The 288358-nt window shown below is 41.9% G+C and overlaps 2 protein-coding genes across 2 annotated transcripts; one reads left to right on the top strand and one right to left on the bottom strand.

Annotated features, from left to right (window-relative positions):
* Positions 1-13204: 13204 nt before the first annotated feature.
* On the bottom strand, positions 13205-143266 carry LOC128715994 (protein tiptop). Its single transcript, XM_053810915.1, has 4 exons — positions 143212-143266; positions 71614-71682; positions 41356-41791; positions 13205-17105 (listed from the first exon to the last, which is right to left on the bottom strand). The coding sequence occupies exons 1-4, from the start codon at positions 143264-143266 to the stop codon at positions 13205-13207; spliced, it is 4461 nt and encodes a 1486-aa protein (XP_053666890.1).
* On the top strand, positions 77968-79755 carry LOC128715995 (protein Cep78 homolog). The gene is made up of 5 exons (XM_053810916.1): positions 77968-78253; positions 78329-78519; positions 78588-79165; positions 79231-79383; positions 79461-79755. Exons 1-5 carry the CDS (start codon positions 77968-77970, stop codon positions 79753-79755), a joined length of 1503 nt encoding a protein of 500 aa, XP_053666891.1.
* Positions 143267-288358: the final 145092 nt, after the last annotated feature.

Raw genomic sequence — 288358 nt, forward strand, 5'->3', positions numbered from 1 at the left:
GTTCGATCAAGTTGACAGTTTTGATTTACGCCGTCACCATGTAACAACGTGCCCCGTTACATGAATGCCAACAATTTTGTGCTCCGTGTTCGTGGCAAAAGAGAAAAATTGCCTCAAATCACTCTAGATCCGGAAAATCCGACTGCTAGCAGTGCAACTTACAACGAAACCGATATTTCCCGATCGACTCTTGGGGTGGTAATGAAAAATTGCACCATCAATAGCATAAAATATTACCTTTCCAAGAAGCAACAAAAAAAAAAAGGGGACAGACGGAATATCGAGACAGCAAAAAGCGGACGGACAGTTGCCGTACATAGAAAGGAAATTTGATTGCTTCATAGTGTGTCGCTGGGACCGTGTGCCAAATCTTGTCATTTATCAATCACGTTCTCGTCAAACTTTCGGGTCGTTTTGTGTCATCGAACCACATGTTTTCGGGCCGGTTTTGTGATGTCTCTCTGTGTGTTTACGATGTGTACGGTACATCCGGTGCTTAGATCTCTTCATCGGCCCGGTACTCGGTACCAGCTGGCGCACCAGACCCACGACCGTAGAACCCCGACGACACGACAAACAACCGTTCGGTGAAACAATGCGTTCCGTTAACAACTGCCGCAACTGGCGTGGCATTGTACCATCGCTCGGGGCAATAAATAATAATCGCAATAAATGGCAGTCTTACTCGCAGTGTGCAAAATGTTCTTCCACCGCGCACCCGATAATGCTCTGCCAGCGCTAGCGGTCCAGCACTCCAGCGCACGTCAGATTTGCACCGCAAAGCTAAACCAGCTAACGCGCTTTGCATTTACGGCATTTATTATACGTGCAACGTAAATAAATTTCCTCTCCTTTCTTATGGCCACGACTTTTCTCCGGCGCACATGTGCGTCATTATGGTAGCTGGACGCCCCGTTCCTTCCGTGTGCAAGCGCTGCACTAATGATGAATTGTATGCATTTTATTGACAGTCATCTATCAAATGTGTGTTGTTTTGGCATTAATATCTCCCCATAAATCACACAGGCCAGTGAGCAACACTGCGTTGTTCAGCTGTTGCCGTTTCTACCACCGATCACAGCAACACGATCGTTGCATGTGGTGTGCGTTTGGAACACGGACGAAAATGCATCGCTGGACTGCAGGTCAGGGAATTTGTTTTATTGCACATTTGAATGCTAAGCTAAATTGGGGATTTATACGTGTGATAACGAGAAGCATTTAGTGATGGAAGATAGAAAATATTCCCTCATTGGTGTTTTTAAATAAATGGATTCAATAGCAATTGCAGGGTTTTCAGCTGACAGTGAAAATTCTACCGATGATTATTATGTCGAGTACTACAAATTTTTATAACATTATCGTCAGGAAATTGGTAATAACCAATTGCAAGTATTAACTTATATAACTTGAATAATGGGATAACTTGAATCAACTGCGGCAATTAAAAATGTGTCCTGAAAGTCCATGAATTCGCCGAATATAGCTGATCTACTATTTTTTATTTCAGTTTGTATTTGTCAATAATATATTTGACTATTTTTCAAATTGAATTCAACTGAAACCCCATGTAATTATTATTACTTTGTTGTATGTTGTTGTTTTTTGTACTGCAAATTTTCAATGGAGTACCTTTTACTAACTAGTGTTTTTTGGTGCTTGCCGAAATAAAAAAGGATTTCAACATAACGTATTGATCTACAGCACCATCGCCTAATTATACAGTAAAGTATGCTTAATCGTAGGAAACGTGCTGCTGCAGAATTAGACGCTCGTTTAACGCAGATGCCGGAGGCAGCAACGAGACTAATGGCCTTCCTAAATAACTTCATATACCTTTGCCGGCTTTTTTCAACCGCTGCATTCCCAGTCACGTGTGTGAATCCTTTCTCGCAAACCTTCTTCCTTCCTTCCGCGCTCCCATTCCACGCGTCGGTGGAGAAACATATCCATATCCGCACCTCTTAGCGGGGGTCGCTGTGCGTGGGTCGCATGCAGTTCCGTTGTCCCTCGGCCCACTCCCGAGGACTTCCGCATCCACGGGATGTGGAGATGTAGATGAACGGCATCGGTACGACATCTACCGAGGTACCGAGTGCCCGGGGGCTAATACTATTGTCTAAAACATCCTCCGTCCAGTGATTTAAGTCTGGCGCATATACACGGTTTTTAATGAAAATCATAAATATTCACTAAAAGGCAATTAAAGAAGCATTTTGTGTGTTAGCCGTTTTCAATAGTCACACGCTGGTAAAACCGTACTGCGCATTCGAAAAACCAACCCCGGTCGTTATCCGATGTCGTTCCCACCGATTACCGCCGCGCTTCATCGTCTAGTGCCGCGGCTCGTCCAGCTTCCGTGTAGGGTGTCGCACGTACACACACACACACACCCACACGTACACATACACGTACACAAATAACCGCACATTTGGTGCACCATCACCAATCGAGCGAAGGGTAGATCCCGGTTTCGCGATCCTAGCGAGAGACCTATCGTCCATGGAGCGCCTGGCGAAGGGATCCTCGGTCGGTAGGATAGCGTACGAATTTGTCCCGGTGCTTGCGCGGCTCTGTGCGAGATGAGCTAACCATTAAATTACTAAACTGACGACAAATCATTTCTCCATAAATGCGTGTAGCAGATTCTTTTAATGACTGCAAAACAAAAACACTAAATAATAGCACAAACACGGCGGGCGAGCGGCAAAACTTTTCACATAGCCTGGTCATGTGTGTGCGAACTTACGGGGAATAGATGCACCCAGGCAATGGGGATGGCGCGGCAGGAAGGTGGGGCGGTTTTCGGCGGAAGCTACAAGGAAGAAATGCCGAAAATCAGTTATGGGTGGCGAAATGGTGTGGGCATTAGCATTGAAGGTGATGCATGTTAGGTAGAAAACAAGACGAACATGATTCCCAATGAGGTGGCAATAGTAAAAAGCATATGGCTCACGGTTGGCTTATTGAAATGAGGCTCGTTTATTATTTAATGTGAATGATCATGTTGCTGGTGTCATGTACACCATGGGCACCATGACAAAAGGAACCTATTGGAAATATTATTAAATTATAAATAATGTTTAACGATGAATAAACGTTCCAAAAGGAGGGTGGTTGTTGAGGATATTGAAAGAAATACTTTTGTAGTTTCAAAATATCAGTATTTAGTACTTTTAAATCTTCACAATATTGAAGCAAGGTAAAATTCGTGTATAAAAAATCAATTTCGAATTGTTAACAATAATTGATATTATATTTTCAAGGTTAAACTTATACGTTTTTGATGTCTGTTCGTAGATGCGCAATAAATTATCAATTTTATTGAATGTTACAAGCATTAACCATCAAAACGAATCTCGGCTGAAAGTATTCCCAATCGTGGACCCAGTTTATCCCACCGGATGCAACATTTCAAAGACACTCGCATCCAGTGCGCATCGGTGAAACACACAAACCCATAAATTCACCATCTTCATGAAGCGCCACCCATTACAAACCGCTGTCGCAAAGGTGCGTAGGAATGAGCCCCCGGAAAGCTGGGCCACAAATTCCTGCCCAAGCCCAGGCTTCCTGCCACTACGTAAGATCACTGACAACCGAAGCGGCAGAACGGTTTGCATTTATTGCATATCGATAGCACTTAATCAGTGGCAGCAATACCGCACATCCGGTCGGGCTATCCCCGGGCGCACCGAGGGGCACTAGACTGGCGCTAGGCCCGCTTTTACGAATGGCCATCATTCCGAACAGTGCAGTCAGTTTGTGGGTCGTAAATTAAACGGAAAATTATGATGCTGAATGAAATAGATCTCTGATCTAGCGATCGATCGATGGTCCGGACTGCACCGGAAGCGTCTGCCTGCCGATGGCAGATGCAAGAAAAGGAGTGCAACCAGTGGCGCCACATTTCGGTAGCCCTCCGGCATAGACAACCGAACCAGTCTGAGAATCATCAAATACACGTGTTTTTATTATTTATTTACATTATAAATTATACTCAAGAATATCGCCCTACACTTACGGTGCACGGCATTTGGGAGGGTGCGTTTTGTTCATCGATCGAGCCCACTTGATTGAACCCGATCAGTTCTTTTGTTGTAAAAGAGTTTGTGTTTGAAGCTGCAACATCACCATCACGAGTGAGTGGCTGGAGAAAGGAAGAGCTCGGGAAGAGCTGTAAATGTGGCTAAACATATTTCAAAAGTTGTGGTATAACTATCACCCCGACAAGTGGTTATGTAAACAGTACAGCATCTCTAGCATTCTCTCTTGTGTCTTTCTCTGACGCGCTGAGCGATCGCACTATGCAAAGAAGGGAACATGAACGTGCTGATGATCTTTGGTTCGGTGGTGATGTTTATTTTTTCGAAATGTTCTATATCATCAAACGTGATTAGAGCAACCTGGATGTAAACATTAAAACAAATTAAATCATTCAATTAGTTACATGGTAAGCACGTTGAAATGAATTTCCCATCGGAGATGGAGAATTGCAGTGGCAACGTTAAGCATTATTCCCGTAATTGAGCACACCGCTAGATAGCGTTTTTAGATCAAAGATCTAAAACGTGGCAAATGCGCTGAATGGTGTTGTGTTTGCACAGTGATGGGTAATTAGAACGCGAAAACAATGGAGAGATAAATATTTGAATGATGATATACAGTGTGCCGCATGAGTGTAAGACACACTTATCTATTTATTTCTTCTTCATCTTTTTCCTTTTTCACACATAAAAAACAACTAGATTTCTTATAACCTTGGTACGCACTGTAGCGCATTGAGCATTTCCTTGCGGTAACCTTATTTTTTTGTTTAAAGGGCGATAAATAATCGGAATGGTTTATTAGGATTATTATCTACGGCATCACTAAACCATGTTTAAGTTACAAAATATTTGCTTACTCAAGCTCATCACTCGTTCCCTGTGGTCGGAAAATGGCGCGGCAAAATTCAATTACTTACCTACCGTAGAGCACTGTTAAAACAATGTTTGTTTGCGAACATCAAAGCTCCCGTTTGATACAGACGCGCATATAAAATTATGAAACATGGCCTCTCTGTTTTTCATCGAGCCGACCGTACCGGCTTTTTGATGCAGCTTTATCTTGCGCACACGATGTGCGCCGCAACGATGTGCCAACAGAACGGTAAGCTCGTGTTCTAAATAATCTTCCCGCAAAGGGAGTGCATATTTGTTGATCATCAACGCGCACCGAGCACTCGTGGGGAGAAATGTGTCAGGAAGAAAATACAAAAAAAAAAATGTTCCACTAATGACTTTGCTTAACAAGGTGTTTAATCTTGTGCTCAAACTTCTTCAAACCGATTGCGAGATTAAAATCGGTACCGCCGTGGATGAATTTAATTGTGCGCTTCCGCTGGCGGTGTGGTTTTATTAATTTTTAAAACGTGAGCCTCTGTTCGCACCCGAAAGATCAAACGTTCGTTTATCAGTTAAGCCAGTAAATGGTGTTGGTCGGTGTTGTCGGCTGCGAATGCTTTAATCATAATATTTACTAATCACACAAAACGGTTGCAAACACTTCCCACAGCCGACTTTCAATCGAGGTGATAATGATACTACCCGCAAGGGTGTATAACGATCGTTACTGCATCGCTCATTAGGCACGGGAAGCGGGAAATATATCATGGTGGTTGGTGGATATGTTTGGAGTTTTAGTAGAGTAAAGCTAAAATTTGAAGGTGGTCAGATGGAAAAGAATGATTAAAACATTCCGTCCTATTTTAAGTAAAGAAAAGATAAGTAAGGTTCAGTTTCCCATCAGATGGCGTTCTTTTACATTTGAAAAGTGCGGACACTTAGATATCACAGGCAGGGCATTGAAACGTATCGCATAACTCATGAATTGGAGGTTATTACAACCACAGTGATTTGTTCGTGACCGCATAGAAATCTAACAAGTAAAGCAATTACATTTCCCTTGCAGCGATCGTAAAAATTGGCCATAAAATTGGGGGAGAAAATTTGCCATAAAATGAAAGTGCCTCCGCTGTTGCTGATGGCTTAGAATGTTGCTGAATTTATGAGTTCCGTTGAATGGTGAAGTAAACGCGTTGAATGTTATTGGTAAAAACGCTCAAGAATCAAACTGTGGTATGTTCTGGATGCACCAATCGAAGGTTTCAGAGTTGGAACATAATCTTTACGTCGTTTAGAAAGGCTACATTCCTTTGCTGGCGGTTTTTCACTGTAAATGCTACTACTGAAGGATAGATCTTTCATTGATCACATTAATCACGAACGGTCACTTTGGCGTGTCCCAAACGTTTTATGGTGGACTGAACTTTCTAAACGCATTCTCGCAATTGCAATGTGGTATTCCACGACTTCACCTTTGACCGCACAAGTGCACCGAATTTTTTTGTGCTAGAGAAAGTGAAGCTTCGTTTTGGAGGCGGTAAACAGCTTTAACGAAGAAAACACATCCACCAGCCGCGTTCGTTACTTTACAGCATGATTCAGTTTTGTTTGCCTCCCGTGCGCATTCATATCACCGCTATTGATGGTATAAAAATAATTTAAAAAAAGATTTATGATTTTATTATTGCACTGCAAATTGCATCGGGCATGAAAGATTTACAACGTTCTGTGCACACCCAATGTTCTACGGTCGTTTACGTGCCAGAACGTCCCGTATGCCTCCAGGCTTCGGGTGTTTTTTGGTTTTGCTTTCCTCTTTTTGGGTGAAAGTATCTACGGTGACCCCGATCCTGATGGTGATCGTAGGATGGGTTTCCTTCAAGTGCCATTTCTCTAGGCCATTTTTATGACAAGTGTTGATTCGTCTTTCGTTTTCGCTTCGGTGCATTTGTCGCTGGTGCAAGTGGCGGTTCTTTAATGGGTTCGGATGCACTTTTATTGAAACTTGCGATTGAGAAGCGTTTAGTTTGGGTGTTTGAGAACATGTTTCAGCGTGTGAAGTTTTGTCAAGTGATCGAAGAAAAATAGTTCAAAATTATTAACCAATAAAACCTACTTTACCAGAATAAGTGTATGAGTTGATTTTGTTATGACATATCGAAAATATCTAGGTTTTTAGTATTTTGATTATTAAAAGAATAGTTGTAAAATTAAATCAAAATACATAATGATGAATAGAACATATAAGCTGATACTCCGGTTCAGTAAATCTTCAGGAAGAAAAAAATTAATTTAGTTGAAAATAGTAATTTATGGATGTTATGCACGCGAGGGACATAAATTAAATACACAACAGTGTCACTATCAATCAACAATTAAATTATTTCACCGTATTTTTTTCAGTGATACAAATCTCAGAGTTAGTTCAGGCAGAGTCACAAAGCAAAAGCAGTATCAACTTTTCAAGGTTCAATAAACAACAAGATGCGCACCACTGAAACTGACTGCTGTTTAACTAACCGGATCGAAACAAGCTGGAGCGTCAGCATAATTGTTTAGTCTAATGGTAGTAACGACAAATAACCTTTATTATTCGACTAGACAAATATGTGGTCAAGGGCGTTGAAGTCCGCTAGCCACTTACTCTCAGTGGATTAAGTTTACAGTAATTACGCCTTGAGTTATACAATCTAGTTTATTTGTTGCTTTTTGAATTATTTTTAATATCCCCGAACCCTGTATTTAAGAATCGATCGAGGTCATAAAATATCTAAATCATAACTATACCCTTAATTTGGAGCAAATAAATGGCCAAATAAATGATCAAGACCAATAAATGGAGCCAGAAATAAATAACAATAATTAGAAAACAATATGTTTGCCCAAGTGCTGTAATTGTGTAAAATTGTTCTTAAATTTAAAATTTCACACCCAGATATTTTATTCGAATAATTCCAATATTGAAATACAAACATTACATCACCGTTTGAAAAGTTCAACTTACCAATCGTTCCCTAATGCTAAGGTTATTCTTTACACATGCATTCCAGTCTTCCAAAGCCCAATCACGAGAAGCGAATCAACCTGCACTTGCAACCCCCCACGTGTGGTGACTTTGCCAAGTACAGGGTGCACAAAAACGTTGAATGGAAAGTTCACCACCACCAGCCATCAATCATTCCGGTAGTCGGGCACGTGAAGGTAGCTCACTCAAAACATCCGCTCCGCTCGAAAAAAGAGCGAGCCAGCTGCCGTTCGTCACGAGCGAGCGAGACCAAGTGTGTCGTTACGGTGAAAAAGGTAGATTTATAGTCGTTTCGTTTTCTTTTATCCGCTGATTATTACCGGATCCTACCTGTGTTCCGGCAAGGTGCACAGAGAGGCACGCACGATAAACTCAACCCCTTCCACGATCGGCCCGAGGTTTTGCCTTTTTATCGGACGTCTGTTTTGTGGTGGTGCATCGATGGGTCGCTCACTGTTGCCCGTCACGCTCGTCAAACCGGCACGGGGCGCAATGTTTTATGCTCTTTCTTGGGTTACGGCGCAGGATAGCAGTTCATCTCACTCTCGCGTGACGAGCGAGCTGTCCAAGCAAGGGAGTCCAATCACCGAAAGGGTAGGCGAGTAAGATCGACATTCGCGAGCAGAAATGATGGCGACATGACGAAGATGCGATTTCCTTCACTCCACCGTTCGCGGCTGGACATCGTCCATCGCTCACCGCACCGCACCTGTGCGAAAGAGATGGCTGGGTGTTCGGCAGCGAACACGCAAATGCCGTTTCGAGAGCGGAGCGAAACGCTGCGAAACGAGGCAATGCGAAAACAGGTCCTTGGACAAGCGTTGCAAATCGGATGCACCAGAACATCCCCCGGTCGGCGCTGTGAAACACGGCACGATGTGTAGGAACGATGCAACGATGCAAAAATGTCTCTCACTCTCAAAAAAACCTGTAAATGGGTCGCAGTCCCAGGAGGAAAAGTCTTCAACCAATGCCAAGAGTGAACACGACACGGAAATCAAAACAAATCAATATAGACCAACAACATTTTCCCATCATCGAACGGAACCCTATCATTTCGGAAGCACTCAACGGGAGAACAAAATAAAAATCAGTAACGCAACGGAGTTTAAATTTTAACATATACATAGGTTGTTGTATTTTGTCGATTTTATTTTATTACTTTTTGTCACTGATTCTGCTACAACATCCTCTTCAGCATCGACGGTTCGGTTGAGCGGTTTGAGCCCACGCATGTGTTTTTTAATGTATTCTTCTTGCAGTTTTGCTTCTTTTGTTTACGTGGGCTACAGTGGGTATTTTTGTAGTGTGTTTGTGTGTGTTTGGGTGGCTAAGTGTTTCGTTTTTTCCTTTTTTTTAAATTGAATTACGCTTCGTTTTGTTCTAGCTGTTTTCTTCTTCTGCTTCTCTCACCCAATCAGGCTCACCATCTTTTCTGTATCGATACGAGAGGAGCATTTTAAAAGGTTGTTCGCTTTTTTGTTTAAAAATTTGCAATTTAAATAATAATTGATTTTATGCTTTACTTTTTCGCCCATTGTTCGCTCATTCCCATTATTCCACAAAAGGGTTCACTTCACCATATGTTCACTCACTTTCTTCTCACTATGAGGAGCTTTCGCACACCACCGTCGTTTACGCCTGTTATACATTTACAAGCCGCCTGCTTAGTGTTACCGCTTTCCTGGGGATTGTGAGTGTGACTTCCCCCTTCCCCTCGTCAATATTCTTTGTTTTGGCGATACTTGTGATGCAATATTAACCTAGCACGTGGTTTTCTTATCATTCGAATTTGATTCTCGTATTTGTTTTCTGGTATGTTAAATTGAGTTTTTCCCTTCCCCTAATTCTTAGTACGTGTGGGTGTGTCTGGGTGTGTTCCGTCTGTTATCCTTCCGCAATTCTTTAATGCTCCAAAGTAGACTAGTTTATAGATGTATTATCTTTAATTTGGACTCGGATGAGCAGTCATCTTCGCCATTGCTTCTTACGCAAAACTTTGAAAACCAACATATTTTACACATCGCTCTGTATCTTTTTCCCTTTTTTTTGTTATGGGTTTTGTTTGGCCGACTGAACACAAATCGGGGGAAAGCATTTGATTGGAGTAGCAAGATTTTTCTAGTTGTTTTGTTAATCTATCCCGACCTGATCGAGGTGCTCTCCACCAGTGTCTGCGGTTGTCCCCACAGCTATTCTACGCTGGGCTGGAAGTCTTGGTAGATGCGGTTTTGTAGAAGCACTCAGACCGAAAGATCTAAAGGATTGCCACCTGGGTTTAGGGTATTTGTTATTTAATTTTCACTGGGCCAGCACTGATGCCAACAAGCGTAGTTTTAGGGGCGCTTCCACAGCACACGCCGTGCCTTAAACCAAGGAGTATTCTCAACTGCACCGTGATAATAACACACTATGTATAGATAATACGGTATGAGACCAAATGTATCGAAACGGTAAGCAGTATATAAATGGGCCAATACAGGCTGACTGTTTTGTTTTACAAGGATTGTGTTGCCTTTCGTCTTGTAAACGATGGAAAATTAAGAAGAAAAGGAAGAATAAACCCCAAAACGACTGTGTCATTGTTTTTCCTCCCCTTTGTTTTCCACACGAGGGTGCTCCTTTTGCATGGACTGCAAAGGTAGCCTGGTTTTTGTTCGTGTGGTGGCATTAGTTTTGTTTAACCCTAAGCGCTTTTCTGGCGGCAGATTACGTATACGTGTTTTTGTTTGTTTGTTGTTCATCTTAGCACTGTTAATTTTCTTCTTTTAGCCGAATCGTGTATCGTTTTAATTTGTTTCGTTTAAAGATTCCAAACATTTAAATAGTGGCGGATGTTGTTTGTTTTTAAGTTTAATTATCTTACCACCCGGTTCGCAAACACACCCCGATCCTAATGTGTACATATATGGCCGTGTGAGCCCTCCCTCCCGACGTCACTGCTGCTCCAACTCGCACGAGTCAGCAGCTGAGATTTTTTTTTTGCAGGCATTGATAATGATGCGTAGTTCGGTCGTAGTTTATAATAATAATAATTATTATATAGTAATATAATTCAAACTGTTCTCAATATACAATGTACATAGTTCTATATATATATAGATAGATTCCTTTCTTCAGTATACCAATGTGAGTTCGACTGCTTTGCGTTGATTTCGTGTTTGCAATTTTGCCCGCGTATACAGAGTTTCGATCGTATGAACCGTGTATGGGTATGTGCGTAGTTCTAGGTTTTTTTTTGTTTTGTTTAATGCTAAATGCTTACCTGGACACACACAAACAAGTTTTACAAACCCAGCGCAACCATTCCGGCCATCGCCACCCGTTCACAATGCTGGACATATGCTTAATAATGCCGATGTTCAGGGGGGAAACTACGTTAGTTCTCGTAAACCTACATAAAGTTACCGTAAATCACTCTCAATAAATAAGTTTCTCCTTCAATCGGTCACACTTTCACCGCAGCACTGCCAATTCCTACGATACTTCTAGATGATGCTTGGCTTCTCTCTACAGCTTGGTAGGCGTGAAAATACTTTAGAGGTTTAGATTCTTGTGTTTTTTTGTTTGTTAATTCCTAGTTGCTTTACTCTTCTACTTCATCTCTCGCGTATGCTTCTCCACATCGTCCGGACAGCCGGTTAGAAATGCTTCTATACTTCTGCGTACAAGTGCCACGAGGCACGGAATTCAGTAAAAGGGTATACTGTATGCTTACGTGTTTGTTTTTTGTTCTTTTGCGGATGGAACTACTCGCATTTATCCTTTAGAAACGTAACTTTGAAGACAGCGGCTAGTTCAGTGAGTTGATATTGGTCTATGTACATGCGTAACTTCCCCACGGGGGTACTCCGCCGCCCATGGGGAGTGCGATTTTCGCCCACTAGTTTCTAGATTGATCAAGAACCAGCCAACCACTTCAAATTGGGGTTTTTAAAAGGTAACGAAACAAGATGGAAGCTTTGTTGGGAGTTTGAAAATAGAGGACGAGAACATTATGCAATAAACACCAGCAAAACTAACACAAATCATCCGAATGGTTCCTCAATCTACCAGGAGGATGTTTTTTTTATACAAATGGAACATTATGGTGGACAGTCGCTGCATGTAACACAGCACAAGGAAAAGTAACGAGAATTTAATTTTTTAATAACCGGCATCTTCCAGGTTCGGTTCCCAATGTGTGAGTGATTTCTATAGGTGCGTATGCTAAAACTTCGCTTCTATTCATGCGCGTGTAAATTGAATGATCGAACGTTATTTTTTTACTTTGTTTAGTATACTGAATTTTGGCACGTCTGTTTGTTTGCGTTTTGCTACATTCGTATCATTGCGCAGCGTTCTAGTCTGAAACGCTGTCTTGTTTTTCCTGTTCGGTGCACAGTTTCATGAGTTTTGTTTCATAACTTTTAAATATTAGCTTGTTGTTGGGTTTTCTTTTTGCGGTTTCGCTGTGGATCAGAATATTGTGAAACAAGATTGTTTGTTGTTTTCCATAATATTTCTACCGCCCTCTCTTTTTGTTCCGTATACACTCAAAAAATGGGTTGTGCTGAATATACTTCTTTTGTTACCGTATCCAAATGCAATTTTGCGCATTGTTAAATTTCATCCTTTAACCTTTTTTGTGGTAGATTTTGCATTGTGTATTAATATGTGTTGTATAAATTACGTATACCAAATTTCCGAGTAAATTGAATTTGCTGTTTTCGTGTTACAAGCGTGTTCAGCCGCGCTACGGCTTCGCTGTTCATCATATTTCGTATCTTCCTTTGCGTATTCGTATAACCATGTTTCTGTTAAGTTGACTATAGTTTACCTTCTTTTTTTTAAATTGCCTTGTTTTTTTTTGTTTTTGCATCTTCGCAACTGACCAAATCGAGAGAATGCGTTGATTCACGTGTTACCTTGCTGGCCGCTGACCCGATGCGATGACCGTTCCTCTCCGTACGTGTGCACCCGAAGGATATGTGTGTATGTATGTGTGTTTTTATGAATTATCTGCATGAGACGGGATCGGAAAGATTCACCAGAGCACAATTCACCTTCACCCGCCAGGGGCACCAGAAGAGCTGCTTCGAGCAAGACGTACGAATAAGGTATGCAACGCGAGCTTAAAGCCCTCGTCGAATCGTTAAAAAAACATGGACGATCGCCATTTTGTTCGCCATACGATCGTTGGATTGATCTCGTTTCGAAGCGTACGCTTTCTGTTCCTCGTATTGTGCACCCGAAGCCGGTTTTCCTTTTCTTCTGGAAGGCGCTTTGTCACGACACTAGTGCCTTAAGAGTGTCAGACGTACTTGGACGACAGTTGCTTCGCTAACTCAGTGTACTTGAGGAACTTGGAGTGAGGACTTTCATCGAAGGCGGGCGACTGCGACGGCGGAGGACTTTTGGCCGATGGTCCATTGCCCGACTCATGACCCGCGCGCCGTTCTACACTTTCCCGGCCCGTCGAGGAGGCGGATGAGGAGGACGACCCGGCAGACGACCCGGTCACCAGTGACAGCGGAGCAGTCGAGCCGGTCGATTTCGGGGAGTTCGGTGCGGGTGAGGAACGTGTCTTGAGCGACTGTGCACCGCTGGTGGCCGCAAGCGAGAGGGCACCCGAACCACCGCCCGGAACCTTCGGATCCGGAATGACATCATCGTTAACGAAGTGAGCTTTGGAGAGATGGTGCCGGTAGGCACCCTTCGAACCGAACGTGGTATCACAGTACGCGCACTTGATTGTGCCACCGGCAACGTCCTCCGACACGACGGCATCGTTGCAGGCCCAGCTAAATGCCAGGATGGCTCCGGGAGCTGTCCGCGAACCGGTGCTGTTGGTGGTGGCTGCCAACAACGCAGAACTGCTCGAACCACCGCGACTCCCGCCACCACCGGCCGATGGTGTTTCCGTCTTATCACAAAGCTTCTGCAACGCGGCCAACGGGTGGGCGCTCGATTTCTTCCCACCGGAACCACCGGTTGAGCCCGCATCACCACCACCGGTCGAACCACTGCCAGCGCCGGTCAAGCTATCGAACATGGACGAGAGGGCACCAAGGCTGCTGCTGACGGTGGATGACTTTTTCGAGCTGCAGTCCGCACCGGGCGTAGACCGGGAAGCGATGGAATGATGGTCACTGAGCGGACTGGCGGCCGGACTGAGCGGAACGCTGGCGGTCGATAGACGTGGACTGGGGGCAGGGCTGGACGCGACACTGCTCCGTCTCGGTGGTTCTTGATCGTCACGATCATCACGCTGATGCTGCTGGGATTTGCTCGGTGGCCGCATCTCGTGATCGGCATCATGCTCGTCGCCATCCTCCGGCATGAGCTCCTTTTTGATGCGGATCTTGCCCTGCTCGGGTGCCGGCTTAATCTCGGCCTCCGGTGACTCATCGTCGCTGTGTAGCTCCCGCTTGATCGGTGGCTGCCCGTGAAGATCCGACCCATCCGTATGGTGATGGCCGTCGGCTTGCTCCGAGTACGGTTTGTCTGGTGTACCGCGCGGTGTGGAATGACTCGGCGTATCGAACTTCTTCTCGGGAGTCAACGAATCCATCCGGCTGCTGCCTCGTTCCGATATGGAGCTTGATTCGCTGCCGCTACGCTCACGGCGACCGAACTGCTGCGAAGCGTACTGGGCCTGCTGCTGCTGATGGTGGTACGACCGTAGCAGATTCATTGTCTGCGGATCGACCAGCGGCTTGGTGTAGTCTACACTCTCATCAATACCGAGCCGCTTCAGTATGCTGGAACCGAGCGGAGTCGAGCTTTGATTACCGCTGCCACCACCGCCCCCACCACCACCGGCGTAGTTCGAACCACCATGACGCGAGCGTGTATCGAAACTTTTCTCGATCAGCTGCTCGATCGCGTTCAGCACCGAGGGTGAGGAACTCTTTTCACCTCCACCGCCACCATTACCGTCCTTCTTGTTGAGCATCGACACCGGTGAGAGCAGGTCGGACCCGAGCGGTGACTTCTGGGAGGAAAGTGGAGATGCCAAATCGTCACTAACGCTCTTGCGACCATCGCGCCCAGTCGGCGTTACGGGTGAGATCGAGTCGGGTGGGATGATGGTGTTGGAGAGCAGTGCGTTCTTCAGCTTATCGCGCTGTTGCTGAGCGGCCAGCAGTGCCGTACCGCCAATGCACTGCCGAATGTGGTCGACAAACATGGTCGTTTCGATCTTTTCGTTACACTTCTCGCAGGTAATCTTGCCCGCGCCGAGATCTCGCAACGGTTTGTTGGCGGCGTTGACGGCCGCTGCCACGGCGGCAGCAGCTGCCGCTGCCGAGTTCGGACCGGTCTCTACACCGTTCTTGCCGTAATCGTGCTGGGCGCGCTCCATCTCGAGCAGCTTCCGCACCGGTAGGGACTTTTTGCGCTTTTCCCGCGTCTGTCGTCGGCGGCTTCCGCTCTCGGTGATCGATCGCATGATATGCTCTTTGTAGTGTGCATTCTTCACCATATGGTTGCTGAGTTCCTTCAGCGAGGAGAACGCTTGGTCGCACACTTTGCATGTTAGTACGGCGCTGACGTGACTGTTGGTTTGTGCAGCGGCGGCAGCATTCGCTGCTCCACCTGGACCACCCCCACCACCAGGGCCTCCACCGTTGGGGCCTGCACCTCCGCTTGGACCAGGACCACCGGCCGCACCTGCAGGACCCCCACCACCTGACTTATCCGAATCGGATGACTTCCACGAGATGATCTGCTCCTGCGAGATGATGTTAGTGTAATGCTGCGTCTGCTGCATGTGTGCCGTCATTTCTGCTAAGGTGCGGAAGCTCTGACCGCACCACATACATTTTAGAATCTGACGCGTCTGTTCCGCACCCTTGCCCAACCAAACGTCCTGTCCGCGGACCAACTTCCTCGGCAGTGGCATCGTTTCCTTGATTAGCATGTTCAGTTCACTTGGCGACGGTTTCGAAGCGGCACCGTGCCCTTGCCCGCCCTGTCCACCCTGTCCACCCATATTGTTGCCCTGGGCCGGTGGTGGAATCGGTTGCTGCGCGTGTCCACCAGATCCACCGCCACCGGGTGGCACATTCACACCGCAGTGCTTCGTCTCCTTCATGTGTGTTGTCATGGCGGCCAGCGAAGGGAAGCTCTGTTTGCACCAAACACACTTCAGCACATCTTTCGCCGAGTCGGCACCCTTATTGAGCCAGTGCGACTGCCAAGCACTGTGTCGACCACCGCCGCCCGCACCTCCACCGCCTCCACCGCCGCCACCACCCGAATTCCCAGTGCTCGGCGATCGGTAGATATCTTCACCGCCCAAACGGCTCAGCTCCGACATCTTCTCCAGTGCCTTCGTGGCGTCGTTCGTAACGGCGGCAGCGGCCGCGGCTGCTGCTGCAGCAGCTGCAACTGATTTGTGCTTGCCATTCCAACTGTCCGCGTGCATGGAATGCTGGTGGTGGTTGTTCTTGGGCGACAGACCAGCAGCCGCTACAGCTGCCGCAGCCAGATACGGTAGCTGGGGAGTGACCGGTGTGCTCCAGGGTGTCACAATGGCCGGTTTGTAGTCGAGCGAGCGGGTCGTTTTGCGCGGTGGCGGTGATGCTCCATCCTCATTGCCCGTCCTCTTCCGATGGCTCACGGACAGATCCAGCGGACTGTTGTCGCCGATGCCGGATTTTTGGCTGAGGTTGACCACATCACCACAATCACTACCACCATCACCGTCACCATCGCCATCTCCACCACGGCTTCCACGTCCTCCCGCTCCACCCACCCCGCCACCTTCACCACCGTCCTCGTCCTCATCGTCGTCCTCGTCGTCGTCGTCGCCACCGCCACCGCCACCGGAGCCTCGCTTCTTGCTAAAGTCGAGCACCGTTGCGTCGTCACTTTCGTCCGTCGGTGACCGTAGTGGCAGAACAGGGGGCGAACCGTTCCGAACCGAGGCGAGACCTGCGGCGAGCGGCGACCCCAGCAGCAGCCGGTTCTGTTGTGCTGCAACGGCTGCTACGTTTAGGTACGCCGCCATGGCGGCCGAATGCTGAGGCAGGAGGGCGGCTGCAGCGACCGGTGGTAACGTCGGTGGAAGCGTGATCGAAACCGGGCTCAGGTTGTTGCCCGCGCCCTGCTCATCACGCTCACCCTCCGAGCGGATGGACTCATCCGATGGACAGCGTCCACCGCCCGACGACGATTCCCTCGATTGGCATCTAGGGCTGGCCATTTCACTGTTGGCGAAAGCAAAAGAAAGGTAGAACCATTGTTAGTAAAGATCATCGATGGTATGTGTTGTTAGAATTCAATCTTGTATAGATTAAGTATAAAAAAATAGATTAAGTTAAAAGAATAGTTTTCAATGGTTGTTTGCTCATATGTGGATTTTTTACGACAAGTTTAGAGATTGAATATTTTAAACCCTTCCAGGGATTTCTTCAGGAATTGTCACGTCTTTGTGTACTAAAAACAAATTAACACATTAGTTTATTCCATTTCGATGTTTAGTATCAAGTAGAGTAAAAAATACTTTTTATGCGAACTACAAATGCCCTTCATAGCTAATAAAAAGCTACATAACCTTCAATATTCCGTACATCTGTTCCAAATTTAATTCCCCTGATTGATTAAAAAAGCGGTGTGAATTAATCTTTCTTCGAAATAGCTAAACCATCTAATGACCTAATGATGCGCTGCTGCTACAAATAATGGATTAAATGAGCTTAAACTGTTTATGGTTCATCGCGCAGCGTCACGTTTCGGCAAAAAAACGATCGTTCTACCTCTCCCCGGGGGCCGGGCAGATTCTTAAAAAGTGGTGCGCTGAAACGCTTAGTACCCACGAGCACCGTGGTGCCGCACTGGCCGCGATAATTTATGGACCATTCAAAATTTCAGGCCGGTCCCGCAGCCGCAACGGACGGGGCCCTGTGATCGTCAGTCATACCGCCAGTGCGTGCGTATGTGCAGCGATGGCACATTCAGATGCAAAGCGTCGCAAACTTCCAAAAACTAAGCGAAAAAAAAACACGACAACATTCACCTCACCGCCTGCCAATTGGGATTAAGATAGCGAGCAGCGAGCGGGAGCATACTGGCATTTTCCGAATCCCGATCCCGGCGATCACACCGACCGAATGGCCGTGGTGTTGCTGCGCAGACGGCACACGAAACCGCACCGCACAATTGCTACTGGTGCGCATCAACGCATGCGTTGGCGTTGGCGCAGGCGACCGAGCGATAGGGTAAATGGAACAATTTTCAGCTTTTGTGTTTGATTTACGATGACAGCACACCGCGATATGTCGGGGGTGCGTGCATGGAAGCGGCCAGGTTTGGTGGAGGTGCAAACGGAAGAGGAAACCTCTTCAAGAAATAATTTGGCCAGTAAGGGGTGCATGGGTGGTTCGGTAAGCGAGGGGATGAAGAATGATCGCGTCTAAATATGGCCGGCCGGTTGACGAAACTATGATGAGTGTGTGTTACTTTCGAACACATTGGCCTCCAAGGAGGATCATTTTAGGTTGTCAAAAAAAAAAAAACAACAACCGAAACCCCTCTTGAAGTTGAAAAAATAAGCCCGAAAACACATACACAGACTGAGGAGAAAACACTACTGCAAAGCATGCCCGCAGGAATACGTTTTTACAAAGTTGTAGAGAGCGAGAAGAAGTAAAAACTTGAAACTATTTTCCATGTTCCCATTGGCCATGGCGAAAGAAAAAAGTGTCACCCAAACAGGGTATTTTGGTGTATACACACGTGTGGAAAAAAAAAACACACACAAATGCGGGCGAAGCTTTGGGGGAGTTTGGGTAAAAAAAAAAAACACAAACAGCAAGCGAGGCCAATCCATCATCAAAGCCGTACACTTGCTTTCAGCTTTCTTTTCTGCCTTTCAACTTCAAACCGGGTGGCTGAGGACTGCTGGTTGGGGGTGTATGTGTTATGTGTCCTGGGAGTGGATTATGATTGCCCTAAATGCAAATATTATTTATGTAGCCGTCCAAGGTTCGGTCACAACGTGCGCTCTTTCGTCGAATTTGCTTTCGATTGATATGGTGGAGGTTTCGCTGGTTAGTTTTTGTTTCGAAGCGGAGTTTTGCTTTCTCTTTTTGGGTGGTTCATTCTTTCTGTGGATGGGGGGGAAAAAAACCCCTAGAACCATCATGTGCGTGCATTCAACCACGTCCACGAGAACGGTTCTCGAGTGGGTCGATAAACGAGCGCGAGTGAGAGAAACGTCAACGGAACAAAACTGTACATCACAAAAGTATCCCTCCAAAGCCAATCCAAGTGCGACAGTGTTGGTGGTGGAGTTTATGTTGTGGACAAAAAGTAGAAAGCACAAAAAAAAACACATTATTATCCAACTGTAAGCGGGAAAGGTAATGGTTTGCGGTGGTGAAGTTCGGTCCAATCACGGGCTAGATGGATGGATGGATGGATGGATGGTTAGATTGGTTCGGAGGATAACCGTTGGCGTCAGATGCATTCGGAAATAAGAGGGGGTGGGCTGAAACACAGGGCGAGGGAATGGGAGGTAACACAAACCCGTAGTGAAAACGAGTCCCGGGGAGGCTTGAAGCCCACCGGAGTGACACACCGAGCGGAATGGAAAATTGATTTATAGTTATGTGCACAGTTAGATATTATTGGATAATTCTGTCATTGTCAATTCGACTTGATTTACAGTTATTGTTTTATTACGAGTTTATCATCATCATTATTGCTATTATTGTTATTAACTAACACATAAAAAGGCAAATGGGGGTCCGTCCATGCGGCATGGCGGATGGGCATTAGATGTCAACCTTAATGGTGCAACTACTGTTGGTGGAAACGGTTGGTTGGTTGATGCACGGTGCACGGTGCGAACACGGCCGCTCGCATGGATTCCGGTTGGGCATTGGGTTCATTAATGCACCGATGCATGATAGCGGACGGTGCAAATCATCTAGTCATAAATTGCATTTATCGCACCAAACCACACGATTGATGGTGGGACCTGTGCTTAGCTGCCGGCCGGGTGTCGTTCAGATGCTTGCAGAACAGGCTTTCGCACAAGTGATGAAAATAATTCCAAAACCATTCGCATAATCGAAGATGTACGGGTAATAATTTACGTCGTGTTTACAGAGTGTTTTTGGGGGATGTCAATAAAAAAAGATTTCCATGCAATGACGTTTTAAAAATACACTGGAACACACCGCTATCGATCATCGGCTGCAGGGGTTCTGCCAATGGCCATATGTTCCACATTTCACGTTGCGCGCTGGCAAGAAATTGTGTCCCGCAGAAACACGCGTCGTGGGCCCCGAAATTCCCGACGCGCACAAAGGAAGGGGCACAACCAATCGGTGCGACCAAAATCCATCCATCCGAGCGCGCGTGTTCCAAATCGTTAATCATAGATTTTTTTTCGCCCACCCTCCCCCTTGGTAGGTTCCACTCCACGAGACCCACAGTGTGGTGCGCATTTTTGCTGCGTGGGGGAAAAATGAGTTGATTGCTGTCCGTCGACAGCGTGTGCTGTGGTCAAGTTTTGGATTGGCCGACGGTAGTCCGATATGCGTAGTGACAGTATACACCTACACACACGCCGAGAGAGAGAACGAGTTCCGGAGCCATCGTTATCCTTTCTCTCATCCTTCAGGAATATCGTCCGAGGTGATGTGCATGATTAACAGCACAAGCTGCAACGGAATGCAAGTGCGAGCGAAGTGCATCTCGAATGCACCCGCCGAATGGCCGAAAAACCAATCGCAGTACGGAATGACCAGCCTCCCGCACACCCAACACCGCGGCACCAAAAGGAAAAACAAAACCCAACAAAGTTGGCCAGAAGAACGAAGAAAGAGAGATGCCGCTTACACGAACGAAGCGAAAGAAATATAAGCACCAAAACCACGCCTGCCTCGTATTTTGTTATTGATCTCCTTTTTCAACCCGGGTTCTCCGGGTTTCCGTTTCGGTCGCGCGATCCGGCGACTTTTTTTTCTTGCTTTCGGGAAGATGGTGTTGTATTTGCAACTGCAGTCAGCACAAAAAAGTGCATGCGAATTCGACGAAAAGGACAACAGAAGGAAACTCCGCTGACGGACTTGTTGCAGTGGTGCATCTTCGTACTGAAAGAGGCACTGCTGCTGTACCTCTACTTAATATCAAACACCAGAGCTCCCCCAAAAATGGTAATAACTCGGGGAATAAAGAAATGCAGTAGAAATGGTAGAACGAAAACCGCTTCAGCTGTCATCGAGCGGATGACGTTTAGGGGCTTAAGCGCATGGGGTCGACATCATGGTGATCGCGAGACCGCGTTGTTGCGCGATGAACGATCGGGAACGCGTACAAATAACGATTTATGTGCAACTTCGAGATACGCTTTGTCGGCCACACTGCGTGGGGTATTCTAGGTGTCTGTTCTAGGCTCATACGCCATACGCCATTCCCATTCGGGTTGAGTGACAGATTTTTGGCTGTGAGAGTGAAACAAAAAAAACAACAACGTTCCTTTCTATACCACAGTCCCCTTCAAGCGATGTGACTCAATCCCGAGTAAAAGCTGGTGTGTTTTTGGGTGTTCTTCAGAGAAAGGAACCCTGGGCGGGTTCTGGAGTAGAGCCGATACGGTTTTCGGGGAAAGGGTCGCCAAGGGAGATAAAAGGTAATAAATTAAATTTTGTCAGTTAAAAAGGGATTAATTTTAATTTAGATAGTGTATGCGTATCTGCCGCCCGCGTGCTTGGTGAGTGAGGTATGTGTTGGACACATGGTGAAACCCTCCCAGGAGGTCTCGGGCACATGTGGCCACGAGAGCACGGTGTACTCACCGGTGTATGATAAAGAAACTTATAAACGGATATGGACGTCGTGATTTTTTGATGGTTTTACGCAACAAAACTGAAACAGCGAGAAAGGATATGGAAGCATCTACGAAAGGACAACGACGATCAAGGGCGAGGTTTTGAGAATAAAACATATCTACATGTTCAGGGTTTGAAGAAGATATTCGAATGGTTGCTGTCCTGTTCTGTTAGTCTGGCACTTTTTTTTTTGTTTGTCTTCGTCTTCTGATGATGGTTGACATACGAGTGTGAATATCTCAAGGGATCCATTTGAATTCCTCATCATGGGACAGGAGGTTCTAGCGCCGGAATAGAGAACGGAAATATCACGACGAGAAAAAAAACAACATCTACTCCACATGTTTTCCTGTTCCGAGACGAACGAAACATGCAATGATAAATGTGTCGCCTTGCATTTGTTCGGACTGCGGGCGACAAAGAACTAGTAGTGAGTTAAAATTAGAGCTCACGGTGAATCAGTTGTGAATCATTACACTTTTCGGCTGTTTGGGATTTCACTCATATGTGGCATTGATTTTGTAAATGAAAGTACACACATTAAGGTGAAACTCGCGAATTTATAGTAATAAAATAGATTTCTTTGCATCGTAAAGCTTAGTTGACAGCACGAGAAACAAATAGTTTTGATTGAATTGTTTCGCTTTTATCAATTCGCAAGGTTGGCGGATAATGTAATGTGTATCACCTTCCTATACCAACCGCAACGGGACCTGTAGCTTGTGTACGGTAATTTCCGGTTAATGTATAGATTACCCATCAATTCTGCCCGCCTTGTCGGATGCGGACCCCGACCGCAACGGAACCGGAACACATACCGTCATGCTATCGTGAGACCAGCTACGGTAAAAAGCAAATATATGACATCGATCAGACAAAAAACGGAAAAGCTACACATCGCTATCGCCACATGACGCGTTTGTTGAATTTAAAAAATAAAATAAAACCCTGAACTAACAAATAGCACCAACCAGCTCAGATGGCAAAAACGGAACGGGCTAGTCTACGCCGGTGGATGGGTTGGTTATTAAAATGAATTATTACTCCTCATAATTGACATTTGTCACACGCACCACTGTAATCGTTTATCGAGTTTCCGGTTGATGACTCGCACGGCCAATGCTACAGCGCGGAGAGTAGCAAACGCTCGTATAGGTGGAAGATGAAGATGATTCGGTTTAATTGGGACCTCACCGTTCGGAATTGGCTTAAAAGACGAAGTAAAAAAAAAAGCTAAACCTTAACGTATGGGCACCTTCCTTGCCGGGCGCGATAAATAAATGGGTGGCAAAGGGAGGAAACACCCGAGAAGCGGGCGGAAAACCAACGGAATATGGGCGATATAAATTAAGTGAGGTTGTTTTGGGGTTGTTTTCTTCGGCTCGCTTTGCCTCGGTGCTGCGCCTTCTGGTGGTGTGCGGTGATCTAGCTCCGAGCGGGTGATGTTTGTTACGTACGGAAGCTTCCACGTACGGGGAGGTTTTTCGAACGGTTGACCGATCGCTTTTTTACTGTCAAAGCGGAATACGGGAGATGGCATAGAAGGAAATTAAGGAGCGTCGTGAGCGATGCTTAGTCCGCATTTGAAAAATGATTATACAACTTCAGGTAGCAGTGTCGTATGTTGCTGTCCACTTTTGTGAACGAATGTTGATGGTAAGTTTCTAAGGCGACAGTTGTCCGATGGTGACAAACAAAACATAGAGACGCACCGAAATGTCACACAGCTTCTTCCTGAATGGAACTCGTCCATGGAGGAGGTGGTCGTGGTCGAAAGGACATTAAATTTTACGATTGCAGCGAGAGCAACTCGTAAATCCACCCTTCATTCACGTGCGCTAGTGTGGCAGTGTAGGTGTGTGAGTCCGGGACATCGTTTTTCGGGGTTTCCTTTTCTAACGTCTCCTAACCCCGGCCACATGGCAAGTGTGTGGCCCGACCTCATCATATGCTAGTAACCAAAAAAAAAAACAACAAACCTCCCCCAAAACGCAATATCACACGCGCTCAGTTGCAATCGGTCGTTCCGCCAAACGAACGCACCCATACAACGAGTGTATCCGTACACCCAGACCCGAAGGTTAAGACCGGCCGTCAGCAACAAAACCGAACCCAAACCCTGTGTACGCGCAGTCCGAACGGATGCCCGAATTGGGCGGAAAAAGCGCGTGTTCGCACATTGCGCCCTGTCGGTTGTAGTTACAGGAGAACGCCGGAACGAAAACATTATCCCGACCAGTACAGTACAGTACGGGAGACCTGTCCGTGGCTCCGGCTTCATGTTTCTTCACCCTCGGGCACATATAGCGCGAGATCGTTACGCACCATTGACCGCCAAAATTGGACCATATAGATCGGGAGGTCGTCGTCGCCACCCGTTATGAAGCCCGCGCACTCATTTACCGCACTATTTCGCTACATTGTAGCAGTCACCGAAACCGGGAGCACGCGGGAGTCTTTAACGAGGTAATTAAAAGCGTGAGCGTTAGAACAATAAATAACCTTCTCCGGTACCTTTTGCCGGTGGCTGAACGGAAGGTGCTTGTACTTCCGTACCGAATTGCCGCAGCGTCAGTAGAAGCTATAGAGACGCAACACTTTACTCGATCTATCATGTTGCGGATAGAAGAAAAGCAAGTAGGCTACGAGTGGGAGTTCGAGATCATAATACAGGTGGTAGAATGCAACCACTCACGGTGGCATTCTCTTATATAGTTCACCATTTTTGGTGTGTTTTCAAGCTTTGATTACAGGTTACTTTACAGAGATTTCGTGGCAATCACTCTCGGCAAAATGATCAACGATGCTTGAAAAGTTAACTGGATGTAAAGGTTCCAGGACATTGAAGATGTCATTCGTTCTTATGAAAAACAGTGCTTTTGATGAATCTCAGTAGACTCCAGGAAAGCTTTCATTTGACAGTTGGTGCACCGCAAGAAACTGGTGACTAGATTGGTGATCAAGGCCAAAACTGAGCTTAAATGAAACCCACAAAAACCCTCAAGTAGCGGCCGTATTTAACGTAAATAAACGATTTTTTTAAAAAAAGGACTCATTTATGCACAATTTGCAAAGACTTCGTAACTCTTAAGGACGCGGAATGTCGTCGAGCTTGAACTAGTTCACAAATTTAAGCTTGAAAAAAGGGGAAGTCACACAACTTGTATCACAATTTACCTAGCGTGAAGGGCCTGTCGGTAGATTTCCAACATCACTGCCTCGTGGAGCATCATCGATGGAAGATTTTGGTTATCAATTTTTGAACCTTTACTCAATACTTTCTGCGACCAGAAACAGATGCACTGTTCCTGGCGATGGTTACTTCTTTATTTTGTGTGATCGTCGACGCGGTAGGGTTCGCCGTATATCTTCGTTTCGAAGTGCGGCGATATTTTCTTTTTTTTGCCCCGTGACGCTTTAGAAGCAATCACGCGAGTTACACACGCACGCACACACACAAAACACACACACACGCGCGCGTTTACGCAAAACTTGTGGAATTGTGCAACTTTTCCGGGCGTTCGATACGGTTAACCAACACTAGGGGTTTGTTCTTCTCGCATTCAATCAGATCGAACACTGTTGTACTGGCAAACACCGGGACTTCACGAATTGCACAAACTGGATTGATTTAACACTTTCGGCCACAGCTCGGGCTGGTTGGCAGCATGCGGCCCACCCGCATCAAAACGTAAGAAAAGCCCGAAAACCAAAATAAATACCGTATACGTAGGTTCGCGTTAGAACTAAACCCAACGCTGCGTGAAAGCAATTTTTTAAAGTGCGATCATTCTTCTCCAATACGAGAGATATAAACGTTGGGGGGCATCCGACTATTAGTGGGGCTAGATTTTTCTTAATGCAATTTTTCGTATAATTCGTTTCGCCGGGGGCATCTTTTGCTTGCTCGCCCTTTGTTGTAGCTTCGTATAATCTTCTGCACTTTTTTGCATCACGCTCGGGTTGTATCACATAAAACACTTCGCATTCACTCATTCATCTTTTTTTCTATTTGCTGGATTCGTATAGCGCCGTATATTGCCGCATGGGTGTTGCATTTACTTTACTCTTGCCGCCATCTTTCGCCACCGTGTGACTGCGGTCGGTTCGCACTTGATCGCTTACAAACTAAACCATGCTGCTTCCGCACACGCTCTAGAACATCGTTCGGTCGGTTTGGTTCTGTGTCTTCTCAAACTCATCCTCGATCGTGCACCGTAGGCTCGATCGAGTCATCACCTGCTCGAACACCGTCGCAAGTAATGTGCGATCGTTTAACGTTTGCATTTCACCATTGTTTGCCTGTGAAAGTACCAGATGTTACGAAACTGCACTGGCGAAAGCACATCCACATATTGCACAAATCAAATAACTACACCAAGCTGAACACGCATATCAGTATCGCAACGGCACGGACAACTGTTCTGGGTGCGGGAACGCATGACACGCGCGCAACACCTTTTTGTTTTTTGGAGTTTGCAGAAACCCGTCCCGAGATGCCGTTAGTGTTAAGCTGACGGAAAAAAACAGAGTGACGGTCGGCAGTGTGCGCGTGCACTGCAAACGGATGCTGGAAAATGCTCCGAATTGTCCAGAAAAACGGCCCCGTAAGGACACCACGGGTGTCCGGCCGAAGAAGCGTATCTGGGCCCAACGGTGGTTGCGTGTTGTGTTTCCGCTACCCGACGACTTTTGACTGACGGAAGCTGACGGCGGACAGACAGACGGCTGCCTTTCGACGGGTTATGCTTGGGCTGTCCCGTGTACGCAACGAACCTATCACATCTGTGACATCTCGTGGTGGATATCACACCGAGTGACACATAAGGACGAACGCACACTAGCGCAGAAGCGAATGCGCACGGCGACTTCTCGCTCACTCGCGTACGAGTGTGCTCGCTTGCTCTCACTCTTTCACATATCACACACACTCTCTCGCGTGCAGCTTCGGGATTGCCTCTCCTCTTTCTCCTGCTGCGCACACAGAAAACACGAAACTGCTCTTGCTCTTTCGCACGACTAGCGCCACACCGAGGAAGAGTTGACGGGCCGTCACTCACACCGACAAGCGCGCTGACGTTCTGTCCTCCTTTCTTTGCCTCTCCAAGTGACACCAGTTCTTCGATGACGTCTTGCACGATGACGGATGCACCGATTTGCACGTCAGTTCCGCTGCATTTAAAACACCGTCTTTGCACAACCTTCAAGATGCTGCTTGTGATACCGTTTTGACCGTCGGGATTTCACGAGATCTCGGAGAATTCGTATTTCCCACTTTAGTTACTGTTTATCTCACTAGCAACTTTACGCCTTTTAATACACACTTTCTAGAAGTTGCCTCTAGAGCACACTGTTTTATGTCACTATCAGCGATTGTATGTTTTTCTTCCAGTAAACGTGTGACAACACGTGTTCATATTCCCGTAAATGTGCTCTCGCGCGATACAGAGCGACAGCGCGGACACGACGCGAAATATGCTTCCAGACCGCTTGCTTGTTTTTGTTGAACTGAATTTCGTGAGATTTCACCGTGGCGCGTTCGCCGTGGGGCGAATGGGCAATATCGTAGCACACATTGACACGGGCGGGCTACATGGCTACACGCTCCGATGTGGAAGGGGATTCGTGAGCACCACGCAACGACCCTTATTCTAATGGAGGGGATGAATGGTTCAACCCCTACCCCCCGATCGACTGTACATAGCAGGCAATCCGGAGCCAAATAGGGGAAATCGTGATGCACACACAGCTTCACCACCGGGCCCGGTCACAAACCGGTTTCCCGAAACGTACCAAAACACACACCAACACAAACCCATCCCTCGGGCAGGGGAAACTCAACACACACACAACCATGCGGCCGATCGACTGTCAGATGCGAGTTGCATGTTGTTTTCATAATTTATTGTTATTGTTGCCTTCTCGCTTGCTCGCTGTAATGGTGGTGCAGCGGCGCGAATGAGACGGGTTTTGCTGGGTGGTGGAAAAAGTGGTGCGTGCGCAAGGTGAATTTCCCGAACACGAATTTCCAGTTCGGCAAGACGACCACGCACGCACACACCTTGAAGCGGTTCCGGCAAAGTCACGAAGCTGGCAAACAACCCCCGCCAACCCGACGGGATGGCCAAAGATGGGACGTAAATTATGGGATCATTTCGGAGCATATTATTCCAGTGTGGAGCTTCAAGCGCGCAATGTGTCGCGTGATGACGATTCGCCGGACGAGCTGTCCCTGCTGTGTTGCTGTGTTGGCCGTTCAGTGCATAAATCATCATCGCCACCGTCATCGTCATCATCATCATCATCGTGCTACTCAATCGAACGTGCTTGTCAATCAGTCATCCTGGCCAGCAGCCAGCGTGTACATTAGCCTTTAGTGTTTCAAGCCCCCTTTTTGAGTGTGTGTGTGTATGTGTGTTTGCGTGTCGATTCGGGGCGAAGCAAAAAGGCTCCCCGATAATCGTATAATTGAGCATTACTTTTTATGCTCCATCTCCAACACGGGTTGGCAGGGCGGTGTAGCATTGCGGTGTTGCGTTCCACGGCGGTGTTTAACGTATGGTGATGGAAAGGTTTTACCCTCTGTCAGATAGGTGATTCAGCGGCCAAAGCGAGAGTGCGTCGTGTGTTTGGTAATAAAGGTGACAGTCCAACTCTGGAAGTTCCCGGTGAAATGAAATCGATGACTCGATCCTGTTCGAATGGCGTGTGGGGCAGATATTGTGATGTCATTAATCCGCCTCGGAATTGCCACGGTCAAAACTGACGAGCTCGACTCGTCACGAATTTAGATGAGCTTCAAAAACTTCCTTGGATGACGTACTCCTTGTACGGGTGCGGGGAAGAAAGCATATCCACCCTCATACGTGTGTGTGTGTGTTTGCTTTTTATGATGTCAGCAGCCGAAAAGCGATCGCTCGTAAACGTTTATGGGTACGTCCATAAACGTGAGCAATTTAGTTCTATTGCTCCTGACAAATGCCTCGTTTGGCAGGGGGATGGAGATTGTCATCTGTCGCAACCCCTATTGTTGGGGGTTGTAAGCTTTCGATCCGCTTTTTCACAATTATCGAATGCCGAATGTGGAAGTTTTTCCTTGAGCATAATTTTTCACGCGCCGCACATGAAACGTACGTCTTTGCTATTGTGTACTGAGCGTGAAAAATAATGTCTGCAACACATTTTTCTTCGGCAAAATGGTATTTGAGTGGTATGACTTATGTTTGATGCATGCAAGAGGATGAAGTATTTAACACGCTCAATTACGTTACGTAGGTTCATACGCGGTGTCTCTCCATTTCAAGTCCTGTAGCATTAATCAAGTTAGTGGATGGTTGGATAGTATGGGAAAGTTAAGTGTTATTATGTAAAATAAAAATTTATATTGAACATTTAAAGCAACACTGCAAGTGAAATTAAAAAAAATTTGATTGCTCTTTGTTGGTGAAATTTGTTTGTTACTGAATGTTGCGAAAGAATTGGAATGGGTTTCATGGGTAGGTATTTGATAATAATCGTTTAACATGAATACGTTTTAGTTAGACGTGGTTTTATCAGTTGTCGTGAAAAATAAACATTGGTTAAAAGTAAGTGCAATAGCAGTTAAGAAAGCGCAAGCAGATAACTTTAGCATTGAAGTGATGTAAACAAATAGTGTTGATGTTCGTGGAACTTGTTGAACTTTTGGAAGATTGTAAATGAAAAATTGTAAAAATAATTGAGAAAAAATAAAACAAAACATTATCGATAAGAATCAAGAACAAAGAATGAGGGATTCAATATGTTTTTCTAAGTGCATTTTATTATAGAATTCTTGAAACATAACACGAGCAACAAATTACCTTTTATTGGCATTTTTATTGATTAATTAATGTGATTAATGAACTAAAAACGGAGTTTAATAAAACTTTCTTACATTGTGTAATGTACAAAAGAATAACAACCAATATTATATTATATGTAGGTAATGAATGATTTAAAAAGCTGTTAAAATGTACGTTTGAATTTTGTCTTTTAAAAATAAATAAAATTTCAATAAATGCACCAGCGTAATTTTCAAGGAATTTTAAATAATAATCGCTTAATTTTTATTTTTTCGTTTTATGCAATGCACTGCCCATTTCTTAAGATATGAAAAGCATTGAAAGAAATACTAATTACAAAAAAAGCATACAATTTCAACCAGACAACTGTACGGCAACTGCAAGCTGATTGATGACAGGCCTACAGTGTTGTCTTGTCACCAGCCCGACAAAAGGTCCCGACCGTTTGTGACGCGATATGGAACAAAAAGGTATCTCGCTCTCTCTGGCCCGCGTCGCGCGAATGCAATCGCCCAAAAACAAAACCCCAGCCCCGAAATCACGAGTAGGCAATTGATGGCAACCGATGTGACTTCGATGTGGCCGGAAATGACAGCGAAACGGTGGTGGGTTTTTTTTTGCTAAAGAAAGAAATACATTCGCACAGCAGCAAACTGATAACGTCGAATCATAAGGACAACGGACCGTGAAGGTAGAAAGAAGAACAAAAGCGTATGGTTTGTGGCCGTGGGGTAGGGAAATGGGCACGGGAAGGGTAGAGAAAGTTGGGTGAGAATTAAACAGGAGATGCCCAGTGGGAAGGGGGGGGGGGGGGAGGGGGGGGCGAGAATGATGATGACTACGGGGAGTGGGGGAGTGAAAGAAACTGATAGACAGCGGCATTTGCAATTTTCCGAGGCCAAGCTAACCGAACTCATCGAACGATTATGCAAAATGTGCAGCACTCGGGGTGTCGGGAACTAAGACTAGTTCCGACCGTTGAAATGAAGCAAAATAGACGGAAGAGGAGAGGAACAAATACAAAAAAAAAACGGGCTCAAAGGATGGTACTATCAAAAATCGAACCAGTTTTATTGATGTGTGTCAGATTTTTATGCTTCCCTTTTGCAAAACCTCAAATGGATAGAAAAAATGCACCACTTGAGGAACTGGAACTGGGGTTACCGTATCGTATTGTTAATTTTGTGTTTTGTGTGTGTGTGAATTTTTTTTTCGTTCAAAGTACGAAGAATTCGTACGACTTTACGGTGCTGCCCGGTGGCATTGATTGAGACGACTCCGGTTGATGTTTGTTTTTATTTTCCCCATCGTTCGCGAACCGTACTCTGTTAACCTGTTCACTGCTACACAAGGAGAGCTAAATGCACAAAACTATCATAAAATAGCACATTAAAAAAAGAGGAGAGAAAAAAAGCACAACAACAATTTTCTAAGCTAATGCACTTGCCCAGTGCACCGAAACGGATAGGTATAGACAAGACAGCGTCAAAATTTTGCATCGTTGAAGTTTCTCGTTGTGCTTTTTAACGTTAAATATAAAAAACCGTGAATTTTTAAACTACTGACAAGAGTGCCAAAAGTGCATCATGGTTTTAGTAGTAGCTGGGAGGGGGGGAAAGGAGGTGTACAACATCGAATAAAATCTGTGCCTCAAAAATCATGCCACCGTGACACACTGGAGTGTAAAACATTCTTTCGCTCGTCACCTTCTGGTTGTGACATTAGGGGCAAAACACAAAACCAAACTAATGTTTTCGAACGGCAGATGAGATGGTTTGGGGCTGGAACCACGAAGGTCACGACCTAACCATCGGCATCGGCTTGTCCATCCGCTAGTGAGCCGCTGGGCTCTAAGGCAACATTAGTGCACTAGATTCAACGGACAAACCTTGGGTCAAAATTGAATTCCATTAATCGTGGTGATTGTGGGAACTGAGAAAAAAAAACACAAGAAGCTACCAGAGTAAGTTGCCAAATGAAAAACGGCAATCATACGTCGGCAACGGAGAGTAGTAAATTGTAGCGTTTGTGGTATTTCGTTTAATCGTACGCATAGCGCCACTGGTGTGGTTCTGGCTTGATGTTCGACAGATAATGTGTGAACACAATTTGCAGCAGTTCGTAAGCACTCCTTTGAGATATGCAAGTCTTGCGTTTCGGGTGTAAAATGGTACGATTGGAGTAAGGGCTGAAACTAGTTGTGTTGTGTATTGTTGTCTACCATTTTGATTTTTTATATTTGATTGTATTTTGATTGATTAGGTATTCTAAAAGGCAATATCACTGTTCGGTAAATATTTAGAGTTGTTAAATATTTCATTAAACTTTATTCCTCACAAACTCCTAAACAAATTCGTGTGAAAAAGTGAAAACAACAACGGATGGTTCAAACAAATACCTTCTAGCTATAGGTAGCTATTTTGATATAATAAGGTGCACGATAACTATTCACCCCAGAGCACTTACTATTTCTGATCCCATATTGACTTGGAGTATTTATGTTACGACCACTACTACGGGGGCTGCTGAAAGAAAAGTTGCTCACATCGAAAGAACCTCGACATACCACTAGCGCACATATAAGGGTAAAATTGAGAGGTGATGGCTTCGAAAACACACCAATCTTCGGAAGCAGGTAAAGCACATTCATTGAAACACACATGTATACCGAGGCAACAACAAAACCTGACACTACTTTCCTCGGAGGTAAAGCTGGCAAACACCTTTTTTTGGGTAGATGGCCGAAAAAGATCAAACTCCAAATAACCAAGCAAATGTTGTTGCCCGCACACTGAATGACGGGTTTGCTGGTGGTAAAGATGTTATCATCCATAAAATATGACGACTAAAATACTCCTACCGCATGCCTCAACTCCCGCACACCGGGGGCCGGCAAGATGTAAGGACGGTAGATCCTGCGGGGGAGAAAAAACGAAGTGGCCATTTTGGTGCTCTTTCTACTCCGCGTCACGCGTGTGCAAGGCGACAAGAAGGTGAGAAAGTGAATGAGTGAACCGAATGGGTAAGTGAGCAAGCCAGAGATGAACGGAGACTTCTTTACGGTTAATCCCTTAAGCTTGAGTAACGGTGCGTGCGGTAGGTATTGTTGGCGACGGTGATGGTTGTAAAGTTTTTGTCGTTGCCTACCGCGAACAGTGTGTGCCAACGAAACGATAGTTGTAACACCAACGATTCACTCTTTAAATATTTAGTAGCAAATTTATACATATTATCTCCGAGAGCTTGGTTTTGTTTGTTACTCATGCTTAGGCTTACATTTTTGCACATCACTGTACCCTGATTGAACGCCGAGCTAGTGCAAACCCACTCCAGCGAAGAAGATGAGCTTGGAATGGGAGACAAAATATCACCCAAGTCGACACCTCGATCGAAAGGTGCCGAATTGTGCGTAACCTTCCGTGTGTCACTACCCTGCACGTACGACGTTCCGCTATCAAAAACATCAGACCGATTTGCCGATGCCGGCAAACATTTGGAGGCGGCCCCAAGGAGTGGCGCCCCCGTCACCGGCATTGACACCGGGAATGCAAGATTGAGGCTTAGGGTAAATGTATAAATTTTATCAGATAATTTGACGCTGGAGAGAATTTGAGAGAAAAATATGAGCCCTGGTGCGGGTTAAACGAATGAGTTTCCGATTTAATCAGTGCCGTTCGGTGCGTTAAGTGCGGCAAATGCGACGGTGCTCTGTGTATAAGTCGACGCTGGGTAGAAATCTTCAAATCCTCGCATCCTCAACATAAAGCGGTGGTGAATGGGAGGTTGTTTTTTTTTTGAGGAGCTGGATCCAGTGTACTGGCAGGTGACAGGAGAATTGGCGTATATTTAGAAGATTCTGAGGGTGATGTTAAGCTCTGGGAATAGTTGAATGGTGTTTAACGTGGGCCAGATGTCGAAGTCATTGGGATTGGGCAAAGTACTCAATGTAAGCTTATGTCATGAAGGGTTTTGCGATGCGGAAGGAAGTAGTAGTTTTGTGCCACTGCGGTAAAACATTACATCACTTACAATGTTATTGGGAGAGGAGGACATCACCTACACACACTCACACACACACTCAAAAAAAGAATACATCGTTTGCAGTGCAAAATAATTAATATTAGCTATTTGTTGTATTATAGCTCATTGATTACATGACATGAAATGACGAAAAATATTTATGCGTGCTTTAGCCTTTAATAAGTAAGTCAACTGTTTTGTTAAAATTATATGCAATTTTAACTGTACGCAATGCATGATAAATTATTAATTTATGTGAAGACTCCTACCACTGGCGCTTATTAGCTTTACTTCGATGCCGAGCAACTATAGCGCAAACACAGCCATAATAAACCACCTACCGTATCATGGACCATAGCAGGGCAACGAATGCACGGTACTGCAAAATAATAGTCAGAGAACCCCCAAAGAAGCATGGAGTCAACTGGAAAAGGCGGTATTCGTCAGTGTAAGAATAGCTGGGCCAACGGGTGATAGAGTCATAACAAACAGCCGTTTCCTGACACGGTTGGATAGACGAGCGGACGAAGACGAAACAATCGTCCGTCGTACGGACATACGGGACACACACACACCGAGTGACTGGTTCTTTATGCTTGCCACCCCGAAGAGAGTACCACAACACCAACGGGAACGGGCAGGGAAGAAATCGAAACGGAAGGAAAATTGGACCACGAGTTTTTAATCGTAAGTTATGGTCACCATAAATTATAATTAAAAGATGCTAAAATAAGAATTTATGATAATAAAATGCAATAGTATTAGTATGGAATGAAGTTTTTAAAACACGTGGCAAGGTTCCATCATCTTCCCCGAATGCAAAAGTGTGGTTGTGTTTTAATGTGTTATCATAATGACACTTGATAAGAGTGACTATTTCCTGCTGGAGAGCTACAAATGCTGATCAATTTTGTGCAGAATTTAGTATGAGCCGTATATTGACAAAAATTAATTGTCAGGGTTTTTTTTTAACTTCCTGTAGAACCTGTTAACATGTCACACACCAATGAGCTTTGTAACAATCATTGCTGACATGCCGAATAAGAAATGGAGTGCGAATACGCGTTGATGAGGGTAAACCATCTGTGTGTCTCATTGTGCGCTATTTGTCAAGCGCGTTACAGCAGATATTTTATCACACAACTGGTCAACCTTGCTTCCGTGAGTGATGTGTTGGAAGAAATGTTGACAAAACGAAAAGGTCATTGGTCATTGTGTAACAGAACCATTATCCGCCCGCAATTACTGGACATCAAAATAAAACACCGTACGGTTGATCGCGATACAGGTTGTCCTGGAAATAGTATTAAATTGAGGATACAGTTTATTTTTTCTAAACAACTATTAAACTATTGTCTACTGTTTCATAAGTATGAGCTTTTCATGTTTTAAGCTGCAGAATATTTGTTTGATTGTACGAATTGCCTTTTCTTATTACATCACACAAAATACAATCGAGCCATGCGCCGAGAATTAGAACAACGGTGCGTTCTTATACTAAAGGACGTCTTGACAAGAAGAGTCCTCGCAAACAAGGAAATCATTTTATCTTGTGGAGGCAATACTGCTTGCCATGCGATGGGCAGCTAAATACATACCCTGCCAATGTCGGCAGCCGCTGCGGACCATCGTGCACTGCCGCTCATTGTGAAATGGATTCCTCCAAGATGCTTCCCGTCAGTTGTCCAGGTTAAGGTGTGTCTCTTTTGTGCAACGCTGTAAGACAAGCGACAGAAGACATCGTAGACAGGGTAACAGGCCATCTGCAAGCTCAAGCCCGACTCGCTGGCCTAAAACTTACAAAACTCCTGACTGACCCAGACCGGTGCGGAAGTGTCCGATGGCCAGCTGGAAGGTGACAATGCTGCAGATGCAAACGATCTCACTCTCCCGCCCGCTCTGAAACTATTAAAACAATGGCAAAGTATTTTCCCCGGGGGTGATCGTGGAGGGGCGCCGTGAAGATGGAATGCAAATGGCAAAACGCAATAGCCAACATGATGGACGGAAGATGTTTTGTCTGTTAGACGTCAACGTGAATTAAGAAAGTCTTGCCGAAAGTCTTCCGAACAGCACAGCATGCTCACTCTTTCGCTCGACGCGATCTCAACCTCCGGGGTTGTTGTCGGGGTTTGGAAACAGTAGGCTAGTGCCAGACGGGAATGATCGAGACAGGGCTGGAGGAGTTGCAGTAAATGCAATTGCAATTTGCATCTTGTATGGCAGTAGCTTAGTACTAGCCATTGGGTGAATAATACTTCGAGCGGACGGGCTGTTTCGTCGGTGCTTGTCAAGTTAAACGAAGGATGCATGATTTGTATGTAAATTATTATTTCCTTTAGCAGTGAACGCATGCGAACGCATGGAATTAGAACACACCAACGTTGAAGACTTTAGAATAATGTGTTGCTAGCGTACAGCGACAAGCAGCTATGTGCTGGCATGTCCTTTTGCATACGGACAATGAGTTATTGGGGTTTTTTTAAAAGTTGTTGTCTCGGTTCGGTTTGTGCGTGAGATTAATTGCTGTGAATAATTTTCAAAAACATTCCACAGCCATTGACTGTACTGCAGTATGGGGTGCAAAACTGTCCCCGAAGTGCATTGTTTGCTTCGCTTCATTTCTCCCGCTGGGCAGGTATGGACAGGCGGAATGGGAAAAACTTTCTCTTTTTTCGTGCATGTGCGTGTGTGTGTGGTTGTCGGGTTTGTCACTTGATGATTTACGATCTCCGTTCGACTGACAAGGATGAGCCTTGGATGGCGTCCGATTGCGTCACAGTTAAAAGTCGTGTGATGTATACTTTCAGTGTCAGGCTGCTGCCGAGTCCCGAGATGCCGAGTGAAGTGAAAAGGACATTCGAGAAGGACCCGTTCCCGTGCATTTTTCCTTTAGGGTAAAGAGACGGACAAGCACAAGTCCTAATGTAGGGCTTTTGTGTTGGACATAAATCAAGTGTCATCGTTGGGAGACAGTCGAAGGTCACACAGGAACATGTTTCCTCCGGTTGCAGATGGATGCAATCAGCTATTCGTGGTGCTAATTTAATATACAATGAAAAATATGTTCCTTGTCGTCCTCGAAGTTTTAAGAAATATGTTTAAAGTTCGTAAGATTCCAGCTGTTTGGTGGAAAGGGGAAAATGAGTCTATCAAACGCTCCAGAAGTCAAACTAACCAAAACCTGCATGTGACATCAAATCACCGAACCATAGTTTCTTTTTTAGTAAATCATAATACAACTTTTAGAAACATCATAAGATAGAGCACACGAATATGTGATAGATTATTTATAAATTTCGAAGTTCTTATAGCTATAATCTATTTCAAACACTTTAATTTAAGAGGGTCGGTTATATGTTTATTTATATTTTGGAAGTTTTTGTTGAGAAGTAAACCACAATTCGTGTAATTTGGATTTCCTCGATTATCTTAGGTTTGCTGCCAATATTATCCCTTATACGAAATAAATACGTAAGAAACGTAAATTATTTCACAGGACATTTTTTATTCAAATATTAAATCAATTCCGAAGTACCTACATGTCAACGTTTATTATAAGATATTTTTCTCCAATAATTTTGTACAGATTTGGCATCCCTGTTTGCAAATTTCGTAAGAAAGCTCCCCTGTAGAATTCGCCAATAAGCTTGAATCGGAAATCCGATTCATTGATAACTAACAATGAATATTAAACAGGGAATTTTATTGGAATTTTTAAAATTTTTATAAACCAAGTTCGTCTAAGAGAGTTGGTTACATTTTAATTCTTTCTACGAGTTGAGGAGAATAAAAATATAAATCACTTTCATAAAATTGTAATGCTTTAACTACGCTTAAAGTAGCTTATCCACACACATTAGTTAATTATTGTTAATTCAACAGAACACAAATCAATGCCGTTGAAGAGTTTCCGAATGACTTGCAACATCGCTTGCAGATGACGAAAGGTACAAAATCATTTAAAATCCTTAATATTCATTGCAACCTCGCTAAAGCGAACCAACGATCCCCGAAAAAGGAACATCATCAATATAAATTTCACCATTGCAAAAAAGGTTCGCTTTCATTCAAGGCCGCACAGTGCGATGTGCATCAGTATTTATTTCTTCCCTATTCCGCTTTGACTACAGCGAAGCAATAATTTTTGCGCATTTTTTTGTTTTTGCGGGCTGGTTTACCGTACCACGCTCGTTGATGTTCGACATCAGCGTGCTACTGGAATAGAGATTGCCCAAAAAATTAGCACACCATATGGCTTTCCGTAACCGGAAAAAAGCCCAAACCGAGAAATACCATTCCGGGGGCAAAAAACGCACCATCATACCGCTTTTGGCGTGCCCCGAGGTTTGGAGATCAGTAGGGCGGTTTTTGGTTGTCTGTGTTTGATTGAGAATGTTTAGCACTCAATAACACTGTCAGTCAGCCCGTCCAGATCCATCCATCAATCGACCTATCAATCAACTCAAATTGAAAAGCATCACCTTCTTTTTTTTCTGTACCCGGTCGCTGTCCCTGCAACTAGCTCGGACGGATGGGTTTTTCTCCATCATTTCGCATTTCGTACGTGCACGGTTGGATGGGCAGGGTGAGTGGACAGGTTTGTATGTTTGGGTCGTGCTGTTTGCGGTGTGGGTGATTTGGTTCGTTCGTTTACATTTTGGGGCCACAAACATGTTGCAGCTAGTGGGGTTAGCGATGGTTCTGGATAGGGTTAGTTATATGGACTGCAACTTCGAGTAGGACAGTGTTGGGACGAAGTAATGTCGATTAATTAGGGAAAAATTCAGCATGTACGAAAACCCACATCTTCTATTTATGAATATTTCATTCATTCAAGTGTGGTGTAGTTGTAAATGTTATTAATTTAAAACAATTTGTAGTTGGCACTAATACATCAAATTTATTTTTTTTCAAAAAACGATGATCAAGCTGACGAATACGTTGGTCGTCAACTTTAGTTTGCAACTTCAAAAAGGAATTCTCCTTAAAAAAATGAAAAATGACCGTATTTGGTATTCATTAGTCAATCAATTGCACCATTCACTTCACACACCTTTGCGAGAAAGCTATGGGGAAAATGCAAGGAAAATTGAGAAAATTGATGATGTTCGAAAGACGCTTACGGTGGCAGCCGAGAAAGGCAAACCGCCACCGAGAAAAGGTGTCCCAAAATTGTCACTCATCCAAAATCCACTTATCACGTTTGCTCTGTCTACCGGGGTTTCACTAAGAGGCCGTTGATGGGTGGCACCGGCAACATATGGCCATGACTTGACACATTATGATCCATAGCGGGCAGGATCGACCATCCATCGTGCACTTCGTGCGTCGGGAAACGATCTGGCCAGCCAAGGAGTTGTTACTTTTTTTTCCACCAACACCAAACTGCACGTTTTGTTCGTGAACCGCTGAAAGGATTTCAATTTGGTTCGGAAAATATTTATCAATGCTAGTAATTGATCATCCCGCTTCGGCCTGCGATAGGATGGATCGATTGTGTGTCCGGTTGAGGGTTTCGACGGGTTGTGAGGTATAACGCCGTAAGGTAAAAGCACCAGAACCCAGTGCCTGAATCAATGCTACCGTGCGTCGGTTCGATTAGAGGTTGAAAAACTAAAGAAACGCCTAGAAACGTCATCGTCATCGGGAGCAGGGGACACAATCTTAACATCGGAAGAGTAATAAGTCACGGGGAGGGTTCCTGAAGTGTGAGCGCAACAGTCAACTGGATTGAAAGGAAGCAATAGGATCGCTCAGGTGAATAGTTTTGCTAAATCATTCACCACTTGACAGAGTGCTATCCATCATCGCTCACTGTTCGACTGCTGATCAATACATGCGAAAAGAATATTGGTTATAAAAGGTGGAAAAGTGTTTTCTAGAATCGAACCATTATTTTGGAATATAATAGATCGAGTTGCGTTGCATAAGGGATACTTTGCGAAATATAACAGTCTTCATGCATAATTACTATACACTCTTTTAACACAGGCTTAAATAATAGACATGTAAGCATATAATTGTTTGCCTGATCCTAGAATTCCTTGGCAATATATGCAGGTTAGAGAACATCATCAAAATCCTTTTCAACTTTGAGGCGTCTTTTGTAGCCATTCCTAAATTACTACGAACTCACCATTAACCCGACTATAACCCTCTCTACTTAGGAGTAATTTTCCAACACAATAAGCTGACCTTTCCTGGCATCCTCATCAGCTGGAGCAGAATATGTCTGGATGCTGATAGAATATGACGTACACCATTGGGACCGATGAAGTATCAAGGAACTTGCTCCCTCCTCCCCCCATTTTGCTCATTTAATGTGTGACAGACAATTGTGACAAATAATCCAAAAAGATTCTATCACGATCCGTCCGATTAGGGAGCGAAGGGCTTTAGAGGAGAAGGTGGTAATGGATTTTCGGCAATGTGTCAGCGTGAAAAATGTTGACCAGCAGTGGGAAGAATCGTTTGAAAAGGATTATAACGCATCTACGTGTACGAAGGGAGGTAGAACGCCTGTTGTACATTATTTGGCGAAAATTACAATTCATTTTGCTAACCCATGTTTGGTTAGTATCTACGGTTCGGTCACTGCATGGACACTTTCACCCTTCCTCGTAGCCGCCTCTCCACCATTCGCTAACCGCAATGACTTTGTCATTCACATTATGTGCCAACCCGGCTAACTGGAGGTGTACGTATATGCAGCGTTGTAAATTATTTTCATTTCAACCGGGACCGGGTCCCGGCGTCTGCAAACACTCGGCCGGCCGTGTGCTTCTCATTGCTGCGGTATTTCAATGTCCATTCTAATGCTTCTAGCAAGTGACAGTGATTGATAGAACGTGTATGTGTGTATGTATGTAAGGTTGTCATGTGTCACATAATTAGAAAACTTGAAACCCGGGGCTGACAGATACGGGCTGTTGTGAAGCATATCAACCAGGTGCACTCCAGCGTTTGAGTTGACAGCAATGAAAAGAAACAGATTAACCACGAGAATGCACACCGGTTGGGTGGAAGGGCAGTTTTGCAGTATTATTTTCACCCAAGAAGGTTAATGCACAGCAAATGAGAGTTTAAGGTGAGAACAAGGCCTGGTTACATTTATACAACTTGGTTTTGTAGCACTTTATTCGATGTTTGAGTTATTTTCTTGGATGTCGAAGTTACGGTTGGGAAGATTACCAACAAATGCTAGCTCCAATATCAGTGTCAATAGATGTACGTCTTGAAGAAGATGGCATTTTGCTCATCATATAAGCCGATTGGTCTATTGATTGTGGAGGTTCATTGATCGAACGAAAAAGCATCGAAAAGGGGGTCGTATGTTACCCCAGTTCATATTGACCAAAGGGCACATCGTAAACCCGATCAAACAAAATGAGAAAAACTTACATCCGCCAACCACGCCTGGTGCAGCTTGCGACCGTTACATAAACATAAATCTCAGGAGGAAAATGTGAAATGAATGCAATTTCTCACAACTGTTCCGGTTTTGGTGAGATGAACTCTTCCCTGGCGAGCAAAGACCAAACGGTAAGGGAAGGATTTCGTGTGTAGCGCCATTCTCTAGGCTAAAACAGAACCGTGTAAAACCCATTGTAAACCGTTTGCACTGTCCTGTATTGTGTGATGGTAGAGAGGGGTGGGAAGGACTCGGCCCGAGGAAAAGGGGGAGAAGGAAATGGTGAAAAAGTGTTTTCCGTATATTTCGCCTCAAATGCATCCTAGGGTAAGTTGCAGGTGCACAAACACTATAGACTTACCGTGGTTGTTCAGCATGGTGGCCGGTCAACGGGTCATGGATCAATGTGGCAGGAATGCAATGCTCCACATCATCATGCGAATCAATCAACTGTGACTGAATTGCTGATGGTCCGGGTATCCTCTCGTTGACCTCCGGTATTTGTACGGCTCCGGCGGCCACGGAAGACCCTTCCCTCGTTAGTGCTGTGGTGTGTGTCGGAGGTGGTGAGCAGGATTGAGAACCAATTGAAGATATTGCCAAAGACGATCGGGTTCGGGTTATTTCGCTGGGCAATGCCTTACATTCAATGGGTGTGCTGAGGTTGGTCGAAGGTGAAGATGGCAGAACCGTCGGGATCGTCGGTGGAGGAGTGGTTGATGATGATGGACTAACCGATCCAACGGATAACACATCTTTGCTGTCCGGTCCTTCAACGCCAACATTCTCGAGTTCATCTGCGAAAAAACGGGAAGGAAGGAATGGTTTGAGAAATTTTGAAAAGTGTGCAATTGCATCGAATGCCATGTGGTGGCAAAGTGGGTGAAACAGAGTTAGAAACTAGTTACAGCGCAGCGGAAGACGAATTGCTTCTGGCAATTCAGGGCGTAGGAAAACAAAAATCGAACCACTGAAAACTTGTCGAGTGGTAGACGAATGAAAATTCATTCGCTACCGGTAAGCTGTGGCCGTGATCTTCTCTTGGCAAAACGAATGTTGTTGAACTTATCATTCCCCAAGCTTATAACTCTACACCCACTTTCTCTGGACCACAATATTGGGCGCCACACGTTCACATGCTGCACAAAGGTGCAGAGTGGATGCGAGTGACCGAAGTCTCGTAGGAAATAGTTTTCCCGGCTAGTTGGAATTTTGTCGAAAATTTGTCTTCATATATATAAACTCATTCTCTCTCACACACCCTCAGTTACGTAGACACTTGGGGTTCACCAACCCGAACGGATTGGTGTGGAGTGATTTTTCCGATGGGTAATCCGTCTGCAGCCCTGAACGTTCCTCACCCCAGCAACCCGGAAGCACTCGTCGTCTTTTGGGGCGGAGTGCACGGGCAAGTGAAGCCTGGCGAGATTTCGTTTGTAATTTATCAATATTATAAAATTTCAAACCCCGTTAGCCAACCCTCCCGAGTTTTTTTTTCGTGCAAAACGTGGATGGATGGATGGCGCCGGACACGAGACACGAGACTAGGCAACTGGTTGGTGGGGGTGATGTGCACTGATGGTGAAGTATTTGCGGTGTACTTTAGGGAGATGGTTAAAATTGGCCACTGTTTGAGCGGAGAATGGTCCGATTTTCGATGGAACAGTGGGAATGATGGTGAGGTCAGCCTTCTAGGGAGCGGATGGGAATGAATGGATATAGATCAATTGAGCGAGGTGGAAAGTGAACGATTGAGCGATGTGTTGGAGATTTCAATTCTCACAGGGGCTTTCACCGACACTGAATGGGCCGGTAGCATAAACGGACAGCCCGGACGCTGGTACGAGAGCACGTACTGTCCAGACCCGGTCCGGTGGTAACTTTTCCACAGCAGTGATTTTTCACCATTACTACGTGATTGTTGATGTACGGCATGATCGATTTTCGGCACGCTAGTTTTGTTTTGTGATGAAATTTTGCCAAATGGGAAATTTTGACCTGAAGTGTTTTTATAGTGGCTTTGAACTGGTAGTGGGGAAGTTGTAAATATGTGTAATTAACGTTTATTAAATTTAATGTATTGCTGAGGTTCAATATGTCACCTGGAGTCTTGCAACACTAATATGCATTAATATCTTTTTGATGATGATGACCGAGGCGATGCAGTTGTCTGCAGTGGCTATAAAAACGTGTAAATGTCATCGACTTCAGCAGCAAAACCGATTTGAATTGCTTGCTGTTCGCCTGATGCACAAATAATCATTTTCTTGGCCGATTCGCCCTGGAGGGAAATAAAATGATGACAACGGTTAATAACAACAATCGTAGTGTTGATTAAATGGGCTGTCAACCATTCGCAGTTTGCGAGCGCAAAAGAAGCATAAAAATCCTCGAGCAATTATAATGCTCATCCTTCGAAAAGTGCACAGGGGTGTTTTTTTTTTGTTTGCAGTTATTGTTGTTCCGAATGGCACCCGGAACGTTCACCAGTGCGCGTGAAACCCGATCGATAAAAGAATGCCCCGATGGTAATGGTTTTGGGGCTGGGAAAGGGCATAAGAAAAAGAAATGTATGAAGGTAAAAACAATAAAATGTCACCATGTCGAAGGATAATTGCATCGTTTCCGATGTCTCTCCCATTGCCGCTTTTATTCGGAAGAAGATGGAAAGGAATGGGTGGACAGCGTAATTAAACATAAACTCGAATTTATGCACCAGCACGGTGCCATTCATTGGGCAGGCCTGTATGTGTGTGTGTGTGTGTTGTTTGTCAGGAGTACATCCTATGACATGGACAAGAACTGCATCGATTGTACCATCATAGCCCAAAGAGTCTACTTTGTGTCCCTTTGTCTTTGTCCATCGTGTGAATGATTCGTCATTTGATTGCTGTCTCATTGTTGTATGAAGCGGAAAAAGATGATGATCCACCGAGTGGATGGATTGGATGGAGGTGAGAAAGAAAGGAAGGAGCATGTGCCTGATCCCGTAAGGTACGGGACTTCAATCCAATCCCTGTCCGAACCGTTAGTCACATAAGCTGACCATCGTTGTCTTCCGCTGGACAGATACGGATGATGTCCTATCGAAACTGTCACATGAACACAACCCGCACGCGCCCCCATACCACCCACCCAACCCCCTCCGTTCAATCCGATGAGCGGGCAAAGTTTTCCTTGCTGCGTCCGGGTTGTACCGGAGCACCGTTCCGGATACTCCTCCGTCAAGTATAGCCGATAAATTTGCTACCATGTCTCTCTCTCTCTCTCGCTTTCTCTCTCATTTTGGCTCACTTTTCTACTGATGCACACATTTCTTCTCGCGTTGCTTCCGATTGACGCTCGAGAGACACATAAACCTTTTCCGGTAAGCTTCAGCTTCCCAGCCCCGTCGTTGCGGAACCGGGTGCGCACCGGGAGTCGAACTCTTTCGGAATGGAATAGACGTTTATCGATATCGACAGCTAAGTACGGAATGATAGACAGGACGAGTCTGGAAAAATCACCTCCATCTCCACACAATTTTTATCACCCACCCCAAAAACCCAAACCCACCCACCGATTGGGGCCATTGGGAAATGAAGGCAAGCGCTGTGCTGCTGCTGGTTGAATTTGCCCTCGAATCGGTGGTGACTCCGGAATGGGAGATGGGTGGGAGAGGCAGTGCGAGACAGGTTGGGTGAGGTCAGACACCTAAGGATGCTGTGGTAGTGATGGGCGGCTGTGACGCCTGGCAGCAGGACGAATGAAAACGAGACAGATCTACATGAGCAGAGAATGAGATTGATCGATTTTAATTAGAAAACTGTACAGCACTCTTTCTTCTTTGTCGAGCGAAAAGCTGAAGCCGGAATGCTTCTGTCGCCGAATCGATGGTTTGGTTTGGCCCGTGTTGCTCCCCCGGTAGCAGGCGTGGAACGCTGGTGGAGAAAAAGTTGTCGAGTTTGACGGCAACGTTAATGGTGAACGAAGTGAAGGAAACAGCCAGGGTACGGAGGACCCCGGAGGAGGAAACGATGGAACCGAGCTCAGGTGGTGGAAAGTGTCGCATATCAGCAGGAAGCAACGAAATCGGAAAGTGAAGCTCATTCGTTCGTCGTCTTCGACGTCTTTACGGTTCTCGGGGTTTTTGGATAATTTTCTCCCCATTCCGAATCCTCCCAATCAGTTTCCTTCAGTTCACGGGAAAATCAGTTAGGTTTCGGGCAAACTCGTTGGCAGCATCAGCGTTCATCAGTCGGATCAAACGTTGGTCGGATTGTGTAAAAGATGTGAGTGCGTTCACGGGTATATCGTTCGAGCCCAGAAATCGTAAAGACACACGAGTGACGAAATGAAAATGAAACAAATGACTTCGACGTTTGGTTTAATAACACGATGTCAATCAGATAGAAGTTGGATTGTTTGCTGATTTGTTGCCTGCTGATCGATTGGGACGTCATCGCGACGGACGGGTTCATGACGGGATTGAACTAACACCAAGATGGGAGTTGCTAATGGGTGGGAAATGGGAAGAACGAAGAGAGCAGACGGTTTTATGGTGACTAATGTCACGATGAAAGGTTTCATATGTTGATAAGCTGTTGTAAGTTGTTGAGCATGATGAATCCTTCTAAACAGTTGATCAAACGGAGATGTACAAATAAACGTAAAAAAGAAATGTAATCGAATTCTTTCAGGTAGGCTCTTAAAACAATGGTATAATCATGTTTAATATCCACTTTATCAAACCAATTACATACCGCTAATTCTCAGTATATCCTTCCCAATGCTCAAGGTAACAATCGATCTTGTTTTTTTGCACTGTTCTCGATATTCCTACTAAAACAAAAATCAACCACTCCTTACTCTTCTGAGAACGAAAAACCAAATCAAGCAGACTGTTGGTGACAGATTCGCTCGATACTTCTTATCTTTTACTAATTAGTGGTTTAATTGCAATACTTTCTGCACCGCCTCTTTCGTACCTAGTCCTCCTAAGGGACCTCAAGCACGAATCGGACACTTTCATTGATCCGTCCGTAGCTTACCATGAACCGTGAAGAGAAGGCTACCACGACACGCTTGTCCTGCTCGCCCCACTCGAACGGCTGGTGATTGAAAGAAAAGCTTTCAAAATCTTATGAAGCTCACTGCGGAAGCAATTTTTAGCAGCGTCATATGAAGCGGTTGTATGAGACCTTTGTTTTGCGAATGTCTTTCAATTGCACGAACGGTGTCGATTGGGTTTTCCTTGGCACTTCCTGAACCGGGTAAGAGCGAAACCTTCAGAGTTTGACAATTTGGTCGACTAAATGGTATAGATTTTATGTTTGTTTTCCCACTCCGCTTATCTACATTGCGCGGGTTGAGGATTCGCGTCCTGCTGCACTTGAGTAGTGTCTGAGTGGCTTCCCTTTGCTGAGAACCAAGGCAGTGGCACATAGCAGGGTGGCTAGCGGTCGTAGTGTGCTAATAGTGCAATGGATGAAAGTTGGTATCGTTGCTGGTGATTGTTATTTTGCAATAATGCAGCTTCGAAGTGGACTTTCCAATCGTCGTGGCTGAAAAGCGATATCAATAATTCGATACGATTTTGTTTTGAGTGGGAACCGTTTGGATGGACCGGTATGAGCACAATTATAGCGTTCTTTTTAGAATTTAAGTCATATGGAATTAAAAAAAAAATTCTTATAACTTTTTGTATGGATTTTTGTTCTTCAAGTGACCATAACGATGCACCTTAGCATAATGATTTGGACTAAAACCAAAAATGCGGGAAATTTTTAACGGAAACTTGCTGGGAAATTGGAGATAGTACGGAGTTGTTTAAAAACAAATGAACGAAGAATCGGCATGAACACGTTTTAAAATTTAAAATAGTTATTTGTTTTATAAAATAGTTATTAAAGTAAAATCACATCAAAACATGAAGGTTAAGAAAGTGTTTTAAACCTTGATTTAAAATTTTAAATGACTTGAAGCAATTTTTCTCATTTTGCTTTTGAAGAAGTAAACGGCGAACAATAAAAAAAAACCATTTCCTCAAATCCGGATAAGACGAGACGAGTTGTCAGCAGCAGAAATATACACCGAAACCCGCCAACGATCCGTCGTTGTCTTGTGCGAATGCTCTGGCAAATGAAGAAAAAGGGTTTTTGCCTTTGTAAACTTTGAACGCAGCATATCTTACACAGTCTCTGCGCCAGGGAGAAAATTAACGCGCGGAAATAATTCGCGCCATCACCGATAGCGAAAGGAAATACGGAAGTTAAAACCCTCCAAAACATCGTCCCAACTGCACGGAAATGATGGAACAAAGAAATAAAAGGGCTAGAAATTCTGGCCTTACTTTTATCTGTTTAACTCGGTTAGAAAATATTGGTCGGGTTGGTTGTGAACATTACGAACGGGAACCTGATGCCCGGACGGGCATTCCGTAGGCTCGTGGCTGTGTATTGACGCTAGATTTGCCGACGAGTTTGGTTTAAATATTTGATCCCTCGCTAATGTAATGATGTCAATTCTTTCGTAAGCGTTTTTTGAACGATAGTAGTAAAACTTTGCCCACTAGTTTGCGCCAATGACGTGACGTGAAACCGTTGTGGATTTTCCCAGTGTAGATATTTTTTCCCTTTGCTAATACCTTTCATTCCCAAGCAATGTGGGGTCTTATGATGTTAATTAAGCCGAAAGTCATCAGCTCTGCTCTGCTATTTTCGCTGCGCCTTCGATGTCTTTAACGGTTTGATCGACTGGACAGGGACGGTTGTGTTCTCTAACGTTTCTTCCAAGCGCTAGCCTTGTTGTTCTTTGACATTGTTCACCCTGCAATGGTTTGTCCGTTTTGACGGAGGGTGAAAGGTGATTAAAGAGACTTAAATGATTGACACTGACATGATGGCATCACGTCACGAGAATGGAACGAATCATAATGACAAAAGCGAGAACACACACAAAAAAAGTTCAATAAAATATATTTCACTTGGTATAGGAAACAACAAGAAGAAGCAAAAATAACATCCTACTACAGGCAAAAAGCTTGAGACGTCTCCGGCAAGGAACTGTTGTATATCGATCGATGGTTAAACTGACATGAAACGGATGCCGGAGGAGAAGGAAGAGTGTTTCGTGTCGACAAGGAAAAAAAAGAATCACTAATTATAATACGAGGATATTAAAATGAGGATACTCCGAGGAAATCAAGTCCCGTGAAGGAACTGACGACAAACGAACATAGTAAGATACCAGGCTGATGAGCCATGGTTTGGGTGAGTATGGATGTGTATGTATGCTTGACTACAAAGGCTAAATGACATGGGACCTGGGTTTTTTTTTATTAAGTATACCTCATCAAATCAATTAACTTTAACGTTTAGTTAGTTTAGCTTAGCAGTATCCATGATTTTGGACGAGGAAGAAGCCATGCACATTGAAATGTTCTATTTGAGTTTGAATTCACTTTGAAGCGGATATCCATGCGACTAAATAAAAAGGTAATTTTATAAATAGGTTAATGGCCACCTTGCACCAAATCGAAAATTTCTTCTGTAGTAGAAAGATCAGTAGCCAAATATAATACCCTTCAAACAGGGAAATGTCAGTAAATGTTGTAGATAGGTCTTTGATTATATCATCAAAGCCAAATGGGGAGATGTGAGATGATGGAATAGAAATTCAACATTAGTACTGCTCGGATAAATCACAGCATCTAAAATCTGGTCCGAGCGGAAGAAATAAAACCAAAACTAAAACAAAAATATCATTGCGACAATGTCCGACAAAGCGCACCGTGCTCATGAAAGCAGAATTGAAAAGCTCGTCCAGTAGCTGTCTAAGACAATGGACCAAAGAGAAAAGGATTGTGCGCTAGAATCTACCATCTTCCCGAGCCCGCCTAGGGACACACTCGCGTTTTAATGGACAAACAGAAGAAAAGAAAATTAGCGTCACGCTGAAATTAGCCCGAAGATGGTGAAGATAGACAAAATCTCCGTTCCCATCCGGCTGGTGCCATAGTTCGGAAGGATTTTAATTACATTTGTCCCTGCGAATTACAGCGGGATGGAGAACTTTTGATGGCACTAGCCATGGCAACCCCGTTCCGGCCACCTTTTGATGGAGGATTGTTTGCTCCGGGCACTATCTGGTGGGTTTATCGGAGACAGGTAATGTTTTGACGGAATTTTTGGAATACTCTGCTGAAGACGGGCGGCTTCCGATCAAGATTGGACGAGATCGGAAAAATTAGTTAAATTTGAATGCAATTTACTTTCCTCAGCTGTTGCTAACTATCCTGGAGGTGCCTGATTAGCCACTGATGTTACGCTATGTTTAGGAACAAGTTGCAACACTCAAAATATATGTTTTATTGTGACTCAAGTTTGTGAATATTTCTCAAAGTTGTGGAAAACATGATGTCTGAAGATGTGAATGCCTGAAAAACGTTCGCCAGAAGCAAAGCCAAAAGTTTTAAACATATGAACTGTCAACAGAACAATGGCAGTTACAATGTTTCGTTCTCGTCGTACTCACTGGTACTGCTCTTAATAAAATGGCCTTAATGTTATTCTTCGTTCGATGTCGTGATCGTTGCAGGCTCGCCAACATTGAAGGCTGCCATCGTTGGTCTGGCTTCAGTTGAAGAGGGCGTGCTTTTCCGAACTGCCAACCGTGAGGCTCCAAACGGATAGAAGAATGGATGCCCATTACTCTCGGAATTGGCTGATCTCCTTCGACTCCGCTTCCACCTTCTGCAACGCCGTTAAAGGTCCTGCGTCGCAGTGGCGAACGTCGCTGGTAAATGGCATTTTGGCAGTGGAATTTATATCATGGTTACCATAAATAGCTCCCACTAGCGCTCGCTCTCAATCTTCCACGATCCTTTGCCTGTCAGTATTGCATCGTTTTGAGCGTTTCCCATGAACGACAACGAAATGCACGCCTGCATAAATGGTGGGGGATGGGTTGAAAAAAAAAAAAACAGAGCATCAGCAGTAGCTGGTGGCAGCAGCAACAGTGACCGTAATAAAAAAGTACAGATGCATGGCAAGATGGATACACTATAATGGCCATCAGGCTAGGCTGTGAAGAACAAAGAAAGCAAGAGTTGCGTCACGTGAATCTGAATTAATTTTGTTTTCCTCTGCTAGGAACATAAAAGAATATATTATCTCTCTCTCCCCGTTGCATCCAGTCCACCAGCAGCACGGATTCGTTCGACGCGATGGTGGACGACGTGTGCAATGCACTATGGTATGGTGCGCATCTCAAGCTCTTCACTCTGTGTGTATGGTGTGCGTCTCCTTGTGTCCTTGCGCTGCTGTTATCATGTGCTGCATACCCCTCCCAGTTGGCGTTCCCCATGGTTTCCCACTCGGTATTGGCGAGCGAGAACTGTCCGAGGTCAGCGCTTCACGTTGTACGTAGAAATAAATCCAAACGCAAAGCGATGCCAGGTTAAGAAAGGTTTGGACACAACAAAAAACAACCACAACAGTCACATATACACATGAAATGTACTTGGTCAAACGTACACACCAACAAACATTCGGATCCATAAAATCCCGCGCAATGAAAGAGAGACCAACAAAAGTGCGCTCACTCCCAACCGTCCACCTCCCAAAAAGAGTGCAAGAAAACAATGCACAATAGCAACATAAATCAGTGTAATTAGTTTCGTTTTCGGATGCAACTGATATATGCACCCCTCGGAGCCCGGAGAACACGCAGAAACTTACTGTATGCACTATCCTACTTACGCCGCTCCCCGATAAGCGTTTGTGTGTTAGAGATGCAATGATGGAGGGGAAAGCATAACAGAAGGAAAGTTGTGTATTTTTTTGTTTTGTTTGTTGCGCGGCTCAAAATGATGACAGTATGCACGCTACCTGTTATTTGTAATGCATGTACCTTTTTTGTCTATAACGCCCCCATTCTGGTGTATTTAAATGCATTTTGAAAGATGTCAATATTGTTTTTTTTTTGTTTTCTTGCAATAATGGCCAGGTCATATCTTTTGAAAGATGTCAATGAGGATAGAAAAATGCTTTTGTAACACAAGGCACACAAGAAGAAATTTTGTGGCATTTTTTTCACCACAAAACCAAATCAAAATTGAATGTTGAATTATTTTTATTGGAAAGTGTATAAACTCAAGAGTGGATGTTACTGGTTAATACCAGTTATTTTTATTATTATTATTCTATTATTATATTATTATTATTATTATTATTATTATTATTATTAATTATTATTAATCACAATTCTATTATCATTTCTGCCGGGGTTTGGTATGTTATCATTTCTGCAGGAGAGAATTAGCATAATGATAATTTAGTCTAAATGAAAGTCGTCTAAAGGCAGAAAATCGTCAGGAATCGTAAGAAATATATTGTTTAAACGTTCTCAACAAGAACTAGTAAATTGAGGGAAATTTGGGTAAATAATTGTTATTGGGTAAGCAAAAGCATTTGAGTAAGAAATACATTAAAATTTTAACTCATTAAATAGAATTTTTAAATGTTGATTAAGGACTTTTGCATAAGGTTCAGTTGTGCAGTTGGATCAGATTTTCGGCTATAACATCTTTATTTTAAGTTTACTTATTCTTATCCAATGCCAGAGTATTAAGGAAAGTTCTTCATAAGTAATTAAAATTGAATTAAGAAGAATTAGTACAAGTGTTGCACATGTCTGGACATTTAATTCAACATTTAATTAAACGTTTTAATCTAACCCCCAAAGTAAATAACGAAGACGAAAATTTGTTGTAAACTATGGTATATTACAGAAATTTATTTGCATAGAATTAAAGTTTAAATTATTTACAATCCAGTAATGTAAAATTCAAATTTCTTTTTGCATTGGGTTATAAATCCTAGGTCAGTCAATTTCATAACTAGATGGACACGGTTGTCTATAGCGTGAAGGTACCAACAACATACGAAACAAATGTCACCTTCTATATCATTCCAAATATCGCCCAAGATTCCATTCACGGACCGAAGATTAACAATGCTAGTCCGGCCGCATAAAAGCATGCATTTGCACATACCAACACGGCATACAGTGCCACGCACCAGTAGCTCTGGTAAGAGAAAAGCTCCGTAGAGAGAAAGAGAGAAGCACGACATGAGTACGCCTTGTGCATCGTATGCAGCCTGCACTGACAATGCCCTGCGGGTTCGTTTCACAAAAAAAAGCGTTCGGTGGCATCTTTCTGTGGCTGTGTGCTGTTTCTTTTTGCGCTTCAAGCTCGCTCGAACCTCGGCCTTCATATCACGCTCGCAATCATTTCAATCTTCCGAAAAGGAGTGACTAGCGACTGAAATGCGGTTCAAACGCTTTTTTTTTGAGTGCCTCTTCACGTTTGGCCGCATGTAGTTGTGGTTCTCGGCGTTGTTGTTTTTTTCTGTTTCTGTCTGTTACCTTACTTTGCAACGATCGCTTTCAATTGGTGTTTCAAGCATAAAACGCTGATTTGATCCACTGTTACATACTCCGCCTACTGCAGCATACAACCTGGAAGCGATTTGCGAGCGGTACAGCCGTGTCCGGGGCCGCGTGTTCCGAACCGGTCGTGGACCAGCAAAAGGTGGTGGATCTTTTACCCTGTACTGCCACATTCGTGTGCACCCATTGCTTCACGCCAGTGTGGAATGGGTTCGTGCCTGCCGGTCGTTTTGGAACGATTTGTTTGTTCCAGTTGCTGGAGAGTGCGCGAATGGATAAAGTGCCTCCGTGTTGATGAAGTTGTGGTTACCAGGTTTCGGCTACGCAGGAAATGCATCGCATGATTTGCATAATCTGTCACATCCAGGTTGATCGAGGTTTTGATTAAACATTTATTAGAAAAGCCGGATAGTAGGGACTTTAGGTAATCTTCTACGCTAACATTCTTCTGATTGAAATAATATCAGTATTCTTAAATAATATAAGATTTTAATATATTTTTAATACGAGAGTTTCAAAACAAGCTTCAATCTTAATTGAAAAGCCAACTAAATGCATTTTCAAAGACATCTGAAAAAAGTATTGAGCAAGGTCATTGCCCGACATCCATCGATTAACAACACGATAACCTATTGAAAAATTCCTTCACAGGTTACATGTTGTTGTAGCTAGTTTCCAAGAAATTTCATACATTTGTCACTCCTCATGTAAGCCCTTCGCTTGCAGCACTATCCACGCACGAGACACCGCAGAAATGGTATCGTAAACCAAACGCATCCCCGATGATATTGGCACAGAAAACTAAGACTTACTAAGACGCAGCTTACTTGTCCGGAACCCCCCTTTGCCAAGGTACGCTTCGTTACGGTGTTTATGTAGCTATTTATGCATATGTGTAGAAGCAAACGAGGCACACAACTCACACGCAAGTGCGGCCATCCTGCATCGTACAAATATGCCAATGCTGCGTCCCGTACCGATTGGGATCGGCGGTAAAATATGTGAGCTTCAACGTTGAGTGCCATCAAGTTGTTTGGAATTAACACCGAATCGCTTTATAATAACAACCGTATCTTTTTCGCATCATTCTTCTCCAACCGTTCGGTTTGCAACCGGGGACGGGTTGGTGATACTGGTGGGTTTCAGCGCGGGAACGCATAGCTAAAAGTTGACAATCGGTATTACCTTCGCCCATCCACAAGGAAAGATCCCCCTAACCAACAACCGATTGGTACATTGGACATGGTTGTGCCGAGTGTCGAGAAGCTTTGCACCTACTGCAGACTCCTCTCAGATCTCTTATTGGACAAGATTGGACAAAGGCGTCTGCGGCTTACGCAGGGATGACGGTGTTGTCGCTCAATACCGATGAGCTGTTTCTAGGAATGATCGGAATATCTTGGGTGGATATTCAATCTTACTCGTAACGAACAAAACCACCAAGAGGATGTCTTCCAAGATGGTGATCGAGCTTTCATTTACAGCACTTGGAACATTTTAGAAACTGGAGTTTATGTGATGCAGATCTTTGAAGGTGGAACATTTCATAAATCGCTACATATGGCAACAGCTAATGCCTTTATGGCCCGCAGTAGTAGCTAGTGTAATGGCGTAAACGGAAGACATGTTTTATAGCGAATACTAGTAATGATAATGATGACGGGCAAGATCGACCCGGTGGAAAATGTCAGCCCCGGAAAAGAGAAAAGTACAAACTAGCGAAACAAAATCTGCATTCCTCCACCATATTCATCGTTGAGGCGTTTGGGCGCAGTGAGTACCGTGGCAAAAAGGGGCAAATATGGAGAATCAATTGCAATAAATAGCATAAATGCGTGTTTATCGTAACAATACGATCGGTAAATCTCCATCTTTCTGGTTGCCGATATGCCATTTTCTTTCTGCTTCCACTGTGAAAACGTTACCTGCCGATCGGTGGTGTCTGGTGTGCCATGGTGAATGGCTTTCGGGATGAATTGTATCAGCGAACGTTTTTTCTTATGTTACACGTCCCGCTTTCGACCCTACAGAGATGTGTTGTTGCATATTCCAAAGTAAGCAACAGTTGCGGTCACAATCAAACAATGGTCGCACGGAAGATGAAAATTTACTTTCTTGTTTAACAAGAAAAACTACAGATTTAATTAAAAATTAACCTATTTTTGGTCATTTTCATAATTAATTGTAATTCTTATGCGAACATAGTACAGAAATTTTTTTAACATACAACAAAATTTTATCATTTTTGGTCCATTTTTGCTCAAGTTCTCACATTGTTCCTCTAGGAAGATTGTTCCGCCGCTCCTTCATCGATACAGTATTGAACTGATTTTGCTGATCAAGTTGGTGGCTACCGCACTATACCTGTATCGCTTAAAATGTACAATGTCAACTCGTACAGCGAGGACATTGAGCAGAGATGCCGGATCGCGGGTGGAAGGTTGTTGAGAATATTTAAAATACCCTACCAATCGATTGTCGATCGCAAGGCCATGAAATGCGCAGCAGCAGCAACAACATTTTACGGTGCCAGGTCGGTGGAGAATGATGTGTCACGATTTTCGGTATTTCAAGGCAAAACAAACGCAACTACCATTCCGCGGTGTATCCTGCAATGCGAGGACACCGCCTCCGAACGCAACATCCAACTGTGTGTGTGTGTGTGAGCGGGCGCGCGCGATCGAGATCAAGCTGAAGCGATCGACAAGCATCGATGGTACACGGACGAATGGTGGCTTCACTGAGCTCGGGGTGCTTAAATTACAGTAAAATTCTGACCGTACGTACCGTATTACAGGTCGGCACGGTGCGATGCACAAGCTACCAGCATTATTTATGGAACAAAGAATGCAGTTTGTTCTGAAATGAGGGAGAATTATCTGACCGTATTGGAGCTTCTGAAACTGTGCCTCCTGCATCTGTTCACTACACATACCCGTTTCGTCACACGAGTTGCCACGGATGACGGTCGAGTTTGTGCGCTTGAGTTCGAAACAAAGGGGAATTGGAAACCGAAACACAAAAAAGTTATCAGACACAAAGGAGATCATTACCGAACCTTGCGTTGTCGATCGGAACGGCACGAGATGAACGTTATGCCCAATGGAGCATCTTCACCGCGTTTTGGACCTGTACATGCGTACAGTCTTTAAGCATTTTTTTTTACTATGCGCAAAACCGACAAGGATTCATCGTTACTGTCTTCTGTGTCGGTAATGGTTGAAAAAAGGCGAAAATATAGCAAACAAAAAAATCCCTTCTCGAGGCATCGGTTGGATGATGGAGAAGCAGCTGGGAATTGTTATGGTAGCATTGCACTTTCGTAAAATGTGCTGCCAATGGGAATAAATTAAAGATTGAAGACTAAATAAGATTTTTCATGCTTAAAATATTGTACCAGCAAAAAACAGGCCTGGTTGACCGGCGTACGATTGGTCTATCAATTGGAGGGGCTTCGAAGGAGAATATATACCGAATGACATCAACATAATTATTTGTAACATGTGTGATGTTACGATAACTCGACTTCGACAAATACTCTGTGTACATTACTTTTTACTTATAGGGGTACTGAGTCCTTATAGAATATGAGTTTTATCCGATAGCTTTTAAATTATGTTTCCAATTGTTAATCAAACTTTAATTTAGGTCAATTATAAAATCGTTTATGCACATTAGAACTATCGGACCAGTGATTTTGACTTGAACGACTTATGTTAATCACAATAGGTTTTAATGATTTTGTAATGAACGATTATTTCGTAGTTGGAACATAACGTTTTCATGTTTATTGTATAAAACGAACTCTAAGAAATATTGAATTATAAGCCAGCATTAAAAAATGCGTGATATATTCGTAATGTTCATTTAATATTACATCATAAATAGTGCATTGCATGTTGTTTTGCTAGTTGTTGAATGTTGCATTTATATTAGAGCTTTTTGAGATTTTAAGTTCATTTCAGGACTTCGATATCGGTATCTCAAATCGAATGCATCATGGCGATATTTATGATAATTAAAATATATTTTCATTATTTTTAATCATTTACATAATTATAATTGATGTATAGTTTGAGTAAGCAGCGTGGTGCTGCGGCAAGCTGCGTCGCACCAAAACCGGCTGCCGAGCGATGGGAAACAGTACTCAAAAGCAATCCATGCCCTCGTTACTCCACTCATCAGTTGGCACGTCCTTTGCATGAAATATGAAAAATTGTGATGGAGTGATACGGGGCACCAGACAAAAAGGTGCAAAACGGCGGTTATGGCACACATAAATGGGAAGCAACAAAAAAAAGCGAATACAGAATGATGAAAATGCGTGCGTATGTGTTTGCTTGTATGATTGTGTGGCTGATGCATGAGCATTGGCAACAATTTATTGCCACTTCATGAAAGAGTTCTTTGAGGCAAGGTGCTAATTGAGTGATATGTAGGTAATTAAAAAATATTGCTCACTGTTTGCCGAACTGTCAGTTAGTTTTTGTGTTTTTGTATGGCATCGGCGAAGAGGAACTGGGAAATTTTAATGCTCTTTTTGTTGGCATTTCATTAAAGGTGACACAATGAGCTTTTATTCGTGGGGCTTTTCGCAGTTTTAACGTTTGCCGTTGGACACATACACTTAAACCACAGAACTATGCATGAATTGAAGCGAAATGTTGACTGGTTCGATCAATTGCTCAAACTTTAGCTAAAAGATGGTGAAATACTTTTCCTCATCTTGCGTTAATGTCTTCATCATGGCTACAGGGCGTGCTTGTAATTCCAATTTTTCTCACTCCATAGCCTCACAAAAACCTGAGAAGTCCCATCAATCGCAGAGTTCAGCTCTTTCGGGTCGTAATCGGTAGGGCAAATGGCATGATGTCATTGGAGAAAAAAGTGTCGCTAAGCGTACTAATCAAGAGCCCACGGTACGGCAGAGCGAGTCCGTCTCGGTAATGAGCGAGGCGATGAAATCAGCAAAATAGCCCGGCAAGTCTTGGTGAAAGTATTCTGACGAGGTTGGCAGAAACGGTTCGGAAATGAAACTAGCAAATGCGTGCAAAACTTCATCATGCACAAGATGTTGGCTTTAATTACGTCCCGCTTAGTATAAAGATATTCTATCGATGATTTTATGGTGCCAGAGAGCAAGCTGCCCTGTGATGGTCTAACGGGCAGGAATATGTAAGAGGTAGGAAGCCATGGCTTCAGTACACCACCAGCCGGACAAGCGATGGACCGCTAGCGTTTGACAGAAATCACATCAGATGCTGCCCGGTAACGAAGTGGCAAAAATTGTTTGTCCAGTCCTTAAGATGAGGGGTTGTCTGAACGGAGGAAGGCAAGTGCAAAGTCTTTGACACAAAAATCAACGCTTGATCAGTGCAGGACACCAACAATAGGCTAGGCTAGGACGAACAGGCGATGGCGAAAGGCGAGCGAAAGCCCCAGTAATAATGAGTAGTTTGTCTTTCCTGTTTTACGAGAGATGTTGCACGGCTACACCCAGTGAAGCATGTGCCTGACCCGTGTGCTCAAATGTCTTGTGTGTGAAAAGAGAGGCGGGGAGTCGTGGTAGGTCCTTGCACCATTCCGCCCGAATGGGCATCATGGCGTGATATGACCGTCACAGTAACCAATCCAGTGTAGGAAGGTATCTATTTTGGTCAGCTTTTAATTAGGACCTGAGTTCAGCAGTTCGGATAAATTGCCTCGGTACCCTTTGCACAGCGCTGCTAGCCAACACGTCGTACGAAAGTCCCTGAAAGTTGGCCGAAGAATTCTCACACACATCCTTATCTGGGTGCCGGGGCGAATGATATCATTTGATAGTCTTTGCTGTTGAATGTTTGAATGGTGACCGACACCACGGGATGGGTGCGGGAACACTGTACAGCATCTGCTATATCAATATCAACAACCCACGTGTAGGACAATTTTTGTAATCTTCTACTAAATAGCGCTGGGAAGGCAATACCTTTCTCCGTAAGGGACTTTGCTGCGCTGTATGTCTTGTCACGTTGGCCAACACTTTTCATTAACGCTTGGGCACCAAGATTGGGCAAGGTTTTGTTAACGTTAGCAATCAGCTAGTTTGGTCTGCCCTTCTTATTGTTTCTATTGGTGATAAATATGCTGGACTTGGGCGGAAAAGGAAAAACAACACTGGTAGGGAAATATAACAACAATAATTTGCCCGATTAGACTTTACATCCTTCATTGGCTATAATGTTTGATTTGCTTGCCTTGCAAGGCTAAGAAACTCACATGAAACTTAAAGCAGTAAATTGTACACATTCCCAAAATGATGGCTTTTTATACCAGTTTTTAACGCAACACAATTTTGGATCACTCGATGGTCCAGCTCCCCTTGACGAATTGACGGGTGAGCTGGAATCGATGAGCGAAAGACGGTAATTAAAGCAGGTCGTAAGGTATAAACTTGATAAACGCAGCTGCCCGTGCTATAAATGCAGGATGCAAATGGCAAAACCCACATGCCACACCACCGTACCGCAACACGGTCCACCAATCTGTCCAGTCCCGGCACATTTCGCCAGGCCCGCCGATTGTCTAGACGCGACGGTTTTCACTCGTTTGCTGTTCGCGCAAACATTTACGACCACGCCACAAACGGCGGCGGTAAACGTGATAATTACTACCAGATCCTAACCTCGGATCGTGGCTCGCGGTTTGCCAGTGATACTGGTGGCTACGGTCACGGTTACGCTGGCTTTGCCTCAGATCTTCTGAGATGGTGAGCCGTCGATAATGGTGCGGCGACATTTTCACGGTTGCGCGGCGGCGAATGCGTGTACTGCCTGGCATCCGCGCGGTGTTTGTGGGCTATAAAGATTGCCCATCGGTTGTCGGTAGTGGACGAAGCCTTAAAGGCTTCTTCGGAGCCCCGATAAAAGGAATGAAGATATCATGTGCACTCAGGTGATTGTATTTATTTTTGCTAATTGATCGACCGTCATTCGACTGCTGCAACCGAACCAACCATTCGAAGGCAGAAACATAAATAAATTAATAATATTCCGCTTTTGGTTGAACTTTAAATTAAAACTTTATAGGGGTTTTTATGTCAGTAAAACAAAAATACTAACAGTACTAGTCCTATGAAAGATTGTGCTTTATTCATAGTGGAATTCTTGGGTTTCTCAACGAAATGAGTACGTAACCTTGGTGGAACTCAATGTAAACCGTTTCCTGTTTCTTTAAATAATTTAAAAATAACTATTTACAATTTTCAGCTTAAATTTCACACATGATGATGTGTTCAACACTAATATTCCCAATATTGCAAATATTCTTCATGCATGTATATAATTAATTTCATAAGATCCGTACTAAAACAATTGGAAATAATGTCCTGAAAAGTTGTGGCGCGACAATAAGACCGATGTTAGTGTTCCGCTTTATTGATGCCTTTTCCGTACTGCAAAACTTCCGCGCGATATGCACCGCTCCGGCAGTCCCTTGCCTTCAGCGGGGTTTGTCCGCGATCAGAATGAATGTAGTGCTGGAGTCACGAGAAATTGATTATCGCCCGCCTCGAATAAAGAAAAATCCAGACCCATCACTATCGACTATCATCAAACTAAAATCAATTCCATGTCTTTGTCTTTTCCATAAATTAATGCAGTCCATGTCGTCCCCGGTCGTTCGCTCGAAACAACCCGATCTAAGCCCGGCGCAGCATAAGATGAACTTTCCGCCCGGTGCTGCCTTTGGAGGCTGCTGATGAACCAAACACTGATACCGTCGTTAGTTGATACAGCTCAGGCCTGTATGAGCTCCACCACGATACATGGCCGGGTAATATACGTGCACACTGTGTGTTTGTGGATGTGTATTAGTGTATGTTTTTTTTAGCATTCATGCTAGCCAACCGTGGACGGACGGTTTCACATGGCCCCGTGACATGCCATCTTTGGACATTATCAGCGTCTGAAGATTCCGCCGTAAATTTTTCTTTTGTTTTTTTCCTTTCTGTTCTGTTGTGTTATGTTTTGTTTCGTTTTCACTTCAACGAAATCATGTGCCAATGTGTGGTGAAGGAAGGAAAATAAAAGCACGTTCGTCAGTGTTTTCATTGCCGCTTCCTACGTATGTTTTTCTCTGTATCGGCCCCATGAGCATATGAGGACACAAATTCCACAATCGAAGGTGGAACGGAAGCTCGGAACGATGATAACGAAGAAGAAAGCAATGGCCGGGATCGCCGACGTGATGGGAGGCAGGCAGGCGACTGCTTTGAAACAATAAATTTCTGCGATAGCCATGTGAAGACCGGGCGTGAGAGAATCGGTGATGAACGAAGGCTACTTTAGTTTTTGGGGACGCTTTTGTTGTTTCTTTTGCATAATCTCCCGTGTCATGTTGTGGTGCAGCGGTTTGATGCATTGGGAGATTTATGCGAAATCACATAATAGCTTAAGCAATAATTGGGTTTCGACTGATTACGACGAAAACGGTCGGGTGTGCAAAAAGGGAATTGATTTTGTCTTTAGTATTAATCAATTTATTGTAGGCACGTTTTAAGGACGACGTTTTCTTAGCTCAAAACGAAAAAAAAACCAAACCTAATATCAGTCGGCACATATTCACAATACAGTGTTTTTCAATGCTACAAGCCACGAAGAAGGTCTCGAGCTCTCTCTCTCTCCATCACGGTATCATAAAAATATCAATATCCGTTCAATCCCCATTCCGCATCCGATGTCAGTCGAACTGAAAAGATGAAAGATATTCGTGCTTCCAGTGAAAAATATCACACACATATATCTTCACGAACACGGTGTCGCTACATCCGCTCTAATGCAATGTCTTGGTCATATGTTTGGCCCATCGACCATCCCCTGTACGATACATATTTTTAATTAATTTTTGATTTATTTATGCAGGCACGATAGGATCCACCAGATACAGCCAGTATGTGATCGTTTGGAAATCATTCGTTCACCGTATCGGTGGTGGGTCGTTTACCTTCGAAATACCGACCGGGCTGGACTGGTCGCGATTGTTCGAAGGAAAAATGGAGGAAGCTCGGCTATAACCAAATCGTGGTGAAACAAATGGGAAAAAAGGAACTAATTATTTCTATATCTGTTTGAGGTTTTGCAACGACATTGATTTATTTCGTTTCCTTCGCGTGTTCTCAATCTTCTAACCGACTGCTGGTTGGCAATGGGTTAGAATAGATATTCAAACATGGGTTGATGCTGGGCAATTGTATTCATTCATATGTTTTGCTGGTGGGTATTTTCTCTAAATAATAGAATTATACAAGTACGCAATGGCGGAAACCTATAAAAATCTTTCATAATACATTTTTAATACTATCAACAACGAATTTTGCTGATTTCTTTTAGTGTACGTAGTTAATTGAAGCATTAACAACACATCAAATTGAAGCGATTGCTCAGTTTTTGATCAGCTCAGCAAAGGAAAATATTTATCAATCGCTAGCTCGGCTGGGTTCCTATCGACAAATGGAACGAAACGATAAATCCTAAAAATCGATAAATATATCCCTGTATGTTGCTCACACTGGATGGAAGATATATGGTGACTGGTCAGTCAGGCATTTGTTGGGGGGTTTTTATTCGTGATTCTGAAAGATAAACACGATTATGGTAAAATGAAATCAAAATTCTCCTCTTTTTATGATGGCCTTACCGTTGGATTCGTGGCCATCGGGAAAAGTGCTCCAAACCCAGAACAATACGAGGATAAGCAAAAAAATATATAGGAATATGTAGGTTCAAAGGTAAAACAAATAAAATTGTGAAGCTCTTCTCGCTTCGTTCGTCGCATACCGCACATTGCTCACTCGTTGCTGTTGTTTATAAACATAACAGACAGATATCGACGAAATGATGACCAAATGAAAGCATCAACAGGAAGACACATAAATATTATTCCACGTTCAGTATGATCCATCGCTGTTGGAAGCCTTTACGAGTTTGATGGGGAAACGTTGCAAGAATTCGGTGCGAGAAAGACGGTTCGGTAGGAAGGAATATTATGCGACTGCCGTAGCGGGCAGGATATGATCAACTATTGTGTGGTGTTTGATGTTTTTATATTTATGATGTAATTACAATTCTATAGTGTTTAATCAAATTAGCCTCGAATTTTCCAAACTATATTTCTGTAACGAATGATTATTTCAATGCTTATTTGAAACATTCCATTAGTTTTGTCGTAAAACGGAGAAAGAGTGCAATGATTGTTGTGCGAAAAGCAATATCTTGTCAGTAGTTTAACCACTTCCATTGTATATTTTACACATTTCACTTCTTAATTTAGCACATTCTAGTTTTCTGTCCGACCGTAGCTGGCCTACCCAAAGGCTAAAAGTTGTCCTGGCCTGATGCGGGGCTGCACATGTGTTGAATGGGTTTAAAGCGGTTGTCATGTCCTTTCTGCTACTCGTGCCTACAAAGACGTGCTGTTGCTACTGCTGCTGCTGGTTCGCAACAGTGCATACACAACAAGGTTTTTGATGAGTTGTACCACAGCAGAGCACTGTTAGTGTACTGTTGTGCAGTTACGCTTATATATGTGTGTATGTGTGTATATTGTGTAGAATGATAAAAACCTATTCCTTAGCGTGCTGCTCAAACGGTGCAAAAACTCGTAAAAAGCTTGCATATGTCAGTGAAGTCAGTTGATTCAGAGAATGGTTTGAAATGAAAACATTTCTGGAGTGACTGGATGTGCTTGTGTCGCTTTCGTATCTCAAAAAATCTAGTGTAAGGGATGGGCGAGCGATGAAACGGTACAGGATACACACCAAGCCGGCGGAGGACCATCGCGGGGGAATCATTGCTTCCAGTGCTGTCAGAGACTGAGATCGCCGTTGTCCTGTTTTCTGCATAATAGATTCTCATCTCAACTGCGGCACAACTAACAAACACTGACAAGACAGCTTGACGCTCGAAGGAATTTCGTCCGGAGTGCGGGTCGTAGTCTTCGCCGGGTCATTGCTGGCCTGCACAGGATTTTGAAGCGGGTGGCTACCCCCAATGTACCGTGTCGGGTTTCGTTCGCCACGGTTTCACTCCGAATGAAGTCCCTACCGGATCGGACATGTGGGCTAGCGCAGTGTGACAAATATAAACACTGTTGTATCATTAAGATTTATTTTAAATATTGCCCGCAAGAACTCGGCAGCCCCGGTAGCCCCGGGAGAGCAAAACCTCAAACGAGGAAAGCTGCAGTCATGCACACGAACCAGGCAGAGAATTGTTTTGATCGCGAATGGGGCCGGTGGTGGTGAGTTCGTCGAATGAGAAAGGAGCAAAGAAAAAAAAAAGGCTAGGAAACAAACCGAACCGGGAGTATGTTGACGATAACGACGTACCGGACGACAGTAACGGCTGCTAAACAGGAACATAACAAAAACATTACAGTTGTACTTATTTTATTTTATTTCCTTTATTTATGTTATTTACCACACAAACACATCAGGCACATGACCGAGCAAAATGGAATTGGACAGAACAGATAGTGGGGCTAAGACGGGACAGCATCATCCTTGACTGAAACGCTGTCCATATGAATTTAACATTCTTTTATGGACGCACAGAGAGGACGACTGCGCTTCTGCTAGATCCAGTGAATGAATGGGTCGTGTGGAAGGAAATTTATGCGGCAGGCATTAGACGGGCCGTGGATGCCGAATGCGGCAATCTTCGTTGTTGTACACGTACGTGTGAAGTAATCAAAACAATAAACCCCAAATACACGAGTAGACGTCACTCCATACAAATATAGCGCCATGTGTGTTATACCCACATTGATTAGAAGACAATTTTGATTGATGAAGTTACATTTGTTGAATATGCGTGTAGGAGATAATAAGACTTTGAATTATCAGTTGATGAAAAGCTCTTTGTGGAAAATTTAATATTAAGTTTGGAGATAATTTTTCAAATCTATTGATCTAATTCAAATCAGAAGAAATTTTAAGATATAAATGGAAAATTAGAATATAGATTGGAAGAAATTGAAACGATACATAAATAGAATGCGATTTTTTATTGATGTGTGTACTTTTTACGATCTAATTAAGGCCAAATATTGTTATCGTATGGTCAGATAATTATTGCTCGTGCAAGGTTTATACGTAATAGCATATGCACGCTTGTAAATGCCAATCGCTGACATATAAAACACCACCAGTACGATCTAATGATGGTAAAAGAAGTAAGAATTTAATTCTTTCATGATCGATAGGGAGTAAACTGGCCGCTATTTAGAAGTGGTGAAAAGCGGACAAACCGATCGTATAAAATTTCGAATGATCGGTAGCTTCCGATAAGCTAATGAGTTTGAGGATGGAATCATGTCTTTATCGCACCGGTTTATCGAGCATACGGAATCAAAGATTAAGGGCAGCAGATAGCAAACGCCGCGTAACTGTATTCAGCAACGTCCGAAAGTGTCGTTGAGTAGAAGTGCTGGTAGTGTTTTTTGTCGCTAGTGCACGTGAAAGTGATATGATTTGATCTTGATTGGTAAGGTTGGGCTGATCGGATAACCATCACGGTTAAGGTGTAATTGAATCAATTCATGAAAGGTATGTTAACGGAGGAAGCACGTTTGCTGATAAATTAAAACTTTATTGCAATCAATGTAAATGAAAAAAAGGTATGATAAAACATTGCTTATCTTCTTCTTATTTGCATATTGCTGTTAAAAGGAGATAGTTTTGATTATTTTAATCTATGATTTAACCCTGATTTAAGGCGTTTTGCAGCAGTTATAGCAGGCATGATCTTTTAGGTCGTACACAACAAAATTGATTAAACATACTTAGAAATCCCATCCTGTGACGTTGATACATCTATAATTTATAGCATACACCAGAAACTTAACACACCGGAATTGCCCCTTCTTTAAAAATTACGCCCCTTTTATTAAGCATTAGATTAACAGTTAATGTGAAACCCCTTGTCATCAACTCGGCGCATTACAAGATGTTAACTCCACCGGCAGGCATTTAATCATCTGTCAACAGGAACAACGAAACATGAAAGGTGCAAAGTCGCATCAACGTTGATGTGCATCATAATACGTCAGAAATTAGCATTACCCGGACCTATTGTGGTGCTGCTAAGCGAAGCCGTTCAAAAAATGGCACCAGATTGTCAACCGGACCGGTGACTAGACGGCGTCAATTTGCTCACCGTGAGTGAGAGACAATTTATGCACAAAGCACCGAGATCTCGGGCCGGCTCTACGTACCCGTTGTGATAGATGTGTTGATTTGGAACAATGTTTTGCATTCCCGACATTACCATTACCTTACACGGGAGATGTCGGTTCTATACGGTTTTGCACAACATCTCTTGTCGGTAAATTGTACCAGCCCTTGTTAGTGTTTCTGCAGAACGCGTTGTTCACGCCGGGTAAAGGGTGGAAAAAAGAGTATTCTAAGCCTGTCAGCCAGGTTGAAAGAAACAAAACCGTGCCCCACGGAATGGTCTGGCAGGCATTGTCATTCGTAGGGTTAGTCTTCGAAGTGCTCTTGATATTTGCTTCAGAAAGTGTGAGGCGAGTAAAGTGACACGGCGAGCGAGAGCGAGAGACACAGTCGCTACCTTTGACATGCTAAACAAATTACATTAGAGCACCGGGAAGTTGGAGTACGGCAGAAACAAAACACTGCACCATTGGCGCTGTGTGTTTGCGATCGCCGGAGAAAATTGGTCGTCCACGAATACTGGTTTACACGAGCCACAGAAAAGTTAAGACAGGCCGAGAGCAACTCTATAAAAGCGTCATCATCAAGGGTTGTGAGCGACGTAAGGTTCCGCTCGGTGATAGGGACGATGGATGGCCTTAGAAAGGCCACGGTACACGGATTTCTCGTACGAGACTCAACGGTAGCGACATCGACGACATTGACAACGACGAGCCCAAGTGCCGTCCCGTGCACTGCTCCAGAGACCCCGGTTCCCTCCGAACACTTGCACTTGGTCGGTGTATGCGAATGAAAAGAGGAAATTTACATTTTGACAAATGACAAGCAAGATGCAAATCCTAATGATACAGTTAGCCCTTGACAATCTGTCAATTAATCGTCCTCAATTTACTCTACTGCTTGAAGACAACAACAGTACAAGCCAGTCAACCGGACTGCACATAGGTAATACGGGGAACTGTTCTTCCTAGGCGAGGCATTTTTCGTACGACTGAGGTTTTAGTGTTGAAGAGTGATTGCTGCTGACGGTGACCTTGTACTAATTGTATTTAATGCGCGTGGCAGTAAAGTATAACGGCATCTTGTACCGAAATAGGAACTTATGTATGTTTTATTTGTTTTGTAAGAGTTCCCAGATAAACTCTTTGTATTCAAAGGTCTAAAATGGTAAAATGTATGATCAACTTGAAGATACTGGATATGAAATGAAATATGTTAAAAAAGAGCGTAGAGATCTGAACACAAAAATGCAAAAGTCAGATAGGATTTGAACAAAGTCCATAAATCACGATTTTTTGTTTCCTTATTGTCGTCACAACGACGAAACTGAAGTGTTCGTTCGTGAATATATCAAGACCAAAATTAATTTCTGTCCCGCTTTCCTCGGTACGAATTAAGCGGCTGGTGGCGCTTCTTTCATCACGGCCCAGACGAAAAGGCAATTATGGTTCGAGTGGAGAACAGACGAATTCTGTGGGAAATTGATCTGGCAACCGACCGATGAATGAATGCTTTCTATTAAGTCAACCTCCATTCGGAAGATAATCGAAACAGACCACAGCGAACGATACACGGGTGCGCCGCTGTATGACAAGAGGTCCCGAGCCCAGTGAAAGAAGCACGCATACACACACTCATGGCAGTCACACAGGGAACTCTAGAAAACCAAATGACAAAATAAAGACGACGTCGCCTTTTCGCTGGCGTCACTGGCCGACAACCAGTGCCACCTTAATTAAATATTAACGGGTCAGGCTTAATCAAAAATCCATCTCCACTCCACTAAATCCTGATACGACGATCTCCACGGAGATCCTGGGCAGAATGAAAATCAAAGATGAGGCCAAACACTTTTAAAAATTATCGCATATGTCTGCTTATATCGGTGTGCCCGGGCACACATCATCAAATCTTGCACGAGTGGAACTGAAATGAGCAACGATACGGCTCGACGCTGGGTCGACAGTTTGTTGTGGACGGCATGTTTTTCGAGGGTAGAAACACGGCGACGAGAGAGAGGAAGCGAGTGGTCGAGTGGTTTACCGGTGACAAACCTTCAACCCGTCCATAAATCACGGGATATTATTTCCTGTTCGAAATTGATAAACCACTCGCTGCGAAGTGGTGGACAATTTTTTGGTTAGGCCCATCCAACTTCTGGTCCCGGAGTCGCTAGCGTGACGAACGTGGACGTAGAAGAAAGAGCAAGATTACTGCTCTGAATTTCATAAACCTTACACCGAGGTCTCCTCTGTCTTCGTTTCAACTTCTACTCAAGTTATGGAGGTTCGTGAATGTATCGTCAGCATGCAGACCGTCCCGGGGCACAATATATCGAGCGCCACGTTTATCATTCATTAAATTGTGATCAGACCTATCCGGGTGTGGATCGATCCTCGACGCGATTGATGTGGTGGTTAGCTCGTTTTTTGTGTGTTTTGTTTAAGGGAAGAGCTATGAATATGGTTGGCGTTTGTAATCAGAATGCCTCCAGTTCAAGATACAACGTAACAGTAAAAAGGTTGAAAATAAATCTGTGAAAAGACAAGAATTTGGCTTCATCAAGCGAATGCGAGTTAGCATAATCGGGATTCAGGGTTGAAAAAAGAAAATAAAACACCACAAAGAGCATTGCCGCGCTGCCATATCATAAAAGAGATAGATTTGTCCTGCTGCGTTGAGGAATTATGCTCTCAAACACTGAAGTGGCTCATTAATATCTTATTTGCATACACATTCTGGTACGATCTCGTGCATATATATCATTTGTGCTTCCTGAATCTTCCAAGAATCTTGTTTAAAGCTGAGAAAAGATTCTATCCATATACGTGGTTGGAACTAGTTTATTTGTGCGGATAGTTTATCATGGCATGTTGTGCACGATCTGGAATGGGAAAGGATAAGAATCTTCCTTCGCAATTATTTATGTGAGGTTACTTATACTTTTATATGCATTATTAATGCATTAATACTAAGCCACATTTGATGTGTGGCTTTCTAATTTTATATAAAAATTGATTGATGAAACATATCTCGTTCTTTTAACAGATTGTTCTTTTTAGATTGTCAAATCTTCAATCAATATACTATTTTACTCAATTGCACACGTACGGTCATAAATTTTGCGTTTTACAATAGCAGAGGAACGGATTTTTCACCGAAAAAAATGAATGAATAAACACTCAAAAGATGACGATTTTCATTATTATAATCAGCTAGGTAAACGTGTATTGGAACATTCAGTGCAAAGGAGGAGAATGTATTCTCGCTTCAAATTCAACCCATTTCCATTCACCATCAACACCTTTTCCCATCCCATTCGCAAAGTTTGCCCATTTGCCTCAAGGGAAGCAGAAATACTTTGGGACCGGAGTGTTTTTGCTTTGATCAAAACCAGTCGAATTGTTTTTAGTTATTCACTTTTCATTAACTCGTTGCCTTTTAACTCTAGTGCTCGTGATTCTGCTAAAAGATGGGCCAAAGAGGGACAAACGCAAAGGGCGTGTGTGGGTGCGTCGTGTGACGGACCGAATGGTACTCATAAATATATACAAACACTGTGCGGCGTTTGGCACGTGAAGGAAAGCGGGATGCTCAGGACTGTTTGAAACTGTTTGGAACCGACACCTGCCACGAAGCATGTACACAGTCGTTTGGCGTACATGTTCGTTTGTTTTTGTCTACGCTATTGAATTTTTTCGATACATTTTTGGGGGAGGAACATAACAACGCACGTACCGTTTACAGGCGTTGGCCATTCATTCAGCAACGTGCGCTTTCATTATCGTTGGTATACCGTAGAACGCTGAGGTTCGTCCTCTTCTTTCCTTTTCGATTAAATTAATTTAGAGTATAAATGAATCCAACGTAAACCGCAGAACAACTTCCGTATAAGAGCAGATCACGATGGCAACAGTAATGGCACAGAACGGCAATGGGTGTGGGAGCAGATTACACTCGTTAGAAGCATATATTAGGCATAAAATATCCACGAGAGTGGATACCTTCATACCTTGTTGGGATTTCCGAAGAAAAGTCTCATGGCGGTGTCCTCCGATAAACAAAACGTTGTTTGCCTCCAACCAACCCTTTGGGCTTTCGCTTTGGAACGCGTCTCCCTGGTGTAACATTGGGAAATGGTTGAATGTATTATTAGAAGTTGCTTCTATCTTCAATGTACTTAAGAATTGATCCAAGCAATTAATTTGTTTTAATAAAAATAACTTCATTCCACCTACGAGATAATTGGAACTTCAAAAGTCTTAAGTTCTCAATGTTCAAGGTATCAGAGATTTCAATTTCATCGCCCTTAAGCATTGATTTACCAGTAAAATGTTTAAAAATCGAAATAACTTCATTCCACCAACGTGACTTCTGAAGACTCATTTAGAAAAGACTAATTGAGTCAGAAATGCTTAAAATATTTTTGAAAAATCATATATTTATACATAAGGTGCCAGCATTTTCATACCTAATTTATATATCTCTTCAATTTTTCTACTCTTGAAATCTTCTCTCGAAAACTGGAGTAATTTGAATATGTCATTGGATATCAAATAGATCCATCCACAACGCTGCTTCGAAATTCGATTACGCCCTAGTGCCACCGCGATTGCTCTAGTGTATCATAATTACGCCTAGGCTCTGCCAAACCGCACATGTTTAACAAAGGACACCCCGACAGCCGGATCGGATGTGGAGACGACGAGCAAAACGGTGCAAAATCGGATTGACGGATGCTATCTGACAGTGACATGTTTATTCTCCTCCAGACGAAAGGACTTGTGTGTGTGTTTTTTTTTTCTTCTCCCTCGTTTGTACGCAAGGGTGACGGCATTAGCTGCCGGCCGTGTCGGCGTGTAGGTTCACTAATAGCCATCAATCGGTTTCCGGTTGGTCTTGACTTCCAGCATCACAACCAAAAAGCATCACTCAGAGAGTCCCGGTTCCTAACACCGGGTACGGACAGCGTGTGGAAGATAAAGATGATGCGTTCGACGAAGAGTGTATTGCAGTGTAAGGAGAAATTAGGACTTTATGCGTATGCGTGCGTTGGCGGGAGTGGGCGCCTAAGCGCCTAAGGCTTATGTCATCGACAATAAGTTCCCCTAGCCTATGTTTGCCAGCTACAATTATCGGAGTTGTCCGACGCGGGTTGGGAATACATGATGGAAGATTTTCCTATGGAAGCCGTATCAAAAGATGAAGCAAGTGTCACGCAAACAAGCTCGTTAGATATGCACAGTGGTTGATAAAAGGACGAAGTGGTAGAATTAATCAAGGTCACTTGTAAAATTACCAATACCAATTTTTTCATTTTATGGCAATGCGTTTGTACATGTTTCAATAAATTTAACATTGCTGATTACATTTCGTAATCCTCGTTAGTACAATCGAATAATTATCTAACTGCAGATCCATTACCAACATATTTTAGATTAGATTTGATTTTGAAGCGATTTTGTGCACAACTGTAGAACCTTGGAGAACCGAAGCACCCATGCACACTAACACACATTCAGTCACTGGATATAATGGTGTAGATTAACCGAGATCCATTGATGCCGCAACTGTCCCCGGTACGTTATCCCCCGTTACCCTGATAGGAAAGATGTCCTTGCTGTCAGCGTCACTAACAGCGATACTGTCTGCTACCTTCGCACAACTACATCCCACACGAGCCAGACAACGGGCACAAGTCACAGCGGTGCCGTCCCAACAGGACGAAAACCGCGCACCAGTCAAATCATCAAACGAATGAAGTCTCGCAACGATAATGGCAAGCCCTTCTGGCGGTGCCGACTGTCCATCGGGAGAGAATGAATTTGATGTTGATATAAATTAAATAGGGTTGAAGAGAAGCAGTTCCTTTCCTGTGCGTGACATCTGAATCACATTTCAATCAATGTGGCGACGGTTGAAGCATTCGATGTCGTTACGAAAACCCATACACGGGAAACTGATAGATGGTTGTACCTTGGTGGAAATCATCTGTGACAAGATTTTCTGCTTGAAGAATGTTGATGTCTGAGGGTTTCGATGCGTCTGAAACGAGCAAGAGAGAGAGAAAGAGTCAGATTAAATAGTACAGATTAATGTGAATGTGAATACTTGATGTTGAAGTCATTAGCCTCTTGTTGGGAATGATTTTGATCAAAGTTTATATCGCAATTAGGTAAAATAGTGTTTGAACTAATGGAATATGAGGAGAATAATTTTGATATAAAGTTTAAAATTAAACTGTAAAATGTTATGGCATATTAGAGATAAATTCATATTGCTCATATCGGATAAAAAATGTTGCAAAAGTTATATAATAAGAAAAAATATTTTAACGATCACCTTTAACGCTACGTTCGCTAATTTTGCTTCAAAGTTTGGTATTTTACACAAAAAAGACTGTTAGAAGCATATTTGTTCTAATGTCATCCACAGTATCACGAACTAGAATCCTTTTCGCTTCTACCAAAAGAACTCATTGCTCGCATTGACGTCCCACTGTAACGTGCAGGGATATTCTTTTGTAATTTCGTGTTGTTGTTTATGGTGCATCATAAATTAACTCACTGATGTTGGCGGTAACAAACACATCTGGGCCCCCGGGGCGGTATAATGTCTTCCAACGGCATTCAAACGACAATCCAAAAAGCGCAATTTTGCCGCATTCGTACACGGGCTAGTTATTTGCTCATTTGGATTTTTGTACAGGTGTGACACGAGTGCAGTTTACCCGCACGGTGGTGACAATCCGTTACGTACCGGCGCACATGTCGATTGGAGTGTTTTCGTACGGTGGGAAAGGACGTGCTTTGTGCGTTGCTTCAGTATCAATCGTTCGAGAACCCTTCAAAACTCAACTGGCCAGTTGCCAGCAGCGTGTGACAAGACATGTGCTGGTTAATTATCATAAAAACACATGAAAACGACACTTCATTCCATCTCGTTAATTATCAGAAGTCTCGTTTTCGATGACAAATTGTGATAACGCGGCCGTTTCGTGACACGACTGGATCAGGTCGCCGAACAGCTGCAGGGTAGGGTGGGTGTGTAGTCCGGTGCGGTGTGGCGGTGGCTCATTTACCGAGCTGCCACAACATAAACCGGACAGCGCGTTTCATATCAAAGTGCATAAATAAAATGAGAAAAATGGAAAACCATGTTCGATCGGAAAACAATTGGAAAAATAATAAAAATGCATCGGTCGTAAAGATTCGGGGCGGCCGGTGCCAGCAATGGATGGCATGCGATGGTGGTACGAAACACTTGGTGGTAGCAGCAGTGAATGCATACACATGTTCCAGTGCGCGAAAAAAAAAACGCACACATACACTGATATACACAAACAAAAAACAAAGTGCAATGCATGAAATTGGCATACCATGGTTACCATGCACCAGGATATCAACCTGATTCCGCGAAACACATGGCTTCTCGTCGGGTACGGCTCATTAAAGTCGCCAAATCAATTAGATAAATAATCTACATATCATTAATTAAATTTCATGCCGTCTGAATCGGATTCCTACGAGTGTAATTGAAACATCAATTTAACGTGTATAATTTATAGCACTTTGATATGCTGGTGGCAATCAAAACATGATATTGTGCCTCGAGGAAGCTGCAACCACTGCAAACCGGTGCGGAAGCCGGTGCATTGTAATGAAGCTTTCAGCTCAATTCTGCATAATGAGAAACATGTACGAATGCGCGTTTTTTATTTTTACTTCTGTTTTAATTTGACCTCATTTTAATTTGATTTATTTTGATCAACTTCATAGAAGAAGCGGATAAAAATGATTAAATTATAAGTCAACATCGATGAAGTTTTAAACTTTACTTCCCGTGTGCGTTCTCGAAGAATTGGAAGAAAATGAGTTGATGGAAATCGATCAAAGCAACCCACCTTCTTAACAAAGGAAGCAACTTTTCTAGGAAGATATAAAATATACTGACACGTGGAATTGAGGCACCCTTAACTGATCAGAATGAGCAAAATAACGGAGGATGTGTCCCTGAAGGATGGGTTTTTCGATGATGAAGAATTCGAGGTTATTTTTGGTTTCGATGACCAAGAAGCATGGAATCGGCTTCATTCTTTTCAGAATACAACGCAGGTGTTTCTTAGGTACGTAGAATGAGTAAACTCGAAGATCTTTCGACGTTGGATTGATCAACTTCTTTTGCTTCTGTAGTGTGCAGTCACAGGAGAATCTTGGAATTGTGCTAGGAAAAAATATCACCGAGGAGCATCCATGGAAGGAAATGAAGAAGGAAACATTTGAAAAATACCTGAACGCTAATTTGCAAACAGAACCCAAACTTCAAGATTTGCTAAAACTTCTTGAGCCAGGATCATCTTTACTGATTGAATATTTACCCGAACAGTCAGAACAGGATGATGCGTTTTTGGTTTACTTGGATGTGGTAGAAATTAACGAAGCGAGTGATATTATCCGCAAGCTGGAACTTTTGGAACGTTTAAAACAAAAATTACTCACCGAAAAGCGACCTCGCCAGAAATGGAGTACCGGAGGCGCTGGGCTGGAGATAGCGAAGTTGCAAAGAGTACCATGCGAACCAAATGTAGACACGGAAGCGCAGAGTGTCTTGCCGATACAGAGACTCGACCGAACAGTGTCCGTCAGAAGTGTGTCGGATGCACGCGATGGATATGTGGAGCTGTTGCCTTTCAAGTGGAGTTCGATAAATTTTCCGAGGAGAATATCCGATCGTGGCATCCAAGTACGACCTTCAGCCCGCAGTCGTTTTCAACAAACAGAACCAGCGTTTCCATCACATGCAGCAACACAGTATCTGCTCGATGTTGCTGATAGTAAGATTGATCCATCGTTGATTTCGTCGACATGGTTGCTAAATGCTGGGACATCCCTGTCTCAGGAAGCGCAGTTTAACTTGATTGAGTTGTACCAAAACGAGTACGATTGCATTTCACAAAAGCTTGTACCGGCTTACCGAACTCCGCAAATCGACGAGGTGCTATCGTTTATGAACCGCTCGCTGTGTGTCGGCCGAAGCGTTCGCTCGATGGATTGGCATCCGGAGCTGTCGGGTATCTTTGTAGCATCGTATACCTTTGAGACGTTGTCAAAACACGCTAACAAGCAGCACAATCAATCAGACCAGCCCTTCGGAGACGCCCTCAATCGGATGACGTTTGAAAAATGTTCTGTACTGCTGTGGAGCTTTGAAGATAGCTTGGAACCATTGCTAGAGCTTAAGACAATTCGTGAAGTGACGGCTGTCTCGTTCTGTCCGTACGATGGTGAGCTACTAGTTGGGGGACTTTCGAACGGACAGATTGTTCTGTGGGACTTGAAAGGTGAATTAGAGCGGGTGGAACGTGCGAAAAAGGCTGCTCTTGGATCGAGCGAATATCGTAAACAAATTCGCGAGCTAATGGAGTATTCCACTGTGGAGTGTTTTGATCGTGAGGTAAATTCGGCCGCAGTGAGTTCTCTAGAGCATTCGTCGCGAGGTGCAATTACCGGTGTGAAATGGTTGCCTCGTAATTATTTCTGCACATCTACCGGTCATCTGAAGCCTCATGCAGAAAAGCTTCACCGCTTTATGGTGACCACTTCGCTCGATGGTAGCGTTTGCTTTTGGGATCTTGAGTTTACGATGCCGGCACTGCAGAAAATGATAGCTACGTCTAAAGCTGCACAGGTTGCTGATAAAACAGTGTATCAGCGTGTAAACAACCTTTTCTTTCCAACGTTTAAGCTGCTGAGCGAGATACCCATTACAGCCACAGTCATCGATGAAGCAATCTATCTTTCCATGCCTCAGGAGAGTGTAAGGGAACTCACAATGTGTGTAAAACATCAGCAAGAGCCAGTTCCAACGAATTGCAAAATGCTTATCAAACTGGGATCGTTTACGGGCCAGCTGATAGAAGTCTCTTGGGAAGGATATGACTTCGAGCAAGGAGCGTTGGTGAACGATGAGCAGGTGAAGGTGTTGCGCGTCTTCAGTCCTATTCACGATGGTCCAATATTGGCACTGGAACGCAATCATATTTGTCGTAGCGTATTCCTGTCGATCGGTGGAAATGTGCTAGCGATTTGGAGCGAGGACGAAAAAAGTTCACCCATATTTTGGCGAAAGAAAAACGTGGAGGTAACTGCGTGCCGTTGGAGCCTTGATCGCGTGTCCGTCTTCTTCATAGGGTTAAGCAATGGAGACTTTGAAATATGGGATATGAGTTGTAAGTATATTGAAATTTTCTTGAGGTTGTATAGCAGATATGTGTGAGTTGTTTTTACATTTCAGTAAAAACGTTCCGTGCAACATTGTGCATGAATTTGGGGTCGGAAGCATTGACAACCATCTCGTTGCACCGGTTGGCAAGTGCTCGAAACTGTTTAGCCGTTGCTGATGATAATGCAAATATCCGAATCTTTAAAATCGCTGCAGTATTTGTGAAACCATTGCCGGATGAGGAAAAAACATTTTGCAGTATGATACAACATGAGTTGGTCAGGAAAGCTAAACAAACCAGTTGGGTGAAGGGTTATTGCAAAAGAAATGTAACCATTATTCAAGTTCAAATACAAGCTGAAATCGATGCGAAAATAAAAAACAGACAGGAAGCGGAACATGTGCTATCGAACATACCGAACACGACCGATGCAGACAAGTCTAAGAAAACACAAGAGATTGATAAACGCATGCCTTTGAGTGAACGTCTAGAACAAAAGTATCAGGCTAAGCACTTCCAAACACTGTTGCGAAAGCTAATGGCGAGACGAAACGTTAGTCCGGAGCGAATGGCGCGGCAAATGCGTCCGGAAGTGGAGCGTCGGAAGTACAATGCCGAAAAGCGGGAAGCAATCGCAACGAACATTTCGCTGGCAAAGAGTGACTTTACAAGTGTGCACAAATTGTTACGTCCCGCGGAGAAACCGATTCCCATCGGAGATGAAACAGATCGGGAGGAGAAAATCTGCAAGTACCGAACCAATATCGCCGACTATCAGCGAATAGAATCGGAAGCGCAAGAAGTGTTACGTGCGCACTATCTGCCCGAGATGGACAGCTTTGTGGAGGTGTTGATGAAAAGCAAGGAACGTCGTGACAAGGTGTGCATCAATGTGGGTACGAACATGCAACATTTGGTGAGCTATGAAAACAAACGCAGTCTACGTCGGTTGGGAGCTGCTCCTAGGACGTTGTTGGAAGATTTGAAACCAATTACAGAAGAGGGCCAAGATGTCGAGATGCTGAAAGCTGAAGTAAATGAAGAACAGGTGTAAAATCAGAATGCAAAATAACTGGAATATAATAAATGTAATATATCTGTAATAGTTTGATGAACTTTCAGATAATCGACTTGAATGGTATCCGAATTCCATTATGAAAGAATACACTTGGTGCATTCAATAATCTCGCAGAATAAATCCGTGATTTTGTTTTTGAATACAAAAAATGTTGTTATCCATGTAATGTTAATGGATATGCATATATTTGAAATGTTTTAAACTAAATGTAAAATACAGAGAATAATATATTTATTTACGATTTCCTTTACATAACGATTTTGTTGTTTGATTTGTAATAATTTCGAAACTCCACAGCATCGAGCGAAATGTCTACACTTCACCGAGAATATAAATGTAAATAATTTTTGATGAATGATGCTCAGTTGCATACCGACACGGTCACATCAAATTAAGAGTGAAAAAAATGCACGAGAATATAATGATTTGTGGGATTTTGTAGCAATGTTTTCGGCTATGGCTCGGCTTGGAGTAAAACTTGGGCCCCATCAGAAGGGGAGGTGAAATAATACATGTTTGACATGCATTTTTGTCACTGTTTTGGGCAGTGAAAGATTCGAAGCGTTTAAACTGTGACAGATTTGTGGAGAAGCGGCATACAAAAAGAAGAAGACAGTAAGTTCCTAGTGGTGAGTAGTAGGTCGATATTTTTGGTGGTCTGTTTTGTTCGTATGCTGTTCCTCGACGGATTGTTTGGGTGTTTCTTCTAAATGTATCACAAATGGGTGTCATTCATCCGAAGGGATGGTTCTTGTACGAGAACGATAGTTTAAATCAAATATGTTTTTGGTCTTTTCTTAGCTAAATATTTAGTCTGATGTAACGGCCAGAAGGTCATGTTTGACGGGTAAAAATAGTTTTTAATCATTTGTTCAAGAATATAGATCTCGTGACACCCCACTTGGATTCTATATGATCACAGTAGTCCTAGCGATTTGATTTCTCATTTCGTTTCAGTTTGAAGTATACTCCAGAGCAGCTAGTGTTACTTAGAAAATAACGTAAAAGAAACGGGAGCTCGTTTAGCATAATGTCGAGCGACACAAACAGTTTGGGAACTAAAACGGCCATCCGAAGCGTACGTCACAATAAGCAGCGCAACAAGAACTTTCATCACCGCTACTTGGCGCTTTGTCGGTCGAAAAATTTCCAACCCTTGCCGGTGATTGTAAAACCGAAGCAGAAGGATCAGGTTTTTCTTGACGTGTACGGTGATCGCTTGAAGTGTTACGATTGGCGGCTGATCGCGGATGCTTTACGGGAGGATAATTCCATAAATCATCTGGCGTTACGATTGCGCAAGACATACACGGAAGGTATGAGCCGGTTAGGTGGTGTTGTTAGAGTTTCAATTTATATCCGATGCTCGTACTTTCCTTTCCGACGCCTAGGTACTGATGGGTTAATACCGCAGAACGTGATGGAAGGACATGGAGCGGAGAAAAGTGTTTTTATGGACAAACGTTTGTTCAAGCAGCTCGTGGACACGCTGGCAATCTTTCTCCGCACTAACAAAGTAGTGGAGTATTTCGCAATCGAAGGTTTCCCGATGGCAGGTGTTCGTTTATGTACGCTCATAACGGTAAGCATAATGGGACATCAGAGCACATTTGGAAAATATAAATCGCGATTAACCTTCTCCCCCGGAAGGGTCTGGTGGACAACACTTCGCTGACCGAGTTAAACCTGGCCCGCTGTTCCATCGGCGATGAAGGATGTAAAGCGCTGTGCGCGGAGATAAAGTTTGCTCCAAACTTGCTGGTGCTGAACCTGACCGCGTGCCAGTTGACGGTGAAGGGCTGTCAGGCGCTTGCGGAGCTGATCAAGTTTCAGAAAATGCAACGTTATGCTGCGAGCTGGGAGCAATCGTTGCGTTACGGTGACATTAAGGAGGATAAGCTAATGGGCTTGCGATACCTGTACCTGAGCCATAACCCGGCGATCGGTGACTATGGGTTGCTCGAGCTAACGGATGTCTTAAAGGACGACGCCTGGATACGGCAGATACACGTGTGCAACTGTGGGTTGACCGATGCCGGGGCACAGTTTCTGATCGAATGCTTGCATATGAACAGCGCAATTGAAAAATTTGACATTCGGGAGAACAAAAACATTTCGAACGAGGCCTGCCATGAGATTCTCGTGAAGCTTGGCGTAAAGTTTGAGGAAGATGGGTCTGATTCATCGTCGACAACCAAGAAGAGTCCGAAGACTTTGGCTGGCTTTAGGTGAGTTATGTTTGTCATGATTTGAAGATCAAGTAGCAAATAATATACTTCACTACATTTTTTAGGGAGCATTGCGAATACTTAGAAATGCAACTAAACACGGAACGCAACCGGAACAACCAGTTGGAGTCAAAATTGGAGCAAATGCACCTACAAAATGGAGATTATGCAGCAACCATAAAGGAACTACAACATGAAATGAGTGACCTGACCAAATCGTATGTGTATAATTTATTTATTGTTACTATTCCTATTGCTATCAATACTATTATTATCAAATCATTGTTATTTTCAGGCGCATTGGATTAATTGAAAAATTGAGAAAAGCTGAAAATAAATCATCGAAGCAAAAGAAGGCAGCCGGCACTCCTTTGCGTAAGTCACAAAGTGACGCATTTGCCACAGTTTTCCAAGGACCGACAACAAGCGAGACGGCCATGGCATCAAAGTCGGAAACAGTTGTAAATGTAGAAAATGAACCGCGACATTCTTCCGTTGCATCCACTAATCGGGTTGTTGAACGTTATATTGGTGATTGTGGTGGTGATGGAGTAGAGAAAACAGTGGATTCCTTTCCGGAGAAGTTTTAAGATTTATCCTTGGGATTGCAAAAAAGTTGTCCAAATTGTAATTCATGTCAGATTGTTTTAGAAAAATATATTTATAACCTGAATGTATCTGAAATATCCTTTTTTGATAAGATACCACCGTTAATTGCTTCTTCCTGGGCCTCCCTCATAATGACCTTCAAACAGACATCCAAAAAGTGAGCATCCATTTCAGTTCTTTCCGTGTGCTTGCAAAACGATCAGCAAAAGGCATGAGTGCTGTTGATATTTATCCTAATCGCTTTAACGTTTGTTTGTTGCTAGCAAAAGCAGAAGCAACAGGAGCTCTACTCACGCTTTCATTGTACACCGATGACTTGAACGCAGATTGTAGTGAGTAACTTGCATACACAAACAGATTGACGATGATACATGATGCGTCGTGCGTGCACCACCAGCAACGCGTACTTGCTTTGCTCGCAGTCACAGTCGTCTGTTGGAGTTTGCCTCTTTATCGTTGAGCTGATTCATCCATTTAGTTTTTTGCGTGTGTGCAGTTTCCAATAGAAGTCCATACCCACCTCGGAAATCTCCACTATCATACTGTCAGTCACTCGTGTCTATGGTGTGGTGGATTTTTTACCTATCTGGGCCTCACTCTTCAGCTTTTACGGCGTTGGTTTTTTTTTTCGTTTGCTTCGCAGGTACGTGCAGCAGATCGTTTCGGAGGCTGGTTAGGTGGGCCTGAGTAGCTTTATGCTGTGCATCATCCACTCACTGTGTTATGCAAACGCAGAACCTTGCAACACGTCGCTAATTTTTCGTTGTGCTAGTGCTGCCCAGCACCGTGTTGGCGGATCGTATGCCCAGTCCGGTATGGCTGCATGCATAGTTGCATGCGATGAGCCAAACCAACCGAACGACCACAAGCATTCGTTACGGCGCATTGCGCCTCCTCTTGTCGACGCGTTTCGTCGAAATCTGGGCCTGGGTTGCATCGTTCGTCAGGGCGCTATTTATGACGAAAACCGGATAGGGTGTGAAATGTGTGCGAAAACGGGCCGAAGCGTTTAACGGCGAAAGGATGCGTTTTGTGAGGAACCGGGTCCAGCGTCAGGATGTCTGTTTGTTTTTCCGCGTCAACATGACACCTGAGTGTTGGTTTTCGAGCACGTTCAGATTGTTTCGTGTGGGGGCAGAGCGTACGGAAGCGCTTTGGCCCGAGCTGAAGGGGTTACGTTTGTCTTTTGGGTGGTCTGCACACGATGTGGTTCGATTCGTCAAGCTGCAGCGGTAACTGCAAGGTGCACTACGGGCACTACGCTACTAGCGCACCACGGTGACATGGCTTACGCAAACATTGGTGCTAACCTGGGAGATGATTCTGCCTAGCCTATCAAATGACCACATGACGCTGTTGCATGCAGTTCGGCATGGATGGGTAGCGACTGTTTGGTGACGTGGTAAGCATAGTAAGATAATCGTTCGCCATAAAGCGCAAAAGTAATACAAGTTCTGACCTTCGCAAGGAAATGCGAAAATAATGAACCGGGCTGCAAAACAGTGATGAACGAATTAAAGATACACTGGGACATACGCGAGCACGAACACGTTTTGATTGCAATTGATCATGGGATCGTATCTTTGAGGACTCGAATGTGTCTTTATTCTGCATATTTTATATAACAAAGCATCAGTAGGGAGCTTATGTTTTTAATTTAAAATTATTTCAAATACGACTTTCATTAATATTTGTGAGAAATAATCAACAATAATACCACCCCAACAAGGCGCACTTCTTTAAACTACTTTTAATCTCCGAAGCACTGTTAAATATTCTCCCGGTTCTGTTTTGTGGTTAAACCAACCTCCCCGTACAATGTCTGTGGTCATTTGTGCTGACAGGATATAAAGCACAAGAGGGTTTGTACCTCATGTAGGTAAAATAACTGCCTAAACCTAAACCTGGCATCAGCGATGGCATGTCTGCGTTGGTCACCAGGGTTGTGTAAAAATCAACAAATCATTTTGAGTTATGCCACGCTTGATATGGTTCCAGGCTCCCGGTACGCACGCAAGTGGTGGAGAGCAGAAATCAGGGGAAAGTGAACTCCGGACCAGACCTGACACAACGCCGGCAGAAGCGCACTAGTGCGATTCCGCAAGGATGTGCCTGGAAGGGGAAGAAACACGCCACGCGCACGGCACGGTAAATTCTAGCGTGCAATTGAAGGATTGAGTGACTTAACCGCAGACAGTGCGATAGATTTGTGTCGTTCGTTGGGCCCCTTTTTGCGGAGTTGGAAGAGTAGCCGAGAGGGAAAGAGAAATGGTGGCAGCATCCATCATTCGCGACAATGCATGCATCCATCAGAACACCGATGGTCACTTCATTGTGCGATTTGAGGGTTTTTTGGAGGAACACCATTTACAGAACCACGGATGTGAGAGGACATCTGACGGTACCGTGCATTGTGTGTCCAATGGGGAGGACATGAAAATATCAAACAAATGAATGATGGATTATTCATTACATGCCATGAATATGTGGTTCCACTCTTCTCGGCAGCATATGGTGATAAAGCGTTCGGATGTAACACGAAGGTGATGTCGTTTTGGGGTTTTTGGGAAATGATGCAACGTTTAGCCATTGTTTTCTGCGTGAATGGATGCGAAACATGAGAACATGCATGTTTTTGGGATGCATTTTTCTCATATTTTAGTACCATTTTGTGAAGTCTTATTCAAGCGAACTTTAGGAGTTTTATATTACCTGTTACATTATTTTAATGAACAATTTATCGTAATAAGGCAATTGTGTGATTCGATCCGAATGTATCTGTGCTTTGTTATTATTTTTCAATAATTATTAAAACACAAAAACGAAAAAAAATCAACTACCAATCACAATTACACCAATTTTGGTTTCACTCGCCTATCGAATGTTCCATTTAAATCAATTTGCTACAAACAACACCCACCACCAACATTGGCCACCTGTTTTACAAGGTACGGCTCGCAAACATGATCGAGAATCCAATTTATTTTGATCTCGTCAATTTTCATTGCTCGTTAAACTGATTCATGTTGTCTCTAAAAAATAAAACAAAAGCGAAAAAAGAACAAACTAGGCTTGATATCCGAGTCCAAACTGAGCACATATTTTGATTATGGTTTTTTTCATGGTTCTCGTTTTGGTGTTCATTTTCATTCCAGCGTTTTTCACTTTTTTGCCCGCTTACACTACCACGGTTCTCCCATTCGTTCGGTAGTTTATTCATTTAAAACAACGTAACCGTGAACCGAACGCATCAGGTGCATAGGTTAATTGAGTCTATCACATTCCATCAATAACGGCAAACAAAGCGTGGCTGTACCCACCGTTTCCTGCGCAGTCTGGTTGGAAAAACGAGACTTCGTCAACGTGTACCGATTGCTTTAGTTTAAACATCCCTTACGTTGGGTAGCTTTTTGTCACCGGTCGGTGGAAAAGTTCAGTGCTTTTCCTGCTTTTCACTCGAAAAGGAAAAAAAAAACCCACTGAAAATTTGTCGAAATTTTGTCAAAACGAAGAAACCCTGAAGGTTCATAATTCCCGACACCAGCGAATGCACTAGTGTGTAGGCAGTGGCGGCAGCTGAGAAAAGTAGCACAATTTCATGATGGCCATCAATGTCGATGTTGTCAACGTTGCTCACTATTAAGCCACCGTCCCCGGTGTGTGTTCCGAGTGGGTTTGTTGTGGGGTTCTGGTAAAGTTACGAAAGAGAAGAAGCCGTACTGAAAATCATAAACGAGTAAACGATTGGTAACGTGACACCGATCAGTTGTAGTATGATTTGCAAGGTGTCATCGTTCAGTGCTACTGAGTGAAAGGTGTTGGTAGTTGGACTTGTACAGGTGATTGGTTGTTGTTAGATGACATTGGGAATATTGAGGCAGGCACGCTGGGAACGTCGCATCAATCCACCAAAAAGGCACAAAAATGAAAAAAGAAAATCAATAATGACAGCAGTATAACAATAGTGTTTCAGGTATTTTTAAAAAGTATTCATACCTAATGCGAGAATCTGCATTACAAATCGGGTGCTTAACACAAGAACTATTCAGAATACATGTGCAAGATATTAAAAATATTGTTATAAAGAATCTCCATTAAGCAATAGATGACTCAACCTTTACAATAATGCATCTATTAATGCATTATTAATGATGTCCTTCAACAATAGTTTACTTTTTTAATATGAGAGTTGAAAGTTTCAATTTAAACTATACTATAATAATTCTTAAATTCATTCAAGGCTTTAGGTAAGCCTGTCCCAATTCTTGAAAAGTTTTGGCTACAGTTAGATGGTCTTAGATGACTTTATTGTTATCGGTTTGATTTCCTACAGGTTTAGAAAGATAAAGTGAAATTTAAGGAGCTCCTAATTACCATGCTCGAAAGTTGTAATTTTTAATTGTAAATCATAACATAAAAAAGTTTGAATACAGTAGAAATTAAAAAAAAAAGCAAACAGCTTTAATTTTCAAAAAGTACTCATTAAGTAAAAAGTTACAGGTAAACAGATTCTTAGCAACAGTTTGGTACAGTAAATTAATCTCCAGCCAGGAGAGTTGCAAACATTGCGCAAAACATGTGTTAATTTGAATATTTTTGATTTCAAGATTAATTTGATTTATGTGTTATTTTTATCTGGCGCATTAAAATGGTATTGATTAAATGTCCGCGTTGAAATTTTCGGTGAATCCGTAATTGCTGCTGTCACACACTGTTGTATTCGCTGTATGTACGGTAACCCGGTACGCCCGCGATCCGTAAGCGGGTACGTGTGGCTTCCCGGACTTTTCCCCGCCCAAAAAACATTGCCCCTTTCTTCCCCCCTCTCACTCTGCCCCTAGAATCCAGCTTTGTTCGATGATGGCAGTATTTGGCTGTCACGGTTGTCCCTCCCGGCGGGCCTTTCGTTGCACACACTTCGGAACGCGAACACCGTGCGGCTTCAACGTGTCGCGGGTGTATGCAATTTCAAACGACAGGTGTACCCAACAATCATGGGTGCCATTTGGCCTCCGGTAACAAACCGGGAACGGGCTGTGCAGGAGAGCATTGGGGCGGGACCCGATAGAATCGTGAGAGCTGTGATTGAATGTGTACATTAAAAATTTTAATTCATTGTCCTGTGTGATCCCTGCTTCAGTCGTCCGTGGGGGTGCCCAAATTGGTAGGAACGATCACGACCGGAGAGCGGTTGGGCGCGCGCCTGGGCTATAATTTAAAATGGTAGCTTATCAGCTTTTATGCAATTCATACAACGACCGGTGCGCGGTGGTTGCGCGTTTCGATCGATTTCGGGGTGGCTTTTTTGACAATATATTTTACGCTCCGATGCATACTGATCGGTGAGCGTACAGATTCATTATAAAGTTGAAATGCATGTACGTTTTTCCCGTTCATGTACACACACACACACGGAGCTGTTGCGAACCGGGCAGTACCGGGGTGTCGGGGTAAGTGCATCAGTAACGGTGGAAGATTACGCTGGTACACACGTATAGTGAAGCGTATTTCGCCGGAAGCCTTGTCCGAAACTGATGGCCCAATGAACTGTCGATCGCTATTTGATACGTTGAATTATGGGCGGTTGGATGCGTAAAATCATTCCCCAACGAATCATTAATTGTGATACAGATTCTGTTTCGTTCGCATTATGTGTGACTACCGTAGGACGTGGAACTTTGCCCAGGTCAAAATGTCACGTTTTAATGTGCGATAATTTATTTGCCGGCTGCAGCTAGACAATCGATTAGGAAGTGTTAATGCAGTACGGTGTACAACTTGTCGGCATGCAATTTTTAATGGTTTTTTGCTGGGATATTCTATGAAACTTCTTTCATTCTTTGTTTTTCTTACTGCACCATTTATAATAAGATTCTACATTGGGTTTAATTAAAATTGTGAATGCCTTAAAATAAGTAACAAGTGTCTTAAAAAGCATTTGCAAAAAAAAGAACAAGTAAAGGAAAATAAATCCGTAGGTTTAGGGACACGCTCGTACACCATTAATCTTGTCCAAGAAAGCGTGAAGTCATCAACGTAGTGAGAAAGTAAACCTACCCTACCGAGTCCACATTACCCGACCGTGGTTCAGACGTGGTAAGGTATGCGGCGGGTTGATGGTGGTACGAAGAGCCAAGATATATTGGTACATGGTTAGCAATATTGAAGAGACCGGGACCTCGGTGACGATGCTGTCACTGCTGCTGAGATGCATTCCAGGATTGACAAATTGTGATTTACACCGTTGATCCCGAGGCCGCGTCATGCTCGGAAATATGGGGACAGTCACCCACACCTACATCCCTGGATGTACTTGTACGGCGTGTGTGTCTGTTAGTGGTGGGTAAGGCAAACCTATCACCCCGTCCCAGCCAGATACTCTTTAACCGAGTGCGAGCGGTGATAAATACGCCATCGCACTATACTTTTATTCATCGTCATATATTTTATTATTTATACACAGCACTTCAGCATTCTTTCATCTGACAAATTGATGGTCAAGCGTCGCGAATGATGGATGATGGACATTGCCGCTAGTGGTTGACACTTTTCACACGGACGAATTATGGATCCCCGTTTGGCTGATTGGCGACGATAGTGTGCGTATTGCGTCAATGGGTAAATTTAATTTAAAAAGAACTGCGCGTAACGATGGTTTATCTGCTTTCCAACGAACCACCATCATTTATGTTCTTTGGAGGGTTTTGAACGTTTTTAATAAGGGAATATGATTACCACGCGGGAAATGCAATCCAGGGGTTTGAGTCGTAAATATATGATATCTTTCTGAGTAACTCTTTAAAGGACAAAATCGCAAACACTTCTCGCAACAACAAACATTTTGTTAGACAGCATACAAATGTATGATGTTTGCGAAATGCAGAAAGCAATAGAGAATGCTGTAAAACTCCCTGTCTGTCATATGATATTCGATAGTATCCCCATTGCATCATCACGAACCGCTTGGTCCATAAAATACATCTCCGGCCTGGACGCACGAAAGCTGCGGATGAGGTAAATATGATGGACAGGACAATGACCAAAACTGCATCGGAGATCCCCTTCACTTAATCTTGATAAGCGAACGAAGAACGAACGAGTCCTCCATTAATCGCATCGCGGAAATCGATTGCCATCTATCTGGCACCCGGGGAACAACACGGGCTGAATGGCGAGGTCCAGTGTTGTCACAAGAATCTCCAAATCGTCAATCACTCCAGTTGCGCTTATGATCACAGTTTTATCATCTCCGGCTCGTCTCTTCTTTTGTTGGAGAAATTTTTCCAAAGACTCATCGGTTGAAGGAACTGAAGTTTTTTTTACCCCGGCATGTGATGTGTCCATGTACCGCACCGGGCCGCACCCAATATAGAGAGTCGATTCGATTATAAGCGAACGCTTGAAAGTGTTTGCTCATCCGTTCTGCATCGAATCCGGGCTCCCGGTGCGGGCGGTGTCTGGTTGAGAGACTCACATCTTTATCAGCCTTATGACATCCCACACCCCCAGGAAGAACGAGATGATCCATCGATCTCGCATCGCACGGAGGTGACCCTTTGCCGTGTGTTGCTGTCGCAGATGATGATGCCTGGTGATGGCAACAAGTACGACGGCAGCGGTGATTGTTGTCAATCGTCTTTTCGTCATTTTTATGCTCCATTCCGCATGTTCTTCACGTCCACAAGGGGCTGTCCAAGGAGTCGGTGTGAGAAGGAATACAAGCAAAAAATGAGACGCGATGGCTTCAGGATATAAATACGTATGTTCCTCCAGTGACTGATGAATGTTTCGTTTCTAGACAAATTTGATTTATTGCTCGCCTTAGGGCAACGGTATTGGTTTGGGTAGGTTTTGCAGTATATTGCGGATATATCGTCAGCATCTGCAGTACGAAAGAAAGAAAGACGCCAAAACTATCGACCTAATTGAGCACAATTAATCACTGGTTAGCCAATACACAGCAGGGACATGGGGGGGGAAGTGCACGCAGTGTGAAAATGTCGTTTCGGAACTTTCGGAACTAATCAACGCTGGCTGGAACGGGTGAAGCGAAGATTTTTCACGTTCCGCCCTGTATGATGTCAACGTCATTGACGTTTGCGGTCGTACGAATGTGGCTAATTGGCTTTCGATGGAACGATGCAAAGCAGGTTTTCTAAAGGCAGGGACAAATATTCGATCGTTGGTATCGTCGGCAGTGAGCTAGGGGGAGAATAATCCTAAAATAAATATTTCCTCTGTTTTTACAAACCATTTCATGGTAGGGAGAAACAACAGAAAGAAATAAAACAGGAATTAATTGTACCGGTATTTTGATTCGCCATGTACGTTGGGGACCAATCGCACATCTGGTTTAGTAAAGGAGTTGCACTTTCAAAGCCATCATCACAAGAGCCTTATTATGCGCTAACACAATCACCAAAGATGGCACTCCGTAAACATATTTATTACAAGGCGCGAATCACACGAAAGCTCATAACACCGTCGAGCGTCCGTCATTGTCATTCACGCTCTGCCAGTCCAAGGTGATAGATGACCCAGTCAACAGGGCGAAGCATCATCGAGCCCCCATGAAGCCTCAAGTACCAAACTGTCAGGCTGAACGTTTCTCTATTATAGGCGTCTATCATGCCCAAATCTGAAAGCTTTCACTGCGTCGAGCGAAAGTGTAAAGCTGGATCGCCGGACCGTATGATTCCAGGCCGGCAGCATATGAAGCACCACTGGCACTGCCAACGTGCGGTCCGTGCAGGATGGTTCGTAGCGGTCCATAACATTGATTGATACTAATACGACTGAGAGTTATCTTGTCAATTATTCACAGCCGGACAATATTTCACCTCCGTGCGTGTTCTCTGCGCGCCAGAGCAGTGGGTTTTTAATTGAGACGAGCGAGAACACGACCGTTTGACCGTGGTATAGTACTGGCTTCCTGTAGTGGTTCGCAGTACACGATACTTGTGTGTTATCCTCATCCGAGCTCTGAAGCAGATAATCGTTTAGTGCGGAACGGAAATATAGCAACATACACACCAGAGAAGTATCATGATTTGAATGTTTCCTCGTAACGCTAGAGAAGTGTTTAAAAATTAATTGAAAACGGTCATAAGCGCGCGAAACCGCAAGCATCGATAATCGTCCGTGCCCCATCGATAATGAGGACCGCGCAGATCACTACGACAGCAGCTCATCATCCTTCAACATGTCGATGCCGAAGTGCGATTGATGTGGCGGGTAGTGGGAAATGGCGAATTAAGATGAACAACGATGGCTCGTACGCTTTTGGATACATGACACGATTAAGCCTTTCTGCAATTCTGGCATGTCTATCAAATGACCGGACTCAAGCTGAAGTATCACTCCATCGATGTCAATCACGCAACGCTCCGGACCAGTGGTTCCAGGTGGGGTCCACCGCGAGTCGCTATTTCACGTTTGTCCGATAAGCGTCCCGTTTGCCAGCATTTCGGGGAGGTCGTATTGCAATTGGAAACCACCGAGCAGCAACTTTACGTCACCGGCTAGCTGGAATTGGTGGGCTGGAGATTGACTGCATCAGAAACTTCGCGCTGTCCATGAAGCAGGAAATTCAGATGTTTTTTTCGCAATATCTATGATCGAAAGTGACGGCCTACAGAGTGAGAAGATGGCCTCCAAAAGCCAAGTCCAATTGCAACAGGTTTTGGCGTGGGGGCATCGCTCCAACAGATGCTTGATGAGGATAAGTTTTGCCGATCGGTTGGAAATCAATTAAAATTATGTACTCAGAAGTGACGTGAGCAACATAATTGAATGAAGTAATGAGTTGTACACTTACAATGTTACATGTCAGTTGAAGTGGCGATTTGTACATACATGTTTTTAAAGTGTGTTGCCAATCATAGAGGGATTTAAGGTTCTTCTCATTTTTCGATGTGGGTTTGAGCGTAGTATGAAGAAGCTGTTAAAATTTGTTAGGGAGGCAGATTTCGTATTACGTACAGCATTTCTTCTGCAGTTGGCCCAAATATTATAACAATGGCTTCACGAAAGAAAAAAAAAAACTCCCGACAGATGTCGTTCTTTAAGTCAACCATCAACCGAATAAGATGCGGCTAATCGTCCCAAGCGTCCCAGACGACCCTGCCCTCACAACCGGGTCCAAAGTAAATATAGCCACTGCGGTGCATACGGTGCGGTCTAAGGGAAATGTTTCTCATAAAGCAAATTGCCCACTCACTTCAACAGTCTTCACGCCTCGGGTATGGCAAGCGCGCGCCCGATTCACCGCTTCACGCTCACTTTGTCCAGTCCAAACATTCTGACATGTTTACACCGGTGCGCCGGTTTCCGAACGCAGCATCGCACATCGCGCCCGGAAATATCACGCACAAGAGAGGTCGGTTGCGAGAAAGCAACGGACAGGAGGCGTAAAACGCGACGGTTGGAGATGCAATGTTTGAGCACGGCAAGCAATCGGCGGGCTGCTCTGCATCAATGCTGGGCTGACCACACACGATGCCACCGCACTGTCGGTGGCCCTCACTGTCGAGTGACGTCCGTGCGACGGCGACGCACAATTGGCATTGTGTCCTCAACACTTCATCACCCGTGCGCAATCGTGCCAAAGGTGATCACAACCTGGAAGACGCTCTCGTCCAGCTATTCAGGTGGTTATTCTTTGTGTCTGTGTGCGAGCATTTGTTTATAGTTTTATGCTTCATTGCCACCGATGTTGAGATGGTTCATCCGTTGGGCGTTTTTTTTTTTTTGTTGTGATTGTTGTTGTTGGAAACCGAAACTCCTTCATGCTTTTTGATCGAAACTTCAAACGAAGTTTTTGGAGTGTTAATCATTGGATATTGCGCAATGAACCGTGCTCGTACCCTTTATCGCACTGACTATTGACCGTACAAACGGTCAGACATTTCAGCATGTGTGAATGGCTCCGACAACAATGTATCCATTCTGGTGCTTACTTCTTCCCCCCCTGACCGCATCTAAAGACTGGTCAGTTGGTGCGGGTTGATCCGCATCGTCGAATTAATTGTTGAATTCAATATTTGATTTACGTATTTATTTACATTTCCATGAAGAATAATTAGACTCCATCGGGCGATGGGCCGGTTGGCCGGTTGGCCGTTATTTAGCCGGGTTCTGGTTGCGGAATACTGGCTTGCAAGACTCACAGCTCTCTCCCGGCCAATAACTCATTCGATTCGTAAACAAACAGGCGAGATTTATGAGACTTCTTTTTTTCGGGATGAAACAATGAGCCACTGGAGCTGTATGTGGTTCGTCGCCGATCGGGCGCCTGCTGCTTTACCGCAACGTGTTACGTGATCGAGTTCAGCCAGTGGTGGTGGCAATCTTTTGCTTTTAATAACCACCGATTACAAACGGCCACTGGTGCGTACTGCAATGCTACTCCTGTGTAGACGTTAAGCGTGATGAGATCACGTGCAATGATATAAGGCATAATTCAAGCATGGATGAAGTTAAACATCGAAGCTTTTATTATATCTGTATACTTGAATTGTTAATACCAATTAACTTTTACACGCTGTTGCGTCCGATAAGTTTGATAAGAGGGTGAAAAAATGTGTGTTCAACAAATTGTGTAAGATGACGTAAAAATTAAGAACTTGAAGCAATTTGTTAAAATGGTTAAAAGCTGCTCCACTCATAACCAGACGACTTACTCATAACTAGCACCGAAAAGGGTAATTAATTAATGTTATTATTTATGGTTCAAGCGAACGTTTGACAACCCGAGCATAAATTACTCAAGGTAAAGCCATTGCGTCTTGCATCGTGCTGCCGTTGGTGTGCTGTTTGCTTTCGGTACAATCGAAAAGGGTGATTGATTGTACGTAGGTCATGATTGTACTGTGCACGGTCTGCTCGAGGTAGCGATACGCGCTACGTGTTACTTAGTGCCGGGTGACATGCAACCGTCATTAATTCTAGAACTGTTGTGCCAATTGATTGCTGTAACTGATGAACAAAGTGATTTGCTAGTGTGATTTTATCGAAGCGAGAGTTTGTGTGATGAAATGGGAAGCAAAACTATAACCAGACTTTGAAAAGTATGCCTGTGTTGAGTGGTTGGTTTAATAAATGTGTTTTATTAAAGATGTGGATATCGATTGGACATTTCGGTGACTAAAGAAAGTATATTAAAATGCCCTGAGCCTTCCAAAGCGAAAGGGGATGTAAAGATATTTTATGTGATATGTTTCATGGAGCTTCCATGAGCTCCTTAAAGTTCCTCTAAATGTGCAACAAAAAATATGCGAATCGGTGTGATATTGACGCCTGCACATATCTGTCACAGATCAAACTGGTATATGGGAAAAAAGGTAACGAATCGCAGTGGAAGTTAAGAAAACTAGAGGTGAAACAACTTTTCATATCCAGTTCCCGAAAGGCTCATAAATTTCTTTATAAGCTGACAATTATCGGGTACGTTGAGCAGCCCATTTGTTCCTTTTGCCTGTCTCAGGGTTCGGTTCAGTTGATTCGTTGCTTCATTTTATATCGTGCTCGGCCATTTTTCTTCCTCCTGACTTCTTGAACACTCTGCTTACTAGCTTCAAACCAACCTGAACGATCAATCCACTCCAAAGATGTCAACTCTCGTCAATGCGCGAGCGAATTTCACTTTCTTCTTTTGGGTTTAGTCTTCCCACTCTAGCAAAACGAAGACATTGGGTTTGGCCTGGTTACGGGCGAGTGCTATAAATATGTTTTAACACCGTTGTTAAAATTTATAACAAACTTATTGGCGAACGACATTCAGCCCTGGTGGGGAGAGTACAATTTTAAAACGCTATAATTGTGTCGAGGTATTTTCATAACAGGTTGTGCCTGAGATACCCGATAACTATCATTTGTATGGTCGCAAATATGCCGATGTAATGATTTAAAGGATCAGTAAATTTACTGTTGAAAATTTAAGTAAATTAAACACATGGTTCATATTGACATTTGATTGTTTAGATTTATCTTTATATCTAATTTATAATACATCTGTTTTGTTATTGTTAAGTTTTACTGCCTTCAGTAGCGTTCGTGTGTTTTTCGCTCAAAATTGTAATACATTACGAGTGAATTCATGAAGTCAACGCTATAGTTTTCACAGTCACTTGTCAGAGGATGAAAAAAAGAAAAACAGTTGAAGCGGAATGTAAACATCGTTCAAACAAGCGACATTTGTGAATATCCGGAGACTGGCCGAGTATACCTGATATTAGGAGACCATGCAAGCTTAGACGCATTGAATGTCAACCAATAGCTCAATTTCTAAGCGGTTGTCAGAAGGTAACTTTAAACAAATTTTAAAGAACTTTAAATAAATGAAACAATACTATGTTTTAAAAAAACCGTATTTTAAAAACTAATTACTATGTTTTTAAAATCTTCTGTAGCTAAATTAAGTTCATGCACATACGATAGTCCTTAACATTGCCCGCACATTCCGGTGCCGGATTCGAAACCCACAAAACGTACGCCGACATAGGAAATCGTAATTAATTCATGAATTATTGTCAACTTTGCCTTGTCAATCGCACGCCTGTGATAAATCTCAGACTACTGGTGGCAGTGCGGCTGCAGGAAGAGCCCACCGTCTAATTAGTATTTTCAGCGTGTAAATCTTCCCGATTTTCAATTAGATTAATCACCAAGGCCCAGCGGTAATCACGTAACTATGTCGAACAGCTTCATCGGCCGTTCCCTGGACCATGGGTGGACGTTGCCCATCGGGAAGCGAATCGTCGTCGTTGTCGTCGTACAGCATCCGCTACCGGAATCGAATTGTCGTAGAACGTCAAGCGAACCCGACCGGACCGTTTGGAAACGGGGTGGGTTGAACGGGTGAATACGTCGGATGCGACCGATACGCAACACGGAAATCTTGCACTCAGACTCAATAAATTATCCAATGCACAATTTGAATGCATTCGCACGGCAGCCTCTTGCGCCGTGCACGCTGCAACGTCGTAGCATCGATTTGATTTGGTGCAAACTTCATCGGGAGGATGTGTTTAGAGTAATTAAGTAGAACGAATTGTACGCCAACCGGTATGAACCTGCAATCGGACCACGGATAGCTTGATTTAATACACAAACACACGGAAAGTGGCATCTTAGGGATGGAACTGCACAACAATATGTATAAATTTGCAACCCACGATGTAGACAAGTGCCTCTATTGGATTTGAGCTTAAAAGAAGCGTTAAAAGCAATTACGACAATGCAAAAAGGCAAACAAAGTGAGCGAGGAGATCGAAACCATCAAATCAAGAGTGATCGCAAATGTTAACAGCAACATTTAGCAACGGTTCAACAGCATCATAAAATCAGCGTGATATTTTTCGTAAAACTCGCCACATTCATAAGCAATACCAAATGTTTATGCCAATTGTACAACCACGCTCCGTTACACCATGCTGGTTCGTGCGGGAAATACACTCGCTCGTATGCTCGTATTTTTTGGATTATTTGCATAATTAGCGAATTGATAATCGATTCCATTAATTCCGATTAGACTTCGTCCCCGAAACTGATCGTCCGGCCTGAGCAGGCCTGGGTTTCTCCTTCGGTAAGGCCGGTCGATTTACCTTATTTTAATTTCGTTACGTGGCACAAACAACCGACACGACATTAAGACGTTGTGGACGGATTGAAAATGTTAATGGAATGTTGGTGATTTATTGAATTCACTTTGTTGGATACGAAAAATATGATGAGATTTCGGGTGAAATCCGGGGGAATGTTTGTTCGTTCCCTTTTTTCCACAGCCGATGATGTGAGGTTCGGTGGAAGGTGCTGGGCTGGGTGGGAAACTAAGACAAAATATATGTGGTTCAGTTTCAAAAAGTAAAAAAAATAACACTGGCTCATATACACAATCAAAGGTGATCGAGAAGTGGGCCCATTACGACGTGACTGGTAGTGATGACGGGAACTCGAAAAGGGAAGGAAAAGGTTAATAAAATGTTGTCCGAAAAAAAAACTGGTCTGCTTTTTTTTCTTACCGCGGGCCAACTTCGACTGACCGCTTTAAATTCGAGCAACGCTTTAAATCACAATAACGATTATGATCCCCAAAAACCGTTCCGGGTGATGGGTAGATCGGTGATGCATATTTAGATCGAAACCCATCCAGCCACTGTCACCGGCACCGATTGGCCGCACTGGTAGCGATCGTTGAGTAAATATTCCGAAACGACCGAACATCTTGTCCCCGGGCAGTTAAAGATGAGGAGCAACAGTGTAAATCTTCCACTGTTGCCATCGATGCTTCCTGACAAAACGAAACCGTTTTCGATGCGCGTCCCGCGTGAATGGCGACCGTTACGGTCATTTCGGCTGCCCAGCCCAGCAGGGTGCTTGAGCTAACAACGGCAACAGTGGATCGCAACATTAGTATTCGAATATTTGATCGTGGTTTCGAAGTATCAATCCGAAAGGGGTCCGGTGACAACGCAACACTGGCGCTACGGAATCGTTGTCATTTTGTCACCGTTCGAATATTTGTAGAAGACGTATATACAGTTTTTGTAGTTGTTTTGTTCGATTAGAAAGCTCGTGACGGTGCTTTATGGTTATAAATCAAGCAGTCGCGATGTGTCACCTAAATTTGAGGTAGCATTTCGAAAACATGTTATGAAATTTAAAGGTATATAAAAAGGTGAACTTTTACTGCAGCTGAACGTGAGTGACATTATTTAATCTCAAGTTTTTTATATCTAGTTTCCGGAGATGGGTTTAATAGTAGTTCTATTTCAACCTGTTATCGCATTGTGATACCATGCGTCTCCATTTTAGGAACATCGGTCCACGGTGCATAAACAGCTTTAAAATGAGCATGCACCATAACACACTTTGGAATCGGTTCAAAAACAAGTAATCTCGCCAGCAACCAATCATTTTGCTGCATGTGGCTAAAGTCCATTCATCAAAAATATGAACCTACGTCAATTAGGCAAAACATCGCTTCTCCACAACAACATTCCTACCCTTTTGCTTGCATTTGCAGCTGTATCGATTGATAAAAAAGAGCGGTCGAAAAGAAGTATTCACACGGGTTCGTGGTTGGCAGCATAAATCATCCACTGTTTTCCTTCGACCTTCGCTTTCTCCTTCACGGCCCTGCGACGAATCGGAGGTGCAACGGTATTGAAAATCTCGCAAGCAAATTCCTGCTTTAATGCAAAGCCCCGTCTAAAGCACACAACTCCACGGGGGTGATTGAAAACACACCAGACTGCCAACACCCACGTACCCACATACAAACACAGTGTACATTTATTAAGTTTTCAAACCAGCGCCGAACACTTCCACCTACCAGCGGCACCGGAATTGGGCAGTAAAGTTAAGCTCCTTTCCGCTATCCGTGTGCCATCCGTGGACGCAAGAGACCGGATAGTATGTACGGCTGTAAAAAAGGAGGCCCATTCTTCATGTGGCAGACAGCCGTATGTCCATTGATGGCCACCGAACCAACTTCTTTAGTTCGCAATCACGCCAGGCTTTAATGAAACGAGCTCAAGCTAAAGGCGTTCGTGATCCGGAGATGAATGACGTATGTGCAAGGAGAAGCCACAGGAAGTGGTGAACTTGGCGCGAAATGAGGTGAGTGGTTCCGCTTTATTCGCTTTGGTAGGAATCAAAGATACTGTTGCTAAACATCAACAGTCACACGAGCGTCTGAAATAATGTTGTATTTCTTTTTCGCATGCAAATTAATGCAACTCTTCAACATGGTGAGGGTGATCTTAATGGAAATATTTGAAGAATTGAATAAATCTTAGACATACGTCAATGGCTGGAACTTTCGAAGTAATCTTTCTTCGTCGCTACATACGTGTTTGTGTATATTAAGTTGAAAATGTTTAAAAATGAATGTCGAACAAATTTTGAGAACTTTTAACAGTTTTGATGTTTCTTATAGTAATGCAGAATTTGTTATAATTTGAAAGAACCATACCGTCATTTCCTGATGGAATCAGGCTTATCAAATGTATCGTTGGATGAATGAAGATTAGCATAATGCAGTGGTTACAGCAGCATATCACTGTTCACCTCGCAAAAGCATTTAACTCCAACGCTTGACGATGATTGATTCTAGCGGCAAAATTCATCGGCCCCTTCTTCTCGCCGTACACTTTCAACCCCAACAAGGTAAATAGCTCCGGTACAAAAAGGAAAACAAACGCATTAAACCTTCAGCCGGTGGTCGGTAGTGACTTTTAGCAGCCGCAAAACGGTACACTTCTGCAACGCCTGAGACATCGCGCGAATAGTGCGAATAATGGATGGTGCAAAGGTGTGAAGAGAGTGACACTGTGCCTGTCCGCCCGTGGAGGGGTTTTCGTGTCGACAGGACTCCATCATGAACGTCAAAATTAGAAAATTTATCCTTTCTACAAATTGTTATTTATTGTTTCAGCATGTGGCACCGGTTGAGGTACGGGATAAAATACGAACCATGGAAAGGTTTGTGAATATTCAGACAGAGTTATGTTTCCTCCTGCTGTAAGTTTTGGGTGCAAAAATTAAAACCCACCACTGCATGCTTATGCATTGCGGGGAGCGCTAACAATATCAAGCGGTACGCGGATTTGTATTCCTCCCTTGTTACCCAAATGGAAACATGTACTACTACCATTGCTGCTGCTGCTGCTGTTGCTGCTGCTCGCTATTGCTTCACCGTTTGCGTGCTCGACTGTAGTTTATTTTCGCTTACCGAACCCGTTACTCACTTGCAAATCATCGTACCGTGTGCTCTTTGGGTGGAGAAAACGTTTCTTACCCAGGCGCGACTGCTTGTTCGTTAGCGCCGTGGCTGATTGTGGCGGTGAATGGCGACGTTTTATGGAAGCCAAAGGTCCTGATTTAAGTGGCGCATGCAATGAACCCGTCTGCACGGTGGCACTCTAGACACACGAAAATGTCGCAGGTAGAATGAGAATGACAGTGATAAGGTTAATCTGAACCTGGAGAACGTTTTCAATGTCTAATATAAAGTTTTACCCTCTCTTCAAAGGGGGTTGGATTTAAATTACAAATATTTCGAAGAAACTGTTAGGATGACTTCATTTGTGCTTGTCATTAATTTAAAAAAATGGGGCAAATAAATATAAAGCTAACAAGTAGAAAACTATTGATTTGCAGCGCCCTTAAACAGAAGTTATTTTACGACGTACATCGCGCTGCTACAGAAAACCAAACGAGCAGAATTCATGACGTGTGACAAGAAGTGGACCGTAACATTAGCACTGCACGTGAGAGGTGACAAATGTCAGTGAACGAAACAGAGAAGGATTTGTTACTTCTTAAAATAGTGTACCAGGAGAAAGGAGAAATGAAAAAGCGGACGTCGACAAGGTACATATATTTGCCCACTGGAAGGATTCACATTGGAGTTGCAGTTGGTAGTAAATAATTGTAACTCAATTTGAATACCACCATGCTCCATTTAGGTTGATGAGTACACGACAAGGAGTGGATGCAAATGTGCACATAACGGCGAGACATACTCCGTTGGTCAAGACATTGAAGAACAAGACCTGCACGAATCTCAAGTGTAGCTTTGCCACTGCCCAACAACTACCGAATGGGTGTCTGCGACGAAACGGGAACCATAGTTTGTATGCATGGTACATCGTGTGTAAGTTATCAAACCCCCAGCAAGTGCTTCTCACCAGCAGAGATGCGTACGAAAGCGAAAGAGATAGCTGGAACACAAGGCACAAGAGCACAAGGGCGTACAGTAGCAGCAGCAAACGGTCTACCTACCGGTCGACCAAACTGGCCAGAAGCTGTTCATTTCGGTTGACAATTGACAGATGCTGAATTATTGAGCTTAGGAAGCACCGGTCGAGATACGATCTATTCATCCATGGCAAACCGTGATGCATCTGCACTTCGTTCTGCATTCTGCAACTGCGCTGAAATCAATTGACCCATCCATTCATTCGGCCGATCATCCTCACGCGTTTCAATCAAAGTAAGACATCCCAATTTACCTCAAAGTGGTCATTTGATGGATTTTCGGACCTCACGTCTTGTGTGATGACGACGGTTGCGGGACGACGAAAGACAAACATCAACGTCATACATTAAGGAACCGTTCCGTTCCTGGCCGGAACTCGAACGATTGCTGACAAACAATGCGCCACAGAAGAGAGGGCAGCAGAATGGACGAAAAATCAGCAAACCAAGCGAAATGTGTCTTTCGTTGACATGCGACCGCCATGAATCTGTTCTGTGCTTGTTCCCACCCTCGACCTTACCGGACACTAACCGGCTTCGTCTCGCTGGTTTCTCGTTGGCATATGTACAGCAAACGGGTACCCGATTGCATGGTACAAACTTTCGGACGGTGACAATTAGGAGTGACTTCTTCCTCACTGGTCCATGGCGTGGCGTACACCAAGGAAGCAACACAGACACACACGCCCAACTCAAGCGAGTGGAATCTGATAAAAACGGCCGCTATTGCTGAGCCTGTACAGCCATTCGGCAAAAGAATAAATCGGCCTGGAAAGAATACTGGAAAGCTGACAGGTAAAGTGGTCAGCAAGTGACATGCACATGCGGACAAGTACGATGGGCAAATATGTCTTCGAAGGAAGCAATTCTACCGTTTCCGCAAAGGGAGCTTTTTGGGACTGCGAAAGCATCGGACAATTTCATCAACAGGAGGTTGATTATTCAGTTAATGGAGAGAATGAAGATTGTGTCACAACAATTGAGTTTACTAAAAAGAGCACAGAAAATCTTGGGTTGCTTTAATGAAAATTAGAGGAGATTTAAATGGTCCCATTATAGTCCCATTATATATCGAAGAACATAGACCGACTCCTATACGCAATTTAATGATATTTTCAAATATATTTCTCTTTTTAAGAAGCCTATCAGACTTATTCCGTAATTCCGTAAACGAGTTACCGAAGACTGCTTCACATCAGAATCGATGCAGGATCTTCATTGAATTGGATCAAATTCCAAGGTTCGATACCTGATTGGAATAAACATAACTATATCCAAGCCTGGCTATTACTGGTCTAGTAGATGATTTGAATCTCATAAGCAACTCATTACCAGATCAAGCTGTGTTTATGTGTTATTTAGATAAATGATACGAAAATAATCAAGTGGTATTTCTTACTTAATGGGTGGAAAAACCTTCCGTTTTCCACATCAATAACTCTTAGTAGTCAGTATAAGTTACTTTAGAACAGCAGTTTTTATTTTCCTGTTATACGCTACCGCCACATGCTACATTTGGTTGTGAAGGCAAACTAAGGATCCACCAACAAAATGACTGCACTGCAACGAGATTGCACATTTTCATTTCCCAAACCACTGAGGGGTGGTCAGCGAGAAAAGGGAAGGCGAAAACGGCAAAAAGAAACGTGCCCACCCGTCGGAATCAAACAATCTGTCACAGTCCATCTACTTAGTAAGGTGATTTGCTGCCGCATGAGGATAATCCATCTGCTCAGTATTACCATAATGTGACATGGTGCTTTCTTCATACGGGCCCACACGAGTGCAACGCTGGTAGCCATTGGCTTCTGACGAATGTCCAGACCAGCTTTTCTAACGACGCAAAACGTATCTTGTAGAAGCTTTTGTGGTGTGATTTAAAACATACGGTTAGAAGCCTTTCATAAATCAACTACAAATAAATGGTGCTTGTCATGAAGCCTTTTGCGCATACGAACGGCAGGCTCTGTTAACGTGTTCGAGCGTTCGATTGTAACGAAAAACAAAGTACGACAGACGTACCGGTATGCGTAGTTATTGTAAAATTTAAATTAAGAAATTTTTCATCAACCTCAACAAACGCAAAACATGAGCATTATAATTTTATCACTCACATATTTCATCTTCCCAGTGGGTGTGAAGCCGATGGTTTGTGTGCGATAAAAACGCGCAAAATTAAGTTTAATGGTTACACCCCCGTCTGGTCTTGGCCAGTAACGAACGAGCCAGGTAAGAAAAGGCAAGCCGAAAGGAAATGGTACAGTCGAAAACCGCGGGAAGCAGGTGGGAAACAAAACGAAACCCACCACGAAAACAGTCTAAAGCGTGGCTTCAAGAGTTTCATAAATCTCGAAAGAATATTATAAATTTTAGTCCCAACCGACAGAACCACCTGCAGGGCGCCAGGTATGTTGCTAAATAAAGTTTAAGTATTATTATTATTGTTATAACGATGCCGGGTCGTGACGGTGACGATGATGGTCATGTAGCATGTGCAGTATGCACTCGGTCTTGGAAATGCAGGTACCAGATCGATGTAGGACATAGGTGTTTAAAGGCTGGTTTGAAAATAACGTTCAAAATTCGAAGCATTTCGGAGAAAGTTGCACAGTAAAAATAATCATTTAAATAAGTCCAATCAAATAAAGGTAAAAATTGTTCCAAAAATCCGTTGATATAGGTTGAAGGATATATTTTAAGAATGAAAAGGTGTTCTTAATACGATATTGAACGGGTATATTTGCAGCGTAGTTACTAGTACTTGGAAAAGTTATTTGAGAAATAACTAACACTACACACATGCGCATTTCATACAAGCTGTCCATCCGTGTTCGATCCAATCCAATGTGACCAGCTGGATGGTGATAAATTCGATACTCAATTTTAGTTCAATCAATAACTCAAATTCTTCACTCTACCTAACCTTCACCCTAGCATCTCTCCGCACCGGATTTGTGGCCTCCTGAACATCACGTGGTTCTCGTCTTTTCCGCACAAAAGCGTCTTAGATCCATCATGCATGTTTGCATTGGGAGCGTTGGAAGACGAAAGTATCAATCACTGTCATTTGCATGAAACGCACCACTGCAATAGTTGGCGATCGAATACCTAACCGGGGTCCGGGCCCCAACAGTTCGGATCGGCCGAAGATCCGAGAAGGTGTTCGGTGGTATGCTGAAGGGGTGGATGGAAATTGCATCGCCGTCCCATTTCTAATAAATCTTCAAATAGCACAAGACAACTCTTCACTCATCTTCCATCAGTCTCCGTCGTGAGTTTCCTCCAGGGCTCCATGAAACGTCAAAAGGAACCATTTGGCGAATGTGAAGATTTTCCGTAACCGAGTACTGGGTCGTAGCGCAAAATTTTTCTTTCTTCCTGCAACTTCCCCAGTCCAGAGCGTACACATTCGTGCACGAGTCTAGACGCCATGAATCTGGCCACGGACGAGCTTGTCCTTGGCAACAAGAAACGTCCGGCTTGGCAGCAGACGGTTTTGATTGAAAGCTAAGGGATTTCACAATCAATTCACACTGCAACGATGACGGTCGTCTGGCGTCGAATCAAGACAATTTTCTTGACGTTCGTCCCACCGTACCGAAGTGGCCTGTTCGTGTCGATCCGTGCAGATGGTCAGTTCCTCGGTGCAGCATTCGTTTCTGACGTAATGCTCCTGCCTGCTGGTGCTGCTGCTGCTGCCGGTGCTGCACGGACGTTCGTAATTGGAATTATGTCTCCAAACGTTTGCAAGGGACTTTGGTCCACATGAAATTGACACATCTCTTATGGATAGTGGATGGGACCTTTCCTCATCGCGCTTACTACGCCGTCACCGTTCCTTTCCCAACGACCGTAAGCTGCTTGATTTTCAACGTGTTCGCAGTTGGTGTGGAAAATTCGCCAGGGTTGAAGAAAAGATTGATTATATTGCGTCAGTGCCTGCCTTTTCCCGTGGAAGAACCAGGGTTTGGGTAAGTTGGAAAAACGAATTTGTTTATTTGATTAGTTTGTCAATCTTAAATATGACGTGGAAATTTAAAACATCTTCTAGTATTGACCAAGGCAACTGTTGCAATTTTCATTGTTACTATACATTTCACGATCTCGATCAACATCATGATTGCACCCAAATGTGTCCAATTCGGATCGATTCATTCATTTGTGTGTTTGTTGTTTGAAGGACAATACATTCTGCACTCATTTCACATTTATCTGAAATTGTTCCTCACATTGCTACACTTTGCCGAACAGAACACATGCGGAGCATGATTATGTTCGGCCTTTGTGATATTTTTCTTCCAACACCATCTTCAACATGGTCATTGTTGTCATTGGTGGCGTTAGCATTATCGTCAGCAGAGAGCATTGTCCAGTTTGTTGTTCTTGCCAAACCACATCGATATCCAATCCAGAAACACTTTCATCACATTCTTCTTCCCACCGAATGCGATCCTAATGTCTTGTGTGTGTGTGTTTTTTAAAACTCGGACCAACCCACACAGGATGAGAGGATTAGGCAAGGATTTCAAAAGGGTGATAGTATTGTTATCCTTTCGGACGTATTCGACGATTCCCAGGGGTGTGATATTGCTTCACCGGGCCCCGGTGGTCCTTAGAGTCTATAACTCAAATCCAGACAACGAACTCTAGCGGACGAAACTGTCCTGTGTGACTGTCGCTAGTGCTCAAACTTGCCCGTTGCTCACTGATGAAAATGCGGATTGGAGAGTGGGAGGGAAAAAGGAAGTTCTCGGCCAGCTCCCGTGTCGGGTATGGACCCGGTAAAAATGCAGATGAATGACCAATGGCTAGAAGATGCTAAAGGACCAATTTCGCCCAAAGAGCCAATCCGGAGCTCCGTTCACGAACGAGCACGTACGAGAATGAATCACCAAATGTTCGATCAAAAATAATGAACGGGCTTGTGATTGAGAGCTGCGGGTGGGAAATATTTCGGTAGAAGTGTTGGCAAATGAGTTTAAAGCGACAGACAGAATCTCGTACCAGAAAACTTTTGACGTGTTTAAAATAATGGAAATAAAATTGGATTTTGATTGGTTTGAAGCAGACAACAATTAAAGATGGACGGACTTGGACATGGAAAAAGTGCCGATATGTTGGTAAAGTTAGGAGAAGCATCAATTTTCCACACCACAAAGTGTTTAAAACTGGATGAAGAATAACAATACACAATTAAATATAAATGTTTAAGAACCACGCATCACCTGTCATTGAGCACTAATTACATATTTGCTCAATGTCCCCACGATTCTTTCAGCCCGCCCGATTGTGATGTGTTGCGGTAAATGTCATACCGAATTTGCATACCATCAAGCGAACATAGCGCACAGTCCAGTGATATGCCGCCACGAAGACGAAAACGGCAAGGAACAATATCTCGCCATACCATCTCGTTGATGAACGATGTCAAGTCAATGTTTAGCACTTGTTTTGAACTTTTCACCAAAAGTCGTCTGACACTGTCGTTCGCTTCCCCTTTGCGTATCTTCGCTGTTACACTTCACTGCATCATCGCGATCATTATCACCGTCACCAGCCGTGCCAGCACGGTGCGCAACCAACTCGTTCGTTGCGAGGGACGATTGCAGTGATTTCCCGTGCCCCAATCGTGCCATCCAAACAGCAAACGCGAGAAGGGCGAATAGTTATGCTCAATTTTCGGTTTTGCAAACTTCGACCACGAACCACTCTGGCTGTTGTACGCCTTTGATGCATCTCGTCACCGTCAACGGGAACACATCAGTGTCAGTCCGGGCAGTGTACATGGGACGCGATGCTCGAGCTCGTTTATAGTTGGAGCACAAGATGGATTACAACTGCAGTGCCGCCAAGTCAAGCCGGTGCAACTTCATCCTAAGACACTTGATGAAGAACTGCTGACAGGTGTGTGGCAAGTACCAACCGTACGGACTCTCGGCTTCGCAGCGAAGAAAACCCCGTCTGGCTGGATGAATGGATGGATGGATGGATGGACAAAGGTTGAACACGTTGCACAGTATTCGCAAAGGGACCGGTAGGATATATTGCAGGTTACTGTTCGGCGATCCGTATCATTTTCTACTTACCTTTTACTCCGGCAATTTGTGATCCGTCTGAAACAGCGCGGTTGATGTGCCGCGACAGGCGAAAATGTCGCGAGCTGTTCAATCGTTACCATACGTACGGAAAACGTAAACAGATTTTGGACAAGGTATGGAAATGACCAGTTCGTTGTAGTTGTACACACGATGTTGATTGTGAAAAACAGTTTTACTGAATTACATTTACCTATTATTTTATGGTTGATTATTCAATATTGTGTTGATAAACGACAGCTTTAACATAACAGCAAAATGTGTGATGAAAATTCATGGTTGGGTGTATTATTTTTGCCCACCCCTAACACGCACATCAGCTTATTGTGATTGTCGCGGCCATGCATCGTGTCGCGTATGTCTCGAAGTGCATATCACTTCGCGGCAATATCGCAGGCCCATGCAAAATGTATGATAATGAACAGCTTTCACCGCCACCGGTAGCTCCATTAATCAGATTAGAAATCAACAGTGGCACCACGAAGCGGCCCGTTCGTCGGGCACGTTCTGCTACCGCTTACGCGCTGAAAGACAGCCGGAAACCTACGATAGTTGTCCGCGTCATCGGGTTTGCGCGCGGTGGACGGAAACACCGTCATTGCAGGCTACCGTCGTCTGTTACAACCCGATTTTCATAAGCTTCCCGTACCGGTTGGATGCTACGGGAAGGTCGGTGATGTGATGGCGATTTGTAGTGCCGACAAATTTGTGTGCTAAATCTTGGTGCCCTGGGATTTCGGGGACTTTGTACCGTGTAAACCTTTCCCGCCTAGTTTGGTGAATTGTTAACGCTATGCGTTGACGGAAGTCGGAAAAATTGGTTAAGAAAATGCAAAACTAAATGATTGGTGTAGTTTGAGTTTTTGGTTTATTGCTACGATACAAGCAGTAAGGGAGGTTCTTGTTGTTTATGTTGAATTAAGAGCATGTTTTTAAGAAGTGTATTTTATGTTTTGCAAAATGGATTGTTTTGAAAAGGTATCTTAAAAATATTTTTATAAGTTACTACCAACGGCAAGTAGTAAGCAATTGGATATAAAAATAAATTGATAGTAGCAATCTTACAGTACGGTATCGCATAACATAACATCTCCACAATTTCCGAACACCGAAAATGTTACGATTTCGAACCAAAAATAACAATAACACCCCTCCCTCCGATTTGAAGTACATACATATTTATGGGTGCCAAAATCGACAGCCTTTCATTCAGCATTGACGCTATCTGTTGTTTCGTGCGTTTGTATGCCGCTAAAGGTTCTTCGGCACAGGTTGAAATACAAAATATATGGGTTTATCTTTCGAATTTTCAGGTGGCTATCAAAACGTGGCTTAGGTTACTGCTCACATCTCAAACGGCTTGCGAACCGGTGTCCGTTCACTTTAGGTATCGTTCTTCGGTTACGGCCGATTGCTGGAGAAATCAAAATGATAGATTTATTGATGATCTCCGGTACGTAATTTGAAGAATTTATGTTCCCATGTGAACCCATTTCAGTAGTTCAGCCCAACATAAAATGAACTGAGTGATTCATTTGGACATTGAGGAACCGGAATCTTTAGTTTATGGTACTGAGGAGCTTTCAAATCAGAGTAGTCACAACTTACTTTTTTGGAGTTTTGCTTATACAATTACCTGTTTTGCTACTTAGCTTTTGAATGTATTTTTATAATTTTACTCCTACTGGAGTTTAAAATAAAAATAAGAATATTATTAAAAGTTGTTGAAATTTTAGATCCGTACGATGGCAAGTACGCTTTCACAGAACTGGAGCACTGTGTTGGTTCGTTTACCATTTATTATAGGTGCCTTTAGGCTGGATGCTCATGCACATTTACATATTCCATAGAATCACTAAAGGCACCACCGCCGTTGTAGGCGAATGATATGTGCGTGCAAATTTGTAAACATTTGCTCGTAATAATAGGCGAAGGTCGAAGTATTCAGCTTGGTTAGCCTTTTTATATTTAGCGAGTTAGCGAGGTTACCGAGTAAAATAATGGAATTTTTTTTAATAAAAACTATTACATAATTACGGGTTGGTTAATTGAAGACATCGAAAGGTTCAGAATGGAAAACTTGAGACTTGCTTTTACTTAAAGCAAAAGTTAAGTTAACAGGACAGTTACCGAACAAAAGGAAAGAAAGTAAAAACTGGATGTGTTTGCAATATTTTGTGGTACTCATAAAACTAGTGTGCAGCCTTTGACAAAACAGCTAAAAAAAGAACAAAAACTACCAATTAGTACCATTTGTGCTACCATGTATATCACTCGTTTGCCTGTGGTTTTAGTTTTAGATATACTAAAAACAAAAATAAATTGAATCGCCCCAGAACGTTCCTAAATACTGCGTTCAAGCATGATCGGACCAGACGGAATACTTTTAATATCAGTCAAATATTGGAATATGAAAGTGTACTATGATGAAGTCTGCACACATTTCTGAATTCTAATGAACCTCAGAATTTGACCAATAGTTACATGATATTCTAATTTGTTAGTCCATTGACATTGATAAAATAATAAATCCAATTTTATTATTCAAACGAAATTAATGAAAGAGCATTGAAATAAATTGAGAAAGGTGTTAGAAATTTTACAAAAAAAAATTAAAATTCTACTTAAAATATATTTTTATTCGTCTAAATGTTTTTCATTTCAATTAGAAATCTTTTCGATTCACCTCGAATTTTGAACACCTTAAATTCCGTGTATTCCTGTACCGTGCATAATTTTGGCTTCACTTTTATATCCACTTCCACCACCACACAGCAATCAAACTCGATGTCAGAGACATACTGTCTGTAGTATTTAAAAAAATGTCCCCAGGAAGCAGCTCCGATACTCACGTACGTGAAATAAATAGATGAACCCAGGAAGAAAATTCAACTGTCCATCTTGATTGCAGTATGGTCAATGGCTACGTAAAGGAAAATAGAATAAAAATACACGTACACTTATAAAAAAAAACAGCAAAGGCTCGCTCTCTCTCGTGAAGGCATAAATACATACAAAATCACCGTAGGAGGATAATAAAGCAAAAAAAAGCAAACAACTTCGTACGTTACGTAGTACGGGTAGGTGAGTGGGTGGACACATTGCTTCCATCGTCAGCAACAGAAGAACGACTGTCAATCGAAATAGGATGCCCGAGTACCAAATGCCACGGATCCGAGTGAACTACAGAACTCGCAAAGAATAGACCCAAGCAAATGTGTGTGGATATGCTGTGCAGCTCACAAAAGGACGAAATCCGGGAGATATTAGAAAATACGAATGAAATAAGAAAAGTAAAAGAAAACAACCGTTTCTTCCGGACGGGGGCCTGACAGAAGCAAATGTTCAGTGATCAGTTGTGAACGGTTCTCCACAGACGGATGCTGAAGGACGGCATGATTTGACCGACCGACGACCGACCGATCGTCCCATTGCGAAAGTGGTCCCGGTACGGTACGGGCTGCTTTTACTTCCGATTCTTCAATCGCCATTTGTTTTGAAGGTGGGCCGGCAGGGATGGAGTTGTGCCATACGGACTATATTTTATATAGCATTCATCAAGGGCAAAACGGAATTGGAACTTATTTTACGTTTCTCCGTTATCTCACTCCCGAGACTCGTGCATTTGGGATCATTTGTAGTGGTGAGTAAGATGTGATCTAGGACATCCAAACACTTCGAAGGACTCTCGTGCATCCTTCACTTGCCGCCCGAGCTGATGCAAGGTTTGAATGTCGCTCGTTTTCATTCCTTCCACGGATTGATTTGAACAGGAAGGGACAAGAACAATGGATGCACTCGTTTCCTTCTTCTTAATCGGTTCCGCTCCCTGCTTGATTGTGTGAAGCGGTTCGTATACAGTTTGCCTGCCAGTTGAATTTATTGAAAATCCAACTCTCCGGTACCTGTATCATTGGGGACCATCTTTCCTACGTAGCGACGGGCGACCGAAGGGGCCAGTACAAAGGTTTTTGCCCAAACCCAATCAACGACCGTAGCACGACACATTGGCTACTCGAAAACCATTCGTTTTGCTCAAATCCTCTCGAGTGGTTCACGGAATACTTATATCACGTATCGAAAACATGACGTACAGACACATATCAAACTTCAGTCTGCCTTTATCGATAATCATTCACCACGAGTATAGAGAGATGCAATAGGGAACAAAATGGGAACGCGACAACCATCAATCGATTGTCAAACTGCTTGCAGTGAAAATATGGTAAAATCTATCAAGTTTGTAATATTTCTCACGAATTCAGAATATTTATTCTACTTGTAACGAACATTTGTGCATTTTGTGCAGTATTGGCGGTCATCTCTTATTTTACACTTCAAAATAAAGTACAACGGTCCTACAAAATTTTGATTTATTTTATCTTTATGTTACCGAAATGCAGAAAGAAACGCTTTGATAAAAAGAAAACGATTGAATTGTAAAAGTTAATACCAAAACAAAGTGATTGCAGAGTCAAATGGTCGCATTCCTTTCTTCCAACCCACGGGCAAACTGCATGCAATGACAGCAATCGTACCCAATCGGCAACAAATGATAGGCGGCATCATCAGCGCTGATCGGTTTGCAACCGAAAGCGCAATCGAGCGATTCCACTTTGGCTCCATCCCGAAACGCACATATATGCTAATTGACCAATGACAAACAAGCGGAGCTTTTAAAATGTTTAATTCGTGAAGTATAAAAAGAAATTGACTTAAATTTATGCGATTTCATTAAATACCAAACTTCCCGTTCCCATCATTCGTCCCTGCGGTAATCGTCCGTCCCGATTCTGAACTGTCAACGACACGTCCTGCCGTTGTGCCGTCGCGCCATTGCATGATCTCGCGGCGATCCGATGCATAAAACGGCGAACGATTCCAGTTCCTGCCTGCCGGAGTCGACAACCCTGCCCGGAGCGCAGCGTGAGTGCGTGTCCTCTTCTTGCAGAGGTGTTCGATTCACGATATTATTTTGCACTTGCCGAGGCCGCCAAAAAAGATGCGCCCGGTGCGTTGATGGTCCTGAGCGAGCCGAAAAAATGGTTGACCCTCGCTCGGAAGAATTATTTATCAATAAAATTTTTGAGTATACGATAATGATAATGTATGCCCCTGCGGTTCGACTAATCGCAGCCGGTGACAGGGATGATTTGTAGTGGAGTTGCGTGGTTACATTACGGCCAGCAGTATCGACTTGTGGCATTCCGGTCGTATGGTATGGCGTTTTCGGTGTGTATTTGTATCTCAAATACTGGTTGTCACTTCAATGTGCCAACTTCATGAGAGTAGAGTGAACAATAAAAGAAAACCACTATAAGATAGTCAATTAGTGATGCAGGTTGACTGCCCTCAATTTTTCTGTTATGTTACACACATAGATCCTAACGTTGCCATAATGGCGATTATTTGTTTTGAATAGATAAATATATTTGGTATAAATACATCGTAGATGATATAGAGAAGGTAAGTTTTCCTGCAGCTGTTCCCTACTCATATTTTGAAAGTATAAACAATTGTGTAAAATGTGAGAATTTTGTGGTAAGTAATTATAAACAAATCTTGCATTGATGAAATAGTACCAAGGAATATACTCCATTTCGAGTAAACTGATGGGAATTCGTTGCGATAAATGTCAGCCAAGGGATGCAAGAAACAATCTTGAGCATACGGAGCAGTACGTCCGTCAAGGCTGTGACTACAAATGTAGTGGTTCGTCAGCTGCTCGAAACCCCTCGAAGGACACGGAGGACTGGTACGCTGCGCGAGAAGCTGAGGAAAACTCCAATGGAAAATTTAATTAAGTCTCATCCAACATCATTGTCCATCGTGACAATAGAAAGACGTCTGACAAGTGAGTGGGGTTTTCACTCAGAACCGTACCCGGGTCCCATGTAGTGTTCGTCTCAGCCGTGCCACAACCTCCGAAACACCAGCCAGTGCCGGACCGGCGAACAAGAAAGATTGGTTGATTCCTTGGAAAAAGTCTCCAACACCGACAAGGCGAAAACGACGACGCTGGGTGAACTTTGCGATGGACACCGGGATGAGTGACTGATGGGTTTTGTAGCGTCGGATGTCCGAACGCAACGAACACTCGGGGTGAACTGGGCAAAAGGGTTTTATGTGTGTGTGTTTGTGTGCAAAAAGTTTGTGCAACGCTTCCGGTTGGAAGTGGTTGCCTTGGTGGAACAACAGTCAGCAAAAGACGTACACATTTGTGATGGATCTGATCTTGAGTTCACAGATATCGCAACGCTGTGGAGGGCCCAGCCTGGCAGGCGAGAAGGCAAAATGTTGTAGCGTAACCGTACTTGAAGAAAGAGGTCCCAGGTCAGGGAATTTAGCTGCATTTGGGTGTGGATGAGCGGAACTAAGTGACAGTTTGCAGCAACTTTTGATGCAATCACGAATAAGAAAACCATGTGCCTGGGGAAGAAAGACGGTTCGTTACACAGATGAACGGACACAATATAAAATAAAGTTAATTTGCTGCATCATCATGCCTCACTTTAATCTGTGCCATGCTGCAAGAGCTTGGTTTGTCTCACAAACCAAAGAGATTGTCTTTTTACAACATACATTCCACGGGAAGGAGTTTGATAGATGAACAGATGTGTTGTTTTTTTAAATAAATACTGTACAATTCTTGTTTCACGAGCATTATACAACACAAACTGTACACACAATCACTCGACAGATAATACCTAGTTTTTCCTTTATTAAGGCTCTATAAACCTGTGTTTTTGCACTGACATATGAAACAAATCAACATTCTAAATCCGAACCCCTTTGATAAACTCTGCCAGAGATTACTAAGGCAATTACCGGCCTAGGAAGCTTCTCTGACTGTGAACCATGCAGCAGGCAAATAAAGGGAATAAACGTTGCATATTAAAACATTCAGATTGCTTTACCGGATTGTCCTCACCCTAGATGGCCAGTGGCCGGCCACACCGGTACTGCACGGAAGAAGCAACCATCTTTTACGATTATACAGATTGATTATTGTGCAGTGTCGGTGCTGTTGTACCCTTCTTATGGCTTCCGTATGATGTGGAGCGTTTAAATTTTTATCGACTTTGAGTGATTTGACGTGTGACTACCATACCACCGTCCCCGGTTCAGCGCCAGGTTGTACGGGCGCTGTGAGGAACTGCATTTGATCTCTCACCTGAACCCATTAGGAGGAGAACTTTGAATCAAACGCTACGGTGGCACTCGTTTCATATTTTCGAGATCGATTAAGGCTTTGCCTGCCCGGTACGAAGCCTAGACGGCATTAGCAAAAGGCGTCTCCGGCCGGTAGAGGCTATTTTTCCAGCATGCTTCACATCGAATCACTTGATATGGACGCACTCGGAAAACCTAAGCATAAATGAATATGAATCACTGCTACATCCACCCTGACGAGGTTGCACCGCACGCACCCACCGATCGGCCGTAGCTGTGCCGTGGCAAAGTGCATAACGCCGGACACTGATGAACGGCAGGCGACTCCTGGCCACAGCCACAGGCGGGCCATGTCTCGAGCACAAAACACTTGATGGAAAAAGGAAAATTGATTGCCCGTCGCCTCGTTTCCTACCGGCCATGGCCCCGTACGGCGAGGAAAACCGATAGCTCAGAGCAAAGGAACCCAACCGGCAACCAACAATAGATAGTCCGGCTATGATTCGCTCGAGACGAGGATCATCGTCATCCGCATCATAATCATCTGGCTTCAGCCGGAGCTGCGTGCATGTAGATGACATTCCCTAATAGAGCCAATCTTATACCCGTACCGCTTTGTTACCCATGCGTGAGTCCTCTGAGAGAAAGAGAGAAAGAGTGGCCAGAACCGGAGTTCTCGGGGGAACCGATGCCTTTGATATTGATATTTGCCCCAACCGTCTGACTGATCTCGTGATATGCCCCCGAGCAAAAGTGGCGCGCTGCAAAAGCGATTGCCATGCAGCTGGAATGATGGTTCTCTGAACCGATGTGATTTGTGAGATGAAACGAGGGAAGTTGTTTTTTTTTTAATTACAATCGGATTAAATGTTAGACTTTGTTTAATCAGTTATGTGGAAAGTGCACCCATTACTCGTGATTTGTGCTATGAATCGTTTGAATTTGAATTTTTCTGGTAGTGATGTTGAAACTGTCAAAAGTTGAGTTCTTTTGCTTTTAACATGAATGTTTTTAATTTTACGTGGATGATTGGTTGTTTTATTGCTGGTTGTTGGTGTGTGTGTGTGTATGTGTGTGTGTGAATTCAATTAATTTTTCATAGACCGCTCGAAAACAAATCCCGATCCTGATTTGCATTTATGCATCGTGCTGTGTTTTTTTTTGCAATCATTTGCTACTTTGCATCTGTGTCAACGAAACATTCTTTCGTGTTCGATCGACGTCTGATATTCTTGGCCAAATATTTAAATCAAGCAGAAAACCATATTGTTTCCTATGGCGTAGCACCATCAACCATCCTCGGAATGCCGGAAGCGACCCCAACAAAAGTGATTTCCGAACGACAGAACAAACAATTGAATATGTTGAAATATTTAGATGAACTTGCTCACCCGGTTGTGCTTTCACCGGCTGCTGGCACACATGAGCACATTCGTCACTTGTCGGCCCCCACATTCACCGACACATTGGGATGTTTATATCGTCCTGTTGGCCTCTTTTTATTCTGTTATAGCGTTGCATTTTTTTTTGTCAAGCAAACGGAATAGAATCGGTCGTTGATCAACGAAAATCAACTAACCACTTTCGAGGACATTGGCAGTGACTGGCGACTTTGACTCAATCACCAAGATTACCATATTGGCTTCGAATCAGCCGTGTGCTCTGCCGAGGGGTTTGCAAAGCAGAAGTTCGAGCTCTTTGAAGGATGGAGCGCGAAAGGGCACATGAATGGTAATGGCACAACATTCCATTCTCGACAGCGTTTTTTTTTCTAGCTGCTTTCAGCCATTCTGTACTAACATCCTTGCTGATGTAGCTACGTCAGGTCATTGTTTTCAATTTTTCCTCCGTAAGCGAATCGTTTGTCCGGTACAGATTCGTCTGTTTTCAGGCTGAGTACAAACGTATGGTAGTAGTAAGCAGTTAGTCTGTTCAATAGTTGTTAGTTGGAGAAAATTGAATGTCCTTTACACCGCTTATGTTGACTTGCCATCTGAGTAGTGTATTACAAACTGTTATGCTCTGTGATTGGTTCATTAAACCACACGAAGGAAAGTGCACGTGGTTTTATTAAAAATTTTATACTTGTCTTACAAATACATGATATAATGGCGGATTTTCTTTCAATCAGGAATGCTTCAATAATATCGATAGGCAAATGAGCTGCTTAAGAGCCACAAGAGGACAGGAGGTAACTTTTCGTCAACTATAACCAGTGTTGGTGTATCATTGAAGAGCTGGTTTTATTACACAGACATCGTATATCACTAATGGAAATAGAGTGATCCGGAAATAGTCTCTACTATTCTTATGCAATGGGTTTTCTCGGAAAAGAATAATCAATAAAAAGATTGCAAAAAAGGGAAAAAAATCTTATCTCTCACACACATGATTTCACATTCAAACATGAACACTTGCTCTGTGGAACTTATCGTATGCAAATCGTATCTGACAACGTCCGTCTAGTTGTGGAACGCCGTGAAGGAAACCTTTCTGCCAAAATATTGATCCTCAATATCCGTTTTCTATTTGCCCAAAACCTGCCAGTAGTGCTTCATTATGGCCAATTCCAATGAGTGGAAAAATAAACAATTCTTAATTCCAAGACATAGGCATCCAGACCAAGCATAACAATTGCAAATGCAATTCTGCTAATACTGCACTGATAACAGCTTTTCCTTGTCCAAATCCTTGCCAATTTGGACGTACTTGGGATTAAGGAAGGTATCTAATTCTGGCACCGACAGTTGACATTTCTTGTGTCTGGTTTGTCTCTTAAGGTTTTGTGGCGTGATTAGTTCTGACTGCTCAATTGGTAGATGCATATGAGTCTGGCCCTGGATGCAAATGAAAAAATGTCAAAAAGATGTTCTTTTTAAATTATTGATAACATTCATTCCTTTTAAATCAGTTAGTGACAAACGATGTGTGGAAGTTACTGATTTGTTTTAAGGAATTTCATTGCAACTATTCTTCAATATTCCACATTCAATTTCAATCTATGTATTATAGTTTAATGATTACATAGATTTAAGAAACAAGTCTGAAATATCAACGTTTATTGGTCTTTGTTGAAACAAATCATTCAGATGATGAAATGGAAAAATTCACTTAAAATATAATTAGTCAAACATTTATCATATCTTACAGCAATAACATGAATGCAAATTTCACAAGAGTAGAAGAACGTAGCATTGCGATTGAATGGGCTTTAAACATTGGGACTGCAAATGGATTGGCTTGTTCAATGTCTCAATAAAGTGAGCGTTTGAAAAGAGTGACAGAGCCAGAATATGAATGTTTAAAAGACTTTTGACAGCGCCAATGAATTTAAGATGAATGAACTATCTTCATTAGGCGATCGATTTCTAGCACTAAAAATTTAGACTATAATGGAAACATGGCTGTATGTCACATGTCTAATCAAAGTTGAATGTAGCAAACTTATGCTCGACTGCGTACGTCCATCAATCAATGTACAGCACTGGTGGCATGGAAGCGTTACCAATTGTCACATTTGCATAAAAGTCTATTGCCAAATTCCGTGACTGCAATAACTTGGCCGGGAGATTAAATTCCACGTCGATGAAAGTTGTCCACATATACATCACGAAATTCGTTCGGTGTTTTTTACCCAAACTGCGTAAATCTTTTCATGTTTGTCTTCTCGGAATTTCGCACTACGATGTTTTTTTCCCCTCCTGGTTTCTTACCACAAGGTAAGACAAGATCTCAGGAAAGTAGCCCAGATATCATCCCAACATTGTCATCTGTCTCGTTATCAGGTCGGGCACATCGTAATCGATAGCCATGCCTTCTGCCATGCTTGCCTTGCTACTCGTCCCGAGCTTGTCGAGGGTTCAATACAACAAAAAAAGTACGAGCAATCCTTTCAGCGTGAAAGTTGACCGCACGGGTAGTTGAATCCCACCGTACACATACTGTCGCATGAGAAGGAAAAATAAATTTATCAAAAGACAACGAAACTAAGGTGCGATATTGCGGGAAGTGTAAATTTAAATCGTCAAGCGTTGAAGACCTTTTCTACATGACATGAACTAAAAGCAAATATGAAGTGCAAAACGATCCTGCCATCTCTCTTCACTGGCGAGCTTCTGAATCCATCGCCATATCGCTCTTACTGCAAGAGAATATTGTTCCTTTTTTTGCAAACGTAACAGTTCAGGATGGAGTCTACGCGGAAAGATCGGGATGAGGTGGGTTGAATGTCGCTGATCAACCAACCGACAAGCGCTGACCTGCCAGCACAACCCGAACCGGTGGGCAAGGTATCAAAACGTACCATCATTTCCACGAGTTTATAAAATGCGGTGCAACTTCGCCCAATCCACACCTCGTTTCGGACCGTAACCAGTGGATGTGAGCCCCGGCGTGTTGTGCGCTGAAACGTTGCTGGCGACTGGGACGCGTGTATAGCAATGGGAGGGGGGAGCCAGGGCACATGAACATGTTATGCAGGAGAACAGCAAAAGTGGGAAATAATAAATTTTAAACAAAACAGAACAACAGTACACTGTATGACATAAATTATGTTATTAAAATATAATTATGATAATTCATGAAATGTATATCCAGATATTTTACGATTCTGTCAAAGTTCGCTGCGAACGGACGGAGCGTCGTTGTTTCGGTCAGCGTTGAAGTGTTTGTGGGTTCGGGTGTGTACGTCGGGCAGTGCAGTCGCGCCTGCTTTGTGCAGTTGAAGAAGAGAAAAGCAAGGCAACGGGTGAAGGTTTTGCGGTGCAGAGGAACAATTTTCGCTTGGGTCAGCAGCAGGGACATTTGGGTCTTAGGTCAGAGCCGAGTGTGTGTGTGTTTGTCCGTTGGTTATGAATTGTGAAAGGACCGGGCCTCATTTGCACCATAAAAAACTGGTAGCAGAAGGGTGAGTTTTGGGCTGGAATGAATTAAATGTCAAAACATTATGAGATGCATAAGGGTTGTAATTTTTTATCTTTAAGCTGTTGCATAGTTATCATATTTAACATTATAAAACAAATTGTTTTAATCCGAAATGTACTTATGTGGTCATATGCTTCTGTGTCTTATACATTTTGTATTTTGAAATAAAAGGAGATAACCGATATGATACTTCAAGACTATTGGCCTACAAAAAATGTTTAAGACAATGCTATTATGATGGATTATTAATGGTTTACTTTTGATGATTACTAATTCTATAAGTCTGCTTTTAGGGCATCAAACAAAGAACCCTTAACCTAATATGTAAATAATATTAAGATGAACAGTTAAGAACCCCTTTGCTCAATGTCATTTGTTTTGCCGCACATCATGTCCACGCTACCGTGCATAATAATTTGCTTGTCAACGCATTATCATCCTCTGGAGGACATTTGATGCTTCAGCTCCCGCAGAGACCAGGACAGCAGGCAATATTTGCCTTTTTGCGAGAGCATTTTCTACTGCACTTGCATGGGCATTCATTGTAGGATGAATGTGAACCCAACGGTACATGTTTTCCTGCATCTCCATGCGTCAAACCACAACATTGCACACACGACGAAATCATGTGACGGTTGACGAATGCACGCGGATTCAACATATTTGTCGCATTTTGTGGAAACTGCAAAAAGGACGACCCTCCAACTGGCGCACTGACGAGCACTGAATGACGATGATGTATGTATGTACGGTGTGGCATCTTGTGACTACTGAAAATGAGGAGAAATAAAGGGAAAAAAGCGAAACTTTACCTTCCACATTTGACTGACAAACGTGACGGGCCACCCTGCCCGGGACAGTTCCATATGTCAGTGGCAGATCCGTCGCTTCAAAGTTTTCTTACTAACCTGTCACTGGTATTACAAGGACCACGAGACTGGCAATGTGAAAGTTCGTCTTACGGCAACTATGGCAGCCCGTCACTCCCAGGAAGTGAGTGGATACGCGTGGAGCACTGCTGGCCGCAGCCTCACGCCCGAACTATCCCACTGGAGCTGCGACGGAAAAGCACCGAACGTTTCGATAATGGCACGAGAATCATGAAAGCCAAACACTTTCACTCGGTACCCACCATTCTTCCCACAACTCTGCTGAAGGTTTTCATCCCGGAGCCAGCATATACGGTTTACCTTTTTTCTTGTCACATGCAACATTTCTTTCTTACCGCAAAGGAAAAAGTTTTCATCGTGTACTTAGAGCAAAAGCGCCTGGGTGATGCAGTGCGCAACGGGGCACGGGGAACCGTTTTTGATTGACTGGTTGGTAGAATTGACGTGCACAGACATATGGGTGGTTTCGATGTCATGATGATGGTTTTTAGCAGTAGCGCTATTTTACCTTGGAAACTGGATATTAATGATTGAAAGTTTTGTGCACGTCCAGCACTGGTAGTGGAGGAAGAAATTTAATTTTCTTTCGATCGCTCAGTTGTCATACATGACAGATCTAATTGATTCCTTCAAAACCATTTTACCAAGAGAAATGTTACATCTTTACATCAAATTACATAACATTGTGATATCAATACAAGTTTATAGCAATAACTTGATAATTAGTTGACAATATCGCTTTTACGAATCGTTGATATTTGAAGCTTAACAAGACATTGCATTCTTCTTGCATGTTATTCTATTTAAGAGCACATAATCAGACCGAAAAGTGTCTTTTGGACGAACCAAATTCATTCACTATCATCACAATTATTGTATTGTATGATTCTGACTTAGCGTTTAGGACTTTACATTACTTAACTACTGATTCTTAGTACCTTGAACCAAATATCTGATGTGTGTTGCAAAGTGCGATGGGAAGGAAGTCCAGGAGTAGATGAATTATTAAAGAGCGGTTAAAAAAATGTTTCCGGTTCAACAACATAAAAGTTAAATTATAAAAAAAATTAGATCGATCCCAAAGCATCTACTAAAAAATGTCCCATACGTTCAAGTGTTACATGCTGTCACATTGTCACTTGACAGCTCAGTGACCAGATCCTCGAAGACTTGGTCGACACGTTGGCTGTTGCCTTTGCTTCGTTTGGTCCGGCAAAGTTCAATATCATGAGTTGCGGGTTGTGATGGTTATAATATGGAGCTTTTCAACCGTACACTTTTTTCCTGTTTCGTTAAATCCCGGCTACGAGAAAACTCTGGTGGGTATTGTATGATTGAGTGAGTGGTGATCATGGAACGACACTTTGCCGGTAAGATGCAGAGTGGTGAGTTAATAGCACTACTAAGTCACTACTTTATACACAACGGCATTGCTGTATAAAGGGGAAGCAAAAGGATATTTCACTGCCGCATATGTTCCACCACACATCCGCTTGGGAAAGTAAATCTTTTCTGAAAAATGTTATTCTGCTTGGCACACTTCATATGCACATGTACTTCAAAGAATGGTCAGCAAGCATTGATTGGTGACCGAAGAAGCGTTTCAAAGTGTGTGACATGTTTGAATAAAGCAGCAGAAAGCAATGGATCAAACATAAACTAAATTTATTTATTTTTCAAGAGCGTTGAAAGAGAGTATGAGTTACATAAGCTAACGGAGTTTGGAAAATTTTTACCAGAAAATAGAAACGATTTTAAAACATAAAAAATAACAAGTCTATAGCATTTTCTTGCATAAATAATTGATTGATCAAAGTGAAATACCAAAAGAACTTCAAATGATTCATAACAATTACAAAAGATACGAGTGTAACGTACGTTATTCAAAAACTGTATAATTCTTCAAACTAGGTGCCTCCAAGAAGTGGAAAAGTGTTAGTTTCGGAAGCATGAAATGAGTGCACGCAATCGTTAATTGATCCAACTCGTTGAAATCTCAATTAAGCAATATTGAACCACAAAATATTAACCCATGAAACAACGGCTTAGCACAACGTACACCGACGATCGTTCGATCTCATTTCTTAACATTCTTATTCCAACGGCGTTCGAAAACACTCCTCGTGTGGATGCCCACTGAACCCGAGCGAGATAATTATAACCATATCAACTTTCCAAATGCCCATTCATCGCCCAGCGGGAAGCTCGGTGTTTCGTTTCGTCGCATCTGCACTACACCGTACGGCTAGCACAAACCTGAACGACCGATGATCAAATGGCGATCCGTTTATCGTTGCCATGGCGCATACCCTACTTTGAGCTCGTGAGCGTGATCAGGAAGCATGGCTTAGAGGCGAGCCCGCTAGGTGGTGTGGAGACTCCACCGACTAATGGCGGCGACGTTCAACGCTACCATCATCACGGCTGGACGGTGGATCTCAGGAAAGCTCCAAACATGACAGAACTCCATCGCTTGCTGCGCTTGCTACGGTAATGGGTAGGGGTGACGGTTTGAGAAAATATCTCTCGCGACGTCGATTTATGACAAAGCTCGAAAGCTCCGCACGTTGTACCAATCTCCAGTGTAGCGAGGAGCAGGGATCACCTGGGAAGACGGTGACGCAAACGTACTGAAATTGAAGGAGTCCGATTGCTGATGCTCGTAAATTAAAATGTCGGTCGTCGTGTATTTTCATAATCTTGGGCCGGTCGACGGCTTTGGTCTTCGTCCAGTCCCCTTCAGGCCTGCTATTCGAACACGTTCGGTCCGTTTCATCAGTCAGCCATTTTTCTTGATGCCTCTCCGATCACACTCGCCCCGCACTGTCGCTACCACCGTCACCATGGAGAAACGATCGATGAAAAAAAAACTGGCATACCGGCTGGAATTAACCATCCAGAGCGATGGAACGGTCGGATAAACAGCGAGAAGGTGAAGAAGACTCACGTTATATGTCTTTTCCTGTGCCTTAACCTTTTGCTTTTGATTGAAAACATTTAATTTATCATAACTTTAAGGTTGTTAATATCGTCCAGTTCTGCTTTGTCGCGATCTTCTTGGCCGTGGATGGATGTAGCCGCTGCCAGTTATTATGATTGGTGATCGCGTTTGGAAGCGTGACGCATGATGGCGGGGTCGATCTTGGTTTGAGTGTGTGGCGCAACAAGCTTGTGCCGAGCTCGTACTTTTTGCTTTTTCCGGTTGCAGTTATCTTGTTCATGCTGTTGGTATTTCCGATCAAGCTGAAATGTGTTGAAGAGTAGCGTGTTGTTTATTTTGAAATTTGTTGAAAACGTATTGTACAAATAAAATTGTACGAGTAAAGTAAAGGTTGAACAAACCTTTAATTTACTTCATGGGTTAAAATATCTTCCAAGGAGATACAGTGCTTGCAGCTATTTTGAAAAGCTCGCACTGACCCTAATGAATGATCTTTAGTAATGATTTTCACAACTCGTTGTAAGTATGTAAAATGACTCCTAATTTAGTAATTACCTCAATAGTCAAATATTATCGTTAAAGTAAAAATAATCGACTGGCTCATTAAATCATTTACATCATCGAGAAAAAATCGAAGAACTGCAGATGCAAGATTGAACTGAAAAGAGGCGAAAAGAGGTTGGTATAAAAGTAGTGTAATCCATTTCTTTTGAAATGATTATTCTTGTAACGTTTTGAAAATATGATTTATTGTTGATAAATTGTTGATCAGATATGTATGCATATTGCAATTTACATTCTGTGTATAGTATTCAGGTATTCTAGTCTTCAATGGCTTACACCCTAAAGAGCTTTACATGTTTAATATTTCTTTTTTTGTTGTTCGTTTGTATATAGCTTACGAATAACGAATTTTTTCATCGGTTCGGTTCGTTACCAATTCAACAGCCCTATTAGCGTTGCAAGCGGAACGAGTGATGACCACTTCAGGACAGATTTAGCTACTATTTTTGTCGCAAACGCAGTTCGTTCTATCACTTCTGCATTCTTTGCAGTCGATTTTCGCATGTATTATCCCTGGAGTTAAAAAAAAGAACAAGGCACAATGCATCGTACGCTGCTATCTGCAACTTCTGTACCGTTTGACGATGCAAGTGTTGATGCTGACGATGACGAAATTCATACTGTAGCGTTCAAGAGCATCCTTGCTGCCGTGATGCAAGCATCCTGTCAGGAATTGCGGTGATTTGTGTGTGTGTGTGATGTTGCCTTTTACCCGCTGCATACGGTACGTTTACATGCACCGTAAAGAACATCCGTACCGGCCTCGCAGCGGGGTATGAAGCGAATAAATGTAAATTAAAACCGAAACACCTCATTCATTTGTCAGATTTTGGACGAGCAAAGGAAAGCACTTGTTCTTCACGGGAGTCGTGCCGGCGTTGCCTGTGCAACGTGTTGCGCCTGTTGGCAACGCTGTGTGATATATTATTTTGCGCCGTGCACTTTGCGTTGTTTCATCCGGGACGCTGATGGACCACAAACGAGTGGTTGTTGACTTGTTGCGAAAGCTGGATGCAAAAAAGGGGATGCGAAACAACTTGCCAGCACAACCAACCGGCTTGATATGCATGTTGCCATGATGAAAGGATTCTGCTGAATACGGAATGATGGTGCTGATGATTGCCTTTTGGTAAGGAAGGAGCCATTTATCTTCTGGAATCGGGCAATTTGAGATTTGGTTGTTTACTCTCGTACAAATCGTAGTCGCAGCGAAGGTACTCGATTGTTACGATTTGTTGCGTGCATTGAATGTGTATTAGAGATTGGGAAGAAGAATTGAGAGCTTGTAGGGAAACTAAAAGAATGCATGAAATAAACAAGGTAAGTTCAATAGCTTTTGTAAATCTCTTGAATAAATTATTGATTAAGAAAGTTAATAGATACATGTTTAATTACGTAATGTGAATTTTACTATAACATTTTTTCAATACTTTCGAAGTTCAAGACTAAGTTTGGAGACTAACATTGGACTGTTTCAAACGAAAACTTAGAAGTTTAAGCTCTTTGGTGATGAATAAGTGCTATCACATGTCCGACTACCAACCGTCCTTTGAGAAAATCCTTTGAAATTTCACAACATCATCACTAACTAGCGTTGCATGTCCAACGGGTCCAAATGACAAGATACATAATCTTCATCCCCATGTATGAAGTTTCAAAGTTCTTGCTGTAGGTGGAAGGTTTTTGTTGTTCCTATCACTGTCAAGACCATTTAGGCCAGCCGCAATGCCTTTGGGTCATCGGTTCTGTTTCATTAGCATCCATCAGTGGAATGGAAAGAAAGTTGGCCTTTTCTATTATCTGCCGGGAAGTTGGGATTGGAGGATGGAGAAAATGTGGAGTAAATGTGTGCGATTAGAGTCCGTTTGAAAATGGAACGTGAAGAACCGGCAGTGTGTGACAACCGTATGACCCACTATCCTACAAGCAAGAGAACGTTCAGCTGACACCTGTTTACTGTACATTTAAATGTACCTTTTGTAATGGATTACATTGTAGCAAATGTATTGTCAACAAATAATATTGACAAAAGAGAAGTTCAAATTAAACCATAAGTAGCTATTTTGGAAAATTACTAAGATGCGTTTAATTGAAATTGCATCTTTTATGAGAGGTTCATTAATAGTAAGCTTTACGTAAGATTAGCATACTTTAATTATGTACGATGTGTGTATTTCTGTATGACGAATAAAATATATCAAAGCATGAGCTGCCATAGCTTTATTAGTTCGGATTGCGACTCATTACAACTATTACTTCCTGGAGCGACACAAGTGCGTTGATCGAAGACATTCATCTGTCAACGCTAGCAAGAGGCTGTAGACACGCTGTTTTGCTTCTGTTCTTGATTAGAGGAGCCAACCACCGAAAGAGATGTCCCCCCAGTGGTGCTAGTTTTGCTTGCGGTGAAGTAAACTTAATGGGTGTATTATTCGTTCTTTCACTTTCTATTGTTTCATGGCACACTAGCAAAATCCTTTTGCAATGCTTTTGTCCGCTTGCCGTGTCCGGGATCCGTAACCACTCCGGGGTAGCTGGCAGCTGACATGGAGTGACACGATGAATAAAGCCATGCTGATGGCTCGCCGTTCACCATCCGCACAAGATTCTGATTCCCACCGAATGATCCACTGGCATGCTTGGCATCGCCACGCCGTCTTATCATTCGGATTGCAAAGCTGTGATGGCTTTATTTTTGTCTTTTCTCATTTCCATCCTACCGGGTCTGGCGTGGTTTCGCTTCCCAAAAGCTTTTCTACAAATTTAATTATTTCGAACTTTTGCAACACATTCCCCGGGGTGATTTCGAAGGCATAATTAACTGAATCCGAGACACTCGGTTCGGTTTTGTTCGGCAATGTAGGGCAGTAAAAAAGGGACAGTTGAATTGCATTTTTATGCGTCATCTTCATGGAACAACATTTCATGCGTTAAAGTTCGTTTGGATTAGAGCAGACTGGGGGTAAAGTTGGGAGGAACGAGAAAAAAAACTGTCGGTCTGCTATGAACGCGTCGAATGGACAGGACAAATAATTAACGAAACTTTGTCAAAGCGAAAATTTGTAGCCATCAAATGGGCGTTAGTTTTATCATCGATGAGTTTTCTCCGCAAAATTGAAATGAAATACTTACGTTGCACGATAAGGCAAATTGAAGATTTGGTAATGGGATTCAATTTTAGCCAAAATTTTCAACTGTAAGAATGAAGATTATGATTTCCAGAAATGATAGGGTTCGGTGTTACTGGGGCGGTATTACGGTAGGGTTTAATTTGGGGAAATTTTAAAAGACGAAACTAAATTGAATCTTTCACCAAGAGAGAGTATTGCTTGGCTGCTATTGTTCAAAACACTGCGATTTTATACAAAAATTGAAAATGAAAAAAAACTGGAACCAAATCATTATTCTTCTAAATTAAATTAATTTATTCGATTGATTAATCCATTAAGTTATTTAAATATTGTGTACTGTAGAAAGCGTAAAAAACCTTCAAAAATTTGTTATTTACGTAAACTCAAAGAATAACTTCATTCAAAACTAACAGGCAGTAATGAAAGTGGCAACAACAAGAAGCTGATGGTTTTAGTTCAGAGGTTGTAGTAAAACTATTAAAAAATTCAGACTTACCTAGAACTTTTGTTGGTACATTTTGTTTATATATCTTATATGCAATATAATATAACCTTTACCTAATATACGTAAATATAACCTTTAATATAATATACCTTTAAATGGCACACAATTTTTTTGGCTATGGTAATCTCAATACTTGGCTAATACTTAGCTGACCCCTTCGCTCGTGTACTGCCACAGGGGTACAGGTCATGCGGAAATCTAGTTCCAATGAATTAATGATTCTGATTTAAATATTCATCTAATCAATGAGTTTATTAAAAGGGATTTGGGAATTTAACACAAAATATCACAAAACGCAACAATTTATGGGTCCGTTTTGCGATATACGCTTCCTCTTCATTAACACGTAATGTGATTATGCGTTTTGTCATAATCATAACTTTGCATTTGTTAATTCCAGCACTGACGGCTGCACTGCCTATCCGTTCCGTGTAGCGTTGTTAAAGATGATTACGGGGATCTGGGTAGGCCAAGATGAAAGAACATCGCTCGATTCCATACAGCAGCATATTATTCGGTGACACATTAGAACACTCTCCTGTGGCGAATGCGACGAAAGTGTCGTCCCGAAAAACCACATCACATTGTACACCGCGCTGTATCGGGATGGCCGTGGTGCATAGCAAGCCGAAGGACGTCACAATTCCGACCAACAGTTTTCCGGTATTTTCCAGGGTGCTTTACTCCTGGTGCCAGTGTAGAAGCGCGCCCGGCAGCGGAAACGAATGCGGGATGCGAGTTTAGTCCACGATTTGCAACAATCAGCCCCTCGATAGCTTGGTGTGTCCTTGATGCGGATACGATGCAGTGTACGTCTAATCTCAACCGATCCCTAAACCGTTCTAACATCATAAATTTATATACAATCACGTTTGTACAATTTCATTTCAGTTAGATTATATTTTGAAGCGTACATGCGCCGGAACGTTACTCCGCATAAGCGGGTGTATATCGCGGGCACGGTGACACGTACTGCAACTAGCATTTGGTCCCATTCGGGAGATGAAAAGTTATGAGGACTCATCGAACAGTGCTAGCCACCCAGGCTCTGGTTGGAGGTGTTTGTGTTGCACTGCTACGCAAGCATAGTTCAATGCGCTTGTTGGAGACGGGAGCAATGGCGATTGGATTTGGAATGTGATGCAGTTTTTGTCAACATTTACAACACGCAAATCGACCGTACCCAAATGAAGATTCATTTGACTAGAATTGTTCAATCCAATCATACAATGAAATTTAGCTTGTTGGTCAAGTATGGTTTTGTGGGTTTTACTGCCTGAGTGGTGAAAAATCGTTGAATCTGATTTTCTGGTCGTGTCTGTTTTTATCACGTTAAAAGATTTTTTATGGCTTTCACGAACATGTTGTTTCCAGATTTTTCCCAGATTTTAAGTTTTATTCAAACTTATTACTGCTTGATGAGATATTATTTCGAACAACAAATAGTTTTACTTCATTAATCGTATTGTTTTCTGTTTCCTTGATTTAATTTATCATTTTTATCAAAATTCTTAGTAAGTTGGTTTACGATTCATGGGGCATTAATTTCAAGTGCATTATGATTTATCCTGAAGACATTGAGTTGAATTGTTGGCGTGAAATAAATTATTTTACAATATTTAATGCATGCTGATTTTTTATAGTAAACGTTTAAATCAAAATACTCAAGTAATTAAATATGTTTGCTGTATAATTAAAGATATCCAAATGTTGGTTTACATATTTTGCGTGGTTGTTCACCATAAAAAATGTACTATTTTTGTACAATTTCTAGAAAATCAATATTAAGTTTCAAATAAAGTCTTCTAATAGTGGTATTGTTAGCATTATTTGCTCCACATACAACCTCCAACCAGGCGTCAGAGAATCGCTATACTTTGATAGTCTCAGTTACGTTTGCTGTTTTGGAAGCAGATACAGATCGATTCATGAGACCAACGCCAGTACTTTGCCAAAGCCTACAATTGTGGTTATAATCAGTACAGCGACCCTAATACCGCCTACTTTATGATGATTGTTGTCAATATTTTGTACGTTGATTCGATTGTGGTGGCTTCGGGAAACATGTTTCTGTTCCCATCGGATAGCTTCCGGAAAAAAGGTTGTAGGTAGTCGATGATGATCCTTACCGCCAGCACAATCCAATCCAACCAGCCAGCCATGGTGCGGGTGATGTTTGTTGCTATGCATCCATTTCATTACTGCGGTTTACAGATAGAGTTGAAGTAATTAAAAACAAAACGTTCTGAGCGTATGGCGTCCAGTGGATTCCGATATTTAATTTGTGATGTTCAACTGATTAGCGCTTTATTTGGTCCCAGCCGGTCATAATGGAGTTACGCATAAACGCATTACCGGTAAAAGTAAAAAGCTTTACTACACACTCGAGACACATGTAAATGTTTGATGCGCTTTGGGTTTTCTAGCTATCTTGCGTTCCTACCAGCACTATCGATTGTTATACAGTTCTAAGTATCGTTTGCACATTAACATGTATCGTTTTATTTATTAATGAATCAGAGTGGATATTTTCGTATGCTTCATATGCATCGACTTTCTCTCGATTTTGAATAACCGATTTATCGAAAATCATTAATAACAATACTTGCAGTTTGAAGAAACTAAAAAATGTTTCCTGCAATTGTTGAGCAAATTACATTATTTGAATTTGCTTCTTTAAATTTAACACACATGAAACTGAAGCAAATGGACAAGCCGTATTGTGCTGCAATCACATAAGAGCACATTTTAATTCAAAATTCTCTAGCGAGTTGATTGCTGACTGGACAGTTGTTCTAACCATCACTTCAGATGTCTGCTCCGTATGACATTCTGGGAACGAAAAGTACAGTCAACCAGAAGATAATAGAATGCTCTGAACGTTACGGGATCTCCAACCGTATTCAGCCTCATCATGTAACTGCTCGTATTATGCATGAGCTTTGCTTCTAGTTGACATAACGCCAGGTTTGTTGACAAGCATTTAACTCTTCCGGACATTATGAAAAACCCACATGGTATCACAATTGAAGCAAATGACGACCACTTCCTTTTACTTTGTTACACTCCTCTCTCCTTTGTACCTAGCTTCGCTTTCTTTTTCGGTCGTTTCAAATCCAATATTTTCAAATACAACTGAAGAAAATGTTTAAATATGTATTTGATATATACACGAAATCAGTTTGAAATACACGACATAATTTCGTAATGATGGAAAACTTTGTAACATGCTTAAAAAAAAACTTTATCAGCTTATCTGTAGGGCATTAATTTTGACTAGGCAATGGTGAAACATAAGTCGACTGTTGAGCTCTTTGAAACAAGTTTCATTCATGGCCATTATTTGTTGATTTTGCACTGTGCTTTTACCATCAATAGCTGCAATAGTGTTGTGAACTGTTTATCATTTGCTGGCACCAGCTGCATCTTGCACAACAAGGAAAAGCTATCGGTGTTACGGTGAGCTCCGAGGGATGGAGTGAGAGATGGGATGAGTCAATGCTAGACAACTATAGATGGTGTCTTACGGAACCGATCAATGAACTAGAAATACCATCGGAACGCCTATCAAAAGCTGCAGATGGCCGTGCACCATTTACTTAATGACTAGCGAGGCAATGGTCTGATAAAGGAATGTTGCTCATCATTCTCATCGACCCATTCCGTCATTGCAACTCCTTGCCCCAAAACCCGCTGGTCTGCTTGGTTTGTGCAAAAACTTTGCATCCACGCGAAGAGCTGCAAAAATGGTTCCGTATGAAACTATGACGAGCAGCAAGCGGAAATGAGAGCAGCGTGGTTTACCGAGGTTACGGGTTCTTTCTTATTTGTTCGGAGACATCATTTGGTTCGAAGTTGTCTTCATTCGTGGTTCAGAAAGTCTTTTGTTTTCCGTGATGGAAAAAGGCCCGGCAATGGCAACCCATGTTAAATGACGTTCTTCGCTGCCTCAATGTCGTTCCGTGTCGCATTAGTTATTCACAGAAGAATGACGATAGTGGTGTCGTGAACCTGTCAAACGATTGCAATGGTTGTTGCTTCTGGTGGTGTTAGTTTTACAGGAGCAAGTTGCTAAGAGAGTAGTTGATCGTTGCACGAAAGTATAAACAAAAATTCTAATTGCACAACCAGTTCATTGAGATGCTACCGTGAAAATTATAAATTTGCTGAATCTTCTTTGCAAATATATCCGAACAAGTCTGTTGAAAACTATTATTTTATTATCCTCTTCACTTAAAAGCCATTGCGAGAACATTGAAAATGCAAGATTCTTCTCAATGAGTTCTGTTGGTTAAACTAGTTCGATCAATCTTTTGCCGGTTTACGTAATAAAATCGTCTTCGAACATAGTGAATCTCTACCGCATGAACGCACACAAGAGTCAAACCAATGTTAGACCAAGATCACATTCTTATGGGCACCACATTCATTATTCTATCAAAGTCATAAATTAAAGCTTTTTTTTGTTGTTGTTGCTTCATTTCACTACATCACAGTTTCAGACCGGTATGGAGGACGCAAGATGTTCGTTGAATGCGAAGCGCTAATTTGAAACACAATAAATTATATACCTTCAAAATTATGAAGATAGCACCGAATGATAAACGTCAGCGGGAATCAAATAATTTAGAATTATAAGACCAATATCGGGCGATGCTGGCAGGATGTTGATCGCTCTCCAACGAAAAACTCGCTCTGCTCGAACAAAACTAACCAAACGCTATATCGTTAGTTTTCGAGATGCTAATGCGATGCGGTGACGCGAGAAACATCAGTGACCAAGTAAGGGAAGCCACGACACATAAAATGTAATGGATGGGATCAGGCAGGTAGGCAACAGATAACCTACCTTTGGAACTGCGATGAACGTTGCTTTGATGTAAATTTGGGTTTATTAGAAAAAGCTCTTAACTTCACCGTTTTTTCTTCTGCAAATCAGACGGACGCTTGAGTGGAGATTGTGGGACATTGAAGTTGGTTGCATTCTGATTGTGTGACACTTGATTTGAGATGACATTTAAGCTCGAAATCTAAGAACTTTGTTGTTCTAGAGCAAGCAAAAAAACTGAACTACAAGTTGATTGAAGTTGAAATTTTGTTTCAAATTTTACTTTCAAAATGAAATAAAAAAAAAACAGGAAACATAAATAAAAATATCGCATAATATGCTTGCTAACGATCGCAAACCATCAAAAACCGTCACTAATAGACAATGGAAAGAGTGAAACATTGCTTTCTACCACACCATATCTACCAAAAGTTTACTGATCGTTCAATCAGCCTCATGCCTGCAACGGATGGAAACATTTTGTTTTAATTTTTGTGCAATGTTTTCGTGACACTGCCATGCCATTCACATTTACAGCTTTACAGCACGGCCGTTTGCTGATAGTGCGCATTTTGCCACACCGAACAAAGGGCAGCGGGAATGCCGGAAGATGGGCACGCGACGTCCACGACTAATGGCTGCCCGATCAAAGAGACAAGCTGTCAAGCCGGACGAGATGGAGCGGCAAATGTTTCGATGGTTAATTTATTTTCTATCTTTGTCGCAGCATGGTACGTCGAATGCGGCAACGTTTATGCACTAAAAATGCCAATCGCGTAAGTGCACAGGCGACATTACACTAGCGATCATTTGTGTGCCGCCATCGAAATGACATCTGTACTATTCCGGTTGTGCATGCTATTCTTTCCCGCAGATCCAACAAGCGACAACAGTCGGCCTCACACTCGTGACACGGAGGATAATCGAAAGCATTCGGCGCGAGCTGCCATTTTCCGCAATTTCCCGTCGCCCCTGTCGATGGTTTCGAAAGTTCATAACATGAATATGCAAACATCGATACATGGCAAATTTCATCGCTCATCGAATTATTCATCAATCGCTTTGGAAATGGTCAACCATAATGGATTTAGAGTGCAAGACGGGAGCTTTTAGGCCATCAAAAGTGGTTCCTTTTTTGGTAGTTTTTGTGCAGGCGTGTATCGTTGCATCGCTTAGACAGGCATTCTGCTGACAGTTTGTTAGCGGATATATGGAAAAAAATGCGCGTCTGGTTTTATTTGCAGTATGAACCATTCGTTAAAATTTGATCTCATCGTTTGTGTAGTTTGGAACGTTATTTAAATAATGGTGTGCTATCATTAAGCAGACGCTAGTTATTATATGTTCTTTATTTGATTTTATGTTTGAAAAGAAAATTATCATAAGATTGCATTAAACACGTTTGTTTACTTATTACTAGTTTAATGCAAGTACTGTCGACAAAAATTAGTACGTTTTCATACTTCGGCCAAATGATCATTTCAACTTCATCTGGGTACAGCAAATGAAAGGCATCCATTTTCGAAATTGGATATGAATTTGTGCTAATTCATTCGCCAGAAAATAGTATCCATCATCTGCCATGTGCATTGCTGTTCTGAAAAAAAAATAGATTTCTCAAAAGTACGTGCCGTTCGTTAGAACGTTTTGCTCCGGTGGAACTATGCTAGTTGCGGAGGTGTAGGAAAGAAAAATAGCCAATACTGGAAACTCAATTCCCGTCCACCGTACGTTTACCCTTTCGGAAAGTCCCGTCGACCGGTTCGCCCGGTACTGTACGTACGTATCCGAAAGGTCCACTCATCCAAACACCGATCCATCCTGCTGACATTCGTCTCGGCTAAAGAAACGGAAAAGAATTGAATGATTGGCATGATATTTTTCTTAGTTCCATCCCTTGTCTTCCTGCAGCACTCGCCGGTAAAAGCTCGTCGAATGACATGTACACATGAACACAGTGACGAGCAACGTCTTCTCGGGTGATGTGACCGGCACGACCGGACCTGGCCAGGACAATCGATTGCTGCTTCTTTCGTGCGATGTTATACTCCTGCCATCGTTGCCTGCTGCAACTGACGGAGCTCAAACAGAACGTGTCAGTAAGAAAGTTTTCTTGCACGGTGGTTGTGTGAGAAGAAGATCTCACCATGTCAACCGGCAAACGGGGGCTGCTCCCATTTGCTCCGAGCGCTATCGGTTCGGTACAGCGTAAAGTTTTCCTGGCCAGAAAAGCAAAGCCATTTTTCATTCACTCAAAATCATGTTACTTCACTCTAGCACACACACTTACCTTGCTATCTATCGCTGACGGCATGCATCAATCCAAGCATCGTCTAGAAAACGTAAGATGATTAAATTGAATTGAACGAAGCTAAGGATTTTTTGTTTCGTTTGGTGTGCCCCGTTCAGCCATTTTTCGTGGTTTTTTTCTCAAAATGAGAAAAAAAATCATGTGAACATCAAAATTGGATGCTACACATTGTCAAGTTTCAAAAACTGCTCTTATCCAAAATTAAATCTTTGAAAAATATAATTTTATCAACTTTGCTAGTTTCACTAAGGTATTATTTCATTATTATTAGTAACTTTAATGACTTACTGCAAAAAAATAATTTAATAAAATGCTTCCCATATTTGTTGACAAAAGAATATAGTTTAATCATTATCATATCATAATGCGAAACCATCTTGAAATGAATGCATAAAATGTTAAGTAAAATAAATTGTTTATGAATTTCTTCTTTAAGCCCCCACTACCGTAGCCCTAGAGTATGATGGAGGCGCATGGTATCATGTACATGTTGCTTGATAGTCATCTGACAGTTGTAATCATTTGACAGTTACAAGAAAATCATTGTCAAATGAAACATCATTTGGTGTTGCGGTGAAAAATTGCTCACACTACTCGGTTGTGCTTTCCTCAACGATTCTTTCATCGATTGCAGTCAAGTCATTCAATACACAAGTTTTCAATTGTGAAATTTTCTATCAATCATACTTTTTTTGTTGAACGCCAAATTGATGTTAATGATGAGATGCCAATCATCTCGGTATCGTTCATAGGGTGTTTTTTTTCTTGAGTTTTATTGTCGATCGAGTTAATCGTATAAAATAAATTTGTACGGAATGAGAATAAATTGTACGAGCAAAAATAGGTTATGTTTTTAAACAAATGTTGGTAGGGTTCATGAAAACAGTAGAAACAAAATTGACAGGTATCAACATTTTTTTTCTAATGTGACCTTGAAGGAATAGGTAAACTGAAACTGCCAATAATTGGGTTACATTGTTTTGTTAAGACAATGATTCTATAACTGATATGATAAATTTGATCTACTAAAGTAAAATGATCAAATCACGTGTCTAACTAACTAACAAAGCGTTCCTGTACATATGAAAATCTATAACGTAACCCAAAGCTGTATAAAATGTTTGACGGACTGTAACATTAAGCATCCGGCTCGTTGGTTGGCCTGTCAACAACTTGTCGACCGTGCAGAGCTGTTGGTCCGAGCGTCGATTCAGTGCCATCTAATCTAATCATTTCCGCCTGTTTTTGACAGGCGACAAAACCGTTTAATCCAATTGTGGGTGTCATCGGGTGGCAGGCCTGTGAAATGATATAAATAGTAGCGTCGCTTGTTGCTCTGAGTTTGGAAATCATGATTGACACATGTCAGCGAGTTCATGTTTTTTTGTTGCGAGTATGCGAGAAAGTTGTTTCATTCCTTCTTTTTATTTCCTTCTTTCTGGTGTTTTGCACACCTTTTTGAATTTTTACTAGCATGAATTTTGGGCGTCATTACAATTAATTTGAAGATAAAACGTGTTTTCAGATAATTTCATATTTTTTTCTTCTCTTGGTATTTTGATTCTCTTGTTGACACACTTCAAATTCATTTCTAGATCTGAAAAAGATTACATTGCAATCGATTGAATGATTGCACTGTCCAGCTTGTACTCTTATGACGAACAGCACATCAAGCCGGAGGGCAGCGACATCGTCTTCACTCAACATGTGGCAAGCCAGCGTAGAAATGAAAAGCAATGTGTCGTTTTGGTTCAGGGAAAAAGCTAGAGTCAATATAACCGGAAGACCTACCGTCATTTATATTATGTCCAGCTTACTGTTCCTATCTTCCCGTGAAGGATGAAAAGTGGCCATACCCCCAACATCAGTAGCGTTTCGGTTCACCAACGTGCTTAGTGAATAGCGGCCGCGATGCCACTATGGATGAAGGATATGGTGCTCATTATTTACTGTAATGTGTATAGCAAACGTATGTAATAAATGCATGGCAGCAATAAATAATGTGTGTAATATGTGTTTATATGTTGCTCTTAGCAGCGACATGCTTTGTGCATATTTTTTAGAGAAACAGATTAAATTTACTAAACTCAAAACAAATTTTGATTCAAACGTTTGGTTTTTGGTTCGAATCTTGTTCTATCTTCTAATAACAGAATGAAAAAATGTTGTTGTTGTTGTTGTTGTATAAATTTCAATTAATTATTGCCCCGAGTAAATGTTACTTCCAGCCAAGCGCAAAACCAAGGTATTTAAACAACGACTCTAGAATCCATCATGGTGTACTTGCTTTGTCAGAACTCAACTATTTCGTGCTCGGTCACTGTCTTACGCTCCATCAAATTCTGTATCTCATCATCCAGACTTACGTTATGACGAATGGTTCATTCCTACTGTACTGACCATGATGATTTAAGCTTCCGTTCTTCCTACAATTGCCCACCTCATAGTAGTAGTAGTAGTAGTTTCACATTGGCCGTTCGGGATGGCATGATTTCTTCTTAAAACAAGCGCCCTGGGTGTGTGTGATGGACGGATACGTTTACGACTTTTGCGGGAACAAACGCTGATGGTGGGCAGCGGGTGGGCGCGAAAGGGTGCGAGGTGGAAAAATGTGCAACATTTCTTCACCGTGAACACTACGTGAAAGGTTTCCATCTAGCTCGGTGGTGTTCGCCCCCTGTCGAACTTGCGCCATCATTTTTCCCACCTTTTCCCTCCGCTTCACATCATCATTATCAGCATCATCACGGTCATCCGACTATATATCAACGGTGACTGGTGTGCGAAGAATACGGCACTCCGTAAGAAGCCCGAAAGGAAATCTTTGCCACGAACCAGTAACAAGGAAACACACTCCACACGATGAAGGTCGAAACTTTGGGGGCCTGCGGGAAAGGCACAGGCAATGGTGGAAAATGTTACTAAGAGAAATGGCAAGAAATACAGTGACACCACGGTAAGGTACTGGAAGCTTATGGCCAGCAGGTTGGGGGGATCGTAAGATGAAAACGCACTGGTGGCACGGTATGGTGAAAATGTATAATAATCTGTCTTCTTTCACCTCACATCAATCATGAATCATCATTGCCATCGCTGTCCCGGGCAAATGGGAAACCGGCTGCCCAGGAGATGGTCTTCCCTTGTGACCTTGCATCGCACTCACACTACTGGCTATGATGGACAAATGCTGAAGTTTTCCTAGCGGTAGGTATCACGTTTTGTACTTTCCCGTGCTTTTAGTTCTCCCTCGAGCAGCCCGGACCAAACACTATGTAGTTTGGTGTCCACCAGCCAAAGCGGGAGCCCCATGACCGGACCAAAGACAGTCAGAAACTGTTCCCGGATTGCTAACTTTCAATCCCCAGGCCACTCATTTTGTCTGAAACTTGGAAGGTTTTCCTTTCGGTCTTCCGTCCTTGCCTTCATTCCTTGCCACAATTTATGACAGAGTGGACAATGAGAACATAGTCACAGTAGTTGCTAATTCGTCTGAAATAAATGACCCAAAATTTGATTTTTTTATAAATTATTTCACAAAAGTACATATGAAAGACAAGCTCAGATTTTTTTTAAATTTCTGATAAAATAAAAACTCATCAAATAACAACACAGGAATAAGTGTATACACTTGCATGTCCACTACTGTGTTGTAGTGAAATTGCAGACACCTTTGCCACGTCTTATCACGAATATCGTTTCTTCCGTCATCTTCAGCGCAAAATGTGATTTGATGTTACCATCAGTTTACGGGTTTCAAGCGTACTTATTTACAATATAATGCAGGGATGAAAAACCTGAGCACATCTTGAGAATCTATAAGAAAATGATAATTAGATTCACAAATTTTTCAGCTTAATCCTGGTAACCAGATGGTAACGGCATACGCAACAATGTAAAGGAATAATAAAATATAACAGTATCGTGTGTTAAGCACTTATGCTCATCGGAAAGGGTCAAAAATATACGGCTCAGTCTGTAACAGTTTGAAGTTGTTAATCCCTGCAAAAGTGAGTAGTTCAAATGGCACCGGACGGAGCTGAGTCCCAGCGGAATGGAATGATGAGATGAGTTATGGGTGCCATCGTGAGGAAAGATGAGCGGGTCCAGGATTTCTGGTCCCTTTCATCCATCAATCCCAGAGCGCAACAGCAGCAAACGGCAACCGGAGCGAACGGCGACGTTTCGTCCCCGAAATCACTCATTCAGCCGGCATCCATCACCTCCAGGTCCAGCGCCAGCATCAGCCAGTCACGCACGGTAGCGATGTTTTCGTCATATTAAATATTATGGTCTAGTTATTTTCCCGTCGTTTACACTCTGGCTCGCTGATGACGAGACGAACCGTGGCATTCATCATGCGAATGGTTTCTCCATTCGTCACCGTCGGCTTGTCCCTTTGCCAGTCCAGTCACCGTTCGGTCCCCCGCTCGAACTTTATTCGTCCATCATCGATTGCATTTGGTGGGGCAGCAAGAGTTTTGGTCGTTATGTGTCTTTCCGGCTCGTGATATCATTCCTTTCCGCCTGGAGGTGTTTGGGAATCAGACATTGAAAGTTCTGGTCCGTTCGGGGCAAGTCTTTGGGGAGCGCTGACGAATGAGCTCGTTGAAACACACATCCAGATGCGAGCAAAAAATGGAATCAGTCCGTCGTTGCTTCTGCATGACACCCGAAGCAAATCAATCAAAACTGTTTCTCTAATTTTCCTGATGTTTAATTTTACCTTCGAGAAATAGTGTCATATCTGCTTGGTTTCTTTAGTAGCTGATGTTTTACAATAGCTCATTTGTTTTTTTCGAAATTGTAATCAAGAATTCCCGAATAACATTTGATCGAATGCGACTCATATCGATGGTGCTAATCAAAAGAGAATCGATTGTAGCAAATGAAAATTCACACCGATGACGAAGTGATATTTCTGGGTGACAAAATAGTTTGTATCCCGTGCGAAGGGATTTCCTTGCATGCGCTGATTGATGTGATCATCAAAGAGGCACTTTATGTGACCCATTTAAGGCGTTCTTTGCTACGTAATGCAACCATAAACTATTTCATGGGTCCAGTACACTGGATTTTTGTACAGTCCCTTCTTTTTGCTCAACAAAATATTACTTGATTCAAACAAATAATTTCAAACATGGTAAAGAAGTTGTTCCATCGACGGAATCATTTTTCAGCAATGTTCTTGAAGTAAACGGTTCGTTTATTGCTGTGTACATTGACAGGCGTGATATCGGAAAGGTTAATGCAACCGATCGCTCGCATCCTACGATCCCTCGTTACTTTACCGAGATCAGCAGCGTCAAATGAGAAAAAGCGATCATGATTTTTTTCTATGATAAACTGTCCAACTACATAACCTCCCCTGCTCCCGGTTTTCGCCGGACGAAATCGATGCGTTTGATTCTTGAGCGAGGAACAAATCTTTCAGTTTATTCAGTTCAAGGCAAATTACACCGAGTCGTCAAAACATGGCGGCCATCGAACAAAACGAATGATCGTGTCAATGGTTTGAATAATGACTGACGGCTGGCATAAAACTCTTGCATCGTTCTTTTACGGGATAGGTTGTTTCACAAGATGGACGAGCAGAGGAAGCGATAGCGTCTCGGACCCAAGATGGATTTGAAAAGGAACTGCTTTAAGGTTAAACTTTTCTTATGTGTGTGCGATCACAGGAATGTCGATTTTCTGTCAATGCTTGGGTCCTTCTTCGTACATTTTTTATTACTATGTTCTCTTCTTCTCGGCCCTTAGGTGCTCCTCAATATGTACTGTACCGTACATACGTGTTCACGACAAAGAACACCTTAACGAAACCTTCCATTTGCTCTCTTGCTTCGTTGCGTAGATGGGTGAGAAGATAAATTATCGCTATTAATTAAAGTCTATTCCCGGCGATATGAGTTAATAATACTTCAACCATCCGTATGCTGTCCATTGTTGTCGTTTGTGATATCGGCGACGGTAAACTAATGCCCTTGGAGGCTTGGGTTATTCTGAAAGAAGTATGATCGAATGAGGTGGATGAGTAATGTAATATACTACTGGCCAAATCCCACATCGGCCACTCGGTACGAAATGAGAATCTCAGAGAGCAAACCAATCGTTGCAGTCATCTTTTTCTGCGAGTGTTGCATTTTCCTGAAGTTAAGCAAAAGAGCACGAATCAACAGGCGTACAAACTCTTTGCGTATAAAACAAGATTTAAATTCTCAAACAATTCCTCATCTCGTATGAAGAACGGAAAATAACTTGTAATACGCCGCAGCACAGAGAAGTTGTTAATTCGTTTTTGTTCCGCTTTTAACATCTTCAATCAGAAGGAAGCAAGAGAATGCGAGAACACGAGAATGAGTGAAAGATCTACCGAACGCATCATTTTTCTGACCATCGTTCTTGCCTCTTCACTTTCACCGCCCGCTGAACGATTCCCACAGTCCGCCATTAGGCGTAGTAGATTGAATATCCCGCCAGCAGTGGCCAAATATGAAACCCTGGCTTGATACGGCCGCTGTTGCTGCTGCCAAGAACTTCATCCCTGCACTCCGCAGACTCGTCCGTCGACCGTATCGAACGGCTCTCAAACGCATATCCGAACAAGATGTGGGGTGGTGTACGGCCATAAATCAAATAATCAGTACCTTTATATTGTTTAAATTCACATAACTCATATCGGTGTTTTCCGTCCCTCATTTAGCTTCGTATCTTTGCGTCCTGTCCAACACATGGAAAAGTATGGCGATCTGGCGGGTTGATTGGAACTAAGCGCACTGACAATGATGAAGACGATCAGTGTGTCGATGCTTATTTGTTGCAGGTACTCTTTCACAGTTGGTACTTCAAGTTGTGATTCAACTGTTGTACTTTTAACCGTATTTTAGAATAATTTGTTTACTTACGATTCACATCAGCTAGTTTAGCTTAACTTAGAAGTAATTGAATTTATTATTATGTTTCATTCCCAAAGAGAAAGTTCATACAGACTTGGTTAACAAGAAAATTTCATTCATTTCTCAACAGTAAACGATGTCCTATCCGACAAAGCTACCACTCGTGTGACATCAACAAATGTCGCAAACTCTCCAATGTGCCCATAGAGTGGTGAATGGTCAAATGTGCCGCGCACCCAGGGCGTCAGTCATGGCGACAAACCGATCGGACTTATGAAACCGGTCTTTTTGCACGTTGCTCATCGCTTACCAGGTGGTAGCCAACGGAAGGAAATTGCCTTGAGCAGCTATGTAAAGCGAGATGGAGGCGTTATTCCTTCGTGTCGACGACTGCATGCAACGATCGACCGATAGCATTGAATGCACTCGCTGGAACTCGTTCGCCCCGTTCGAGCAGTACATGCACCTAAGCGAAACAGGGTGAGAACCAACGAAACGATGCACCATATTTCAACGCGCTGGCAAGCTCCAATTAATCAATAACTGAAGAATAATCAAGAAATGTTCAAATCGTTTAAAAAATTACACCGCACCCCATCGCACCCAGCGGCACCCATGCGTCCATCGCCCATCAAGTTGCTGCGAGTGAAAATGGACCTTCGCGTTGGCCACTCTGTCCATCTCTAGAGCTTCCGTGGATGGTACACAGCCATGCAGGGGCACTCTGACGAGGTGCTCCGATCCTAACTGCGGGTGATTCTTTTTGGCCAATCGTGTACGTGCTTGTACGGCTCGCTATACCTCGCAAGTGAGTGATGCGCGACGGGATGTCTGGATCGGGTCTCCGGATCGGGCCCACAAGCGTTATGGTAGACGGAAGAAGAGTAATTTATGGGCCCAACCTTTTGCACATTTAATAACTCTTTTTTCCTCTGGTACTCATTGCTTCTCCTCGTTGATGGTTCCATTTCTTCAACACTTTTACATAAAACCAAAGCCACCGATACGAGTTTACTGAGCGGGACTTGAGGTCAGAGCGCTTCCATCGGTTGCTCCGTTTGAAGAAACGGGGAAACTGGGCACCATGAGTAGCTGTACGTAACTGATGGCCAGCGCAGCGCGAGCCGATTTCCGGAAAATGAATCTTCGTAAATCAACATCAATGCTGTATCGTGCAGTGCAGGGGATAGTACGGCTGGTTAAGGTTTCTACCATCAGTGCCAACAGGCCTTCGATAACGACGACACTGTGAATGTAAATTTGATAAAACTCTTTGTGCTGGTGTTAAAAGTTGAAAGCTTTAAAATTAAAAAGTTAAAATTATTAAATAAATTGACACACGCACACAAAATATATATTCACTCGATAATCTCTTAAAGTTCGTTCTTCCTTTGGTATTGAAAATATACGAAAACCGAAATATCAAGTCTCTCTAAATCAGTCTCCATCCAACGACTGATTGTCGATATCCGATCGTCTTACTTTACGTTTCAAATCGAAAGAGTTTGAAGGATTCATGATGGTCTGAGTGGCCACAAAATCTATCGTTCCTCACTCCCGAAATGGTCTCTCAGATAGAGCTGTGTCGGTGCGAGAAGCGGTCCAGCTTGAGTTTCAATAAAGTTTTATCTGAAAGTAATAAATTACGTCCGTCTTGATATGCCGAACAAGACAGATCAAGCCAGAATAGGGGCAACGTAAAGAACATATACCGTGTCGCTAGTGTCGCGCGGCCTGTCACTAGTGATCATCATAAACTTATCACCTCAGTTTGAGATATTAGCGTTGGTTTTTGGACAGTATTGGATTGTGTTCTGATTACCTTTAAAAAAATGTTGGTTCTTGCCTTACATTTAATAACAAAAAGGGCAGTTAACAGATCTCTTGAAGACTTATAGGCATTCAAATGTGCAATTGCGCTGTCTGCAAATTTCTCCATTTGTCATAAATATCCATCATATGCACGATCACTTTTGCTTTACCTTATTCTCAATACGATCCGATCGACTTTGATGCGAAATCGATTGTTATCTTTCGTGGATGATGCCTCACCTGCGTTGTCGTTGGATTTGTCTTTTACGGTAAACCTCACCTCAAACCACAACATACCTGCCATTCGAATTTCGTTAAACAACAGCAATCTTATCGGAAACAATAAATTCACGGAACATTCCGTCCCTCTCCTGCTCAGAGATGTTCCCCTTTGTGCCAGTTGATAGACAGAGACTCTTGTTTTAAGTCCATTTGCATTACTACTGCTGGTAAACATGAATGGAATTCGATACCGGTTTTGATGCCGTCCAAATCTTCATCAGTTGCACAGGCTTTGGATAAAACGACAACAGCTTTTGAGAACATAAGACATTAAACAAAGAAGGTTTCATTTTAGAGAAACATATCTGCTTCATAGTATTTCCAACATGAGGTATTAAAATTAAGCTTGTATTTACAGTTATTCATCTTCTCCACTTTGAAAAAGTCCTTAACTGTTTGCTATTAAATATATATCATATATAAAATTCAAAAGGACTAATTGTAAGAAGACTTGCATACTCGTCCGTATTCCGGTGATGACGGAAATAAGCGGTTAATGAAGAACAAATGAAACGCGCATGTAAGTCGCCACCCTAGGGATGTGCCTTTCAAGATATATAGGATGGAATGAAAGAAAGAAGCTGATTGAGTTGTGATTTATGAGATGTTTTGTTACCAAAGCAATAATTTATAGATTAAAATTATGAGACTTGATACCACTGCGAGCACAGCGACCTGTACTTGCTAGACAACGGGAGGCCATTTTTAATACTGAAACTGTCACACGTCTCCATCGCCTTCTCTGCAGAAAAACACACGATGCATCAACGAAAACCGAGCTGCCAGTAGGGCCACAACCTAAAATACATGTTCGTAAAGGCATACGCGCCAGGCTGAGTCGAGCATCCTTTACTTCGATTTTTCACTCATCATAGCGCGTTACGTTCGCCGATACACGGAGCGGCGTTTATTAATTTTGTTAAACACATAAATCGTAAAAATGTGTTCCCTTGCTGTTGCACCCCATGGCAGTGATTCGCTTCGTTTCACCACATCAGCCACTCCGACCATCAAACCCCGAGTCTTGAATCAATTCACGATTTGATAGTATGGCAACAATTAAATACATCTTCATTGTGCATTTTTCTGTTCACAGAGAAAGGTATAGTGATTGATTGTTATTTGAAGACATCAAAGTTGCACTTTAAGCCAATAGAATTTTATTTCAAAAAAGTCACAGCAATTTTTATTTCATCGCAACAATTTTACAATCACATTTGGGGTGACCCGGTAGTATGTTAGTAGCGGCGCCGGTCGAACGAACCGCAATCCCGGAGCAATTCCCCGTGCGCAGGACTAACCATCCAGCTACGTGTAAATAAAGTCACAGAAAGCCAGAAAAGTTGCACTTTAAGCCAATAGAATTTTATTTCAAAAAAGTCACAGCAATTTTTATTTCATCGCAGCAATTTTACAATCACATTTGGGGTGACCCGGTAGTATGTTAGTAGCGGCGCCGGTCGAACGAACCGCAATCCCGGAGCAATTCCCCGTGCGCAGGACTAACCATCCAGCTACGTGTAAATAAAGTCACAGAAAGCCAGAAATGGTTGAGCCTAGACCTGTTGAGGTTGTTGTTCTCGGTAAAGAATAAGAAGGTTCGCATATCTAATTAATAATAAGTATTTGATTAAATCAGAAATATAATACTTTGGCGCTTGTAAGTGTAATTGTAACGAATCATACCACAAGGGAGGGGAATCCAACTTTTGGAATGTTTTGCTTCGCACATTATCAGATAATCGATTTGGCACCCTGGCGAGAAGTTGCAAGGGACTGTAAGACTACCTGGAAATATCACACTCTTACTGCGAAAGTGACAATGATGTAATGGTTTCGCATATGCATCGAATGGTCCAACCGTTTTAAAGTTACCGCCCTTTGAGCGCGTGTAATGGCCATGGTTCTATCAGCAACCAAACCAACACCAAGAATAATTACAGTCATTTGTGAAGTGTTAAATGTTTTCAGCGCCAGAGATGCCAATGCCTTCGCTCGCTGTGGTTTAAAGCTTGCCTTTATATTCGTTGTTGTTTGTTTGTTTCCTCTTGCCCAGTTTGATTGTTGTATAATGATTCGCTAAAGTAGCATATTATTTATGAATATCATATCCATGTAGAGCAAATAAAGCGCCTACATGCACTGCGATGGGCACAATAATTATTAAAGCTAACACATCAATTTACAATACACCTTACGACTCATGTTCCTTATGATTTTAGAGTCATTAAAGATATTCATTAACTTCGAAACTTCAAGATTCATTTATTTTATACACATAAAGAGCTAGAATATGGATGAGACTCTCGAATGCATTATTAACTTACCCTTCTCGTTGTCCATCCATCGGTAAGATGGACGTGGCTGCTGCTTGGATCGCATTTTGCTCACAACCTATACCTATAGTAAAGCACATTCACTTTTAAATGAGTCTTCTTCCGATTTTCATATCACTCAATAACTGTAGCAGCTTGGAATCGACATGTCTGTGATCTGTAAAAAGAAACATTAAAGCATTATTGTTTCAAATAAATAAAACGGATGCAATCATTCATCGACATTCTTAACAAATTCCGAATACAAATCATTCAAGAAACGTACTAAAATTACACCACAAATATCCAAAACCAACGTACAAGAGAGGTAAAGATATCCACCAGCAAGCGAATCAAGCTCAGAAAGCAGAAAGAATAGATTATGTCCTTCGCATCCTTGCTATTGTCGCATGACCCCACTCTGATGTGTCGCATCTTATTTTAGCCAAACCATCGTCGTTACCGTTAATTTTCATATCTTCTCCTATTTTGTTTTCCAGCTCACGCTGCAACTAGCGTGTATGTGTGTGTTTCTGCTCACATGTGTAGTAAAACCCGCACCGAACCGATCATCTGGAGACACTTTCGAGCAACACATGCTATAGAAGGCAAGGACGCCATTCGGACGAAAGTCCCGGAGAGTCGGACGCGGGTAACGTCGACAACAATTGATGACCAACATAAAACAGCTACAAATAAAGCATAGCCCACTCACGCATTATCTCTCACACTCCACGACTGACCACTCGGGTACTCTGTCCAGCGTCGGTCAAATGTCGGGCCGGTGGGCGAAACCGTCATCTCCATGTTGTATGCCTCGAGAAAAGCAAAAGATGCGCTGATTGCTTGGAGGAATGGTGGCAACACATGGTGAACGATTTTCCTAGGACAGAGAGATCCATCCAAAATCGACCACCTATCTGCTGTGTTCTGAGGCATAAAAATCACCGATATTGATTTTCCATCCAGCTCCATTCTGCTCTACTTCATCTTCGTACGAAACCCTTCTCCAACAAGGTATGTTCTTGGTGTTGGGTATATGCACGGCATCACTTCACTCATTCCTTCATGAACCTAGCTCACATCCTTCCATCAGGATAACCTTGCTGGGACGGAAAACATTAGAGCACTCATCCCTATTCTTCAATAGCAAATACACACAGAAACTCCCGTAACACAGAGTAGGAAGGACAGCAGGTCACCCTTAATGCTATCATCATCGATGCATCATCATGTCAGGCGCTGAGCAATTATTGAATGTATTTCTGTTTCGATCAATAGCTTGTTCTATAGTTTTGTTTTCTAGTTTTTTAGCCTATGGGAGAATTATGAGGCTCACTAATAGGATAGTTTTGAATTACGATTAAGGTTAGTTCAAGATTTAGAGTGTTCTTTTTCTTACAACTTCTTCTCGTATCATGAATCATAGTAAACATTGCACCACTACACTCCCAAAACCTATAAACAATCGTATCAAGATTTGATGGATAGATTAATAGATGACAATTACTTTCTCTGTCATTACCAACATCATGATAGCCGTTTGATGAACCACTTCATCGACGTTATTTCTCATTGTCAAGATCTGGAATGATCGTCCATATCGGTTCGTCTTATTCTTTGGTCAGTCACGCATGCCTCACAAAGGGCACACGATAGTAATCGCACACGTCGAACTGTGAGGGGTGTAATATGCCTAACTTCAAAATCAAACATCTTGACTGAGCTGTGACGTTTCGTTTTCGTGGAGTCGATTGCGCCTGTGTTATACTGGCCCGATTATCTGTTCGATAAAGGTGTATTATTTGTTTCCATTCCGTGTTTTGAAGTTTAAAGGTAGAGTAGGCATCACGACACTACGTATCTGTATCCAAAGCGGCTTGAATCTCGATGATTATGTTGTTAACAACGTTGATCAGCGTTTTCGAGCAACTTCATTCACTATTCGATTCGATCTAGCGTTGGAAATCGAGGAGACGCGAGTGAGAGGATCATTGGGTACATTATGTAAGCTGTCTGTCCGGCGAGTTAGACAAATCTGATTGATTGATCTTCCCTCGAGATCACCTGTAGAAAACTGTGAACTGATCATGGTACACCGCCGTGTTTTCAACGGCTTATAACTCGTCGGACAGAATTTGATGACAGTGACGAATTTGTTCCACAGCTCGTCAGACTAGCAAGCTCGACTACCTTCCCTCGTGGTCTGTCGTGCCACTTGACATACTGATGCATATTTGCAGCGATCCGCTACATCACCAAATGCAACCAGTCTGGCATTTGCATGAGCTAGCATTTGCTCGCAGGCATTTCGCTTCGATCTGACACTGACGAGAGGCGTTAGCTGTGACGAGTCGTAAATTTGTGACTCGTCATTTCTCTTCGCTGCTCTGTGTGGCATCGGCAAAGAGAGCAAACAGCTGCAAAATGATTAGCAGCGTCAATCACTCCCAGGTTGTGTCTCGCGGGGACAAAGGGAGATGATTGCACGGCAGATATTTATATCCTCGGTGTGACATATAAAACACCCGAACCGCTAATAACAACCATTACCAGAAGCATTTAATTGCGAGCAACAAATTGGTGTCATTTAGTTGTGGTGAGTTTAGTTGTGTATGTTGACGAGGAACTGAAAACATAGTAAAGTGTGTGAAACTGTACTGTGGTCATACATTATAACAATCCAAGTGAGTTTGTTAATGTTTGGAAACTTAGACTGCAGAAACTTTCACATGCCAATCGACTCTATTATCTATTGGAACTGCCAAATTCGATCATGGCTTCTAACAAAGACTTGTTCATAACAACTGGATCTTTATTCACGATGATAAAATCATGTTTGATTGGCAAGCACGAAAGACCTATCGAGAAGTGCAATCTACTGTTTCGAATCACGCATTTTCGTTCGTCTCAATCAAACGTTTCCTTTCCATTTCCTTGGAGACCTGTTCTTACGATGTGTCTCAAGACCAACACTGTTGAATTTGATTTTAAGAGTTTTGTTCCTTTTGCACTTATATTGGACCATGATGATACGTAAACGCAATCACACACGTCTTTCTTCAAAAACGATCAAACAAAGAGTTCAGACATATTTAAAAAAAATCTGGTTATGAAAACTATCCCAAAACTCGTATCAAAGATAATCTGCAAAAAGTACATGTGATCTGAACAGAACAGTGATTTACTTAATTTCTCTTCGCTCAAAACTTCTTCAAAGATGGAAAACGATGGTCGGTTAACATTCATTACGAGGAAGGAACAGTCCCTTGCTTGGCTTACTTTATTTTTGTCCGTCATGTGTTGGTGATAACCCACAAAATGCTACAAAGAAGATAAATTAATCGTTGACAGTGACGAATAAACGACACTAACTGTTTGCGATATATTCGCTTGATTAAAATATCTGGCAAATGTCCACCCCTTGCTAAATTTTTGATGATATCTAAAGTAGTAAGCATACACTGAAATGTTTCAAAAACTAAACATGCAAGTGTCTAACGCTAAATTGTCATGAAGATCGCTTTTGGCAGGAACATCTCACGAAGGTTGGATTGCTACACCAAAGCGGGATTCTCTCAAAGTATATTCAGCCAAAGTCCAAACGACACCAGACCAGAGGATCAAAGTAAAAATTCCTCTCTGACACCAGCTCCGACACTCAACGCGATTACGCATTGCTCCGACACACGCGTACGATGCGCTTGGTTCACGCTGAGATGCACGATATGCATCATCCTTGAGCGGCATGCGAAGCGAAAGATAGGTATTTGTAAAATTCGCTAATTGCGTATTGCGTTTTGGTTGTCGCCTGTCGGAGATGGTAAATTAATCTTGGAAACAACCACACCGCGACATCGCAACACCGCCAACTGCTGCTGGATCTTGCCTACTGTCACACAGCGATATACTTTCATCTCTGTCGAGACACTGATCGATGTAGATGTAGATCTATCTTCGCTTCATGATCATCTCCAACACGCTTTGGGTGATATTGTGGAGAATCTGGTTTTATCTTGACATGTTTATAAGTTCATGAAAAAATCAATTTCAATAAGTGAGCCTTCAAAAATCACATTGATTACTGATAATATAATCCACAAAATTAAGCGAAATAAATAAAATCTAGGGCGTTTAACTGGTCACAGCAAAGAATTACTTTCCAAGCTTCAAAATCTAACTCTTTAGGTACAAATGAATGTCATTCACGTTTTTGCGTTGCAATTAAAGCCGTTTTGTATAGATATTTCGTTGTTAATTTTGGTCTGCTATCTCGAAATTCTGATAAGACTGAATAGTTTGACGGCCTTCTCTTGATTAATGACAGATGTCATCAATTCATTGGCAAAACCGATATGTCTGCTGATATGCGTCACAATTTTCAATCGATTACACACACCAACATGCAATTCCAGGACCTGACAGCAATCCCGCAAACTTGATCCATACGAGGTGTGAGATTAAACATCACCAACATTACACAGTGTAATTCATTTGGTCCAATAGTCGACCACGGTGGGGCTGATTATTTTTAGAACTTACGCACAGTATGATGGGCAGTATGGGCAGAAAAGAGCCATGCGAATGCAACGAATGAAATGATGTCACCGATGACAACGGTACCAAATGACAATATGTCAGTATGAATCGTAAATCGTAAGTCATTTATTTTTCCATTTACCACCCTGCTTGCGCTAAAATGGGAATATCCCTTTATACCTACGTACTCGACCGCGCAAAGCTGATGGCGACTGGCCACTGACGGCTGGATTGATGAAATGCGAAAGGAAAATGGGAAACAGGAGTGCATGCAATGTTGGATGTTTTGCGTTTTATGATGTGCGAAGTATCGATTTGCGTACTATGACGGGCACATCACACTCCAGCAGCCAATGCAAATCATTCCAGCCAACGGCTCCCCACATAGTTTTGCACAATAAATCAACAACAGTGAATCAAAAATATGTTGCAAAACTGATCTGTAAGTCAACAGAACAATGGCCATAAATTGACAGTAAGCTGCAACCAGGCGAGACGCCTGGTAAATGTTTTCTTTGCGTGGGGCTGTAACATTTTGCAGAAACAGCGGCAAGCAATACAACTGCTATGAGCAAACATTCACAGTCTAGGCGACAATCAGTCAAACTTAAACAAGAAATAGTTTTCTTTTGGCGAGACACGGTTGTTGTTTTTCTCTCGAAAGCCAGTTTTCACCTGCCACCGCCAAGTGGGACGTAAAAGTCAACATCAAACTAATGGGTCACAGACATGCACATTATACAGGATGGGACTCTTGGTATACACGATTATCGATTGTTCATGAACAACATACACTCCTGGTGAAACAAACAAAACATTCAAACTACAATAGGTTGCTCATTTCAACCCTGGTTTGATTGTTGAGTACAGTGGACGAATAATTTAACCTTGAATTCTGTTTAATCCCAAGTATTAGATATTTTCTTCCAAACATAAAGCAGCTTGATACCACTAATGGCAATGTATTTCTCAATTTTGTCTTTCTTACATCATTACTCACTATTACAGCTACAAATTCTATTACAACAGTTATTGAACAGTAGATCTCCCGCATACATCGTCTTACTGTTCACAGTGTGATAGGTGCTAGACGTCAGTCTATTCGCGATTGACGATTCTCTCCAAATGTTGCAAGTTCAATGAACAGTATTGCATGCAGCAAATGCGCTGTGCTATTCGTTCTTCATGTAGGATTTTCTTCTCGAAACCATCGCCCCACGTGAGAAGCAGTTGGTATTTCTGGTGAGTTTTCACACCAACTTTCCCAAACACGACATCTTCCGAAGAGGAACTGAAGAGAGAGAGCGAGAGGAGTTGCGGGCAGAACAGAAACAACTTTGCTTCCTCACGTAACAGACACATGCGCTACCAACACACGATCTTCTTGCTACAATGTGATGAATCTTCCGTTCCATGTGTTTGCAATAAATCAAATCAATCATTTCATCATCCAAGACGCATACCATCCCACACGTTTGCTTCTGTTGTGGCGAGTTGCGTTCTGTTGAAATAATTTTCACGTGCCATCCGTCAGAAACATCCATCCACTGCCGCAAAGTCGTGATGTGCTGATGGACATCTTTGTCGGCAATAAAGAAAATTCTTCAAAATAAGATATATGTTTCCATGCGTATTTTAAATAAAGAATTGTATTGGGATCTCGGTTAAAACAAGGTTTCTCATAAGGACTGCAAAACACAAAGAATCTCTCTCCCTTTTCACATGATGTCATAATAGTCTTCAATTTAACTTCCAAATGTCCAAAGCAATTGAAGAAACGATTTAATCGCAGTCAAAGATTCTTTCCATTGCGTAATCCATCCAAAGTAGCATAAATAAATCATCTACGTATTGACAGATCAATTAATAAAACATCGTGCTTTTATCAGTTACATACGAAGACAATGGGAGAAACCTCCCAGCCGCTCCACATTCACCAGTTTTCTCTCCGACAACGATCTCACAAAGAGAAAAGCACTGACCGCATGAAGCTAAAACACACGATAGGATTAGCAGTATAAGAAAAGGGCCAAGAAACCCCTGGAGTCGCTCCTCGCCAGATCTCGTCCATTGGTTTTTTGATGTTGTCTATCACTCAGCCCGATCACACAGCTGTCCAGTCGGTTGATCCTTACCGACCGATGAAAAGAATAACAGCGCTGTTCTACTTACGATACCGACGGAGATGATGATGACGATAATGACGAAAATGATGATGGAAGCACCGACGCTGACCAACTGCCACCCACTGCCACATCGCTCCAGCCAAGCGAGCCAAGACTCGAGCGAAAACCCTTCACCCAAGCGGATTGATGTTTGATGGAGAGGCCTCTTTACCATCGACTACGATTTCGTTTGGAGAGACGCCTTCAAATCGACGAATGGCTCTCTATCTTCATCACAATCATAATCAACTACGCTTCATATCGATCCAATAACCGAGGGGACTGGTGGGACTGGTGGACATAAGAGTGGCCTGCACCTCGCCGTCTCTTCTTCAAACACAACTGACACATAGCGCACGAATCGCCAAATCCTTATCACTCCAGTCACAAAATACTTTTCCGCGTCAGAAACCTTCATTCGAGTTGGTTCCAAACCTCCCTCAGCGTAAGATGTGATGCGCACCGTTAGAAACTATCGAACTTGACAAAACGAATCAATCAATTCTTGGAGCGAATGGACATTCGAGGAAAGACGTGATTTGGAGATGTGTGTGGAGGAACGAGGGGAAGAAAACAAAAATTGTCTGCCGGTCTGGCACCGGACGAACCGTTCAACTTCGATGGATTGATCCATCGGACGGATGGTGATGGACGAATCGCATACCCATCCTCTATTCCACTGCTGGGTCCGATCCGGTTTTGATGGCAACTGGAATGAACGAGGATGACAGAGCATGTTTCCTTTAGTTCTGGTTCTTTGTTATTCTCATAGATCGCATAACATATTTCTCCTGCGCTGCTCGTGACCAAATAGCAGGTTCAGTTAACGCCAAATAAAACAAATCAATTTGTCTGCTTGTCATAATTCGTGACAAAATTAGTCAACATGCTTAACGGCTTTTCAAAAATAACATTCGTAGAAAGTATGCAGAAATTAGAATGATATTTGTTGACGCTGAAAAGAAAATTGATAAAAAACAGATTTAAGAAGCGTTTTTCACGATTCGCTTGTCCGGGAAGGAAGAACCAATAAAATGAAATGCATGATTAAACTTCAATTCATGACATACGACAATTTGGTATTGTGGTAAAACGCACTTTGCGCAGACGAGCTGCACTTCCACAGCTCTAATCGTCCTGATTTGCCATTATCTTTACATACGTATAATAACTTACAAATGTACATGAATGAGCTGACATAGAACCATCGCATTGGTGCCAGCCAGCCTCATCACAAACTCCGTCGCACCGACTGCACTGAGCCTTGCTTGAAGCAACATCAAGCAACGGACATCCACGAAGCTCACAACAAGCGCATTTGGGTGCTGCTATTCGACTGTCAATAAATATTGCCTACCTTCACCGTAGCCAGTACAAACGCTACCGACCAACTGACCCAACGGCCCTGGCACCGGCTGATGTGAGTGATTAGAAATTTCTCCAACCTCGGTACAATTTCTATACATAAATTATAACAACTATCGGTGAGCTGGTGCGCCACAAGAAGCGTTCTAAGCAAAGGATTCGGTGAGAGATGTTGCGTTAAGGACGGTGGCTTGAACAAAGCTGCCTTCAATGGTAGGAAATCTCGTTTAATTTTCTCGAATTCAATATAAATCAAATCCAATCCGTCCAGATGTCCATATTTTGAATTATTATGCAGCAGTGCAAGCTGCAGCCGCATTGGCAGCATGCCGTTTTGCTTGACCTTAGAACCGTGCGTGTGGTGTGTGGGTGTGTTTGGTGCATCTCCAGGGTAGCTAATCTCCATATGATTGGGTCGTTCCAGCGTACGATCCCACCCTTTCGGTAGCTACTGACATTCGCATCCCCATCCTCCGCTGCACAGTCGCCTTAGACTCTTTAATCCTTTTGATCTTCGCTTCACATTGACAATGATCATCCGGATAAGTTCATCAGTCGAATTGTTTACGGCTATCACTCTTATCAGTGCGCTATGGTTCGAAATGGTACTGTACTCTCAACTGCATTGCAACTGCACCGTTCATACTGACTGTAGAGCATTCCATCACGCATGATGGTGGTCGATTTCCTCTTTATCAAATTGACTCACATCGTCCTTTGCGCGGTTCCTGCCCATTTCGCCTGTAGTTCCCATTCGAATGGAGAGATTTTCTCGTGCAAAGGCATCGCGCTCGCTCGGAAATCATCCCTTACTGACCTGAGGTTTATGCTATCGATGAACAATCGCAACCATTATTGTTATCATAAATACGTAATAATCACTGTCATATGCATCATTCTTTCATGAAATCGTTTGACGTTTGCTGCATTCACGCCTGCATCACGGCTCTGGAGGGAACATTCCATGTCACACACCCTGGCAAGGAGCTGAGTGACGGACGATGGCAGGTATTACTATCATATTCCGCAGTGATATAGTGAACGTGTCACCGAGCAAGGCCATTTAATCCACTCGTCTGTGATTATTTGTGGCGTTCGCTGGTTTGTTATTTTGGCATCAATTGAACTAATCGCACATCGTTTTAACAGGTTTCGGTCGATTCAAGCCAGCCTGAAGTTGTGTGCGGAGTGCTTAGGCGCCAGCCTGTACTGAGATACCATCATAAACCGTTGCTGTGTTATCGAATTGGACCGGAAACGAGGGGCAAATCGATCAGAATGAACGCATTCACTCCGAACCGAAACCCGTTCCAGTGCATGTGCATCATCAACCCTCCTTCACATTCGTGACAACATCAGTCAGTGGAAATGCGTGCAAATGCGGATGCCACTCATTCTCGCGCAACCAACTGACCATCAGAATTGCAAATAATTATTGTAATGCATCAATCAGAGATCCGGTTGATGTACAGATTGGTTATAAATTTACGCACGCATCCCTTCCTGCGTGCTTCAGCAGAAACTCATCTCCCGTTCGCTTCTTTGCCTTCGATAATAAAACAACATTCCCACCCTTCACTGGTGCAGTGTACGCTGGTCGGTGTGGAGACCTTACCCGTAAATCCATTCGTACATAAAATCATTCCAACACACCCGAGATCTGCTGTATTTGGACAATGCGGACCTACGAGCCAAACTCGATACACATTAAACTCATCGGTGCACAAATAAAACACATTTCAATTCGAATCGACGGGCATAAATCTGTTTGATTAAATAATTATAAACGTGAGCTCGAACATTCAACTGACATTGGTGTTGGTTCGGTGAAGCTGTAGGCATGGAAAATATCTTTGTAAAACACAAGGCAATAAAATTTAAAGAATAGTGCAACGGATTCTGGTTAACAATTAAATGTCATACATTACATGGTTGTTGTGCCAGAGGCATACTTAAATATAAACTGTTCCCTTTGATTCCCAAATTACTCCTTCTTGTGTTCTGTTTTATCATCACAACAAAATAAATAAACAACCTGCATAAATTGATGGATTCCGCCAATTCTCTACTATCGGTCAAACCGAGGGCAATGGACAAAAACAGCTTTTTGATGTCTTCTGACACACACGACGAATTCATTTCCACCCTCGGCCCATCCCAGCGCGTGCCATTTACCTTTGATCGATCTGATCTTCCGTCCCGTCCGACCGGATGCCATGTCACCCAACGGGTACACCGTGAAAGCTATCCAACACCCTCCCGCTTCAGGATGTCCTCCGCCCCACCTGCACCTCTACTCACTCCAACATCCAACCAAAGGTGGCAAATGGTTCAGCATTTGCATGCAACTCGATCGACAGCGAAATCAACGAGACAGCTCAAGTGCTGACGTTGATGGACGAGATTGGTCGGGATTCGAACGCGGCTGAGCAAGCAAACGGACAGTTGAGCAAAAAAAAAATACGCGCTACACACGCAAATAACATAAAAATCGCTGGCTGGCCCTCTCCTCGCACAGGCAAAAAGTGTGGAGAACCCTTATCAATCAAACAAATCATCACACGTTTGACATTTTAATGCTATTTTACCGCTCCAAAGGGCCACTAGGGAAGTAGTGGTGGTGGCGATGGGGACGAGCGGAAGTGTTAGCATCCCATGAAGTTTTTCGATTACATATGGGTGAGTACTGCAATTTGTGTGCACCGCGGTCCGTCCAGTCCAGTTTCACCCAGCGCTACAAGTCGCCAATCGATGTGACATCAATGAATCGAAGCGCATGAAGGAACCATGGTGGATGGGAGAAATGAAAGGACGGAAAACGTCAAGCAATTCGAAATAAGATCAATGATGACGGATTAACTGTCCGCCACGGAACACGTTCTCCTTGGTGATGCATCATTTCCTTCGTTCGCTTCAAATCGACCTCATGCAAAACTACTTGTCAATCAAACCGATGCAAGCGAACGCGTCAACTCGTTCGATGCTGCTAAAGATGTCACCGAGCACCGGGCAGCTCTGACGCAGTTCGCTTTCGGTTGACGCGATGTTGGAAGCATGTAGTTGGGTCAACACGAGAAAAGGAATGATAAATACACGAATATCCAGCACCGATGCCTTTGCTGCATCGAGGCCGGACAACAGTCCAGCTGATAAAACCCGTTATGATGCTGGTAACTCATTTTACGCAGTCCAACGAAAAAATGCTTGTCTTTCGTACGATAAGTACGTTGAAATACAGTGAGGTTCTGAAATATAGGCGAGAGAAAATGTTCAGAACTCAATTAAGACCAAATTCATACAAAAACTATACGACACCATACTAACTTCACGAGATAACAACAACTTCGATAGATGACCGAATAACTAATCAGAAATATATCAAGTTTCTTATATTTCTGTAGCACGGAGATTCTTAAGATAAGTAAATCGTTAGTTAAAGAGTCATTCACATGTTACAGCAGTTATAGCATGTATATATAGAGCATGTATAGCTCTATTAAAAGTATCTAATAATAAGACGTTAGTCTGTCCTGAACTACTGCCAAAGGAAAAGTACAATCTTAAGATGTCTCCTCTTCTTTGCTTCTTTGTGAACCGCATTACATTCCGATTCTTCAATCATCGTGCGCTATGACATTCAACACCATGATGGAATTGTCTGCCACAGACAGTCCTTCATTCTTCAGGACTTTTCTTCTTCTAAGTCATCCATCTTGCCTCTCGTCCGGAAGCCGGTCTTAAACATGGACTTATCTCTATGAATCCAAACTACTCATATATTTGCACACCTTGCTTTCGCTCCGGTAAGTTGGTTACATGCATCTTCCACTTATTCTTATTCTTTCACTTATTCCCATTCTCACACTCCGTACTCTATGGCTGCGTCGGATGAATGTTTCGCTCATCCGCACAAGGAAAACATTTCAATCATCCTTAGATGGACTGTGACTGACAGTTCGATATTGTGCTCAATGCAAAAATGAAACGAACTATGTTGACGTTGCCGGGGAGCCTTTGGTTAAGTTCACTACCGTTTGATTTGCTTTATCCTATTTAATGTTATCTTCGTTCACAATATACGTTGTCTAGTGGAAAATCTTCCTAATAACCATCATGTGCGCATGAAACTTCGGAAGGTGAATCCATCATTAGGAATCGATTGAAGCATGGCCAATGTCGAAGCATCTTGAAAGGTCGTTTACTAACCATTCGTTTTTCATCCGCTCAGCTACTCACCCTCAATAGAGTGAAAAACCATAACCAGCACCTTAAAGAAGTGGAAAATTGCAGCATCAGCAAGTGACAATTTCATGCCACAGTTCATCTGAGCGTTACTCGAGCACCAATATTTTATCAGATTTTTTCCTTTCATCCATCCTCTACATCTCTGTGATTATGCAAATTACACAATCCGCAAGAGCCCTTTAAAACCTTTTTGTCAACAAGGGCATGATCTATTCACTCACGAAAGTTCACCTGGCGGGGACAAATACAAGGTGCTCCTCTGGTATTCGAACTCAATCATTTGACTTTCATTTTCAACATCTAGTTAACTAATATAATTAAACAAACAAATAGTGTAAAAAGCACCCTTGCAGTAAAACAACTTTATTCAGTATTCTTGAATACTTTCAATTACCTGGCATTAACGCATAAGTGATAGGAATTTCTTAAAGTTCAAAATATTCCCACTCATAGATCACTCTCATAGACATGTGCGTCAATTTGGTGTGTAATTTGCAACACATGTGCTACCGGAAGTAGTACATCCCCCCATCATTTCGTGTCCGTATTTCGCGGTCTCTCACCACCACCGTCTGTTGAAAAATATTACCCCACAGACCGTTTCAGTCCAAGATCCATCATAAATAATTCATTCGAAATATGGTAAACAGTTTCAAAACGGTTGAGACACAGCCACGCATGCACCCACGCACGAACAGCAGCGTTTTCTCGCGTCAGCAGGACATTCGGAACGACTCCCAATTCCCGCAAGCAAACAGTCTCCGCCGGTAGAAAGCGAAACTCGCGAAAATCAACCTGTTGCACGACGAAGGCTCTGCTCACGACACGCGAAAACCCGGTCGTACGCCTTCTCTGATCGGCTACTCTTGCCTTAAACGCAGTCATCGTGAAGGAACACAACGCAATAAAACGCAAATTGTGGTTACAAATGGGTTAAGCTTCCTCTCCCAGCAGACTGCACGCATTGACCTCGCTCTATAGTGGAGTCAGTGATTTCGTGCATCAATAGTACCCTTGCATTTTGACAGCCTTGAAAAACACCGGAGAGTCTAGTGAGCTGTTTGTGCGTGTACGTTTAATGCAACGTCCTATCGTGCCGTGGCGCAACTATCTTCAACGTGGCTAAAAATTCACACTTATGGAATAGAACCCAAGCACTGAGGCTCGAGCCAATCACTTAAACTGCTTTGACTGACAGATGACAGTGGTTCGCTGGTCGTTCGAAATCAATGAATAAACTATACCCCGGTGCATGCGGCCAGTTGCATTTACCTCTCAGAGCAACTTTTCTCACCTCAAAGGAGTCTCAACACATGTTGCAAAATCATACGTGAGATGATCCATCATTGTGCCTCGGACCAGAAGCGTAGTCAGCTCCTGTTGATGACGTTTTATACGATGAATTGCATGGTTGGGAGGTTTAGTGATGATTCCATGCTGCTCACTCCATCATCTCAAGCGTGATTCCCACTTTGATAACTATGTGAAAATTATTTGTAACATTGTTTTTGAGTTAATTAGGAAAGTGAGTTATGCTTGAGCGAAAATGATTCTATGGACAGTAATTTCTTTTATATGCTGTGTGATGGCTGTACCGAAACCGAAAACCGAACTTTTTAGATGCTTTCTTTGTTTCTAGTGGATGTTTTAAAACCTAGTTTTAATCGCTCTAGATGGAACTTTACCGCTTGTATATCTATGATGGACTAACTTGTCTCTGGATGTATTGTTGTGTTTAAATTCCCCTGTTTTGTGTCTTTGAAGAATTGGTAGTTCCATGATTTGGGAAAAACTGAATCCCTTTTCCGCAACTGAGTACATCACTTGGGAAGCCTGGAACTTGTTATGGGACGGTCACCTGTATCGCCAGCATCGTTCGCTATAACGTCAGTTTCAGCAATCACGCTTCAGGCCTAATCCTCCTGACATTTTAATCCGGAAATAATAAAATAAAACGTTTGATGTTCCATCTTCATGGCTCCTGCTATTTCCAGGCATAGGTAAATCGGTCAAGATAGAGACAGATGGCACTCAAACGCATGCAATCAATGTGGTAATCCGTAATCGTTAGAAGCGTATGCGTTGGAAATATTCTTGCTGCATGTTAAATCTAGCAACGACTATACTTGACAGTTTGAGGTATGCCGGAGGTGATGATGGTTAAAATCAAACGATTAATTCTATCAAGACGTATCATTAGAATGATGAATTAGATTGTTTCTTTTTTATAACATATTAATACAAAAATATGAAAAGGACATAGCTTCCATTATTTCTAGGAAAGTCAACAACAACAAACATTCGAATTCCGTCTGACGTTGGTTCTGTCTCTAGTTAACAATCGCTAAGATAAACGTTGCAAACTGTACAACATTGATTATTGAACTATGTAGGATTTATTGTACCATTAACTCATTCGAATGCATCTTCATGAATCTTATTTCGCAAATATTATATTTTTGAATTCGGCTAAGATGTTCACCATTCCGATGAATGTCACACGAAACCACACCGTCAATTGCAAAATGAGAAAACTTTCATTCAAGCAGCGCATCTTTAGTACTGGGAGAAGGTGAAGAATTGATTTCCCAAACAAACACATTTTCGTGATGTATTATTCCAATCTGATTCCTGACATAAATCAAAATCCTTCTCGTTCTACACGAATCGATGGATCCATCAGCGTGGATCTCGTGGGTAACGTTCTTCCTGGTGTCTCCCCACGTTTTGTGGTTTAAAATACAAACTTGCTTTTGTCTATCCTTTCCGGTTCGGAATTCAATGGTTGCATTGTTTGAAAACACACGTTGGGATTTTCCAATATCCGTTTCTTTTACTGTTTGACATGGCACATACTCACTTTGAAGCTTTTTGATGGAGCTTTGAGTCATCCGGTTTGGATTTTGATATCTTGTTGATGGTACCTTGTTGTTTCTGCTTCAAAGTACTGCTTTAAAACAATATGATTTTATGTTGTTAAGAAATGTCAATTATTATATCCTACACTACTAGGAATTTGTGATAAGAGGCAGTGTATTGTGAATATTTCAAAGTGTCCATTTTACTACATTTAAAACTCAAGTTTATTTTTTGTCAATACTCTAAATTCTTCTTATGAAATTCTATTTACCACAAATCATATCGAAAGAAACGCTGTCATTTAATCATACGATCTTTACCCTCTTCTTAAAGGATAATCTCACATTGCTGATTTGCATTTTAAATTTGCATTTGCAAGATAAACTCTCGAAATAATCCAAGCAATCGAACGAACAATACACTACGACCCACAATCCTAGTTGGTCAGCAGGAGGCAACATTTTCCTCCCACACCACATCACCGAGTTCGGATTAGGAGTCGCCACTCCAGAAATATGTCCTGTATCTGCTCAAAAATTCGACCACCAACAGTACAAGCCGCTCTGTCCTTTGCTCCTTTCCACCTTACACTTGCTCACCCAAACACTTATCTTTGCCCTAATTCTGCAAAGCGAAACGTCCATCTTCTTAAAACAACCGATGCACTCAAACACGAGAGAGGCATTTGTCAACCGACCCCTTGCGTGTTGTTACGATCGAGAAGAGAAACACATTATTTGCCATAGAGTGCTAGGCTTCAACAAGGAAAGCAAATGCTGCAGCAACAAATCTTATCCTCATCAAAGCAAAAAGCTCTTAATTCGATCGTCCTTAATACGTTTGCCATCCGTTACGTCTGATTTCTACTCTTCAATCGTTGGACAGATAGTGCAGCTTTCACGGAGGAGGAAAGTAGAAAACATGATGTTTTTTCTGCTGCACGGAGAGCTCTACCACAACATGGACCCGAATTCTCCACCCTAGACATGAACCAGCAGACGATGTGCGTTCCAATATCTCATCCCTTCACAGGATGTCTCCAGGTTTAGACTAGAGAAAAAGGGAAAGGGGAAGGAGAACAATCTTCTAGAAAATAATCTCTCCGATTTCGACGATTAGATAGGAGTGTCACTTGGACTAAAGATAATTGCTTGAAATAAAAAAAAATACAATAATACATAAACCATTTCAATTGAAAAACTAAACCAATTTTTGAAAAAGTGATCCGAAGAAAACGAATAGCTAATTTAGCGATTTTTAAATCTTAACTTTTAGTGCCGGTGTGATTGAAAAGTTCGTCCCAGGCATGGCAATGTTTAACTGCTTCTACAGATAAGCGTCTTTTCTCCAGATACTGTTTTCTCGTCCGTTCATGCCCCTCACATGTAAATCGTCCACGTCACAAAAGCACCGACAAAATGATAAAAATGACGATTCTTAAGCCCACAAATTATGTCGCTCGCCACCCCATCGGCCACTCCAACACACCGTAGCCATGTCGTCAAACGCCACCATGCGTGCTACACAACACGGAGGCCATGGTGGATATTAATGTTAATCAACATTTCATTGACCCAGACTGCCATTCTCTCCATTTCCGAAAGGGAGGCTAACCAAGCAGGCGATTGCAAGGCTCCATCGACACATACCATCCATCGCCATTGGTCAGTTGGAGGCACATGGTCCAGGTGAACCATTCCTGACCAGGACCGACAATGATCGGGAGATGAGTTTCTGATGTGCTCGATCGAACCATGATCACAAATTAAGAGCCCATCTCATCCCTGCTTCTTGTGGATCTTCCAACCAACCAATACAATCTACCTGTTCGTCGTCTTCTCCCCGACAGTCCGGTACAAGTCGGAGGGGATGCGTCTGTCGGTGGATTTATTGTTATTGAATCGGTGTCGTTTTCGATGCCTCGAACAATTCCTATGCTACCAACCGAACCGACGATGATCGAGTGGAGCTGCGAGATTTTACGGTCAGAATATTGGCGGTCTTGGGACAGGATATTACTGCGACGCAGCTGATTAAAACAACACAATCGACAAGCCGGATCGCGGATCGATCGCGGTAAAACTTTTTCAGATTTAGATGACCACTAATGTAAATTATAATCCAGCAGGTGAGAGTTTCATCAAAATGGCCCTCCGAAAAGACTGGAGCGATCGTCTGTTTCCCTGATCTGCTAAGACACCATCAATCTTTTCACCTAGTACAACTGTTACACACTAATGGGAACGGCGCGGCTTCATTCAAACGACACCGTTGTTCGAATGCGCATCGAATTGAAGCGTTGATAAGCAAATTTATAGACCTGCTTCACCTCAACGCTTTTATTGATGCCGACTACATTGGATTGGACGGCTTTGAAGCTGTTGACATTCCTTTCAATACCGAAATAAAAGTGTGTTTATGGGAGAAGTGGAAGGCTGGTTTAGGTTTTACTGTTGCAATTAAAAATTAACGGCCGTATTATTGCAGTTCTTCAAAGCTTATGGATTATATCAAGTGATGCTCAAAATTCAATTTTCACTCATAAACCGAAAAGAAATAACATCAAATATCGAAGAACAACAACAAATCCCTTTGGTAGAGTCCTTCTAACTGGAGAATTCATGAAGAAATATTGTCGAATTATTATTCAATTATTCACTCTTAACTCTTTTCTTTCTTAATTATTTCACTTAAACTCCATGAGAAATTTGTTCTTACAACGCTGTTCGTTGTGTTCTAGTCATCTTTCACTGTGCTTGTCACTTGCAAAATAATGCCGATGAGCAGCTCTAATTTCTGACTGCATCATAAATTTCCCGATAACATTTCACCCATTTCGTCGTTCATCTTCCATTTGGATCCGCATGGTAGCATTTAACCAGGATTACCTCATCAAAAGATGCTGTGATTTCTGATCCCATGTGCAGAGCGATGAACACAGAAGAAGGAGTGTGTGGACAGTGGAAGGTAGCGCGAAGATAAGGCCAAAATGCACCGGAACTCGCGTCCATTACTGTGGCGATGTACGTGATGCACTGATTTATAGATGACAGTAATGTCCTGCAAAACGTGACGTTCCATTGATTAAACGGTTTCTGTTCCATTTCATCAGCGTTCGGTACTGTTCGTCCATCGAATGTTGATCCCCACACATATAGCAAAAGTGATGTAAATGTGTTAACTTTTCCGTTTTATCCTAAAGTTGATCTTGTTTGGCCACAGTTGCAACCGTATCTAGTTAGCAATCCGTCATTCATATCGTGATGCTTTGCACTGTTTTTCGTGCAATCAATTCTTTTTTAATTCAGGTTTTTCTCAACAAACAAATTGGAACCCAAATGGAACACTAATAAAATACAACTTAAAAACGTGTCAGTATAATGGGTACTTTACTTAATCTGGTTCGTATAGTTGTATTCCAAAAAACCATTTAGAGTATTTTTCGTTTTTAGAACTGTAACTGCCCTACACTGACAGACAATCCGGCCAGATTATTGTCAAATTATCGCGTATCCCTCAGTTAGTGTATTTTTCTGCAATAATTGCCATGTGTTTTGTGCTTTCAAAATAAATCTTCACGGGCTTAATTTCAGTTTTATATATTCATCGATGATGCTTTTTGCCATTTTGCTCTGAATTCATTTATCATTGCTTCATTTAAAAATAAATTATCTTCTCTGCAGACCATTGTTTTTGTCTTTCAACCAGTTTCGCGTGATAGGCCTTGATTCGTGCGTACTTTTTACAATATGTACTCATAAGCGAATACTGTGAAAAACAAACAACACTGAACGATTCTTGGCAATTTGTATGTGAAAAGACTCGGCGTAATTTGATTGTTATCACTAATTTCGCATTGATTTCAACCAGTACTATCAATATGGCTAATGAATTCGCAAGACAAGACATTATCAAGTAGTTAAAAGATACCATGGAGATGTTGTGATGGCCAATCCAACAAAATTCATTAGTATTGCATATGATTGAATGTCAGGAAATCAAGCTAGATACGTTGCAAGCCGAAAGTTGTATGAGTACATTCGGTATTGTTGTAGTTATCCTTGAATGCCCTTGCGGAAGACAGCATTGCGAGAAGCTTTATCCCATTCCCGCCCAACACTTTACAGCTTTTCGTTGTCAGTTAACAAACAGAAAAACGAACACTATACTAGCGTCGGTTTATTTGATGTCCTCGACGCACCCAGAAAATATGTTGTATTCGTGATTACTACGAATAAAGTGGGTTGATACATTAATTAAATTTCATCCGCTAGCTCCTTGGCCATTGGAAGAAAAGCATTCAACTTTTTTATTTTTGTCAAGAATGATTATTCCTGCATTCACAATAGCTCTCCCATTGCAATACTCTCACTCTTAACTATCCCTTCTTGTGGTCACAACTCTCCAGCCCGAATGCCTATCATGTCGTCAACTTTGACCGCAAGAAATATTCATAAATTCATAACGCAACTGACGAAATCGCGCTGTAGGTGAAACACGATTTGAACAGTTCTTTCTACGACTGGCACTAAATACTCTCTCGGATCGTACCTCGGAATCGGATCGTACTAATCCTCTCCCCCCCAATGTGTCACTGATTTGCCGCATTATTTCAAGCCACGTCACCACTACTAAAATCGGTGGGTAATGGTGTAATGACCATAAAGTAGCGTGAAGTTATGGGAGCATACATTGACAAACTTGAAGGAGTCATGATGTCTAGCACTATTTGTTGATTCAGTTTTGGATGTAAGAGAATGTCCTGTTTAGGAACCATGATAATATACCTGTTTTCCAGAATTAAACCAATGCTCAGTGCTGCCATCTGTTGGTGAGGGCAATGAAGCAGCAATCCATCCAGCAACTACCGTTTCTTTTCCATTTAGAGAAAGGATTTTCATCATGATTGATTCACGTAACAAAAGGAATAGAATGCCCAGAACTTATCGCAACTATAGAAACCAGACTTTAAAAAAATCAAAATAAAATGTGAAATAATTATACTATTTTCACAGCACGTAACAACACAAAAAAGATCTCCTCGATTGGTAAACAGACGACCGACCTCGAAACTCATCTAGTTCCACCGGCGTGTGTCCCGTTTTGCAGAGACGAAAAAAACGACATAAACATAAATTCACGAGTTCCGATCAAATTTTCCTCTTTTCCCATCTCCTTTTTCCCAGAGGAGAGCGAAGCAGAGAGGCAATGTTTTACGCTACGCACCCTTACCACCCATTCGGGCGTAGTGTGAGGCCGGCTTACGCACACCAGTTACGTTTAACTGCGTAGAGGTGACGCCGACTGCAACGACCTTCTTCACTGCCATCCATCCACTTCCCTAATCCATTTTCCACGGCATTTATCCGGCTAACTTGGGATTTTACTCTCCCAATTTGCTCTTTCCTTTGAACTCAGCCGCGTTGGCGGTGGATTTTTGGCTCTCTTTCTACGCATCTTCCCAATGGTTTCGCGCTCGTTTTGCATTGCCGGTTTACTATTTTATGATCTGATGTATTTTTTCCTTTTTGTTTTTATGCACTTTAGTTAAACGAGTCAAATCAAACACTGCTACGACCACCTACTCACCGATAGGTTGTTCAGCCTTGGGAGGAAGGGAAAGTTTGTGGCAGGAGTAGGGGTCGAATTTTCCGTTGCCCTTGTTCTCCTTTTCCTGTTGCTTCACTCAACCAACACACAGAGATGCCGCACCGTTTATACCATATGGTTATGCAAACGGGTGGTTGTTTAAGCAACGGGAGGGTGGACTGTCAGACGTGCTGGGCAGGGTGTGGTAGGACCATGTGATTCTATAGACTCATTTCAAACATCGAGCCGGCAAAGTGCGTCATCTGAAGCCGGCAAAACGTGATATTTGTCGCGTGCCATTTTGTTAGTTGTCGGCTGTAAATGTTAACACTAGAGTTTCGAGAGAGAAAACCTTCTTCAACGCCGGGTAATTCAGGTAATACGTACAGTTTATAAGTTTTTAATTCATAAACTCCTACATTCCGATGTCACCTCTCAAACGCAAAGAACTAAACGATGTAATGCAGATTTTGTAAATTTAATTATATCATATTTAAATCCAAAGAAATTCCACTCCTACATCATACAAGATGCCATGTGTTATTTCTCTGTGAACAACTCTCAACTGCACCTTACAATGAAAAAAAAAAAAGATTCCTGGATACCTGTCGTCTAAAGAGGACCGTTTCTTACCGATCGATTTTTGCTTGTTATTTCGACAGGAAGCGAGCGAAGGAAAATGCTTTGCAGGCACAAATGTTTCGGTATTTTACACATGCACAAACACACACTCACACAAAAACAAAATAAGGAAAACACAAATACATACACACAATTCACCACACTAAACCGGCCGCCCGTGGTTGTGCTTGATCAGACAGTCGACGAACGATACGACATAAATCATGTGTTTCTTTTTATGACTCTCGCCACGCGTAACTTCAAACCTCCGCCGTCTATCGCAACCGCTGATTCCACCCAGCGTTGGTTGGCGTTGGAAAACCCCGGACCGGAACTTTCTTGTTGCGCAGGGATGCAAAAACCGATCGTGTCCGAAAGCGACTGAACTCGCGGTTTGCCGGACAATGTTCGTTGGTTGTTTGTGCGAAATGGTTCCCCCGTATTGAATCGGTGCTTCGGATGTGTGGCACGGTGCATTTTGGAGTCATTGGTGCCTGGCCCGCTTTTCCACCTTCCCGCATGGCTAGCGTCGACAGCTAGGTCCCCAGTCAGGTTGACCAGTTCGATCGGAATAGGAAGAAGTGTTTGGAGCTAAGGAGTTTGAGTGAGTGCTGGTAAGAAAGGAAGGTACGGTGGGTTGTGGCACTTCCTCCCCTTGGCCATCTTGGGAGATGATGTTCGTTGCCACCACCTGTGTGCTTGGGTGGAATAAGCAAGTAGCATGGAAGGAGGAAGATATTAAAGTTGGTCGCATATGTGTTCGTAAAGGATGTGTGAGGGTAACTCACCCCGAGTGCAACTCACCCTCTAGCGATGTAACTAACACTAGCTAGCGCACTGTTTTCCCCTACAGCACGAAGAAACCCATCGCATAGGGGAGGTTCGTGCTGTTGCTTCACCAACACACCGGCAGCAGCCCGGCTGCCACCTGGTAATGTTTCTCCGGCAAGAATAAGCAATAGGAGAAGCAGTCACCTCACAACACGCACACAACCAGTCAGTGTGCAAGCAATCTGCTTCCCCCTGTTGATAGAATGAGTGGGCAAACGATTAGCATTCGATTGCTATGTCGCTCTCTTCTATTCCGCCATACATACCAGTCGACTACATCGTGATGCTCCAAAAATGTCTCCTTAAGTGACACGAACAACAATCGTAAAGCTACCGGAATACATGCCGTCCGTATCGTTCTACTGACGTTGAGATGATGGTTCGGTAAATAGATTGTGTTTTTGAATTGTGCCTTTTCCTATGTAATCGATCTTGTTGATCACTAAGTGATGATCTTATCGCTCATTAGCATCAATTCGATTATAAGTTAAATTAGACGAAAACAGATCAACCATATGCGTTCCAAAAAGCCGACGGCAGAACGTGATTTCTAGCTATGTTATATATTTACATACACAAATACACTAGCAGACGCCTGTATATTGGCAGGTACGGGTGTACGGGTAGATCTTTCGCCACAGTTTCTTCCTCCGATGAGAAACGCAACATTGGGTCTTCTCATCAGCGCAAGAAGAGAACCAAAAAAAAGCACACGCACGGAGCGTGCGCTTTAAGTGACGGTTGTAAAAATGAATGAATTATGGCTCTACTCCACACTTTGGTCCGTCGCTTCCGGTGACCGTTTTATTGCCTCCGATCCGACGTCTCCGTCCGCTCATCTATCGGCCGGCCAACCACCTGAAGGTGCAATTACCGACGATTCCTTGGAAGGGTTTATGTTTATCAATAGTTCTGCAACGAAAACAGCTGCTTGAATGAGTGAAGACCCAAAAGGATGAAAAAATGAAAAAAAGCAATATTAAAGGTGGTTTGAAATATTCAATAAATGCACTTGGTCTGCAAACCAAATGGAAATTGTGCAAATACGAAAAACTTCTCGAAAATATTGGGTGTTGAAAATTCATGAACTGCAAAATGCCGACGGCATTTTGTATCCAGTATGCTTACCGAAATTGGGTCATTTCATTTTAGTTGATTCGTTCGTAAATGTTTAACTTATGTTGAATGATAGAATTAATTAACATACCACATTTTCAATAGTTGTATTACAGTTTACATTTTCCTTCAGAACAATAGATAAAAGATTGATTATTCAACATTTCTACTACATCGGATGTGGTAGCTCGTTAGAAACACTTGATTGGTGAGGCGTAAAACATCAACATAAGAACATTATTTCAAACAGCACTTCAATATAGCATATTTTCAACAGCAAACAACACCTCCTGTATCATTTTAAAGTAGAAAGAAACTTCTGTTTGTTAAGCTACTTGTCTTTCTCGTATCTCTCTTTCACTTGCTACGCACGGCATAGTAACTTATCGTAAACAGTACACAATTAGATGTGTTCTTTACGCTACACCGCCCTTCATTCATAATCCACTATGGCAATGTGTGTTTTCTTCCGTTTCAACGCAAAGCGCTGCAATATCTATGAGTTATCTAAAAGCATAATGCGAAGCAACGGAAAGCCAACAACTTCATTTCGTCGGAAACAAATTCACACAAGAATTAACTAATTGAGTCAAAAAGCTAAAACTGATTGGGTATCATGATAATGGTACTATGCAGGCGGTTAGTTACTGGACCGAGCGAGGGGCGTTGAAAAATGGATCATTTACACCAATTTTCTTACATGTGTATCTGAACATCCGAAGGGCAAACATCACATTGGCCATCAGAAGCGAATTTAACGGACAACGTCATGCATTATGATGAACCTTGAAATAGTTTAGAGGTGATATTTAACGGCCTGAGTAGTATGACGGTTAGCATAATAAGCATGGTGATCATCCGTACACAAGCATTAGTTATGGTAAATCTAACGTTGGAGGATTCGACGAATTTATGTTTTTATACTAATCTTCGAGCCTTAGACAAAGTTAAAATCCAAGAATCGTAGGCTAGAAAATTGGAGTAATAACAGGAAAAGAAATTGGTTCACACGAAAATGTACTTGTATTCCATTTGGATGTATTCCCAGTGCGATAAAAGACTGAATAATGACTTTTTATATTAAACGAGCAATATCCTTACATAGGTGCAACCAATGTAAAATAATATTTCGTTTGCATATTTAAACATGACATTTAAAAGAAGCGCTTTATTTTTAGTAAAAACTTAAAGTATCATAGTATTTCTTGAACAAATTTCGTGAAAAGAACATTGGCTTTTCTTTTCATGAATAGTAACGAAAGCCCCGGCCTAAAGTTAATAGCAAAACATAGGGATGAATGAAAAGAAAAGCAACACAACTGAAAATTCATAGAACACCCTCAACACACTAGTAGGTCCAAATGTTAGCGGTTGTGACTTGAGTAATTATGTTATTATTTTTACGACCAATTTGGACCCATTATGCGTTGCCAACTTCCCCTGCCAGTCTTTCTAACGCTCAAGACTGCAGATCATTCAAGCTTCGCTTGCTGAATTCGCTTTCGATCTATCTTTCAAGGTTTTTCCTGTCTACCCACAGCAGACCGATGTGGACAAGACATGGCACACTGGTCCAATTCTAACCTCAGGGCACAATTTGTGATACCCCGCGATAGTGCTACACCTACCTTCGGCTAAGTGGACCTGTAAGACACCTTTGTATTTCTAGCTAATCCTCAGGAAATCTTCAGGAAAAATCATCAAATCGTCACGTTGCACAGTTTTGATAGGTGGACCCGCCTATCATCACTGATAATTTTGTCAGCTACTGGTTGAAAATTGAATTGCTTCCCATACCGACCAGCTCACAACGATGGCAAATATCCCCGGGGCACAGATCTTGATCGTTAAACCTTTAATCGGACAAAACGATCGTCAGCGAGGTGCGAGAGTGTAAATGCCTTATCAGACTTCTGGTTCTAAAATTTGTGAAAATTATTGCTTTTTTAACGTCCCTTTCGCGTCTCGCTCATCGTACTTCGTGTTCGTTCCGGTTGATGTGCTGATATTATGTCACGCCACCGTAGCGTAGACGGTGGATCCTCCTCTAATTCCAAGTAGGACAGCTTTAGGCCACTGATGGACGGTGGATTGATGGTGATCACGATTTTTCAGACAGTAATGGGGGTGATTTATGACGAGCGGAACGTGGCACGGTTGTGTGCTTTTGGGCATGTAAACTAACCATCACTAGGGCCGCAGAAGTATCGGTGCTAACGATACAACGTTAATACGTTTTGATGTGTGCCCAAGCTGGAGAGTAGTGCGATATAAAAGGGATGATTTATAGTGGCAAGGAAATCATCATAATATAAACAAAAGGCCACCGTGCTATGGTAGGAACAAGAGGCTTGCAATCATTTGCTGACTAGAATTTGTCTAGTGTTGTGTAGTTATGAAACTTACAAGTTTTTCCATTGTCACGCTAAGCAAAAATACAGACACAAAAGTGAATCGAAGCAAAACACGATTAATAATAAAGAAGTAAACAATAATTTCTAGGCAAAAATAGGCAAAGTAATACAGAGGAAATGATAATTATGAAAGAATTATTAAGTTAAAGTTAAAAAAGTTAAAAAAGTTAAAGTTAATTCAAAAGTTTAAAGTTTTAAATGAAAAACTATTGTAGTTAGCTCGAATCGTTTTATGTGAATTTATATAATGTACTATGTTTGCGACACGAAACAACATTTTCCATCTTGATCACGTTCATTGGCTTCACACAAACTCCATTTGTTGAAGATTACCAATGTCACTATACTATTCTCACAATGTATCTATGGCCGCAACCACTTGTGCGTATTTAAGCCCATCTGGTGTTTTGGTTATTGTTTGTTTGTTTGGTTACCCGATGGAATGATAAATAAATACATAAACCTTGAATACGGTCTACTTGCGAACGATCCTCTTCTTAACTTAAAGGTGCTGTTTAGGATTACTGGCTATTTCCATCGCCAATAGCTCTGTTTTGAAGAGTTCGAAACTTTAAAAACACATTTGTTAGATTTTGAAGCCACAGTAAAAATGACATCTTTCAACATTAACCAAGTAAGTTATCTTTATTTCTCATATTGGATTCACACTCTTACGTCAGTTCACGGTATACTTGATGTAAATCAAAATTAATTTGTTGTATCCTATAGCTTCTATCACCGTATACCTTCGTGCATCTAATCCGCATCTAATCTAATCTTGCATCTAATTCCGCTCATGAGATCGAATCGATCGACTTTGCCTGTGAAATATAGTTCAGTGCGAAAATTTCTCATTCAATATTCACACATGGACAACCAGTTAAAACAAACGCACCATCATTCGGTTACATTTGAAGCATTTGTTGCTGTGTGTGTATGTGTATTTATATTTCATCAATAAAACGTTTCCTGGCACTTACCTTCATTGAGATATACACGTGTAAATAATACTCTTGTGATTTAAGCATTATTCTGCACGATAGAGAAAGGGCAGCAACTTATTTGCTAATGGTCGTCTGTTTTATAGAAATGTTTTATACGATCAGTAGAAAACTGACGTTTTGCAGGTTTAATGTCATAAATTATTAGGGTGCTGTACTCAGTACAGACACGTTGTTGCACTACGAACTTCCGGTGATCTTAAGTACAATTGAACGATAATTCATCTGATATGGTTCAATCATGACAATTACGATTCAGTCCACTAAATGTTGTTGACGCCTTTTCTTCAAAACACCTTGAGAGATTTAAACTCGATCAACGTAGAATAGACGATAAGCTCGAAGAAAAAAACATCACAAGGCAACTAAGTCATTCTTGTAGTTTTGTACTGAAGTTTTATGATCAACCAGCCATGACTTCATACTGTTTTAGAAATTATCATGAAATTCCAATTCTTTGCCCATCATTCAACAAAACTTATAAAATGTCTGAACTAATTAACATTTCCTTTAGCAATTTTTAAGACTTCATTGTAAATAAAATGTGTACAAGAATACATCAAAATTCAAAATTTCACCCTCTATGCATTTTTTTATCATTATTAAATTAATAACATTGTATCACACGTAAAACATATCGTCTTTCGTGGGACAAATGTATTTTTAGAGTTAATATGCCTGTAAGCAAATAAATAAAAAAAAATCTTAAAAACAAGTAAACAACTATCGTACGACATCAACGGTACATCAAGCGGAAAACACATGAAAAATTGCATCCTCAGCTTTATCGTGGTTGCATCCAGTGCATATTTTTCATTAGATTGCTCAACGCCACGGCGGGCGATGATTCGTTGAAAGTTGAAAACAAGGTCAACATATCCAACTGCAAACGTTGTGGGTGCAAACATAAAAACTTGATTTTTTTTTGCGTCAAAAAGGGAACACTCCGACTCTCGCAAATCACATCCATGTCAGATCACTTTTAAGCCGTCAACTGGACGATTGCAGTTTCCGTTTCGTTACAGCCCTATCTTCCCACTGTCTGTATTTAGCTTAACGTGTCTATCAAACAACAACCGCTTAGCGCATGCGCACGCTCCCACAATCCACTCGTCTTCGCATTTTATTCATTCGTGCATAGTGCTACACCATCATAAGCTTGTTTTTTGACGGAACAAAACAGTTTCCGGACAGTTGAGTGACAAGAGTTAAAACTGTTTGAAAATATTTATTAAAATCCCCAGCGGTCCCTTCGGGATGCTTTTTGCCTTACGCGGCTCTACAGTGGACGATTTTAATTTGCTCACAGTTCTTGTTTTTCGTTTTGTTTTGCATTTGAATCGTTCCCTTTTCCTGTCCGCTATAGCATTACGAATGTGGTGCGGAACCGAACGATCGCGGTGTCTTTTTGGAGTGATGAGAATATTTATGTTTTAATATGGTTGTTTCGAATCCACAGCACTGATGGGCGGATATCCTGAAAGTAAAACCTTCAGCCCCACATCGTACGGTCACATTCCATTTCCATTCCAAATGAAAATTCAGCAATTCGAATCAAAGATGCAAAACCTGAAACCTAACGCCGGCGGGTCACAAACAAGATGCGAAGGGATGAGAGCTATAAACCAGTCCAGGTACAAGACTGAGTCTAAAACTGGATAACTAGAGAACGGTGTCATCGTCTTCTTGCTGTTCCATTGAAACAGTTTACAGAGAACGGTGTCTTAGGGTGCGGCAGTTTCCACTTCCTGACCAGTTTGATCTTCAAGGCCGCACCGTTTGATAATAACACACCTTTCTTCAATTCATTCCTCACCCAGTAATGTTAAAGTTGTAAGAGATGATGAAAGATGATTCCATAACATTACGTGCAGGTAGAAGACCATACGAAATATAAATAAAACAATTGATGCATTCTTGAGATCTAGGTTGATTCACTACTGTATTCGATTTTATTCCACCTGTTCTATGGTATTGTGGTAGCGTTAGATTTTTTATTTAAATAACATTTGTTTATAAACAATGTTACCATTGGAAAAATTATTATATTTTTCTCTGCATTCTGTCAAGTTTTTTTTCATACATTAAACTTGCAAAATCACACGTATACAGACGAGTTAGGACTATATGTGCGTGTGCGAGAAATCTGTTCCGTCACAGCATCATAAATCATGGTTTGAAATTTATTTCTTTACTAAATGTACCTTTCAAAGACCGCAAGAAGTCGTGATCGCATATGCTTAACCAGAATAGAAGTTTGATGTTTGACTCACAATCCGCGCGAATTGCTTCAATGATGCATTGGTTATTGGCACGCAACACTAACGCTACCATTGTTTAACAGAGGCGATGATGTCAATATTGGAACGAAAATGTTCGAAAATTCAAAAATATCCTAAAATATTCAAAGAGCAATCGAGAATTTTCAATAGCAAACAATAAGATTTGAAATCAGGCTCGCTGGATAAACTACTGATTAAGTTATTGATTCCATCCAACAAGTATTTATTTTTTACCTTTTTTCTTAAAACAATGAATTGATTCCTTAAAAACTAGTGAAAACATTGCATACTTGCGTTAGCTACAATCCCTATGGGACATTAGCATAGCTGTCACAACATTTATCATGTTTGTGTCATCCCGTACCGGATATTCAAACTCGTTTCGCTATACATGTTCATAAACCATAGACGTGAGAGTGCAGGGTTTTCACATTGAAAGTAATACTTCGCATACGTGGGAATGCATGGCACAAAATTGCAACGGAAGTGACTGTCACATCAACTAAACATTAACAAAGGTACAAAGAAGGGCCAATCACTGCATTCAAGAGTCATGAATCCAAAGGATGGTTTTTTGATGAAAAGGATGAACATTAATAAAGCAATCATTCACGCACACATACATGGTTTGCTAGTGAAACAGTTTTCAAAGGCTGCCGATTATAATGAATGCATTATAATAATTATAATGATTATAATGATAGCAGTTCTTTCCGACCAACAGTGTGGTATTTTATTTTCGGTATGCTTTCAGAGGATACATTACTGCAACAACTGCATCAGTCTATCACTTCGTCAATTTTTTCATGATCAATTCATATTGAGTGTTAAAATTTATTTGGTGTTTGTAACATAATTTCAGCGAAAAGATGAAAAGGTATTTTTAAAAATACTGGAAGTAGCACAGTTTATTCTAAAAAATAGTTTGACTCGTCTCTGCAAACGTGTGCATGTGTTAAAAACTCAAATTTTAATTATTTTATATGAATCAGCACCCCACAAATAAAATTGAAATCCAGAGAAAATAAGCAAAGTGGAAAACTTGTCACCGAAGATTCTACCAACTACTGCACAGCACAATTTTTATAACAAACTAACGTCTGGAAGAAAAAAAAACATTCTATCATTCATTCAGATATTTCGAACACATTCGATAACACATTCCAACTGTGTAAACTATGTATCGCGAATAATTTCTTAATAATCGCCCCACCGACGAAAGTCACTTTGACGATCAACCGATCCTCACCCGTAGAGAACCTCTCAATCCGCTTGAATCGACGATCATTTCGCACAAATTTATGATCCATGCTTTAATAATAGCTTTGCCTGCTTCATCTGTCGCCGGTTACCGGTGCACAACGTGTCGAGCTGCGACTCACTGCATTCGAAAGGTGACAAATTTCGCTAATCCACTGTTTGTCCCGCGAATAGCCGCTAGTCACTGTCATCATTTTATCTCCCCTCACCTCTACCACCTTCTTCACGCTACCAACAAGTGTGAGGTGTTTGAACTCCACCAGTTGCACCAACACAAAACAACATTCTCCAATACCAGCATAAGCATTTATTTCGCATTCCTCCTGCATGGTGACTCCTGTTCGATGAAAGAACCTTGACATTCGTATGTGCACAATTTCTTACGCATGCAAAAGATTACACTCTCGTTATAGGTATGGTGCCTGTGAGAGTCTGAGTCATAAATCAAAACACCAATGTTCATTTTACCAATTGTTTCCAACATAAACAAAGCGGTTCACTACACACGTTCTTGCTGTGTAAGGTCCATACTGACCTTCATCGATTGATCAATTTGGAAGCCTTTAACCTATTCCCAAGCAAGTGCGAGGTCCTCGCGGTAAAGTAATCAATCGTTTGCACTATACAATGTGAATGAGCGCTTAATAGTGTGAGGTCTAAAAGCCACCCAGTTAACACAGATCACCGTAGAACCATCAGTAGGTTGCAGAGAGTCCGGCTTACTTATGAAGCTGAATGATCGTACCGATCGCGGGACACCCGGCGAAGAAACTCACGATGAAAACAAAATATGCTAATGCACCACGAATCGTCTCGGGGCGAAGTCGTTAGCCAGATATATTGCCTATCCTCCTAATTAGCCATTATTTTACGTTATTCATGTTGCATAAAATCGTAGTGTATTTTAAACTAAGTTATGCTATGTCCAGTCCAGATAACTTGAACCTTGCTGCTGTGTCAACGGTAATGGTTGAACAGTGTATTGCAATAACCAAATGTATCTCGCTTTCCCTCCAGGTATGGACCTTTCATCGATCATTTGCGTTGAAGCCGAATGACGCTCAATTAAATGTCCGCAATAAGGACTTTGCTTTATACGCTCAAGAAAGCTGATCATACAATCATTGAAATAACTGACAGGAAATAAAAGGGTACTTTATCCGAAAAAAGAAGTAAAGGTATTCTCATATAGATAGTTACGCGTTCGAGATAAATGTGTCACACAGCTAACAAACATCTTAACCAATTAAAATGATTGTTAGGTTGGTGATGATTTCGAATGATTCTTACAAAAAAACTTATTGGGATTTTGGAATACACAACCGAAAAGAAAGAAACAAATCATTTGTGTTCACTATGCTATGATTCATCGCAAATTCCTCTCTTAATTCCGCCAATGCACGAATCCAGTCCATTACTAAATCATTTTGACCAGATCACGATGGTGAAGTATGGAATATTTGTCAAACCACAGGAAATTCCGATTCTCATTTCATTCTTCAGCTAATTGACATGGTTGGTGACGTGAGTGATTCCAAGTCACAACAGATCCAATGACCATTAATTCGTTGTTTTTTTCTCGAAAACTATACATTCACGTAGATAACACGTATACATCAAATAAATCATACACCACATCACAGCACAACTGACTGACTTCTTGAGATCGTTCTCAATTCGTGAAAGACTAAATACGAATGTCTGACTGATACTTGAAAAGACAAGAAATTTACAAAATCTTTTCGAAACATCATTCTTCCAATTTTTTTTCAACAATTTAACTTCAATCCATCAGCTTCACTTTGTACATATTTAAATTTGAAACTTTATTTTGCATTGACGTCCGTCGATAAAGACTAAAGCGTTTGCGGACATACAGCCCAGCATTACCTCGTATTAATTTGTGCTAAGTCGCGTAAGCATTAACCTCCTTCCAAAGTCCTCATCAGTCTCTATTAAGCTTATGAGCCAAATAAACATTACTCGGATGGAACGACTAACCCAGGAGGTCCTTGAACACGCATGTGACCTACGACAGGCGCCAACGTCCATTCATTGATAGTGTAGACACCAGTGCATCCATTTCTCACAATCGCCCATGATGTGGTTGGATTCACACATGACGTGATCTTTAATTTACGACCTCTCACTCATTCACCACTAGTTGACAACCAAAGGGCGAACATGACCCACTGGTTTTGGATCAAATCACGAGCATGATCTGACGCTTTAGGGTTTGCTCACAAACACACTGATCAATACCGGACAGTCAACCAGACAGAAGGTGCCAACAGGGAAGATCTTCGCCCCCGAAACATGGGCACTCGGTGAGACGTCATTTGTCATTCACCTTGCACCATTCTTTATAGGCAAATTATATCAACACATAAATACAATTCGCATCTTTCTCGGACTCGGATCAACCTTACTGCACAGCTCTGTTTCGTTCATTCGTTCACATTCGTTTCGTTCACAGAAATCCTACATTCGTAACAGAAACGCAACATCCATCCAAGTGACGACGTGTCTGGAAGAAAATACAAGCGCCCTCGAAGATGAACAACACCGACTCGCCAGCTTCACACTCGAAGCTTGACAGCTGTAAATCATTCAATCTTATATCAGAACGTTAATGTCACTCCGGGGTCCACAACGGGAATGTCGCGGCAAGCCGTGCCGCTATTTGGCTGCGTACGTGTGTGAGTACTTAGAGTGTGATGGGGCCCTGTCAGCGGAACAGTGCCGGAGATTGGATGAAATTCACATTCATCGTTCACGACCTTATTTCCAACACCAGGTTCGGCGCGAAAGAATGTTTCGTGTGGGTTGAAATGAATGTATTCTTTTCTTGTCCATTTTGTCACTTTATTACCTTCACGCGCATCATGCGACCTCTTTGATCATGTCACCAGATCCAAAACATTCCAATCTAGAGAGTAATAGAGTAATACACCTCAAACAATATTCATTTATGCCTTATGGAAACATAATGAATTGAATGGTAAAGTATCTCTTCCTACAATAAAATCTCCTTATTTATTATATTCGATCTAGAATTTACGAAAAAGTAAACGATTTTAATCGTCATTTTCCTATCGACAACATCGCTGATGGCCACATCGCAATGGCCGACCAGACCTCTCCTAAGACTCTGTTCTGTGCTACAAAGCACACTATTCGTAGTTGTCTACCATTGTGAATGAAGAAGAGGTTGAGCCAGAGAAGTCCAAATTAGAAAAAAAGGGAGTTTCGATCATCAAACCGAAGGCTACGGGAAGGTAATCAATCATTGTCGGCTCTATTTCGGAACAGAATTTGTTCATGGATCCTACGCTGGGTTTAGGATGACATGGTTACCAAGAGATGATTTGGATACTCTATCTCTTTCTTTGCCAACACTGTACATGAAAATCTGAAGAATGAACAAATTGTATGTCAGATGACTTTGACCGGCGAAGAAAATTATGAAGATGGTTGATCTCAGACTTCCCATAAAACAAAGGCAGAGAACGCATGTTTGGGAAAAGAATCTATGAATAGTAAGGTTTGATATTTAACTGGAAGTATTTGTTATATTTCAATTTACCCATGAATCATTTATTTTGAATCACTCTTAGAAACCGCTGAAAGCGATAGAAAGCATCATCCGATATTCCATCAGCACCGATGGCATCAAATACGTTTTTTTTACATCACACCTAAGTCTTCTGTTACTGAAGGCGATCTACAATTATGACTACTGTCAATGACGAGTCAAAGGTGAACTATTCATGATGGTTAGACAAAGGGTTCATCAACCTGGTTCGTACAATTCGAAAGAACCGGGCTGTTGCAGTATAAGTACATCCTTTTTAAGGTTTTAAAATGCCAAGTGCTTGTACTGCTTTTACTGAAGGCTCAGAGTAGATCGTATTCATCAAAGATAACTTACAAGAATCTACAACCAGTTCCTGTATACATTTGGTGGATGCATGACTTATAAGCAGTTCTTGCTTAAGTCCGTAATTCGGATATGAGCATTATTTACTTGACTTAACAAATCAATTCTAATATTACCATTCATTACGTCGCTCTACCAATAGGTATCCACCAACAATACCGATCTCCACTATTCTTGTTGATACCATGCGACGATCGACAGTTATTTATTTCCCGTCCATCTTTCATTCCTCCATGTATTGCCTTTTTTGGAAGTGCCCCATATGCTTAGTTGGAATCGACCTTCCCCACATAACGCAGACATACTTCATTCTCTGTTGTCATTGCCCCGAGATGCTTCATAATTCCCGCGGTTCGCCTGGCACACGATCGTGGACCTGTCGATGGGCGGTGCGTGTGACAGCGCAGCATCAGAACGCGCTGTGATCGGGCAAACAGGCACAGCCCGTACAGCATCGCTATCGAGTGGCAAGATTCGAATGTTTTTCTTTCCGATTCAACGATCATTTCCATTTCGAATCCAAGGGGTGTAGCTTTTTGGTAATTTAAAATCCTAACTCAAAAATGTGTATGCCGTTCTTCTGGTAAAATCTCACCGTCAAACCGCACCGCTCCGAATGAACACTACGCAGTGTGCGATAATTTATTAACCTCCACTGAAAGTGTGATCTGTCATGGGTCCGAACGATCGATGCTGAATTGAGGAACGAAGATCACATCCGAGCACGGATGGAAATGCTAAATTATTGCCGTAATCCCATACTGGATCCCTCGATCGAAAGATCAGAACACCCGAAGGAGATGTATTCCGCTGTATGATGTGCTTCTCGGCAGAGTAGCTCTTCCCCTTTATGATGGAACGGAATCGTTCTTCCAACCAAGGCTAGCAAAAGACAAAAAGAAACGAATGTGCCTCTAAAACGAACTTCATCCCACCATTGCCCTGAAGCCTCAGCTGATAAATGGTAACAAAGGATTCATAAACTAAAATTGGGGAGGTTTCATGTAATTAAAATGCGTAACCTGATCGGAAATTAGTCAAAACTGCCGACCAATTTCAATCGTGCAATCTAGAAACTGGACAAGAAAACGGAGTAATGAAGGATAGCCTTATGTTTTTTTCTGTTTTTTTTCAGTATACAGATCCAAAGTTATTGTCGATCGCATACCTCTCTACCGTCGATTGATCATTGAACGGGTAAAGTCCATGTAGCAGATTTCGAAAGTCGTTGATTCCAAACATATCTTTCGTTCTTGATTACTGATTTGATTTCTAAGATTTATAGTAATGAAACTGTAGCTGCAGGTTTCTGTACTAAGTTAAGAGAGATTTTAATGATGTCACATAAAATAATACTAAGGAATCCCGATGGCATATTTCACAGCCAAAAATTGTTATGAATGCCGCACTCCTATACTCCCTGGAAGGTTGGATTTGGCCATGATGAGCTGTCGTCGCCTTTAATGACGAAACCGCTTCAAAATTACACGTGGATCACTGCATCAATCGAGCAGAAAGGCTTTGTGGATAGTTTGCTATAGTCAAACCAAACAAATCTTTGAATACCTAGAAATAGGATTAAATGTTTTGCCGAAGTTGTTTCATTGAACTATGCAATAAAAAAACAACAAACCAGAGTTGAATGCGCATCGAGCTAAATTTCTTGGATTCACATGGAGGAAAATTTAAACATCGTAAAACTTTTACGAGTTTTTAATTTCCAGTGATAATATTCAAACACCCCTGTTAGCGCGTTGGTTTGCCCATAGCAAAAATTCCACACGATGCCTCTCTATTCGATAATATGAGTGATCCACTTTTGAATCCGACTGTAAAGACGATGACAACGTATCATAGTCAAATCCAACAGAGTGAAGGAGTGCGGCATTCATAACAATGTATGACAGTGAATTATGTCATCGGAATTCCTGAGCATGCTTCCAGTGATATAAAAAAGGACTAGATTAAAGAACCCTTTAGTCACAATTTTCATAGTGCTAAAAATTTAGGAAACATTAAGACAAAGAAGGATGTATTCGGAATTAACTCGAGAACCCCTATAGTCTGATCGATTCTACCCGTTCAATGATCAATCGACGGTAGAGAGGTATGCGATCGACAATAACTTTGGAACGATCTGTATACTGAAAAAAAAACAGAAAAAACATAAGGCTATCCTTCATTACTCCGTTTTCTTGTCCAGTTTCCAGAATGCACGATTGAAATCGGTCGGCAGTTTTGACTAATTTCCGATCAGGTTACGCATTTTAATTACATGAAAACTCCCCAATTTTAGTTTATGAATCCTTTGTTACCATTTATCAGCTGAGGCTTCAGGGCAATGGTGGGATGAAGTTCGTTTTAGAGGCACATTCGTTTCTTTTTGTCTTTTGCTAGCCTTGGTTGGAAGAACGATTCCGTTCCATCATAAAGGGGAAGAGCTACTCTACCGAGAAGCACATCATACAGCGGAATACATCTCCTTCGGGTGTTCTGATCTTTCGATCGAGGGATCCAGTATGGGATTACGGCAATAATTTAGCATTTCCATCCGTGCTCGGATGTGATCTTCGTTCCTCAATTCAGCATCGATCGTTCGGACCCATGACAGATCACACTTTCAGTGGAGGTTAATAAATTATCGCACACTGCGTAGTGTTCATTCGGAGCGGTGCGGTTTGACGGTGAGATTTTACCAGAAGAACGGCATACACATTTTTGAGTTAGGATTTTAAATTACCAAAAAACTACACCCCTTGGATTCGAAATGGAAATGATCGTTGAATCGGAAAGAAAACATTCGAATCTTACCACTCGATAGCGATGCTGTACAGGCTGTGTCTGTTTGCCCGATCACAGCGCGTTCTGATGCTGCGCTGTCACATGCACCGCCCATCGACAGGTCCACGATCGTGTGCCAGGCGAACCGCGAGAATTATGAAGCATCTCGGGGCAATGACAACAGAGAATGAAGTATGTCTGCGTTATGTGGGGAAGGTCGATTCCAACTAAGCATATGGGGCACTTCCAAAAAAGGCAATACATGGAGGAATGAAAGATGGACGGGAAATAAATAACTGTCGATCGTCGCATGGTATCAACAAGAATAGTGGAGATCGGTATTGTTGGTGGATACCTATTGGTAGAGCGACGTAATGAATGGTAATATTAGAATTGATTTGTTAAGTCAAGTAAATAATGCTCATATCCGAATTACGGACTTAAGCAAGAACTGCTTATAAGTCATGCATCCACCAAATGTATACAGGAACTGGTTGTAGATTCTTGTAAGTTATCTTTGATGAATACGATCTACTCTGAGCCTTCAGTAAAAGCAGTACAAGCACTTGGCATTTTAAAACCTTAAAAAGGATGTACTTATACTGCAACAGCCCGGTTCTTTCGAATTGTACGAACCAGGTTGATGAACCCTTTGTCTAACCATCATGAATAGTTCACCTTTGACTCGTCATTGACAGTAGTCATAATTGTAGATCGCCTTCAGTAACAGAAGACTTAGGTGTGATGTAAAAAAAACGTATTTGATGCCATCGGTGCTGATGGAATATCGGCACGATGATCGAAACTCCCTTTTTTTCTAATTTGGACTTCTCTGGCTCAACCTCTTCTTCATTCACAATGGTAGACAACTACGAATAGTGTGCTTTGTAGCACAGAACAGAGTCTTAGGAGAGGTCTGGTCGGCCATTGCGATGTGGCCATCAGCGATGTTGTCGATAGGAAAATGACGATTAAAATCGTTTACTTTTTCGTAAATTCTAGATCGAATATAATAAATAAGGAGATTTTATTGTAGGAAGAGATACTTTACCATTCAATTCATTATGTTTCCATAAGGCATAAATGAATATTGTTTGAGGTGTATTACTCTATTACTCTCTAGATTGGAATGTTTTGGATCTGGTGACATGATCAAAGAGGTCGCATGATGCGCGTGAAGGTAATAAAGTGACAAAATGGACAAGAAAAGAATACATTCATTTCAACCCACACGAAACATTCTTTCGCGCCGAACCTGGTGTTGGAAATAAGGTCGTGAACGATGAATGTGAATTTCATCCAATCTCCGGCACTGTTCCGCTGACAGGGCCCCATCACACTCTAAGTACTCACACACGTACGCAGCCAAATAGCGGCACGGCTTGCCGCGACATTCCCGTTGTGGACCCCGGAGTGACATTAACGTTCTGATATAAGATTGAATGATTTACAGCTGTCAAGCTTCGAGTGTGAAGCTGGCGAGTCGGTGTTGTTCATCTTCGAGGGCGCTTGTATTTTCTTCCAGACACGTCGTCACTTGGATGGATGTTGCGTTTCTGTTACGAATGTAGGATTTCTGTGAACGAAACGAATGTGAACGAATGAACGAAACAGAGCTGTGCAGTAAGGTTGATCCGAGTCCGAGAAAGATGCGAATTGTATTTATGTGTTGATATAATTTGCCTATAAAGAATGGTGCAAGGTGAATGACAAATGACGTCTCACCGAGTGCCCATGTTTCGGGGGCGAAGATCTTCCCTGTTGGCACCTTCTGTCTGGTTGACTGTCCGGTATTGATCAGTGTGTTTGTGAGCAAACCCTAAAGCGTCAGATCATGCTCGTGATTTGATCCAAAACCAGTGGGTCATGTTCGCCCTTTGGTTGTCAACTAGTGGTGAATGAGTGAGAGGTCGTAAATTAAAGATCACGTCATGTGTGAATCCAACCACATCATGGGCGATTGTGAGAAATGGATGCACTGGTGTCTACACTATCAATGAATGGACGTTGGCGCCTGTCGTAGGTCACATGCGTGTTCAAGGACCTCCTGGGTTAGTCGTTCCATCCGAGTAATGTTTATTTGGCTCATAAGCTTAATAGAGACTGATGAGGACTTTGGAAGGAGGTTAATGCTTACGCGACTTAGCACAAATTAATACGAGGTAATGCTGGGCTGTATGTCCGCAAACGCTTTAGTCTTTATCGACGGACGTCAATGCAAAATAAAGTTTCAAATTTAAATATGTACAAAGTGAAGCTGATGGATTGAAGTTAAATTGTTGAAAAAAAATTGGAAGAATGATGTTTCGAAAAGATTTTGTAAATTTCTTGTCTTTTCAAGTATCAGTCAGACATTCGTATTTAGTCTTTCACGAATTGAGAACGATCTCAAGAAGTCAGTCAGTTGTGCTGTGATGTGGTGTATGATTTATTTGATGTATACGTGTTATCTACGTGAATGTATAGTTTTCGAGAAAAAAACAACGAATTAATGGTCATTGGATCTGTTGTGACTTGGAATCACTCACGTCACCAACCATGTCAATTAGCTGAAGAATGAAATGAGAATCGGAATTTCCTGTGGTTTGACAAATATTCCATACTTCACCATCGTGATCTGGTCAAAATGATTTAGTAATGGACTGGATTCGTGCATTGGCGGAATTAAGAGAGGAATTTGCGATGAATCATAGCATAGTGAACACAAATGATTTGTTTCTTTCTTTTCGGTTGTGTATTCCAAAATCCCAATAAGTTTTTTTGTAAGAATCATTCGAAATCATCACCAACCTAACAATCATTTTAATTGGTTAAGATGTTTGTTAGCTGTGTGACACATTTATCTCGAACGCGTAACTATCTATATGAGAATACCTTTACTTCTTTTTTCGGATAAAGTACCCTTTTATTTCCTGTCAGTTATTTCAATGATTGTATGATCAGCTTTCTTGAGCGTATAAAGCAAAGTCCTTATTGCGGACATTTAATTGAGCGTCATTCGGCTTCAACGCAAATGATCGATGAAAGGTCCATACCTGGAGGGAAAGCGAGATACATTTGGTTATTGCAATACACTGTTCAACCATTACCGTTGACACAGCAGCAAGGTTCAAGTTATCTGGACTGGACATAGCATAACTTAGTTTAAAATACACTACGATTTTATGCAACATGAATAACGTAAAATAATGGCTAATTAGGAGGATAGGCAATATATCTGGCTAACGACTTCGCCCCGAGACGATTCGTGGTGCATTAGCATATTTTGTTTTCATCGTGAGTTTCTTCGCCGGGTGTCCCGCGATCGGTACGATCATTCAGCTTCATAAGTAAGCCGGACTCTCTGCAACCTACTGATGGTTCTACGGTGATCTGTGTTAACTGGGTGGCTTTTAGACCTCACACTATTAAGCGCTCATTCACATTGTATAGTGCAAACGATTGATTACTTTACCGCGAGGACCTCGCACTTGCTTGGGAATAGGTTAAAGGCTTCCAAATTGATCAATCGATGAAGGTCAGTATGGACCTTACACAGCAAGAACGTGTGTAGTGAACCGCTTTGTTTATGTTGGAAACAATTGGTAAAATGAACATTGGTGTTTTGATTTATGACTCAGACTCTCACAGGCACCATACCTATAACGAGAGTGTAATCTTTTGCATGCGTAAGAAATTGTGCACATACGAATGTCAAGGTTCTTTCATCGAACAGGAATCACCATGCAGGAGGAATGCGAAATAAATGCTTGTGAGTATTGGAGAATGTTGTTTTGTGTTGGTGCAACTGGTGGAGTTCAAACACCTCACACTTGTTGGTTGCGTGAAGAAGGTGGTAGAGGTGAGGGGAGATAAAATGATGACAGTGACTAGCGGCTATTCGCGGGACAAACAGTGGATTAGCGAAGTTTGTCACCTTTCGAATGCAGTGAGGCGCAGCTCGACACGTTGTGCACCGGTAACCGTCGACAGATGAAGCAGGCAAAGCTATTATTAAAGCATGGATCATAAATTTGTGCGAAATGATCGTCGATTCAAGCGGATTGAGAGGTTCTCTACGGGTGAGGATCGGTTGATCGTCAAAGTGACTTTCGTCGGTGGGGCGATTATTAAGAAATTATTCGCGATACAGATTGTATTTTATTACTTTGCATACTTGTTGTTTTTATGGTGTTGGCTGCTAATGAATTGACCGTGTAGAGATTGGTCTCTCTTTTTTAACAAATTGTTGTGTTGGTGCAGGTGCAATAATAATGAAAAAATGGATAAAGAATAAAAATGTAGCAAATCCGGACAAAAGCTTCTTTTTTTTTGGTTTAATTTACGCTCAACTGTGTAATTGCTTGCAACGATATCAATGCGGTGTTGATTTTTCTTCGTGTTATTTTCAAGATGAGCTTTTTGATAACTTTACGACAATAATACTTGTTCTATTGCATGATGCTGCATCTGCTGAAAATTATTTGGTCTTTGATAGTAAAACAAAATGCTTTTGCCAAATGATTCTGTTTTATTCAACATACATCCCTTCAAGAGTGATCCACCGATTATTGTGATATTTAAAATTTTCAATACCATTTTTGTAGTACGATTTGTTTTTTATCTCAAAATAGGCCTCCGTTTCGACGATGACCTCTTCAATCGACAAAATTTCTTCTCAGCAAGCTTTCTTTTGAAAATTGAGAATAATAATAGTCGAAAGAAATAGTCGCTGGGTGCAAGGTCTGCAAGATAGGATGAGTGGGGAAGCAATTCGTAACTCAATTCCTGTATTTTTGACAATGATTTTTTCAAACTAAATTGTGACATGCTGCATGGTCTTGATGAAGCAAATTATGTTTTTGTTCAAATGTGGCCTTTTTTCGGCAATATCTTCCTTCAATAAGTCGGTAACTCGATAAAATAAGATAGTCGATCTCAACATAGCCGATAAAGAGTAGACGCTGTAACCTCGCTAACTGATCGTTGCGTTTTCCGGAATTAGAAATTCGTTTTTTTTTACTGGAAATATATCAACATGTTTTCGGGAAAAAGGTGATATTCCCCTGTTTAACATAACTTCGTATGATAGGGAAAAATGCTCGGATGTCAAGGTTATCGCCATCCGTACGTTTTGAGTTACCTTAGAATCTCTCAGCCTGTTGAAAGTTTTCAAAGAACTTTTTGTCACTTTACTTAAAATTATCTTTCGTTTTGCTTAAAAACTCATTTAAGAAGCGCTAAGGGGAAATGTTTTAGGTTAATGAGCACTTTTGGACTTTCGGATATGATTACCAAAACATGTCATTATAACTGTCCGCTGCTTCAAGTGGTCCTTTTGCTTTATAGTAGTTGCAAATGTTTCTGTGCATCGGGACTTTTCTTTTCCTGTCACTCAACAAAGGTTGTGAAAAAAAGTTGTTTGAGAAAATGAAAGAAATACCACTCGGTGATTGTCGTGAAACGAAATATTTGTTTTAGGTCGAAAGGATCGAAACGATGGTTGACAAATGGTACTGATTTGATAAATATGTTAACGAAGGCATATAACGACAATTTGAAAAGTATAAAGCTTTTATATAAATTAACACAACGAAACATTTCGTATTTTTCACTGAATCTGTGATCATTTGACTCGTTTTACTAAAGTGCAATGACAAAAATACGTCTGCTCATAAAATAGTAAACCGGCAATGCAAAACGAGCGCGAAACCAGTGGGAAGATGCGTAGAAAGAGAGCCAAAAATCCACCGCCAACACGACTGAGTTCAAAGGAAAGAGCAAATCGGGAGAGTAAAATCCCAAGTTAGCCGGATAAATGCCGTGGAAAATGGATTAGGGAAGTGGATGGATGGCAGTTAAGAAGGTCGTTGCAGTCGGCGTCACCTCTATGCAGTTAAACGTAACTGGTGTGCGTAAGCCGGCCTCACACTACGCCCTACGAATGGGTGGTAAGGGTGCGTAGCGTAAAACATTTCCTCTCTGTTTCGCTCTCCTCTGGGAAAAAGGAGATGGGAAAAGAGGAAAATTTGATCGGAACTCGTGAATTTATGTTTATGTCGTTTTTTTCGTCTCTGCAAAACGGGACACACGCCGGTGGAACTAGATGAGTTTCGAGGTCGGTCGTCTGTTTACCAATCGAGGAGATCTTTTTTGTGTTGTTACGTGCTGTGAAAATAGTATAATTGTTTCACTTTTTATTTTGATTTTTTTTGTAAGTCTGGTTTCTACAGTTGCGATAATTTCTTTTCTTGCGTGAATCAATCATCATAAAAATCCCTTCACAAAATGGAAAAGAAACGGTAGTTGCTGGATGGATTGTTGCTTCATTGCCCTCACCAACAGATGGCAGCACTGAGCATTGATTGAATTCTGGAAAACAGGTATATTATCATGGTTCCTAAACAGGACATTCTCTTACATCCAAAGCTAAATCAACAAATAGTGCTAGACATCATGACTCCTTCAAGTTTGTCAATGTATGCTCCCATAACTTCACGCTACTTTATGGGCATTACACCATTACCCACCGATTTTGGTAGTGGTGACGTGGCTTGAAATAATGCGGCAAATCATTGACACATTGGGGGGGAGAGGATTAGTACGATCCGATTCCGAGGTACGATCCGAGGGAGTATTTAGTGCCAGTCGTAGAAATAACGGGTCCAATCGTGTTTCACCTACAGCGCGATTTCGTCAGTTGGGTTATGAATTTATGAATATTTCTTGCGGTCAAAGTTGACGACATGATTGGTATTCGGGCTGGAGAGTTGTGACCACAAGAAGGGATAATTAAGAGTGAGAGTATTGCAATGGGAGAGCTAATGTGAATGCAGGAATAATCATTCTTGACAAAAATAAAAACGTTGAATGCTTTTCTTCCAATGGCCAAGGAGGTAGCGGATGAAATTTAATTAATGTATCAACCCACTTTATTCGTAGTAATCACGAATATAACATATTTTCTGGGTGCTTCGAGGACATCAAATAAACCGAAGCTAGAATAGTGTTCGTTTTTCTGTTTGTTAACTGACAACGAAAAGCTGTAAAGTGTTGGGCTGGTAGGGGATAAATCTTCTCGCAATGCTGTCTTCCGCAAGGGCATTCAAGGATAACTACAACACTACCGAATGATACTCATACACCTTTCGGCTTGCAACGTGTCTAGCTTGACTTCCTGACATTCAATCATATGCAATCCTAATGAATATTGTTGGATTGGCCATCACAACATCTCCATGGTATCTTTTAACTACTTGATAATGTCTTGTCTTGCGAATTCATTAGCCATATTGATAGTACTGGTTGAAATCAATGCGAAATTAGTGATAACAATCAAATTACGCCGAGTCTTTTCACATACAAATTGCCAATAATCGTTCAGTGTTGTTTGTTTTTCACAGTATTCGCTCATGAGTAGATATTGTAAAAAGTACGCACGAATCAAGGCCTATCACGTGAAACTGGTTGAAAGACAAAAACAATGGTCGGCAGAGAAGATAATTTATTTTTAAATGAAGCAGTGTCAAATGAATTCAGAGAAGAATGGCAAAAACATCATCGATGAATGTATAAAACTGAAATTAAACTCGCGATGATTTATTTTGAAAGCACAAAACACATGACAATTATTGCAGAAAAACACACTAACTGAGGAATACGCGATAATTTGACAATAATCTGGCCGGATTGTCTGTCAGTGTAGGGCAGTTACAGTTCTAAAAAAGAAAAATACTCTTAATGGTTTTTTGGAATACAACTATACCAACCAGATTTAGTAAAGTACCCATTATACTGACACGTTTTTAAGTTGTATTTTATTAGTGTTCAATTTGGGATTCGTCAATTTGTTTGTTGAGAAAAACCTGAATTAAAAAAAGAATTGATTGCACGAAAAACAGTGCAAAGTATCACGATATGAATGACGGATTGCTAACTAGATACGGTTGCAACTGTGGCCACACAAGATCAACTTTAGGATAATACCGAAAAGTTAACACATTTGCATCACTTTTGCTATATGTGTGGGGATCAACATTCGATGGACGAACAGTACCGAACGCTGATGAAATGGAACAGAAACCGTTTAATCAATGGAACGTCACGTTTCGCAGGACATTACTGTCATCTATAAATCAGTGCATCACGTACATCGTCACAGTAATGGACGCGATTTCCGGTGCATTTTGGCCTTATCTTCGCGCTACCTTCCACTGTCCACACACTCCTTCTTCTGTGTTCATCGCTCTGCACATGGGATCAGAAATCACAGCATCTTTTGATGAGGTAATCCTGGTTAAATGCTACCATGCGGATCCAAATGGAAGATGAACGACGAAATGGGTGAAATGTTATCGGGAAATTTATGATGCAGTCAGAAATTAGAGCTGCTCATCGGCATTATTTTGCCAGTGACAAGCACAGTGAAAGATGTCTAGAACACAACGAACAGCTTTGTATGCACAAATAGAATTTATTCCTCATGGAGTTTTATGTTAGAATCGTCAGTTTTGTGTGCTGATATTGTTGTATTGTGAATAATTGAATAATAATTCGACAATATTTCTTCACGAATTCTCCAGTTAGAAGGACTCTACCAAAGGGATTTGTTATTGTTCATCAATATTTGATGTTGCTTCCTTTCGCTTTATGAGTGAAAATTGAATTTTGAGCATCACTTGATATAATTCATAAGCTTTGAAGAACTGCAATAATACGGCCGTTGATTTTTAATTGCAACAGTAAAACCTAAACCAGCCTTCCACTTCTCCCATAAACACACTTTTATTTCGGAATTGAAAGGAATGTCAACAGCTTCAAAGCCGTCCAATCCAATGTAGTCGGCATCAATAAAAGCATTGAGGTGAAGCAGGTCTATAAATTTGCTTATCAACGCTTCAATTCGATGCGCATTCGTACAACGGTGTCGTTTGAATGAAGCCGCGCCGTTCCCATTAGTGTGTAACAGTTGTACTAGGTGAAAAGATTGATGGTGTCTTAGCAGATCAGGGAAACAGACGATCGCTCCAGTCTTTTCGGAGGGCCATTTTGATGAAACTCTCATCTGCTGGATTATAATTTACATTAGTGGTCATCTAAATCTGAAAAAGTTTTACCGCGATCGATCCGCGATCCGGCTAGTCGATCGTGTTGTTTTAATCAGCTGCGTCGCAGTAATATCCTGTCCCAAGACCGCCAATATTCTGGCCGTAAAATCTCGCAGCTCCACTCGATCATCGTCGGTTCGGTTGGTAGCATAGGAATCGTTCGAGGCATCGAAAACGACACCGATTCAATAACAATAAATCCACCGACAGACGCATCCCCTCCGACTTGTACCGGACTGTCGGGGAGAAGACGACGAACAGGTAGATTGGATTGGTTGGTTGGAAGATCCACAAGAGGCAGGGATGAGATGGGCTCTTAATTTGTGATCATGGTTCGATCGAGCACATCAGAAACTCATCTCCCGATCATTGTCGGTCCTGGTCAGGAATGGTTCACCTGGACCATGTGCCTCCAACTGACCAATGGCGATGGATGGTATGTGTCGATGGAGCCTTGCAATCGCCTGCTTGGTTAGCCTCCCTTTCGGAAATGGAGAGAATGGCAGTCTGGGTCAATGAAATGTTGATTAACATTAATATCCACCATGGCCTCCGTGTTGTGTAGCACGCATGGTGGCGTTTGACGACACGGCTACGGTGTGTTGGAGTGGCTGATGGGGTGGCGAGCGACATAATTTGTGGGCTTAAGAATCGTCATTTTTATCATTTTGTCGGTGCTTTTGTGACGTGGACGGTTTACATGTGAGGCGCATGAACGGACGAGAAAACAATATCTGGAGAAAAGACGCGTATCTGTAGAAGCAGTTAAACATTGCCCTGCCTGGGACAAACTTTTCAATCACACCGGCACTAAAAGTTAAGATTTAAAAATCGCTAAATTAGCTATTTGTTTTCTTCGGATCACTTTTTCAAAAATTGGTTTAGTTTTTCAATTGAAATTGTTTATATTTTATTGTATTTTTTATTTCAAGCAATTATCTTTAGTTCAAGTAAGACTCCTATCTATTCGTCGAAATCGGAGAGATTATTTTCTAGAAGATTGTTCTCCTTCCCCGCTTTCCCTTTTTCTCTAGTCTAAACCTGGAGACATCTTGTGACGGGGTGAGATATCGGAACGCATATCGTCTGCTGGTTCACGTCTAGGGTGGAGAATCCGGATCCATGTTGTGGTAGAGCTCTCCGTGCAGCAGAAAAAACATCATGTTTTCTACTTTCCTCCTCCGTGAAAGCTGCACTATCTGTCCAACGATTGAAGAGTAGAAATCAGACGTTACGGATGGCAAACGTATTAAGGACGATCGAATTAAGAGCTTTTTGCTTTGATGAGGATAAGATTTGTTGCTGCAGCATTTGCTTTCCTTGATGAAGCCTAGCACTCTATGGCAAATAATGTGTTTCTCTTCTCGATCGTAACAACACGCAAGGGGTCGGTTGACAAATGCCTCTCTCGTGTTTGAGTGCATCGGTTGTTTTAAGAAGATGGACGTTTCGTTTTGCAGAATTAGGGCAAAGATAAGTGTTTGGGTGAGCAAGTGTAAGGTGGAAAGGAGCAAAGGGCAGAGCGGCTTGTACTGTTGGTGGTCGAATTTTTGAGCAGATACAGGACATATTTCTGGAGTGGCGACTCCTAATCCGAACTCAGTGATGTGGTGTGGGAGGAAAATGTTGCCTCCTGCTGACCAACTAGGATTGCGGGTCGTTGTGTATTGTTCGTTCGATTGCTTGGATTATTTCGAGAGTTTATCTTATGCAAATTTAAAATGCAAATCAGCAATGTGAGATTATCCTTTAAGAAGAGGGTAAAGATCGTATGATTAAATGACTGCGTTTCTTTCGATATGATTTGTGGTAAATAGAATTTTATGAGAAGAACTTAGGGTATTGACAAAAAATAAACTTGAGTTTCAAATGTAGTAAAATGGACACTTTGAAATATTCACAATACACTGCGTCTTATCACAAATTCCTAGTAGAACCGCTTTGCAGTGTAGTACATAATAATTGACATTCCTTAACAACATAAAATCATATTGTTTTAAAGCAGTACTTTGAAGCAGAAACCACGAGGTACCATCAACAAGATATCAAAATCCAAAACGGATGACTCAAAGCTCCATCAAAAAGCTTCAAAGTGAGTATGTGCCATGTCAAACAGTAAAAGAAACGGATATTGGAAAATCCCAACGTGTGTTTTCAAACAATGCAACCATTGAATTCCGAACCGGAAAGGATAGACAAAAGCAAGTTTGTATTTTAAACCACAAAACGTGGGGAGACACCAGGAAGAACGTTACCCACGAGATCCACGCTGATGGATCCATCGATTCGTGTAGAACGAGAAGGATTTTGATTTATGTCAGGAATCAGATTGGAATAATACATCACGAAAATGTGTTTGTTTGGGAAATCAATTCTTCACCTTCTCCCAGTACTAAAGATGTGGGCGGTGCTTGAATGAAAGTTTTCTCATTTTGCAATTGACGGTGTGGTTTCGTGTGACATTCATCGGAATGGTGAACATCTTAGCCGAATTCAAAAATATAATATTTGCGAAATAAGATTCATGAAGATGCATTCGAATGAGTTAATGGTACAATAAATCCTACATAGTTCAATAATCAATGTTGTACAGTTTGCAACGTTTATCTTAGCGATTGTTAACTAGAGACAGATCCAACGTCAGACGGAATTCGAATGTTTGTTGTTGTTGACTTTCCTAGAAATAATGGAAGCTATGTCCTTTTCATATTTTTGTATTAATATGTTATAAAAAAGAAACAATCTAATTCATCATTCTAATGATACGTCTTGATAGAATTAATCGTTTGATTTTAACCATCATCACCTCCGGCATACCTCAAACTGTCAAGTATAGTCGTTGCTAGATTTAACATGCAGCAAGAATATTTCCAACGCATACGCTTCTAACGATTACGGATTACCACATTGATTGCATGCGTTTGAGTGCCATCTGTCTCTATCTTGACCGATTTACCTATGCCTGGAAATAGCAGGAGCCATGAAGATGGAACATCAAACGTTTTATTTTATTATTTCCGGATTAAAATGTCAGGAGGATTAGGCCTGAAGCGTGATTGCTGAAACTGACGTTATAGCGAACGATGCTGGCGATACAGGTGACCGTCCCATAACAAGTTCCAGGCTTCCCAAGTGATGTACTCAGTTGCGGAAAAGGGATTCAGTTTTTCCCAAATCATGGAACTACCAATTCTTCAAAGACACAAAACAGGGGAATTTAAACACAACAATACATCCTGAGAGAAGTTAGTCCATCATAGATATACAAGCGGGAAAGTTCCATCTAGAGCGATTAAAACTAGGTTTTAAAACATCCACTAGAAACAAAGAAAGCATCTAAAAAGCTCGGTTTTCAGTTTCGGTACAGCCATCACACAGCATATAAAAGTAGTTACTGTCCATAGAATCATTTTCGCTCAAGCAAAACTCACTTTCCTAATTACTAATTCAAAAACAATGTTACAAATAATTTTCACATAGTCATCAAAGTGGGAATCACGCTTGAGATGATGGAGTGAGCAGCATGGAATCATCACTAAACCTCCGAACCATGCAATTCATCGTATAAAACGTCATCAACAGGAGCTGGCTACGCTTCTGGTCCGAGGCACAATGATGGATCATCTCGCGTATGAATTTGCAACATGTGTTGAGACTCCTTTGAGGTGAGAAAAGTTGCTCTGAGAGGTAAATGCAACTGGCCGCATGCACCTGGGTATAGTTTATTCATTGATTTCGAACGACCAGCGAACCACTGTCATCTGTCAGTCAAAGCAGTTTAAGTGATTGCCTCGAGCCTCAGCGCTTGGGTTCTATTCCATAAGTGTGAATTTTTAGCCACGTTGAAGATAGTTGCGCCACGGCAGGACAGGACGTTGCATTAAACGTACACGCACAAACAGCTCACTAGACTCTCCGGTGTTTTTCAAGGCTGTCAAAATGCAAGGGTACTAATGATGCACGAAATCACTGACTCCACTATAGAGCGAGGTCAATGCGTGCAGTCTGCTGGGAGAGGAAGCTTAACCCATTTGTAACCACAATTTGCGTTTTATTGCGTTGTGCTCCTTCGCGATGACTGCGTTTAAAGCAAGAGTGGCCGGCCGGAGAAGGCGTACGACCGGGTTTTCGCGTGTCGTGAGTAGAGCCTTCGTCGTGCAACAGGTTGATTTTCGCGAGTTTCGCTTTCTACCGGCGGAGACTGTTTGCTTGCGGGAATTGGGAGTCGTTCCGAATGTCCTGCTGACGCGAGAAAACGCTGCTGTTCGTGCGTGGGTGCATGCGTGGCTGTGTCTCAACCGTTTTGAAACTGTTTACCATATTTCGAATGAATTATTTATGATGGCTCTTGGACTGAAACAGTCTGTGGGGTAATATTTTTCAACAGACGGTGGTGGTGAGAGACCGCGAAATACGGACACGAAATGATGGGGGATGTACTACTTCCGGTAGCACATGTGTTGCAAATTACACACCAAATTGACGCACATGTCTATGAGAGTGATCTATGAGTGGGAATATTTTGAACTTTAAGAAATTCCTATCACTTATGCGTTAATGACAGGTAATTGAAAGTATTCAAGAATACGGGATAAAGTTTTTTACTGCAAGAATGCTTTTTACACTATTTGTTTGTTTAATTACATTAGTTAACTAGATGTTGAAAATGGAAGTCAAATGATTGAGTTCGAATACCAGAGGAGCACCTTGTATTTGCCCCCGCCAGGTGAACTTTCGTGAGTGAATAGATCATGCCCTTGTTGACAAGAAGTTTTCAAGGGCTCTTGCGGATTGTGTAATTTGCATAATCACAGAGATGTAGAGGATGGATGAAAGGAAAAAATCTGATAAAATATTGGTGCTCGAGTAATGCTCAGATGAACTGTGGCATGAAATTGTCACTTGCTGATGCTGCAATTTTCCACTTCTTTAAGGTGCTGGTTATGGTTTTTCACTCTATTGAGGGTGAGTAGCTGAGCGGATGAAAAACGAATGGTTAGTAAACGACCTTTCAAGATGCTTCGACATTGGCCATGCTTCAATCGATTCCTAATGATGGATTCACCTTCCGAAGTTTCATGCGCACATGATGGTTATTAGGAAGGTTTTCCACTAGACAACGTATATTGTGAACGAAGATAACATTAAATAGGATAAAGCAAATCAAACGGTAGTGAACATAACCAAAGGCTCCCCGGCAACGTCAACATAGTTCGTTTCATTTTTGCATTGAGCACAATATTGAACTGTCAGTCACAGTCCATCTAAGGATGATTGAAATGTTTTCCTTGTGCGGATGAGCGAAACATTCATCCGACGCAACCATAGAGTACGGAGTGTGAGAATGGGACGCAATAAGTGGAAGATGCATGTAACCAACTTACCGGAGCGAAAGCAAGGTGTGCAAATATATGAGTAGTTTGGATTCATAGAGATAAGTCAATGTTTAAGACCGGCTTCCGGACGAGTGGCAAGATGGATGACTTAGAAGAAGAATATTCCTGAAGAATGAAGGACTGTCTGTGGCAGACAATTCCATCACGGTGTTGAATGTCATAGCGCGCGATGATTGAAGAATCGGAATGTAATGCGGTTCACAAAGAAGCAAAGAAGAGGAGACATCTTAAGATTGTACTTTTCCTTTGGCAGTAGTAGGACAGACTAACGTCTTATTATTAGATACTTTTAATAGAGCTATACATGCTCTATATATACATGCTATAACTGCTGAAACATGTGAATGACTCTTTAACTAACGATTTACTTATCTTAAGAATCTCCGTGCTGCAGAAATATAAGAAACTTGATATATTTCTGATTAGTTATTCGATCATCTATCCAAGTTGTTGTTATCTCGTGAAGTTAGTATGGTATCGCAATGTTATTGTATGAATTTGGTCTTAATTGAGTTCTGAACATTTTCTCTCGCCTATATTTCAGAACCTCACTGTATTTCAACGTACTTATCGTACGAAAGACAAGCATTTTTTCGTTGGACTGCGTAAAATGAGTTACCAGCATCATAACGGGTTTAATCAGCTGGACTGTTGTCCGGCCTTGATGCAGCGAAGGCATCAATGCTGGATGTTTGTGTATTTATCATTCCTTTTCTCGTGTTGACCCAACTACATGCTTCCAACATCGCGTCAACCGAGAGCGAACTGCGTCAGAGCTGCCCGGTGCTCGGTGACATCTTTAGCAACATCGAACGAGTTGACGCGTTCGCTTGCATCGGTTTGATTGACAAGTAGTTTTGCATGAGGTCGATTTGAAGCGAACGAAGGAAATGATGCATCACCAAGGAGAACGTGTTCCGTGGCGGACAGTTAATCCGTCATCATTGATCTTATTTCGAATTGCTTGACGTTTTCCGTCCTTTCGTTTCTCCCCTCCACCATGGTTCCTTCGTGCGCTTCGATTCATTGATGTCACATCGATTGGCGACTTGTAGCGCTGGGTGAAACTGGACTGGACGGACCGCGGTGCACACAAATTGCAGTACTCACCCATATGTAATCGAAAAACTTCATGGGATGCTAACACTTCCGCTCGTCCCCATCGCCACCACCACTACTTCCCTAGTGGCCCTTTGGAGCGGTAAAATAGCATTAAAATGTCAAATGTGTGATGATTTGTTTGATTGATAAGGGTTCTCCACACTTTTTGCCTGTGCGAGGAGAGAGCCAGCCAGCGATTTTTATGTTATTTGCGTGTGTAGCGCGTATTTTTTTTTTGCTCAACTGTCCGTTTGCTTGTTCAGCCGCGTTCGAATCCCGACCAATCTCGTCCATCAACGTCAGCACTTGAGCTGTCTCGTTGATTTCGCTGTCGATCGAGTTGCATGCAAATGCTGAACCATTTGCCACCTTTGGTTGAATGTTGGAGTGAGTAGATGTGCAGGTGGAGCGGAGGACATCCTGAAGCGGGAGGGTGTTGGATAGCTTTCACGGTGTACCCGTTGGGTGACATGGCATCCGGTCGGACGGGAAGGAAGATCAGATCGATCAAAGGTAAATGGCACGCGCTGGGATGGGCCGAGGGTGGAAATGAATTCGTCGTGTGTGTCAGAAGACATCAAAAAGCTGTTTTTGTCCATTGCCCTCGGTTTGACCGATAGTAGAGAATTGGCGGAATCCATCAATTTATGCAGGTTGTTTATTTATTTTGTTGTGATGATAAAACAGAACACAAGAAGGAGTAATTTGGGAATCAAAGGGAACAGTTTATATTTTAGTATGCCTCTGGCACAAGAACACAAATCCATGTAATGTATGACATTTAATAGTTAACCAGAATCCGTTGCACTATTCTTTAAATTTTATTGCCTTGTGTTTTACAAAGATATTTTCCATGCCTACAGCTTCAACGAACCAACACCAATGTCAGTTGAATGTTCGAGCTCACGTTTATAATTATTTAATCAAACAGATTTATGCCCGTCGATTCGAATTGAAATGTGTTTTATTTGTGCCCCGATGAGTTTAATGTGTATCGAGTTTGGCTCGTAGGTCTGCATTGTCCAAATACAGCAGATCTCGGGTGTGTTGGAATGATTTTATGTACGAATGGATTTACGGGTAAGGTCTCCACACCGACCAGCGTACACTGCACCAGTGAAGGGTGGGAATGTTGTTTTATTATCGAAGGCAAAGAAGCGAACGGGAGATGAGTTTCTGCTAAAGCACGCAGGAAGGGATGCGTGCGTAAATTTATAACCAATCTGTACATCAACCGGATCTCTGATTGATGCATTACAATAATTATTTGCAATTCTGATGGTCAGTTGGTTGCGCGAGAATGAGTGGCATCCGCATTTGCACGCATTTCCACTGACTGATGTTGTCACGAATGTGAAGGGGGTTGATGATGTAGCTGATGCACATGCACTGGAACGGGTTTCGGTTCGGAGTGAATGCGTTCATTCTGATCGATTTGCCCCTCGTTTCCGGGCCAATTCGATAACACAGCAACGGTTTATGATGGTATCTCAGTACAGGCTGGCGCCTAAGCACTCCGCACACAACTTCAGGCTGGCTTGAATCGACCGAAACCTGTTAAAACGATGTGCGATTAGTTCAATTGATGCCAAAATAACAAACCAGCGAACGCCACAAATAATCACAGACGAGTGGATTAAATGGCCTTGCTCGGTGACACGTTCACTATATCACTGCGGAATATGATAGTAATACCTGCCATCGTCCGTCACTCAGCTCCATGCCAGGGTGTGTGACATGGAATGTTCCCTCCAGAGCCGTGATGCAGGCGTGAATGCAGCAAACGTCAAACGATTTCATGAAAGAATGATGCATATGACAGTGATTATTACGTATTTATGATAACAATAATGGTTGCGATTGTTCATCGATAGCATAAACCTCAGGTCAGTAAAGGATGATTTCCGAGCTAGCGCGATGTTTTGCACGAGAAAATCTCTCCATTCGAATGGGAACTACAGGTGAAATGGGCAGGAACCGCGCAAAGGACGATGTGAGTCAATTTGATAAAGAGGAAATCGACCACCATCATGCGGGATGGAATGCTCTACAGTCAGTATGAACGGTGCAGTTGCAATGCAGTTAAGAGTACAGTACCATTTCGAACCATAGCGCACTGATAAGAGTGATAGCCGTAAACAATTCGACTGATGAACTTATCCGGATGATCATTGTCAATGTGAAGCGAAGATCAAAAGGATTAAAGAGTCTAAGACGACTGTGCAGCGGAGGATGGAGATGCGAATGTCAGTAGCTACCGAAAGGGTGGGCTCGTACGCTGGAACGACCCAATCATATGGAGATTAGCTACCCTGGAGATGCACCAAACACACCCACACACCACACGCACGGTTCTAAGGTCAAGCAAAACGGCATGCTGGCAATGCGGCTGCAGCTTGCACTGCTGCATAATAATTCAAAATATGGACATCTGGACGGATTGGATTTGATTTATATTGAATTCGAGAAAATTAAACGAGATTTCCTACCATTGAAGGCAGCTTTGTTCAAGCCACCGTCCTAAACGCAACATCTCTCACCGAATCCTTTGCTTAGAACGCTTCTTGTGGCACACCAGCTCACCGATAGTTGTTATAATTTATGTATAGAAATTGTACCGAGGTTGGAGAAATTTCTAATCACTCACATCAGCCGGTGCCAGGGCCGTTGGGTCAGTTGGTCGGTAGCGTTTGTACTGGCTTTACGGTGAAGGTAGGCGATATTTATTGACAGTCGAATAGCAGCACAAAAATGCGCTTGTTGTGTGCTTCGTGGATGTCCGTTGCTTGATGTTGCTTCAAGCAAAGCTCAGTGCAGTCGGTGCGATGGAGTTTGTGATGAGGCTGGCTGGCACCAATGCGATGGTTCTATGCCAGCTCATTCATGTACATTTGTAAGTTATTATATGTATGTAAAGATAATGGCAAAACAGGACGATTAGAGCTGTGGAAGTGCAGCTCGTCTGCGTAAAGTGCGTTTTACCACAATACCAAATTGTCGTATTTCATGAATTGAAGTTTAATCATGCATTTCATTTTATTGGTTCTTCCTTCCCGGACAAGCGAATCGTGAAAAACTCTTCTTAATTCTGTTTTTAATCCATTTTCTTCCCAGCGTCAACAAATATCATTCTAATTTCTGTATACTTTCTACGAATGTTATTTTTGAATAAAGCCGTTAAGCATGTTGACTAATTTTGTCACGAAATATGACAAGCAGACAAATTGATTTGTTTTATTTGGCGTTAACTGAACCTGCTATTTGGTCACGAGCAGCGCAGGAGAAATATGTTATGCGATCTATGAGAATAACAAAGAACCAGAACTAAAGGAAACATGCTCTGTCATCCTCGTTCATTCCAGTTGCCATCAAAACCGGACCGGACCCAGCAGTGGAATGGAGGATGGGTATGCGATTCGTCCATCCGTCCGATGGATCAATCCATCGAAGTTGAACGGTTCGTCCGGTGCCAGACCGGCAGACAATTTTTGTTTCTTTCTCTCGTTCTGCCCCACATATCTCCAGGTCACGTCTTTCCTCGATTGTCCATTCGCTCCAAGAATTGATTGATTCGTTTTGTCAAGTTCGATAGTTTCTAACGGTGCGCATCACATCTTACGCTGAGGGAGGTTTGGAACCAGCTCGAATGATGATTTCTGACGCGGAAAAGTATTTTGTGACTGGAGTGATAAGGATTTGGCGATTCGTGCGCTATGTGTCAGTTGTGTTTGAAGAAGAGACGTCGAGGTGCAGGCCACTCTTATGTCCACCAGTCCCACCAGTCCCCTTGGTTATTGGATCGATATGAAGCGTAGTTGATTATGATTGTGATGAAGATAGAGAGCCATTCGTCGATTTGAAGGCGTCTCTCCAAACGAAATCGTAGTCGATGGTAAAGAGGCCTCTCCATCAAACATCAATCCGCTTGGGTGAAGGGTTTTCGCTCGAGTCTTGGCTCGCTTGGCTGGAGCGATGTGGCAGTGGGTGGCAGTTGGTCAGCGTCGGTGCTTCCATCATCATTTTCGTCATTATCGTCATCATCATCTCCGTCGGTATCGTAAGTAGAACAGCGCTGTTATTCTTTTCATCAGTCGGTAAGGATCAACCGACTGGACAGCTGTGTGATCGGGCTGAGTGATAGACAACATCAAAAAACCAATGGACGAGACCTGGCGAGGAGCGACTCCAGGGGTTTCTTCGCCCTTTTCTTATACTCCTAATCCTATCGTGTGTTTTAGCTTCATGCGGTCAGTGCTTTTCTCTTTGTTAGATCGTTGTCGGAGAGAAAACTGGTGAATGTGGAGCGGCTGGGAGGTTTCTCCCATTGTCTTCGTATGTAACTGATAAAAGCACGATGTTTTATTAATTGATCTGTCAATACGTAGATGATTTATTTATGCTACTTTGGATGGATGTATGCAATGGAAAGAATCTTTGGCTGCGATTAAATCGTTTCTTCAATTGCTTTGGACATTTGGAAGTAAAATTGAAGACTATTATGACATCATGTGAAAAGGGAGAGAGATTCTTTGTGTTTTGCAGTCCTTATGAGAAACCTTGTTTTAACCGAGATCCCAATACAATTCTTTATTTAAAATACGCATGGAAACATACATCTTATTTTGAAGAATTCTCTCTATTGCCGACAAAGATGCCCATCAGCACATCACGACTTTGCGGCAGTGGATGGATGTTTCTGACGGATGGCACGTGAAAATTATTTCAACAGAACGCAACTCGCCACAACAGAAGCAAACGTGTGGGATGGTATGCGTCTTGGATGATGAAATGATTGATTTGATTTATTGCAAACACATGGAACGGAAGATTCATCACATTGTAGCAAGAAGATCGTGTGTTGGTAGCGCATGTGTCTGTTACGTGAGGAAGCAAAGTTGTTTCTGTTCTGCCCGCAACTCCTCTCGCTCTCTCTCTCTTCAGTTCCCCTTCGGAAGATGTCGTGTTTGGGAAAGTTGGTGTGAAAACTCACCAGAAATACCAACTGCTTCTCACGTGGGGCGATGGTTTTGAGAAGAAAATCCTACATGAAGAACGAATAGAACAGCGCATTTGCTGCATGCAACACTGTTCATTGAACTTGCAACAATTGGAGAGAATCGTCAATCGCGAATAGACTGACGTCTAGCACCTATCACACTGTGAACAGTAAGACGATGTATGCGGGAGATCTACTTTTTAATAACAGTTGTACTAGAATTTTTAGCTGTAATAGTCAGTAATGATTTAAAAAAGACAAAAATGGAGAAATACATTGCCATTAGTAGTATCAAGCTGCTTTATGTTTGGAAGAAAATATCTAATACTTAGGATTAATAAGAATTCAAGGTTAAATTATTCGTCCACTGTACTCAACAATCAAACCAGGGTTGAAATGAGCAACCTATTGTAGTTTGAATGTTTTGTTTGTTTCACCAGGAGTGTATGTTGTTCATGAACAATCGATAATCGTGTATACCAAGAGTCCCATCCTGTATAATGTGCATGTCTGTGACCCATTAGTTTGATGTTGACTTTTACGTCCCACTTGGCGGTGGCAGGTGAAAACTGGCTTTCGAGAGAAAAACAACAACCGTGTCTCGCCAAAAGAAAACTGTTTCTTGTTTAAGTTTGACTGATTGTCGCCCAGACTGTGAATGTTTGCTCATAGCAATTGTATTGCTTGCCGCTGTTTCTGCAAAATGTTACAGCCCCACGCAAAAGAAACATTTACCAGGCGTCTCGCCTGGTTGCAGCTTACTGTCAATTTATGGCCATTGTTCTGTTGACTTACAGATCAGTTTTGCAACATATTTTTGATTCACTGTTTTTGATTTATTGTGCAAAACTATGTGGGGAGCCGTTGGCTGGAATGATTTGCATTGGCTGCTGGAATGTGATGTGCCCGTTATAGTACGCAAATCGATACTTCGCACATCATAAAACGCAAAACATCCAACATTGCATGCACTCCTGTTTCCCATTTTCCTTTCGCATTTCATCAATCCAGCCGTCAGTGGCCAGTCGCCATCAGCTTTGCGCGGTCGAGTACGAAGGTATAAAGGGATATTCCCATTTTAACGCAAGCAGGGTGGTAAATGGAAAAATAAATGACTTACGATTTACGATTCATACTGACATATTGTCATTTGGTACCGTTGTCATCGGTGACATCATTTCGCTCGTTGCATTCGCATGGGTCTTTTCTGCCCATACTGCCCATCATACTGTGCGTAAGTTCTAAAAATAATCAGCCCCGCCGTGGTCGACTATTGGACCAAATGTATTACACTGTGTAATGTTGGTGATGTTTAATCTCACACCTCGTATGGATCAAGTTTGCGGGATTGCTGTCAGGTCCTGGAATTGCATGTTGGTGTGTGTAATCGATTGAAAATTGTGACGCATATCAGCAGACATATCGGTTTTGCAATGAATTGTAGACATTCGTCATTAATCAAGGGAAGGCCGTCAAACTATTCAGTCTTATCAGAATTTCGAGACAGCAGACCAAAATTGACAACGAAATATCTGTACAAAACGGCTTTAATTGCAACGCAAAAACGTGAATGACACTCATTTGTACCTAAAGAGTTAGATTTTGAAGCTTGGAAAGTAATTCTTTGCTGTGACCAATTAAACGCACTAGATTTTATTTATTTCGCTTAATTTTGTGGATTATATTATCAGTAATCAATGTGATTTTTGAAGGCTCACTTATTGAAATTGATTTTTTCATGAACTTATAAACATGTCATGATAAAACCAGATTCTCCACAATATCACCCAAAGCGTGTTGGAGATGATCATGAAGCGAAGATAGATCTACATCTACATCGATCAGTGTCTCGACAGAGATGAAAGTATATCGCTGTGTGACAGTAGGCAAGATCCAGCAGCAGTTGGCGGTGTTGCGATGTCGCGGTGTGGTTGTTTCCAAGATTAATTTACCATCTCCGACAGGCGACAACCAAAACGCAATACGCAATTAGCGAATTTTACAAATACCTATCTTTCGCTTCGCATGCCGCTCAAGGATGATGCATATCGTTCATCTCAGCGTGAACCAAGCGCATCGTACGCGTGTGTCGGAGCAATGCGTAATCGCGTTGAGTGTCGGAGCTGGTGTCAGAGAGGAATTTTTACTTTGATCCTCTGGTCTGGTGTCGTTTGGACTTTGGCTGAATATACTTTGAGAGAATCCCGCTTTGGTGTAGCAAACCAACCTCCGTGAGATGTTCCTGCCAAAAGCGATCTTCATGACAATTTAGCGTTAGACACTTGCATGTTTAGTTTTTGAAACATTTCAGTGTATGCTTACTACTTTAGATATCATCAAAAATTTAGCAAGGGATGGACATTTGCCAGATATTTTAATCAAGCGAATATATCGCAAACAGTTAGTGTCGTTTATTCGTCACTGTCAACGATTAATTTATCTTCTTTGTAGCATTTTGTGGGTTATCACCAACACATGACGGACAAAAATAAAGTAAGCCAAGCAAGGGACTGTTCCTTCCTCGTGATGAATGTTAACCGACCATCGTTTTACATCTTTAAAGAAGTTTTGAGCGAAGAGAAATTAAGTAAATCACTGTTCTGTTCAGATCACATGTAATTTTTGCAGATTATCTTTGATACGATTTTGGGATAGTTTTCATAACCAGATTTTTTTAAAAATATGTCTGAACTCTTTGTTTGATCGTTTTTGAAGAAAGACGTGTGTGATTGCGTTTACGTATCATCATGGTCCAATATAAGTGCAAAAGGAACAAAACTCTTAAAATCAAATTCAACAGTGTTGGTCTTGAGACACATCGTAAGAACAAGTCTCTAGGGAAATGGAAAGGAAACGTTTGATTGAGACGAACGAAAATGCGTGATTCGAAACAGTAGATTGCACTTCTTGATAGGTCTTTCGTGCTTGTCAATAAAACATGATTTTATCATCGTGAATAAAGATCAAGTTGTTATGAACAAGTCTTTGTTAGAAGCCATGATCGAATTTGGCAGTTCCAATAGATAATAGAGTCGATTGGCATGTGAAAGTTGATGCAGTCTAAGTTTCCAAACATTCACAAACCCACGTGATTTGTTGTAATGTATGAACACAGTTCAGTTTCATACACTTTACTATGTTTTCAGTTCCTCGTTAACATACACAACTAAACTCACCACAACTAAATGACACCTATTTGTTGCTCGCAATTAAATGCTTCTGGTAATGGTTGTTATTAGCGGTTCGGGTGTTTTATATGTCACACCGAGGATATAAATATCTGCCGTGCAATCATCTCCCTTTGTCCCCTCGAGACACAACCTGGGAGTGATTGACGCTGCTAATCATTTTGCAGCTGTTTGCTCTCTTTGCCGATGCCACACAGAGCAGCGAAGAGAAATGACGAGTCACAAATTTACGACTCGTCACAGCTAACGCCTCTCGTCAGTGTCAGATCGACGCGAAAATGCCTGCGAGCAAGTGCTAGCTCATGCAAATGCCAGACTGGTTGCATTTGGTGATGTAGCGGATCGCTGCAAATATGCATCAGTATGTCAAGTGGCACGACAGACCACGAGGGAAGGTAGTCGAGTATGCTAGTCTGACGAGCTGTGGAACAAATTCGTCACTGTCATCAAATTCTGTCCGACGAGTTATAAGCCGTTGAAAACACGGCGATGCACCACGATCAGTTCACGGTTTTCTACAGGTGATCTCGAGGTAAGATCAATCAATCAGATTTGTCTAACTCGCCGGACAGACAGCTTACATATTGTACCCAAAGATCCTCTCACTCGCATCTCCTCGATTTCCAACGCTAGATCGAATCGAATAGTGAATGAAGTTGCTCGAAAACGCTGATCAACGTTGTTAACAACATAATCATCGAAATTCAAGCCGCATTGGATACAGATACGTAGTGTCGTGATGCCTACTCTACCTTTAAACTTCAAAACACGGAATGGAAACAAATAATACACCTTTATCGAACAGATAATCAGGCCAGTATAGTACTGGCGCAGTCGACTCCACGAAAACGAAACGTCACAGCACAGTCAAGATGGTTGATTTTGAAGTTAGGCATATTACACCCCTCACAGTTCGACGTGTGCGATTACTCTCGTGTGCCCTTTGTGAGGCATGCGTGACTGAACAAAGTATAAGACGAACCGATATGGACGATCACTCCGGATCTTGACAATGAGAAACAACGTCGATGAAGTGGTTCATCAAACGACTATCATGATGTTGGTAATGACAGAGAAAGTAATTGTCATTTATTAATCTATCCATCAAAACTTGATACGATTTTTTTTATAGGGTTTGGGAGTGTACTCGTGCAATGTTTACTATGATTCATGATACGAAAAGAAGTTGTAAGAAAAAGAACACTCTAAATCTTGAACTAACCTTAATCGTAATCCAAAACTATCCCATTAGTGAGCCTCATAATTCTCCCATAAGCTAAAAAAATAGAAAACAAAACTATAGAACAAGCTATTGACTGAAACAGAAATACATTCAATAATTGCTCAACGCCTGACATGATGATGCAACGATGATGATAGCATTAAGGGTGACCTGCTGTCCTTCCTACTCTGTGTTACGGGAGTTTCTGTGTGTATTTGCTATTGAAGAATAGGGATGAGTGCTCTAATGTTATCCGTCCCAGCAAGGTTATCCTGATGGAAGGATGTGAGCTAGGTTCATGAAGGAATGAGTGAAGTGATGCCGTGCATATACCCAACACCAAGAACATACCTCGTTGCAGAAGGGTTTCATACGAAGATGAAGTAGAGCAGAATGGAGCTGGATGGAAAATCAATACCGGTGATTTTTATGCTTCAGAACACAGCAGATAGCTGGTCGATTTTGGATGGATCTCTCTGTCCTAGGAAAATCGTTTACCATGTGTTGCCACCATTCCTCCAAGCAATCAGCGCATCTTTTGCTTTTCTCGAGGCATCCAACATGGGGATGACGGTTTCGCCCACCGGCCCGACATTTGACCGACGCTGGACAGAGTACCCGAGCGGTCATTCGAAGAGTGTGAGAGATAATGGGTGAGTGGGCTATGCTTTATTTGTAGCTGTTTTATGTTGGACATCAATTGTTGTCGACGTTACCCGCGTCCGACTCTCCGGGACTTTCGTCCGAATGGCGTCCTTGCCTTCAATAGCATGTATTGCTCGAAAGTGTCTCCAGATGATCGGTTCGGTGCGGGTTTTACTACACATGTGAGCAGAAACACACACATACACGCTAGTTGCAGCGTGAGCTGGAAAACAAAATAGGAGAAGATATGAAAATTAACGGTAACGACGATGGTTTGGCTAAAATAAGATGCGACACATCAGAGTGGGGTCATGCAACAACAGCAAGGATGCGGAGGACATAATCTATTCTTTCTGCTTTCTGAGCTTGATTCGCTTGCTGGTGGATATCTTTACCTCTTTTGTACGTTGGCTTTGGATGTTTGTGGTGTTATTTTAGTACGTTTCTTGAATGATTTGTATTTGGAACTGACCACGAGTGTCGATGAATGATTGCATCCGTTTTTTTATGTGAAACAATAATTCTTCAATAATGTTTCTTTTTACAGATCACAGACATGTCGATTCCAAGCTGCTACAGTTATTGAGTGATATGAAAATCGGAAGAAGACTCATTTGAAAGTGAATGTGCTTTACTATATGTATAGGTTGTGAGCAAAATGCGATCCAAGCAGCAGCCACGTCCATCTTATCGATGGATGAACAACGAGAAGGGTAAGTTAATAATGCATTCGAGAGTCTCATCCATATTCTAGCTCTTTATGTGTATAAAATAAATTAATCTTGAAGTTTCGAAGTTAATGAATATGTTTAATGACTCTAAAATCATAAGGAACATGAGTCGTAAGGTGTATTGTAAATTGATGTGTTAGCTTTAATAATTATTGTGCCCATCGCAGTGCATGTAGGCGCTTTATTTGTTCTACATGGATATGATATTCATAAATAATATGCTACTTTAGCGAATCATTATACAACAATCAAACTGGGCAAGAGGAAACAAACAAACAACAACGAATATAAAGGCAAGCTTTAAACCACAGCGAGCGAAGGCATTGGCATCTCTGGCGCTGAAAACATTTAACACTTCACAAATGACTGTAATTATTCTTGGTGTTGGTTTGGTTGCTGATAGAACCATGGCCATTACACGCGCTCAAAGGGCGGTAACTTTAAAACGGTTGGACCATTCGATGCATATGCGAAACCATTACATCATTGTCACTTTCGCAGTAAGAGTGTGATATTTCCAGGTAGTCTTACAGTCCCTTGCAACTTCTCGCCAGGGTGCCAAATCGATTATCTGATAATGTGCGAAGCAAAACATTCCAAAAGTTGGATTCCCCTCCCTTGTGGTATGATTCGTTACAATTACACTTACAAGCGCCAAAGTATTATATTTCTGATTTAATCAAATACTTATTATTAATTAGATATGCGAACCTTCTTATTCTTTACCGAGAACAACAACCTCTACAGGTCTAGGCCTGCCATTTCTGGATTTCTGTGACTTTATTTACCAGTAGCTGGATGGTTAGTCCTGCGCACGGGGAATTGCTCCGGCTGGGTCTACCCCAAATGTGAAATACAAGTGTAAACGATTAGTAAAGATACTGGAAATAAAATGTAAAAGACAGGTCATTTAATTCTATGAATAGACCACAAACTGTCATCATTCCACTAAATTGCTAGGATTTTTTAAATTTTTGTTTAAATAAAATTCCTTTGGCATAAAGTGCGTCGTGAAGATGTCTTCAAATAACAAGCAAACACTTTACCTTTCTCTGTTAAAAGAAAAATGCACAATGAAGATGTATTTAATTGTAGCCATACTATCAAATCGTGAGATTCAAGACTCGGGGTCGGATGGCTTGATGGTCGGAGTGGCTGATGTGGCGAAACGAAGCGAATCACTGCCATGGGGTGCACTAGCAAGGGAACACATTTTTACGATTTATGTGTTTAACAAAATTAATAAACGCCGCTCCGTGTATCGGCGACCGTAAAGCGCTATGATGAGTGAAAAATCGAAGTAAAGGATGCTCAACTCAGCCTGGCGCGTATGCCTTTATGAACATGTATTTTAGGTTTGTGGCCCTACTGGCAGCTCGGTTTTCGTTGATGCATCGTGTGTTTTTCTGCAGAGAAGGCACGTGTGACAGTTTCAGCATTAAAAATGGTCTCCCGTTGTCTAGCAAGTACAGGTCGCTGTGCTCGCAGTGGTATCAAGTCTCATAATTTTAATCTATAAATTATTGCTTTGGTAACAAAACATCTCATAAATCACAACTCAATCAGCTTCTTGCTTTCATTCCATCCTATATATCTTGGAAGGCACATCCCTAGGGTGGCGACTTACATGCGCGTTTCATTTGTTCTTCATTAACCGCTTATTTCCGTCATCACCGGAATACGGACGAGTATGCAAGTCTTCTTACAATTAGTGTGTTTGAATTTTATGCATGATATATATTAAATAGCACCATGCTTTGCTGCATTTCAACTACTTTCCAAAAATTGAATTCGAAGCAGCAAACAGTTAAGGACTTTTTTAAAGTGGAGAAGATGAATTCTTATAAATACTAGCTTAATTATGATATCTTATGTAGGATATATTACAAAACAGATATGTTTCTCTAAAATGAAACTTTTTTTTGTTTAATGTCTTATGTTCTCAAAAGCTGTTGTCGTTTTATCCAAAGCCTGTGCAACTGATGAAGATTTGGACGGCATCAAAACCGGTATCGAATTCCATTCATGTTTGCCAGCAGTAGTAATGCAAATGGACTTAAAACAAGAGTCTCTGTCTATCAACTGGCACAAAGGGGAACATCTCTGAGCAGGAGAGGGACGGTATGTTCCGTGAATTTATTGTTTCCGATAAGATTGCTGTTGTTTAACGACATTCGAATAGCAGGTATGTTGTGGTTTGAGGTGAGGTTTACCGTAAAAGACAAATCCAACGACAACGCAGGTGAGGCATCATCCACGAAAGATAATCATCGATTTCGCATCAAAGTCGATCGGATCGTATTGAGAATAAGGTAAAGCAAAAGTGATCGTGCATATGATGGATATTTATGACAAATGGAGAAATTTGCAGACAGCGCAATTGCACATTTGAATGCCTATAAGTCTTCAAGAGATCTGTCATCTGCCCTTTTTTCTTATAAATTGCAAGGCAAGAACCAACAATTTTTTTAAAGGTCATCAGAACACAATCCAACACTATCCAAAAACCAACGCTAATATCTCAAACTGAGGTGATAAGTTTATGATGATCACCAGTGACAGGCCGCGCGACACTAGCGACACGGTATATGTTCTTTACGTTGCCCCTATTCTGGCTTGATCTGTCTTGTTCGGTATATCAAGACGGACGTAATTTATTACTTTCAGATAAAACTTTATTGAAACTCAAGCTGGACCGCTTCTCGCACCGACACAGCTCTATCTGAGAGACCATTTCGGGAGTGAGGAACGATCGATTTTGTGGCCACTCAGACCATCATGAATCCTTCAAACTCTTTCGATTTGAAACGTAAAGTAAAACGATCCGATATCGACAATCAGTCGTTGGATGGAGACTGATTTAGAGAGACTTGATATTTCGGTTTTCGTATATTTTCAATACCAAAGGAAGAACGAACTTTAAGAGATTATCGAGTGAATATATATTTTGTGTCTGTGTCATTTTATTTAATAATTTTAACTTTTAATTTTAAAGCTTTGAACTTCTAACACCAGCACAAAGCGTTTTATCAAATTTACATTCACAGTGTCGTCGTTATCGAAGGCCTGTTGGCACTGATGGTAGAAACCTTAACCAGCAGTACTATCCCCTGCACTGCACGATACAGCATTGATGTTGATTTATGAAGATTCATTTTCCGGAAATCGGCTCGCGCTGCGCTGGCCATCAGTTACGTACAACTACTCATGGTGCCCAGTTTCCCCGTTTCTTCAAACGGAGCAACCGATGGAAGCGCTCTGGCCGGACCTCAAGTCCCGCTCAGTAAACTCGTATCGGTGGCTTTGGTTTTATGTAAAAGTGTTGAAGAAATGGAACCATCAACGTGGAGAAGCAATGAGTACCGGAGGAAAAAAGAGTTATTAAATGTGCAAAAGGTTGGGCCCATAAATTACTCTTCTTCCGTCTACCATAACGCTTGTGGGCCCGATCCGGAGACCCGATCCAGACATCCCGTCGCGCATCACTCACTTGCGAGGTATAGCGAGCCGTACAAGCACGTACACGATTGGCCAAAAAGAATCACCCGCAGTTAGGATCGGAGCACCTCGTCGGAGTGCCCCTGCATGGCCGTGTACCATCCACGGAAGCTCTAGAGATGGACAGAGTGGCCAACGTGAAGGTCCATTTTTACTCGCAGCAACTTGATGGGCGATGGACGCATGGGTGCCGCTGGGTGCGATGGGGTGCGGTGTAATTTTTTAAACGATTTGAACATTTCTTGATTATTCTTCAGTTATTGATTAATTGGAGCTTGCCAGCGCGTTGAAATATGGTGCATCGTTTCGTTGGTTCTCACCCTGTTTCGCTTAGGTGCATGTACTGCTCGAACGGGGCGAACGAGTTCCAGCGAGTGCATTCAATGCTATCGGTCGATCGTTGCATGCAGTCGTCGACACGAAGGAATAACGCCTCCATCTCGCTTTACATAGCTGCTCAAGGCAACTTCCTTCCGTTGGCTACCACCTGGTAAGCGATGAGCAACGTGCAAAAAGACCGGTTTCATAAGTCCGATCGGTTTGTCGCCATGACTGACGCCCTGGGTGCGCGGCACATTTGACCATTCACCACTCTATGGGCACATTGGAGAGTTTGCGACATTTGTTGATGTCACACGAGTGGTAGCTTTGTCGGATGGGACATCGTTTACTGTTGAGAAATGAATGAAATTTTCTTGTTAACCAAGTCTGTGTGAAGTTTCTCTTTGGGAATCAAACACAATAATCAATAAGTTCTAAGTTAAGCTAAACTAGCTGATGTGAATCGAAAGTAAACAAATTATTCTAAAATACGGTTAAAAGTACAACAGTTGAATCACATCTTGAAGTACCAACTGTGAAAGAGTACCTGCAACAAATAAGCATCGATACACAGATCGTCTTCATCATTGTCAATGCGCTTAGTTCCAATCAACCCGCCAGATCGCCATACTTTTCCATGTGTTGGACAGGATGCAAAGATACGAAGCTAAATGAGGGACGGAAAACACCGATATGAGTTATGTGAATTTAAACAATATAAAGGTACTGATTATTTGATTTATGGCCGTACACCACCCCACATCTTGTTCGGATATGCGTCTGAGAGCCGTTCGATACGGTCGACGGACGAGTCTGCGGAGTGCAGGGATGAAGTTCTTGGCAGCAGCAACAGCGGCCGTATCAAGCCAGGGTTTCATATTTGGCCACTGCTGGCGTGATATTCAATCTACTGCGCCTAATGGTGGACTGTGGGAATCGTTCAGCGGGCGGTGAAAGTGAAGAGGCAAGAACGATGGTCAGAAAAATGATGCGTTCGGTAGATCTTTCACTCATTCTCGTGTTCTCGCATTCTCTTGCTTCCTTCTGATTGAAGATGTTAAAAGCGGAACAAAAACGAATTAACAACTTCTCTGTGCTGCGGCGTATTACAAGTTATTTTCCGTTCTTCATACGAGATGAGGAATTGTTTGAGAATTTAAATCTTGTTTTATACGCAAAGAGTTTGTACGCCTGTTGATTCGTGCTCTTTTGCTTAACTTCAGGAAAATGCAACGCTCGCAGAAAAAGATGACTGCAACGATTCGTTTGCTCTCTGAGATTCGCATTTCGTACCGAGTGGCCGATGTGGGATTTGGCCAGTAGTATATTACATTTCTCATCCACCTCATTCGATCATACTTCTTTAAGAATAACCCAAGCCTCCAAGGAGAGCATTGGTTTACCGTCGCCGATATCACAAACGACAACAATGGACAGCATACGGATGGTTGAAGTATTATTAACTTATATCGCCGGGAATAGACTTTAATTAATAGCGATAATTTATCTTCTCACCCATCTACGCAACGAAGCAAGAGAGCAAATGGAAGGTTTCGTTAAGGTGTTCTTTGTCGTGAACACGTATGTACGGTACGGTATATATTGAAGAGTACCGAGGACCGAGAAGAAGAGAATATAGTAATAAAAATATTTACGGAGAAGGACCCAGGCATTGACAGAAAATCGACATTCCTGTGATCGCACACACATAAGAAAAGTTTAACCTTAAAGCAGTTCCTTTTCAAATCCATTTTGGGGCCGAGACGCTATCGCTTCCTCTGCTCGTCCATCTTGTGAAACAACCTATCCCGTAAAAGAACGATGCAAGAGTTTTATGCCAGCCGTCAGTCATTATTCAAACCATTGACACGATCATTCGTTTTGTTCGATGACCGCCATGTTTTGACGACTCGGTGTAATTTGCCTTGAACTGAATAAACTGAAAGATTTGTTCCTCGCTCAAGAATCAAACGCATCGATTTCGTCCGGCGAAAACCGGGAGCAGGGGAGGCTATGTAGTTGGACAGTTTATCATAGAAAAAATTCATGATCGCTTTTTCTCATTTGACGCTGCTGATCACGATAAAGTAACGAGGGGTCGAAGGATGCGAGCGATCGGTCGCATTAACCTTTCCGATAACACGCCTGTCAATGTACACAGCAATAAACGAACCGTTTTGTTCAAGAACATTGCTGAAAAATGATTCCGTCGACGGAACAACCTCTTTGCCATGTTTGAAATTATTTGTTTGAATCAAGTAATATTTTGTTGAGCAAAAAGAAGGGACTGTACAAAAATCCAGTGTGCTGGGCCCATAAGCTAGTTTATGGTTGCATTACGTAGCAAAGAACGCCTTAGAAAGAAGTGCCTCTTTGATGATCACATCAATCAGCTGATACAAGGAAATCCCTTCGCACGGGATACAAACTATTTTGTCACCCAGAAATATCACTTCGTCATCGGTGTGAATTTTCATTTACTACAATCGATTCTCTTTTGATTAGCACCATCGATATGAGTCGCATTCGATCAAATGTAATTCAGGAATTCTTGATTACAATTTCGAAAAAAAAAAACAAATGAGCTATTGTAAAACATCATTTACTAAGGAAACTAAGCAGATATGACACTATCTCTCGAAGGTAAAATTAAACATCAGGAAAATTAGAGAAACAGTTTTGATTGATTTGCTTCGAGTGTCATGCAGAAGCAACGACCGACTGATTCCACTTTTTGCTCGCATCTGGATGTGTGTTTCAACGAGCTCATTCGTCAGCGCTCCCCAAAGACTTGCCCCGAACGGACCAGAACTTTCAATGTCTGATTCCCAAACACCTCCAGGCAGAAAGAAATGATAGGACGAGCCGGAAAGACACATAACGACCAAAACTCTTGATGCCCCACCAAATGCAATCGATGATGGACGAATAAAGTTCGAGCGGGGGACCGAACGGTGACTGGACTGGCAAAGGGACAAGCCGACGGTGACGAATGGAGAAACCATTCGCATGATGAATGCCACGGTTCGTCTCGTCATCAGCGAGCCAGAGTGTAAACGACGGGAAAATAACTAGACCATAATATTTAATATGACGAAAACATCGCTACCGTGCGTGACTGGCTGATGCTGGCGCTGGACCTGGAGGTGATGGATGCCGGCTGAATGAGTGATTTCGGGGACGAAACGTCGCCGTTCGCTCCGGTTGCCGTTTGCTGCTGTTGCGCTCTGGGATTGATGGATGAAAGGGACCAGAAATCCTGGACCCGCTCATCTTTCCTCACGATGGCACCCATAACTCATCTCATCATTCCATTCCGCTGGGACTCAACTTTAGCCTATAACCTACAAAAATCTTTTATTTCAGATAACCATTCTTAAGCATTCTATATTTGAAAAATATAATATGTGAAACTCACTCGTATTTGTTCGATTCTAATATGTTATTAAATTATATCCTCATTTTTTTCAAGTCAATTTAAATTTTACTTCTCCATCAATAAGTTCTAAAACTTGTTCTTGTAATAGGTTCTAATACTAGTACTTCAATTGCTTCGTGAAGTTTACGTCAGTATTTTTATGCCAGTTTCTTATTCGGTTCTATAATTGTTCTGAGTTACAACTAGGCATATGTATATTTACCTGAGCGACTTTGATGACTTTGTGTTAGGTGTTCTGTTTTCGGAGGGATCAGCACAACAAAGTTGAGCTCATCATAGGTCTTTCTCTTTTCACCCAATTGTCAGAAATTCATTATTTCAGATTAGATTCTGCTCGTACTGCAGCAACCATTACTCAAAAGATATGTTGTAGATGTTCTATATAAACAATGCTTTCAAAAGCAATATCCAGAAACATACCTTTTGTCAACTGAGACACATGTAGTAACTACACTACATTACAACATATAAAAGAATGATTTTTTGAGCTACTTGTTGGTTAGTTCATTATTAGAGCAAATTGATTTATATTTTTAAATAATACAACAAACCATTACTATTCAATATCGGAACCATCAAAAGAATCTCTTCTTGCTACAGCATTAATCATTGACTTCGATCATTGATGTATCGTGTGCGACATCATGGCTACTAACAGCTTTGCAAGCGTGTATAACATTGCTTGAACCGAAGAATAACATCAACCTTAAAATGTTGATGCTAAGTGAAATTAAATGTTAACCATTGCATGACCGTGCCCTGTGAACGTCATATTGTAGATTGCTGTTTGATTCGTATAACAATTTGAATATTTTAAAGCACATTAGTTAAATTACTATAGCAATCAATCGCCACCGCTCGGGTTATTACTTCTAGCATACACATACTCCAACATGGGTTGGGCTCAGTTGTTCATCAAGTGTTTATTTAGAAACATGCAGCTCCAAAAGCTATCGATATTTATTTTAATACACTCATGCCTAAGTGTCACGCTAATTGAAAGGCTGATATTTCACATTGAAGATACGATTGCAGCACTTAAAAAGAGTTCAATTAGTGCTGTAGATATCTGGATTAGTATACCCAAGGGTGGACCGAACGATACTGATTGGGTAATACCACTGCAAAGGTTGTTGTCTTTCCCGAACACTGGCAAAATCATATTCAACCAATCACTTGGTTCAACCTCCATTACAAAGGTTATTGATCAGCTGCCAATGCCGATCGTTATGATTATCTTCGTGTTTGAGGTACGTTCTTCCTTTGGATTTCAACCTTTAAATTGTACTCCATTAATCTAACAATTTCTATCCCTCCTAGAAACCCAATACAACGTTCGTAAAATGGTTGCTAACAGTCATTAAAAATCATATGAGAATGAAGATAATAGTAGTGATAGAGTTTAAGACCCCCACAGATGCCGCCATTCTCACCAAAGCATTTGCCATGTATGGTTTCTTGGATGTCTTGTACTTCAGCTACAACAGACAACAGCAGCAAATACAACCAGTAACATATCATCCGCACATAAATAGGTATCAAATTCGATCCATCCACGAGGTTCACAAACTATTTCCCAACTATCACAGCAATTACTACGGTACACAAATTAATGTAACTTGCATGGCGGCCACACCGTTTATTGATGCCGGGATAACCAGTAAAATAGTATCTGGTATTGATATTCGTTTGTTGTATACGTTTGGCAGTTTAGCTAACATAAATTTTAATGTAGACGTATCGTTTCATTCCAAAAACGCTATGGCAAAGTTCCTCACTAAAGCACGCGAAATCAATGCTCTTATTTGGTTGAATCGGGTAACATGGAGAGACTTACCGAAAACTTTCATTCCCATACCTGATTTAACACAATTCGTTATCATTGCACCATGTGGACAACCGTTGACGATACCGCAAATCTTTTTGCGACCACTTACTCTAGCTTCCTGGATGCTGTTACTGATAATAGTTGTGTTAAGTTTTCTTGTGATGTGGAATAGCGGTCAATATTTCCGTAACGATCTTATACTGCTTCCCTTTTGCGGCCTCGAACGTTACAATCTCAATGAGACGAGACCGTTAGAAAAAATAATCGTCGTTAGCTTGATGGTTTTTTATTTCCTGATTCAAAGCGGATACGAATCCATCATCATTTCACTGATATCAGATGTTCCGTTTCATCCAAACATTGAATCATTAGAACAATTAAAACAGAGCCAATTGCCTGTTACGATTTATGAACGAGAAAACGTAGAGTTTTTCAAACCATTCCTAGAGCAAAATAATATTACCGTTAATGTTTTGCAATCTAATATGCTAACCACATTACGAAGCGACGCTGCCACACTTCACAATTATCTATCGGCAGTTAATTTAATAAATTGGTCCGGAGTTTACGATTATATCTACAATCGCAGAAAGTATAACATTCTTAAGGATACTTTCGCTGCTCATCCTTCTGGTTTCACATTCCTACGACGGTCAATGCTTCAGGAGTCCTTTGAAAAACATATCCATACCGTTTTTGAATCAGGTTTATTTCTTCACTGGTCGTCACAGCGTATTAAAAAGAGTCAGATAGGCATAGATGTCGGTGTTGAAAATGAAGATAGTGATATCGTAAAGTTTGGTGATCTCGCTCCATTCTGGGTAGTGATTGGTGTAGGTTGGACATTAAGCATTTTTGTATTTTTACTAGAGAAGTTTAGTAATATAAAAATGGAACTGACAATGAAAGCCCCTCATCACCGATCAAATAATCCTGGAACGGTTCCTGCTCTTTTTACCAGGCATAAGATTAATTATGATTATTCTGATCCAAAATAAAAAAACTTGTGCCTTTAATGTTAGAATATCTCATTAAATAATAAACAATTTCTGAAAATCAAATAATTTGAACAGTATTAAATAATTTAAAATTGAATAAATATTTATTATTTTTATTTTGTATTCACTTGCCGAAATTGTATCCCCTGCTATAACCTACAAACAAGACTTTTCTCGCAAAGTGCACGACTGTCAAAAATCCGTAGTAAAACACACCAAGAACTTATTTAGCATTCCATTTTTATTAACCTACTCAAGTCATTTTTTTATCTCTCGTTTGCGAGAAGCGTACAATCAACGTCTTCGTTAATCGGGTTTGCTTATTTATATTTTGATCTGTGACAAGTCTTGGTTACAAGGTTTGAGTTTGAGAATTTGAAGTATTATTTTAAAATTAATTGATGCAAACCAAAACGAAAATTATCTTTTACATAACATTTTGTCCGATGTGCATAACGAGTAAAGATCTAAACCTTTAAAATAACTCTGACCTTAAAATAATCTTTAAAAACTATTACTATTATTATAAACTTTAAAATAACTCTGACCTAAAATAACCTTTAAAAATAACTCTGTGCATCTGATACTGACTGAAGGAATCATTATTTCCCAAAATCTTGATAATTTGTTTTCCTTTTTTACAAGCAACATGCGCGACTGGACAAACCAAAACTCAACGCTGCCAAAAAACCCCACACTGTGATGTCACTTGGGGATGATCTGTCACGTTAGAATTCATCATAAAATGACAACATATGTTTCATCGCTAACGCGAAACAAACAGAAGTTTTAATTGCTCCTAATAAATATCGAGAACAGATCACAACAGCCCATGTACTATCCATTAAGGGTTAAGGGTTTAACAAATCCTTAAGTTACTTAATAAATTTGTTAATATTATCGTATTTGGTTGCTTTCAAGCCAATTCAAGTGCGTTGAATATTTTTTACCTAGTTCAAATTAGAAATCTTAGGCTGTAATTCTTAAATTTGGCCAAACTATTCTCATCGAATGGCGTCTCTTAAGGGTACATAAAAACTTTTGGCAAACTCTAAAACAAGAACTTTGAAGAAAATCGTCATAGTTCCGTGGCCGTCAGATACTAACGATGTCACCAGGCAAATTTATCACAAGTGAGCAACCAACATGTGGATAACGATGACTAAGAACTGATGAATGACAACCGTGGGACACTAGAATAAATGTTTAACTCTCAATCCATTGCATTGATGGAATGAAACACATAATGCAGAGAAGCATTACTTTTGGTTGGATGTAAAGCTACAGCAACATACGAAAGGAAGAGAGGTGAAATTGATATGGAAAATTTAATTAAGTCTAATCCCACATTGTTGTCTCCCGTGACAATAGAAGAAACTGATAAGTGAGAGGGAATTTCACCGAGCACTGTACGACTGTACAGTGTACACAAGCAGTGCTGATGGCAATGGTACAATTCCTTCAAAATAATCTCCACCTCACACGAACGATAGACGACATCAGTTGGATAAACTGTACAATGACTGCTGAATGACTGCTGAGTTGATGCAATAGATGACCAATCACGCAAAATTGGGTTGAAATGAAAGTGTTTGAGTTTTTTTTTATGAAATACTAGCGGAATCACCATTGTCACCTTTGTGGAATTGTAAATCGAACGATTCTCAATTGACATATGTTCGTATATAAATTGTAGCATATTATGTACAAGAGACGAATAAAAAAGTTTACCTTCCCATTTGAATGGCACATGTGGCAAGCAGACCTGTTGCTTCAAAGTTTTTTTTGGTAATATGTCACTTTACTAATATTTCACTAATTGGAACATTTATCTTACTGCTCCACTGCAACCCATCACTTCTTGAAACACTCTCAAAGAATGGAGCATTGATAAATTGAACCAACAAAGCCAACTATCGTGTACAACTGGGTTGGGAAAGCGCTAGCAAAAGTATGGTAGTATGGTTTTTTTCGTGTCAAATGCAACATTTCATTGATATAGTAGCAAAAACAATAAGTATACACCATATGCTTATAAAATATTACATACACAGTAGATTAAGGTAAGATTGAAACAATCATTATCAGGATATTTGCTAATTATTACTATCTATTTTACGATAGTCAGCGTTGTCAATATTTTTTTCATTGATTCAATTGTGGGTACGGGAAACATGTTTTGCTCTTCATGTGGTATTGACATGGAGCAATAGTAATACCCGATGGATAGCATACTATTGACCGCAGCAGGACGATGATCTCTAACACTACCCTAACACTTACTGCTACCCCGATCTCAATCCAATCCATTTTTCCCACGCATTCCATTCCAAGAAAATGGTCATATGGGATTGAAATAATGAACACAAAACAACCGGAATAGTCAATAGTTAATTATGTTATGTGCTGTGTGGCGTTTAACTGGTTAGTTCGTATTTAGCTCGCCGTGCATCGTGATTAACTTTACCGTGGATGTTTGTGATTACGTAGAGGCCGTAGCCCTTTTAATACGTTATTCATTAAAACTTTCTCTCGTTAATTTTTTGTATTTCGCGAACAATCAATTCAAACTCAATGAAACGGTAATTTAATCAGGAAAATTCGCGTTCAATATTACTGCACAAGGAACCATATTTGCAAGCTGCCATGTGAAGAGGTAGGCTTATCGATATAATAATTTATGTTCCACTAACGCAAAGTTATTTATATTATTTGAGATCATTGTACATGTTACTGACAAAAGGCTTCATTTGTTACCGAGGGTTTCACTCCACTTTTTGTGCGTTGTTTCTTATTTCGGATAAAAACGCTTCGATTTAACATGTATTGCTTTGTATCCACCGTAATGGTTGAACGTTTTCAAACACTTAAAATAATATTTATTCCCAAATGATGCTTATGAATTGTCCAACCAGAAAACTATGATTGATTGAGTGGCGGTTTTATAAACCGTCGTAAAAGCACATGATTGATGGAGACGCATGGTGCGCAATAAAATCGTTAGATCACGGTCTCACACAGGAGCCCCAGGCATGTGTCTTGATATTAGGCTATTGATGGATTATAAAACATGCGTTTAATTTCAAAAAACATCCCCAATTCCAAATCATTTTCGGAATGGACTTCGTAATCAAATTTCAAACTATGTTCTAGTTTAGAAGATTCATTTTAATTTAGAACGAGTATAAAACAGACATGTTATTTCATTTTTTTCTTTTAATGTCAATCCATTGTTTTGTTAAAATTTGTTTTTGTGATACTCGTGAAAAATTTACCAAGCATTAAGCTTATTAAAAAATCAAAGAATGTCGCTTTTAATGTATCACTACAGTATTGTCTCTTGACAATTGGTGATACAAACTGTTGATATCATTCAAAGAATATGTTTAGAACCATTGAACCATTGAACAATGATTTAGTTCTCAGTTATAATATTGAACTACAGTTAAAATAAGTCTGTTATTTCTAATAGATCATTAGCTTTGTCGAAACCTTAAACCAACGCGTAGTCTTAGCATCATCATCGCAATGAGATTTGGCGCTGGAAAGAGTGTTCATGGAATTCATTCCAAAATGTTATGAGATGTCCGTGAAGTGTGTGAAATCTTGAATAAGCAGAACAATTCCCAAAGTTTGTGATTGGGATTCTTTGTAACTTCAAGCAGAGACATTTTAAAGGTTGTTGAATTCAGGGATTTTTTTTAATTTATACACTTTTTTTATTTATTCTTGAACACAGTGAATGATGGTGTTCGATTTTTGGTGACAGGGTCGTCATTGGTCACGATTTTTATATGATATTGATGCAGAAAAAAGGAAAGAAAATATTAATGATTCTTAATGCGGCTTAACCAAGAATATATGATAAATATAGCTTTCGTTATCCTTTTACATACACTGCTTATTCTAGGCTTAAAGCTAACACTCTTGTACAAGGCAACCCCGAAGCTTGTGTGTGTAATCAGGAGATCACCAGAAAATGTGGCCCCTAATTTGCAGCTTATCATGATCACGCTGTTATTCAACAGCATAAAAAACTATATGCTACAATCAACCAAAAGCTGTGATCGCATTTCTGCAGAGTTGTTATACCGCCAAACCAGTTTATGCGCCAATGAGAAACAAAGTGCGAAGCAACGAAACAAGACAGCATTATTCATTGCCCTCACAAGCCGCGATTAATCAACAACAGTAGAATAATAAAAAGAAGATTAAAATTTTTTTAAATACAAATTCAAAGAGTTGACCCTCTCGGGCGCCAGTGTAGATCAAAATAACTACACCCGCTTAAACTGTGAACTAAACTGAATGCGTAAAGCCTCATTAGTGGAATTCTCGAGAACGAATTTCATAAATGCATGAAGTGGATGGAAAGAATCGTGTCACATGTCCAATAGGACATCACAATAACCGAAGTGTACAGCGTGGAATTGGAATTGGAACATTTATCTTACTGCTCCACTGCAACCCATCACTTCTTGAAACACTCTCAAAGAATGGAGCATTGATAAATTGAACCAACAAAGCCAACTATCGTGTACAACTGGGTTGGGAAAGCGCTAGCAAAAGTATGGTAGTATGGTTTTTTTCGTGTCAAATGCAACATTTCATTGATATAGTAGCAAAAACAATAAGTATACACCATATGCTTATAAAATATTACATACACAGTAGATTAAGGTAAGATTGAAACAATCATTATCAGGATATTTGCTAATTATTACTATCTATTTTACGATAGTCAGCGTTGTCAATATTTTTTTCATTGATTCAATTGTGGGTACGGGAAACATGTTTTGCTCTTCATGTGGTATTGACATGGAGCAATAGTAATACCCGATGGATAGCATACTATTGACCGCAGCAGGACGATGATCTCTAACACTACCCTAACACTTACTGCTACCCCGATCTCAATCCAATCCATTTTTCCCACGCATTCCATTCCAAGAAAATGGTCATATGGGATTGAAATAATGAACACAAAACAACCGGAATAGTCAATAGTTAATTATGTTATGTGCTGTGTGGCGTTTAACTGGTTAGTTCGTATTTAGCTCGCCGTGCATCGTGATTAACTTTACCGTGGATGTTTGTGATTACGTAGAGGCCGTAGCCCTTTTAATACGTTATTCATTAAAACTTTCTCTCGTTAATTTTTTGTATTTCGCGAACAATCAATTCAAACTCAATGAAACGGTAATTTAATCAGGAAAATTCGCGTTCAATATTACTGCACAAGGAACCATATTTGCAAGCTGCCATGTGAAGAGGTAGGCTTATCGATATAATAATTTATGTTCCACTAACGCAAAGTTATTTATATTATTTGAGATCATTGTACATGTTACTGACAAAAGGCTTCATTTGTTACCGAGGGTTTCACTCCACTTTTTGTGCGTTGTTTCTTATTTCGGATAAAAACGCTTCGATTTAACATGTATTGCTTTGTATCCACCGTAATGGTTGAACGTTTTCAAACACTTAAAATAATATTTATTCCCAAATGATGCTTATGAATTGTCCAACCAGAAAACTATGATTGATTGAGTGGCGGTTTTATAAACCGTCGTAAAAGCACATGATTGATGGAGACGCATGGTGCGCAATAAAATCGTTAGATCACGGTCTCACACAGGAGCCCCAGGCATGTGTCTTGATATTAGGCTATTGATGGATTATAAAACATGCGTTTAATTTCAAAAAACATCCCCAATTCCAAATCATTTTCGGAATGGACTTCGTAATCAAATTTCAAACTATGTTCTAGTTTAGAAGATTCATTTTAATTTAGAACGAGTATAAAACAGACATGTTATTTCATTTTTTTCTTTTAATGTCAATCCATTGTTTTGTTAAAATTTGTTTTTGTGATACTCGTGAAAAATTTACCAAGCATTAAGCTTATTAAAAAATCAAAGAATGTCGCTTTTAATGTATCACTACAGTATTGTCTCTTGACAATTGGTGATACAAACTGTTGATATCATTCAAAGAATATGTTTAGAACCATTGAACCATTGAACAATGATTTAGTTCTCAGTTATAATATTGAACTACAGTTAAAATAAGTCTGTTATTTCTAATAGATCATTAGCTTTGTCGAAACCTTAAACCAACGCGTAGTCTTAGCATCATCATCGCAATGAGATTTGGCGCTGGAAAGAGTGTTCATGGAATTCATTCCAAAATGTTATGAGATGTCCGTGAAGTGTGTGAAATCTTGAATAAGCAGAACAATTCCCAAAGTTTGTGATTGGGATTCTTTGTAACTTCAAGCAGAGAAATTTTAAAGGTTGTTGAATTCAGGGATTTTTTTTAATTTATACACTTTTTTTATTTATTCTTGAACACAGTGAATGATGGTGTTCGATTTTTGGTGACAGGGTCGTCATTGGTCACGATTTTTATATGATATTGATGCAGAAAAAAGGAAAGAAAATATTAATGATTCTTAATGCGGCTTAACCAAGAATATATGATAAATATAGCTTTCGTTATCCTTTTACATACACTGCTTATTCTAGGCTTAAAGCTAACACTCTTGTACAAGGCAACCCCGAAGCTTGTGTGTGTAATCAGGAGATCACCAGAAAATGTGGCCCCTAATTTGCAGCTTATCATGATCACGCTGTTATTCAACAGCATAAAAAACTATATGCTACAATCAACCAAAAGCTGTGATCGCATTTCTGCAGAGTTGTTATACCGCCAAACCAGTTTATGCGCCAATGAGAAACAAAGTGCGAAGCAACGAAACAAGACAGCATTATTCATTGCCCTCACAAGCCGCGATTAATCAACAACAGTAGAATAATAAAAAGAAGATTAAAATTTTTTTAAATACAAATTCAAAGAGTTGACCCTCTCGGGCGCCAGTGTAGATCAAAATAACTACACCCGCTTAAACTGTGAACTAAACTGAATGCGTAAAGCCTCATTAGTGGAATTCTCGAGAACGAATTTCATAAATGCATGAAGTGGATGGAAAGAATCGTGTCACATGTCCAATAGGACATCACAATAACCGAAGTGTACAGCGTGAGGATGAGGATTGAAGAATAATGTATAGGTTTTACCTTACGTAGAATTAATAACTCTCTTTTTCTACACCTTATCTGGTTTGCTTCGAAGTAAACGAGTCGCATAAGAAGAATATCTACATTCTTAACACTTAAACATAAATCGTAAGCCTCTGTGGTTTGACATCCTACCGGTTGTATCAGAGCGCCCATTATATTTTTATCATAAGAGAAAGAATCGTAAGCAGTTTTAGATTGCATGCTGTTAGTAAGGTTTGCATAAAAATTAAGTAGCATAAATCAACATCAATTCTTATCATTAAGTGTCGCAAGTATTACGCATGGTTGAGCTTCGTAGCAATTGCGATTCTTAGTCATTAAACATATGATATGGATATGAAATTCCATTCTGTGCCTTCACACTTTCATTCCGCACAATCTAATTGTACCTCGTAGATAGATCATCAGCATTTGCTACTGAAGGCGACAAGCAACGTGCCACGGAAACTGTCCAATCAAGCCTTTAGCATAATACTGTGTACAACATGTTTACAAGATTATTACAAATTACGTCAGCCTCGATTGGTATTCGGATATCTGTAAGTCATGGTTTGCAATATCCGATAATCGATTGATAAATACCGCTGCTGTATTGTAGAAAAATGTGATGCGATTTAACTTACAACCAGACACGCCTGGTGCGAAGCTGCAAGACGTCGTACTACTACCTGGAAATATCACACTCTTACTGCGAGAGTGACAATGATGCAATGGTATCGCATATGCATCGAACGTTCATTACGTTTTTAAGTTGCCGCCCTGTGAGCAAGGAGAGTTGCAATGGGTAGCTTTTGCAGTATACAAACACGATGCAAAATTATACCCATTTATGATATGCTAAATATTTTCCGGTACACGGCTACAAATGCCTTTGTACGTTTGTTCTTAGACCGGTTCCAGCGAGGGCCGGATGTGTAGGAGCGCACGTGCTGGAAGCGTTCTTTTTTCATTGGTTCGTTTGTTGTGCCGTGAACCGCTTAAGGATAGGATATTATTTATTCACATCATACCCATGTAGAGCAAATATAGCGCCTACGTATTCCGATGCCCCATAATTAATAACGCTAACGAATCAATTTATAATAATGCCGGGTATGTTGCCCTTCATCCAAAAGGTAAAATATGATGGAGGATAAAATACTTTGGTTTGATAAGTTCCCCAGTCCCCAGAATGCATCATTTGGAAGAACATATGCAGTTCGCTTATGACATTGGTTATGTTGTTAATATCAGTACAGCTTTACATTGGTTTGCTAATCCTGTTGTTATAATTAGAAACCACATCGGGATGACACTTTGCTCTGCTAATCTTGTTTATCTTTACAGAGTACTACAAAACAGCTTCAGAATGTATTAGCTTTATGTCTTGCATGCACATTTTTGTAGCACATCTATTTATCAGAAGCTAACTAATTAAAGTTTCCGAAAAAAAGGAAAAACTCGACGCAAAGCATATTGGTCAGAGCACATAACATTCCCGATCAATAGCTTGTTGATGGACAAAAGACCATCACAGCGTTGTTTGACATCGTTAATGAAAATTAATTTTTGGTAGTGTCAGTCTCAGTCGCTCTGCTTGCTTGACGAGCGAACCGACCGATACTGGACAGGAAGCATTTTTAATGATAATTTAATTGAACGAGACCAAGGTGCTTTTTATGCGAGCACACGATTCGATAACTGTCATTTTGAATGATAATTTGCCCAGTGATGACCGCCATCCTAAGCGTACACAGTGCGTGGACGTGCGGAAATTGGATCAATGTTTGAAATAAACAGCATTTATCAGATGGATAAGATGCTAGGCAGAGCGTCAAACATTTCTAAGCACGGCGTCCGCACTAGGGCAGCAATTTTGAACGATTTGATGACAAAACGCTATCAACTGCTATCATGCCTCATCGACAGGGCCCGTGTCGAAGGTCTCATTTGCATGGCTGGAACGAAATCAGCACGTGCCTATCACAATCTGCAACGGCATTGCTGCGTTCCATCAACAGTGGTCCGCCTGTTTCACATCGCGGCTATCTCGGCGAAGATAATTTAATTACAAATATTTAATCGTTAACACGCGGCTCACGGTGCAACTCGTGAAACATCGACAATAGCAGACACACACAGGAACACAGGACAGGAGTTTGATGCCATTGAAAATAATTAACGAAATTGTGTAGCGACTGTTTGGCAGTAAAATTTTGTAACACTTAGACTGATTGCGTCCATTAGACATCAACGCCGACTTCACTCAAATTGTTTCTTAATAGCATCATTTTTATATCGTCAGTGCAATAATAAACGCTATCAAAACAGGAGGAACAGACCACAGCCGTTAAGCCACATCACAAGAGACATTCCGAAATTTGGTCTGTTTTGCTTTGTGACTTTAAAGGAATACTTATGACACTTTTTTCTCGTAACCTTCTATTTCTTCACGTTTTAAGCTTCCAATGCCGCTGTGGGCAAATTTAAGGGAAACTCAGAATCTGTAGAACGAAAGGAAGTGGAGAATCTCCATCACAAAATGAATCAAGCTCAGAAAGCAGAAAAAATAGATTATGTCCTTCGCATCCTTGCTTTTGTCGTATGACCCCACTCTGATGTGTCGCATCTTATTTTAGCCAAACCATCGTCGTTACCGTTAATTTTCATATGTTCTCCTATTTTGTTTTCCAGCTCACGCTGCGACTAGCGTGTATGTGTGTGTTTCTGCTCACATGTGCAGTAAAACCCGCACCGAACCGATCATCTGGAGACACTTTCGAGCAATACATGATATCGAAGGCAAGGGCACCATTCGGACGAAAGTCCCGGAGAGTCGGACGCGGGTAACGTCGACAACAATTGATGTCCAACATAAAACAGCTACAAATAAAGCATAGCCCACTCACCCATTATCTCTCACACTCTACGAATGACCGCTCGGGTACTCTGTCCAGCGTCGGTCAAATGTCGTGCCGGTGGGCGAAACCGTCATCTCCATGTTGGATGCCTCGAGAAAAGCAAAAGATGCGCTGATTGCTTGGAGGAATGGTGGCAACACATGGTGAACGATTTTCATAGGACAGAGAGATCCATCCAAAATCGACCACCTATCTGCTGTGTTCTGAAGCATAAAAATCACCGGTTTTGGTTTTTCATCCATTTCTCTACACGTTTAGACATATGCATTGTATTGTTTTACTCATTCATTTTAATTTGCATCAAGATGATCTTGCTTGGGTGGAAAACATTAGAGCACTCAATTAATTCATTCATTTACAATTGAACACAAAAACTCTTTTAGTTGAATGCAAGAAAAAGCCATTTTTCTAAATTGTTTAATGATGATCCTTCGAGTTTAATGGGCATATTTGGTGTTAACACCATTTTGAAAATATAAATTTTAAATCAAAGTCATTAAATTGATTTATCAAGCGCCAAAATTATGTATAAGTACATCAACAATCATAGATTCCACCAGAATTGAAAATGCACTTTTTCCAGGGCGTAAAGCATCTCCGCAAGAGTTTATATTTTCACTCCATTAGAAATGATACGCTTTGCAACCTTTTCATGCCTCATTCAAACCTTTCAAACCTGTCAGTCATTCTTGCACGGTCGATACATTTTACGGCACACATTCTTCTAACACTCACTACGAAACAATGCACACTTCATCGAAAGCAGCATAAATAAATCATGCACGTATTGACAGCCCAATTAATAAAACATTCATTCTTTTGTCTGCAGCATTAGAAGCTGAATGGATGAAGCTGTCTGGCCAGGCACACGACCTTCACCATTTGTGTCTAACCCATTCTTCACAAAAAACCGTACTTTCCAGCTGGAGAAAGGCAAGAACCGAATGATGCTAGAATAAACAATAAGATAAGCAACATAAGAAACCGAATCGTGTATACCTACATATGGCCGATTCTCAGTGTGACTTAGAGTCATGAGTTTTTGACGCTGTCTATCAATCGGTTCGATCAGTTGGTTGATCCTTACCGACTGATGAAAAGAATAACAGTTCCGTTCTACATACGGTGCTGACAGAGACGATGATGATGGAAACTCCAAACCTAACCTCGTTCCATCATGTACAACCGCAGGAGAATAAACAACACTCAGCACAAGCCCCAGTTTAGAAGCAAACCGCTATCTATACATCTTCACCCTAGCGAAATATCTTGCGATGAAAAAATGTCTTAACTATCGAGAACTGTGTTGCTAGATAGATGACTTCAAAACTAAAGAACTACTTTCTTTCTTCCTTCATAAGAATGCCCACAACAAGAACAGCAAGAGAAGCACCGCAACAAGTCTTGAGCATCGGTCCGAGACATAGTGCACAAAATGCCAAAATCTTATCACTAAAGTCACTGAACATTTTATTCGTCTTGAAAATACTTCAACCTATCAGAACACCAAACTCTCGTGCGATGATGTGAGACCCGCTGTTTGAAACTACCGAACACGACAAAACGAATCAATCAATTTTTCGAATGAATGGACAATCGAACCGAGTTGGAGTGTGAAGAAACACAAACGGAAGAAAATGAAAACTTGCCGCTGCTCGCCAAACCCGTTCAACATCGAGGGATTGATTTGTTGGAAGAATGGAGATGGACAGATCGTACGAAATATCATTCATACAGTTGAGCATGGTTACGGTTTGATGTTGGCTCGAATAAATGACGATGACAAGCATGCATCCGTAGTTCTAATGTTCTTGTTATCCATTAGTTTTTCTTTTTTCTCCATTAGTTAGAATAAGGATCAATGCATCAATCAATTTAATTGTAAGTTTTGAGTTATATATGAGCTAGTCCTCTGAAGTGTTATTTTCAACAATGTTCAAATGTTTTATCAACCCAATCGCTTCAACTAATTAAACATTGTCATTATAACTAACAGTTTGAAAAGAATATAATAATACTCTTCTAAATCTCAATCAATACATGCTAGTATCCACAACGGAAACTTCGTGATCCAAGCTTTAATCGTATAAACTACAGTAATTGTAGAGAGTGATTACAAATGGTAAACAAAACGCATCAATAAAATGCAATCAATGAAGTGCAGCAATGTGATTATGTGGTAAAATGCACCTAGTGATGGGCAGCCTACACTTGCCTACCACTAATCGCCATGATTTGCCATTATTTATACGTACATATAATATTGTACGTTTGCTTGATTGCACTGCAATAATAGCATCGCATCGGAACATCCCAGTCTCATCACAAAACTCACAAAACGCACAGAACCATACCTTGGCCCGGAGCAGCAGAACGCTTCACCACATGCATTTAGATGCATCCTTTCGTCTGTCAATAAATATTGCTACCATACCCGAATGGGGTGTATCACGAGTGGCTACCGAGCAGCCGGCTACGTTCGACCTGGCACCATCTGATGTGAGTGATTAGGAAAATCTGCATGACCGGAACAATTTCTAGACATAAATTATAATTACTATCATTGTGTGTACCGTTGTAGTGTGCGGTATGCCTCGGTGCAGCGAACTAACGGTTTGGCCAGGTTGTAGAGTTGCATCGGATTTAGCCGAAACCAAATGGCGCACGGTCTTCAAATGGTTTGAATCTCGTTAAATTTTCTCGAATTCAATATAAATCAAATCACAATCCGTCCAGATGTCTACTCCTGAATTATTATGCAGTATTGGAAAATGCCATCAACAGTGTGAGATTTGCATTGACCAGGTACTGGTACTTTCAAATGGTTATACCATGCTTACGATATTCTTAATTTAATTGATTTAAGAATGCAAAGGAAACGAAATAAAAGTTTAAAACTAACATCTCCTGAGTTAGCATGTGGTAATCGGCGACTCCAGTCGGTCCGATTAGCATAACAGGGATGACCGAAATAAAGGAACTGTAAACTAGATCAATGATGAAATATTTATATTGAAATATAAGCAAAAAAAACGAACAAGTGATTAAATAACAGAAAAAGGTCAAAAGAAACTGCGAATAATGTAAATTTACCCTGAATAGTGTTATCTGCATGATAAGGCTATGGCTAAAATCATGTTTCGGTATTCAGAAGCAAGCTCAAAAAGCCCCAGTCATTGATAACTTGTCACACATAACAAGACGTGATGACAAAAGTATTACTCAAATATCGCGGCATCTTCTTCCATTCGGCACGTATGCTACCCTCGACAAAACATCGAAGTTGGTGATGTTTGATACTTATCGAAAGTGAAAACATTTCCACTTGACAAATGATCCGGCGCTAAGTGATTTATACCCAGCTCAGGCGGTTTGGTAGGTGTTAGCGACGAAAAAAAAAATCAAATCCGACCCACACCCCAAACACCCCACGGGGAGCCGAACGAATGGGCCCTTTTTTATATTTGCGTCGATTGAAAACGATGCAGGCAGCGGTAGAAGTTAAAAAAACGGATATTGGCCTCAAACCTGCACGTGGAATCTTCTTGCATCCAAAGTACATCAAATGTTGATGCGAAAATAGGAGGGAGAGTTGTGCCGGGCCAATGTCCCACTTCCGTTTCGCTTTGATGCCATAATCCTCCTCCTTCTCCCGGGTGATTGGATGTCAGAGTGATTGACGCGCGAGTCTCGTGCATGCCTTGTCAAGAAGTATGATTGAGATCGATAGTGAGACAGCGCGACGGGTTCCAGTTTCTTCCAGACCGGAACAAGCGGCAAGGTAGGAACAGCGAAGCAATGGGAGGAATAAAATCATTAGAGTGACCACCGCTTGATGTGACGTGGCCGTGTTGCCGGTATTGCAATAGTTTACTGCATCGGATGCATCGAATGAAACCTCACGGACGAGTGCAGTCGGCCGAAAACCATCGACGAAAGCACGACAAGCCATGGGTTGCACACTTGGCAAAACAAGATGTCAATCATGATTAAAGTTCTTGTCAATGTCAACATCAATTTTTATCCCATGAGCAGCACATGGGCTGATGTGCTTTGTGCACGGGAGTAACGAAAACAAGCGGAATCAGGTCAAAGAGAGACTCGTTGTCAGGTTGCATTATGTCACATTGAGATTAATTGTACATTATATAAATTTTACAGCAGTCGCCTCATCTGCACGAGTATTGCGCATTTCATCGATTCTATTGACCTTTAAAGGTACACTCGCGGTATACCAATAACCTTTGACAAACTCATTCATTATCTCGGGCAAAATCACTAGAAAATGCATTGAACGGAGCTTGCTTCATTAGCCATCAAATTTCATTCCAATTAGCTTGGTGGTAGCCAATATTGATCCTTTCACGTGTAAACCGGGTTGACATATGTGTCAGCAGCAGTAGCAACAGCAACACAAAAGGATTCACGCTATCGGGACGGTGCTCAGTTTCTTCTTGCCACTTGGTACAGGTGCATGGATCATTGCATCGTTGTGAGCTATATTTATTTGCAGGTCGACTTATGCGATCGTTACGTTAAACAGTCGTTGGTTGTGGGGTAGTTTGTGTGTGGAAAGCTAACCATACCGCATCTTAAAAACGGCTATTTTTCATCTTAATTCGTCGTTGGACATGCTCTTCACACGTTGTCTCGACCATTGAATGATAGCAGCTAGGTACATTGTCCATTCTTTGGAGCGCAAAATGTAAACTGATATCTCCTATTTGGTTATCACAGATTTAACAAGCTGAAGGATCGTCATCGGTTAAGAGCAATGGCACGAGTTAAGCGTGTTATGAAAAGCTTTTATGAAGTCAAAGATGCTTATGTCTTCTAGCCACTGCATCCCTAATAGTCGTTGATGGAATTTGTTGATAACACTTTTGTTTGCTGCCAACCAAACTGAAGTGAAGTGAAAAAAAAAAAAATTTACCTGTAATCTAATGTTTTACTAGGAATGCTTCAATGATTAAAGCAAAAATAAATAAAAATCTAGATGATAATTAAGCAAAGGGTTTTAGATGAGTCGTCATTTGCAAAATCTACCATGCAATTTATGTATTCTTCATGCTCTATTATTTATTTTAAATACGGTATACAATGTTTGAAACATTGAGACATGCAAGTACGCACGCTGACAACGCAGTTCTTAATGCTGTCATCGCAGTCAACAGGACATTCAGATAGGTTACTCATTCTTACAATGAAACTGATTCGCTCTACCGTAGAAAGCGAAAATCGCGAAAATCAACCTGTTGCACTACGAAGGTTCTGCTCCAATTAACGACATGTGAAAACCCGGTCGAAAGCCTTCTCCGGCCGGCCACTTTTGCTTGGAATCATTGTGAAGGAAAGCAACGCTATAAAACGCCCATAGTGTTAACAAATGAGCTGAGATTCCTCTCCCAACAGACTGCACGTTTTGATTTCGTGCATCAAACATTGATTCACGAGCCGATCGCTCAACCTGCTTTGACTGACAGATGACAGTGGTTCGCTGATCGTTAAACCAATGAATAAACTATACCACGACGGAATAGTGCAGATGCATCTACAACTTAGAGCAGCTTTTCTTACTTTCAGTGTTACATAGCGCGTTACAAATTATACATGAGATAATCCATCACTGTATTAGGAACGTAACTAGCAACTGTTGATGAAGGTTTCTACGATGAATGATATGGTTATGAGGTTTCGTTACAAATCATTACTATTAGGATACATCACACTGCGATATGAACAACTTTAGCAGGATATTACGGATGAGAGGAAATATTCAAATGTCATAAACCATAATAAAAATATATTTAAATCAGAATACTGTAAAATTGTTTACATGTAAGTTTTCAACGAGTCACTGAATCAGTGAGTAAATAGACTCTCCGTGGTTTTAACAACAAAGCCATCACTTTCTCTTTTTTATTATAATTAACATAAAACAAAACATATCGCTAACCATTTTCGGAAAAGAAGCTAACCTTTGTTTATGATCAAAGAACTCAATCAATAAACCATTCCTTGCCACTGGCGTAAAACGTCCACTGACCCACACATACCACAATTCCTGTAACGTTGCGACTTGGAACTGTGACTTGTCGTCAGCAAGTCCAGCACTGACCGACAAATGGGTTTCTGATGGGTTCGATCGACCCATGATGATCACAAATTAAGAGCCCATCTTATCCCAGCACTGCCTTGATTGCCATGCCAATCCAATCTACCAGTTTTGGTTTTGTTTTTCAGCTTTCCAGCGCGTGAAAGGAGAAGGGAAGATGTGTCCGTCGGTGGATTTATGTTTATTGAACCGGTATCGTTATCAATTCTTCATACAATTCTCTCTCAAACATCCAATCCGATCGCGATCCGCGTGATGGTACGAGATTGTCTGAACCGAAGAAACAGGAAATTGCCACACCGATTAAACGAAATGGAACAATATAAAACAAAATGAACGACAAGTCGAATATCAAATCGATCGCGCGCAAAAAAAAAAAAAATTTTCGGATCACTAAATGTAAATTATATTCCACGGGAAGTAAATAACATCAAACCCGAGCACGGTGTTACCGGCAGTTCGAGGACTTTTCCCTCTTTTCTGCCTTCAAGACACCATCAATCTTTTCACCTGCTCGAGTGGTTTCACACGGTATAAGGCAGCGCGGTTTCATTCAAACGACACCGATCTTCAAAAGCGCATCGAATCGACGACGTTGATAAGCTAATTTATAGACCTGCTCTACTACACTTTAGTTATGTGTTTAATCTGTTTCGACTGCGTCGAAGCACGACACTAGCGCATTGGTGAGTTATTTGGAGGAGTTGACATTTGGCTTGCGGAAGCATAGTGCTCTTACTGTTTTTTATTATATTATATATTTTTTATTATTATTTATCATGAATCATCATTCCACTAATTCGGAGTAGTATTGTGCAATGTTGTATGGAAAACAGTTATTTATTTATTTTTAATAAAAAAAAACATTTAACTGATATTAATCTTCTCAAATGTTCCAAAACTATCATTTCAAAACACATCAAAACATAGGAAATAAGCAATACGGCCTGGCCGTCCTTATTGAATAAAATAAAACTTAGGGAATTGGCTCAAGAATGCAAATCTATGTATATCTTGCATTGCGTTTAATGAGTGTCATTATTTAATGAATACCATCGCATTAAATATTCTGAAAACGCTGTCCACTTCCATAGGATTTAACGTATATCCAATCGGTTCCACGCAGTATGAAAGCAAATATAATAATTAAATTATCTTCAGCACACTTTACTTGGAAAGTATAATTAAAATACCCTCGTAGGACATTACATACATCGATGATTTAATGTTGGAAGAGAGACAATATCATGTTTTGCATATACATATTGTGACTCTCGCAGATTGTTAAAAGTTTTTTCAAATATTATATAGCAAATCAAACAAACACAACACCGGAGGTAATACAAAAATTTGAACGCCTGCAATAAAGCCAATACCGTGTACAAGCTTGCAACAATTAAAAACAATCTGATCCAGACAATTATTGCTCCCTTAAGGGTTGCCATTCCCAGCTCAGATTTCGGTACCAAATCAATCCATATTTACACCACATCCAAATGGTACTGTCACCCACCACCGGCAAGCACTTGCACACGTCTGTTGGGGACGGAAACGCTCTTGAAATAATTCCTGCTAGCTGATTACCTCAGACACTTTTACTTCATTATGCAGCCATCATAATTACTGCGCCCCAAACGGGGTCTCACCGGTGTATGTGTTAACCTGGCTGCATTACCGGTTGAGGAGTGAATATGAAATGAGGTTTGGAAACAATCCGAATTGTGCGAACGGAAGCAATGGGTCAAGCGTGCAATGGGAGGGGGGAAGTGCCGAAACTCGAAACACAAACACTCCCAGGGATATCCGTTCCGGAGGAGCTCTTCTATCTGTCCTCATCAGAATATTCTGGTGGTCATATTTTTCAACACTTTACAGTCCTTCACAGTAAATACGAAAATGGGAAAAAACCAACAAATGCCAGCCTACCGTTTGCTTTTTACCCTGATACACACCCGAAAATGGGAAATGTTCGTGATCAGCGCGTATAAAGTGTGTTGATAAATTAATTTCGTTTCTCTTGCGGAACTTCAGGCTAGGGTAACGCAACAGCATCGGAAGTGTTCCGAGAGGTGTGCAAGACCACCCAGATATTGTAGCCTACACTGTAAGGATTTTCGGATTATATGACAAATATGTGATATAGTAGGGAACTTTCTCAGAATTACAAATTTCATCATAAATCTGTTGGTCTTTTATAGAAATTTATTGAATTCTGTTTGTCTTGCACACTAAATGCGGGTTCCAGTTTGTTTACAGGTTTTGGTAATCCATGCAATAAGAAATAATACTGTACCCGCTTCGTAACACACATTCCAAATCCTGCAAATAAATACAATTCACTCAAAGTTCGAAACATAAAGAAATAATTTTAGAAAACCGTTGTAATAACTCGCCCCATGTTAATCTCGATGCCTTCGTTTTCCATTCCATTACGATTCGCGGTTCGTTTTGCCACCGTTTGTCAGCTAGGGCTCTATATCCAACCTAGAATTTATGCATTCCAAACTTTCGTGTATTTTACGTGCTGTGTTACGACTCTTCTGCATACGTTGGCACCTCTCCAACACATTCGTTCTCGCTTTTACCACGGTTCCGGGGATTCATGATTCCCGCTCGAATGTTTCCCGACCAAAGGCTAATCATGTCGTCAAGTTTGACCGCAAGAAATATTCATAAATTCCGCGCCCTGAAGAAACGCTTTGCTACGAAATGATGGAAATGGGGGTACGGCTAATTCGTTACATCAACATATATTCAACACTGGACGGAATGAAATGCCACCAAGCCATGGTACATTCTTTCGAACTTTGGCGAACTCTTACTGGCGCTATGCTCGTAAAGTAACGTAAAATTATGTGAACCGTCGTTGACGAACTTTCTGCAGCCATTGTGCTAGACCAAATGGATTTGTTGCTGAACTTTCCGTTGTGAAAGTATTTTCTTTTTGATCAATCCAATATCGCCCTCTTGCAGTATGACACTATGAAACATTGGGCAAATAGTTCATTCGTGCGAATTTTTGTTTTTTTTTTTATTTTTGTTATTAATTCTTTCACTACCGAAGCAAAACAAAAGCATCGTATGGTAGATCATAATAATTTCCCAAATGTACCAATACTATCTCAAGTTACTCAATATACCTAAGCGCTTTGAATTTCCTGTTAGTAACAAACAAACTGAATTCACAAACATCAGTAATTCCCTGCAAAAAATCATTCAAAACCGGTGCTGCCCTCTGTTGGTGGGATATTGAAACATGTCAGTGGTGTGTTTTTATTTTGAACGCCCTTTTATTCAAACGGGATATTTTTACACTACTTTTTTACAACTGAAAGAAAGCACCGAGACACTCATAACATTAAAGTGTTATCATACAGCTAAACTAAACAACACTGAAAGAGCGAAACAAGAAGAATGGCTACAGCATAAACGACCTTCATCACCTAACCGGCATGTGCCAAGATTCGCAGAAACGAGAAAAAAAACAACGTAAACATAAATTCACGCGTTCTGACCAAGTTGCTAGCATTTTCCTAGAGAGGGAGACTACTAAACACTGTGGGAACAAAGAGAGAAACAGAGAGCGAGGAAATGTTTTTACGTTACGCACTCTCTCGCCAGTCCATCTAACGCGGTTTGAGTCACTTTACGCACAACAGTTACATTTAACTGCGAGATGTCTGCAATAACGTCCTGCACCTCGTTCTACTTTACCCCATAATCTACTCTCTATCACTATTAACCGGCCAGTTTGGGGCACGCTCTCTGTCGTTTTGGTCCTCTTCGGACTCGATCAAGTCAACCACGTTGGGGTGGGTTTTACTCATGCTCTTCCTATAACCCACCTCATTTGTTTCACGCTCGTTTCACGTTGCCGGTGCACTACTTTATGATGTGTTTTGCAAAGGATTATTTGTCTAATTTTAATAATAAATATTAAATTATTTCGTAACCTCAAATTCCTCAATCAAATGCTTTACTAATCAAGTAAATAGAAAGAAAAGATACAATTCAAAATTATCAGTGTTTTCCAAGCAGGCGAAGCTTAATGTTGATCGTGTACGGACTGTCAAGTACCTTAACAATAAACTACTGCTACTTAAATTAAGCTATATTAAGAAAAGAATAATAAAAAATTATACTGCTAAATAGACAATGATTGACATCTGTCTTCAATGTTTTACGCTCTGTTTCCTTTTTGGTCACAAAACCTGGTTTAGCCCGATTCGTACAGTGTAAAAAAACTCAGACCCTTTAACTTTTATTACGACTTGCACTGGATCGATAACGACTCCTGGCAAACACGTACGACTTTATGTTTTTCCACATATACACACACACACATATCCAACACACATACAACACAATTACCACCATTAAAACCGTCCGGTCGTGGTCGTGCTTGATCAGACAGTTGACGAACGGTACGGTATAAATCATGTGTTTCTTTTTATGACTCTCAGCCCGCGTAATTTCGATCCCCCGTTCCCATGAACGGGCCCCGTACGTTCATTAGCCGGCGATTCGCGATACTAACGTTCTTGTTGCGCTGTGGGACGCAAACAATTCTCCTTCCGACCCGTCCATACTGCTTACGATATGAAACCGGGCATTCCAGATGACCCGTTTGGCGAGGATTGAAGCTATTGAAGACGGTTTACTGGTTTCTTCGGTTTCGCTAAGATAGTCCAAGAACGTGACCAAGAAACCGGTATCATTTCCCCTTTTGCGCATCTTGGCTCAGTGCTCTGGAGGTAAAGCGAGTAGTAAATGGATGCCGGACGGATGGCAGCGATTGCATGCGTTGAGGGGTGACGTTTTCAGCTGTAACTCACCCCTTACAACACGACACCAACACTTGTATGATACGTGTTGTTTTCCCCTTCGACACGAATGGAAACCATCGTCGGGAAAGGGGAAGTTCGTGCTCTTCCTTAACAAACACAACTCTGACTCGCTACACACACCTGCTCATCATGCTTCTCCTCCAACACTGAACACAGGGGAAACCGACGAATAAGCCAAACACATGAAACAGACTAACCAAACAGCAAAACTATGCAACATAACACCCACACCGAGAGAGCATTAAGAAAGAAAAGGATTGTTAACATACATTCGGCATCTCGTTCGCTCATCAAAGCATAAAGGTCGCCAACGTTGTGACGTTTCTGAAGTTCCAACTGACACGGCCAACAATCATAAAGCTACTGGAATAAGCGTAATCAACGTCTTGGTTGGATTTAAATTATTTCCCCTTGATTTTAGTGACCACTGAACTCTAAAATCCACAGTGAAAAAAACTGGTGAGTAAACGTGACACCATAATCAATCGCTAGGTGTAAATGCTTAAGCACGTGAAACACTTTCAACAAAAAAACCCGATGAGTAAGACACGCCATCATCGCAGCGCAAAAATACCGTCGGCAGGCGGGTTTTCTAGTTATGTTATGTATTTATGCACACTAACGTTTGTACCGCTGTATGGCAAACACCGAACGAATGTAGTATTGGTAGATCTGTTCTCATCACCCAAACATGAATGCTAGCGTGGGCCCCGAAGCACGCAAAAAAGTGGAGCGTGCGCCCTAAGTGACGGTTGTAAAAATGAATGAATTATGGTTCTGCTTCGCCCGTCCTTGTGACGCTTCCGGTGTGCGTTCCCTCGTGCTCCTGAAAACCGTACACGAACGCTAAACGACTATGTGTAGAATATCATTTGATATCGTAAAGATGGAATTGTTTTATGAACCTGAAGAATATTGGTAAAGAAAAACAAGAATTGTTTAAATAGGCAAAGTTTAAATTATTACTATCCCATCAAACAATGACTTAAAGTTAATATTATTGTAAATTTTTGAATAAAGTAATACTGGTTTAATACCCATTGATTGGACCCATTTTCATAAAACTAAGTTTTTGATGAACTTGTGCAATCATCTAGTTACAATGATAAAACCAAAGATTTTAAAAATGCCGACGGCATTTTGTTCCAGTGAGTTATTATTACCAGAAATGGTTTTTGCGCAAAAGTCTTAAGTGTTGTATTCAAATCTTGTTTAAACTTAGTTTAAGAATCTTAGTAATAATTTTCGAGCACTATAAATGTTTGAAGAAATTCGAGTAATGTTAAATACTTTGAAACACGATTATTTCAAACTAATAAAAAAATCTATATAACATGTTCCGGTTTCTAAATTTGCAAAACAGGAGTAATGTAAATTTGTAATATAATGTAGATATTTATCACACGACAACACCGGTAACAAATATCATCAGTAATGTTTTCTCGTATGGATGGCTTAATATTTCACTTCGGGTAAGTACAATCAAATAATTACAGTTTTGTGAATAGCTTTAAACTTTGATTACTGCAACAATCAAGCATTATTCAACAAATAGAAAATAGGAAAAATATACTCAACTAACTGTCTATTATGCTTATTAATAATTGTATTTAAATGTCTAATCATCATTTATCAAATATGATTTGCACGGAGCTGGACTTTCACCATTACGATGATCATACACGGTACATTAATCTATCCCAAACAGTCAAAACTGGTGTGCCTTTTCTTCACTGCGCTTCACTTCATTTATATTCCGTCAGAAATGGTTGAAATGCAGAGGGCTACACAAAGTCAAAAACAAAAACAAAACAAACTAGAGGCAGAGAAAAATAACAACTATATTATCTTGAAGCATTTGTCTTTAAAGAATCAGTTAATTAAGCCACAACGCTGATGTTTTAGATAATGTGGTTTATTTCAATTTCATGCCGAGCCATCTTTCAGCTGACAAAGAAGCGTTGAAAAATAAACCATTTACACCCTATCGTTAGCATTTTTCTTTTTTGTTTCACCGAGAGTCCATGCCTTAACGATCGTCACTCATTAATATGAGCTACTGAATACTACTCACAGAAAAGCTGGACAAGGCTTGACAGTTACCACAGCAACCACGATAGGCACAGAAAGTATAGAATAGGCTGTGGATGTAGAAATATATAAAACAGGTAAAGATAGTACTTAAGAGACAACAAAATACTCCCTTCGTTTTTCTGGCATTGAAAATATAAATAATTATTATCTATTTCCAAACTCCAATACATTTGTGATCAATTTAGGGTATATAAATTGTATACAAGAATAACTAAACCTCAACCCAGAATAATACTAAAGTAGATTCGAAAAATATGTGCTTATTCTGTTTCAGCACTTTACGTTACGCACTTTTAGTCATTGTATGATTCAAAGAAACAAAGACTAGTTTTGTGTTTGATAAATAGAAAACGAAATGAAACCATCACAAGAAACACGATGCCCAAAACAAACGAACTGACGAATGGCTCAAATGTGGCGGATTTTTACGAAGCAATTATGTTATTATTTTTATGACCAATTTAGAGCTATTAGCTGTTTCTATCACTCCCAACAGTTGTGGTCTGAAAGAATTCGTTAGTTGTCCATTTTTTGCTTGCTGCAGACCATCTTCGATCGTCGTTTCTTGTTGCCGCGCGATCATTTCAACCTGTGTGGTGCAGATTTCAATTGTTCCACAATGTTGCGCCCATTTTCTCACCACAGCCGAGAGACGAAATGTTGCTACCGTGCTGAAATGCCTATAAAACATCGCAGCACCTTGAGCCATTGTTCAGGAAGTGTCCCAGTAGCTTCCGCAAAATCGTCACACAAAATAGTTTTGCGATGCCAGCCATCATCACTGTGGCGGGGTTTTAGCTACTAGGTGGAGAAAATTAGAGATCTATTATCTATTATTTATTTTCCAATGATGAAAGATTGAACTATGTTTTTGTTTCAAAATGAGTAAAATAGCAATGAAAGGTATTACATTACGCACTTCCTATTATTTATTCAGATCAGCTGATATAAGCTTAATAAAAACATAAGCTTAATATCCTAGTACCATTTTGCGATATGTGCTATCTATTATTTGTATATGTTTATACACAAATCATAATCTTAATTGATCATCAGCTTTACGTTTTGCAAATATTAGCTTATAATCGCTTTGCTCTATTTGCCTCCAACACTTAATTTTCGCTAAACACTTATGATTGAGAGAGACACATTTTACCATCAATTCGCACTACAAAGTTTCTGCCAGCTTCGAAAGGAAAACAAACTAATTCGTCCACAATTTATCTCTTCCGCTGATGAGGATTCTGCACAACTTCTACACACACGTACTACACCCATTTACAAACCATTTTCAAGGTGCATAGCGTCACCTGTCCAAGGCCTTGAAAACCACACGCATTCGTCTCTAGCGATTAGCCACGAGTGAAATTTACACCGCGCGATTTCCACTGTCAAAATACTAAAAATAATATGCATTGTACCCCTTATCCCGTATCGGCGAGACTCAAGCTGCCGGGCTAGCGCGTCCAGTGCTTACTACAATTTTGCGTTTGTTTGTGCACTGTCGAACCGATGTATAAATATTTAACCCATCAACTAATTCAATTCGTACTCCACCAAACCCCAAGGGATGGGTGCGAAAGGGCTTAGTCGAGGGGCACTACGGACGGATTGCGTCGTTCGCGGCTTGATCCCAGAATCGGTTCTGGTTTTGCTTGCGGGAGACCATCTTGCCGTGATGTGTGTGTGTTTGTGTGTGCCCGTGTGTGTGTTTACACATAAAGATCGTTCTGCAGCCGATTAAGACACACAGAATGATACTTATTTCTATCCCATAAATCAAACTCATTCTCAGCGTTTGGGTTCACACTCTGTGGCCTCGCACACCGTACATCTCGGATGAGATTAGTTTGAGGGAATTAGTGGTTCTCCTCCATTGGCACCCTCACGCACACAAACGCTGGCTGAAATAGAAATGGTACCACTTGCTTGATTGAACAAACTTTGTGAATTGCACTCATTAACACCGTGTCTCGCCCGCCCCCGAAACGATACTTTCTCATAAACTTTGACGGCATATCGTTGGCACATGGACAAGCGAGAAACGTTATTGCATCATCATTCCAAGTTGGATCAGACCAATTGCACCAAGACTATTAAGAGAAATGCTTTCACTGCTGAATTTATACTTCGCTGCCACAGCCCCTTCATGGGTGATCTTCGCTTGGCCGTGCTGTTTCCCACCCGGGATACCGTGGTGTCTAACTTTTCATACGCCTTCAGATATTGACCACTTCGAAGAAGGTGTAAATAATATTTGTGGTTAAGGAGTTTAAACATTTTAGCTGCCTATCATCTGTTTATTATAAATCTATAAATGTAGCTACTAGCATTTTTTAGGGATTGTATAATTTGAATAGGGTTTTTCAGTCTGAACTCGAATTGAAACTATGTTTTGGAACTTAAAGTAAAATATCGGAATCTGTTGATTACTTTTTCAATTCCCAACTTAATTCCAAGGACTGACGTGTACTACTACAACATGTAATTGTTTATAATAACATTCTTCAATTACTCTGCCAAGAGTAGGACATGCAACACACCTTGGAGGTGAAGTACATTAATTACCACCTGAACAGAGCCATAAGCAACCGATCAAACTCTGAAGATATACACCTTCTCGAGCGTATGAGTCAAACAAACAAGATCTAAACAACAGCTTCAAATGACCAGGGGGAATAAAAAAAATCTCCTACACCAGCCGAATGCCACGGGTGGTAAACGTTGATACATCGTTCACCAGGTTCACCGGGACATCCATCTTGACAAACCATCGATTGGTGAACGAACTCCCTAACACCACCGGTCATTTTTCACTGTCCAGCCTCCACCGGAAATCACCTTTCAACGCCACATTTATGTACAACGAAGAAGCGAGGGGGCCGACCCTCTTCGGGGCGCCAACCCGTCCACTAAGTCTAATTTGAATTTTATGCATAAACATCAAATTCCGTAAGGTATCCGTGGCGTGGCGTCTTTAAGGTTTCGACCCAAACACTGTCGCCGTTTGACCGGCCGGGTGGTGAAGCTTCTGAAGGAGCTTGTCGAGTAAGGCTTGTTGTCGTTGTCCCCCTAGAGTTGCTACCAGGAATTATTAGTTTCAGTTTGAAACTTCCGCCTTTTTGCTTGCTGTTCCACTCTAGCTAGCAGAACCATCCCAGGAGTTCCACAATTCCTTAGCAACCCATCGATTTGTGAAACACCCAGTATGCAACCCGTCACCAGATTTACGACCACGGGCGTTATAAATTGATTGAATTAATCTCACTCTACGTGCACATTCTTAATCATTATAGTTATTAATGCACGATAAAGATGACAAACAAGCGACCGAACTATGACGACATTTGGGGCCATTACCAGTTCCATTGTGACTGCGCTGTCGAAGAATCGGAATCGATGTACCAAACCGCACCAGCAAACCACCATTGAGCTTCGTATGATTGAGGGCTCAGGGTTCGCTTGTCAACTGTATGCATATGGTTCTCCGTGTGAACGTAGAATGCAACGTCTTCAAGTGTGTCATACCCAGCACAATCCAATCTCGACCGTCCGAAGTGAATTCCAATAAATCAATCAAAGTTATATGCGTACGGCTATTAATTATTCGTAATCGATGTGGCAAGTATAAACAATGATTTAATAGATGTAGTGGAAGGTGCTGTGCTGGTGAAAAGTCACCTTGACAGGTTGGATGGAATAGATGCAAGCTGACAGCTCATGGAAAACATCATGCTTTCCAACCGCAATTCCTAAGCGAGATGGAATGTTTAGCGCTGGAAATTAATACGGACAATACTATGAATAAAATACTAGGTTGTAAATGTATGCTTCTTCGTATCGTGTTGCGTAATAGTTGTCGAAGATCAGTTGAATAGTGCGACTATGGATCTTACTGATTTAGAATAGAACAGACGATCTTGTTTAGCTTTAAGTAAAACATCGTGGCTTTAATATCTAGTTACTAGTTATTGTCCATAATAATGCTTTACCAATTCTTGTGTCTATAAGAATTTAAATTTTTTAAAAGTAGTAAAGTAGTTAGTTTGCTGGTATACCAACTTGCTTTCCTAGATCAAATTTTTTTTTAATGACTGTCAAAAAAAGTTAATTTATTAAAAATAATTTAAAAAAAATAGTATTTCTAATAACCTTTAAACATTTTCCTTTACATTGAAGAACACAGTAATATTTTAAAACTCATCAAAATACAAAACTTCAAAGTACAACACGGCGAAAACATGATAACGCTCCCGTTGTAGGACGACAGTTTCTCCTCCCGTGAAACAAAAATCAAATGAAAATCTTCTTATGCATTGACAGCCATCGGCGACGTTCGTTGATAGCAAATGTATTAAGAGGATCTTGACAGAATGTTGCCCTGTAGCGTTTTATCCTTCGTTAAAACTCCTACCGCAAACTTATCCGATATACCACAAGTACGTAGATACCCACCCCAATGTAGCTAATACTATTCTGTTTGCCAAAGTGACAGCAAACCATATGCGGGCGACTGATGTTTTTGCTTAAATTTCTTTGCTTCTCCTTAAAAAATGTACATTACTCTGTGCTAACAAGAAGTTACTTTTCGGGAATATATTGAACAAAATGTACCACTGGCACAAGGTACCGCGATGAAAGTTTACCCGTGAAATGATTTCCATTTTCGTTTGATCATCGTTTCATCGAATATTTCATGCGTTGAGCGTGGTTCATTGTGCCGCAGCAAAGGCGAGCGTGGAACTTTCGCGCGGAAAAGCAATGACGTACCACGCAAAAGGAAGATATTCCAATGAAATCATAATTTCTTTTCACTTTTGGTAACATCAGCTGCAGCGATTGTTTTGTGGAAAAACTTTTCCCTAACTGTTGGGCGTTTGCGTTTGATGTGCCGGGCGGTCGGGGATGGTTGCGTATGACAGACCGAACAGCACACGTGTGCGGGATGAACTAATTAAGTTGTAAGATAAAAGAAAACGGTCCCATGGACGGAAGTTCGATTCGGGCAATGGAAGTTACACAAACACAAACTGATAAGTGATATTAAAGAAATCCAAACAAGAATTAAAAAAGAGAATTATGTACGAAACACCCTTTTTAAATTAAAGTTTTAGAAATAAAGATCAAAATATTGGAAATCTGATAATTCAAAGAAACTGATCGATACTCGATACTTAGGTAGTACAAATAAGGAATCTTATATAAAATGTAGAAATGAAAAGTTGTGTCATTCAACGAATTTATTATTCGTGTACCAATGATGGACACTGCATCTGTACATTAAATAAAGTCTGCATGCATAAATGTATCACAGCCACAACTCGTTTGTTGCACACGCAATGAAGGACAATGCAAGATTGCGCAGTTCTACTGCTAGTTGCAAAACGGTTACCATCTAGTGGAGCTAGAAATGCTGATCATGCTCTTTCGAGACCATCCACCATCTACGCGGGTCACAGAATCTTATTCCGAAACGACCAATAGCCAAAGCCATCCTTCAAGCGCATCATTCCGTCCAGCTCAAGAACCATCGGTACCAAGTTGCTGCCGCCACCCCACGGTGATGTTCCTTAAGAGTGAGAAACGGAGACAGTTCGCCATGCAATGCTCACCCGTGAAAATACCCTGCTACAATTGCGCTGAGTAACATCAGTGCCCAGCGAAGGCCAACGAAATTTTGCGGAAGGATGTCACTGGGAGCTAGCAGCAACAAAAAATGCACCGTGCTTTCAGCAATGTCAATAAATCCTGAACCGTCGCAGCCAATCCTTCTCTTTCTAGTTTTAATCGTTGCCTTTCTTTCGCTTTCTTTGCTGCCAGTGCTGTTTTTTTGCTTGTTGTGTAAATGTTCCGCTCAACCACTCTCGTTCTGTGCCAATGTTCTGTGTGTATCTTTTTTCTTTAATTTCCGACACTTTTTCCAGAGTGATACCAGTAACTGTCAGAAAATCCAAATATATTGTGTATATAAGAATTCTCGTACCCGGCATGTCCGGAAAATGTCCTGACCCGTCGATCCTTCTCACTCTGGCGTATTTCGTTTGTGTTGTATCTTTTCACCATGAATGCTCTGCAGGACGAATGAGATAGTTACAGGCCAAGAGTGCACGTACATTTTCTCAATGTTTGTGGAGTTAAAATATAACCCCACCGGTTCCCCGGGTGGCCCGGCTGCTGAAGCGGACACGTTTGATGCACATTTTCTCATGTTTCTACCGTGCATCACCAAACTTGGCAGAAAAGAAAAACTATCATCAATACAATCTGTTAGTCTAGATGGATGGACGGAATGGTACATTTCGTGACTCCTCCCAATTCTGGCGCACACAGCACACCAAATCGTTGTGTTTGTGTTTATGGTTCGATTTCCAAATGCTGGTACTCCTTAGAATTTCTTTTCGGAAGAGCATTTGCTCTAAGTTTTCTTCACACGTTCACAATAGTTGTTTGGAAAAGAACTCGTATTTCTCTCGATTTTCCAAACAATTCTCAATTCTAAATGTTTTGAAGCTCAAAACTGTTTCACATAAAACGAATAATTTGATAATTTCAACTTTCTAACAATTGTATCAATCGAATCTTTGTGCTGAAACTTAAGTAGTTTAAATCAGATAACCAATTTTAAACCATTCTCACTAGCATTATGGACATGCACACAACCGTCCTACGGTGGCTGAACATTTATTTATGCAAGCGTACGCCCCATCTACAATGCCCATTCGTGCACCTGCACCTGATCGCTAGTGGTGGTGCTGTAATCACGCGAATTAAGTATTCCCCCGGGAGCAGAAGAAAACATAAAATACGGCAGAAAAACTTCAAGATATTTGCGCTCGTGCGCTTTCCCGGGACACCGAGCACACCGGACGTTTCGCCGGAAACACACCACGGCACACGATGAAATGCTGTCGTGAAGCGGGCTATAAAATTAGCCCCTTTACAGTGATTAGTTTAAAACGCCAAACACACAGGGTACACACGGGGCAGATCTTCTTGAGGGTATGTGACAGCGTACCGAACGAATCTCGGACAGATGGAATGTGTGCGAAATCGGAAGCGGCAAAACCCGAACTTTTTAACAGTCTCCAAGCGACCATCGGAATGAAGATATAAATCTTCAAAGCCAAATTTTCTTCCCCGCTAGACAGCCGGAACTAAGGAGATTACTTCGCCCGCACTGCCAGCCAGTGAACGGGTAATGCGCGTGTATTACCGGCGACTAATTAGTGTAAGTAATTTATTCGTCAATTTATGTTCGTTTTTGAGGTAAATTGCTCGTTTAATTGAGCTTGTTTTTAGGATTATTTCCAGCGATGGTGTAGTTGCAGATGAACATGTTTAAAATGATCACTAGCTACCATATGCTCATATTTTTGATCACAAAACCGGAAGAATATGAAAAATTAGTACTCAAACATGTGATTTTTCATCTCTCTCATATAAATATGTCATTTTTTGCATCTGAATTCGTTCAGCCTGCACCGTCCACCTTTCAAGCAGCATCCAAACACTTTTGATTGAGTGATTGTAGTTGAACCGAAAATAAAAACCACATCAACCGTCTCTCGACATCAACGGTACATCAAGCGGAAAACACATGCAAATTTGCACCCCGCTCGTGATGCATTCAATGCAACATTTTTAATTAGATTCCTCAACACCAGCGCAAGCGATGTGACTCACCGCATAAACACAACCATGAAAACAAGGTCAGCATATCTGTCTACTAACGTTGACGGCTCTCGTTTGTTGGGGGCAGAAATGCAAAAACAAGTATTTCAAACCTGAAGTTTCTTCCCTTGGAAAAGGGAACGCTCCGGCTCTCTCGCAAATCACATCCACGTCAGATCACTTTTAAACCGTCAACCGGACGATTGCAGTTCCCGGTTTCATTACATGCATATCTTCCCACTGTCTGGATGCAGCTTAACGTGTCTATCAAACCACAACTGCTCGCAACGCGTATACATGCTTCCCCGAAACCACTCATCTACGGCCCTGCTCAACTGACACCCTTCTCTCATTTGAACTCCACTGTAATAAGCCTGTGTTTTCTGACGGAAGAAAACTGTTTCTCGACAGCTGAGTGACAAGAGTTAAAACTGTTTGAAAATGTTTAAAATACAAAAACCTATGCACGTTTTGGTGCGGTTTGATACTCGCTTTGATGCTTGTGTAGATACTTTTATTATAATCTCTTTTATGCTTTTTTTATCCCAAGGACAAGGTCCAATTTTAAATGGAGTTAGAAGATCAACGAAAAAAGGAGGAACTACAATCCCTTCTAGATGTTGAGGAAGAACTAATGGGCTGATGAATCCCGCACACGATTTGCATGCAGGAATGAATATTTACCATTTCTTGTTAAATTTTCTATGGTAAGAACGGTGGAATAGTATTTCTAAATTTGAAACAATTGGAAGCTTTTGTAGTTAATGCTGTCAACTATACATACGCCGAAAGTAGAATAGAACATAACAAGGTCGCACAGAGCTTTCCTCACCATAACATAGTACATGAAAATGAAACTGGATAACTAGTTTACGGTGCCATCGTCTGTACGCTGCCCCAATGAACCACTTCGCAGTGCATATTCCTTAAAGAGTGCATCGCATCATCCCTACTTCGATCTTCCAGCAGTTTGTTGCTCAGCAGAGCTACATCTTCTTACCTTCAAAGTTTGCATAAGAACTTCTGTAGAGTAATACCGTAGATAACGAAGCGTAAATGGATTAGCTAACTGTTTTGCCATCACATCACTATCAGATCTGCTTTAAATCAGTTTGCGAATGATGCAACGCGATCCTCCAACATGATCACTGCTGCTGCTGGATATAGTTGTTGTTCCTTACTGACGAGCGGACGCGAACGAAAGATTTGTAGAGCAATAAAAACAAAACAAAAAAGCCAACCCCGGATAATCCTACCCCAACGCATGATGGATTGAGTGACAGCGGTTGTGACGTGAAGGAATTCAGAAACGGAATCGTACAGAGGAATGGAACCAAAGCGTACGAGTGCTGTGTCGTTCCGCTTTTTTATTCTTCCTTTGATCGCATACTTCCTTTAGGTCTGCCTGTTGCTTGGCTGCCATGCAGATTAATCCATCCGAGAGAAGTCATCAGTTGCATTAAGTGGTTAATTTTCTGTAGAATTTTTTAATTAAAATATTTGAAGTTTCACCATCCTCCTCCAGACCAGACTGTCCGTGGTGGTGTTACCGTGCAAAACGGCCTGGTTTGTCCCACCGCACCGCTCCGAGTATTCATGTTACTTACGTACGGCGTACGATGAAAGCGCTGGTTCTGGTAGGAAGACTTGTTTTTGACGTGTAGCGCATGTGTGTGTTACAAATGCAGATTGCTTCTACGGGATCCGAGCTCTACAGTGTTCTGCAGTGCCCATTTTCACCCGCTTAAGAATTGCGACCTTATGCTGGGGCAGAACGGTGCAAGCAGGACATGGATTGCATAAATTTATGCAATACACACTTGCAATTATCCTCGAACAGCTCCCCCGGAAGGATGTCTGACATTACCCTTTTTATCGCAGCAGCGTGAGAGGGAGTGAGAGTAGAGTAAACCATGTCCTATGAATGGGTGAGAAAAACTAAAACAGAAAAAAACCACCCGTTTACACACACACACAAACCCATATACAGGGCTGGTATTGTTCGGAATTTATCGAGCGGAAGTAACAATCGGAAAATGTTGCTGTAGATTAAAATATAGCGATAAACTTTGGGGCAGTAAATTTTCACCACGCCAAGTTTGCATCTTAATGATCATTAATGCAGTGGCCAACTTTGTGTGAGATGTATTGCATGTTTGCCATTGTTTTTGATGTTTCGTTCCCTGGTGCACTGCCTGGTGCCCGTGGTAACTTTGCCTCGGATGGGGCGGTAATGTATTTAAGGTAATATAAAAAAAAAAAAAAAACATGTAATCCATTTCTGTTGGGCTTTTTACAATCGATAATATTGTTTATTTTAAAACAACAACCCTGCATTACGATTGAAACATGTATTTAACAGATTGATTGTAGTAACTAACACAGACCAAGGAAATGTTCTGAGAGCTCTAATCTAGAACTTTGGATGCATTTCACGAAGGTAAAACTCTTTTTTTTTAAGTTTCTCAAAAGTAATTAAATGAGAATCTACCCATCATAACAACACAATATCACATTCACCAGTTTCTTTGTTATGTCGCAACACTTTGAAGCGGTATCATTCTAATCATAAGCTATTAGCGATCATTAACTACTTCTCGCGCTGAGTCTCGAACCGGTCCTACAGGCCAAACCATTTCCGGACCAAACTTCATGGAAAACAAAAACACAAATTATTACCACCGTCGCACCGGCCAGAATATTGGTTCTCATCAACGTATATCATGGGATTAAATTTATCATTCACATTTCATAGCTCATTAAACCATTTATCACGGATGCGACACTGGTGCGTAGCATGGTTTGTAATAAAACGGGTTAATTGTTTGGTGATCAGCGCCACACGATGGCTCACGGATTTCGAACGTGCAGCGTAGAATTCTTTTGCCCTAACATTAAGGGAAACAATAATAGTTAAAGCTAACGATCAATATTTTTCAGCAAATCCCGCTCATTAATTTGATTGAGATCCAATCGTAACGTAAAATTGCTGCTAATACCGCATTCGTCTAAAAACCGAATCATTCGTTCGTGGTTTTAGCGAAAGCGCTTCATTCATCTCACTACCCAGTTAGTCGAACTACAAATTTCTTTTGATCACCTTCGAAACGGGATCCGACATGGATGGCAGCTGTCAGTAGCTAAATCTATCTTTCCTCTACATGCAGCTCGCCCTACGTGACTACACCGCTCGGTCGCGCCTTAGCCCTCAAAACGAGAAGCACTTATCGTGTGCTGCACAGAGCGGAACATCGCTACAGTTTAACGCACATGCCAAACGGTCGCCATATAAATTGTCGTAAATCAATCGCTATCTGAAATTAATTTCTTTATTAAATGCATCTTCCAGCAGATCTGCAGGCGCGTATGCAAAACTCGTTTTGCGGAAACGTGTGAAAGCGTTGTACGCGTCGCTACAAATAGAATTCCGACACATGACTCACTACTGATGCGAGTTGGCCGCGGAAGATGAAGTGTTTATGGGCACGCAATCCAAACGTTATGATAATTTGTAGAACCGATGATGATTCGTTCCATGCAGTGACTTCCAATCAAGGACTGATCGATTTATTACTTAAAACATGCGGAGGAGCTAAATTATGGAAATATTATGGTGTATCTGTTGCTTTACGCAATGTTTTAAATCATAGGAAGCATTATCCATTGTTCCAATTGTTTTGTTTGGTGCCTTTAAATAACTAAAACATATTTTTGATGCAGCAGGTAAAAGCGTTTCAAGCTCATCCCTTTCCAAAATCCAGTGCATCATGATATGAACGTTGGGTGTTTCGTAGAATTTGAGGTCCTGTAGAAAGATACCTACCGTGGTTTAATCCTATCGTAATAGCATTAAAAATGCGCTCGAAAACATATCCTCCCCACTGAAGTCACCCGTCACATGATCGCACAATGCACCGAGATAAGAGCTTTCCGATTCCGCTCCTTTTTTTCTCCAGAAAAACGACTCCTTTTCAACTTTACCGATACCTTGGCTTTTCGGTATTGTTTCATTTTCAATAAATTATCGATTGTTTCACCAGACCATAGCCACATAATGGTAAATCTATGTCCCGAAATGCTGAGAAAGACGCGTTCTCCTTTCGCTTCGTGTGCGCGGGCCTCGTACGAAGCTGTTGCAACCGTGGGCCCACAGTTGATATGCAAGCCTGCCCTGTCCGTTTGATGCGAAGAAAGGCTGCGTGTCCGTACACCACTGCCGCCCACCCGTTCGTTTGCCGTACTCTTGTCGCGAACTCACCTGTCGTGGCTCTTCACCATAAATCCTGCAACATCCCTGCTTGAGAAGATCATGCATCCCGGTAGATCCCGGGGATCGGGTTTGTATTCATCCCTTTTGTTTTGTTCTGCCACACTGCGGCGAACGCGATCGTTCGTACTCTTCGGACGAGTTTTGTTTATCGTGAGTCTTGAAGTTTTCGCCATCCTTTCGCCCAATGTTGCGATTAATACTATTTACCGATACCGTCACGAATCTCGCGGCAAGTCAGGTAGGAATGCAGGCAAAAACACCACGTCTTTCGAATGTGTCCTGCGCGTAAAAAGTCACATGCTGCTATGCAGCGTGCCATCGTCTTCGCCGCCTTCTGATGCAGATGCTGAGTGCCGTTTCGGCATCCAATCACTGGATTTGTTTGCCTTCGACATGGGTAAGTGCGCTGCAGTAATCAACCTGGAAAGGGCAGACGAAGGACTATCGGAAAGCAAACGGTTAAACAATAAAGGCAGCGCATAAATCTTGCCGAATTCGTGGACGCGATAGCATCAAGAATTTCTGACGTCACGCGTGTGAAACAGCCGGCGAGCCGGGTAAGTTAGTGGTATTTTAGTTTGTCTAATGTAGTTTCAGTTATATAAATGTTTCCTGATAAATCTGCCCTGATACAGGAATAGTTTATATTGTTGCGAATTTCAGTATCAATTTTAAAATTCAATGTGTTCACGAAACATCAAACTAAAAGAGAACACAGTTTACCTTTTTTTGAGATACATAAATCATTCTAATGAAGATTGAATAAAAATCCTACCAACTCCATCAGGGCTCCTATAGATTTTTCTAACCTCATCTGATTGTAAAATAACATTTTGCTTACGTAAAATTGTTACATTTGCACAGCTTACATGCTGTGTAAACATCATGAAACATTCACTTAAGGTAAACATGGCATGTCTTCACTGGGGTTGCAATGAGGTTTTACAATTGGGGGTGAAAACAGAACATGAATGTAATGAATTATGCCGATAGGATTGAAAGTGCACCGCACAAATGCAACAAGTGTTTTACGGGTTTAAATTCCTTCTTTATAGCATACGGACAGTTTTTTCTTCCCTCTGTACAACAAACCCTACCCATACCTAGCGCAGCAATACAGCTGAAGTTCCTGTTACATGCTCGAAAAACCATCTACCGAATGGTACGATTTGGAACGTAAAAACTGAAACGAAAACATATCCTATGGTTTGAGGTTTGAGAATGAGGTACTTCTCCTAAACTCCCCAAAACTCAACACAACTGAAGTGCGTTGTGTGTCCGAAGAGTCATCACATTTGTGGCAAAACAAGTAAACATCCTTCTCCTTCCGATGTTCCGGCTGCTTACTGTCCCGGTCTGTGCACCACCAGGCCAGTGCTTCGGAAGCAAGAACTGCATCCTTAAACACTTGCTTTACCGCCCGTGCGTCTCCTAATAGTTTCCCACAAGCTGGTAGATTGCTCATGAGAATAAACGACTTCACTTTCAATAATAGAAACCAATAACAGGACGGCAAGTAATAGACGTCCTATTAAGGTTTATTATTTTGTACCATCCTCCTGCCTAGTAGAACCCTTTGCGCCCAGCAGAACAAACAGTGGTCTAAACGTGTGTTAAACGCATCTCCACAGGCTTCTGTTCATTCGTCCGGCAAACACAAAAAAGGACATGCATGCAGACGAAACCGTTCGTTCTGTGCGGTCAACATTTGACCGTCTATCCATTCATTTCGGCAATATCCCATGAATCTATTGCGTTTGATGCACGCACGCATCGACCGGTGCAGTTCGGGCGTGTGGGTGTGTGGCTCAATGCTCAATTGCATCAACGTCCAGACGGGACCTGGGCATCCATAAAGTCCCACTAGAACAGGACATCCTGATGAGCGTACCAGTAGGGAAACATCATTCTTGCGATTTATTTCCCAGGCGTCTAATGAATGGAATCCACCGAAAGTGCCTTCCGAAAGTGCAGCCTGACGCATGCAAACCATCTTTCACACCGTGCACAATTCGTGCACACCAATGTGTGCCACTTTAGCTACTCATGCCGTACTCCACCTCGACAGGCTTCAAATCTCTGCCAATTTGCAGACACTTTTGCTGTTTTTGCCCTCCTCCAAAAACCCTGGACCGCTGGCGAGGCACGCGACAAACCAAAACTACTGACTGACAGCTGGAAAAAGCATTATTGTCCTCTTAACCGATGTCGTCGTCAGCGTAGTACGTACCGCCACGAGCACCACGTTCGTCAGACAAATCTTTATCGTCATCGTTATCGTACGGTGGCAAAGGCGAACCGATGCGCTCAAAACGACACCACGCCAAAAAGACTAACGACACGGTACTGCTGTGCTACCAGGAGTAGGAGTTCTTTCGGTGCATCAAGGACTCCGTTGACCATGCTACGGAAAGATAGATGACCGCACAAACAACGTCCCATACCCGTTGGCATCGGCCTATCAACCTTGTTGTGCCGCTCATTCACGGTCAACTTCAAATTGAATGACTCGGATATGTTCCTACACGAAACATGCAGTCTTTCCTTCTAGCGAATGCGAGGAAGGATGCGCTGTGCGTTTATGCAAATACATAATTCCCGTTGATGCAGTTTAAACACCATCCATCGAGCCTCGATAGATGCCCACCCTTGGTGCCGGAGGGAAAACCGATGTCCCTGGGAAACGGTTGAACGATTGAACGGACTGCCGTTTTCTCCAAGGGTTTGTCTTCGTCCCGGGAAAACAAACGTTTGCAAACGACGAAGATGTCAACTCACTCGTTCCGGTGCTTCCGTTTCCTAGACTGCTGGTTTGATACGGCCAACCTGCTGTTCAGATGGATCACACTCACATGGTAACGAAGTGGGGGGCGTGAAGCACTTGGCGTGCAGTGCAAAATGCAAACGCAATGCAATGTACGACACGATTCGGATATGTGCACCAAAACAGCAGGAATAAATCGAAAAGAAGAAAAAAATAGTTGGAGAGCGACAACACGCATCCAACGTTGTTCGGTATAAAAGCATTTCTCGGAACATCTCACCCGCAAACCCCCCACACGTAAACGAATCGTAAAACAATCACACTGGAACAGAAACAATGAAATAATCATTGTGGTTTTAAGACCCAGAAGATTGAATTGTTTTTGCACGGTACGGGAGAACGCATGTCGAGACGGACGGCCGGGCCACTAAACAAGACTGATGAATTTTAGGGCAGATTAGACTCTGGTTGGGTATCTTTCGGCATGGGTGGCAGAATGTGGAGAAGGTAAGATTTTATGACTCCGCATGCACATCCAGTATCACCGTAGATTGTTTGTTTTGCCATGTGATTGTTGTGCTCGGGCATCATGCTATCGTTAGAACAATCGATGATGCATCCTGCATAGATGGACGCTCGGTGAGATGACATTAGATAATCGTACTAAACAGTTAAAGGGATCAATATTTATGATGCAATTTGATAGAGTCGGCAATACTTTATGGTAATTTATTACACGTAGAGATTTATCGTTAATTTCCCGTACTACTGCTAAGTAACATTCACCTTGATGGCCATAAAATTTATTTCCGGCACCAATTTTTTTCATCCGGGGTTGGTAATATCATGCAATAAGGAAAATTGTGATCATTTCGATACTACTAGCAGTATCATACTCCATTTTTATTAATTCCATACCCGATATTTTTAAACGAATGTCAGCAACCTTTAATTCATATAGCCTGCGTCGTCAAAGTACTTTAACTTGTGAAGACTTTTAAAAAGTTTTTAAGTTAAAAAAGATCTTATGTTCGTTGTTTCATACACCAATCCACACATTAGTATTTTGGTCGTCTTCTTGAGATATTCTTGACAATGAAAATACTTACTAATTGTCGAGGAGTGTTTCTTATAAGGGCTCTGTTATTTTTGGAGATCATGTTTTTTTCTAATGTTCCCTACTCTTAAGTCCTGCTATTTCGCAATGATTGTGTATCTTGAACATGCGGCATCGTAGTCGAAGATTTTGTAGTTTTCTATTATACTATTATACATTGCGATTTGTGGTGTGAATGTGTTTCTATAAGCGACCTACGATTTCACGCTATTCATATTTCAAACAAAAACACCCGACAACATTGCCAATGCCTTAGAGACTGATTATTGTTAATACAATACCAATTGCCCCAAATCCCTATCTGCAAAAGTTGGTTGTCCATGATTTCATTCCCTTCAGGTACTGTCGCGACTAAAGGAAGGGAGTGTGACCGTTTTCAGTTGGTCCGTATTTTTTATTCCGTTTTTGACTTCGTTGTTCCAGTGCGTTGTTCCATATGTTGCACCTTTCCAGCCACTGGGCGAACACTGGACCGTCGTGCATGTTGTCTGGCAGAAGACAATCGTGTACTTTTAAATTAATTAAATATGTTAAACACAAATCTTGTTAAACGCTATCAATTTGTAGTATCACCCCAAGCCAGTGTGCAACCGCAAACGGTTTTTCGATGCCACCGCACGGACTACCGCACCGGACTGCCGCTAGTGGGCGATCCGCAAACAACGCCGCAACGAACGAGTTCTTCGACAGCGACACGCCATTCTTGGTAAACCCCCTTACTCGACGGTACCATTTGCGAGTACCGAGTCGACTTACACATGCAGGCATGGCATACATCGTTTCCTGATTTGAGAGTATTAGAACCGAGTTGGATTCCCTGCACAAAAAGGAGCACGCTCGATGAAACAACGAAATTCGGAACGGAAAACAAACCGCACTCGCCCGAGCTTAAATTGGTTCGCAAAAGAAGTATTTGCCTCAACCAACCGATGTACCGATTCCTACCGATTTGGTTTGAAAATAAGGCTTAACGCATGGAAACAACCAAATAGAAAAAAAACTCGCCATTGTCGTCTGTGTTATTCTCCCAGGACGCAATGTTACAACTTTTGTCGCTCTACTGAATTCCCTTGAATTGTATCGATTCCTACGCATCGAAGGACAAACAAACCGATACCGAAGATTGTAGTCGCAAATTTCGACCACACCGAACGCATGTGTGTAATATATGGTAAACCATAAATTTAAATTCTTTCTTCCTGCCAATCCGAAACACTGCAAGGGTAGCTTGGTGTGCATGTGTAATGTTGGGTGCTCCAGCATCGGCAGTCCCAAAACTTTCACAGCTTACCGGACGGCATTAAAACGTCACACTTTCTACCGCATGCATATCCAATCCATGTTTTGCCAATTCCGTGTTTCTTTAAGCATGCAAAATAAGCTAATTTGAGTGTTTCATTACCGTGGCAACAAAACCCCGGTGAAGCTTTTCGTTCCTTTTTGGGCATCAGTCAATGCATCAAAGGGACGGTATGTCAAGTAGTTGCCTTAGAAATGTCAGCATACAATTTACAACCCAAAGTCCCTAGATTGCGATTGCTTCTATTGTGAAGATTGCACCAGTTTTGCACACTGATTTATGAGCCGGACCAGGCGGGATTGAATATGACAAAACAAGAAAGAGAAAGTTTTGAATGACACCCGTCACCATGTGTGGTGAAAGATGTTAGGACATGCGATCGCTTACCTGCTGTGAATGTAGGGCAAACAGAGCCAGCTCATAAAAATACAGTGAGAATTGGGCATGTTTATAGAAATCGGTTTCTTTGGGAAATTTATTGACCAGCGGATGTTCCAGAGCTTGTGAAGAACAACAAGATAATAAATCAATCAAGTAAAGCATCCTCTTTCTTTTTTTTTTATAAAACTCTTGAATGCATCTTTTTATTTCATAGTTTTTCAAACATAATAGCAATACAATTTGTATGCAAACGTTACATTTATAACCCCTTCAACATTCAATCATTGTGGACAAATTGCACTCTGCCAGCTCTAAACTATCGTTGAAACATCTGATAAAACGAACCCAGTCAAGGACTGATTGAATCATTATCCTTCACCCGTGCCTTGCCCAACAATGATGAGCAAAATAACTCCCTGCCGGACATCCGACACACGTCGTTTAACGACAGCAAAGTGTCCAACTGGACAAGGTACACGAAAAAAAGGATACACAACAGAGAGAAAAAAAAAACACCAGAATCACGTCAACCTCACCCATCGAACGAAAGAATGATCCAACATGCCGAAAACAATTGATCTCAAGCGAAAAGCAGCAAAAAAATTGGATTTACAGTTCGAAAGCACCAACGCTGACACACACGGACAGAACAAAAAAAAACCTGCCGAATTTCGCTTTTGGGAGCTTTTTCAACCAGATTGAGACCCCATCAAACGGCTACCACAAAACGGACGGGGTTAACACACGCAGAGGGTTAAGGCCATTGTCCCACACGGGGGAAAAAACTGCAACCAAGAGAGCAAAAACGGAGCGTCCGGAAGCTGTGGATGGACACTTTAGCACAGTTGTCACAGATCGAACGAACGGGTGATTGACGGCCTGTACAACCGCAGTCATTATCTGGCACTATTTTTCTTCTACCCCACGGCCATTCGCTGGTGGGTGATAAAAAGAACCCCCGCTCAAACGATCAGATGCATTTGCACTGCGAAAAGGTGCCAGCTGATTGATGGATTACCGTCGCCGATGGTGAAGAAAAAATGTCACAATCAACATTCACCAATAATTTTACCTTTCTACCCCGTGCGGACGCTTTCGCTTCCCGGTTGCTTTGGTAATGTGCAAGCGACCCAAGCGAACGAATGTGTCAAACGATGGTGGTGATGCGATTTATTGCTGCATTAAGATTCATGATAAATTAATGTAATTTTATGTTGTTTTTTGTTTTGCCCGTATCGGCATAATGAAGGACGCATTTCTTTGTTCACGGGATTTGCAAAGTTTGCGGGGGATGATTCAACGGGTGAGAAAGTAAACAAAAATGCATCCCGTGTTCCGAACCACGTCACCGTCATCGTGGTCGTCGTCGCCGGCAATGGTTTCTGGTTTGATTGATTTATGATGGACAGTATAAATCATTGTGAACATTGCACAACGGTTGGGTGTATGCCGAACAGGATTGCGAAATACCGGATGATTGAACGTTGTCACAACGCGAATGGGTCAGACGTGTCACCGAAAGATAGTGGGAAATTCATGGTGGTTATTCACAGTGAATCATTCCTGATGCGTATCACACCAATGGTTTTTCGCTTTGGAAACAGGTTTAATGTAAGTGAAGGGTCTTTCAATAAACATTGAATAGTTAGGTGAACACTTTGGAGAAAAATACGAGTTTTGTAGCTAATATATTATATTTAATATTTTTTATACCTTTTACGTTAATATTTTTGAGTATGACAGCGTTTGCAGGGAGCCTGGGTCCTGTTGGCGTCATTGAGATTGGTCATGTGGATTGTAATTATTTAATTGTGTTGTGCTGTTTCTTCATTTTATTGTATGTCGTATAAGTACTTTTGCTACTTGGATGTAGTGTTTGACCTCCTGAACTTAAGATCTTTTATACCCTATATATCGAGCATCAGTGTACCTGTAAGAACTTTGATCAATTCCACCACATCCAACCAGGCAGGCATCGTGTAAGATTATATGCATCATGAAATTTCACTTTGTGGTCGCATAGCTTAAAATTTAAAAGTTTAATTTTAATTGAATGAGTCAAGAGATCAACCTAATGAATACATCACCTTCAGAGTTCACTCTCCAAACCAAACCAAAGACAGCAAAAATATTTTTAAATTGATTAAATTGATTGAAAGCAATTTTTTTTGTATAGATCTGCGAGTCTCTCTGCTCATTTCTGAAAAGACCCCGAAATAAAAAAAAACTCATATTAGTGAGACTATAATAAACTATCAACATATCTATTTTTAAAATTAAATAGTATTATTAAAAGTTTTCAGAAGCCCCTTTTGTGTATTTGGTAGGGATAGGATCACGCCCCTTTACGTAGGACTGACTGTTCATTGCGTAGTTAGTCCTACGTCCTACTTATATAATGTTAAGTTGAGGTGTATATAATCCAGAAAGCCAGAAGTTTTAGCCGTAGACCTTCTGAAATTGTAGAGAACTAAACGAAATATAGTTTTCAGCACTTAAATGACGCCAAAGTAATTTGTAATAATTATTTATCGGTCAGGAGATCATGCTGTTAGCAAATTATTGTAATATTCCCTTTTTAGCATTTGCGATTATTGTACAATAACAATTTGCTTAGAATTACCTTTACACCTTTTTAATTGACTAGGTCTAGAATCGATCGCAATACGGCTGCACGGTTTTTCCAGGAATAAAAAAATGTTAACGAATCGATCTTCTTCACTATCGATTCACTCAACATTATCGTATAGCACAAATTTCAATGTGATGTTGGTTTGTGATTTGAACTTTACTGTTTAAATCGCTATCATTAAATAGACAAATAAAAAACAAAATATTTCTCCCTCTCCCCACCCAGTACTACTTCACCAGAGCGGAAGCGCACTTGACGCCGTAATAATATATTAATAACATTGCAGTTGGTGCAGTTCGTTACATTGCGTTGCACTGATGTAAATCAACTCCCTCGGGAGATTATAATCGCTATTACCGAACAAGTTGTAGATAAACTCGGATCGGTATTCATGTACAGGGGGAAATTTTATTAGTACAACATTCGGGGGACATAAAAAATCGTTCCCACCTGATCTCATTCCCGCCGATCGAATATCATCTCACTACGTTCGCTGCTGCATTCCGCTTACCTTTCAATGCCTGGTTTGTGAGCTGAAATCAAAAACTAAACGAATTATCAAAACATTTCGATGACGATTGTTCTGGTTACGGTTGAGTTACAATCGTTGGAAAATTGCAAATCGTAATTCTCCGCCCCATCCATTGGTCCACCTGGAACTAGAACGGTCAGTATCGTTCTGTGTGTGTGTTTTTTTTTCTTCTTTCCTCTGATGCTCCCACACAACCAGCGATACGGCACCAGCTTTTGGAATTGATTGCGCTTTTACGCAATTCCCCCAACCCTGCAGGTCCTTACTGGGTGAATGCCAGGCTCCCCGTTCTACATCCGTTTTCACCGCTATTGATATTTATGAGCGGCAGCGGTTTAGTCACACAAAACAACCCGCCACCGACCGGGGTTAAAAATCGAATCCTTCGCCCATGTGCATCGATGGAGGATTTACTTCCAAATGCACATCGACAGCGCTATCCACGTGGCCGTGTGTGCCTCGCTGCACTACACCTTGCGCGGTCTGCCTTTAACGTGTGGCCCATCTACCGGGAATGATTAGTGCAGTGGCGAGTGTCGTATTTCAAATGTTGCAGTAGAAATGCAGCACCACCTGCACCAACTACGATGCCACACATCGAAGTCACCCGGGCACATCCAGCCGAAGCGAAGCACCATAAATCATCAAAATTTCATTTCTATTCACGCAATTTCGGTATTTATTGCAAACTAAATAATATTATTATAATATTGATAAATTATTGAATGTACGATTTTAATCATCATTTATGCGGACAGTTTTCTATTGTAAATCGCAACCGACCGTTAGCTTCTTACCCTGCCCACGGCCTTTGTTGTGCCCGGTGCTGCACGGTTCGTTGCTTCGCAATTGCTAAACAGCAAAACTGGAGCAGTCTTGCGATTAGTTGCGAATAATTTATGTTCGTTTGCAAGCGGAGGCTTTTCCTCTTTTCGCTTGTTGACACACAGGGTTCGCAGGGAATGGGTTCGCTGATGCAACGTGCGCTTTATTTGCGAGCCGGAGACACATCCATTGCAACAACGTGGTTGATTGTAGTGTTAAATGGTCGATACTTCGTGTTATTGCACTTTATTCGACATTGAATTTCAACTTCGTTTTGCGGCAACGTCTTTCACAATCGAGTTGTTTTTATATTTTCTTCCAGCAAAAAATATTAATAAACGATACCGCCCCGTCAGAGTTATTCTTAAACTCATTTACCTTTGATCAACGGTTTTGCACCAACGGCCCACGAGGTAAATTACGACGAATATTAAACCAGATACCTGAAACAATAATAAAAAAAAACATCCACGGGACCCACTTTTCGGCTGGCAAAACCTTCATTTCGGTATGAAATAAAGCCTTTTCAATATGCGGAAAGGATCCCCGTTGACACATTGATTAAAGTTATTGATGCAATTTTTCAGTTAATTTTATGACTCAAACTGGTTAGAGAGTAGGATGAAAACCGAACGTGCCTATAAAGGGACAACAAAATGCAGCAAAATATGCACAGAAAAATAACAACAAGAGCACAGAAGAAAAATATTTCGGTCGATTGGTGAGAGTGCTCGACTTTGTCTTAATTTTGACACTGGTCCAACACTGATGATTACATTTAGCGGATCTTATGTTTTTATTGCGTTCATTGCACCGAGTTCCAGTGGTCAGCAATGTGGCTTCGAAAGTAGTTTGCTTTTATTTTGAAATCTTTGAAGACTTTCGTTCGTTAGAGATATGTTATCGATACACTGAGCTATACTGAGGGTGACAGAACTAAATATGCTTTTGACTTGAGATCTACTAATGTATTGGTTACCAAGAAACAGGATTTGCACCATACGGCAAACATTAAATAGAAGATTTTTTATTCGCTTCCCATCGATTCGCTTATATAATGTTCTTGGAACGACGACTGACATAGATTAGAATAAAAACCGATATGTCAAGAACTGTCCCCAGTTTTATTTTTTCAATTCTTTCCAATTCAAATATGAACACTTTACCATCCGTTGAACTAATTACTTCATTAGCAACACCATTAAATATGCCCCTACCCTGTGCACACCCTGTGCTCTTGTTCAACACTGTCCAACATTCGATAAATATGCTGAAATAAAACTCAATCTATATCGGAAATAATTACTTAATAAGCGGTGAAACAGCGCCAATCAACCCGGGCCCGAAGAGAGTTCATCCCGCTGAAATCGGTAATCATTTCGCGTAGTTTACGACCCACATTTCGATAATAGCATCGTCATCTTCCAACGTTTCAGCGTTCGCATCACACTGTGTTGCAGAAAATTGCATCCGAGGAGTGACAAACTTCTCGCCCGCGTTCATAGTTTGTGCCATGAAAAGCCGCGTGTTTGATCATCTCCCCGTCGCCATCGCTGCAAGGATGGAGCGCCAAATGTGAGGTCTTTGAACTCGGTGTTTGATTCCGTCACACCACCAACACGGAGCAGCATTCCTTCGGGCCTTTCTTGCGCTTCCGCCTGCACGTGCCTTCTGACGCCGCCATTATCGACAACCCCGAAACAAGAACCTTGACATTCGTCTGCGTTTACAGTGCGAAACGTTGCGCCTGGTCGTGATTAAATCCACACGCGGCAAAGATGGTGTACACAAAACGCTTGTTGCCATAAATCAATACCTTTATGTGTATTAATCGAATGATCCATTCGCCGATGGTGCGGGGCAAATCGTTTACGAACGAACTTGTAGCCTTATATTTATGCTTAATCAAGTGCGAAGGTTTTATAGTGCAAGCCATCAATCGCGCTGCTCATAATAATCGAACCAACGTTAAACGGTTGGGTATTCCAGCATGCTTTTCTGCCCACTAGAGTGTTGCACGTCCTACGGACTAAAATGATACAAGAGGAAAACCAAGATAGACTAATAGCCCAGATCAATTGGCCAGTTGAAAACAACATGCAGAATCTATATTCCTGGTATCAATATTGCTCATATAAACCCAATTCATGTACAGTACAGTTTTACCATACGCTATTAAAGTAGTGTTTGAAATGCCTTTGAAATTCTTTACAAAAGTATTTTCTATCAAGTCAGTTTTTTTACAATGAAAATTGCTTCAAAGTTCACATGAGCTCATTGAAGCAATTAGATAAATAGTATTTAAAATAGCTAAATCAACATATTAATAGCTTATATAATTGCAAACGAAAACTTTTCCCTTATAATCAAAACTAAACACATTCCATCTCCAGTTCAGTGTTCAGTTGCTTAAACGAAAACGAAGTTTGTTGTTCCGTGGTGAATCAACATGCACCGACTACTTACTATAATTCATCCGCTTAATTGTGCTTTCGATAAGCTCTTTCAACCAAGAAAAAAAAAGGTCGGTCACTAAATCATCACCATCAGATCATAATGGTGAGTTATGGATGATTTGTCAAAACCACGGGAAATTTCGATACTCGTTTCATTTTCAGCTAATTGACATCGTCTTCAGATCCCACCAGCCCGTTTTGCGTGGAAGATTTGACTTCTGATCAAATGATCGTCGTGTGCGATACGGCTTCTAATTTATTGTAAAATATTATTGCTGTGCGTACAACAACATCACATATTTCAAACCCAAACAACGGCATGGCGATGGCTAATGTATGAAATGGGACGAACGGGGGAAAGATAGCGATAGAATGACAGAAAATTAACCCTAATGAGTTGTGCTGATTGATTGGCATAATCAAACGTTTTTTTAATTTGATGCTGATACGAAGAAGAGAAAGAAAATTTAATCAATTAACAATGTAAAAAAATAATTCATAACTACAATTGATTGAGAAAACTTCACATATCAGCTATGCTTTGCACCTGTGAACTTCTACTTAGAGTTTACAAATTTAATCGCACCGAATATGAAATTAAATAAAAATGAATCATTCTTTTTCTTCTTGTTCTGTTGTATCTTAACCATACACCTCGAAAGTTAATATGCCCACTGTACTTATTTCATTTGAACAAAATAAAAAAAAATGTGGCGGCTCGGTGTGTATGATTTTAGCGGCGCCGGTCTTCACACGACAGAACCGGTCCAAAATCCCATCCAGAGAGATCTTCCAATCTTTCATACGCAGCTATGGGTAAATAAAGTCACAGAAAGCCAGAAATGGAAGGCCTAGACCTCCTGAGGTTGTTATGCCGATAAAGAAGAAGATACTTGATTAATCATATATTTAGGTTTTGATAAACAAAGACTAAGAGGTCTACTAATTTAAACTTTTCTGGTTTTTTCATAACGATAGACAGCCAAATATTACTATAGATTTTAAACCGGTTTGTAGAAAAACAGTCCCAAAGGGGTCCGATAGGGGTTCTGTGTTGTGAAAAGCAGATTTCGTTCCCAGTATACTATGGTCATCACAACAGCATCTGTCTAAAACGTGAAGATGTTGTTTTGCCTATTGCCTATATGTTGCTTACTCATGTAATTTAATGAATCTGCAATTCATATCACTCTCCAATTAAAAGCCAATGTAATAACTCACAAGTTTCCGTTCTCCCCAGCAACTACTAGCACGAACCGACCAAATAGCTGTCCCTCTTCATGCAATATCAGTCCGCTACTCACTAATGTGTCAAGATATCTCCCGCCAAAAACACAGACGTGTCAGGTCTTCGGAAGCTTGTACATTCATTTATTTAACAGTTGATGGTGACAGCCCCGAAAGCTCATTTGCCAAATCGGGACAGCATCCAAATGTGACCACCATCCCCTTCAGCTCCCACTTTGCCTCAAAAAACTAAACGCCACTTCAACGTAACCCTAAACACGGAAGGGTAGGTTCCAATGCTACTAGCGTCCTCGTGTTTTACGCGGATGCAGCTGGACGACCCACTCATCATCGCGGTTATGCCACTGACATGCGAACACCTCCTCGGTACCGGTAGCGAACCTATGCGGGGAAACACACTCGACCATAGGCTGCACACCACAACTGATCTTTTAAATCACAATTCAGACAGCTGAACGCTTTTGATATGAAATATAATGCGCTCTCTAGCTCGTCGTATGCCACCATCAAAATAATGCTGCCAGCGAGCAATTTTATAATGCCGTCCTGCCAGTCTTCCACCGCCCCGGGAACGCCCGCGATCGCTTTGCACCCATTCATTCATTCATTCATTCATTCGGTCGTCCATTATAAAATAACACCGCGGTTGGTCGACCGAAAAACATTATAATAGCATAACTCCCGCACCGTGTATCCGTGCGCTGCCACCCTTTAGCTTTAGCAGCTGACCAAATGGACCTTCCGAAATGGGAAAATTTTGGCCGGCCGGATGGTGATGCCCCGGGAGGATGCAATACCTTCCGCATGCACCCAAAATCTCCACTCTGACGCACTAACACTGTTTGCCAAATCAGCATAAACAGATAGCTGTTTGGTAGCGATGAAAGATGGCAGCAGCACCAGAAGGGAAATGCATCTCAGAAGTGGTAACGCCGGGGTGGGCCACTGGAAGCGGGACACGGAACATCCCTTTTTGGATATAATTCGGGGATCTACTGCCCTACCCGAAAATGCGTGCCAATCTCACTACACCGTCCCCCCCCAAAAAGAATAGTGGAATATGTACCGGGGTGTGAAACCTAGGCGTATCTAATTTTATTCCTGTTGTCTCGCTGCAAAGGATAGCTTTTCCGTGGCACAAACTGAACCCCCGGATGGTTCCCAACGTCACTCCATCCCCGTTCCGGATTTTGGGGTAGTTTGGCCACCTTCCTGCTGCCCGATACACGCTGAATCGCGTACTGATTGTATGTCATGTCCATATAGATGTCGTTTTAATAATAATTAACTGTCATTGTCACATATAAACGCATATAAATAAAACTTATCGGGTTCTCGGGGAAGTTTTCGGGAAAATATTGGCCGCGTAAAACGAGCGAGAGAGAGAGAGAGATAGAGCCGAAAACATCTCACACTTCTCGTTTCACACGCCCGCCTGAAAGGATGTGCGACATGCGGCCAGTTCTGGTGGAAAAATGCTCGAGTGCTTTTCGCGTCTGGACCGGACCGGGATACACGTGGCCGGTGCGCGACGATACACCGATACGGCTGTGCAAAAAGGTCAAACGAAAACGGGCCGGGCACGTAACGGAAGGATATGATGCATTTCATTTCGTCGCAATTGGAATCTGCAACGACCCGAGCGCGACCTGGTGTTGGTGTTGTTGATGGTCATACGCATGCATTTGCATTCGATTGACACGTTCCCCGTACCAGGTTTTCGAAACACTCCTCCCTTCCGCCGAACTCTCCGCCACCCCCAACAACAGTCGTTCGGAACAGACAACCGATCGGAAACCGTAAATTATTTATGCAAAACACACGGATGCAAACGAAAACCTAATGGACCAATCTAATTGCAGGTGATTATGGGGTGAAAATGTATTCTTTATTGTGTGTAATAGTAATAAGTTTTCGTTTGCCGATCGAAATGAGCTGGTATTTACTAGCAAACACTAACTAATGTTGCCGAATGGAATTAGCGGTGTGATGTGCAGTATTTAGTGGGGCAAGTGATTTTATCGATTATCCGGTGGCTTCACGGTTTGCATGTTACACAGGCAAATACGCCTAAGTAATTTACAGCTCATTTAATGTACAAAATCTTGATCATATATTGCAGTAGTAGGTGGAATTATCTCAATAATTGGACGAAAAACAAAAGAAAACACATATAACTTTTGGTTTAGTAGTTGAAGAGTCAAACTCTGCCGTTTGGTATTAATCCTTAAAAATTCTGTTGCTGGATTTAAAAAAAAGTGTACTATTGTTATCTTCATTATGTTTATGCAACAATGTTCACACATAAACATTATGCCAAGTCACGACTTTTAACCTTAATCTTAACGGTTTGCAACTGAAGAAAAATTATAAAAAGCTGTGGATTACTTGATTTGAGAACTCTTGTATTATACGTTACTCCTAAAGAGATGAGTCATTCACATATCCTTTTATGAAGTTCAAGCTATATCTAGTGAAATTCTAAAGAAAAGTCATTTACGAACCTACACGCTAAACGCTTAAGACATCAGCTCAATTATGACCGAAGGCCTTGTATGGATCCCAGTAATGCGGGAACTTATTTCTGATCAATTCGTTTAGTGAACAGTGCTCTCCATTTCCTGGTGATCGGTCAACGATTCGTATGATCTCGCGATTGAGCTGTTGAAGTAAATTTTATCCGTGGTCAGAACGGTGATAGTAAAACAACAAGTTAGTTACATTGAACTCCAAGTCCAAACTAGTGCTGGTTCATTCACATTTGACTCATTTCGGATTTTCTTCAGATCTTGGTGCACTGTTACCCAGTTAAGATTTGTTAAGCATTGCTTACAATACCTCTGCACCTTCGTATTCGTGATTCTCTTTAAGCTTTTGTTTAAACTTGTGATAATTTTATAGCTGTAGAGCAGATTTAATTTTATCCACCTATACACCTTTTACTCTAAGTTTTCGAACCTGTCAAATAGATTTCTGTTTCGTTTATAGAGAACTTGAAGCAAATATTTTACATTACAACATATTTTTCTTGACCTTACACAGGTTCAGTGTTATAAAAATATGAATCTTGTTATTCAATAAAAAAATAACGCCTCCTTCTGCACTAATATGAAAGTGAATAATCTTTAACACAACCGCAACTACCTCAATAACAAAGAAACACTATTTGTACGCTTTATCGATTTTTGCCCTGCAGAGTAAACGCTCCTAATGGTACACAGCTCAACAATCATTTTATTATTAATAGTCACCCTTGAGGGTGAGCGCTCTATGCAAAGTACCACACCTTACACTTTTCCGGTGCCTGCCGGAAAGGGACGAAGAAAGCTAAATAATACCTTTCATCGAAACGATCAATTTGTGTCAAATTTGCACCAACGCAGCCACCACCACTACCCAAATGGTGTCCGTTGTGCACCAAACTGCACCGGGCTGCATCGAATCGGCAATCTTTCATTGGCAGGATCGTAACACATTGCGCAAAGGGAATGCCCTTCGCCCGTCCTACCGTACCACAGCGAGGCATTTGATGCCATTGAAATTTATTACCATTGATACATCAGACGAACCAACAATTTATACAACGTTTCTTACAACGCAAGCAGCCGGACAGTAAAGATTTCCCGAAATAAGAAAACAAACTCCCCAACATCCCGATACCGTGCTGCGGTAAACCATTACTGCCCGTTTCGAGAGCTTTCCAAGAGCGAAAATCATTCCGGCAAACGATCCGTGCGAAGGAATCCGTGCAATGTGGTGTATTTCTGCGGCTGCGAATGAAGAATCGTCCACGAGCGGCTTCGATGTGAAGCAGCCGCAACCCGTACGTACGTAGGCCACATGCATCATAATAATTTACTGGATGCTTTGCGCTTATAATATAGTCATGCATGTACCCCGTGATAATGCACACCGCTCACGGCAATTTGTTGTGGACGGGGTGGATTCTTCTGTTCTGTGCTCTGGTTTTTGGAAGAGAATGGCAAGCTCCAAACAGAACCTTACGGAGCCTCGGTGTGGAGTAAGTTGGCTGAAGCACCAACGTTTGACCACCAGCACAGTCTGTACGGTGGTATTGCATCAATATCGATGGTAACCTACCATTACTCGAAGGATCCACTCATTTTCGAAGCCCACTAGGCTAACACCGATGCTAACGATAGAGCTCCTGGATCGGTCCATGTAGTGTTCTACTAATTGAACCCATGTGAGCAGGGTAAGGGCGGGGGAATGTGGACAACTAACCCATCATCATAAATATTAGCCTAATGGAATCGGCCATAATCCACCGCATCAGAAAAGAGTGCTATGTTGTCCATGAATGTGTTTAATGGCTACTTACAACATGTTCGACTTTAGAACATTTTTACAACAATGAAATTTTTGAATTTCTTGGAGACTTAGTGATCAGATAAATCAGCATATTAACGATTTTTTTAGAATAATTAATCATATTGCGCATATGTATTCCGGCAAAGCCAATCAAGCTACACTTTTAATCACCCCCATTAATCGTCCATAATCATTTCGTCCTTAGCGGATTGAAACAAAAAAAAATCCTGCAATAATTTCTTCACTATCTTTAGCCTTGGCCACCCTTGCGTACGATCGAAGCATATACATTCAGTGCCTCAAAAATAGCGCACGCCTGCCTCTATTTGGTAGCCCATCAATCATCATGGCTTCATGGTCTCACGCTTACGCAGACGGTCCTTGTAACCGGCCATCAGGCACAGCGGCCACGTCTAAAGTGAATCACACCGGTATGATTTATCGACACTAGCAGGGTGCTAAAAGCTTGTCACTTCCGTAGAAGGCAAAAGGACGTAGCCGGACGTCCCGAGTGCCCCCGGTCCGATACTGCACTTAAACTCATATCGTACGCTGCAGCCGTATTATTTATTGTGCCAATGGATAGAATAATTCACATTCGCTTCAAAAACTATGGCCATCGCCCCGCGTTGGCCACAAGCACCGTGGGACCGCTAACGGCTTCGGCAGTCGAGGAGCCCGAACCATTAACACCCCTAGGACCGGGCTGTGCTACGTGCCAGCACATGGTAGCGTGAGTTGGGAAGCGACTCGCAGAATAGTTCACCCGCGCATACGCTGGAAGGTGAATTTTTAATCGACAATATTGGAAGCCTGTCCAGAACGCGTTTTGCACCGCTCGGCAGTGAGGTCTTCCTGGGGACTTTCTTTGCTTTCTTCTGCTCGGGCCGGTTGGCACTCGGGCTCGGGCAAAGGAAACCTGGTATTCCAGTGCGTCTTCCAGCAGCGAGACCAAGGCAGGGAGTGATTAGCAAAGGGTTAAATTTACGGTCAGTATAAATCATCGATTGTCAGTAATTAGTTTGTGGCTGTGACGTTTATGTTTGCGACCCCCTTGAGGGGTAGCCGGGGCAGCTTTTAATTTACGAGCCCACATCGGGTGGTACGGGACGGGACGGAAGGACGTCCGCGAAGGGGTCATCCTTGCCACGGTACATTCGCTTGCTAGCACTACCCCCGGAATGGTCAGCATCGGTACGCGCTGGTAAAGAACCAGATGCTCGCCCATTTGGTAGCCCTCATCGAAAAGCCGGAAATAAAATGAGTCACGTGGCGCAAAGATGAGGCTGCGCGAGGTGAGACGTTCTTATAAAATTGTCAATTAAAATGATTGATAGACTGACACGTAGTTACGGTACTTCAGTTTCTTACCGTATCGTCCATTCGCTGATCCTACGGCGTGCGGCCGAGAACTAGGACAAACAAGGTGGCATACAGGTGGCTTCCTTCTGCCCTGCTGCACGGAGGCTCCCGTAAAGGAAACGGTAAAATATGACGATTCGAACCTGCTCGAAAGAGTATTCGATTGCAGGCGAAACCCAGCATGCAAAACCCCAGTGAGTGCTTGGAGTCCGCCGAGATCCGCACCCAAACAAAAGTTGCTAAACTCGTTTTTCAACAAACGAAAGCCACGATTCGATCGGATGCAGAGTAGGGCACAGGCACATAAACACCGCGATGCCCGGTATGACCTAATATATTGCTTGAAGTTGCTCGTCCAGCGTCCATGTCAGAAGCTTTATACTAGCGCCCGGAAGGTCACCGCCTCTAGGCTTCTGAGGTGGAAGTCTAGATGCAGCTAACCGCGCCGTGTTTACGCCGTGACGATAATTAAGAGTATGCGCTCGAATCTGTTTGAAACTCAATAACGCTCGATATCATCACCTAATAGGGTACTAATTGGCCACCGTACAAGGAAGCTGGGCGTGGGCGGATGAAGCACGCCTCGAAATAATGCACCCCCGGATATCTGATTTTAGACAGCGATGACCCAAAACGTCATGTCTGCATTCCACACCTAACTTGACCGTCGTGACTTCATTGCTTGAACTCCAATGTAGGGATTGGGAGCATTTTATGAGCATTCCATTACCATTAAGATGATTTATCTTTTTTTTTTTTTTTTTTTTTTTTTTTTCGTTAGAACGGCCTGGCCGTATCGACTTATTTTACCACGTAGCCGGATAGTCAGTCCTTGCTACGGGGGATTGGCCCGGATGGGATTTTGGTCCGGTCCGTTCGTGTGAAGACCGGCGCCGCTACCATCATGCCACCGGGCCGCCCCAAGATGATTTATCTATTGACAACAAAATACTATTGAGCTACTGATGCAGAGTCACCATTTTAACGTCAATATCTAACAAATATGTTGGTATCCCACGGATCTTTATATAGCAATATTTTTGTTTTAACTGATGACACAGCTTTGCAAACCATTCTGGCGCACCATATTGAACGGTATTGCAGACATTGACAAAGTAAAACAGACGACAACGGCCGTACATCGCGTGGTACATCTTGTACGAAAATTTGTTACCTAATTTATGCCAGCAGCGCACACACAAGGAGGAAACGCGTAGGATGCGTGCACCACACGGCAAAACAACTGTTTACCATCGGCTTGTCTTGGCCGGCCAGTCCATATCGAAAATGTCGCCCAGTTTCTGCGTAATTCAGCGCCGCGCGTGAAGAAGACACAAATCACTCTTTATGCATCGTAATCGATTCGGCTTCGTCAGCTTCGGTCGTTCTGGTAGACATCCCTGTCTCGCAAAAACAACCCTCCAAACCGCCCAAAAATGCCCCCCGCCACAACTGACAGGCTGAAGTGAACGCTAGCCGCTGTCGAATGGCTGGAAAATGCCAAGGGCAATATACTTGACGGAGTTTAATATTAGCTGCCTCTGATTTATGATCGAGCGCCATAAATCTGTCCAACTGCTCTGGCGTGGGACCACCGCGCCTGATGAGCTCATTCGCTTCAATATCTTCGAAAATCAAGTCAATCGCGCGCGCACACACACACACCCTACCCGCTTGCGCTATTAACTGTCACTGTCACGAAATGATCACAGACCCGGTGTGGTATAAGGCCCCGAAACCCCGGGGTTCGGCTCGTTGGGCAAATCATTTCCTCACACTAAACAAACTAATTATGTGATAATAAAACTTCGCCAGCCTGACACGCGCTAGAATTTGATCGATAACGAATAGTGCGGCATCCGGACAGAGTCGTAAATCATGACCCGCGCACCCAATGACGCTCGTCGCCCAACGGTGGACACCTTCCACTACCACAAAGGGTAGAGCAAAAGGGGTTTGGGTGGATGCATTCCTCAGTCGTTCTGGCAAGGAAAGTGATGGAGCTTTCGGTCCGCGCCGGTGAACGAACGGAGAATGAAAGTGTGACCGGTTGAATGATAAACGGAAAGTGCATGATAGCCCAAACACGAGACTGACGCGAATGTATGTCAAGAGGCACGGAGAGCACATAAAAGCCGATCATAAAATGATCCGTTTTTAGCTGGAGTTTTCCTTGGACAGGATTTTTTTTTTTGCTTCTCTCCACTAGAGTTGCGAATGACGAATGGGTCCATTCGAATGTTTTCATCTGCTATCGAATCGGGTTTATACTCCAATCTTTTTTTTCGCCTTCCTTCAAAAAGCAATAGACATTAAACGGGTAAAAGATTTATAGAGTTCACCTCTCTAATGTCGGTGCGCTTGCTAGTCTGCGTTTTATGGACACTTGAGTGTGGCTGTGATAAGGTTTCTTTTTTTCGTTTTAGTTCGATAATGTTACTTATTCAAATAGCATAGCGGTGGCTAGCTGTGAAGTATAATAAATCAAAATTACAACAAGACTTATATCTATGATAAGGTCGCCACTCTAAACAACATTGGTTTCTTAACACGTGAAAATACTTAAAAGTAGTGATTTTATGCCTTACTTACTTTTTTTATAAAACATTTTTATTAATTATTGATATACTCACAAAAGCCAATTGCAATTCACCGCTAATTGCAATAAGACAACTGTTGAGCTATAAATGCAGCTACTTAAAGGTTTTGCATCGGAGATCGCACCCATATCTTCACGGTGTGGCATTCACTCGCTAAAGCTATCCACCAAGATGTAAATCATGTACAATGAGCTTTTTTATTTTAGCTTGACTTGCATCACCAACAGCACGCTAACATAAATCGTTAGCGGCAACCACGTGGACACTGCGTAGCGTGTACCCCGAACTTGTACCTTACCGTCGCGAAAGGTAAGCTTTGGGGTTAATAGGAAGGTAAGCTACCTGTCACAGCATAAGCCACGAACCGCGCGAGGTCCTGTTTATGACCGCAACGAGCCTCCGTCATCAGGCGACACCAGTCACCATGCATAGCCAACCATCGTTGACGCCATAAACAAACAGATCGTTCATATCCGAGGCTCAACACCGTGCACCAAATGTCACCGAGCCCGGCTAGACGCTAGCAAAAATCAAAAATGAAAAAAAGAACAACCAACCACGCCACCGAACAGCTTTCATTATTTACTTCTCCTCGTAGGTAGGTGAGGTCCCCGGTCAGCTCGGGAGCCTGGGAATCGAGCGTATGAAACTAGCAGCTGACACGGTGTGAAACATTACCGTGCGGAGAACTCGGGAACAAAACGAATGTGGCTCTCGCCAGCACCACCTCAAGCGAACTGTATTGTAGTAAGATTGCAAAGTGCGAGACGGCAAGTGGACTGCTGTACATCAGCCAAGCAAAAAACGGCAGTGAATGCTTGAAACACGAATGACATACATAGATCCTTGACGGCCTATAACTGTCGCTTGGCAGGTTGTCCATGTCACAACTCAACGCAACACCACACCGCGTTTGGGCCATTTTCAGCCGAGCATTGTACCGTGTGTTGGGGGTTCTTTTTTGTCCCTGTTCCAGCTGCTTTCTCACTGTTCTCACCGTATCAAACGTTGCTTCCTGTGGTTGAAATGCCGGAAGCCTCCGATTCCATGCCGATGCTTTACACCGGCTTCCCGAGTTTAAATGAACGCTTAACTGATGGTAATGCTTACCGTGCTTGTCCACCGAGAAGTGACTGTATCGGAATGGTAACGCAGCAGCAGCAAAAAAGACGACGGATCCTCTCTATAGTGTCCAACTCCCAACGTAGCGTAACAGCTGTATCTGCAGCAAAAGGTAGCAAACGCGTTTTACAATTCCTCCCATGTCCTTCTTTCTTTCGACGCGAGACACGTGCCCAAGCGATGGAAATAAAATCAGAAAAAACACACACACTTTATGCTACACGACTAAAGTGCAACAAAAAATGTGCCGCACTGACAATGTTGACGAAATGTGAGGAATCATTCGAAAAATGAGAGTAAAAAGTGGAGTAAAAATCCTTTATCCTAGTGGCGAACGAAACAAAGCAAAAGTGCAACCACCGTTTGAAGGCTTGGTGGTAGAGATCCAACGCAAAAGCTACAGGGTTGTTACTCAAACCGTGCCGGAAACAACCGAAACTCGCTGTACGATGCGAACGCATCCGTACGGACAGGACATCCCGAAAATGTCTAAGCAATTCATCTTGCTAAATGGATTGTAAACAACTGTAGGAATTCACTGTAGATTTGTTCGTATAGTGAAGACTGTAAATCGCTCCAAACTTATGCCATACAGGTTCGTGTTGGTTCATCAACCAGCCAACCGAGATGGGCAACATGTTGATGGATGGACTTTTTACAATGAAAGCAATTAGTTAGACACGAAATAGACTACCAATGGAAGTTCATATTTGTATTGATTCTATTCTATCTTGAAATGACCATTTGTTTTTAAGACAAATTTATGGAACACACTTTCGCAACGACTCGATTGGTTATTGCAATTTGTTAAAACTGTTGTGTAATTCGGTTTTCTACGTAATTCTTTTCATCGATCTCGGAGTCAATATAATTGTGAATTAATCAAATCTAGAATAATTGAACCCAGTCAGCCCCCAGATCAGTCTGTATCTAATGAATCATACATCATATCTTAGAATGTTATTTTAGTAGAGTTGCTTGAAATGCATTTTGTGTGAAAGTGTATTTGAACAATTTGACTTTTGTATGTCTTGATTTCTTACTGGAGTTTAAAAAAAAAACTAAAACCGTATAAAATAATTTGTATTTAAATATTGTTTTTGACATTAAAAAATGACGATTACATATACGAACAAGATCACGACTCCAGATCAGGATTAGAATACTACTTATAATCTAATTCACATTTGTATTAAAAAAAATCCTCAGCCACTTGATAAATATATGTAAGAGATGTTTGAAAATCATTATATAATCATTTAAAAAAAACTATTTATTGTTATTTTTGTGCAGTAAAACAATAACTGATTTAGCGTTGTAAAGCACAATCAACAACAACAGTAACAACAATTGCTAATTCTGATTCCCGACTTATGCCACGCGGAAACAGATTAGAACAATATACTCAAAAACCTTGTTTCGTACCCTTTTACTGATAAATTTAAACAAACTCACCAAACATCCTTTACCATGCGGTATTCAACCGCACGTACCCAGTGTATCGTAAACAAATATTGCTTTCTTCGTTTCGCAACAAATCACAAACCGTCATATAATAGGAATTATGGACGCCAGAGCATAAAATTCGTTCCAAATATCATTGTGTCACAGTCGTTCCGGTTGCAATGCTTCATCCAGTATAAATCATAAACCCATCGGCCAGGGGATAACACGGCCAGCTGGGAGCATGGCTGGGCTGAAATGGGATAATCGAGCTCGAACTCAACATAAAAATATAACATGCTTTAGCGTAGCACATACACTTTCTGAAACCGTATCCCAGCACAGCATAAATCCATCAAGTCCGAAAATGAAATAGAGCGAAATAGGAGTACAGTACAGCTTTAACCAAAACCCAGCATACAAAAAAACAACATAATAGTAAAACACACATATACAACCGCAATCGATCACTATAGTCGCATTGGCGGTTGGTTGGACCAAAAGAAATCAAATGGTATTTCAAACAAGAAAAATAACGCACACAATCAAAAATACCACGGCCAAAGAGTCCTTGGTCTAGAAACTAAAACGAGAGCGAGAGGAAAAACTTGAATCCCACAAATTTTGCATCGAAATAGAGGCTATAAATTAAGATTTCTGTCGGATTTCCCGGCCACTTCCCAAAAGCAATCGTTTGACGAGAAGCGAATCTGAAAGGCACATTCTCCTTTGTCGGAAGCGCACTGATGATGCACCACACTGCACGGCTGCACCCGAAAATCCAGAACCAAACATCAGAGATGCCTGGGCCCATGGTACAGTCGGCCATACTTCTCCAGAGGATGTGTCATTTCGTCTAGTTTCCGGTGCACTGCAGAATGCATTTCAGCTTTCTCAACCATTTCGGGGTTCTGTAGCCGTGCTTCGTCCCGATTCGAGAGCATTTATTTTCAGCCCAATACGCTGCATGCGCATGATAGAGATGGAGTTCATGGTTGTCGACCGCTTTCCGATCAGTTCTTTATGATCGGTGTCATTTTTTTGTGTGTGCACATTCTTCCTGTTCTCTCGCTTCAATCAGCTTTCAAATGTGTTCCGCAGTGTCGCTGGAAATAAAAAAAAGTATACCACCGAACTCGTTCCGGTGTGAAACATGGCCGTCTGAAGGGAGACATGAAGGTGCCATTAAACTCCATAAATAACCGATCCTTCACAGTAATATTTTACCCAGTATAATATTCAAACTGCACATTCGAGATGTCTCGACGGTACTTGGGTGTGTGTAAGAGCAAATCGTCTAACTCGTTGTAGGAAATTCAACATCATTTCACGGTGGTGACTTTTTTCGTCAACTAATAGGAGTAGTATTCGTGATGTTTAAGAGGTACCTTTATTGAAATTCTAAGAAATGTGAATCTTTTGCTGAAAAAAAGTAATTCTATCTTCGAAATATCTGCAAAAATGTTAGCTAATCTTGAACATTTAATAAAAATGATATCTTTATCTCTCTAATGTCTGAGGAGTCTCGAATGTCGATGCTACGAACAAACGTTCAAATAAATATTTTTTTGGATCATGTGCTACTTTTCTCCATATTTGTGCTTCGCAACACTACCGAATGCAACTCTTTTTTACTGAGTATAGCAATCCTAATGTAAATATATTTCATAACCCCGGAAACGGCTGATCGAATACGAGTGCATTCATCGCGGAACTCGTCCCACTTGTCCGTCTCGTACGACCATCAACCGTAACAAGAGTTAAAACAAACTCCAAAACATAAAACACAACAACTACACCGATTCGGCAATCCACTGATGCCTCACGCACTTGTCACACGTGGAACCGTTTTTCGTGTGATATTCCCGACCCCACCACCATCACACAACGTCTAGCATGTCATACCCGAATCCGACCAGAGATGTGCCCGCCCCAGTTACGCACGCTTCGAACGGGCCGCCAAACATGCCCCATAAAAGTGTATGATTTAAGCGACAGTCGTAAAAATAATTGTTAAAACAATACTATGAAAGCGCATAAAAATGCATTCACTGTCGCCATATATCATATCTTCGATGCATTGTCATCTGCATGTCGTTTGGCTGTACGGTACCGACGGTTGCCCGCATCTCGTCTCCGAGCACCGGATGTCTGACGAGAATCGGCTACACGGCAGACAGGATCGAACTGCACCAGTGCTCGTCCACCATGCTCCGTACTTGGGCGCTTCGAAGGGAGCAATTTTCTATGCAATTGTCACTCTGCTGCTGTTGCTGGTGGTACTCCTCATTCATCCAATACGACCGTGCCGGGACGGTTGTCCTTCCGGGTGCATCAATAAATCGAATGCAACGCGTGGATACGTGGCTAACCCTCCTCCCCGCTGGATGCGGTTGCAGTTCCGGGAAAGTTCTACGTTCTCGTTTACATTTGAAGTATGTGTTCATATCACACAAATCATTTCACTTCACTTCTTGTTTCTACTTTTATTTTGGTCGGAATGTTTCTTTTTTTCCACGTTTCGTTGGTGTACAATATCTCGCGAACCGTTCGCGAACTCGTTTGTGGTTCACCGTTCACCGTCCGAATCCCCGTTACCGTATGAATCAAACCAATCCATCGAAACTGGTGCATCCTCCACCGATATGCCGATGCCGGACGGAGTCCATCCTACGGGTGCCCCTGCCCGGTGTTCGTTACTCAGGATATTTGAATTGCCACGTGAGTAATAAATAATTTACAATTATCATGTCAAGGTTGTGTACGCTTTTTTGTCGGTCATACTTTCCGCGGCAGTCATCGGTGGTCCCAGGACACCAGAGGGCGATCGAAAGATGGCTGGCTAGAGTACAACGATGGGATGCATGGTTTATTTTCGCTTTTTTTTTCGTTCATACAAGCCTCACATCCTTCTGCCCTTTCTGCCACTGCTCCAGTTTCGCCACCAGTTGAGAGTTATGAATGACCGAATTTGGCTTCTCTTCTGCTAGCCACCGACAAACTAGCCATTCCGCGAGGATGGATGGATGTAAATGGCCATTTGGATTGTTTTTTTGTTTGTGTCTTCTGCCCGCCTGCCATCCCATTCCCCCGTATCCCGTTCCCCCGGGCTACACGGAAGACAAGTTCACAGCCAAAACTGCTCTACTGCTGCTTCTACTCCAAAAACATCCAACCCGAAACACTGGCCGTGAGATGAAGGATCGTTAGTTTTCGGATCGGGCCCCAGCACGGGACACACAAAACCGGGAAGCTATATTTTTGCGGTTGTTTGCCTGCGGATCCATATTTCACAGTGACGAATGATCACTGCTCAAAAAATATCCAGAAGCATGCGATGATTTATTACGGCACCGGAACTGGGCAAAGCAAAAGCGACGCAAAGCTAAACCAAGAGCGCGTCCTTTTCAGGCCTTTGTTTGGGGCGAAAGTTATGGCCTCGAATCGGCTCAGAAAACGACAACTTATGGTTTTGGCCGAGGACGAAGGCAGATGAATATTAAACTATTTCTGCTTGATGCCGACAGTGCGCAAATAAAACCTATTCGCCTAATACACCATCACCTCTATTTTGGTATGCTAATGTCTCTTTCGTTGATTGGTGGTTTTCGGTTTAAAAAAAATTAAAATTTTATCTGAAAATGCGACGAAAAAGTCAGTGATCAAACAAACATTTTTTTTCTCGAAAGAGGATAAATGTCTCGAAAATTTCAATATAATGAGATGTACCATAAAAATTTTTAAAAAGTGTAGAACAAATACATGCGTAAATCGTAGACACGAGCATAGTTTTCACAATAACTGCATGTTAAAAGTCAATGTATTTAATGTATTTCTCCTAGTACAAAGAATAACGAATGCTTCTTTCTCATCTACATACGAACAATTTTCTATTACGGTTCTACAATGTTGACAAATTGTTTATAAAGTGATCCTCATACTTTGTCCTTCTGACTGGAGCTCTCTTGACTCCGATAAACATTTCCCACTGCTCGCCAACGGTATCAGCTAGCACCACGAGCCGGGAGAGCGGTGAAGGTCCAGGGCACCGATACCCGCTCATCGATTGCTCCCTGTCTGTTCACACAATTGTGCCTGACGAGGCTGGCATCACAAATGACGTGGTCTTTAATTTACGACGTCTCACATGTGCAGCAGAGCGTTCACTTCATCACCAGTCGTCAAGTGAAGGGCGAACATAAGCGACGCCAGTGACTTCGGCACAAATCACGAGCTCGATCTAGCCCTTGAGGGTTTTGCAAACGCAACTGGCAACTGGCCCGCAAGAGTCCGGAGTGCGGTGGACGATGGACGCCGCCTTCTTCAGGCACTCCTCGCCCTCCTTCCTGAAACGAAAGCCGTGCGTCGAGACATCGTATGTCATTCATCTCGCACCAAGCTTTATAGGCAAATTACATAAACACATAAATACAATTCGCATCCCTGCCCTCGCCGGGGCTTCTTCCTCTTCCCCACCATCACCAGACCAGAGAGTTCGTTCGTCCGCTCAAGAAGACCCACTCCTAACAGAGACATCCACTCCGGAGAGGAGATCGAGCTGGAAAAAAACGATACAAGCGCCACAAAGATGAACAGAAACCAGCTCGCCAACGAGCACATTCGGTGCTTGACAGCTGTAAATCATTCAATCTTATATCAGAACGTTAATGTCACTCGGAGGCCCGCAAACGGGAATGCACCCAGCAGCCGATGTTGGTCCTCCTTGTTGGGTGTGTGAGTGTCTCGTTTGATGGGATGGGACCCTGACACTGCGACAGTCTTGAAGATTGGGTGAAACTCCCCACATCCATCCACACAGACCTGATTCTTGGCTGCCGAGCGAGGGAGAGAGAGAAAGAGAGAGAGAGCGCGAGCGTTAAGTGTGGGCCGAAATGAATGTTTTCTTGTCTTGTCCATTTTCGTTTTTCATCTTCCACTTTCCCTCACGCAGTGGATTCACTCGGATGATCAACAACCTCCGTGTATCTCCGTCGACTCTTCCCTAAAACAGACGAGATTCCAACGAATCGCTGCAAATATCATTATTAGCAAACAGCTTTCCGAATGCTCCGGAGTGGCGAGGTGGGAAGACATCGCACATCGTTCTTCGTCGAGAATTTTCCAATGACTGACATTGGCTCGCTGGACGGCCTCTGTCTCGCTGCCACGCTTGACGAGCAGTGCGTCCCAGCACTGGTAATACCGCTTATAGCGCACGGTCATAAATTTTTCTTTCGGGCAATAAATAAAAAAAATCATAACATGAAGCTCTATCGCTGCCGAGCCGCACCGCAAGAACTGCATTGCAGAAAGTCTGGAGGTGGCGAAGCGAACCAGCCGAAAGGCATGATGGTTTTTTTCCCCCCTGCAAAATGATGTCATTTCGGGTTTTAAGTATCTTTAAATTGTACCACGGCAGTTTCCCCCACCGACGATTCCACCAGTTCTGGCCGATACTCGTACTGATTAGCTTTGCTCCTGAGGCACTGCTATTACGGCGTGCGTTTGAGTTCATTTATGTAAAGCGCATTATCAGCAGAGATACATTTAATTGTCCTGTTGGTGCGTGGCAATAATCTTTGGAAATCCATAATCTTCCCACGTACCTAACCTGATCCGGCAGGTTCCTGGTATACCGGACGATTCGGCCGTCCATTCACTCCCGACTGGCCATGGCCCAGTCAACCTGGTCGCAGACGATTGAAGGAATGTAAATAAAATAAATTAACACGTCAAACGCGTTTATTATTGATTTATTGTCTTGTTTTTGAGTTTTATGTGCGCACATTAAATTATATGCATGTATCTTCACATCGTACATCGCTCACTCGTTTTCTCTCTCAGTCCCAACCGAAGTGCGTCGTTCGTACGATGATGGAACGTTGATTAACGCCGCGACAGAGCAGGCGCGTTCCTTTTCAGCTTGATCGTAAAAGACGCACGTTGACACCGGTTGATCAGTACCGGTTGCTGCTTGCGACGACTAAAAGTTGATGGTCCGCTGATGGACAGCTCAGCAAAACTGGCCCACTTCATTGAATTGTAACTGGATGGCTTGTTTATATGCCATCAGCGAAGGCAAAATATTTATTTCATTCAGTAATTCTGTATAGTTTTAGTCAGTATTATTTTTTGGTTTTATTGTGTGATATATCATTCTATCAAATCATATTAAAAGGATTAGTACATTTATGTAAAGATTTGTTCTTCGTACTTTGATGCGAACAGCTTCGTTTCTTTATTCCTTCAATACTTTTTCCCAAAAGGTCAACACACTATTCATTATGGAATAAATTTTTTCTTACATTTCTGAAACAAATATTATCTATTTAATTCAATTATTTCCGCATTAAAAACTATGCTAACGTTAATACCACTAGCGCCATCTGACGTTCGGTCCTGGAATCATCTTCGTTAACCATGCTGAACCTTGTGTGTTAACCATGTTGGCGAATGATTTCTTTTTATCCGCTGCTTCTTCTAAATGCGAAGGCTTCATGAGATTTCTGCGTCCTCTGCGTCCAAGAATATATAAAAAAACCCATTGCCAGTAGCAAACGACCCAGTCCATTCACTCACGAGCTGTGTGCGAGAAATCCTGTTTTAATCTCGGCCAATCGTCAACGTTGCTCGCTCTCAAGCACGCGATGCACGAATGTCATCCATCTACTCCCGTCCGCATCGGTACTCTTCCGAACCCTCCACCATCACCCCTCCCCAGGTTGACCCGAAAACCGCTACGTCCCGTCCTGCAAAAATGCACCACGTTCAAAACCACCGGAATGCAGTGCCGAGAAGGTGACGAGGCATCTGGAACAAACATTTTCTCGGCATGAAAACTCATCGCTCCCATCACAGCGCCCAGGCATGGCGTACGTTCATGTCAGCACAGATCGCGTTTGGTTCGGCACACCCGAGATGCATCCTGCAAAACAATTAATAACAATCAAGAAACGACCACCTCCATCAACGCTCGCATCCACCATTTGCTGCACCAATGGTGCGCCAAATTCGGTTCCGACGACAGTTGCAGCTTTCCAGCATTTTGCAGGGCGTAGATCTGGCCGGGCAACGCGGACACGACACACACGGATCGCGAACGGGTACCAATCAACGGTCATCATCTTCATCTACGGATTGGGATGGAGCGGCATATGCATTGGGCTGCATGGCTTTGGGGCGTTAGGAATTCTCGTCAAGTCGCCCGAAGAATGGCACACCGTTGGACAGCGTGTGTCGTTGGACCTTTGGAACCTGTTTTCCGTGTGGCAGAAAAACCACACAACTGTCGCATAATCCCTTCGTGCGATTGAGCCAGCGGATGTAAAAATGGCAACACCGAAGCATAAATTAACAGCTACCAGTTTTAAATTAACGACACACACTGCCGGTGCCACTCGATCGGGACACGTATATGGATGGGTGTGTGATTTTATTGTAGCTCGTAAATGAGTTTCGATGAAGAGTCGAACCATCGAGGCGCTGGAGAGCTTGAGAAGATGAACATGTTTTTTTTAACATTAGTTTCTAAAATATTCAAGTCAGTAGTCGACCTGCTTATGATGAGTTTAGTCCTTTTTATTGTTGTAGTCTTTAAACGAATAACTCTTTATACAAATGGTTATTTGTATATAATATAAATGACACATTATATAATTCGCCCCATACCGAAAAAAGATTCATTCAAGTTGTAGTTGATTTATTCAAAGACTCGTTAAACCGGAAGAGATATGAACTCACTGAATCAATTCTTATCCGCTGTAATTGATTTTTTCTTTAAACAATGATTAATGACTGGTTCTGTCTAGCGCTATAGAAATATTTCTCCATGTGGAAATTTGATGAATTTCTTCAACAAAACAACCCTGCTACAAATTCATTGGCATTCAACAGAGCAATTTCTGTGCGTTCTACATCAGGTCATAGTTTCTTCAATATATCGACATCGACATTGATAATGAAAAAAGAAGTTAAAAAATTCAAATACTCGTTATGCGAGATTTTGCACGTTGAAAGGAGTATTTTTCGTAGCATTTAGACAAGTTCGTTACCATTTAAAGAATTACTCTTTATGATGATTTGAGTTTATTCTATTTTTAAGTAGAGTTTGTAATACAATTCAATAAATTATTATTTAAAAGAAAGAAAGTGATACTAAAGAATTAATTAATAGCAAGTACTGCAGTCTGTCAGAACCTTCTGAAAGCTAGATTGATCGATGTAGATGTTAGGAAAACATTAATTTACCCTTAATGGCACAACAGGTGTCAGCTGTGATGTGATGGTACACGGCACATCACAAAAACAAGTGCAACAATAACACACACAAAAAAGCGATCTATTTCGCCAGTAAAAACAATTCTCGTTCACACGTTCGTAAGCGTGTGCTCAGAAAAACGACTCACAATGCACTCCCGGCTGCGCGAGGGTCAGAAACCAAGGCTCCCATGAGGATGGGCACGTTTAGAGATGTACTTTATGCTGGTATCCAATAACTCCCCAGCGCAAAAAAGGATTTCAAGAGGCTTTCGCTTTAACCGCTACTAACCGCACACACATACACGCAATCAGCAAATCCGCTTGTGGGGTAGTACAGCAATCTGTACGTGTGAAAAAGCCTTTTTTGTCGTGCTTTTGTTTTATATTCCCTACCAACTGTCAACCCCACGGAAGTGGTTCGCACTCCGCAGCGAAACAAAAATAAACTTAACCCTGTGCCTAGATGAATGGACACACATTTCCGCAGGGCGGGAGCAACAAAATCTGCTGCAGGACAGCAGCATGAAACGATTTTGTCAAATTGCCGATTTCAATTTAATATAACACATACACGGAGATACACTTGCACCCTGCCGTACCTAGCGGGTTGTACCACCATGGCCCTAAACGATATCAATCTATCCCCCACACACATGCGTCCCCCTGTTGTAGCCCGAGCCGGAATCCAGCGTCACACTGTTGCTGATGGAAGCGTAACTAACAAACGGGGAAAAAGCGACAGTCCGCCGGGGGAGGCCAAAACAAACATTCCAAAAAAATAGGATTCACATCAAAAATAAAGCAAAACAATCAAGAATTTGCAAGCCGAGAAATGGTTTCCCACCAGGGCTTTGGGTGTGATTTTTAGTTTGTGTATCCGTGTTCGATGTACGTGTTGGGGTTCATTTTTGCCCGCTACCGTACATTGTCCTTTTGGTTTGTTGCGTACATCCTTTTTCATTTCTTCTCTCCCGCATGTTTGGGGTATTTTTTGTTTTGTTTCGTTTTGCTGTTCACATTTTCACAACCTTGCGTGTATCCTTCAGGCTGTATACAGGCCTGCATAAAACTCCTGTTGCTAATTGAGGAAATCATCAACAGCACTGGATCAAACGTACACAGCGTAACAAACACGGCCACACTGTCCGATTTAATAGTGCCTGAGCGCTAGAACGTGCTCCAGTGCTGCAGCAAAAAAAAGTGAGAATATCGGTTTTGTTCCTTTTTATTAATTATTTAAGCTATTTCTTCTCCAGCAGTTCGCACTTCTGCAGCAATCCGATGACGAGGTTCACGCAGTATCACTTTAAATGGCTTCCCTGCCCGGCCGCTTTCACTGCGGGCAGACGTTACTGAAGCAGAAAATTGGAAGCCCTTCCTGGGCAGTAAATATTTTATACAAACGACCAGTTCGCGGATGGAAGCTACTTAAACATTGCGAGTTTTTTTAATGCTGTTTGTAGCTTCAAACTATTCAGTAGATTACATAAAATTGATTTAATAAACCTGATACACGTATATTCATAATTTTTGTAAAGCTTTACCGTTATAACTGTAAGTTGTTTTTGTTTTGTTTGATCAACTTCGTTTTCTATAGCGATAATTTAATTTTATTCAGAAGATCATTTCTTAAATTTATTTCATTTCATTTCATTTTTAAATCATTTCCATTCTTCAAATGCTTCATTCGCATGCAAGCAGGAAAATAATTCGTGGACCTGTATTTCACAAAGTAAAAAGTACCAAAGAAATATATTTAAAATCAAGCGCAAATAAAAACAAAAGAATCCGACTGCATTATGCACCTCTGATTGCAAATACCGGCAAAAATTTACCCCAATACACAATATGCCCGAGATTGTACGACCGAGGCAAAAGAGTTCAGTTATTTCACTGGCTATTCCTGGAACAGCATCCATGGATGAGCGAATGGAAATTACTGTAGAATTTCAATTCATTTTCACGCATCAATAATTGATTAATGTTATAATTATTGAAATAAAGATAATTGAATGAAAAACAACCACTCACAACAGGACGGAACACGGCCGAATAATCATGATGGCTGCTTTGATCTTATGCTGCACCAAAACCGTGCCGGATTGAAGTTCCGTTTTTCCACGTTTCCTTATACTCTTCCGTGGACGTTCGAACATAGCGGGTTTAATCAGCTATATTTTAACCACGGTGAAACAAAAATCCGCCGATCGGGTTTTGAAGCATATCAATGCGCCGGGAATGTTGCAAAATTGTGCGATGTGTAATTAATCGCTATCTTGCAAACATCACTTGATCACTTTGTTGATCAATCAGTTGCACATAATTTGTACTTCGCAAAACTGACTGCTGTGTGTGAAGTCTTTGATGAACGAGATACTGTGATGACATGTATGCTTAACACTGGAACTACTCCGACCATTTGAACTGATACGCTTTATTTCAATTACTTGTGTTTTTGGGGTTAATCAATTGATTAATCAGTAGCATATTTAATAGACATCTGTGCTAAAGTTTAAACTCCAAAAATACATGTTCTTAATCCAGTACTTAAAGTAATAAACTATAAAAATAACAGCGCAGATAGTACATTTTGCAGTTCGCACTAAAGTGAAAGTCCTGCATCAACCACTGTAACATTATATAACCCAAAAAAAAAATATGTCAAAATGTAATTCTCATTACCCTTAGAATAATGTTTTGGTTCTTTAAAATAATGTGAAGTAATTTAATTCATATTCATAATTGAATGTCTGACTTTATGCAAGCTTTAATGTATTTATATACGTTCAAATGTATTTAAGTGATCCGATGGACATATAAGTAATGGTGCGCATTAACAAAATCCTCTCCCTTCGTAAGGATATAAGCTGTGTTGTGCTAGCGTCGCTAAAGTATCATTTCGATACCATCACCATCTTCGCCCGCTGCTCTAGGCATCGATAATGGCGCTGATGGTTCACATCACGATGGCCGACCGAATCCCTCACACAACGCGCTGATGCCGTTTACAAACACCACCCAGTGCGAGCTCGCACACCAGTGTGCGCAAGATGGCCAAAACGCGGCAAAAGGGAGTGAATAATCAAACCGAAGCCAGCGCAAAAGGTAATCAATCATTGTCATCTCTCATTACAAATAGAGTTTGTTCGTTGTTCCTGCGCCGTACCGTCGTGTAACCCGGTCCGGGGACGGCAGCGTCTCTGTGTTTGTTGGATTCGTCGTATTAGGAATCGCTCCTTTCGGCCGGACTGCTCGGAGAGCTCGGGAGACTGTGTTCCACAGCGGAAAGGGATAACCGGGTGTCCACAGTATGGTTTCTGCCGCGTGCGATGGACAAGAGACGACGAAGTTTTCACCCGTTTTTTTTCAGACGTCAAAGCTGGCCCTGATGAAAGATGGACCTGGCCGGGGTTGAGTGTTGTCGAGGGTTTTTTAACTTCCCCATCCTGCGGCTCGAACCCCCGAAAACCCGGAACCCTGTGCACACGGACACATTTCTCTTGCTGCCAGCACACAATGGTACATTATATACAAATCAAGCAGAAGGCATACGAATTGACCCATCGGAACAGTTGATGAAAGCAGGCAAGCGTGAGCATTATGTGTGCGGCAGGGCAGTGAAACACCCCGGGTCGAAGGGGTGTGCAATCTTCTCTCCTGATTGGACCGGCTGAAGAAACCAATCAATTTTTATGCTTTACATTCGCTCGTTCCTCAATGTCAATTTATCAACGTCAGCGCACTGTGCCGTGGTTGGGTTTGCTTCAATTGTTTTGATAACTTCAACTGGATGATTCATACCGCAGCAATTTCTATGTAATATGGCTGCGGGCAGCTCTGCTTCAATGGTACACGATTAAACGCTACGCTTCATAATTAATGCGTAGAATATGTATTTAAGTAAAGCATAAAAACCATCCCTTTTTTAATTCTTTATGTTAGTGTATGTGTATGTGTTTTTTTTCTTTTCAACATAATGTCTTTTCTTTTTTTAAGTCAGCAATAAGCTGCTCAGCAATCGCTTTTGCTCGTTTAAAACCAAATTCAAATCATCGATTCATTCCATTTCCTACCCACCAGTCGCCAGAGTCTCGTGCTTTTACGGATCGCGCAAAAGGCCTGGCAAAAAAAAATCCCGGCAATTATTTATCATCCAGTGCGTTCGAAATGTTTGACCCTCCTTTTCCTCAGCCGTGGTTTGATTAATTACCTATTATGGGCAGAGGAATTGGTTTCGCCATTTGCTTTATGCTTCGGCTAAATTATCTGCCCAGACATCCATCCCGGCCGACAAACAGACACACACACATACACACACATACACATTCGAACACAAAGAGCTACAATCAA

This window comes from Anopheles marshallii, chromosome 3 (genome assembly GCF_943734725.1).
Source record: "Anopheles marshallii chromosome 3, idAnoMarsDA_429_01, whole genome shotgun sequence".
NCBI classification, from domain to species: domain Eukaryota; kingdom Metazoa; phylum Arthropoda; class Insecta; order Diptera; family Culicidae; genus Anopheles; species Anopheles marshallii.

Coding starts and splice junctions, on each gene's coding strand:
- LOC128715995 (XM_053810916.1), top strand. CDS start 77,968: ATGTCGAGCGACACAAACAGTTTGGGAACTAAAACGGCCATCCGAAGC. Junction 79,166..79,230: donor AAGACTTTGGCTGGCTTTAG/GTGAGTTATGTT, acceptor TACATTTTTTAG/GGAGCATTGCGAATACTTAG. Junction 79,384..79,460: donor ATGAGTGACCTGACCAAATC/GTATGTGTATAA, acceptor TGTTATTTTCAG/GCGCATTGGATTAATTGAAA.
- LOC128715994 (XM_053810915.1), bottom strand. CDS start 143,266: ATGCGATCCAAGCAGCAGCCACGTCCATCTTACCGATGGATGGACAAC. Junction 41,792..71,613: donor CACAGATGATTTCCACCAAG/GTACAACCATCT, acceptor GTTTTTTCGCAG/ATGAACTCGAGAATGTTGGC. Junction 17,106..41,355: donor CACCATGCTGAACAACCACG/GTAAGTCTATAG, acceptor TTTCGCCAACAG/TGAAATGGCCAGCCCTAGAT.